General features: G+C 38.2%; 1 protein-coding gene and 3 pseudogenes across 9 annotated transcripts; all 4 read right to left on the bottom strand.

The window, feature by feature from the left end:
- Positions 1-89979: 89979 nt before the first annotated feature.
- Positions 89980-285844, bottom strand: SLC16A7 (solute carrier family 16 member 7). 6 transcript variants are annotated; one of them, XM_027542402.1, is made up of 6 exons: positions 285642-285844; positions 220774-220871; positions 152037-152283; positions 103423-103566; positions 97168-97983; positions 89980-91892 (listed from the first exon to the last, which is right to left on the bottom strand). In XM_027542402.1, the coding sequence occupies exons 3-6, from the start codon at positions 152251-152253 to the stop codon at positions 91621-91623; spliced, it is 1449 nt and encodes a 482-aa protein (XP_027398203.1). In that variant the 5' UTR covers positions 152254-152283; positions 220774-220871; positions 285642-285844; the 3' UTR covers positions 89980-91620. The 6 variants fall into 6 exon arrangements, with proteins under 6 accessions (XP_027398203.1, XP_027398204.1, XP_027398205.1 ...); XM_027542403.1 differs by having other exon boundaries at positions 285637-285842; XM_027542404.1 differs by lacking the exon at positions 285642-285844 and adding an exon at positions 247184-247288.
- Positions 177942-179003, bottom strand: LOC113892907 (annotated as a pseudogene). The gene has a single exon (XR_003511166.1). The product of XR_003511166.1 is annotated as an ATP synthase subunit alpha, mitochondrial pseudogene (transcript).
- LOC113892909 lies at positions 177942-179679 on the bottom strand (annotated as a pseudogene). The gene has a single exon (XR_003511168.1). The product of XR_003511168.1 is annotated as an ATP synthase subunit alpha, mitochondrial pseudogene (transcript).
- On the bottom strand, positions 177942-179790 carry LOC113892908 (annotated as a pseudogene). The gene has a single exon (XR_003511167.1). The product of XR_003511167.1 is annotated as an ATP synthase subunit alpha, mitochondrial pseudogene (transcript).
- Positions 285845-288358: the final 2514 nt, after the last annotated feature.

Raw genomic sequence — 288358 nt, 5'->3', positions numbered from 1 at the left:
CGGAGAAGGCAATGGCACCCCACTCCAGTACTCTTGCCTGGAAAATCCCATGGATGGAGGAGCCTGGTGAGCTGCAGTCCATGGGGTCACTAGGAGTCGGACACGACTGAGCGACTTCACTTTCACTTTTCACTTTCACACATTGGAGAAGGAAATGGCAACCCACTCCAGTGTTCTTGCCTGGAGAATCCCAGGGATGGCAGAGCCTGGTGGGCTGCTGTCTATGGGGTCGCACAGAGTCGGACACGACTGAAGTGACTTAGCATAGCCTAGCATAGAATGCATCTATCCCAAAAGAACAGCCCCAGGCAGTCATCATGAAGTCTCTACTTGGCCCATTTATTGCAAGTCCTTGTCTCAAATTGGATGGTAAGGGAGAGAAAAGTAAAGGATTAACCATCTGTGGACCTTTGATGCCTCTTCATTGTATTCCTTCTTTTTTCGTCCCCCATACTCCTCCACTGAATATCAGAGATACTCAATCAGCATTGGAGAACTTTCCATCATGGTTACAGTATTCAAATGCCCTCAGTGTGTTCAATACATTGGGGGATTATAATTTATCAATGAACAGAAACAGAGGAAGGATGGCCGTCATCATTTGGGGAATGGTTCATCTTTCTGAGTTGAAGGGAAAGAAAATGAATTAATCATATATCCAAAGGCTGCATATAACCAAAGAGATATGCATTTTGAGTGAGAGAACCAGCTTGGTCCAAATTGTTGAGGGACATCAAGAGATTGAGTTATTATTGAATGTTTACAATAAACAATGAACCATTGTTCAGAGATCATTTAGTGCACTCTGTGTTGGAGAAGGCAAAATAAAGAAAATAGAGGCATTTTTTTTTTAACTGAAGGACAGTGTATTAAAAAGCAGAAACATCACTTTGTTGACAAAGGTCTATAGAGTCAAAGCTATGGGTTTTCCAGTAGTCATGTACTGATATGAGAGTTGGACCATAAAGAAGGCTGAGCGCTGGATGCTTTTAAATTGTGGTACTGGAGAAGACTCTTGAGAGTCCCTGGGACAGCAAGAGGATCAAATCAATCAATCCTAAAAGAAATCAACCTTGAATACTCATTGGAAGACTGATGCTGAAGGTGAAACTTCAATACCTTGGCCACCTGATGCAAAGAGCTGACTCATTGGAAAAGACCCTGATGCTGGGAAAAATTGAGAACAGGGGGAGAAGGGGACAACAGAGGATGAGATGGCTGGATGGCATCACTGACTCAATGGACATGAGTTTGAGAAAACTCTGGGAGATAGTGAAGGACAGGGAAGCCTGGTATGCTGTAGTCCATGGGGTTGTAAAGAGTTGGGCACAACTTGGTGACTGAACAACAACATAATTGACATACGTTACATTAATTTCAGGTGTACATTCAGTTCAGTTCAGTTCAATTGCTCAGTCGTGTCCGACACTTTGTGACCCCATGAATCGCAGCACGCCAGGCCTCCCTGTCCATCACCAACTCCCAGAGTTTACCCAAACTCATGCCTATAGAGTTGGTGATGCCATCCAGTCATCTCATCCTCTGTCATCCCCTTCTCTTCCTGCCCCCCAATACCTCCCAGCATCAGGGTCTTTTCCAATAAGTCACCTCTTCACATGAGGTGGCCAAAGTATTGGAGTTTCAGCTTTAGCATCAGTCCTCCCAAAGAACACCCAGGACTGATCTCCTTTAGGATGGACTGGTTGGATCTCCTTGCAGTCCAAGGAACTCTCAAGAGTCTTCTCCAACACCACAGTTCAAAAGCATCAACTCTTTGGCGCTCAGCTTTCTTCACAGATGTACATTTCTTTGCAGGTATACATTAGTTTCAGGTAATTGAACATTGTGAAATGATCACAGAAAGTTTAATATCTGTCACTATACATAGTTACAAGACTTTTTCTTATGATGAAAAATTTTCAGAATTTCCTCTCTTAGCAACTTCAAATATACAATATAATATTATTAACTACAGTCACGTGCTGTTCATTACATCCCCATGACTTATTCATTTTATGACGGGAAGTGTGTACTTTTTAACCCACCTCATCCATTTCATCCTATGCCTGTGGCAACCACAAATCTGTTCTGTGTATCTATAAACATGGTGATTTTTTTGTTTGTTTTGTTTTTAAGATTCCACATATGAGTAAGATCATATTTGTCTTTCTCTGTCTCTGACTTACTGCACTTAGCATAATGCTCTCCAGGTTCATCCATGTTGTCACAAATTCAAAGTTGTTTTGTGGCTAAATAATGTCATTGTGTATATGTGTTATTTTTCTTTGTCCATTTCTCCATTGGTGAACACTTAGGTTGTTTCCATGTCTTGGTTGTTGTACATAATACTACAATGAATGTAGTGGTACATATATCTTTTCAAATTAGTGTTTTCTTTTTCTTCAAATAAATGTCCAGAAGTCGAGGTTCTGGATCATATGATAGTTCTGTTTGGGGTTCTGGCTCATATGGTAGTTCTATTTTTAATTTTTTGAGGAATGTCTATACTGTTTTCCATAGTGGTTGGATCACTATGGAAGTTTTTAATATTTGTATCAATTTGATTTTATCCTAAAAGTCAATACAAGGTTTCTGGGACAGGGATCAAAGTTACTATAACTTACAGCAATAACTATGCCAGTTTCCTCTTTCATCCCCTTCTCCTCCTGCCTTCAATCTTTCCCAGCATCGCCATCTTTTCCAATGAATCAGTTCTTTGAATCAGGTGGCAAAGAATTGGAGTTTCAGCTTCAGCTGAAAATTCCAATGAATTTTTAGGACTGAAAGGGATAACAGAGGATGAGATAATTGGATAGCATCACCAACTCAATGGACATGAGTTTGAGCAAGCTCTGGGAGTTGGTGATGGACAGGGAAGCCTGGCGTGCTGCAGTCCATGGGTCGCAAAGAGTCAGACACGACAAAGCAACTGAACTGACCCAATGCCAGTTTCCCACATCCAGTGCTCCACAGGTGAAACCCAGAACAAGAGTCACACTTGTACAGGTAGGGTGTGTTTTGCAGTGCAAAACTCCTGAAATGAAATCAGGCAGTTTATACAGGTTACAAGTTGCCCTCTCTGTGAGTGTGGTAGCAAACCTTTGTTCTCTAGTTATTTGCATTTCATTGGAATGTAAATAACTGGCTGCCAAGTTCTAGGTTTACTTCCCTTTGAAATGTAAACACTCATGGACAGAACTCTAACTTCCTCCAGAGATTTCTAGTTTTTCAACCCTTTTTGGCACCCACAAGTCTGTTCTCTATGTCTGTGAAAGTTTCTGATAGCTTTCTGGTAATAAGCTATTTTTAGATCATTTTTATACAACAAAGACCAAATATGAAACATAAGCTATAAAGGACTGTGTACTTTGTTAACTACATAACTTATAATCCTGGTTTCATACCACTTTCCTCCTGGTTCTTACTACCCTGACCAAACTCACCAACTTAAACACAGCACATTCTTCTTACCTGCTTCAGGCCCTTTTGGGGTTTCCCTGGTGGTTCAGATGATAAACGATCTGCCTGCAATGCAGGAGACCTGGATTCGATCCTTGGGTTGGGAAGATATCTGGAGAAGGGAATGGCAACCCACTCCAGTATTCTTGCCTGGAGAATTCCATGGACAGAGAAGCCTGGTGTGCTATACAGTTAATGGAGTCACAAAGAGTTGGACTTGACTGAGTGACTATCAAGGCCTTTGACTGGTTTGTTATTTCTATTGGAATTGTTCTTCCCCTACTTACATTCACTACTATTTACAGGAATATCTTCTGAGATTAGATCAAAGCTTGTTCTTATTTCCTTCTTCTTGGCCCACTTATCAACTAATTCAATTTAATCCCACAGTTAACTGCTGTCTTATTCTTTCTCTACTATGGTGAATCCATGTCTGTTTGTGCATCAGGTTATTTCCAATTTCTAGAGTTTGCCTTCTGCATAAGAAGCCTTTAATAAATATGTGTTGACAGATTTGATAGCAACTCAATGTTTTGCAAGTTTATATAATAATGAATATATCCCTATACCTTCTAATGTGTGAAAGACTCATGTACAGAACGCTTTATCATGAATTATACATTTCAACTTTGAAATTTCTTCCTAAGTAAATTCATTCAGGCATTAAGAATAATTATTTGAGGATTTTAAACTCATGGAGCCCTGCAGTGAGTTTGTTTCACAATATTGTTTTCACTTAAAAACAATTTTGGCTTTCTCTTCCCAAAGTATTTCAACAGTATGTGTTAGTGAATTAAAAAAATGATAATAATAACTTCGGTTATTCCGAGACACACTGTGGGGCTATAGACCAAATTTGCCTTTTCTATGTTATTCTTCAACTGACTTTGGCTTGATTTATTGTAGCTCAACTTAATCTTTATCTTATCAACTTTGTGATCCCGTTTCATGGTTTTTATAAAACAAAGTCATATTTCCAAGGAGTCTAAAGGGTAACTACAATGTCATTGGTTAAACTCATTGTCATCAATAGCTGAGGAATGCTTTTCCCACTTTGAGGTATAAATTCTGAGGATGGATGAATTTTTCAGGGACTGACTTTCTTTGAAAAGCACTAACATCATGGTTTTTCCATTTCTGTCATTAAATAAAGGAAAGGACATAGCTATGTGTTGATGTGTATGTATTAACTATGTATACATGTGTATGTTATCATGCTTTATTACCTCCAGCCCAGGGAGTTAAAAAGTATTCTGAGAAGCTCTACAAGGTGGAAAGAGAATGTGGACTGTGCATTTGGTCCATGTGTAAATATGGTCTTCATTTGGGCTGAGATCAATGTGCCGGCATGGTCAGGTTTTGGTGAGGGTCCTCCTCCGAGTTCACAGACATCTGCCTTATTACTGTATCTTCACAAGGCAAGGGAAGGGAGGTCATCTCTCTGTATCTCTTATAAGAACACTAAGCCTATTCATGAGGGGTTCACCTTCATGACCTAATTGCCTACCAAAACCCTACCTCCAAATACAATAACATTGAGGACTAGGGCTTTAACATATGAATTTTAGGGGGACACAAGCTTTCAGTCATAGCATGTGTGTGTATGTGTATGTAAAAGTCAATTTATGTAATCTCACCAATTAGGAGCTATTATTATATGAGGAAACTAAGGAAGAGGTTAAGTTCTTTCAGTTCAAAAATTATTTTCAGCCAAGGAAAATGTTGTCCCAAATAAGATCATCAGTATCAATATTCTCCCTACTGATGGGTTCTCAAGCTCTGTGTCATTTGCCTAACAGTAATTTGAAGTCAGGTAGTTGAACATCAGAGTCCTTTAGCTTAAGCACCAATCTTACTTTGCCCCTGGCTGGTAAAGAACCCACCTGCCACTACAGGAGACATAAGAGATGTGGGTTCGATCCTTAGATCAGGAAGATCCCCTGGAAGAGAGCATGGTAACCCACTCCAGTATTCTTACCTGGAGAATCCCAAGGACAGAAGAGCCTGGCAGGCTACAGTCCATAGGGTCACTTAGCACACATGCATGAGAAGGTAAGAGTGTGGTGATCAGGTAGCAGCGTAGGAGGGAAAGTGTTTGTACTCACACCAAATATGGTTGCACGTGATGTGCTAGTCTTTTAAAACTAAATTATGCCTTTATATTTGAACCTTCTTTAGGCAACAAGAGTGATAATTCCCATTAAGGAATGAAGAATAGGAAGAAAGTAGCTTAGTGGTGTGAGGATGAAAGAGTTATTTTTCAAAATTTTATTTAGTATTTACTACATAGTCAGCATTGGATTAGCTATTTTGTAAATATTGTTGCATGTGTACTGAATAAGCGTTGTTATTCACATTTTTAAAATGAGAAACAAACTGATGTTTAGAGAGTATAGTGACATCCAAGATCATGCATCTAGTAAGTGGTACAAAAGGCATAAGGATATAGAGCCTTGTGTTCACAAATCATTGCTCTTCTCATTACTTAGTGGCTATTTATGATGGTTGAATGTAAGTTTGAATACATAGGAAAATTTGAAATTTTTAAGCCAGGGAATACATTTACCAAAAATATAAGTTCAATACAACTAACTCCAAAGTTATTTTCTGATGGGTGTAACAGTGGTCATGTATGGATGTGAGAGTTGGACTGTGAAGACAGCTGAGTCCCAAAGAATTGATGCTTTTGAACTGTGATGTTGGAGAAGACTCCTGAGAGTCCCTTGGACTGCAAGGAGATCCAACTAGTCCATTCTGAAGGAGATCAGCCCTGGGATTTCTTTGGAAGGAATGATGCTAAAACTGAAACTCCAGTACTTTGGCCACCTCATGCAAAGAGTTGACTCATTGGAAAAGACTCTGATGCTGGGAGGGATTGGGGGCAGGAGGAGAAGGGGATGACAGAGGATGAGATGGCTGGATGGCATCACTGACTGGATGGACGTGAGTCTGAGTGAACTCTGGGAGTTGGTGATGGACAGGGAGGCCTGGCGTGCTGTGATTCATGGGGTTGCAAAGAGTCGGCACGACTGAGCGACTGAACTGAACATCTTAATCCCTTAATATCACTAAGCTTGAGTCTAAAATAGTGAAGCTTTAATTCATTTTTAATTATTAAACACACTAATTGTGAGCCTTGTATGTGACAGACACCCTGCAGGATTCTAAAGTTTAATTCATTTTAAAGACCTTAGATACTTCCTGCTGTCACAGAATTCATAGTCAAGTAATTGTCACCCATTTAAGATTTTTGTACTTCCACTATGTGTGAGACACAATGGAGATAAAATGGCCAAAAAGATACATGTATTGAAAAAAGTGAATTGACTGAATTAATGCTATAAATGCCTGGAGTAATGTACTCCCAGAATTGACCATCAGTATGTTTAATCTAGTCTCCTCTGACATCTATGCTGGTGCGTACTCCTAGATTCAGTCTCCACCCGTGGTTGCCTTTAATTTGGGTAATCTTATCAAGTGAGATTTTGAGTCTGCACAGTTTGAATCACATCTTAATGCTCCTATAAATAGGCAACTTCTGTGAATGGTCCTCTATCACCATCCCATGCTGTATTAAAAATGGTTATATTTGAAGTATCTCCCCAAAGCTTTGTATCCTCTCTTAAACAAGCTGAGTGTGCCACTAATGTCAGTGCTCAAGGATACACTCAAACCCATCTAAATATTTCTAAGAGGTATTTTCCATATTATTTCCATCTGATGGTCAACCTCTAAGAAGGGAGGAGGGAAGGAGAAATAAGGGTTATGTTGTCTCACCTGTCTGTTCATATGTGTGTGCTAAGTAACCTCAGTCATGTCTGACTCTTTGCGACCCCATGGACTGTAGATGGTTGGATGGCATCACTGACTCAATGGGCATGAATTTGAGCAAGCTCTGGGAGTTGGTGATGGACAGGGAAGCCTGGCGTGCTGCAGTCCTTTAGGTTGCAAAGAAGCAGACACAATTGAGCGACTGAACTGAACTGGACCTGCCAGGCTGTGAGGTTCTCCAGACAAGAATACTGGAGTGGGTTATCATGCCTTCCTCCAGGGGAATCTTCCTGGGCCAGGGATTGAACCCATGTCTCTGTGTCTCCTGCACTGGCAGGAGGGTTACCACTAGCACCACGTGGAATGCCCATTTTACCTGTTTAATCTCCTTAAACATGCCCTTGTTCCTTTCTTCCAAAAAGTCTTAAGGTAGTACATCATGTGTGCCATAGACTATTCTAGGTATGGCTGGTTTTATCCTTGTGGTATAATTTCACATGTTCCTCCATCCCCATATATTTCGATTAGCTGAAAGTTACATCTAGAGGCTTAATTTAATTCTGTTTTTGTTTTGTGTTTTCTGAGGGTTATTTTTTTCTGTTTTTTCCCTCCTATCATATCAGGAGGCCCGTAATGTGGAAGTTTTCTTCTATTAGTGATGTTAACATAGTTGTGAGCACTTAGGCTAATAAAGGCTAAATTATTAGCCTAAATCTTCCATTAAATTTTTCTATATCATTCTTTCTTCTAATATTTTAGCATCTACTGATATTCATAAACCAGCTCCATTGTTTCATTAGGTAAAAGTCTTATTTATTAAGTGCCAAAGATGAGTCTATATTGACTTACTTGAAGGAAATTTTTAGGTGGGTTTCTAAGGACTATGTATGCAGGCGAGCACTGCAGTGTTTAATTAATAGCCAACCTCCCAGTCCTGGCCTAATGGAATTTTATTCTTTTGTTAATGTAATGGAGTTTGAGTTACTTTTTAATGACCTTACATGATTGACTCTTCCCATTAGAGAGCAACAGTTTTTGCTGTGCATTATTTTTATGCATCTATAATGCAATTTGTGTTTTGGAAGCACTTCAGATTTTGCCTTTCATTATCTAGCTATTATTTTGCAATTCTGCTTTCATACAAGGCAAAGCATACAATCAGATAAATGAACAAATCAGAAAGTAGCCCACACTTCAGTTGAGAAAGACACAAAAATTCAAGTGAAAGCAAGCTTAAAGAATAATTTCAACTAGTGATAATCTCACAAATTATCTCATTTTTTCTTAAATCTTTGTGAGATTTAACCTACAGATTAACTTTTAGTTAAGTTAATTTAACTAATGTGATAATCTACAAAGAATATGAACTATGTTAATATGATGACAGTTAAGTTGGGAATAGACAGGGTAGTCATAGAAGCTCCCTGTGAAGGGGGCATAGTTGAGCTGAAGCCTAAATTCAGAAGGAGTTGGTCATACAAAGAGCACAGGACAAGCATCTCAGGCAGAGAGAAAAACCATTGCAAAGACCCTAAAGAATGAGTTTAGCCAAGACATAGAAACAACCTAAATGCCCATGTGATACACACCACACACACACACACACACACACACACACACACACACACACACACACACACACACACAGTGGAATATTACTCAGCCAGAAAAAGAATGAAAAGAGAATGAAATATCACCAATTGCAGCAACAAGGATGGACTTAAAGAATATCGTACTAAGTAAAGTAAGTCAGAAAGATAAAGTTATAAGTATTATATGATATCACTTATATGTGCAATCTAAAAACAATACAAGTGAATCTGTATACAAAACAAAAACAGGCTCACAGACATAGAAAACAGACTTAAGATTACCAGAGAGGAAAGGGAGGGGGGGTGGGAATAAATTGAAAATATGTTTTTAAGAGGATATAAACTATATAAAATAGATAAGAAACAAGGATTTACTCTATAGCACAGAGAACTATATTAAATTATCTTGTAATAACCTAGAATGCAAAATAATATGCATTTCTATATACTCGAAACTAATACAATTTTGTAAATCAAGTACACTTCAATTTTAAAAAATAAAGAAAGAACTTTGGTTTCTTTCAAATACCTAAGAAAAGATCGATGTGGCTCTAGGATGCTTAGTGAGAGGTAGAATTGTATGAAATATCATTAGCGGGTGATTTATTTGAACTGTCATGAAAACTAATTGTGAGGTTCAACTATGGTGGGTGGTCACACAATCTTATTTACATTGCTAAAAGACTAAAAATGGTGATATTTAGAGAAAGAATCTGGGAGAGTGGAAGGGCTAGAGTGGAAGGAGAAGATCATTGCATTAATCCAGGGAAAAGGTTGGATGGAGCCAGAAGGGAGAAAAATACTGCTTTAGAAAACAGGGATATGATCTTTGTTTGAAAAATAGACTGGAGAGTAATCAGAAGTGTAAGTATTTGTGATAACATTGGTTTCAAGGAATATTTTTTATGTCATGCTAGAAGCAAGGCTTGTGTTTAAGTAAAGACTCAGGATAAACAATCCTAAATATATGATTTTAATTTTAATACTTTTATTTATTCCTACAGCACCACCTGGGGACTTTATTTTGCTTATTTGTATTATGACTTTGAGTGCAGAGGAAATGGGTTATATTTTTTCCTAAATTTTCTATGATGAGGAACACAATTTCTAAGCCCTTAAGAAAGGAATGGCAACCCACTCCAGTGTTCTGGCCTGGAGAATTCCATGGACAGACAATTCCTGGCGGGCACAGTCCATGGGTTGCAGAGTCAGACACAACTGAGCAACTAATACATAGACACACATAATTTCCAAGAACTAATTTCCAAAGGTCATACTTGGGGAAATACTTAATATATTTTTTCTCAGGATTTCCTTCCCTCAAGATGATGTTAATATCACTTGTCTAATAAGTGAATTAATTGTGAATGTTGAAGGCAAAATATAGTCAAGATGTGTTAATACTGTCATTAAGAAGGAAGCAGTATGACACTTGCCCTAAAGGAATTTTGAAATCTAGTTACGTGGGGCACTTCAAAGTTATCCCCTACATCCTTCCAGGGGTACTTTTCATCCATCCTGTATCCTGGCAGTATCACTGTCTGAATAACATGTAACCAGTAATTAATTACCTTAATAAAATGTCTAGGGCCTAGGATACAACACAAACTTGTCATATGTCAACATTCTCAGATAGATCACATCTGCTACAAACATCCTCATCAACAGCTTCAAAGCTAAGGAAGTGACTTTATTAGACCTTTTGAAAACTAGAGCTCAGTTTAGCTCAGTTCAGTCACTCAGTCATGTCGGACTCTTTGCAACCCCATGAACCACAGCAGGCCTCCCTATCCATCACCAACTCCCAGAGTCCACCCAAACCTATGTCCATTGAGTTGGTGATGCCATCCAACCATCTCATCCTCTGCCGTCCCCTTCTTCTCCTGCCCTCAATCTTTCCCAGCATCAGGGTCTTTTCAAATGAGTCAGCTCTTTACATCAGGTGGCCAAAGTATTGGAACTTTAGCTTCAACATCAGTCCTTCCAATGAACACCCAGGACTGATCTCCTTTAGGATGGACTGGTTGGATCTCCTTGCAGCCCAAGGGACTCTCAAGAGGCTTCTCCAACACCACAGTGCAAAGAGCATCAATTCTTCGGTGCTCAGCTTTCTTTATAGTCCAACTCTCATGTCCATACACAACTACTGGAAAAACCATAGCCTTGACTAGACAGACCCTTGTTGGCAAAGTAATGTCTCTGCTTTTGAATATGCTGTCTAGGTTGGTATTAACTTTCCTTCCAAGGAGTAAACGTCTTTTAATTTCATGGCTGCAATCACTATCTGCAGTGATTTTGGAGACCAAAATAATAAAGTCAGACACTGTTCCCACTGTTTCCCCATCTATCTGCCATGAAGTGATGGGACCTGATGCCATGATCTTAGTTTTCTGAATGTTGAGCTTTAAGCCAACTTTTTCATTCTCCTCTTTCACTTTCATCAAGAGGCTTTTTAGTTCCTCATCACTTTCTGCCATAGAGTGGTGTCATCTGCGTATCTGAGGTGATTGATATTTCTCCCGGCAATCTTGATCCCAGCCTGTGCTTCCTCCAGCCCAGCGTTTCTCATGATGTACTCTGCATAGAAGTTAAATAAGCAGGGTAACAATATACAGCCTTCACGTACTCCTTTTCCTGTTTGGAACCAGTCTGTTGTTCCATGTCCAGTTCTAACTGTTGCTTCCTGACCTGCATACAGATTTCTCAAGAGGCAGACCAGGTAGTCTGGTATTCCCATCTCTTTCAGAATTTTCCACAGTTTATTGTGATCCACACAGTCAAAGTCTTTGGCATAGCCAATAAAGCAGAAATAGATGTTTTTCTGGAACTCTCTTGCTTCTTCAATGATCCAGCACATGTTGGCAATTTGATCTCTGGTTCCTCTGCCTTTTCTAAAACCAGCTTGAACATCTGGAAGTTCACAGTTCATGTATTGCTGAAGCCAGGCTTGGAGAATTTTGAGCATTACTTTACTAGCATGTGTGATGAGTGCAATTGTGCAGTTGTTTGAGCATTCTTTGGCATTGCCGTTGTTTGGGATTGGAACGAAAACTGACCTTTTCCAGTCCTGTGGCCATTGCTGAGTTTTCCAAATTTGCTGATATATTGAGTGCAGCAATTTCACAGCATCATCTTTAAGGATTTTAAATAGGTCAACAGGAATTCCATCACCTCCACTAGCTTTGTTTGTAGTGATGCTTTCTAAGGCCCACTGGACTTCACATTCCAGGATGTCTGGCTCTAGGTGAGTGTGAGTGATCACACCATTGTAATTATCTGGGTTGTGAAGATCTCTTTTGTACAGTTCACTGTGTATTCTTACCACCTCTTCTTAATATCTTCTGCTTCTGTTAGGTCCATACCATTTCTGTCCTTTATCAAGCCCATCTTTGCATGAAATGTTCCCTTGCTATCTCTAATTTTCTTGAAGAGATCTCTAGTCTTTCCCAGTGTGTTGTTTTCCTCTATTTCTTTGCATTGATCGTTGAGGAAGGCTTTCTTATCTCTCCTTGCTATTCTTTGGAACTCTACATTCAGATGCTTATATCTTTCCTTTTCCTTTGCTGTTCACTTCTCTTCCTTTCTCAGCTATTTGTAAGGCCTTCTCAGACAACCATTTTGCTTTTTTGCATTTTTTTTTCCCTTGGGAATGGTCTTGATTCCTGTCTCCTGTACAATGTCACGAACCTCTGTCCATAGTTCATCAGGGACTCTGTTCCTCAGATGTATTCCTTAAATCTATTTCTCACTTCCACTGTATAGTGATAAGGGATATGGTTTAGATCCCACATGAATGGTCTAGTGGTTTTCCCCACTTTCTTCAATTTCAGTCTGAATTTGGCAATAAGGAGTTCATGATCTGAGCCACAGTCAGCTCCTGGTCTTGTTTTTGCTGACTGTATAGAGCTTCTCCATCTTTGGCTGCACCTGTCCCTGACCTTTAATGTGGTGAAAACTAGACAGTGAGCTTTAAAAAAAAAGATTAAGAAAATCAATACTTTGCTTTTATACACTGGCCTACAGTCAGATAGGAGCCTGAAGGGCTACAGTCCATGGGGTTGCAAAAGAGTCCTACATGATTTAGTGACTAAGCAACAGCAGTCATACAACAGAGGCTTCAATTTCTAAGTCAAACTTAAAATCATAATCTCTAATGTCACCTTTTGAATGAGTAGAACTGAGGTAATAGGCAGGCAGCTCCCACTTACTCGAACACTTTTATCATCTCGTCTATGCACCCAGCTCAGCATTCAAAAGACACACCACCACTAACAAGTTCTTATAGCGTTGTCCATCTTCACAGGACATAATTGTTTTCTTCTGAAAGAAAATTCACACACAGCTCATTGTCTGAAGAAAATGAATGATGGTGAAACATCCAGAAATGCCAGAAAAATGGGAAGACGAGGACAGTTTATAAACTTATAAAATTAGCTTGAAGCATGGCCTCCAGTTATGAAATGATGCTCAGGTGGGCTGATGAGCAATGGAAAGATCGTGAGTGTTAATGATTGCTGCAACTAAACCAACGTGGAACAGAGGAGGAGGTATGGCTGTGGGGGCTGAGGTGTCTGTAGGATAATCCATCCATCTATTCCAGACATTTTCCAAGTGCTGTCCTGGGCCAGCAGCATTGGTATCACCTAGGACCATATTAGGAGGCCATATTCATTCTCCCAGCCACCTCCCCACCACCACAGCCCCACTGAAAGAGAAACTGTATGGATGGAGCCCAGGGATTTGCATTTTAGCCCTCCAGGTGATTTTCATGCACTCAAATTGGGAAACGATTCATCTGAATCACTGCAACAATTTTCATGATAATATTGTCTCTTTTCAGGAAATCCTCCCATAAAAAAATTCCTGTATCATTTTATATGCCTTGTCTGCATATGAATGAATGCATGCGTGCTCAGCTGTGTCTGACTCTTTGCAACCCAATGGACTATAGCCTGGCAGGCTCCTCTGTCCACAGAATTTCCCAGGCCAGAATACTGGAGGAGGTTGCCATTTACTCCTCTAGGGTATCTTTTCGACCTAGGGATCAAACCCACATCTTCTGTGTCACCTGCATTGGCAGCCAAATTCTTTACCACTAAGCCACCTGTGGCAGCAACCTAATCCTATGGAGAAAATGAGAGAACATTAATGAAAAGCAGCCAGAAAAGAGGCACCAGCCTCAACTGTCAAGCTAACTTCTGTATGCAAGCAGTACTGTGATGAACAAGGGTCACTGATTAGCAGATTTGGCCACCCCTGCACACAGCTGCAAGGTCAGAAGCATCATCTTCACTGGAAAAGAGCTACACAAATAATTTCATTAAAACGCCTGTTGTGTACCAAAACAAAATGAACCAAGGGTATTTAACTTATTATGAAAAGTCCTATCAACTATGAAATGTGGAAAATAAATCAAATTCTGAGCCATTTTTCAACAAAGAACAGTCATAAGACACCATGGGAAGCTTGTTGCTAATAGAGGGGGTATTTCATAAGTGCCTGCTGAAAATTTATGTTTTCAAAATGCAGGTACACATGATAGTGCCTATTTTGCTGCCATAGGAAATCCATTAGGAATACGCTGAATAGCAGTCAAAGAGAGAAACCTATGACAAAATGATCAACTCAAGCAAAACATATTTAGGTTTAGAATCTATGAAAGGTTTATCCCACCCCCCAAGCATTCCCTATTCAGCTTTGGCTGTGCCTCCCAGCTCTGCTTCTGTTGCTCAGTTCAAGCCAGAAGAGACCCCAGCCAAGTTTGTCCTATCCAATCAGCGGCCACCTGCTTATCTGACCAGAACAGCTCCATGGGGCAAAGTTCCCCTCCCTCAGATAAGCAGTGGTTTCCAGTCTGGGAAACAAATTGGCTCTGGAAAAGTAGTGTGTGCAGAGCAAGATTAAAAGGAAAATAGAAAGAGAAGCCAGAGTGGGACATGATAGAGAAAAAGGGATTAAAGAAGGGAGGAGAAATCATCAGGTGGAGTAATTAGAGAGATAAAGGAGAGGGACAAAAGAGAAAACAAAACTATTACACTCAAACTTACAAAGATCAGACCATATTTAAATATTCACAAACCAAGTATTTCTCCTGCAGACAACAACAAAATGGATTGTTGATACTCTGTATCCATACAACAGCTCCCATGTATTAAAGCAGCTTCCCTATCCAATTCAATACTAATTATCTCTTGGTATTGATTTCTATCAACCTTTTAAAATTTCTTATAATAGAAGTGTAACAAATCAGGCTTGTGATGAAGGATATTTTAGCAGTATAATTCAATTTAGCAGCTAATTTTTAAGCCATATATTATAGGAAAAAATCAGGTAAATAAGTCAGACCTGATTTTAAAGTAGCTAGAGTTGAATAAGTTTATCCTCCAAACATCTATTTTTCAGTGAAGAATAAAGTGACCAATATAGTTAAGTCTTATAGCTCTAGAAGGCCTTTCTCAGTCAACTTTGTGATCCGTAAAATGGATCTCAGTTCATCATTTTCACTGACTGTAGAGACAGAACTGCACTCAGATGAGTTCATCAGGATTGAATTGTGGAAACAACACACACAACACACACATTTTTATTCAAAAATACATTTCCAAGTTTCCACTTATTTTTGAAAAGTGGCCACTAAACAACATTTAAATTATTTTAAAAGGGTACAATAACATTAAATATTTTAAGTGCCAATTCATGTTAATTATAATGGATCTTCAGTATTAGAAAAATCCACGAACTAGTTAATCTCAAATAATGAAGAATATACCTCATTATGACCTTCAGGTCAGTTCAGTTCAGTTCAGTCGCTCAGTCATGTCCCACTCTTTGCGACCCCATGAATCACAGAATGCCAGGCCTCCCTGTCCATCACCAACTCCCAGAGTTCACTCAAACTCATGTCCATTGAGTTGGTGATGCCATCCAGCCATCTCATCCTCTGTTGTCTGCTTTTCTCCTGCCCCCAATCCCTCCCAGCATCAGAGTCTTTTCCAATGAGTCAAGTCTTCATATGAAGTGGCCAAAGTACTGGAGTTTCAGCTTTAGCATCATTCCTTCCAAAGAAATCTCAGGTCTGATCTCCTTTAGAATAGACTGGTTGGATCTCCTTGCAGTCCAAAGGACTCTCAAGAGTCTTCTCCAACACCACAGTTCAAAAGCATCAATTCTTCGGTGCTCAGCTTTCTTCACAGTCCAACTCTCACATCCATACATGCCTACTGGAAAACATTATGACCTTAATGTATTATTTTACCATATCCTAAATTTTACAAAATTTTTACCAAATTTTACCAATATTTTACCAAATCCTACATTTTAGGATTTTTGGGGGTATCTTATTATAACTTTATTTTTTTATGATAAATACTTAAATTTCATGAGACCTATTAGGTAGTTAGAATAGGAAACAGGAGTCCAAAATGGCAGTGGCTAAAAGACAAGCAAGGGAAAAGCCCACGGAAATAGAACAAAGGAAGGTCAAAGGAAGGTCTGAGGACCTGAGTGAGAACCTCAGGTAGAACAAACAGCACTCCTGGCTAGCCCAATTTACATAGGGCAGGCCCAAAGGGAGGGAAAAACATATAAAAAGAGGAGCCAAAGCACTCTCTCTCTCTCTCTCCCATGTATTGGCATGCTCCCCCACTCTCTTCTCTTCACGTCTTTGGATCGGCATGCCCTCACACCTGGAGGATGGATTTTCTTGCTATTTCCTAAACAAAATAGAGCTGTAACACTGATTTGTCTAAGAGCTATAACACAGTCTGTCCAAGACCCTAGAGCTGTGACATGCCGAGGGCTTTAATGTCCTTAACTCCAAATCTTTGTTGTGATGAGACAGAACCAAGGAGCATATACTCACCTGACAGACCAAAATCATAATTGTGATTAATTCTAGTTAAGGGGCAAAATTTTCTGAAGCTTTCTACATATATATTAATTGCAATCTCTTTGTTATTCACAAATGTTCTCTATATGAAAATATATTATTTGCATGCCATATTCTAATAGCAACATTATGACAAAAGCCAAATATTCTTAAATAAAAATAAATATATAGTATTTTTAAACATAATATTAAATCAGAATCACCAGACAGGGAGACAGATATACAGAGAGCAACTTTACCATTTTTTCTCATCCATTTTAGTGGGCAAACATACATACAGAAATTCAACTATTTGAATAGTCATGTCATACACAAAATCATAATAATCTATAAAAGTAAAATAAAACTGCATTTTTCTGCCTACTACAATTGACTTGAGTTTTTAATCTCAACTATGCTCTATAAAAAAAATAATTTATCACATTTGTGAAAGACTCTCTAGAGAAAGAAATTCATTATCATCAAAGACTGAGTAACCAGTTTTTGGTAAATAGATTTTTCAATACCACCATGCACCAAAAATTAATAATAATAATAAAGCTCTTATATTTCATAGGGTTCTTGTCAACTTAAAAATGTTTCAATTCAGTAAACTTGGAATGCCTACTATGTGTTCATAGTATAAAAATGAAATAGGCATCTTGATTGATGCCTTTGAGTGAAGCCTAAGAGATTTTAAATATTGTTATAAATTTTCTGTTTCATTGTCTTTGGGGCCATAACCAATTCATCCATTCATTCTTTTATTCATTCATATATTTATTCTATGAAAATAAATAAATAGTTGAAATTAGACAGCAGCAGACATCAGGTCACATGTAGTTGGGTGATAAGTTAAGGAGAATGAATGTTACCCTGAATGTGTTAAAGAGGTATTGAAAGAAATGACACAATTTTCTTTTAAAAGAAATACCTCTCTTAATCCTAAAATTCATATGAACTATAGTACGATATGGGAGAAGGCGATGGCACCCCACTCTAGTACTCTTGCCTGGAAAATCCCATGGATAGGGGAGCCTGGAAACCTCATTTAAAATGGGGGTGAGAAGCCCTATAGGGGCAACTCTCACACTAGTACCACTCCTTGAAATATCCATAACCGGCAACCAAAGATAAGAATTATTTTGACAGGGAAAGACATTAGTCAATGAGAATTTTATCCCCTGCTTTTAAGAAAAGGAAGATCCCTCCCTACCCCAGCAACAATGCTCTAACCACAGCTTACAGTCAATGAGAAACCACCACAACCTCGAACTTCTGCTCTTCAATGAACTTCTGTTCAAAACAACCTTCCGCAGGTTCCTTCTCAGTTCAGTTCAATTCAGTCGCTCAGTCGTGTCCGACTCTTCATGACCCCATGAATCACAGCACGCCAGGCCTCCCTGTCCATCACCAACTCCCGGAGTTCACTCAGACTCACGTCCATCGAGTCAGTGATGCCATCCAGCCATCTCATCCTCTGTCGTCCCCTTCTCCTCCTGCCCCCAATCCCTCCCAGCATCAGAGTCTTTTCCAATGAGTCAACTCTTCGCATCAGGTGGCCAAAGTACTGGAGTTTCAGCTTTAGCATCATTCCCTCCAAAGAAATCCCAGGGCTGATCTCCTTCAGAATGGACTGGTTGGATCTCCTTGCAGTCCAAGGGACTCTCAAGAGTCTTCTCCAACACCACAGTTCAAAAGCATCAATTCTTTGGCTCTCAGCCTTCTTCACAGTCCAACTCTCACATCCATACATGACCACAGGAAAAACCATAGCCTTGATTAGACGGACTTTTGTTGGCAAAGTAATGTCTCTGCTTTTCAATATGCTATCTAGGTTGGTCATAACTTTTCTTTCAAGGAGTAAGCGTCTTTTAATTTCATGGCTGCAGTCACCATCTGCAGTGATTTTGGAGCCCCCAAAAATAAAGTCTGACACTGTTTCCACTGTTTCCCCATCTATTTCCCATGAAGTGATGAGACCAGATGCCATGATCTTTGTTTTCTGAATGTTGAGCTTTAAAACCTAGTAAATGCAGTTCCCTCTCTTTCGTTCTTCTCTATAATTTACCATAGCTTTCCTATATCCTGAATTAAAATTCTTTGCAATTCTCTTCCAATCCTGGTGATACATAACAGTGTGTTCCAAAGCATGGAGGTTTGCAACCAAGCTAGTAATTGAAGGAAGAATTGAGTTTTTCCTAAAAAGGAGCACTGATACCTGGGTGTAGTGGAAGTTGAAAATATATTATTTGCATGTCATATGCTAATAGCAACATTATGAAAAAATCCAAAGATTCTTAAATAAAAATAAATATATAGTATTTTTAAACATAATATTAAATCAGAATCACCAGACAGGGAGACAGATATACAGAGAGCCTGGTGGGCTGCAGTCCCTGGGGTCTCCAGGAGTCAGACACGACTGAGTGACTTCACTTTCACTTTTCACTTTCACACATTGGAGAAGGAAATGGCAACCCACTCCAGTGTTCTTGCCTGGAGAATCCCAGGGACGGGGGAGTCTGGTGGGCTGCCGTCTATGGGGTCACACATAGACTGAAGTGACTTAGCAGCAGCAGCAGCAGCAGCAGCATAGTACAATATGGCTTCCCTGAGAAGCTCAGCTGGTAAAGAATCCACCTGCAATGCAGGAGACCCTGGTTCCACTCCTGAGTTGGGAAGATCCGCTGGAGAAGGGTTAGGCTACCCAGTCCAGTATTCTGGCCTGGAGAATTCCATGGTGTATATAGTGCATAGGGCCGCAAAGAGTCGGACACGACTGAGTGACTTTCACTTTCACTTTCCCAGGTGGTGCTGCCTGCCAATGCAGGAGACCCAAGAGACACAGGTTTGATCCCTGGTTCAGGAAGATCCCCTGGAGAAGGGCATGGCAACCCACTCCAGTCTTGCCTGGAAAATCCTGGACAGATGAACCTGGAAGGGTACAGTCCATAGTGTCACACAGAGTTGGACACAGCTGAAGTGACTTAGCACACACACACAGTACAAAAGACCTCAAATGGACAAAGAAATCTTGAGATAAGTTGATAGCATCACATTTCTTGATTTCAAACTATATTCTAAAGCTATAGTTATCAAAACTATATGGTATGAGCACAAAAACAGACACAAAGTCCAATGGAACAGAATAGAGAGCCCAAAAATAAACCTATGTATATGTGGTCAAGTAATCTTCAAGAGAGAAATTTCATAAATGAAATTTGCCCATGAATTTTTGTTGAATCAGTATGTTTGGGGTTGGGGGTAGGGAAGGAGTACTCAGAGTTTCCTACTCTGCCATCTTACTGATGCCTCTCAGGCAAATACCATATTGAATAAGAATAGATTTATTTTATTCCCCTTTGTCCTTTAATCATCTTGCTCTGAAGACTTATCTTACCTGCTGTGTGTGTGTGTTTGTCATTCAGTCATATCCAACTCTTTGCAACCTTATAAACTGGAGACTGCCAGGCTCCTCTATCCATGGAATTCACCTGGCAAGAGAATTCTGGAGTGTGTTGCCATTCCCTTCTTGAGGGGATCTTTCCAACCCAGGGATCAAATCCAGATCTCCTGCATTGCAGGCAGATTCTTTACTGTCTGAGCCACCAAGGAACCATGTTATCCTGTTCTTACAAGAGGCCAAAATAGGTGCAGTGCTATATGCTCACTTAAAAACTCCAAAACAAGCAGGAAAATTAACCATGTACAATATTGGAAAGGGTCTAGTCATAATCTTCAAGGCACATAGGCAAAAGTGAAGAAAAATTTATGAGTGGCTACCTGCTCCAGTATTCTTGCCTGGAGAACACTTGCAAGTTGCTGTGAAAGTGGATCTTAAGTGTTTTCACTATGACAATAACAACAAATGGTAATTATGTGAGGCAAATGATGTCTTAACAACTTTATTAGGACAATAATTTCATAATATGTGTGTATATCAAATAATTCAATCATATACTTTAAACTTATACAATGTTATACATCACTTATGGCTCTATAAATTTGAAAAAGACAATTCTAAAAAACAATGATGAGTTACTGATATTGGAAGTTTCTGGGGTGATAAAAGTAATAAAACAATCTAAATTTAATTTTGGTAATGGTTGAAAAGAACTCTGTGAATATACAAAATAGCAATAACAACATTAAACTGTACGTTATTAATAGTTGAAATGCACAGTAGGTAAATTATGTCTCAATAAGTCTATTTTTTTAAAAAAATCAAGCATTGGGACATAACAAATAAAACAGTTATATTTCCTCAAGTGCTCACAGATAAGTTACATTTTCTGCTCTCTGGGAAAGTACATGGGAAGTTAAATTGTAATCAAAAGTCTGCTTGATAGAGATTTAGAACAAAGAATTTTTGTAATCTAAGCAAGCCCCTGGCACTTATCTTTGATTAAAGAAATAGACCTGACTGCCTAAGGGTTTAGTATCTGGACCCCTTTGCCTAGTCAGATTTTCCCAGATGCCCAGAATGAAATATAATTCTTTCTTACTTTTCTGACTTTTGTACTGTGTACTGATAGTTCCACAGAAACAGTTTTATTTAATTCAGCTTGCTAATACCAAAGAGTAGACTAGAGTTTCAGATGAAGTTGACAATGTGGATTTGAACTGCATCAGTCCATGATTGAATTCATGGGTGTGGAACCTCGAATGGGGAGGAGCCGTGTATACAGAAGATCAATTAATTACAAATTATCCTCGGATTTTCACTTTGCAGAGGGTCAGTGCTCCTAACCCCTACATCATTCAAGGGTCAATGTACCCCTGCAAAAAAGAGTTAACTGGAAGCTATGAATAATTCATTGATTAGAAGCAGCTTCTCAGTCATCCAGTTGTCCAGATGACACTGGACTTTGAACGGGGAATCAACTTTTATCTTGTAGACTTAAACCTGGGGCTTATTTGATACAGAGCATTGCCTCTCAAAATATCATTCTGAGGATCATTTAGATATACTGCTAAGAAACTGTACATCTTTAGTTTCTCTGAGACTGCCTTGATACTTCTCTACTTTCCCAAGCACTTTCTAGCCAACTTTGTGTTGACCATGGAGAGAATGTGCCCGCTAACTGACCCAGAGCTAGAACTATGCTATTAGGGGCTCCTCACTCCCTCTCCTGTCTTTGGAATATATGTTCTGTCCACCATTCCAAAATTAGGAGCTTTTACAGGGACACACCCTTGAGAGATTAAGGTGTGCGGAAACCATATGGACACTGTACGTGACTGACCAGTTAAGACTTTAGTATAGACTTTTAAGATCCTGGTGATGGATACAAAGATTTACTTGTCTGGTGGCTGCCTGAGACAAGCTTGGTATGTAAGCTCCTGCACTTGTTAAACCTTCTCCCTATCAATCTGAAATGGTCTCTCTCTTTTTTAAAATTTTATTTTCCTTTTATTTATTTTTTTCGACCATGCATGCAACATGTGGAATCTTAGTTTCCTGACTAGGAATCAAACCCATGCCCCCTGCATGGAAGCATGGATTCTTAACCACCAGACTGCCAGGGAAGTCCCTGGTCTGTCTCTTTATTACCATTCTCTCTTTGCCCTCCAGGATACAAGCTGCAGTTTCCAATTTCACCTGGAAGCTCCAGAGGTTTCCAGCCAACATCTTAGCTCTACCTTCACCTCCTTTTCATTCCTGCTTCATCCAGCTCATTCAAATGTGTATTCTACCATTCACATATGTAGAGATAATGAATCAATTCCTTTACATTGAATGGGTATGACAGGTGTATTTCATGCATGTGACAGACTAAAGCAGAAACAAAATATTTGCTTCTCTTGAGCCATTTGTGAAATTACAAACTCAAATGAGGAATATTCTTAAACTGTCCCATTGTTCCCCCAAATTGACCCAAATGCAATCAAACTAGTAAATTCTGGCTTCCAAACAGAGTGTGTTTGTCACATGAAAATGGAGAGATTTGGAATGACTTGGCTGGAAAAGCCTGCAGTGAGTTATAAAACAAATCTGTATTTGCTTTTTAATAGTTGGTAAATGCATTGCAGTGTCTTAAATAAATTTTCTTCAGCTACAGTCAATAATCCCAGGAAAACCTAATTGACACAAGAAGATGCATTCTCCTCTGTGAAAACCACAGATTTTTTTTTATTATTATTCTTCAGGTATTTGCCTACAGGGGATGATGGTAACCATTCTCCATCATTCTCTGTAATAGCTTTATGATCTTGCAGACTATACTTATAGAAGTAAAACATAGTTTCTGAAAATGTGCTAGGTAGTTGCTTGTCTCTGTTATCTCATTCTTATCCTTTAACAAAAAAATTATTGTAAAGACCAGTTGCTTCTCATTTTTTCAACAGAAGTGTTTCTTTCAAAGACTTCAGGATAAGATGATAACCATATCGGCTAAAAATCAAGGGAGGCCAGTTTAAGGAGTCTTTACAAATATACCATGTAAAGCAGAACCTAGGTGGCACACTGGTAAAGAATCTGCCTGCCAACAAAGGGACTCGGGAAACATGGGTTTGATACCTGGGTCAGGAAGATCCACTTGGGGAAAGAAATGGCAACCCATTCCAGTATTCTTGCCTGGACAATCCAATGGACAGAGGAGCCTGGTGGGCTGCAGTCCATGTGGTCTCAAAGAGTTGGACACAACTGAGCACACTACAAGGGTTGCAACACTAGAATAAGACCAGAGCTTTGAGTCTCTGAAATCAGTTTAATTTTTAAAAATGTGCCTGTTGGGAAATGCAACACTAATTGGAGGGTCAACCTGCCTAGGAGAAGGGCAAATTGGACCATGTGTTCCCTCAGCACTAAGTCCAAACCAAGTCGAAGATAACAGGAGTGTAAACCAGCTCGACAATTTCAAATGACAAGGTTGTAATATGTGGGGAAACTAAGGATTTTGAGCAACAGACATGACAATAGTAAGAGTTTAAAGTCTTAGAGACCAGAGTATGGAACCCTAAAATTCAGGGACAGAAATAAAACCCTAGGGTCATAATTGGAGCTCATCTTTGATATCGTGTCTTCCTTTTTTTTTTCTTTTTTAATTAACCATAGCTGAATCACTGCTTGGAGAAGGAAATGGCAACCCACTCCAGTGTTCTTGCCTGGAGAATCCCAGGGACGGGGGAGCCTGGTGGGCTGCCGTCTATGGGGTCGCACAGAGTCAGACACAACTGAAGCAACGCAGCAGCAGCAGCAGAATCACTTTACATGATTACATGATTCCTGTCAGTCACTACAAAAGCTTCCATACAGGTTCCCTATCTCCTGCTTCACCTTTTCCTAACCTGCTTTTCACATTATATAAAAATGATCTTTCTCCCTTAGGAATTCCTTGTCATACCTTTACCAATGACTTCTCATTGCGTTTAAAATGAAATGCCAAACTCTTGCGTGATTTTCGGAATTGGCGATGCCTTGACTCATGACTTCCCCACAACTTCTTGTCTTCAACCACATTTAAGCGTGCTGCTGTTTCCAGAAGAGATGGAGTCTTTCAAATCTAATTAGCTTTACACATATTACTGCCCTTCACCCACCACCATTTAACCCACTCAATTCTAACCTGTTCCTTGAAACTAAATCAAGGTTTTACTTCATATGGAAACAGACTTGGTTACTCTCGCATCTTCCTTCCCAAGTCTGAGTTTTCTTATGTGTTGCTATTAACATATTAAGCACTGTATTGTATCTAATGGTTTGTAGTTCTCTCTTCCCCACTAGTCTGTTTTTATCACCTGCCATATCTAGTGTAGTGATGGTAAGTAGGTTTCAACTTGTAATCAAACTCTAAGGCAGTAACTAGCTATTTAAGCTGTCTAGATAACACAGTGTGTTTAGATGATTGTAGTAGAAAAGAGCAAAAGGCATTGTTGATTAATGGTGTTTGTCCTGGGCACTGGTTGTAGGAAGAGCAACATGCATATCATATATTTGATCCTTCTAGTCTAGCACATAATGCAGTCTCAAAGTTTTTGGTGAATGAGTTAATAAAAAATGCAAGCATTAAGAAAGAGTATAAAAGTGTATGGGACTAAAAGCAAAACTGAATTAACGTTGGCCCAGAAGCATTAAGCTTCTTCAAACCTGTGGATGAGCTTGATATTGGAATCTAGAGAAGGCTGAATCAATACATTTTGATTATGTAGCTACAGACCTTGAGGACAGAGCACAAAAGATATGTTTCTAATGTGCTGACTCCAGATAAAAAGCAAAAATTATCATAGCTAGCCAGTGGCATTCACTAAGACTGAAGACTTTGGATGGAATGGTAAAGCTTCTTGAGAATCTATTGAAGAGATAGATTTTTAGAATAATCACAATAATCTTGAGTGCCTTCATAAAGCTAAACTGCTGGAATTGTGGGTGTGGCTAAGTGAGGACTAAGGATAATTACTATAACCTTAATAGATGCAAAGAAATATTGTTTCAATTATCTTAATATATAGACTAAATTTGTAGAATCAGCAACATCAAAGTTCATGGTTTAAAATTAGAATTCAGAAGAACTTTGTTATATTTTTATCCCCAGAGAAGATACCACTTTATAAGTTGGAGTGCTTCATATGGAGGCAATTTGGTGGCCTCAGTAACTGAAAATTGCTTGGATAATGTGAGAGATTGTCTCAAGTTTTTCTTCACAGATATAGTATTCTTTTAAAGATGTTTGGTAGCTTTCAAGTATTAGATGGCGCCTTTCAACACCCTGTGATCTATCTGGAAACTTTATAGCTTAGAGTACCGGTTGTGATTAGTAAAATGTTCAAAGGAAAGATATATACACACACATTTATTTGATAAGATGCTGTAGATCAGAAGCTCCTTCTTAATTTATGTTTCTCTTTTGGTGATGGTATTCAGTTAGATAGTCCAAAATTGTAATATGTTGTGGAAATAATAATTAAGTTTCTTTATACATATGTCAGTTCAAGAGCTTGATAATTAGGATTGTTTTTGCTGATCTGGTGCTCTCAATCGAGACTTTAGTTTAATTATACCCTTTCAGTTTATGTTACTCTGTGCTCCATGCTAAGTCGCTTCAGTTGTGTCCAGCTCTTTGCAACACTATTGACCATAGCCTGACAGCCTTCTCTGTCCATGGAATTCTCCAAGTAAGATACTAGAATGCATTGCCATTTCCTTCTCCAGGGGATTTTCCTGACACAGGGATCAAACCCAAGTCTCTTGTCTCCTGCATTGACAGGTGGGTTCTTTACCACTAGTGCCACCTGGGAAGTCCCTTACGTTACTAAATGATGATAATAAAAAGTTAAGAAAAGAACCTAAAGGACTATACCATTCATAATGGAAAGGTTGGAGAGACATGAAAACTTGGATCAAATCAGTTTAGTTCAAGAAGCAACTACTGTGGTTGGCATAAGGTTACAAAGATAAATAAGCTTTTTATTTTGTCTCAATCTAGCTACTGGACTTAAAAAACTTGGCTTTACACTTCTGGGCTTTTTTTTCCTGCTTATTTGAAAAGTTATGGTGTTGGGATAGGGTAACTAACTTTTAATGACTTTTTTGTTCTTAAATGTTTAGAATCTCATGAGTCACTTGACTGACTAATATACAGCCTTATGAATATTACTCATCAATATTTTGCATTAGTTGTTATATTGAGTCACAAAGTTTTCCAAAATTCTCAGATTATGTTATAAAAAAAGAAACAGAATAAAGCACACAAGGTCAATTAAAAAAGATGCTCCAGAATGATTTTGTACATTCACTATTAACTCAGCCTTAAAAATAAAAACTCAAGGCACAGGCAGATGTACTACAGAAAGACCTGATGAGTACAAGTTTAAAGTAAAGAAGTTGAATTGCCTGGTCATTTTGGTTTATGCAGTGGAGTAGACCTTGGTCTTTTTTTGTAGGGGTGGGTTGCTTCTAAGAATCTTACCTTTAGCCTCTGGTTAGGATGGAAAGAGGCAGAGACCACTTCAAACAATAGAATTTTAAATTGCCTAACACTTGCTCTGGCAGTCTACCCTAAAGCTGGCCAAAGCTCATGGAAAATCAATTTGGAGGCCAGCAGTGCAACTTCAGAGGAGGAACGCATGTTCCTGGGGATTCAAAGGATGGGTCCTGCAGTGGCAGCCTGTAGGCAGCTCAGAAGGTGGCCAAGTCCCTATCTTCGAAGGGTAGGGCTCACTATTAACAGCAGGATGGCCTCACAGAACCGGCTTCCTGAAGTTTGACTGTGGATGCTGCTCTATCTGCATATGATTGATGATTTTCTGTGTTTTTGCCTTCCCAATGGGGCTTCCCTGGGTGGTTCAATGGTAAAGAATCCTCCTGCCAATGCAGGAGATGCACATTCAATCCCTGGGTCAGCAAGATCCCCTGGAGAAGGAAATGGCAATCCATTCCAGTATACCTGTCTGGAAAATCCCATGGACAAAGGACCCTAGCAGGCTACACAGTCCATGAGATCCCAGAGTCTGACACAACTTAGTGACTAAACAACATACAATAGTGTGTTCAGAATGCTGAATTGCCTGCTCTTTTGTTTATTAACTTCTCTAAAATTCAGTTCTCCCACCTATGAAAAAAGGACAAAAATCCTATTACCTCAAAATATTGTTTTTAGAAGTAAATTTAAAATATATGTATCAAATATTAAGCAAAAAGCTTAGTTCAAATAAACAAATATGATCTATTTTTAATAAATATATTCTAATTCATATTATAGTCATAAAAGTAAACTTTGGGAAATTCACTTGAAATTTAAATTTTGCCTCTGCTTCACTCTAATAATATAACACTGACAGTTTTGTTTAATGTCTCAGTTATCTTAGCATTAAAAAAAAAAAACCAAGTACTTTATTTAATTGCTTCATAGACTTGGGTGTATGAACTAACCCAGACAAATGGTTAAAGAAGAAATTTTAGAAGATACCTACTTCATGCAATATTTTTGGAGTTTTGCATTTAGTCTTTATAACACTCAATTTTCTGAAAATAAGACTGCAACTCATAGAGTTTAAGTGAATGCCTGTAGCTGATATACGAGGGAAGGAATGAAAGAAAGAAAGAAGACCATAGCCCAAGGACACAACATAAACTGATCAGAATCAAATGAGCCCAAGATGGCAGACAAGTCACCTTTAACTAGACCTTGATCCTCAATATATATGTTAATTGTAACATGTCAGCAAGTTAAGTGATACACGCAGAGGAGCCAAGACAGCTCCAAGACCAAACTTCAAAGCCCCAAAAGTGGGCAATGACCCAATTTTTAGAAATTTCCACCCCTTAACCCCTCCCCTGAAACAGTGGGAATAATCCTCTCACTAATTCAGCTCAGTTCAGTTCAGTTCAGTTCATTTCAGTCACTCAGTCTTGTCCGACTCTTCGCGACCCCATGAATCTCAGCACACTAGGCCTCCCTGTCCATCACCAACTCCCAGAGTTCACTCATACTCATGTCCATCGAGTTGGTATGCCATTCAGCCATCTCATCCTCTGTCATCCCCTTCTCCTCCTGCCCCCAACTCCTTCCAGCTTAGGGTCTTTTCCAATGAGTCAACTCTTCACGTGAGGTGGCCAAAGTATTGGAGTTTCAGCCTCAGCATGAGTCTTTCCAATGAACACCCAGGACTGATCTCCTTTAGGATGGACTGGTTGGATCTCCTTGCAGTCCAAGAGACTCACAACAGTCTTCTCCAACACCACAGTTCAAAAGCATCAATTCTACATGCTCAGCCTTCTTCACAGTCCAACTCTCATATCCATACATGACCACTGGAAAAACCATAGCCTTGGCTAGACAGACCTTTGTTGGCAAAGTAATGTCTCTGCTTTTGAATATGCTATCTAGGTTGGTCATAACTTTCCTTCCAAGGAGCAAGCGTCTTTTAATTTCATGGCTGCAGTCACCATCTGCAGTGATTTTGGAGCCCCCAAAAGTAAAGTCTGACACTGTTTCCCCATCTATTTCCCATGAAGTGATGGGACCAGATGCCATGATCTTAGTTTTCTGAATGTTGAACTTTAAGCCAAATTTTTCACTCTTCTCTTTTACTTTCATCAAGAGGCTTTTTAGTTCTTCTTGACTTTCTGCCATAAGGGTGGTGTCATCTGCATATCTGAGGTTATTGATATTTCTCTTGATTCCAGCTTGTGCTTCCTCCAGCCCAGCCTGTCTCATGATGTACTCTGCATATAAGTTAAATAAGCAGGGTGACAATATATAGCCGTGATGTACTCCTTTTCCTATTTGGAACCAGCCTGTTGTTCCATGTCCAGTTCTAATTGTTGCTTCCTGACCTGCTTACAGGTTTCTCAAGAGGCAGGTCAGGTGGTCTGGTATCCCCATCTCCTTCAGAATTTTCCACAGTTTATTGTGATCCACACAGTCAAAGGCTTTGGCATAGTCAATAAAGCAGAAATAGATGTTTTCTGGAACTCTATTGCTTTTTCGATGATCCAGAGGATGCTGGCAATTTGATCTGTGGTTCCTCTGCCTTTTCTAAAACCAGCTTGAACATCTGGAAGTTCACTGTTCACGTATTGCTGAAGCCTGGCTTGGAGAATTTTGAGCATTACTTTAGTAGCGTGTGAGATGAGTGCAATTCTGCAGTAGTTTGCGCCTTCTTTGGCATTGCCTTTGTTTGGGATTGGAACGAAAACTGACCTTTTCCAGTCCTGTGGCCACTGCTGAGTTTTCCAAATTTGCTGACATATCGAGTGCAGCACTTTCACAACATCATCTTTCAGGATTTGAAATAGCTCAACTGGAATTCCATCACCTCCACTAGCTTTGTTCATAGTGATCCTTTCTAAGTCCCACTTGACTTCACATTCCAGGATGTCTGGCTCTAGGTGAGTGATCACACCATTGTGATTATCTGGATTGTGAAGATCATTTTTGTACAGTTCTTCTGTGTATTCTTGCCACTTCTTCTTAATATCTTCTCCTTCTGTTAGGTCCATACCATTTCTGTCCTTTATCGAGCCCATCTTTGCATGGAATGTTCCTTTGGTATCTCTAATTTTCTTGAAAAGATCTCTGCTGCTGCTACTGCTGCTAAGTCACTTCAGTCATGTCCGACTCTGTGCAACCCCAGAGACGGCAGCCTACCAGGCTCTGCCATCCCTGGGATTCTCCAGGCAAGAACACTGGAGTGGGTTGCCATTTCCTTCTCCAATGCATGAAAGTGAAAAGTGAAAGGGAAGTTGCTCAGTCGTGTCCGACTCTTAGCGACCCCATGGACTGCAGCCCACCAGACTTCTCCATCCATGGGATTTTCCAGGCAAGAGTACTGGAGTGGGGTGCCATTGCCTTCTCCTTTTTCCCATTCTGTTGTTTTCCTCTATTTCTTTGCATTGATCGCTGAGGAAGGCTTTCTTATCTCTCCTTGCTATTCTTTGGAACTCTGCATTCAGATGCTTATATCTTTCCTTTTGTCCTTTGCTTTTCACTTCTCTTCTTTTCACAGTTATTTGTAAGGCCTCCCCAGACAGCTATTTTGCTTTTTTGCATTTCTTTTCCATGGAGATGGTCTTGATCCCTGTCTCCAGTACAATGTCACGAATCTCCGTGCATAGTTCATCAGGCACTCTATCCGATCTAGTCCCTTAAATCTATTTCTCACTTCCACTGTATAATCATAAGGGATTTGACTTAGGTCATACCTGAATGGTCTAGTGGTTTCTGCTACTTTCTTCGATTTCAGTCTGAATTTGGCAATAAGGAGTTCATGATCTGAGCCACAGTCAGCTCCCGGTCTTGCTTTTGCTAACTGTATAAAGCTTCTCCATCTTTGGCTGCAAAGAATATAATCAATCTGATTTTGCTGTTGACCATCTGGTGATGTCCATGTATAGATTCTTCTCTTGTGTTGTTGGAAGAGGGTGTTTGCTATGACCAGTGCGTTCTTTTCAAAACTCTATTAGCCTTTTCCCTGCTTCATTCTGTATTCCAAGGCCAAATTTGCCTGTTACTCCAGGTGTTTCTTGAGCCTGTGAAATTACCCAGCCCATAAAAACATAACCACATTGCATTTTGAGGCTACACTCACCCTCTGCAATGACCCACACCCTCTCTGTGCAATGTGTTTCTAAGTAAATTAATATCTTACCTATTTCTTTGTCTCTCACTAAATTCTTTCTGTGATAAGACATCAAGAACCTGAGCTTCATTACGTCGTGAAACTAGCTGTTGTGATTTAGTTGGAAGACTGAAGATTTTGACTGAGTTTGAGTCCCAGCCATATGGGTTCAAGTCCAAAGAAAGATTTTGGCTGGGTTCAAGTCCCAATCTGATATGAAAAATTCCAGAGTCACACAGGAGTACCCGGAGCCAAACCTACATCCAGAGACCTTGGCTACTTCCACTTCCTAATTCATGTGTGAGCTGCATGGTTTAGCACTGAATATATTTTAGTTCCTATCCCATCTTCCCCTTAAATAAATGTAGTATTTAAGGCTTCCCTGGTGGCCCAGTGGTTAAGAATTTGCCTACCAATGCAGGGGACACAAACTTAATCCCTGGTACGGGGAGATTCCACATACCATGTAGCAAGTAAGCCTGTTTGCAGCAACTACTGAAGCCAGTGTGCCCTAGAGCCCATGCTTAGCAACAAGAGAAGCCTCTGCAATGAGAAGCCTGCATGCCACAACCAGAAAGTCGCCCTTGCTTGCTACAACTAGAGAAAACCTATGCACAGCAATGAGAACCCAGCACAGACCAAAATTAAATTAATTAATTAAAAAAATTTTAAGCAAATGTAGTGTTTATTTCTCAAAAATATTGAAAAAAGAGCTGAGTGATAAAATGAAGATGAAATGGAGACAATTGGTCTTTTTTGTCCTCTGTACCCAGTGACCCAGTAATGAGAACACTGGTTGTTCCGAAGGGCATTTACACTCATTCCAGAAGGACATTAGTTCAAATCCCCTTTCCTTCACCTCTTGGCCTGTGGTGTCTCTGGCTTCCATTTACTTATCTCCATAATAGGCTACTACTAGAGGTTTTGTAAGGAATGAAGGAAATAAATATTGACTTACCTAGATTAAAAATAAAGGCTATTGATTTCCTTTCATCAGAGGAAAAGAATGCACAGTTGGAACCTCAACCCAACTAAAATTCTAATTCAGCCAGACCCACGGCTTTAGCAGAAACTTCAAATACCAAGAATAGTAAACAAACCCTCAGGCTAAGTTGCTGCAGCTATCATGAAATTGGATCCAAATTCTGTATGTTGCTTAGTTTTCTATGGTTTGTCAATACAGCAAAAATGTAAAACCAAGACCAGATTGTCTTCATTTGCAGTATGGCATTAAGACATATCCAGTATGGCGGGATAAATCCACCTTATTCATGTCTTAGATTCAATTACCCAAGGACACTTTTACATGGATTTGTACAAAATGACTAATTTTTCTGTAATTTCAGTTTTTTCTTAAGTAGATAAGAAAAAATAGACATTCAATATGTCAATTTTTACTTATTTTAGAGCCAAAGAAAAGACCATTCTGCAACTGTGCTCTGCTTATTATGACTTTTGTATTTTATTGTTTTCTTTAGACAAGATTTAGAAATGTGCTCTGCATAAATAAAATAAATTAATTCAAAACATTTCATTCCTTATTTATTATCTATTTAACCTCTTAAATGATAAATTTTTGAGTCATCCTTGACTTACCATCCCCCAAATCTAAACAAACATTAACTTCTGCTGTTTTCATTTAATAAATATCTTTCAAATTTGTTCCCTCTAGTTTAACTGCACAGCCTGATTTCAAGTTCTACTGTCTCATAAAACTACAGCTTTCTATGGGCATCTCTACATCAAATCTTGGGTTTCTCAAATCCAATCTATACACAATTTCTGAAATGATCTATCAAAATGTAAATTTGTTTCTTTCATTCCCAGGTTTAAAACCTATAACTCACTCCACCTAGATCTGAGCCCAAAGTTAAATCTCCTTAACAGATAAAAAACAGAAAACTGGCCACCATGATTTAACTTCTTCCAGCCTCACCTCATGCCACGCCTTATATTTTATACTCAAGCAACAAAGGATCGACTGCAATTCTGTAAGCTAGTTCTTACTTTCTGTTTCTTTGTTCGTGTTAGAGCCTATCTAGGTAGAGCTTTGGTCTAGTAAATGCTTGTCTTTCTATAAGATTTAGCTTTGACATTATCTCCTCCAAGTTTTCCTGACCTCTCTTTCACCACCAGGATGATTAGGTGTTTCTAGTATCTTATGTGGATCTTTGTCACTATCATTTTCTCAATAAAAGCAATCAATTTACAAGTCTGCTTCTCTACACTATTCTGAGAGCTCCTGGTGGTTCAGACAGTAAACAATCTGCCTGCAATGCAGGAGACCCAGGTTCAATCCCTGGGTCAGGAAGATCCCCTGGAGAAGGAAATGGCAACCCACTCCAGTATTCTTGCTTGGAGAATCCCATGGACATAGGAGCCTGGTGGGCTACAGTCCATGGCGTCACAAAGAGTCAGACACGACTGAGTGACTAATACATCTTTAGAGCAGAGGATGTAAGTTCATCACTGTTGATCTCAGCACTAAGCACAATGTTTGGCATGATGCCTAGGAGATGTTCAAAATATGTTTGATTAAATGAATATACTCATGCCACAATCCACCAGAAAATTCGTTTTCTGGTATATTATAAATGCCTTCCTGAAATTTCTCACATTTATTAGTTGATTCATTTTTTGCTTCAAGTCCAATGTGAAACCATCACAGTCACAGAAGACTTAACAGAGTTACACGTAAATACAGAGGGACCCCTTAGAGCTTGCCTCGCAATGAACATTCCTAGAGGCTATTTGGATCAAATTTTTATAGTGAGTTCTTTCAACTTTGGGGAATTTTTACGATTAACTAATCTGAGTCAAGTTTAAATATGTCTCCACCGAATTCTCTAGTAAGGGCAATGTGATCTTGCTAACAACACACACACACACACACAAGAGACTGAAATTATATTGTCTCAGACATTGGGAAGAAAGCATCTTTCCTCAAACAGAATGAGAGATGCGTAGGAGACTGATAATGGTTTGTTTAAAGGAAAGAAAGGGAGTAAAATTCAAGAGACTATTCAAAAAGCACAGAGTTTATACCAAAGACATAATGATCTGTTCTCATATAAATAGGTTCATTACAATGAAAAGAAGAATAACCTTTTCCCTTTCTGAGTTCAAGTTTCTCCAGCAATGGCTTAACCCTTATTCATTAGTTGACTAATGTTGAAAGCTCACTTTTTACTAATAGTGTGTAGAAGCCAAAGGCTCTGCATATATAAGGACTGTGTTCAACATTATGCGCTGAAGAAAATAAAAAATCAAAGCAAATTAGTAAAGCAGCAAGAGCTTCCAAAGACTGGCATTATCTATAGCAGGTCTAGGAGTAGTTTTTCTTTTGTGTATCTCCATCTATTCCACAAATAATTACTGAAGGAAGTCTATGTGTAAAACACTTGGAGTGGGTGGGGGAAATAAGGAGGATGAACATTAATAGAGCAATGGAGCACTGCAGAGATGCCAGGCGGTCAGTCAGTTCAATCATGTCTGACTCTTTGAGACCCCATGGACTGCAGTGCACTAGGCTTCCCTGTCCATCACCAATTCCCTAAGACAGTTCAGTTCAGTTGCTCAGTCGTGTCCAAAGCTTTTCAAGCCCATGAACCACAGCACGCCAGGCCTCCCTGTCCAACACCAACTCCCAGAGTCCACCCAAACCCATGTCCATTGAGTCGATGATGCCATCCAACCATTTCATCCTCTGTCATCCCCTTCTCCTCCTGCCCTTAATCTTTCCCAGCATCAGGGTCTTTTCCCATAAGTCAGCTGTTTGCATCAGGTGGCCAAAGTACTGGAGTTTCAGCTTCAACATCACTCCTTCCAATGAACACCCAGGACTGATGTCCTTTAGGATGGACTGGTTGGATCTCCTTGCAGACCAAGGGACTCTCAAGAGTCTTCTCCAACACCACAGTTCAAAAGCATCAATTCTTCGGTGCTCAGCTTTCTTTATAGTCCAACTCTCACATCCATACATGACCACTGGATAAACCATAGCCTTGACTAGACGGAACTTTGTTGGCAAAGTAACGTCTCTGCTTTTTAATATGCTATCTAGGTTAGTATTAACTTTCCTTCCAAGGAGCAAGCGTCTTTTAATTTCATGGCTGCAATCGCCATCTGCAGTGATTTTGGAGCCCAGGAAAACAAAGTCAGCCACTGTTTCCACTGTTTCCCCATCTATCTGCCATGAAGTGATGGGACCGGATGCCATGATCTTCGTTTTCTGAATGTTGAACTTTAAGCCAACTTCTTCACTCTCCTCTTTCACTTTCATCAAGAGGCTCTTTAGGTCTTCATTTTCTGCCATAAGGGTGGTGTCATCTGCATATCTGAGGTTATTGATATTTCTCCCGGCAATCTTGATTCCAGCTTGTGCTTCCTCCAGCCCAGTGTTTCTCATGATGTACCCTGCATATAAGTTAAATAAGCAGGGTGACAATATATAGCCGTGATGTACTCCTTTTCCTATTTGGAACCAGCCTGTTGTTCCATGTCCAGTTCTAACTGTTGCTTCCTGGCCTGCATACAGGTTTCTCAAGAGGCAGGTCAGGTGGTCTGATATCCCCATCTCTTTCAGAATTTTCCAGTTTATTGTAATTCACACAGTCAAAGGCTTTGTCATAGTCAATAAAGAAGAAATAGATGTTTTTCTGGAACTCTCTTACTTTTTTGATGATCCAGAGGATGTTGGCAATTTGATCTCTAGTTCCTCTGCCTTTTCTAAAACCAGCTTGAACATCTGGAAGTTCATGGTTCATGTATTACTGACACCTGGCTTGGAGAATTTTGAGCATTACTTTACTAGCATGTGAGATGAGTGCAATTGTGCGGTAGTTTGAGCATCCCATAGACAGGATGGCTGTAAAGGCTTTACATGAATTAACTCATTAACGCTCTCCACAGCCCTAAGAGGAAGGCACTACTACCCTCCGCTTAGTTACGTAGAAATTAATATGCAGGCAACTTAAATAATTTGCCCTTTTTTTTCACACAGCTTGTTTTCTGCTTTCAGTATCTGGGCTGTTGATAAAATGCATGGAGAGAGATACATATCATCCCACAAGTGTCAATTATGAGAATAAAAATATTACAAATGTGATCTGATGAGTGATATTCATGTCTGCCTTAGTCATCATATTATCCCCAGCATGAAGAAAAGTGCTTGATATATAGGAGGCACCCAGTATTTATTGTTTGAATTAGTTGAACAAAGACATTGCTTTTAAAATTTCAGAAAGAGAAAGAAAATGGGATGAGAACTAATATTTATTAACTAACCTTCTGTAGGAAAGGCACCATTCACTACTCAACTGCTAGCTTGATGTGGTTGTAAGCAAGAATTCTGACTGAGATTAGCTGGCTTCAAATCCTAGCTTTGCCACCTTATAGTCTGCATGGACCTGGTATGGTATGTGCTCAGTTAGTCATGTCTAACTCTTTGTGACCCAATAGACTGTAGCCCACCAGGCTCCTCTGTCCATGGAACTTTCAAGGCAAGAATACTGGAGTGGGTTGCCATTTCCTCCTCCTGGGGATCTTCCTGACTCAGGAATTGAACCCTGTCTCTTGTGTCTCCTACATTGGCAGGTGGATTCTTTACCACTGTGCCATCTGGGAAGCAACATGGACCTGGGGACACTTACATTTTCTGTGACTCACTGTTCTCCTCTGTAAAATGGGAATAGGAATAGTAACTATTTAGTGGATTAGTATGGGGATTAAATGGGTGAAAAAGACAAAATGCTTATTAGAATAGCACTTTTGCAGCATTAGCTATTATTGCTATTAATTCAATCATTACTGCATTCAATACCTTATTCTAAGGTCTGGAAAAGGATCCAAATAAGTTCTACCTTGGATGCTTATGTCCTGTTATAAATGTTAAAGGAAAGCAGAAACAAAAGAGGAAGTTTCAAGGACAGTAGCTGAGAGAAAGAAGAAAAGTTATGAATGTAGGCTCAGCTGGTAAAGAATCCGCCTGCAATGTGGGAGACCTGGGTTTAATCCCTGGGTTTGGAAGATCCCCTGGAGAAGGGAAAGGCTACCCACTGGAGTATTCTGGCCTGGAGAATTCCATGGACTGTATATCCATTGGGTCGCAAAGAATTGGAAACGACTGAGTGACTTTCACATTGAAGTTCACAGGAATAACTCAGGCTGATGAAAGTGTGGGAGAAAAAAAGTCACGCATGCCAAGGGCAGAGCTTATTGTGAGAAACAATAGATGGTAAGGTTTACTTGAGAGGAATTCAGCCCAGTTGCAAATCATTTTAATCTCATTCCAATCTATTGATCTTCTGAGTGAGAAGCAAACCAAAGAAAACACACAGTTTGAAACGTGATACCTTTATCTATATAACTCTAATTTCTCATATTTTAAAGAGCCTTTGAATTTCCATTGATCATAAGAATATCTGTTTTTATCAAAACTGAATAATATGTATTTTCCTGGTCTAGTAACAAAAGGTCCTACGATCCCAGATTTCTTGCATTCAGCTTAACTCTGAGAGCAATAGTGACCTAAAGGCATATTTGCGCTTATCTGTTGAATGGTTTGTTGAGGGAACCACGCTGGCTTTAAGGTAGGGCCCAGTGACTTGGAGCGTGCCTTCTTCTACCTGGCAGTGGAATTGGAAGTCCCTAACAGAGCAGCAAAGTAATCCACAGTCTCTGAAAATGGACAACCTTTTAATTCTCAGCAATGATCCCTCTGGATCAGAGCTCCAGCAAAACGGGACAATAGTGAAGTGAAGCCTGACCTCAATGCTATGTGCCTTATTCTACAGACAAACAGGCCAAATGAAGATCCATTTGGCATCTCTCAGTTCAGTTCAGTTCAGTTCAGTCACTCAGCCATGTCCAACTCTTTGTGACCCCATGAATCGCAGCATGCCAGGCTTCCCTGTCCATCAACAACTCCCAGAGTTTACTCAAATTCAGACTCATGTCCATTGAGTCAGTGATGCCATCCAGCCATCTCATCCTCTGTTGTCCCCTTCTCCTCCTCCCCCCAGTCCTTCCCAGCATCAGGGTCTTTTCCAATGAGTCAACTCTTCACATGAGATGGCCAAAGTATTGGAGTTTCAGCTTTAGCATCAGTCTACCAACACTTATTTTTTTATTTTAAAATGCCAATTATCAACAGAAAGTCTCTTTCTGTGCTCTAATGTTTTTGTCTGGAGAGAACTTGTGGAATGGAGATGCTCTGCTACTGCTAAGTTGCTTCTGTCGTGTCCGACTCTGTGCAACCCCATAGACGGCAGCCCACCAGGCTTCCCCATCCCTGGGATTCTCCAGGCAAGAACGCTGGAGTGGGTTGCTATTTCCTTCTCCAATGGAGATGCTCTGGTCATCTATAATTGATTCTGGGAGTAAAAGCATTCAGGCTCCAAGTTCTTAGCAAACATATTTGTTTCATATGGTAAAACAAAATATTCTTGTATCCTGTCTCCATGCTAGGTTCATATCATACCTGAATCAGAGAAAAAAGGCACATTAAATAATGATCATGTACTCAATTTCAGGATATTAGATTCTCACTGTTGACCTTTAGGTGGTAACCTGTTTATGAAAACAAATCATGGGGAATTAAGTCAGCAAATCAGGCTACTGTGAAAGAAGGAAAAAGGCTTCAGACTTAAGCAAGAGGTTATTTTGAAAGCAGTTTGCAGCTTAAAAATATTTAGTCAGTCAGACAGCGAACTGGAAAACCATATCAGGATCTTTAGTATAAAACTTGAGGTGTGTGTGTGCTCATTCATGTCTGACTCTGCTACTCCATGAACTGTAGCAGTACTGCCGCCCCAACAACGCCCCCCCCAACCCCCACCTCAGGCTCCTCTGTTTATGAAATTTCCCAAGCAAGAATACTGGAGTGGGTTGCCATTTCCTCCTCCAGGGATCTTCCTGACCCAGGGATTGAACTCACCTCTCCTGCATCTCCTGCATTGGCAGGTGGATTCTTTACCACTGCACCATCTAAATTGAGACCTTTGTGGGAAATACTTAAAAAGAAAACTCACTGAGCTACTAGAGCAATTTGTTATAGTAGGCAATCCAATTTGGAGATTTTTTTTCCCCCCTAGTTTGAAAATGTATAGAACAGAGTTACAAGACAGAATAAAGCTTCCACAACTCTTGACTAAGGATACTTGGGAGATAAACCATCTACAAGGGTAAATTTAAATTGGAAGAATGTCAACGCTTTTCTTTTTATCTAAAGTAGGAGAGAGAGAGAGGCATGCCAAGACAATGTACACATTTAAATATAAAATATTAAAATGCCTTTCTTATTATTTGCAAACCCAAGCACGAGATAAAGCAAATAGTGTATGTATTTCCAGATACTTGCCTGACAAGTTCTTAAAATGGATTTTTTGCCAAAGTGACAACAGAGAGATTATTAAATTAGAAGTTGAAAAGGGGTAAAGGACCATTGAATATTGATGGAAAAAAATGTTGTGTATCGTGTTAATCACGAATAAAGCATAATTGATTCTCATTAGAAAGATAATTTCAGTACTAAAGTCAGAAGGCAGGAGGAGGAGGAACAACAGAAGATGAAACAGTTGGATGGCATCACCAACTCAGTGGACATGAGTTTGAACGGGCTCTGGGAGATAGTGAAGGACAGGGAAGCCTGGCATGCTGCAGTCCATGGGATTACAAAGAGTAGGACATGACGGAGCGACTGAACAACAAAGAGTGCTATGTAAGTGGAAAGTGCCTTGTTTGGTTTTATGTTTTCTAGGTGAGGTATGGCACTTGTCAATCTCCGAGAGCATGCATTATTCGGTGGGTTTAGCGACAGGATCCAAGAGAGGACAATAAACTGTGTGAACATTATCTCTAGGGAAAGAAAGAAAAGAGCTATCAGAGCAATATGTCAGAGCCAAAGAGAAATTCATGGATATCAAGATTTCAGGGCCAGATGATGAAAAGAAAAGAGAATATAAGACTCTAATACATGCAAAGACAATAAGTTCATGTAACCAAAAGTGGAAGAGCAAGAACTGGGGGGAAAGAAGAAAGCAAGAAGTGGGAGTCTGAGTATGCAGGATTTCAAAGGAGTTCATTACTGAAGTGATTCTGATGCCCTCTCTCCATGGATGGACTTCCTGACTTTATGCTTTTCCTCAAATTAGCTTGGTTGTTGATATCGAAAAGTCAACAAATGCAACTAAACATTACCATGAATGAGGGACAGGAAAGTGGCAAGATTTGTTACTGTTAGATCAAATACACAAGTCATCCATTCAGGAATGATAATGCAAGAAAAAGAGTAAGCATAGTGCCTGGCAAATGTTCTCAGTAAAAGATAGTAAACATTTTTTTCTTCATTATTAGTATTACATTCTTATTAGAATTAGTAGTACTACTTTTATAAATTGCCAGATTCTTGTCTTTCACAATCAGTTCTTGAGAGCAGAGACTCTGGTTTCTTTGTTCACATTTATCCCTTTAGTACCTGACATTGTATCCTGATGCCCCAAAATATGCCACTCTGGAGTAAAGATTGTTTTGAACTAAAGGCAACTGAGAAGAAATAGATACAAAGATAGCTCAGTCTCCTTTCTCAATTTGCCTAAAAGTAGGGTCCCTTTTCCCCTCTTTACCTGAAAGGACAAGATTAATACTCAGAGACAACTTTAGACCTTGTCAACCTGGAGAAGGCACCAGTTAAATGATAAATTATTATTTAATAATAATTTATTATACATTAAACCATAATTTAAGTATTAAATTAATAAATAATTTCAATTAATAAATTTCTATCAATTTTTTCTCTTGTTAATTTTTCTCTTACTGTAGGGGTCTCAGCCAAGAACTCAGAAGGGTAGATAAAAAATTATTTTCCTCTTCTACAAGAAACATGGGCTTCCCAGATGGCTCAGTGATAAAGAATCCACCTGCCAATGCAGAGAACACAGGTTTGATCCCTGGTCTGGGGAGATCCCCTGGAGAAGGAAATGGCACCCCACTCCAATATTCTTGCCTGGGAAATCCCATGGACAGAGGAGCCTGGTGGGCTACAGTCCTTGGGGTCACAAAGAGTCAGACAAAAATTAGTAACTGAACAACAACAACAACAAGCAACATAGCTGACTAGGATTCAACAGCAGCTTGGTGAATGGCTTTGCAAAACTAGAGTCCTGGGAAACTGAAAAACAATGCTTTAGTAGAAATCTGCATAGGGGACTCTCAGATCATAGAAGCTGAGTATTTAACCTAGGGACATTTCTCAAAGGAAGAGAACCCTGATCCAAATTTGGGACCCAGTGAATATGAAGGTGATTGCAGCCATGAAATTAAAAGATGCTTACTCCTTGGAAGGAAAGTTATGACCAACCTAGACAGCATATTAAAAAGCAAAGACATTACTTTGCCAACGAAGGTCTCTCTAGTCAAGGCTATGGTTTTTCCAGTGGTCATGTATGGATGTGAGAGTTGGACTGTGAAGAAGGCTGAATGCCAAAGAATTGATGCTTTTGAACTGTGGTGTTGGAGGAGACTTGAGAATCCCTTGGACTGCAAGGAGATCCAAGCAGTCCATCCTAAAGGAGATCAGTCCTGGGTGTTCATTGAAAGGAATGATGCTAAAGCTGAAACTCCAATAATTTGGCCACCTCATGTGAAGAGTTGACTCATTGGAAAACACCCTAATGTTGGGAGGGATTGAGGGCAGGAGGAGAAGGGGACGACAGAGGATGAGATGGCTGGATGGTATCACCAACTCGATGGACATGAGTTTGGGTAAATTCCGGGAGTTGGTGATGGATAGGGAGGCCTGGCGTGCTGTGATTCATGGGGTCACAGAGTCGGGCATGACTGAGTGACTGAACTGAACTGAATATGAAGGTAGAGGGGATGAGAGGAGTAGAAAAGGGCTTCATTGGTCAGTGACCATGGACAGAGGAGCTTGGCGGGCTATATATAGTCCATAGGGTCACAAAGAGTCAGACTCCACTGAAGTGACTTAGTATGCATGCACCATACAGACAAAGGCATAGATTGAAAGAAGGGCATGACTTTCTGGTTCAAGGTAATGCAAGTGATTTTCTAGGGTTCTATCTTTGTTTATTCTAAGCTAGGTTCTAAGTTCACAATAGCTTATTTTGAACAATCGTTTTATCATGGAAAATATTTTATCAAGAAGTCCAAACTTACAGTGGTTTGAGTGGTTCTAGATTGGGGAAAGTCAGAGAATATACATGTAGTCATGGATAGATGAATGGATAGATAGATAGACCATCCCTCGGCTAATTTTTGAAATGAGATAAAACGTATAGAAGTGGAACTTTATAAACATTTGTGGAATCAGGAAATATGAATTTGCCTAAGAATTTTATGTCAAAAATCATTTCCTTTTTCATTTTTTTAATGTAACTTTCTATAGAGAAGAGAAAAAGGTAAACTAGGGAGGAAACTGAGAAGAAATATTTAATACCTTTAATGTCAATGCCAATAAAAACTATGAACTTGTGTTTTGTGAAGCAGGTTTGCACTGGAAATTTGTGTCAGAAAGTACATAATCAGATAACTTCCCCCCAGTCCGAAAAAGTCTGCCTCCCTAAGGTTAGGTTACTGATACAAATTAGGAGATGAGGAAGGAAAGTTTTCAATTTTAGTAACAATTAGACAAATACAGTTGTTTTTTTTTTTTTTTTTGACTTAAAATATCAATCCATTAAAATTAAACTGAAAGTTGTCCTTACTCTAGGATTGATTTCAGGAAGAAAGAAACCGGGTTGCATCATTAGCCCAGGAGGCTCTGAAATTGTGATAAGATGTCCTTTCCAGGTGAGTGCAGCTTTGAGAAGGACACAGAGCTTCAGTGGGCTTCCCAGGTGGCTCAGTGGTAAAGAATCCACCTGCCAGTGCAGGAGACATAGGAGACTCAGGTTTGATCCCTGGGTGGGGAAGATCTCCTGGATTAGGAAATGGCAACCCATTCCAGTATTCTTGCCTGGAAAATTCTATGGACAAAGGAGTCTGGTGGGCTACAGTCCATGGGGTTGCAAAGAGTTGGATGACTCAGAGACTGAGCACACAGAACTTCATCAGTGGAGTGTGGTGTGAGTGTCAGCATGCATGTCCTCTTTGCTGGCTCCCATGAGTACAAGACGTGCACATTATAGAATCCAAAAGTAGATGGGGAGAGAAATGCATCTCCTTCTTTGCTAACGGTAGTGATTAAGTGGAAGTCCTAATAGTCACCACATAACACCAGTCCTGAGCACTGGCCATGAAAGTTTAAAAAAGTAACTCTCCAGGAACTCAAGAAAAAACTCTTATCTATGAGAAGTGGAAGCTAGCTAGGAAAAAGCTTGGAAAGAAACTCCTCTACACAGGAAAGAGTGGAAAGGGGAACTTGGCTACCATTTAACTTTTGAAATTAGTTACCATTTAGACTGGCATTCAAGCTCCTGGGTGTCAGAAGTATTACTAAGTGCTGCTGATGAGTGTGGCCTTGAAGGGCTATAGTCAAGTGTTACACTTGGTATTCATGGTTCATAATCATGGAAACAGTACAAAGAAGCAATTATTAAAGCTGCATAAGTGAGAGAAATGTGATTTCTTCTTGTGTGTACTCAGCACAAAGTCAGAAGAATGTTGGTTCTTATATTTTGCTCGCCGGGACAGTGACAGGGGCTGCTATAAGCCAACTGTTCTTATACTTAGTTCTCCGGGATAGTGACCCCAGGAGTTGCTAGAAGCCAACTCTCTAGAATGTTCTTGATTAGAAAAATAAGAATTAGCCTGTTTCTAAATATGTCTTTCCTTGTTTCTCTATATTCTTATGACCTGGTCTCAACTGGAGGAAAGAATTAAAGAAAATGTAGTAGCAGCTAGGGCTTTTATTTTTAGAATATAGTATGTAAGTGGAGCCAGAGAATAGAATAAGAAAGGTAAGTTAAAAAGCTTAACGGGAGCAAATCCACTAATGGATATAAGCAAATCCTTATATTCACAGACATAAGGTTATGCAATGAGAATACAACAGTTCATGGGATACTGACCCTTCTCTACAGAACCTCACAATCTGGAGCAGCAGATAAACTCAACTTCCATAGACTGCACACTCTCTCAGTACCAAGCAGTGTGAACACTGCCTTAGATACATATGGACTTTAATCCATAAAACGCCAATGAGAGAAATATTTAATCTTTGCTTTTGCTAAGCTACCGCACAATTGCACTCATCTCACATGCTAGTAAAGTAATGCTCAAAATTCTCCAAGCCAGGCTTCAGCAATATGTGAACCGTGAACTTCCTGATGTTCAAGCTGGTTTTATAAAAGGCAGAGGAACCAGAGATCAAATTGCCAACATCCGCTGGATCATTGAAAAAGCAAGAGAGATCCAGAAAAACATCTATTTCTGTTTTATTGACTATGCCAAAGCCTTTGACTGTGTGGATCACAATCAATTGTGGAAAATTCTGAAAGAGATGGGAATACCAGACCACCTGATCTGCCTCTTGAGAAATTTGTATGCAGGTCACGAAGCAACAGTTAGAACTGGACATGGAACAACAGACTGGTTCCAAATAGGAAAAGGAGTTCGTCAAGGCTGTATACTGTCACCCTGTTTATTTAACTTATATGCAGAGTACATCATGAGAAACACTGGACTGGAAGAAACACAAGCTGGAATCAAGATTGCCGGGAGAAATATCAATAACCTCAGATATGCAGATGACAGCACCCTTATGGCAGAAAGTGAAGAGGAACTCAAAAGCCTCTTGATGAAAGTGAAAGTGGAGAGTGAAAAAGTTGGCTTAAAGTTCAACATTCAGAAAATGAAGATCATGGCATCCAGTCCCATCACTTCAAGGGAAATAGATGGGGAAACAGTGGAAACAGTGTCAGACTTTATTTTTCTGGGCTCCAAAATCACTACAGATGGTGACTGCAGCCATGAAATTAAAAGACGCTTACTCCTTGGAAGGAAAGTTAATACCAACCTAGATAGCATATTCAAAAGCAGAGACATTACTTTGCCAACAAAGGTCCGTCTAGTCAAGGCTATGGTTTTTCCTGTCGTCATGTATGGATGTGAAAGTTGGACTGTGAAAAAGGCTGAGCGCCAAAGAATTGATGCTTTTGAACTGTGGTGTTGGAGAAGACTGTTGTGAGTCCCTTGGACTGCAAGGAGATCCATCCAGTCCGTTCTGAAGGAGATCAGCCCTGGGATTTCTTTGGAAGGAATGATGCTAAAATTGAAACTCCAGTACTTTGGCCACCTCATGCAAAGAGTTGACTCATTAGAAAAGACTCTGATGCTGGGAGGGATTGGGGCAGGAGGAGAAGGGGACGACAGAGGATGAGGTGGCTGGATGGCATCACTGACTCGATGGACGTGAGTCTGAGTGAACTCCGGGAGTTGGTGATGGACAGGGAGGCCTGGCGTGCTGCGATTCATGGGGTCGCAGAGTCACACACGACTGAGCGACTGATCTGATCTGATCTGATCTGAAGAGGAAATTGAGGATGAGAGAATTATAAATAACTTTTCCAGCTTAAGAGAGATGGAGCTAGGAGTCTAACTCAACATTTTTTCTTTTTTTTTACTATCCTGTATAAGTTTGAGCCTTCATATTTATATTATGACAGTTTATTAGTGCTAATTTTATTATAAGATTACAGCTTTGAAAGGAGTTTTCATCCACCAGCTAGCAAATTAATGTAAAAGCAATAGGATATTGCACTTATAATTGCTTGACCTCTGTATAACCACTGTTAGTGAACTTGTCACAGTATCATCTAAGTTCAACTCTTAAATCTTAATTTTAAAAGTTATATACAATCTTAGAGCTAGAGAGAAATATACAAGGTGACATTCCAACTTTTATTCATGTTGACGAATATAAATAATCCAGTGTTTTTAAAGGGCAAATCTGAATGAGTGGTTGCTCAAAAAATAAGTTTACTAACGTGAAATTTAACTTTCAAGCTCCTGCTATTTTGGTTAATACTCTTAGGAAAAATTTGAAAGTAATCAACAGTTATTTGTTTTTAACTATATCATAGCCTTTTAAAAAAACCCTTCAAGTGGCATATGAGATATTTTTTAATTATGTTTCAAACATAACAGTCTTTATAATGACATTATTTAACATCTGAGTGCCAACAGTTTACCTTCTGTTGTGTGAAGAGAGGAAGACATGATTTTTTTTTTTTTTTTTTGGCTTCCAATCAACAACAAAGTGTGAGGGAGAATAACATATGTTGAATATTTAGTCGTGCAGTTTGAGGATTGAGCCATGACATGACTGTCCTAGATTTAAAAAGTTGAGTACCTCTGTGCCAGCACATTTCAAATGATATATATTCCACATCTTTTTCAGGATGTGAAAATGTAGAATCTAAAGTCTATAGCAGAACAATAGTGGGGAGTGATATTAAGTATTGTATCACCACAGCTAGTCTGTTTAATTTCTGCAACACTGTATCTATAACCTGGGCTTTCAAGGTGGCGCTAGTGGTAAAGAGCCCACCTGCCAATGTAGGAGATGCAAGAGACATGGGTTTGATCCCTGGGTTAGGAAGATCCCCTGGAGGACAGTACGCCAATCCACTCCAGTGTTCTTGCCTTGAGAATTCCATGGACAGAGGAGCCTGACAGGCTATAGTCCATAGGGCTGCAAAGAGTCAGACACGACTAAAGCTATTTAGCATGCACACCTACAACTCTTGTAATTCCTGTCACTGCCATCTGCAGTTTAGAAAGCTATGCCTCCTTATTTTGTAAGGAGAAAGGAGATGGAGTAGAATTCTCCAATGTAGCATGAGGCGGGATGTTTTACAAAATTTGAATTTATGATAGAAGGAGAAATGAGTGACTTGCTTTAATATATTTAAGCCTCCTGTTGAGAAAAAGAAGCAAAATTATAGGATCTCAGAATATGAAGTACGCTCATCCATTAACCTACTAGCTTTATGGATGAGAGAACTGAAGTCTAAATGGTAGAAGAGTCAATAGTGGAGTCAATAGCTTTTGAGGTTTCCTGGGTAGCTTTCCTGGATATTTCTAATAGGGCTTTCTGTACATTCCCATTCCAGCTCACTGAAAGCAGTGGAAACTATAAAACATTTGCTAGCATATTTCCCTCCAGTCCCAGAGTAGGCTCTCCTTAAACAATATATGGAACACTCACTCAGTTTTCTTTACCAGATTCCTATCTTCCTTAATTCTTCATATTTGTAAATGAGCGAGACCTATTTGGCATCAATATTTTTTATTTTAGCCCGGGTGCATGCAACCAAGAGATGGTTTGTGAAATTAGAGAGCTGACAGAGATTTATAAACTCTGAAAGAAATTCTTAAGTGCCATGGGTCATCTGCTTACACTCTGCAACTTTTCTCTCCCTCTTTCCTCTTATTTTTTTTGACAAACGGAATTCACTTTCTTTCATTTTTTTAAAAAAAATTTATTTTTAGTTGCACTGAATCTTTGCTGCTGCCCACAGGCTTTCTCTCAGAGATGGGAATACCAGACCACCTGACCTGCCTCTTGAGAAATCTGTATGCAGGTCAGGAAGCAACAGTTAGAACTGGACATGGAACAACAGACTGGTTCCAAATAGGAAAAGGAGTATGTGAAGGCTGTATATTGTCACCCTGCTTATTTAACTTCTATGCAGAGTACATCATGAGAAACACTGCGCTGGAGGAAGCACAAGCTGGAATCAAGATTGCTGGAAGAAATATGAATAACCTCAGAAATGCAGATGACACCACCCTTATAGCAGAAAATGAAGAAACACTAAAGAGCCTCTTGATGAAAGTGAAAGAGGAGAGTGAAAAAGTTGGCTTAAAGCTCAACATTCAGAAAACTAAGATCATGGTATCCGGTTCCATCACTTCATGGCAAATAGATGGGGAAACAGTGGCTGACTTTATTTTTCTGGGCTCCAAAATCACTGCAGATGGTGATTGCAGCCATGAAATTAAAAGACGCTTACTCCTTGGAAGGAAAGTTATGACCCACCTAGATAGCATGATAAAAAGCAAAGACATTACTTTGCCAACAAAGGTCCGTCTAGTCAAGGCTATGATTTTTCCAGTGGTCATGTATGGATGTGAGAGTTGGACTATAAAGAAAGCTGAGCACCGAAGAATTGATGCTTTTGAACTGTGGTATTGGAGAAGATTCTTGAGAGTCTCTTGGACTGCGAGGGGTCCAAGCAGTCCATCCTAAAGGAGATCATTCCTGGCTGTTCATTGGAAGGACTGATGTTGAAGCTGAAGCTCCAATACTTTGGCCACCTGATGCAAAGAGCTGACTCATTGGAAAAGACCCTGATGCTGGGAAAGATTAAGGGCAGGAGGAGAAGGGGACGACAGAGGATGAGATGGTTGGATGGCATCACTGACTCAATGGACATGGGTTTGGGTGGACTCTGGGAGTTGGTGATGGACAGGGAGGCCTGGTGTGCTGTGGTTCATGGTGTTGCAAAGAGTCAGACATGACTGAGCGAATGAACTGAACTGAACTGAACTGAACAGGCTTTCTCTAGTTTTGGCAAGTGGGGGCTACTCTCTAGTTGTGGTGTATGGGCTTCTCATTTTAGTGGCTTCTCTTGATGAGGAGTACAGGCTCTAGGAGCAAGGGTTTCAGTGGTTGTGGATCGTGGGTTTAGTAGTTGCAGCTGGCAGGCTCTAGAGTAAGGGATCAGTACTTCTGGTGCAGGGGCTTAGTTGCCCTGTGGTAAGTGGAGTCTTCCCAGACCAAGAATCAAACCCATGTCTTCTGCATTGGCAGGCAGATTCTTAACCACTGGACCACCAGGGAAGTCCTACCTCTTTACTCTTGAATTAAATGTTATAAAATGTGAATGGTGTCAGTTAGAAGTAATGTATATTTTGAATACTTCATATATTTTGCCAATTTTTTTCTTACTCATTTATTATGCCCTTTTGTTTCATGTTTAACTAGCTACATATGATATACACATATAACAAAGATATAAGGTCTAAGGTGGCGATTTTAGAGGATGAGATGTCAGAAAGAAGAGGAGGATTCTAGGTATAGGACTGGAAGATTTTGATGAGATTAATGATAAGGATTTAAAATCCTATATGTCATTTCACTGCAGTAATGGAACAAGAGACACAAAATCACCCATTTCTACCATGACAGTTACTTAAAAATGCATTTTACGTGGATTTGTAATTCAAGTCTTCCCTATTCCATTGTACATTATCTATGAAAAACAGCTTTCAATGGTTCTACCGAATTCATCGCCATTTGATAAATTAAGGTTCTGATCACTTCAAACAACTATTGGAATCCCAAAACAAACAAAATAAAAGCCTAGATTTGAAAGGCCTGGGAAATAATTTACTTAGTAACAGCAAAACCTATTGCCCAGAAAAGGAAAACTAATAATGCCAGCATGTAAAATGAGAAAGCAAAATGCTGTGACAAGATACAGTATGATAACATGAAAAGGTTCCACTTTGAAGTAGTAAATCAGTTGATATATTGATGGTACGTCCCATTGTGCTGGAAAGGTTGGATATAATAAACTGAAAAACAACAGCTTCTCTCTCCAGGTTGATGAGTCAACAGATTTCACCAATAACTGTCACACTATAGTATTTGTAAGATTTGTAAATGATGTTGAAATTCAAGAAAACTTTTCCTGCTGCAAAGAACTGCATGAAAAAAGGCAAAGGCAAGCTATCTTTAAAGTTTTGTAAACAAAGGATTTGTCCAGGAGGAACTGGCTTGGCATCTGTATTGCTAGTGTCCTTCCAATGACTGACCTTACAATATATTTCACCTCTTATAAAATAATGCCACAATGCACTGCTTTCTTCACAGATAGGTGCTGATATTATTGGAAATGCAAATATTTAAAAATGTATGAATGATGGTACAAGAATGGTTAACTTTATTAAATAAACAATGGATGTTCACTTGGGAATGCTCTGAAAACTGCAAAAATCTAAAAAAGAGCTCAGAACTCTCCTGCTATAGATAACTATCTGGTGGTTTAGCAGAGGTATTCTTCCCAGGGTGTTTGAGTTGAAAGGTAAATTGCAGATGTTGCTGAGTGTTTTGAAGATGAAGAATGGCTGCAAAAACCTGTCTGCTCAGCACACATTTTTTACCACATGAACCAGTTGAACAAGCCTCTATAAGGCTCTTCAGAAAATGTTTTGACTTCCAGTGATGAGAGTCTCAGATTTAAAAGAAAACGAAATCTTTTGAAAAATTGTGTTGCAAAAGGAAATCTTGAAATGTTTCCACTGCCTCTTGGTCCCGAGAGTGAGGAAAGATATTGGTGGATCTCTTCTCTTTGAAAACCCTCTTGAGGAGCCACGGTGTAAAAGAACAGCATTGCCCCTAGAATTCACTTTGCCTCTAAGTGGTTAACATGGGGACGACCCTGCTTAACATGGTGATGACCCTTTCTCAGCCTGGGAACCTGACTTGAAGAAAAGAGGAAGAATATTGTTGAACTGCAGTTCATACATTTAAGTTGAAATTTCCCAATCTGTCCCAAGACAAGATCTCACTTTCTGTGAAAGGAGAATAAATTGTCATTTATAGGAAAGTGTTGAAAAATCTACATTAGTTTTCAACCCTTACATGGGTGAGCAAGTTTATTCTTAACAATAACCACACATTAGGATAGACATCATCTCCTGTCAGTTGAAAATGAGATTTTTGTGTACTTATCTCAAGTTTGAGTCTGTATCAAAAAAAAAACAAGGGTTCTTAGCAAAGAGGTAAATTAATTATTTTTGGTTTGAAATAATGCTTCATATATTTGTATTTGACTATGTTTCTACAGAAGATATTTAAATACACATTAAATGCATAACTGCTGGGACTATATTTGAGCCTGGTATGTCACTCAAAGGAAAAAAAAATTTGTCCAATGTCTTATAAAAAATTTGGCCTAACATTATACTTGTGTTGATATTGCTTTGAAAAAAGGGTTTTAGTAGATAAACTATTAATTGTTGCCCATAATTTTCCTGTTGTATATCCCACAAATTAAAATACATCTTTACCTTTAATTAAACATACCTTTAGGAATATGAAATTTCATGTTGATTTAAGACAGTTATTTCACTGACATGTATTATGTTTTACTTCTGGAAAAAGAGAATTATTTCACAAATAACAAGGTCAAAATATCTGATTTTTTCTTAGGAAAATTAGACTATAAATGTCATTTTTCATTTTAAATAGGGGGAAAATAAACTTCTCCTGCACATCCTAGATAACATTTCTCACTAGCATCTCATACAAGAAATCTATGAGAAGTCTTTTAGGCCTACTTGGATTAGGTTAAATAAGAATCAAATAGGAAATCTAAAAACAAAGAGCAAAACCTGAAATTTCTTCTCCTTATACGACTGACTTGCTTTTGTTGGTATCTTCTGGGGAGAAAGGGAAAATAAAAAAGATATGCTAAGAAGTAAAAAAAAAAACAATTTTTTTCACAGCAAAATGACTATTCTCTACTCAAGACAACACTGGTTCATATTCATATTGAATTTTGCATTGTTTTGAAGCATGGCCTTTCAAAGGCCATCACAATGGGTTAAAAGTAGTGGGATGTACGATTTGTAATGTTGAAACAGAAAGACACAGAAGAGGAAAAAAGAGATGGAAGTGAATCAGATCAGATCAGTCACTCAGTCATGTCCGACTCTTTGCGACCCCATGAATCGCAGCACGCCAGGCCTCCCTGTCCATCACCAACTCCCGGAGTTCACTCAGACTCACGTCCATCGAGTCAGTAATGCCATCCGGCCATCTTATCCTCTGTCATCCCCTTCTCCTCCTGCCCCCAATCCCTCCCAGCATCAGAGTCTTTTCCAATAAGTCAACTCTTCGCATGAGGTGGCCAAAGTACCAGAGTTTCAGCTTTAGCATCATTCCTTCCAAAGAAATCCCAGGGCTGATCTCCTTCAGAATGGACTGGTTGGATCTCCTTGTAGTCCAAGGGACTCTCAAGAGTCTTCTCCAACACCACAGTTCAAAAGCATCAATTCTTCAGTGCTCAGCCTTCTTCACAGTCCAACTCTCACATCCATACATGACCACAGGAAAAACCATAGCCTTGACTAGACGAACCTTTGTTGGCAAAGTAATGTCTCTGCTTTTGAACATGCTATCTAGGTTGGTTGTAACTTTCCTTCCAAGGAGTAAGCATCTTTTAATTTCATGGCTGCAGTCACCATCTGCAGTGATTTTGGAGCCCAGAAAAATAAAGTCTGACACTGTTTCCACTGTTTCTCCATCTATTTCCCATGAAGTGGTGGGACCGGATGCCATGATCTTCATTTTCTGAATGTTGAGCTTTAAGCCAACTTTTTCACTCTCCACTTTCACTTTCATCAAGAGGCTTTTGAGTTCCTCTTCACTTTCTGCCATGAGGGTGGTGTCATCTGCATATCTGAGGTGATTGATATTTCTCCCGGCAATCTTGATTCCAGCTTGTGCTTCTTCCAGTCCAGCGTTTCTCATGATGTACTCTGCATATAAGTTAAATAAACAGGGTGACAGTATACAGCCTTGACGAACTCCTTTTCCTATTTGGAACCAGTCTGTTGTTCCATGTCCAGTTCTAACGGTTGCTTCCTGACCTGCATACAAATTTCTCAAGAGGCAGATCAGGTGGTCTGGTATTCCCATCTCTTTCAGAATTTTCCACAGTTTATTGTGATCCACACAGTCAAAGGCTTTGGCATAGTCAGTAAAGCAGAAATAGATGTTTTTCTAATAGTCCAACTATAAACCAATAGACAACTCTAGAGCAAGTGTTTGCTGCAGGGATTAAAAGGAATATAAGTTGCTCCATAATCTCTGTCCTAGAGGTGAGTGTTGCAAGTGTTAGTGTTTTACCATCAATCAGATTTTTTTCTTATTAATTAATGAGACGACAGTAAGATGAAAGGAATCATATATATTAAACACAGTGTTTCTTCCTAAACTATTTTATATCGCAAGTTTACAGAATGTTTGAGCCTTAAAAGCAGAGCTTTGTAAGTGATAACACATTGAAAATATGCACTTTTCAATTTTTCGTGCTAAAGATTTCAATTAACAAAATTAGTATGACTCTGTTCTAAATATATTCCAAGGCTCATTTTTTGTGTGTGACATTGATAGAGTATACAGCTATTAATTATTTGGAAATTGGCAGCAGTGAGATTTTTATTAGAGTCAAACAGAAGTAAAATGAAAGAAATATTATAATGAGGACTTGATCCACGACCCATTTGGTCTGTGGTTAGAGGGTGTGTTTAAAATTAAAAAAAAAAAATAGTGAGAGATCTGAGGAATGTGAAATTTAATATAATTAATTAGGAAAAATAATCCTGGCAGTATTAATAATCCTTATATCCTGAATAAAGAATGAATACCATGAGCACAATTTCCACTTGATGAGCTTAGAGTATTTTTTTCCAAAGAGAAAGAAAAGAAAGTAGATTTAACCATTGAAAGTTCTGGTCAATGAGGCCTTAGCTCATCATTAAAAACAAGATATTAATATTTCAGTTCTTCTCCTTTGGTCTTGATAATACTGATTACATTTCCTCAGTTAAGATCCTATTTTTTCTTCCAGAAACAAACAAACAAACACTTAAAGGTTGCTAAAATTTTTCACCTGTTAAAGTACTATAAAAATGTGTTTGAATTTGTATAGACATCTCATTTGTATTTTGAAGCAATAAGTGTGGTAAGGACAATTACAGATTGTAAGACGCCATTCTTCAGTCCCACCATGTGATTTCAATTTAAAAGATAGCCTTTGGTTATCATGTCCCTGGAAGTGCCTCCTGTCCAAGATTTTCCACAAACTGAGCATATAATCAGAGTGATATAGATATAATTTGCAAAAGAAATCTCTTAAATTTGAAGTCAAGATATTTATTTAGTTTAGAAAACTGATTTTGGTATGGAGTTCAAGCCCCGACTTTCCCCCAGAATCCCAGATTCATGGGTCACTCACTACTTGACTTGTTGATATGAGTATCTAATGACCTGATTAAAGGGACTCAGCTAAAACAGAATTTTTTTAACTGAAAAACATTTGTCATAAAACATTTTGTATATTAAAGTTGTACAATGTGTTACTTTGGTATGTTTATATATTGGAAGGCTGTTTGCCAGTGTAGTGATATTTATAACATTGCGTCTGTGTGTGCATGCTAAGTTGCTTCAGTCATGCCAACTCTTTGCCAACCCTCCAGGAGCCTCTGTCTGTGGAATTCCCTAGCCAAGAGTACTGGAGTGGATTGCCATATTCTCCTCCAGGGGATATACCCAAATCAGTAATGGAACCCATGTCTCCAATTGCAGGCGAATTCTTTACTACAAGAGTTGCCTGGGAAGCCCATTTACCATACCACATAAATAAAATACAATATCACTGTCTGTAGTCATTACACTAGGCATTAGATCTATATGACTTATTTACTATTCATTCCAAGTTTGTCTCCTTAAACAAAATCTTATTCTCTCAGCCCTTCATCCCCTGGTAACCACCATTTTACTCTCTATAAAATGAAATTCTTATTTTGTTCTATACCAACCTCCTTCAATCTATACTTCATTTAATCGTTCCCACTGGGTAGCAAATGGCATCATTCCTCTGCTTAAGTCAGTCACCAAGGAGTCTTAATTAATTTCTTATCTTTTAATTTTTATCACTTATGTTTTATCACTATGACCAGGTCCTGTTCGATTCTGTCTCTAAAACATATCTGGTTACTTCTTTTCCTTCCAACTTCTACCTCAGTCAAGCCACCATCATCTCTTGCCTCATAATTGTGACAGTCATCTGTATTCTCAACAGGCTGCTCTTTGCATGGTGATCAAAGCAGTATTTTAAAATAAAAATCTAATTATGGCATACCTTTGCTTCCCAGGTGGCACTATTGGTAAAGAATCCCCCTGTCAATGTAGGAGACTAAGAATTGCAGGTTCAATCCCTAGGTTGGGAAAATCTCCTGAAGGAGGGCATGGCAACCCACTCCAATATTCTTGCCTGGAGAATCCCATAGAGAGAGGAGCTTGGCAGGCTACAATCCATTGGGTCACAAAGAGTCAGACATGACTGAGTGACATACTTTTTCACTTCATGAATAATCCATTAAATGAATAAGATATATTCATAATTTGTTTTACCTTGTTAATTCACTGCTGTTTTCAGAGCTATATATAATAATATTATGTAACATAATTATACTTTTAAAAAGTTTACATTGTACTGGGTTAATACATGAAAACATGAACTAATAATTAAAATTATTTCTATTTCTTTTATCTTAAGCTCTTGTGTTGTAATATAAATTAATTTATGTATTATGTTTTGGGTTTTTTTGTGTATCTTGTTGTTTTTATTTAGTCGCTAAATCATGTCCTACTCTTTTACCATCCCATGGACTCTAGCCTGCCAGGCTCCTCTGTCCATGGGATTTCCCAGGCAAGAATACTGGAGTCGGTTGCCATTTCCTTCTCCAGGGTACCTTCCCGATCCAGGGACTGAACCTACATCTCCTGCTTTGGCAGTCGGTCAGATTCTTTACCACTGAGTTACCAGTCTATCTTACCCAGTTATAATATATATTCCATATGGTTAGATATTTTGTCTGTTTGTTTACAACTGAAATATTTTGCCTTTTGAAATACCACCTAGTACCTAGTATGGATGCCCAAGAAGCATTTGTTGATAAGTGAATATTTGATCATTCTAATTTTCTAAGTTCTTGATAAGCAAAGAGTATATTTCAAAGTTCAAGAGAAGATGGTTTTCTATATTTACATGCTGATATTTTAGCAATAGTACATGCTTAGAATGGAACACAATTTTTGATAAGGGTGTAAATGCTATAGAAAAAAGAGGCAGAACCCTTTCTATTTAAACTTATTATTAGTATATAAATTAGGCCAGATTTCTCCTAAAATGTGTTGAAAGAGATACAGACCCTATAAAAACTTCCTGAAAAAATTCTGAACCTCTCTGTAATAATTAACTAAGAAGGCAAACACTCTTTCATTAAACAGAAATTATGTGATTTTCTTGTGTGAGTGTGTTTTAAGTTGCTTTGGTCTTGTCCAACTCTTTGCAATGTTATGGACTGTGGCCCACCAGGCTCCTCTGTCCATGGGGACTCTCCAGGCAAGAATACTGGAGTGGGCTGCCATGCCCTCCTCCAGGGGATCTACCCTACCCAGGGCTTGAACCCAGGTGTCCTGTGTTTCCTGCATTGCAGGTGGATTCTTTACCACCAATGCCACCTGGAAGTCCACAATTTTCTTAAGGATGATCTTCTCTATACCAGTAACTGAATTACAAAATGATGCTTTAATTTTGTAGTATTTTATTCATTTAAATGTCATATGTTGTTCTGAACTATTTTAAGTTTATACTTAAATTCTTACTTTAAAATTATCCACATGCCTGAATTAGATCTGTTATTAGAAAACTCTAGTTTGTGCACCTTAGCTAGCAGTACCATCAAGAAAGTATATTATTTAGTTCTTCTTGGAATGTTTCATGATAAGCAATTCAGTGTCCTGTTTTATTATGAGTCATTAAATATTTTTCATCACTGCCTGGAAAGTGCATTTGGACTTCCAATAAATAAATATTGATCTATCACCTACTTTTCACAAGTTCTCTGTAAGTACAATAAGGAATATAAACAATCCATAAACTATGTTTCCTGCACTATTGTAAATTATAATCTGAAGTGACCACATATAAATTCAACTAACTGCAACAAAAGACAAAATGTCAATTGTTAACCAAGAGTAATGCAGAAAACAAGTTCTATAAGAGATCAAAAGAAGTGACATAACTCCTAGAAGAGGAAATGAAGGAGGCTTAATAAGAGAAGTGGCCTTTGAGCTGGGCTTTAGATGGTAAGTAAAATAGAAATAGAAAAACCAAGATTAGAAATATAAACAAAAGAGTTAAACTGACCAAAATTAACGTGACTTTACTATGAGTGGACTCATCTTGGCAAAAGTGACAGGTTTGTGCAGAGTACAAGAAAGGTAATTTGGGAATGGATGATTTGACAAGCCAAGGACTTGGACCTTAAATAACTGTCAGTTGCATGATATTAGAGGCATTTGGGGGGATATTATTGTGATGGCCATATGAAGAGTGGTTTAGAAAAGCAAGAAATTAAAATCCCCAGAAGACTAAATAAGAAACTTTGACAATAGACTTGCTGTGAGTTAATAAAGGCCTCCACTTAAAAAATATTGGCAATCTTAAAGGAAAACAACATTATACATATTTTTTTCTCTTGATTCCATAACATTATCTGGATGGACTTTATCAAAGCATTCCTGGAACTTGAGATCCATGTTATTCCTCCCTGAATCCAATTCTACAAGTCTGAATAAGTGAAATGAATTTCATAAACTTGATATGAACTCATTAACTTCATCAGTGAAAGTGTGAAAGGCTGCAGTCTTACTTTCCCCAGCCAAGCGGGTTGTCTATAATAAAACACCTATCACTTGAGGGATTTTAAATTAGCAAACCATCTGGCAGAAAAGAAAATTAATGAAGACAGCATTACTCATGAGGGAGAACTTGAGCTTGACTCAGAGGGCTAAACAGCATTGAGGATGATCTGTTTGTTTTTTTAAAGTTTTTTTTTTTAAGTTTCAGTTCTTATGAAAATGTCATACCTCTAAGGGTCATATTTTTTAATAGATTTATCTGTCATAGAACCAAATATATATCTAAATTAGTAAATTATTATGAATTAGATGTAGACCCCATTAATTATTTCAGGTCGTGATGGTACCATATGAAGGTCTTATCAAGTGTTCAGACTCATTCTTACCAGGAAGTAACTGGTCAGATCAGATCAGATCAGATCAGTCGCTCAGTCGTGTCTGAGTCTTTGCTACCCCATGAATCGCAGCATGCCAGGCCTCCCTGTCCATCACCAACTCCCGGAGTTCACTCAGACTCACGTCCATCGAGTCAGCGATGCCATCCAGCCATCTCATCCTCTGTCGTCCCCTTCTCCTCCTGCCCCCAATCCCTCCCAACATCAGAGTCTTTTCCAATGAGTCAGCTTTTCGCATGAGGTGGCCAAAGTACTGGAGCTTCAGCTTTAGCATCATTCCTTTCAAAGAAATCCCAGGGCTGATCTCCTTCAGAATGGACTGGTTGGATCTCCTTGCAGTCCAAGGAACCCTCAAGAGTCTTCTCCAACACCACAGTTCAAAAGCATCAATTCTTTGGCGCTCAGCCTTCTTCACAGTCCAACTCTCACATCCATACATGACCACAGGAAAAACCATAGCCTTGACTAGACGAACCTTTGTTGGCAAAGTAATATCTCTGCTTTTGAATATGCTGTCTAGGTTGGTCATAAAAAGTGAAAGTGTTAGTTGTTCAGTTGTGTCCAACTCTTTGTGACCCTATGGACTATAGCTCACCAGGTTCCTCTATCTATGGAATTCTCCAGGCAAGAATACTGGAATGGGTAGCCATTCCCTTCTCCAGGGGATAAGGCCCAGTAGTGCACTTATTAAAATCATTTGTGTGCAATATCCTCTTAATATGGCTCCCCTGATGATCCAGGTCTATCATTGTTTAATAAAAAGAAAACCAAACATGGAGTTGGTGAGAGTAAGAAGGTTTACTCATTGCTATCAGATAGAAAGTTGATTGAGTTAATCTTTCAGAAAAGCAATTTGGCAATGTTTTTAAAAACAATGTGTTCCTAACATTTCACCCTATTAGTCTCATTGTAGATTTGGCCACATAATAATGATTAATTAATTAAACTAAAAAACCCTCAATTATCTATGAGTGGGTCAACAAACCATGGCATATTTGTAGGCTAAAATATTATTTTCAGGTTTATGACAGGAGTTTTGATGTTGGAGAAGAATAAAGGTGAAGGGAGCCAGGATTTGAGCTTCATATTCACAGTCTGAAACATAGACCTTTCATTTTATATTTACATGGCATGATCCTGTCCTAGATTTATATACAGAATTGAAATATAGATAGCATACAACTTTAAACTTGTTTCACACTACCTATGGAAAATCTTGTATGGTAAGCTTACAAGTAATATTTCTATATATTTTGTAATATCCAAATTTTCTATGATAAATAGATCTCACTTTATAAATAGTAAAACAAGCAATACATGCTGTATTTTAAAAAATTGAGGAGATAAACAACTTATGCAGTTGTTCTGCTCAATCTGTATTAGTTTGATACACAAAGCAGAGCAATGTAAGACACCTAATAATAAACATCTTAACACAAATGACAGATGGACTTTTTCCCCAACACTAAAACTCTTCCTGACTGTCCAACTCATTTCATGTAAAACTATTTATTGCTGCAAAATAATGATACTTTGCTATTCTTTGTCCTATTTGACTCCCCAGACATCTCAGTTCATTGTTATATGTAATCTACTATGTATACATATCCTTTTTTTCCAAAGTTACATCAAAATTGTCTTAGTTTGAGTTCTCCCATAAACAGGACTTGAGACAGAAATTCTGGTACAGGTATATTTTAGGGAGGCTTCCCTAGTAAAGAAACAACCTGCTAATTCAGGAGACATGAGTTTGATCCCTGGATGGGGAAGATCCCCTTGAGAAGGAAATGGCAACCTATTCCAGTATTTTTACCTGGGAAATCCCATGGACAGAGGAGTCTGTCAGGCTACAGTCCATGGGGTTGCAAAGAGTTGGACATGACTTAATGACTGAGCACACACACATTTTATTTGGGAGTACATTCCAGAAAGCTACTACAGGGAAATGTGACATGAAGTACAAAAAGCCAATGAAAGACACATTCTCGAGGTCACAGTTGTAGGTGACAGAGACTCAACTCAGCCTGGTACTCTGATAAATGAATAGAATTCCTCCAAAAACTGTCCATGGAGAGGATGGCTAGGGTACTTACTCATCAAATCCCAACATATCCAGAATGAACACTCCTGCACTGCCAGGGATTTCCTGCATGTGAACTGAGTTGGCTTCTGCATCTTCAGTGAAAATTACAGGACAGAAATGCAACAAGATGAGTGGTTTATGTTGGAGGATGGATGCTGTTAGCACACACAGAAGTGTCTGCACCCCTGGAAGTAGGAGTGGGAAAAGGATATGTTGTAGACTAGCAAAAGCATCTGTTCCAACCCACCCTTATGCCATGAAGATTTGCTTGTAACCTACATTCATTACACTGTCAACTACTCTTTCAAGGTGGCATCCAATTACATTCTTCTAATAAGATTAAGCAAGTAGGATTAATGGCATGAACTACAGTACCCACTGCTGCAGCTTTCCCCAAGACCATAAATATTGATTATTATCTCCACCCTCTATATGGATTTTTCTAGATTGTTCTTACCTTTGTCCAGGGCTGTAGCTGGTCTAGGTAATTGTCCAGTCAGATGATGGAGAGCCTTTTCTCTGAGGAGTCTGAGACTTTGGTTTCTATTTTCATATCAATGTTTGGTTGCTGAAAAATGATATTTTAAATCTTTGTATTCTAGGTGACTTGATTCAGATCTTTATTCCTGAGGTTCCTTTATGAGCATGGTTGTTTTGCTTTTGTCAGTCTGTGGAAGATGCAATTTTCCTTTCACTCTTATCAGGCATAGAAGCTCCAAGGGATGCTTCAGTAGTTCTCCAAGATCTCCTCTCCATTCTGATTATGCAGCTCAAAGTCTAACTCCTCCTGATTATCAGAGTTAGTTTTCACCAGCATGGCAGCTATTTTCTTTGTCTGCTAGTCTACTGACAAATGATGCCCCTAATGACCACACAGCTATAATAACTTCAGTCTCAGTGAAAACATTAATGTGTCCAGTGGTGGAAGTGTTCCTCTCCCTGGACATAAGGACTTCTAATTCAGTAGAGACTCATGTTATAGGGATAGGAAAGAGGCATTTCCAAGTGAGTCTCTAGGAGCAATGGCAAGAGGACTAATTCTGTGCAGACTCCTTGATCCCAGATCCATGTATTGTAACTGTTTGGGACACAACAGTCTCATGTCAGTGTTTCAACACACACCCCAAAGAGCAGACTCACCATTCTACACTCCCAAGGTGGCACCTTTGATAAACTTGGCAAGAATCTCTTCAACATTATATGGGATCGTCTACTATCAGGTGATTCACTGTATAGTAGAACTAGTGGATCCCACTGGCGTGCATTCATGGTTGCACAACCTTTGCCACAAAATGGGTCATCTGTTGATAGCATTCCCAAAAGCAGGGCATCAAGTTCTTCCTTAAAGGGGAATGGAGTCACACATGTGCAAATCCAGCAATAAGTTACTCAGACTCTCTGGATCCTGCATTAACAAATTCCATGATCTCTTCCAATGTACCTTTCCAAACTGAACTCCCAGTACTCTGATTTATCCACTGCTCATTTTTCCAGCTGAATCATAATACGTTCTGTTGCAGGTGTACATTCCAATCTTTGTAGATTGTTCACACTGTTTCCTCTATTTGGGGTGCTTTTGCTTTTATTTCCATGTGGTGGGATGAAATATGTCTTACAAGGACTGGGGAAATACTAGGTCACCTATGAAACCTTTACTATTCCCTCTGTTCCAATCAGTCTTCTGTATTCTCCCACAGATCTCCCCACATCTCAAAGTTGCAATATTCTTCTCTGAAAATCTGTTACTCCTTATCTATAACTCTGCAATACCACCACCTGTTACTATTATTTATGTAGTCCAATTAAAACTTTGGCCCCACATTTCAGTCTTTGAGTTTTGTTGCATTTAAAGAAGCATTCCTCTTATGCCTCCTCTTTTCTTCCTGATTTTGGGTTTTAAACACCCAGAGAAGAGCAGATGCCTCCCTCAGGTGAAAGTACTTTGTGGAAGGACAAAGGCCAAACGTTTAAGTGCTATCCTACCATGACAGCATGTTCTGTGTCTCTCTACTAGAGCATGAACTCCTTGAGGACAGGAACAACATCACACTGACATCAGAGTTACCCTCTGCACAGTGTCTGACACATACTAGGGACTCACTAGATAACTGAGTAAACAAATTATGCAAACACTGTTTATCTCACAGTGGTGTTCAGAGGATAAAAAATTTAAAACATGTGTTGGGGTGGTCCTAAGATGGCAGAGGAATAGGACGGGGAGACCCTTTCTCCCCCACAAATTCAGCAAAAGATCATTTGAATGATGAGCAACTTCCACAAAACAGCTTCTGAATGCTGGCATAGGACACCAGACAACCCAAAAGGCAGCCCATCCTCTTCTAAAGGATGTAGGACAAAATATAAAAGACAAAAAGAGAGACAAAAGAGTTAGGGATGGAGATCTATCCCAGGGAGGGAGTCATGAAGGAGGAGACGTTTCCAAACACCTGTAAACACTCTCACCGGCAGGTCTGTTGGGAGTTTTGGAATCTCAGAGGGCAACATAACCTGAAGGAAAAAAAGAAAAACCAAACCCACACAATACATGCCTAACTACAACTCCCAGTGGAGAACTAGCCCAGATGATTATGTCCACCACCAGCAAGTGGGGGCTGAAGAAGGAGGCACAGGTTGCACGCTTAGGGTAAGGACCAGGCCTGAATGCCCTGAGGACAATCTGAGGGAGCTAATGTGAGGCAGCAACCTAAAGTGTAGGATAGAGAGAGAGAGAGAGAGAGAGAGAGAGAGAGAGAGAGAACTTTCCCAAGCAAAGCTCTAACCTAAGTCATAGCCTGGCCTGCTCACAGAACAAAGAACTGAGCAAGTACCAGAGGAGAGCTAGCTGGCTGCGGACTGGCCCATCCCCCCGCCAGAGGCAGAGAGGCAGGCGGGCAACAGCCAGAGCCAGAAAGCAAGGGGCAATCTCAGCCCCAGAGATGGCATCCTCTACCAAATTGTGAGCAGGCTCCCAGTTGCTAACCAAGTCTTCCTGAGATTCTGGATGGTTGACATCTGCCAGGAGGGTTGCATCTAGGGATCAGCTCCCCAGAGGAGATACATGGCACACCTGAGACAGTGCTCTTGCAGTGCACCCAGGGAACCAAGCGGCTGTGACTGGCGAGGTGATTAAGACATATAGACCATCTGGGACAGTGTGCTTGCCAAGCACCTGGTCGCCTGAGCTGCTTGGACCTGGGAAGGGCACAAAACCCAGGCCCAACTGAGTCTGTGTCTTGTGAAGTATGCAAGAACCTGGGAAGTTCACGAAACCCAGACCCACTTTGCACAGTTCCCCTGCAGAGCAACCTAGAACCTGAGCACTGTAGACCAGTAAAGCACATGTGCCATGAGCTGGGGCAAACCCAGTGTGGTCCATACACTGTGAACACTCCCCACACATACCAGTGATATTTGTTTGCAGTATTCCTCCCTCTCCACAGCACAACTGAACAAGTGAGCCTAAATAAGTGACCACCTTCCCCCACTTGTGTCAGGGTGGAAATTAGACACTGAAGAGACTTGCAAACAGAGGAAGCCAAAATAAACAAAGAGGGAACCACTTTGGAAGTGGCAGGTGCAACAGATTAAAACCCTGTAGTTAGCATTGACTACACTGAAAGGGACCTATAGACCTTGAGAAGAAGTGTAGACTGGAACAAGGAACTATCTGAAACTGAACTGACCCCACACTGCCCTCAAGAGCTCCAGAGAAATTCCTAGACACATTTTATTATTATCATTTTTTAATTTAATTTTTTAATTTTTGAGTTCTTTATTACTCCTTTAACTTTCATTTTCATAACCTACTATTAACTTGCAAAAAAAGATCCCATTTTTAAAGCGAATTTCATATATATATGCTTTTTATAATTTTTGTGATTTTGTTTTGTATTTTTAATATTGTACTTTTGAGAGTCAAACCTCTACTTTAGACTTTTAATCTTTGATTTTTGGTATTTGTTATCAAATTTGTACCTTTAAGAATATAATCTTCAATATCCATTTTTACTTAGGAGTGTGATTACTGGCTTGATTGCTCTCTCCCCCTTTTGACTCTCTTTTTCTCCCCCAGGTCACCTTTATCTTTTCCCTCTCCCGTCTATTCTCTACTTAAGTCTGTGAATCTCTTTGGATGTTCTGGACTGTGAAGAACACTTAGGGAACTGATTACTGGCTAGATTTGTCTCTCTCCTTTTGACTCCCCCTCTTCTCCTCCTGGTCACCTTTATCTCCTTCCTCCCTCTTCTCTTCTCTATGTAACCCTGTGAACCTCTCTGAATGTTCCAGACTGTGGAGAGCACATAGGGAATTGATTAATGGCTAGATTGCTCTCTCCCCTTTTGATTCACCCTCTTCTCCTCCTGGTCACCTCTATCTCCCTCCTCTCTCTTATCTTCTCTATGTGACTCTTCGAACCTCTCTGGGTGTCCCTCACTGTGGAGAATCTTTTCACCATTAACCCAGATATTTTATCAATTGTTGCTGTATGGATGTAGAAGTCTCAAGGCTACTGTAAAAATAAGACTAAAAGCCAGAGGCAGGAGGCTTAAATCCAAAACTTGTGAACACCAGAAAACTCCTGACTCCAGGGAACATTTATCGACAAGAACTCATCCAAAAGCCTCCATACACAAAAACCAAGCTTCACCAAATAGTGTGAACCAAATAGTCAACAAGTTTCAGAGCAAGATATACCAAGCTAATTTTCCAGCATTGCCGGAACATAACCCTGAGCACAAAAGTGCGGGCAGCCAAAAGTCACACCAAACCCATAGACACCTCAAAACTCACTACTGGACACTTTGTTGCACTCCAGAGAGAAGAGATCCTGCTCCACCTACCAGAACACTGACCAAAACTTCCCTAACCAGGAAACCTTGACAAGCCACTCATCCATCCCCACCCACAAGGAGGAACCTCCACAATAAAGAGAAACCACAAACTCCCAGCATACAGAAAGGCCGCCCCAAACACAGCAATCTAAACAAAATGAAAAGGCACAGAAATATTCAGCAGGTAAAGGAACATAATAAATGCCCACAAAACCAAACAAGAGAGGAGGAGATAGGGAGTCTACCTGAAAAAGAATTCAGAATAATGATAGTAAAGATGATCCAAAATCTTGAAAGCAAAATGGAGTTACAGATAAGTAGACTGGAGACAAAGACTGAGAAGATGCAAGGAATGTTTAACAAGGACCTAGAGGAAATAAAAAAGAGTCAATCAATAATGAATAGTGCAATAACTGAGATCAAAAGCACAATGGAGGGAAACAGCAGTAGAATAACTGAGGCAGAAGATAGGATAAGTGAGGTGGAATATAGAATGGTGTAAATAAATGAAGCAGAGAGGAAAAAAGAAAAGATAATGAAAAGAAATGAGGGAAACCTCAGAGACCTCTGAGGATGTTAAACACCCCAACATTTGAGTCATAGGAGTCCTAGAATCAGAAGACAAAAAGAAAGGCCATGAGAAAATACTTATGGAGATAATAGTTGAAAACTTCCCTAAGATGGGGAAGGAAATAGTCACCCAAGTGCAAGAAGCCCAGAGAGGCCCAAACAGGATAAACCCAAGGCAAAACACCCCAAGACACACAGTAATCAAATTAATGAAAATCAAACACACACACAAAAAAAACAAATATTAACAGCAGCAAGGGAAAAACAATAGATAACACGCAGGGAATTCCCATAAGGATAACAGCTAATCTTTCAATATAAAATCTTCAAGCCAGAAGGGAATGGCAGGACATACTTAAAGTGATGAAAGAGAAAAACCTACAACCCAGATTATTGTACCCAGCAAGGATCTCATTCAAATATGGAGAAATCAAAAGCTTTACAGACAAGCAAAAGCTGAGAGAATTCAGCACCACCAAACCAGCTCTTCAACAAATGCTAAAGGATCTTCTCTAGACAGGAAACACAGGAAAGGTTTATAAACTCGAACCCAAAACAACAAAGTAAGTGGCAATGGGATCATACTTATCAATAATTACCTTAAATGTAAATAGCTTGAATGCCCCAACCAAAAGACAAAGACTGGCTGAATGGATACAAAAACAAGACCCCTATATATGCTGTCTACAAAAGACCCACCTGAAAACAAGGGAAGCATACAGACTGAAAATGAAGGGCTGGAAAAAGATATTTCACACAAATGGAAACCAAAAGAATGCAGGAGTAGCAATACTCATATCAAATAAAATAGACTTTGAAATAAAGGCTGTGAAAAGAGACAAAGAAGGACACTACATAATGATCAAAGGATGAATCCAAGAAGAAGATATGACAGTTATAAATATATATACACCTGTATGCAGATCAGGAAGCAACAGTTAGAACTTGACATGGAACAACAGACTGGTTCCAAATAGGAAAAGGAGTACATCAAGGCTGTATATTGTCACCCTGCTTATTTAACTTCTATGCAGAGTACATCATGAGAAACGCTGGGCTGGAGGAAGCACAAGCTGTAATCAAGATTGCCGGGAGAAATATCAATAACCTCAGATATGCAGATGACACCATCCTTATGGCAGAAAGTGAAGAGGAACTCAAAAGCCTCTTGATGAAAGTGAAAGTGGAGAGTGAAAAAGTTCGCTTAAAGTTCAACATTCAGAAAATGAAGATCATGGCATCTGGTCCCCGTCACTTCATGGGAAATAGATGGAGAAACAGTGGAAACTGTGTCAGATTTTATGTTTTGGGGCTCCAAAATCACTGCAGATGGTGACTGCAGCCATGAGATTAAAAGACGCTTACTCCTTGGAAGGAAAGTTAATACCAACCTAGATAGCATATTCAAAAGCAGAGACATTACTCTGCCAACAAAGTTCCGTCTAGTCAAGGCTATGGTTTTTCCCGTGGTCATGTATGGATGTGAGAGTTGGACTGTGAAGAAGGCTGAGCACCAAAGAATTGATGCCTTTGAACTGTGGTGTTGGAGAAGACTCTTGAGAGTCCCTTGGACTGCAAGGAGATCCAACCAGTCCATTCTGAAGGAGATCAGCCCTGGGATTTCTTTGGAAGGAATGATGCTAAAGCTGAAACTCTAGTACTTTGGCCACCTGATGCGAAGAGTTGACTCATTGGAAAAGACTCTGATGCTGGGATGGATTGGGGGGAAGGAGGAGTTTGTTCTTCTAGAATTGAGCTGAAGGTGGTGCTTGTATATTTTGGAGATTAATTCTTTGTCAGATGCTTCTTTTGCTATTATTTTCTCCCATTCTGAAGGCTGTCTTTTCACCTTGCTTATAGTTTTCTTAATTGTGCAAAAGCTTTCAAGTTTTTAACACTTTCTAACACCATACATAAAAATAAACTCAAAATGGATTAAAGATCTAAATGTAAGACCAGAAAATATAAAACTTCTAGAGGAGAACATAGGCAAAACTCTCTGACATAAATCACAGCAGGATCCTCTATGACCCACCTCCCAGAGTAATGGAAATAAAAGCAAAAATAAACAAATGGGACTTAATTAAACTTAAAAGCTTTTGCACAATTAAGAAAACTATAAGCAAGGTGAAAAGACAGCTTTCAGAATGGGAGGAAATAATAGCAAAAGAAGCATCTGACAAAGAATTAATCTCCAAAATATACAAGCACCTCCTGCAGCTCAGTTCTAGAAAAATAAATGACCCAATCAAAAAATGGGCCAAAGAACTAAATAGACATTTCTCCAAAGAAGACATACAGATGGCTAACAAACACATGAAAAGATGCTCAACAGCACTCATTATCAGAGAAATGCAAATCAAAACCACAATGAGACACCATTTCACTCTAGTCAGAATGGCTGCTATCAAAAAGTCTACAAACAATAAATGCTGGAGAGGGTACAGAGAAAATGGAACCCTCTTACACTGTTGGTGGGAATGCAAACTAGTACAGCCACTATGGAGAACAGTGTGGAGATTCCTTGAAAAACTGGGACTAGAACTGCCATATGACCCAGCAATCCCACTGTTGGGCATACACACCGAGGAAACTAGAATTGAAAAAGACACATGTACCCCAATATTCATCACAGCACTGTTTACAATAGCTAGGACATGGAAGCAACCTAGATGTCCATCAACAGACAAATGGATGAGAAAGCTCTGGTACATATACACAATGGAATATTACTCAGCTATTAAAAAGAATGTATTTGAATCCATTCTAATGAGGTGGATGAAACTGGAGCATTTATACAAAATGAAGTAAGTCAGAAAGAAAAACACCAATACAGTATATTAACATATGCTTCTAAGTCTCTTCAGTCGTGTCCAACTCTGTGCGACCCCATAGATGGCAGCCCACCAGGCTCTCCCGTCCCTAAGATTCTCCAGGCAAGAACACTGGAGTGGGTTGCCATTTCCTTCTCCAGCGCATGAAAGTGAATAGTGAAAGTGAAGTCTCTCAGTCCTGCCTGACTCTTAGCGTCCCCATGGACTGCAGCCCACCAGGCTCCTCCCTCCATGGGATTTTCCAGGCAAGAGTACTGGAGTGGGTTGCCATTGCCTTCTCCACATTAACGCATATATATGGAATTTGGAAAGATGGTAACGATGACCCTGTATTCGAGGCAGCAAAAGTGACACAGATGTAAAGAATAGACTTTTGGACTCTGTGGGAGAAGTTGAGGGTGGGATGATTTGAGACAATAGAATTTAAACATGTATATTACCATAGGTTAAATGGTTTATGTACTTGGAAAAAGTACACAATTAAATCAAATTCTTTTTCATGATTTGCAAATTTGGGTCTGCCATATAACTTCTCTCTGCTTTATTTCATCTATGAGTGAATTATTTTTATTTATCTCAGCTGAAAATAAGATGAAGGGCATATGAGATCATATCTTTTTAGTATCCACCAAAGGCATAAGGCTAAAGGCAGTGATTCTATAAATAGACTGATGACCATTTCTAAATGATCAAATAGCTCATCAGTGTGGACTTGCTACATATTTTTCCTATGTGCAATCCCATAATGTATTGAATTGTCCCTTTCTAAATTCAGTTAAAGTGAAAGGTAAATGAGTATTTAAAATATCAATCCAAAATCCAACATTATCACTCAGTTGTGTCTGACTCTTTGCAACCTCATGGACTGTATCCTGCCAGGCTCTTCTGTCCATGAGATTCTCCAGGTAAGAATACTGGAGTATGTTGCCATTTCTTTCTCCAGGGGATCTTTCAAACCCGCATCTTCTGTGTCTTCTGCATTGCAGGTAGATTCTTTACCAGCTGAACCACTGGGGAAGCCTCTAAAATATCAATATTAACTGGAAAAATCATATTAGAGGTACATCTCTATGGTTCATGTTCTTTCCGATTTAATTTTAAACCAGGATATCTATTTTTATCTTTAAGTTAAAATGAGGCTCAAGCATCTGCATCTTCATTTCCCAGTTCCAAAGCACAGTGTTTCTGATAAGGATTGACAGGATATTAAGGAGATTAAGGGGATGTTTAGTAAAATGTGTCCTTAACTTTGTGGATTTTAAATCCCTCATTTTAATACAAACAGTACTTCACTTTATGTCCCAAAGTTAAGTCTCTCCAAATTCTATCTTATCTTTGCAGAGTGCATTTTATATATATATATATATATATATATATGTATGTATATGTATATATTCCCTAGTATATTTCCCAAGCTCAAAAGCAGGCACCCAAAAGGTTGAGACAGCACCTGGCTTTTCCCTTTCACCCTTGAGAACTGGCTCTTGTTCCTTGAGAACTGACAACTATCAGGTAAAATGTAATTCTCACTTTAGTTTCATGGGTTTTTTAATTTTTCCACTTTTGTATTTCTTGCATCTGGGACTGGAGCAGTCCCTGGGAAGATGACTGGATAGATCTCATCTCTATTCTCAGGACAGCCTGCAGGAGATTTTGGTGATTCAACTTGGGGCAGGATATTTGTAATCAGATTTTTATAAGCTCGCACTTATAACAAGCCAGAGCAATAATTTTTGTAAGACATGCTTTGGTGCCCAACTGTGTTATTGCAAAGCACAGAAAGAATTTCAGAAAAATCTTCTTTAGGTTTCTAGTGATGTGACTACTTCTAGGACTTTCAGAAAATGATCTCTCATTTTGTTCCAGTTGTTTTCCAGCGATGACTAAGAGTTTAATTAATCTCTCACATAGCTTTAATATAAACCAAAATCTAATCAGCCTCAACTGTCTGTGCCACCTCAAGGGTATAGCAGGGATTGATAGAAAAGAGTCATAGGTGATGTCATCACCTACAACCATATCTCTCACCTCAGCTACCTCAGGCGTATACCCTGCTGGTTTAAATGACTAAAGACTTTCCAACAGTGTGTTCCCTCTCCCCTCTTCTCCTTCCCCTTCTCCTCCTCCTTTTCTTCTTCCTCTTCCTCTTCCCCTGACTTTATGTTCTCCTTCTCTTACTCTTTCTCTCCTTTCATGTACATTATTTCTTTTTTTTTGGCCTTCAGCAAGAAGAAATGAAACTTGTTGTTCTATGCTAGCAGGGTGGGTGGATTCTATCATTCTCTCTCCTTTAAGGACCAATGAGAACAAGGAAAAGGTATTATCTAAATTACTGCTTACTAATTTCATCATTAGTAGTGAGTAGTACTAAATTTTAAAAGGGCCAGTAAGTAAAAGTTGAAGGGCTCTTAGAAATGTGAAAAACAAAAAATTGTTTGTTAGTAGTAATTAGATGTAATTAGTAACATTAATTAATATTAAAAAGATGGAAATGATAACAATCATTTCTTCTTTTCATAGTTGCAACTCTAATTTGATTTGGATTAATCTATAAATCCAGTTATTTTGCTCTACAAATGGAATGCTAATATGGATGTAGCAATCAGCATCTCAAATTTTTAATTAAGTTAGAATTGAGTTAAACTGAATCTAATTGTTGAATATTTCATAGAAATCAATGTAAAATACTATAGTTGTATCCAAAAACCTACTGGAATTATATAGATGAAGAAGATGTAGTTTTATAGAATCCTATATAAAAATGTAGTCTTCCTTGACTTTAATTAACAATATGACATATATGACTGAGACTTAATGTCACTTTTTTCTATGTTAATAGAATCTGAGAGCACAGAGAAAAGGATGTAATAGCTTAACTATTAGTGTAATAATGTAATTGATCTCTGCACTTGTAGAGAATTCTGCTTCACTCGAGACTCATTTTTTTCTAAATGATCAAAAGGATGAGCTGACTTAAAATAAAAATGTTATCATATATTTTAAAACAAAATATTAACTATGGGTGGGGATAGAATAGAGGGAATAGTATAGTTTATTTACTTGAAGGGCAGTTTAATGAGCAGTGAATATAATCATTCTTACCCTATTACACATTCCTCATGTCAAACTTTTTGTTTAACTCAATTCATGTTTACTGAATGTTTGTTGTTGGTTGCTAAGTCATGTCTGACTCTATGTGACCCCATGGGCTGTAGCCCACCAGGGTTTTTTGTCCATGGGCTTTCCCAGGCAAGAATACTGGAGTGGGTTGCCATTTCCAGCTCCAGTGGATCTTCCTTACCTAGGGATTGAACCACCTCTCTGCTTGGCAGACGGATTCTTTACCACTGAGCCAGCAGTGAAGCCCATTGAGTTTTTACTGTACTTATTCCTGGCAAGATAAAGGGGTTGAGAATAGAGACAGATACCAATTCTGTCTCTTTCACTCATGATTATGTGACCTTGACAAGTGTATCGCTTTTCTGAGTTGTTGTGTCCTCAACTGCAAAGTGAGGTTGATCAGACCTGTTTATCAGTTGGTGCCAAGTATTAAGTTAGACAATGTACAGAATGTAACAGAGGCCAGTTCACAGGAAGCACATGACATATTCTTGTGAGTATTACTAGAACTAATATTCAAAGTTTTTAAAAAGGTCCCCAGGGGAGAGAACTAGGACCAAAACCCTAAAATTGTTGATATAAACAGTAACTCTGTTTCCCACATTCTTACTGGTACTTAAGGGTTTTTTTAGTCATAAATGTCTCAGTAATTTTGATAAAATATGAATCCTCTCTCCACATATACATACTCACAAACAAACACAAACTTGTGCACAAAGTAGTGTTAAATATTTCAGGAGTTAGATTGACTCATGAAAATCCTTCTCTCAGGATATATTTTCAATAAATAAAACCTAAGTTAAATTGGCATAATTTAAAATTTCACAAAGAAGGGCAAGGAGTGAAAAAAATATTTGAGAATCCTATTGGGAATGGTGCTAACATTGTGCTTCCTATCTTTCTTAGTCATGATGCAGTAAGGACAAAGGACAGAGACTGGAGATGTTATCTCAAGTTCAATTAGAAATTAGAGTCACTGAGCAATATCCAAAGGATTTGCTAAATATTCCTTATATATAGGATGGAAATGAGGACAAAGTCAATCCTCATTCATTTACTGATTTTTAGCAAATTTGTTTCCAAGCATTACACTGGCATCAATCTGAGACTTTATGTTTTGTGAACAGAATAAGTTCTATCAATTTTCTAAATCTTTATCAACCTATGGACTCTTTTGATAAACATAAAAATATGAATCTCTCACTTAATGTAATTTGAAATTACACAATGAAAAATATTTGAATAAACATTAAGGTACTGATGATTTTGAAAATAGGTTTTGAAATTAAATTGGCTCTCAAGACTCCAACATGCCTCCCTCATGTCTTGCCCTCATTAACTCCAAAGCTTGTTGTATACTTAAATAATTTTAAATACTTCTGGCCCAGAGGGAAGCAAAAATAAAAAGGGAATTAGAGCAGTTTTTTGAATTATTCTAATCAATCTTTTTTTTTTTTTTTGCAATTGTCTGTCTGTCAAAGAGTCCTTTTCCCTCCTACTCTTAATAGAACCTGGTCCCCAATCTCAGGGACAGACATGTGACCCAAGTTGGAATATTTGTAATTTGTAAACTGGATTCAAGAGATTGGTCTAGTAATGGGCATAATAATCCAGGAAAGGACAATTTGGAATCACTTCCCTGGATTTTTAACTGCAACTATCATACCTGTGTGTTGGATTTGGGGGCATTGTGCACACATGCGTGTGTAGGGGATGGAGGATATTTCTTTTGCCTGTGGTCAGAATTGTACATATATAGCACCTGAGCACACTTCTATATCACAGAGACAGAATGAAAATGCCCAGAGAGAAAAGCAGAGGTGAGAGACAGCAGGGACTATCCTAACAGTATCAAGTTTGAATATGTCAGTGATACTGTCAAATTATGTCTACAGGACTTCCTTCAATTCTGTCTGCTGTCATGTCAATAGATTTTATTTTTAATTAAACAGGATCAAATTGGGTCTCTATTACTTGCAATTGAAATGGTTAATACAATTACTAAATATTTCAGGTTACTATTATTATTTGGAGTCTTCAAACTTATATTTAAAGCAGCGGAATCTTTCTCAAATACAGTGGTATTTATATTTGATCCTTCTCCAACAAGAAGTAGCTACATGCATTGAAGCAGGTAGAGAGCATCCTGATCTTATAGTATCTTCTAGAACTTCCCTCTGCCCCAGAGGTGACTCCTCCACTGTCTGCAAAAATGCCTTGGTCTCTATAAAACACTGTCTAAAAGGGAATGTCATGATCTAAATCAAATCCCTTATGATTATACAGTGGAAGTGAGAAATAGATTTAAGGGACTAGATCTGATAGACAGAGTGCCTGATGAACTGCGGATAGAGGTTCATGACATTGTACAGGAGACAGGAATCAAGACCATCCCCATGGAAAAGAAATGCAAAAGCAAAATGCCTGTCTGGGGAGGCCTTACAAATAGCAGTGAAAAGAAGAGAAACGAAAAGCAAAGGAGAAAAGGAAAGATATAAGCACCTGAATACAGAATTCCAAAGAATAGCAAGGAGAGATAAGAAAGCCTTCTTCAGCGATCAATGCAAAGAAACAGAGGAAAACAACAGAATGGGAAAGACTTGAGATCTCTTCAAGAAAATTAGAGATAACAAGGGAACATTTCATGCAAAGATGGGCTTGATATAGGACACAAATAGCATGGACCTAACAGAAGCAGAAGATATTACGAAGAGGTGGCAAGAATACACAGAAGAACTGTACAAAAAAGATCTTCCTGACCAAGATAATCACGATGGTGTGATCATTCACCTAGAGCCAGACATCCTGGAATGTGAAGTCAAGTGGGCCTTAGAAAGCATCACTACGAACAAAGGTAGTTGAGGTGATGGAATTCCAGTTGAGCTATTTCAAATCCTGAAAGATGATGCTGTGAAAGTGCTGCACTCAATATGCCAGCAAATCTGGAAAACTCAGCAGTGGCCACAAGACTGGAAAAGGTCACTTTTCATTCCGATCTCAAAGAAAGGCAATGCCAAAGAATGCTCAAACTACCACACAATTGTACTCATCTCACACGTTAGTAAAATAATCCTCAAAATTCTCCAAGCCAGGCTTTAGCAATACATGAACCGTGAACTTCCAGATGTTCAAGCTGGTTTTAGAAAAGGCAGAGGAACCAGAGATCAAATTGCCAACATCCACTGGATCATTGAAAAAGCAAGAGAGTTCCAGAAAAACATCTATTTCTGCTTTATTGACTATGCCAAAGCCTTTGACTGTATGGATCACAATCAACTGTGGAAAATTCTGAAAGTGATGGGAATACCAGACCACCTGACCTGCCTGTTGAGAAACCTATATGCAGGTCAGAAAGCAACAGTTAGAACTGGACATGGAACAACAGACTGGTTCCAAATAGGAAAAGGAGTATGTCAAGGCTGTATATTGTCACCCTGCTGATTTAACTTCTATGTAGAGTACATCATGAGAAACACTGGGCTGGAGGAAGCACAAGCTGGAATCAAGATTGCCGGGAGAAATATCAATAACCTCAGATATGCAGATGACACCACTTTTATGGCAGAAAGTGAAGAGGAACTAAAAAACCTCTTGTTGAAAGAGGTTGGTCATAACTTTCCTTTCAAAGAGTAAGCGTCTTTTAATTTCATGGCTGCAGTCACCATCTGTAGTGATTCTGGAGCCCAGAAAAATAAAGTCTGACACTGTTTCCACTGTTTCCCCATCTATTTCCCATGAAGTGATGGAACCGATGCCATGATCTTCGTTTTCTGAATCTTGAGCTTTAAGCCAACTTTTTCACTCTCCTCTTTCACCTTCATCAAGAGGCTTTTGAGTTCCTCTTCACTTTCTGCCATAAGGGCGGTGTCATCTGCATATCTGAGTTTATTGATATTTCTCCCAGCAATCTTGATTCCAGCTTGTGTTTCTTCCAGCCTAGCATTTCTCATGATGTACTCTGCATATAAGTTAGATAAACAGGGTGACAATATACAGCCTTGACGTACTCCCTTTCCTATTTGGAACCAGTCTGTTGTTCCATGTCCAGTTCTAGCTGTTGCTTCCTGACCTGCATACAAATTTCTCAAGAGGCAGGTCAGGTGGTCTGGTATTCCCATCTCTTTCAGAATTTTCCACAGTTTACTGTGATCTACACAGTAAATAAGTTTAATTAATTAATTAAACATTGATTTGTATTATGTCATCAGGTTTTCAATTTAATTTTCACCTACTAGGACATCAGGTTTTAATATTATACAAAAGTTAACAAATCCAAGCTTTAAATTGACTCTTTAATTTTGAAATGAAAGTTGTATAAACTATATTTTTAAAGAAAATTCTATGAAGAAGAAAATAAGGGAACTTTATCTAAGTAGATAGTCTTGACTCAAGATAATCAGTCTTGTAGAGCATAAATACAGTATGAAACTTTAACTTTGTAATAGGGAATATAGTTATGCTTTATAGCCAGTCATTCCTTAAAATAGGAAATGGTTATGAGTTTCAACTTCAGGTAATGAGCATATTTTATCTTAGAGTGCCTTTCACATATAAGTCAAGAAAGTTGATACAATAATGATGATTATGTTTTTAATTTCAACTTCATGAGGCATCATTTATTGCCATAAAACAAATTAGAAATGAAAAAATATAATCAATACAAACATAGTTACTAGAAGTCATCAACTTTTTTGAATACATAGTAGCCATTATTGGTTTTGTCTACCCAGCATCTTCTTTTCAGTAAGGTATCTCAAATATCCTCTGGAAAATATACTCCACTCACACTCAGGAAAAAAAGTTGAGAAGAGTGCATTTGAGATTTAACCTGGTCAAACAAAGCCTTAAATAGCCTTATACACAGATAATGGGTGAAAGATGAGCATATGACCCAGATTTATGCAATCCAAGGGAATCTCAGAGCTTAGAAAGGAGCCACTAAAAAGAGATGCTCCATATTTTAAAAACTGGCTGTAATTAATCTATATATTTATGGTCAACTGATCTTTGACAAGATTGCAAAGAACATACAATATGGAAAAAATAGTCTCTACAATAAATGGTGTTGGGAAAACTGGACATCCACATGCAGAAGAATGATACTGAACACACATCTTACACCACACATAAAAATTAACTCAAAATAGATTAGACTTATATGTGAGACCTGAGTCCATAAAACTCCTAGAAGAAAACATGGAAAAATCCTCTTGACCTTGATGTGAATAATGATTTTTTTGGATATGACACCAAAAGCAAAGGCAACAAAAGCAAAAATCGACAAGTGGGATTGCACTTAACTAAAAAGCTTCTGCATGGCAAAGGACACTGAGTGGGAGGAAATGTTTTCAAACCATATATCTGATACATTGCTAATATCAGATTAACCGAATAGCAACCCAAGAGCAATAACAATTAACCCAATTAAAAAATGGGCTAAGAATCTGAATAGATATTTCTTAACAAAAGACAAACCGATGATCAACAGGTATATAAAAAAGGGCTTGTTAATCACTGTGGAAATGCAAATTAAAATCACAAATATGTCACCTCATATCTGTTAGGAGGGCTATTATCCAAAAGACAAAAGATAATAAGTGCTAATAAAGTATGTGGGGGAAAAAGATACGTTGAATTCTGTTGGTGGGCATGTAAATTGATATAACCATTATGAAAAATAGCATGCAGATTCTTCAAAAAATTACAAAGAAAACTATCATCTGATCTACCAATCCCACTTTTATGTATATATCCAAAGGAATATCTCAAAGAGATACCTGTATAATCATGCTTATTTCAGCATATTCACAAAACCAAAACATGGAAGCAACCCAAATACCTCTGGACAGATAATTGGATAGAGAAAAGTGGTACACATATTATGAAACATTATTCAGCAATGAAAAAGAAGGAAATCCTGCCATTTGTGGCAGGATAAATGCTGGAAGACATTATCCTGAGTGAAATAAGGAAGAAAAGAAACACAAATACTGCTTTAACTAACTTAGGTGTGAAATATAAAAAACTCAGAAATGGAGAATAGAAGCTATTTGACAGGGCCTGGGGAATGGGAAAAAATGGGGGATCCTAGTAGAAGGGTGCACAGTTTCAGGTTTGAGGGTTGAACAAGTTCTGGATGTCTAACGTGCAGCATGGTGAATCTTGGTTAAAATACCATAATGTATACTTTAACTTGCAAGGAGAGATAAGAAAGCCTTCCTCAGTGATCAATGCAAAGAAATAGAGGAAAACAACAAAATGGGAAAGACTTGAGATCTCTTCAAGAAAATTAGAGATACCAAGGGAACATTTCATGCAAAGATGGGCTTGATAAAGGACAGAAATGGTATGGACCTAACAGAAGCAGATTACGAAGAAGTGGTAAGCATACAAAGGAGAACTGTACAAAAAAGAGCTTCACAACCCAGATAATCATCATGGTGTGATCACTCACCTAGAGCCAGACATCCTGGAATGTGAATTCAAGTGGGACTTCGAAAGCATCACTATGAACAAAGCTAGTGGAGGTGATGGAATTCCTGTTGGGCTATTTCATATCCTGAAAGACGATGCTGTGAAAGTGCTGCACTCGATATGTCAGCAAATTTGGAAAACTCAGCAGGGGCCACAGGAATGGAAAAGGTCAGTTTTCATTCCAAACCCAAAGAAAGGCAATGCCAAAGAATGCTCAAACTACCACACAATTGCACTCATCTCACATGCTAGTAAAGGAATGCTCAAAATTCTCCAAGCCAGGCTTCAGCAATACGTGAACTGTGAACTTCCAGATGTTCAAGCTGGTTTTAGAAAAGGCAGAGGAACCACAGATCAAATTGCTAACATCTGCTGGATAATCAAAAAAGCAAGAGAGTTCCAGAAACACATCTATTTCTGCTTTATTGACTATGCCAAAGCCTTTGACTGTGTGGATCACAATAAACTGTGGAAAATTCTAAAACAGATGGGAATACAAGACCACCTGACCTGCCTTTGAGAAACCTATATGCCAGTCATGAAGCAACAGTTAGAACTGGACATGGAACAACAGACTGGTTCCAAATAGGAAAAGGAGTACGTCAAGGCTGTATATTGTCACCCTGCTTATTTAACTTATATGCAGAGTACATCATGAGAAACGCTGGGCTGGAAGAAGCACAAGCTGGAATCAAGATTGCTGGGAGAAATATCAATAAGCTCAGATATGCAAATGACACCATCCTTATGGCAGAAAGTGAAGAGGAACTAAAAAGCCTCTTGATGAAAGTGAAAGAGGAGAGTGAAAATGTTGGCTTAAAGCTCAACATTCAGAAAACAAAGATTATGGCATCTGGTCCCATCACTTCGTGGGAAATAGATGGGGAAACAGTGGAAACAGTGTCAGAATTTGTTTTTGGGCTCCAAAATCACTGCAGATGGTGATTGTAGCCATGAAATTAAAATACGCTTACTCCTTGGAAGGAAAGTTATGACCAGCCTAGATAGCATATTCAAAAGCAGAGACATTACTTTGCCAGCAAAGGTCCATCTAGTCAAGGCTGTGGTTTTTCCAGTAATCATGTATGGATGTGAGAGTTGGACTGTGAAGAAAACTGAGTGCTGAAGAATTGATGCGTTTGAACTGTGGTGTTGGAGAAGACTCTTGAGAGTCCCTTGGACTCTGAGGAGGTCCAACCAGTGCAGTCTAAAGGAGATCAGTCCTAGGTGTTCACTGGAAGGACTGATGCTAAAGCTGAAACTCCAATACTTTGCCTACTTCATGTGAAGAGTTGACTCATTGGAAAAGACCCTGATGCTAGAAGGGATTGGGTGCAGGAGGAGAAGGGGATGACAGAGGATGAGATGGATGGATGGCATCACTGACTTGATAGACACAAGTTTGAGTGAACTCCGGGAGTTGGTGATGGACAGGGAGGCCTGGCATGCTGCGATTCGTGGGTTTGTAAAGAGTCTGACATGACTGAGTGACTGAACTGAACTGAATTGATACTTTAACTTTCCTGAGTTGATCTGAAGTGTTCTTGCCACTAAATATAACTTTGTAAGCCAGTTTATATATTTATTAGCTTGATTTAGCTCCTCTGTCCATGGAGATTCTCCAGGCAAGAATACTGGAGTGGGTTGCCATACCCTTCTCCAGGGATCTTCCCAACCAGGGATTGAACCCAGGTCACCAACGTTTCAGGTGGATTCTTTACCATTTCAGCCACCAGGGAAGCCCAAGAATACTGGAATGGGTAGCCTATCCCACCTCCAGGGGATTGTCCCAACCCATAAATCAAACAAGGCTCTTGTCCATTGCAGGTAGATAGTTTACCAGCTGAGCTACCAGGGAAGCCCAATCATTTCATAATGTATATCAAAACATTGCATTGTACACAAGTATATACTTTTTTTTTTATTGAGTATATATCAAGGCTGAGGGAAAAAAAGTCAGAGTCTAGAAGTAGTGATTTAACAAAGGACTAAAACCAGAGAAGTTTTTATCCAAGAGACAAAGGTATCTGTGCTAAGGAATGAGCAAGGTAGGAATTTGTTAAGAAGAGTAAGGGACATTTGATGAGAGCAAACATCACAAACATTATTATGGCTTCTTATAGCCATTCTATACATTATCTAGGAGAAATTTAAGATTTTGCCATATTTATATACTTTTTTCCTATTTCAAATGCAAGTGTAGATTATTTTTCTTAGTGTATTGATAATTTTATTGAGAATAGAATGAATGGAATTCGATGAGTATATTCAAGCCCACATCTGAGTTGAAGTCTAATAAATAATTAAGTTTTATAGTAAATGTCAGTAACTGAAAAACATTTACTGGACCTTTTAAGTAGTAATTCACCAGGTCAAGGAATGAGGAAAAAAATATAGACTTATGAAATAGCATGAGGCAGAAAAATTGGCAGATTTATGAAAATATAAGAGACCCATGTGACTGTATTTGGTAATTATAAAAGAATTTACCAAGAAATAAGTCTGGAAAGGTAAGTGGTGGTAGAATAATGAGGATTTTAATACCATGCTCAGGACTTTAATCTTTTTCCTTCACAAAATGGAGAGTTCATTGAATATTCGTGAGGATGACCATGATTTGATAGAAATCTAGCTAGAATGTGAATAAATATGAGGGGAAATGAATTGGAGGACTAGAGATATTGGCAAAAATGGATTAGGAAATTACATACTAAAAATAAGACTAGTAAAAACCTATGTGGGCTTCCCCAGGTGGCTCAGTGGATAAAGAATTCACCTGCAATGCAGGAGACTCAGGAGATACGGGTTCGATCCTTGGGTTGGGAAGATCCCCTGGAGGAGGGCATGGCAACCCACTCCAGTATTCTTGCCTAGAGAATCCCATGGACAGAGAGGCCTGGTGGGCTACAGTCTATAGTGTTGCAAAGAATGGGACAGGACTGAAGGGACTGAGCACACAGCCATGCAAAGACTATGTAAATAGAACAGAGACCACAGGTAGAGTTCCATAGTGTTCAGGGAGATGGAATTGATAGAATGCTACTGATTTGGTTGTAGGTTTCTTCTATAGTTGCTTTATTTTTTTAATTCTGTCTTCTATTTTGATGGAAAATGATTATTTTTAAAAATGTTATTTTCCCGCATTGTGCAAGTCAAAATCCTCTGACCAGTAAGTCTCTAAAATCAATCCCTAGTCCCTTCTCTGATCTCATCTGCTGCATCTCCCCTTCATTCTCTTGATTCCAGCGAGGCTGAACATTTTGCCCTTTCTTGAATTTGTCACATACGGGCCTGGCTCAGACCTTTCCACTCACTGTTGCCTTCCCTTTGGACATTCCTTATTCAGAAATCTGCATGTCTCCTTCCTTCACCTCCTCTGGTTTTTATGCAAATGCCACCTTATCTACATTTTCCTGGAAGGGAAGCAGAGTAGAGAGTATTTTTATGGCAGTGAAACTACTCTATATGATTTTATGAAAGTGGATATATGTCATTATAAATGTGCCCAAACCTATAGAATGTACAGCACCTAGTCTGAATCCTGATGTAAACTATGGGTTTTGGGTGTTGATGACGCATCAGTGTAGGCTCATTAGTTGTAACAAATGTACCACTCTGAGAGGTGGGTATTGATTATGAGAAATCTGCACACTGGTGGGACAGGGCATATATTGAGAAATCTCTGTGCCTTCTATTCCATTTTGCTGTGAACTTAAAACTGCTGTAAAAAGTCGCCTATTAAAGAAAAAGTTAAAGGAGGAAGAGTAGGCTGGGATGAAACTTCTACCATATAGGTAATGTTCTCTTCTTGAACAAATGTGTCTCCTCTGCGTAAATCTAGTAAACTGTCTACACGTGAAAACAACAGACATTCATTTCTGCCCTTACGAATGGCTTGCATTTTGGCTGTGCCTGTTTCCACTGACATTAATCAGTCATGTACATTCAGAGAAAAGAAGTGCCCTAACAATTTAGAAGATGATGTGGGAAGTTATGTTTTGATTAGCATAGTTTAGCATAGCATTTAATAGTCCTTTAAAAAAAGCAGTGCAGATTTCAAAATTTAACATAAACATTTATTCATCATTTTGATTTAATAAGCAATGCAATGCAGTTTTTTTCTTACATATTATATAAATATATATGCACATACCTTCTCAGAAATAGCATAGGCTGAAATAAAAATTAGTGAGCAGTAAGAAATAAATAATTAAAATACAATAATAATAGAGTACACAGGAACGTATTCAGTGCAAAATTTCATAATTCAGACAAAAAAGATGAAATTTTTTTTTTTTGCACTCCTCCCCCAGCAACTCCCCCCAAAATGGAAGAAATAAAGCTCAGGCAGACAGGGGCATTTATAATCAAGGTAAATACTAGAAAATAAGTAGCACCTTTTATTAATGATTGTCAATGTCTATTTCCAGGAAGTCTACCTTGAGCATTTCTGATTTTGTAAAGAAAATAAAACTAGCTACTATGTACCATGAAGTTGAGCTGTTGCATATTTCAACATTTGCATAGACTGTTTACTCATAAAATAAAGATAAATCTTCACAATACAGTCTCAATTTTAAGATATGGAAAATGCTGCTTGTTTGTTTTCCCAATCTTTAAAAACTAGCCAGAAAATTCCTTTGGTATACACTGAGTTTTTAAAAATTAGCCAGAAAATTTTCTAATATACATTCAGCCAGCATCATAGAATACTGTACTATTTATTCAATAATCTGGGTCCATCAATTCATTTCAATTAAAGAATTATTTTGTGCCTGGTACTTTGCTAGACATTAAGGTTGTTATTATAACTAAGATAATATCCTTGTCCACAAGGAGCTCACAGTCTAGTAGGAAAGAGATAAATTTGAAAATATATCCAAAACTGCAGGCAAAATATGTGCTCCACTGAGTAATTCAACACCTAGTTCCAAGTTAGTTATACAGTGAAACTTAGAAACCACCATAGAGATTTCTCTAAACTACTTGTCCCTATGATATCATAGTATAAATGAAAGGCAGTAAATGACTCAGTAGTCAAACAAGCTTGCTTAAAAATGAAGTTGGAACATATTGAACTAAGTATACTTTAAAAATGATCAACAATATAATATATTCCTGATTTAAATAAATCATTGCAAGGAATTAGACATGACTCAGAAACTAAACAACAGCAACTACAACACTGTTTAGATTAAAAACAAAATACATAGTTGTATGAAAATTCCAAGCTCTTTCATTTTTGGTTAATTTCCTCCCATATGTTTTATTTGCATAGTTCAGTACTACATATACAAAAATTACAGACATAAATATATATTCCACGGTCAAATCACAGTCACTTTAAGTACATTCATCTGTAAGAAGGCAGAAAGAAGAGGGTTCTATCTTTAAACATTGACAGGCATTTACATGAATTATATTTTATTCATTTTTTTAAAGAAAATCAAATATACAATCATGATTTCAGTCATGTAGGAACAACTGACTGGATTACCTTTGGTGTCAAGCAAAGCAATTTTTCTCCTTAATTCACTAAAATAGTAATTACAGTTGATAGACCATGAGACAGTATGATAGGATGCCTACAGAACTAACTACATTTAAATTTTATTACTTAAAAATCATAAAAATACAGCCTAAAGTATAATTTATATTTAAAAAATATTTCTATAGATTAACCCTTAAATCCAATCCTTGAAGAATTCTTGCAAAATTTAGCTAGATGAAGCTATTGCCAAGAAATGCCTTTGTCTGTCTTATTAGAAACGTCATTAGGTATAACTTTCATCCCAGTAATCTTACTTTTAATATTTGCCCAAAGGTAATAATGGGATAAGAAAAAACATGGGTTTAAGAAATATATGTAGTAAATAGAATGTTTTCAAAAATTTTTTTTAAATAGGAAATTACTCATTCTCAGAAATATAAATCAACATGCTAGTTTAAAATATTTGGAGGAATGTGCTTTTAAATTAAAAGCTTGAAATCAAATGTAAAGTTTAGTAAATATCTGAAAAGATCCTGCTCTTCCATCTTCAACAAAGGAATTTCTATGCATAATACATTAGTAATGTGTGACATCATTTTTATCATTACAAAGAAAGGACCTTATATTACACTGACATACCCACTGTAGCTGCAGACACCACCACCCCACCCCGACACAATGACAATGAACATTTAGTATCTGGATATCAGGTTAGCTGTATCTAACCAAACAGATCCAAACATGTCACTGACTATGATGTCAGTTTAGTTGAATCTAACCAAGAACATCCAAACATGTCACAGATACAGCAAATGTATTTAAGGCCTTGTTTATGAAAAATTTTATTCTGACACATCAGTTTATCAAAACTTTTATTGAAGGATGTTCTTAGAGTAAATATTCTTAATGAAATAAGCAAACAAATACTGAGAGTACTGTTTTTACACTTTGAGTGAAATCCTAATAGCAACCACTCTTTCCCTTCACCAGGGATTTTGTATTCAGAAGTACTTTTTTGTTTTTTTCTGGAATGAAATCAAAAGGGAAAAGTCTAGAAATATCTAGATAAGAAGAGGCTGCAAGTAGATAGTATCTCTAAAAATAAACTCTAGTCTTATTGTTGCCAGACATCTGTTGTAGATTTTAGCATTGTTTAAATAGGTGAAATGACCATTTCAAAAGCAAGAATTTTTTAGATAAATCGTATTCTATGAATACGAATCTCATCTTCAGATTCTTAGATCAACAAATACTGCTGGGGTGTTCCTTCTCCTCAAGGTTATATACAATAGCAAAAATTTCTCTTAAATTAATAATTTAACAAATTTGTGTTGGACACTCTATGCTCTGGTGTTATACTTTGAGAAAACAAGTAAGTGAATGATGCTTCTAAAACAAACCATGAATATAAGCAAAATAAAAAGAATTAATGGAATATTGACACATGGATTCTACAAACAAGTTATGGTGAGTATTATTTTAATGACTCACATATTTCTGTAACAATAGATATTGTGCAAAATCATTCATCCTAGTAGTTATTATGTCCAATTCACTTAGACTTATCTGCTGTGGGAATCAGCAAATATTTTTCAAATTAAATTTATAAACATCATTTTGCAAAATACGATTCAATTAGGAGAAATGTATTCATTTTGGAAATAAAGAACTTATCAAGTAAGGTTAGAATATGTGTTTCCAGGAAAATATGTGTTCAGCCTACAAAATTCACCATTACAAATAGGTTGACTAATGGAGAAAAAAAAGTGAATTAGAAGTTAAAAGACCTGGCTTTATTTCCAAGTCTGCATTTACTCAGAGGACAAATATACCTCTAGGCAAAGACCTTATTTGTTCTAGTCTTATTCTGTCAAAATGCAGATACCAAACAAACCTAACTTTAATATGTCAAAATCAAAATACAACAAAAATCAAAACATAATTGCATCTAATGCTTAGAAATTCAATACTTTAGTTTACATGCCCTTTCTCACCAAATCCAGAAATTTCATGCTCTAGTTAGAAATCGCATGTGGCAGAAAAATAAAAGTCCATTAAATAATACATCAGAAACTTGTACTTAAATGAACAAATTATATAAACTGAGTCTAATTAAAAAACATTTTTTAGATCATATAAAAAAAATAACTAAAAACTCAAAATAAAACTCTTAGTCATAAGAACATGTTTCAAAATTTCACCCTGAATTTCATGTGGGATAAGAATCCCATTCTTTTGTTCATCTGAACAGAACCTTTTTCTGATATATATATATGTGTGTGTATATATATATATATATGTCTTAACATAATGTTGAATACCAATATTTTCATACAGAGCTGGCTAGCTTATTTTGCCATATTTGAATTTAAAACAACAAAACAAAAAAAATTTTTTTTTTACCATGTGAAGAAAAGTATTTGCTGATATGGTAATGAATTTGGGATCACAGACTCACTGCCTACTGAAATACTCTTAAATTTTACTCATCTTATTAACAAGTACACATAAAGACTGAAAAACGGGAAGATCATACAAGTCGGTAAGTATAACTAAACCCACCAAAGAAACAAAAATGCTATATTAAAAATGCCCATAATCAGATAAAAATGCTAGAGAATTTGGCCTAGAAATTACAAAAATTGATGAAAGAACAATAATTTTTAAAAATTATTAAAAAAATAATCATAGGAAAAAAAGGGAGGAAGATACACAGAACGGGGTTGGAAGAAATATTTGGTCTAAAATTTTTTTCATATGCTCCACTAAAGAATTATTTTTGCAATACTCCTTTTCCTCTTAAGGTAGAGACCTAAAATTGTGATTCCCATGGCTATAAGAATTCTTTCATGAACTGCACATATGTGAGATAGAATGAAGGCAAAGTGTAAGACTAAGACAGACAAGATCATAGGACCTCATGAAGCATTCAGACCTAAACTGTACAATTCGATAACAATGAAGAGAAAATCAGAACTATGAAGAAGGATGTGAACTCAGAAAATTATTCATTTTAAAAAATCAATATAGTTATGATTTTGATTATATATGCACTATAATTAATTACTAATAATTGAGCTTTTCAGGTTTTAAGTGCATTTCTCAAACATGAGATCATGTACTTGAGAAATATGTAGAAATCAAAACCTAAAATCAAGCAAAATGAATATATTATCATTTCAATTTTTATCTCAATGATTTTGATGCTCTTTGGCATTGTGAATTGTCATGGCGAGAATCTAGTTGTGATGAGGTACCCATGAGCCTACAGGATGACATATATTGATGCTATGTTGTGATGGTAAGCTTTGTTTCTCAAAATTTCAGGCACTTTAAGAAAGTTAGAAGTATCCAGAATAGTAAATGTCAAGGACAGGATGATCTATTTTTCTAGATTCTTAAAAGTGATGTTTAATGACCTATTTATCATGTATAAGGAAGTTTCGTAACAACAAAATATATTCCTCATCCAGGAAACCTGAAGACTACACTCACATGAGTTCCCTTATTGGTGAAGATGACTGGTTTTAGCCACAAGTATCACTGTTGACTTCAGGAATACAGTCATTCCTGCAAACCAAGTAAGACCAGATATAGCATGAGTGACTGTGAAAGATCTAAGACATTAGAAGTGCAACATGTGCACTAAGAGTCAGATACAAGTTAGCGACTAAATGACAACAATCTGTAACAGAGCTAAAGAGAATATTCTAAGAATGCCAAAGGTTTAGAAGGAGAAGACAAAAGTAATGGCATTTGTTCTGTCTTTAGAAGAAAGGGACAGAAAGGAGAATAACAATACAGATGTTCAGGAAAACTTGACAAATTAGTTCCGGTGTAGGGGCAGTTGCATTAAGTGGTGTAAATAAATATAACTCTGTGTAGATGAACCAAATCTATGTATCTCAGAAGCTTTTTACAAATTTTTGTTGGCTTGGGATAATCTTGGACTTTCCTGGTGTTTCAGATGGTAAAGAATCCACCTGCAATGTGGGAGACCTGGGTTCCTGGGTTGGGAAAATCCCCTAGAGGAAGGAATAGTTACCCACTCCAGTATTATGGCCTGGAGAATTCCATGGACAGAGGAGCCTGGTGGGCTGCAGTCCATGGGGTTGCAGAGTCTGACACAACTGAGAGACTTTCACCACTAAGATAATCTTATAAGTGAGAATCACTTTTAAGAATCACTTATAATTCTGAACATAATGTTTCATAGTAAGTACTTTTATTTTTGAGTCATAATAAGTATCAACTAATATGGGAATTACTTATCCATAAAGAAAATAGCATTTTTCTTTTAAACCCAACCTCAGGGAAAATATATTATACCTGAGTACTATAAAAGTTTCATTATTTTTTCCAAAAAAAGTCACATTGAAGCAATTATGGCTATTATATAATCATTACCATTATTTGGGATACTTTGCATTGGCTAGAAAAGTAGGCAACTTGAAATCATATATTCAGGTTATGGCAAATGCAGTCTTTAATAAACACTAATTAAATCATAACACAAATTGCAGCAGAGTCTCACTGGTTTACCGTGTAGTATTTAATCTTTTTGTATCTATATTTATCTACTTTTTTGTATCTATAGCTACTATGGGCAGGCAGTATGGCAGTGAACACCCTAGGGACTCTTTCTGCTTTTATGTAAACTTGAGTTTTAGTTCTGGTTCTGTCACATACTACTTTTTAACTTTAGGTAATTTGTTGAGCTTCTTGGTATGTCTCTTTTTGTGTTGTTTCACTCATTTATTATATCAGGACAATATCTATGATTTGATTTGAATACTAAAAGGTTTTAATAGGAATAATGCAGAAAATATAAATATCTGTTCTCTTTCCACTTTACATTCTTTTCCCCTATTAATTTGAACCTAAATTATCATGATTATTTATAGCAAGAGCTTGCAACACTGTCCATGTGAGGGTGTTTTTAAAAGGTATTTTTGGATAGAAAATAAGTTTCAATTAACTGTTTAAGTAACTCTCTACATTTTATAACATCAATGTAAAAACTTAAATTTACATCATACATCTTATGGTCTTTTTTCCCCCTATATCCTAAACTATCATGTACAGCCAGAGACGGATGAGTAAAAATACCTAAATTTTTAAAGTGCACATTCAAATATATAAAATCAAATTACTTTATGTATTTTCTAGTGTCTAGGGGAGATTCCATGAAATAAGGCGGTTACAATTTGGTATTAACACTTCCCAGGTGGCTCAGTGGTAAGGAATATGCCTGCAATGCAGACACCTGGGTTTAATCCCTGGGTCAGGAAGATCCCCTGGAGAAGAGAATGGCTACCCACTCCAGTATTCTTCCCTGGAGAATTCCATGGACAGAGTAGCCTAACGGGTTATAGTACATGGGGTCACAGAGTCCAACTTGACTGAGCAACTAACATATTGATACTAACGAAGTGAAATTTATGAGCCAAGTCAATTCACACTGAGAAAATATCATGTCTTCCAATGTAAAGCACACTAGAGCCTGACCCACTGTCTCTTAAATATGTGTTTATTTGGTCCAAAAAGAGTCAGAAAAGAGGTTGGGCATGTGTCAAGAGATATCTATACCCTGTATTCCATTCACAAATTAATGAAGACATATTTAAGATTAGAGTGAGTAATACTGGGTGTCTTAATCTAACCAGTGATCATGAATTATTTTGGTACCCAGGTTTATGATAACCTTCTTTCTGCACAATTCCATCATAGGAAAATGGACTAAAAGGGATTTTAATGGTTTCTGACTTTGTTTTGTGATAGCTTGAATATCTAAAACCTGTCATTCCCTCGGGGAAGAACTGTGTTCTGCACTAATCACTCATTGCTGCAGACACAGAAGCCAACTATATTTCCCGCTCCATTTAGGCAGCTTTATAATAATAAATGTTCCAGGTTGGTATTCTCTTCTCTGTTTCTGAAAGGTTCTGTTCAAGCAGCAAATATTCTAACAAGTTTAACTGATTTGAGAGAGTAAACAACTTGAAACATTTATTTTATCTTGGAACAATTCTGATCCTGAGTGTGTTTATATCACTGTTCAAGTATGTTCTAATTTTCAACATTTATGGATGAGAATTAAGCTGCATGCATGCTTGTAACTTTGTGCAGTATGACTGGCAGGCATGACTGTATACCTCACATTATGTGCTTTGAATGTGAATTTCAATTTCCTTTCTTTTTTTTTTTTTTTTAACAATTTAATGTAATCAATCAATGTTAGAAATAAAATTAAAGAAGATCATCAAAGAGCAATAGAACAAATAAAAATTGGTTTTGTCTTGACAAGAACCTCATCAGCAAGTAAATAAACCTCCTTCCATGGAGAAAACCACTGGAATTCACCCTCTGGTAGGTGATAAATTAGCCCTTTAAAACCCCATGATCATTACTTGCCCCAAGGATCTATTATCTGTATTAATTTAAATATGCATCTTCAGAGAATTCAAGACATTGTTTGGAAACGTTTAAGATTGGAAAGCTACTGCAAAATTTATGATGTCACATTTCTTATGACTAGTCAGAGTTGAATACAAACATACTAATAATATGGAACAGCTCATTTAAGATTCAAGATTGAATGAAGCTAAATTAAAAACAACTATATACTGTCACAATTTCCCTGATTTATTTACCTATGGTATTGGCACATATTGTTTTGGTTAATATTTTAAAAATACAAATACCTCTTCCCATGCAGAAAAGTGCATGTGAAATGAAATATGGAATTGTATACAGCTTGATAAACAAAAGCTACATGCTCAAACAGTACCTAAAGTTTACAAATCAAATCCCTAGTGTTAATTATCACAGAAGCTTGGTATCTAAGCACAATCTTAAAGGAAATAAGAATACTTATTTCCTTATTCATCTGCCTCTACTGCAATGCTAAGAAGAAAGAATGACAAAATCCTTTTGACATCTTAAGAATGACATTCAATATTCAAAGGCTAAATGTTTTTTATTAACCACGATCTTAATTTAAACTTCAGATTTATAAAGGTGAACGTTTATACCTTTATACCTAATGCATACATTGTTTCTTGTTTAAAAGTACTTTATCACTCAAAATGGTATTTATTAGTTCTGAACTCACAAATCTATCATATGCCTCTATATTCAAGAGCAGTTCAGTCCCAGATTTTTCACATGGTTATGAAAATGAGAAACTGCTAAATTAACCTGGGTTCCCATATTGCAATCTTCTTTCTATCAAGTTATAAACTAAATCTCCACTTCAAAAGTGTATATAAAGTCATACACAACCTCCAGGTCTAGAAGCCTTTTTTAAGTGTCCTAGTTTAGTTATGTTTACAGGCAGCAGGAAGTCTGGTTAGTAGAGGGTGGGATTTCTAGTGCTTCCTTTCCTATAACAGGAGACATTTTCGGTGGCTGAGTGAAAGGCCTGTTTGGATTTCTGTTTTTTGCTTTTGCATGTTGGTGAATGGAGGGAAATGAGAGAGCTTGGAGGACTCACTGTAAGTACCTTCCACTCTTAGCTTTATTCAGAGGGAATAATCTAAATAGTAACCCTCTTAAGACCACTATGTGTTGGGAAAAGTGAAATTTCTGCCTGTTTGTCAGTCTGTCAACCAAGATTTCAGTTGATTCCACTTTGGTGTCTTAGTAAGACAGCTATTCTGAACTAAGTTTGGTTAAAAGAAGTTTCTATTTATTACTTTATGGATTTTCAAATCAAAAGATTTGATAGCTCATTGCTAGGAGTCATTTACGTTTTTAATTTGATATACTTACTAGTAAATTCTGATTGTTTGAGGGTTCTATTCACTAGCACCAGGTACTGATGGCCCCCCTCAAAGAAATCATGTGCATGCATGGATCAAATTGGACAGGGCTCAGAAATAATTATTTAAAAAATAGAGTTTTTACTTTTTTTCAAATTTATTTCATATATGCAATTGCTTTTGTTTTACAGCAGTGAATTACATTTTCAAATTAAGAGCACCCTCATTTTCACCCATGTTCTTATCTCTAACATCCACATTATAAGGTACTAAGCAGATATAACGCATTTTTTTCTCCATGGATTTAAAAATATATATACAGTGATAATATTCTTTTTAAACTTGTCTTTTTTCTCCAGATACCTTGTCTATTCATTCTTAAGTGTATGAAAGTTGGTGTGTGTGAGGATGTTTAGGAAAAAAAATTAATTTCCTTCAATTCCATTTCACACTTTAATATTGAATAAAAAATGAAATGTGGAGAGTGCATTCTTATAGGATTAAACATACTTTTTCTAACTACTTAAACCAGCATTTTGGAACTCAGATCTCTGTAACCAAGACTAGAAGTCACTGAAAGACTTTAAAATCATTTAACCACCACAACCAGATTCATGTATGGACATAAACCCAATGCATGAATTCTTTATATGTTTAATCTCACAATTTAACTACCCAAATAAGTTTTTAAAGACAAACATTTAAAATTTGCCATTAAGGAAAATCTAATCTCCATCCTTAACTATGACTCTTCATTTCAACTAAAAATCTTCCAATATGTTGAAAAAAAATACTCCTAAGAAAGTTATGAACACTGAAATCTGAGATATGATTCTTGTTAAATATTCGTTTCTCTTTCTGAGGAATTAACCTCTGCTCCTTTCCACTCTTCATTTTTGCCGCTTTTGATATTAACACTGGGACTTTGAGATGTCTTCAAGGGTTCAGTTTCTTGAGATTCCTTGGTATGTATACTCTTCTTCTTTTCCCTTGCAAGCAATCTGTAGTTGGCAGCATTACCAATGAGCAGCCACACGCTGGCTAGGACCACAATAGCTCCACAGGCCAAATACATGTATTTATATTGTCCAGTTTCGTCCACCAATTTACCTAAGAGACAAAGAGTGGTTTTTAAGACAGCATTGTAAATCAGCCATAAAATGGTAACAGTTTCAAATAAAATCATTCCACACTGCGTACCTATTTCTTATTTAATACTAAATGAGAGTTGAATAAAGAAAAAAACATTCTAGATTAAGACTTCCACATATACATAGTAAAGGCATGTTAGAGGCACATACTACATTATACTACCAGTATATGAAATACATTGAAAGTTGCTGCCTTCAATAAAAGTGTGCTACCAAGACAAACAAGGTATATATGTATATGTCTATATTTTCATAGATACATATATATGAGATACATTTTAAACCTACATATGTAGAAATATATATACATATTTACATATGTAAACATATATATGGATATATTTATAGCATATATAACAACAGACTGGTTCCAAATGGGAAAAGGAGTACGTCAAGGCTGTATATTGTCACCCTGTTTATTTAATTTCTATGCAGAGTACATCATGAGAAACGCTGGGCTGGAAGAAGCACAAGCTGGAATCAAGATTGCTGGGAGAAATATCAATAAGCTCAGATATGCAGATGATACCACCCTTATGGCAGAAAGTGAAGAGGAACTCAAAAGCCTCTTGATGAAGGTGAAAGAGGACAGTGAAAAAGTTGGCTTAAAACTCAACATTCAGAAAACGAAGATCATGGCATCTGGTCCCATCACCTCATGGCAAATAGATGGGGAAACAGGGGAAACAGTGTCAGACTTTATTTTTTTGGGCTCCAAAATCACTGCAGATGGTGACTGCAGCCATGAAATTAAAAGAAGCTTCCTCCTTGGAAGGTAAGTTATGACCAACTTAGATAGCATATTCAAAAGCAGAGACATTACTTTGCCAACAAAGGTCCATCTAGTCAAGGCTATGGTTTTTCCAGTGATCATGTATGGATGTGAGAGTTGGACTGTGAAGAAAGCTGAGCGTCAAAGAATCGATGATTTTGAACTGTGGTGTTGGAGAAGACTCTTGAGAGTCCCTTGGACTGCAAGGAGATCCAACCAGTCCATTCTGAAGGAGATCAGCCCTGGGATTGCTTTGGAAGGAATGATGCTAAAGCTGAAAGTCCAGTACTTTGGCCACCTCATGCGAAGAGTTGACTCATTGGAAAAGACTGTGATGCTGGGAGGGATTGGGGGCAGGAGGAGAAGGGGATGACAGAGGATGAGATGGCTGGATGGCATCACCGACTCGATGGACGTGAGTCTCAGTGAACTCCAGGAGCTGGTGGTGGACAGGGAGGCCTGACGTGCTGCGATTCATGGGGTCGCAAAGAGTCTGACATGACTGAGTGACTGAACTGAACTGAACTGATATTGAGATTGCTTCATCCTTTCCATATTTCCTATCTTTTCTATAAAGAGTATACATTATATTCTTTAGGGAAAGTCAAAAGGCTTTCCTTTTCCATTTCCTAATGGGTCATAATATTTACTAAATGACTTCTCTATGCCTAGCACTAGGCTAAACATTTTATTTGTAATTTTGCATTTAATCCTTAAAAAATTCATTCTGACATATTTTGACCATGATTACATAGCAAATGTGGAGGAAACTAGGATCTTACCAAAGTCTGTCTGCATCTTATATTAACTAGTCCATAAAATGGCTTCACCAAAACTCTTGGTTAAGTGTCATGTCACTTTTTGGACTAACCACAGTTTTTCACTTTATCTAAATCTAAATTATTAAGGCCAAATGAGTCAGGGACAAAGTTTTTGCTCCATTTGATTATTGAGAATATTGAAAAACTAGCCTGGTACCAAATAATTGGAAGGTTTATTGACTTTTAAACAAGCTACAGCTTATATTGTTTATATTAATTTTGCCTCATGCTTATGCAAGCATCTAATTCTTAATAATAGTTATTATTGGCAAAATTTTGTAGGCACAAACCCAAATTATTTTTCATATGCATATTCAGGTGATTCTGAAACAGACCTATTCGTTTAGTCAGAGTTTCCAACATTCTGACTAGAATTTAGTTCAGTTCAGTTCAGTCACTCAGTAGTGTCCAACTCTTTGCGACTCCATGAACCACAGCACGCCACCCTTCCCTGTCCATCACCAACTCCCAGAGCTTGCTCAAACTCATGTCCATCCAGTCAGTGATGCCATCCAACCATCCCATCCTCTGTCATCCCCTTCTCCTCCTGCCTTTCAATCTTTCCCAGCATCAGTGTCTTTTCCAATGAGTCAGTTCTTCTCATCAGGTGACCAGAGTATTGGGACTTTAGCTTCAGCATCAGTCCTTTCAATGAATATTCAGGACTGATTTCCTTTATGATGGATTGGTTGGATCTCCTTGCAGTCCAAGGGACTCTCAAGAGTTTTCTCCAATACCACAGTTCAAAAGCATCAATTCTTCAGTGCTCAGCTTTCTTTATGGTCCAACTCTCACACACATCTATGACTACTGGAAAAATCTTAGCTTTGACCATACAGACCTTTGTTGACAAAGTAATGTCTCTGCTATTTAATATACTGTCTAGGATGGTCATAGCTTTTCTTCCAAAGACCAAGCATCTTTTAATTTCAAGCCTGTACTCACCAACTGCAGTGCTTTTGGAGCCCCCCGCCCCCGCCGCCTGGCTCCAAAAGTCTGTCACTGTTTCCATTGTTTCACCATCTATTTGCCATGAAGTGATGGAACTGGATGCCATGATTTTCATTTTTTGAAAGTTGAGTTTTAAGCCTGCTTTTTCACTCTCCTCTTTCATCAAGAGGGTATTCAGTTCCTCTTCACTTTCTGCCATAAGGGCGGGGTCATCTGCATATGTGAGGTTATTGATATTTCTCCCGGCAATCTTGATTCCAGCTTGTGCTTCTTCCAGCCCAGCCTTTCTCATGATGTACTCTGCATATAAGTTAAATAAGCAGGGTGACAATATATAGCATTGATGTACTCCTTTTCCTATTTGGAACCAGTCTGTTGTTCCATGTCCAGTTCTAACTGTTGTTTCTTGACCTGCATATAGGTTCTCAAGAGGCAGGTCAGGTGGTCTGGTATTCCCATCTCTTTCAGAATTTTCCACAGTTTATTGTGATCCACACAGTCAAAGGCTTTGGCATAGTCAATAAAACAGAAATAGATATTTTTCTGGAACTCTCTTGCTTTTTCGATGAGCCAGCGGATGTTGGCAATTTGATCTCTGGTTCCTCTGTCTTTTCTAAAACCAGCTTGAACATCGGGAAGTTCATGGTTCACATATTGCTGAAGCCTGGCTTGGAGAATTTTGAGCATTTCTTTACTAGCGTGTGAGATGAGTGCAACTGTGCGGTAGTTTAAGCATTCTTTGGCATTGCCTTTCTTTGGGATTGGAATGAAAACTGACCTTTTCCAGTCCTGTGGCCACTGCTGAGTTTTCCAAATTTGCTGGCATATTGAGTGCAGCACTTTCACAGCATCATCTTTCAGGATTTGAAATAGGTCAACTGGGATTCCATTACCTTCACTAGCTTTGTTCATAGTGATGCTTCCTAAGGCCCACTTGACTTCACATTCCAGGATGTCTGGCTCTAGGTGAGTGATCACACCATTGTGATTATCTGGGTCATGAAGATCTTTTTTGTACAGTTCTTCTGTGTATTCTTTCCACCTCTTCTTAATATCTTCTCCTTCTATTAGGTCCATACCATTTCTGTCCTTTATCAAGCCCATCTTTGCATGAAATATTCCCTTGGCATCTCTAATTTTCTTGAAGGGATTGCTTGTCTTTCCCATTCTGTTGTTTTCCTCTATTTCTTTGCATTTATTGCTGAAGAAGGCTTTCTTTTCTCTCCTTGCTATTCTTTGGAACTCTGCATTCAATGCTTATATCTTTCCTTTTCTCCTTTGCTTTTCGCTTCTCTTCTTTCCACAGCTATTTGTAAGGCCTCCTCAGACAGCCATTTTGCTTTTTTGCATTTCTTTTCCATGGGGATGGTCTTGATCCCTGTCTTCTGTATAATATCACGAACCTCCGTCCATAGTTCATCAGGCACTCTGTCTATCAGATCTAGGCCCTTAAATCTATTTCTCACTTCCACTGTAATCATAAGGGATTTGACTTAGGTCATACCTGAATGGTCTAGTGGTTTTCCCCACTTTCTTCATTTTAAATCTGAATTTGTAAATCAGGAGTTCATGATCTGAGACACAGTCAGCTCCCGGTCTTGTTTTTTGCTGACTGTATAGAGCTTCTCCATCTTTGGCTGCAAGAGTATAATCAATCTGATTTCAGTGTTGACCATCTGGTGACGTCCATGTGTAGAGTCTTCTCTTGTGTTGTTGGAAGAGGGTGTTTGCTATGACCAGTGCATTCTCTTGGCAAAACTCTATTAGCCTTTGCCCTGCTTCATTCTGTACTACATGTAGGAAGAGTTTAAACACTGACTTTATATACATCAAAAAAATTCACGCTTGGCCTGGCAGTTATTGTGACAATTAGGGGCAGGCCAAGAGGTCTAAGTAAATACCTACATTTAGCATTAATTAAAACAATGCTATACAGTTATTACTAGAAAAGATAGGCCAACAAAAAGTATTTAAAATTTATTACATGTAAGTCTAAGACTAAACGAAGTCTTCACTTCAAACATTAATGTACACATGTGTTGTTACTCAGTCTCTTTACTTGATAATTTAGCACAGACACTTTTATAGTCATCTCTGACAGTATTTTAGATCTTTAAATCTAAAGATAAAGGTTACAAATATGGGATATAAGTATCTGATCAAGAAAATGACTTTGACTGAACTTCTCTTCATTCTTGCATTCCTATTGATATATTCCGATCATTGATATTATAAATGTATTCCTTCCTTAAGCATGTAACAAGTTCTATATTAATATAACCATTACACTCCAATAGGAAAACAGATATTAACCTTTTGAGAGCATTACTTTAAAGTTTTGACTTATTTTTAAAAAACAAGAGAAATTTGTTTACCAATGATAAAGTGATATTTTATTTTTATATTTTTAACAATACAAGTTGATATAGGTAAAAATCTGCAAGTCATGCTAATTATCAGTCTAATTTAAATTCTCAAGTTCATAATACCAGGCTATAAATGAAATTTTTGTCTAAAATAGACTAATTAGGAGATTAAAAATATATAATAAGGCTAAAATTAACACATCTACAGTCTTTTAGGGTATTAGTTGTCTATTATTACAAACCACATTTACACTACAAAGAAAGTCTCAGCTAATGGATATTAATTTTATGCTATTTGCTTTCTTTGATGATAAATATTCTTACCAGCAAGAGGAGGACCAAGGAGGACAGGACAGCACTCCACAACTGTGACGAGTCCCACAGCACTGGAAAATCTTTGAGCACCAACAAGGTCCATGAGCGTTTCAAAGAGGACACTGCTAACACTCCCAAATCCAAGACCAAAAAATACAGCATACACCACCAGGCTTGTGTAGTCCTCAGCCAACGCACATAAGAGATGACAGATTCCAGTGAACATCACTGCGAAACTGAAGAAGTACTGGATTCGGGGTCGGATTAATTTGGAATTGGCAATAAGTCCTACAGTAGGTCTGGCAAACATATCAACAAAAGCCATAACAGAGAGCAAGAAAGCTGCAGAATACTCATCAATTCCTTTGTCTTTAGCATATGGAGCCAAGAATATAACAGGGGCGAAGAACCCCAGAAACATAATGACATTTCCAGATAAGTATATCAGAAATCCTCTATGCTTAAAAAGGGAGAAATCTAAATATTTATTAATTTCTTCCCATACTGATAACTTTTTTTGTCTTTTCTTCATACTGCAATCAGTTTCTCTTACACCAACCTTATTTTTAGACTCAGTACTTGCTTTGGGTTCAACAGGTCTCATAAGGGACCCAGCCACACAGCAGTTCAATAGTAAACCTCCCAAAATCATGAAGCTTCCCTTCCAACCATAAGTATTAAAGAGGTACTGATTGAAAGGAGCCAAAGTACTTAAGAAAACAGGACTTCCTGCCATTGCAAGGCCATTCGCTACAGGTCGTTTCTTATAGAAGTATTTGCCAATGATTGTTAAGGCAGGCTGCAGGTTGAAGGCCAGACCTAAACCTACAAAGAACAAAACAAAAGGAAGAAAAAAACACATTATGCCACTCACATAAGAAATCACTTGTCAAAATGTACATTCAAGTGGAGATGGCAGAATGAAAAGGCAACAGCACACAGTAAATAAAAAATTTAAAAATTTTTAAAATTACATATTGTCAATAAGATACCACATAAACAAAAAGGTTCTCATAACTAGACATCTGAGATGCAAGACTGTTTCATAGCCCTTTCCTTTTAAAACACAAAAATAAAACCAAGAACTTCTTCTAATGTTGCAACAATCAGAGAATAGGTAGAAATCGGAACACAGTTCATTAGTTCTTAGTCATAACCGCTTAATTCCATAAATAAATTAATTTCTCTAACCTCTCTCTTTATATACACATGCAGAGAATAGATATTTTCCTTAAGGGCAAGAGTGTATTTAAAACATGAATACTTTCTTTTCAGTACAGAATAGACTAAACAGATTAAAAAGGTTGTCATTTATAAATAATCTTAGATCTCCTGTAGGTATATCTTTCAAAGCTATGCAAATAATAAAAAGAGTAATAAATTCATGCCATTAATTTCATGTTCTTCATCCCTCACGTTACACATTTCATAACTACAGAGGTGAATGTATATTAACTAAAAAATAATTTTAGCTGACTGTTTATATGGGTCAAAAGTTTCTGCTGTCTAGGGACACCCTGACAGTGCTGAGTTAGCTCATCAAGATACTATTTGGCAACAAAAATGAATGTTTGTTAAAAAAGTAAATACAAGTGATTTATACAAACTACCTCTCTTTACCCTTTAACCTAGACATGATTCTGTGTTATTTAGGATCTATAGAAGTAGGAATTCTTTGGCATTTACCAATTTATGCAAATTTGAGACAGTATTACAAATTGGTTAAGTATTTAGATTCCAGGACACTGGGTTCTGATTAAGTATATCTGGCAAATACTTAATGCAAATCTCTAATACAAATATTTGTATTTAATATTTGTAATAGTATTCAGATTGATTATATTCTTTGAAGCCAAAGATGAAGAAGCTCTATACAGTCAGTAAAAACAAGACGAGTGGCTCAGATCATGAACTCCTTATTGGCAAATTCAGATTTAAATTGAAGAAAGTAGGAAAAACCACTAGACGATTCAGGTATGACTTAAATCAAATCCCTTATGATTATACAGTGGAAGTGAGAAATAGATTCAAGGGACTAGATCTGATAGACAGAGTGCCTGATGAACTATGGATGGAGGTTCTTGACACTGTACAGGAGACAGGGATCAAGACCATCCCCATGGAAAAGAAATGCAAAAAAGCAAAATGGCTGTCTGAGGAGGCCTTACAAATACCTGTGAAAAGAAGAGAAGCCAAAAGCAGAGGAGAAAAGGAAAGATATAAGCATCTGAATACAGAGTTCCAAAGAATAGCAAGGAAAAATAAGAAAGCCTTCTTCAAGTGATCAATGCAAAGAAATAGAGGAAAACAACAGAATGGGAAAGACTAGAGAACTCTTCAAGAAAGTTAGAGATACCAAGGGAACATTTCATGCAAAGATGGGCTCAATAATGGACAGAAATGGTACGGAACTAACAGAAGCAAAAGATATTAAGAAGAGGTGGCAAGAATACACACAAGAACTGTACAAAAAAGATCTTCATGACCCAGATAATCACGATGGTGTGATCACTCACCTAGAGCCAGACATCCTGGAGTGTGAATTCAAGTGGGCCTTAGGAAGCATCTCTACGAACAAAGCTAATGGAGGTGATAGAATTCCAGTTGAGCTATTTGAAAACCTGAAAGCTGATGCTGTGAAAGTGCTACACTCAATATGTCAGCAAATTTGGAAAACTCAGCAGTGGCCACAGGACTGGAAAAGGTCAGTTTTCATTCCATCCCAAAGAAAGGCAATGCCAAAGAATGCTCAAACTACTGCACAATTGCACTCATCTCACACGCTAGTAAAGAATTGCTCAAAATTCTCCAAGCTAGGCTTCAGCAATACGTGAACCATGAAATTCCAGATGTTCAAGCTGGTTTTAGAAAAGGTAGAGGAACCAGAGATCAAATTGCCAACATCCGCTGGATCATCGAAAAAGCAAGAGAGTTCCAGAAAAACATCACTTTCTGCTTTATTGACTATGACAAAGCCTTTGACTGTGTGGACCACAACAAACTGTGGAAAATTCTGAAAGAGATGGGAATACCAGACCACCTGACCTGCTCTTGAGAAACCTATATACAGGTCAGGAAGCAAGAGTTAGAACTGGACATGGAACAACAGACTGGTTCCAAATAGGAAAAGGAGTATGTCAAGGCTGTATATTTAATTTACATGCAGAGTACATGATGAGAAATGCTGGGCTGGAAGAAGCGCAATCTGGAATCAAGATTTCCGGGAGATATATCAATAACCTCAAATATGCAGATGACACCACCTTTATAGCAGAAAGTGAAGAGGAACTAAAAAGCCTCTTGATGAAAGTGAAAGAGGACAGTGAAAAAGTTGGCTTAAAACTACACATTCAGAAAACGAAGATCACAGCATGTGGTCCCATCATTTCATGGGAAATAGATGGGGAAACAGTGTCAGACTTTATTTTTTTAGGCTCCAAAATCACTGCAGATGGTGATTGCAGCCATGAAATTAAAAGACACTTACTCCTTGGAAGGAAAGTTAACACCAACCTAGATAGCATATTGAAAAGCAGAGACATTACTTTGCCAACAAAGGTCCATCTAGTCCAGGCTATGGTTTTTTCAGTAGTCGTGTATGGATGTGAGAGTTGGACTGTGAAGAAAGCTGAGTGCCAAAGAATTGATGCTTTTGAACTGTGGTGTTGGAGAAGACTCTTGAGAGTCCCTTGGACTGCAAGGAGATCCAACCAGTCCATCCTAAAGGAGACCAGTCCTAGGTGTTCATTGGAAGGACTGATGTTGAAGCTGAAGTTCCAATACTTTGGCCACCTGATGGGAACAGCTGACTCATTTGAAAAGACCCTGATGCTGGAAAAGATTGAGGGCACGAAGAGAAGGGGACGACAGAGGATGAGATGATTGGATGGCATTACTGCCTCAATGGACATGAGTTTCAGTAGACTCTGGGAGTTGATGATGGATAGGGAGGCCTGGCATGCTGCGGTTCATGGGGTCGCAAAGAGTCAGACACAGCTGAGCAACTGATTTGAACTGAACTGAATAGTGTTCCAAAAAACTGATATGAAGGAACCAGTAATCAGCTTTGATGAATGACAGGGCAGTATGCTCTCTGATTCTACCTTAGCCATACTTGTGAGATATGCAGAATGATTGTAGATCCAACGTCTAAGTAATGAAACTATTGTCAGCAGCTGGTAAGAGGAAGGACTCAAATTCCCAGGAATTGTGCTTTGAGGTTCACATTTCTTTACCTATGCCATCTTCCTCCCTGTGCCCCTATTCTGTCACCTGGAATTTTGCTTTCACATGTTAATGCAAGTTTTCCTTAGGAGTCTGTGGTCATCTATTTCCTACCTGGCATGGTAAAAGGAGCATGGCACTTGAAATGAAAATATCTAAGTCTCCCTCAACTACTTACTTATGTGTACTACTGGGCAAAACACTTAGAGTTCTTAAATTCCAGTTTTTTCAACAAGAACATAAAAGGGTTTTGCTAAAATCAAGTGAGGTCTACAGCTCCAAGATGATGTATAATGTTGTTGTGATGATGATTATTATATGCTAGTATTTATTTAAAAAGTGACAAAATGCTGGATATTCTGTAAAGTATCATATATTCATTTTCAAACAAATGAATGAATATATAGTTCATTGAATATATGGTTCATGAATATATAGTTTATTTTTACAAATGAATATATGGTTCCTCCTACATATTTCCTTTTCCTCCCAAAGGAAAGAGCTATCATTTTTCCATTTTAAAGACAAAGAGATGGAGGCATAAGGAGGGGTATTTATCCATGATCACACAGCTAATATGTGCTGAGTTAGGTTTAAAAGCTAGACCTGAATGATTTCAAATACCAAGAAGTACTGGCTGATAATGACTTAAGATAAATCTCTTATGGTTACATTTAATGGTTGACTAGAAGCACCAGAGCCTTTGAGACTCAAATAAATTGAACTGAAGTTAGAATAACATAAAATACAATTGATATTTATGATACAGTAACATCCAAACCATCTTTTTCCTAATACATGACTTTGTGGGCCCAGCCTGAATTCTATGGCCAAATGAAATATGGCTGACCCTTGAACAATGTGGGGTTTAAGGCTCACCCTCTACACAGCTGAAAATCTATGTATCATTTATAGCCAGCTCGCCTTAGGACTCAGCCAATCACGGCCTGAGTAGTAGAGTAGACCCCTGCAGTTCAAATCCATGTTGTTCAAGGTCAGCTGTACCTAGTATTTCTTCACAAAGAAACGGTATTCTCTCCACCATGACAATTCTTAGATATAAGAAGATTCTCATTTAGAATGTCAAAGATGTTTTACAAAGTCAAAAAAGAAGAGTTGTCCATAGGTTGTAAAGAGTAGATTTTAACATCACTATTACTGTAGGCTTTAATATATCTAATTTTTCAATCAGATGATGCATTAATCCAAGGTCAGACTGACTTAAAGTCATAAAAAATACATTTACCTTTTTATCTGTAATCAAAAGGAAATAATTAAATTTCTTTATATATTGAAGTCTAATTTTTCTAAAACTTTTAATGTAAATTTGTAATGCAATTTGCTATTGAAGCTAATAAAGATCATATTTTCCAAATGTGTGTAATCAGGTAGCTAGAGTCTACAGACATGCTTAAGAAACAACTCTAACCAAATGACAGGAACTCACTTTAAAATATTTGTGTTTAGTGACAAATGTGTCTTTCAAATTTTAAAATAGAATCCTTTAGTAAGAAAAGGTAGGGAGGCTCATGCAGAGCTCTATCACTAATTAGAATACAGGCAACAATTCTATGTTAAAGCTAAATCAAAGAATCCAGGAAACATCTTTTTTGACATAATTTTTAACCTATTATGAGTGATCAGTCAGACACTAATAGTAATAAATAATTAAAGCATTTTTTTTTAATGAAGCTATTTATATGCCAGAGAGTCTGTGTCCACAATATCACCTTCATAGCCTGAAGATTAAATGTTGAAACAGTAAAAACAAACCAAAGAAGTTTTCTTTTTGACATTTATATTATAGCCATAACATGTCTGATAACTTGCTTTTTCCATTTCTTGAAATTAGTTTGATTGGTCAGCCTATAGCCGGGAGTTTAACATACCAGATGACAATACTTTAAAGTATATAGCATCTGATATTAAAAAAAAAAAATCAAAGAAAATAAGAATGTTCTATTGCTCATGCTTCTGACAGAACTTTGCAAACAGTAGAAGTGTTAAGAAAAAATAAGCTGAAAGCAAATCTTCACTTACCGCAAATTAATCCCATTGTGAAGTAAAGCTCTACTACGTTGGTACTGTAAGAGGCCGAGACCATACCCAAACAGCATAACAAACCTCCTACCATCACCACTGGCCGGCTACCATATTTATTCACCAAAACACTACTTATAGGACCTGAGGTAGAGAAGAAGTTAAGAAATATTCAGTTGCTGGGTTATTTATTTATTTATAACATTTGTTAATTTTGAAAGTTGAGAAAACACATTTTAACAATCAAAGAAAAGTATTAGTTCATACGAAACAACATGAAAACTTTTCAATACTTTCCAATCCATTTGACTGGTTGTCTTTACCCATATATCTACAAGCACATAAAATAATAAATTAGAATTGTTTAATATCAAGTTTGGTAGGACCATAATAATTCAACTTCTGACAGAAAGGCTTTTTAATGAGACATAGCTAGACTTGTTGTTGTTGTTAATCTCTAAGTCATATCTGACTCTTTTGCATTCCCCATAGACTGTAGCACACCAGGCTCCACTGTCCATGGGATTTCCCAAGCAAGAACGTTGGAGGGAAGTGCCATTTCCTTCTCCAGGAGATTTTCCTGACCCAGGGGTCAAACCCGTGTCTCCTATATTGGCAGGCAGATTCTTTAATGCTGAGCCACTGAGGAAGCCCTAAATATCTTAATAAATGGAGATAAATTTATTTATTAAAAATTTAAGGGTTATATAAATAATCTATCTCTTAGAATTTTACTTTCTGGAATAATGTGTGTTTAGGCACACAGATATATGCCTTTAATTGAAGCTGACTTGTTTTTATTATACCCCACTGTGACTTTTTAATACCATATTTTTTATTTTAAGACCCCAACTCTTTACAAATCTCATTATATTAGAAATGAGGATTCTTATACTGACAGTCTCTTAACAATCCCTGTTCATCAGGGGCCACCAAGGGTAGTAATGTTGCTTCCATGCCTTAGGTATGTTTGAATTCATTTCAATTTGGCCACTCAGTCATGTCAGACTCTTTGTGACCCCATGGACTGCAGCATCCCAGGCTTCCCTGTCCATCACCAACTCCTGGAGCTTACTCAAACTCATGGCCATCGAGTCGGTGATGCCATCCAACCATCTCATCCTCTGTCATCCCCTTCTCTCACCTTCAATCTTTCCCAGCATCAGGGTCTTTTCAAATGAGTCAATTCTTCTCATCAGGTGGCCAAAGTATTGGAGTTTCAGCTTCAACATCAGTCCTTCCAATGAATATTCAGGACTGATTTCCTTTATGATTGACTGGTTTGATCTCCTTGCATTCCCAGGACTCTCAAGAGTCTTCTCCAACAGCACAGTTCAAAAGCATCAATTCTTCAGCACTCAGCTTTCTTTATGGTCCAAATCTCACATCCATACATGACTACTGGAAAAATCATAACTTTGACTAGACAGACCTTTGTTGACAAAGTAATGTCTCTGCTTTTTTAATATACTATCTAGGTTGGTCATAGCTTTTCTTCCAAGGAGTAAGTATCTTTTCATTTCATGGCTGCACTCACCATCTGTGGTGATTTTGGAGCCCAAAAACATAAAGTCTGACACTGTTTCCATTGTTTCCCCATCTATTTGCCATGAAGTGATGGGACCAGATGCCATGATCTTAGTTTTCTGAATGTTGAGCTTTAAGCCAACTTTTTCACTCACTTCTTTCACTTTCACTGAGAGGCTCTTTAGTTCCTCTTTGCTGTCTGCCGTAAGGGTGGTGTCATCTGCATATTTGAGGTTATTGATATATCTCCCAGCAATCTTGTTTCCAGCTTGTGCTTCATCCAGTCTGGCATTTTGCATGATATACTCTGCAGGATGACAACATATAGCCTTGACATACTCCTTTCCCAATTTGGAACCAGTCTGTTGTTCCATGTCCAGTTCTAACTGTTGCTTCTTAACCTGCATAGATTTCTTAGGAGGCAGGTAATGTGGTCTGGTATCCTCATCTCTTGAATTTTCCACAGTTTGTTGTGACCTGTACAGTCAAAGGCTTTGGCATAGTCAATAAAGCAGAAGTAGATGTTTTTCTGGAATTCTCTTTCTGTTTTGATGATCCAACAAATGTTGGCAATCTGATCTCTGGTTCCTCTGTCTTTTCTAAATCCAGCTTGAATATCTGGAAGTTCACGGTTCATGTACTATTGAAGTCTGGCTTGGAGAATTTTGAACATTACTTTGCTAGCGTGTGAGATGAGTGCAACTGTGCTGTAGTTTGAGCATTCTTTGGCATTGCCTTTCTTTGGGATTGGAATGAAAACTGACTTTTTCCAGTCCTATGGCCACTGCTGAGTTTTCCAAATTTGTTGGCATATAGATTTTAGCACTTTATTTTTTTTTAATTTAATTTTATTTTTTAACTTAACAATAATGTATTGGTTTTGCCATATATCAAAATGAATCTGGGATTTGAAATAGCTCAACTGGAATTATTAGGTTATATTTCTGTGGCTTGGTTAGACAATGACGATTCCCCACATTTCAACCAAACCATTTGAAAAAGTAATATGAATCCTGATTGTTGTCTGAAAAAGCTTCTGTTGATACTTTCTGGTAACGTCCAGTCCAGGTTCCATGCACGATACTGGATGCTTGGGGCTGGTGCACTGGGACGACCCAGAGGGATGGCATGGGGAGGGAGGAGGGAGAAGGGTTCAGGATGGGGAACACGTGAATACCTGTGGCGGATTCATGTTGATATATGGCAAAACCAATACAATATTGTAAAGTTAAAAAATAAAATAAAATATTAAAAAAAAAAAACTTTTAGAATAGGTGCAGCAGTTTAGATGGAACAGCCAGAGAAAGTGGAGGCTCTCTCTATTAAGACAGGCACCTCACGAAAAAGGAACAATCTTAGTGTGGGAAACAGGCACATTGAACACTCTGACTCAAAAATCAGTTTTGAACAGCTAGATACTGAATAGGATGATGTTTTAGGAGTGCCTTATGCAATGTGTTTTATGTACATTTTCTGATGTATGTGTATGTGTGTGCATATAAAATATTTAGGAGTGATCAAAATGATTAAAATAATTTATGTTTCTGTCTAAAAAACTATTTTGGAAATAAAAATTCTAAATATTAGAAGAGTTGGGTCTTATTTTAATATGCAGAATTTCTTTCTTTAGTGGTGCTTTATAAAATAGTGATGCAACTTAACAATCTTAGATTCAGTGAAAGTCCATACCTCTTTATAAGGCCTGTCCAAATGTAAACTATTTGCTTTGACATTTCTTTTTAGCTTAAAATTATATTTCATCTGAAACTAATGGTTCTGTTTTGAGCAAAAACATTACATTAGGTCAGAATTCTCAGCCCAATATATAGGCTAGAAAAAACTAAATGATTTTTAGTTAATATTAAACTTTAAAAATTTGCATTACATTTGAGAACTTCTACATGGATAGTATTTAAAACACACTGAGATTCAATTATCAGTAGAGCCTTAGTCGAAAATTCCATGGATGGAGGAGCACGGTAGGTTACAGTCCATGGGGTTTCAAAGAGTCAGACATGACTTAGCAACTTCACTTTCTTTCTTTCTATATTTCCTTTTTGAGAGGAAAATGGCAACCCACTCTGGTGTTCATGCCTGGAGAATCCCACGGACAGAGGGGCCTGGTGGGCTACAGTCTATGAGGTTGCAACTAACACACACACAAACCTTATCTTAGTCACTCTATCACACAGCTATACTTAGTATTTTTATTCTTATGCATAAATATAAATACTCATGGCCAAATAGTATTAAATATTACTCCACAATCTTTCTAAGGGATATTGGTAATAACACATAATTTTATAAAAAGAACTCAAAAACAGAATACCACATTTTGCGTTTAATACCAAACAAAATAAAACTAAAAAAGGCCATATATAAGATAGCTCTATAAGATCAATGGGTTTCCTTGCTGGCTTAGCAGTAAAGAATCTGCCTACAGTGCAGATTCCTGCATTGGATTCGATCCCTGTGTTGGAAAGATTTCCTGCAGAATAAAATGGCTACCCACTCCAGAATTCTTGCCTAGGAAATCTCATGGACAGAGAAACCTGGTGGGCTACAGTCCATGGGTTTGCAAAAGAGTTGGACAACTTAGCAACTAAACAACAATGGTAAGATCAAAGGGTTGGAGGGGGAAAAAAATCAATGAAAATTGTACAAGATAATGTGAAAAGAATAGAATTCTGTCCCTATTATGGAAAAACTCATCTGAAGAAATTTTATATATATTATATATAAAATATAATTATTTATTATAACATATATAGTGGTTAGGAAATGAATGCTTTAAGTAAAAGCATAAAGTTAAATTCAAATAGCCTTTATGAGAAGGGGAGAGTCAGAATCAATTGATTAACTTGATTAATAACTGAATTTAGCTGTGGATTCCTTTTTTAAAATGATCAATTCAAATCAGTTCAACTCAGATCAGTTCAGTGCAGCATTTCCTGAGCTCCTAGTATAAAGTCACTTGACAGACACCAAAGATAAAGTAGCAAAACACAACTATAATCGTCAATGCATTACGTTCCAGAGGAAGAAATAATCAACAAGTTATTTTAAGAACTGTGATGGATGTTTTGATAGATATTATATTATCAGAGATACTTATCAATACCTGGACTAATAACAATGATTTCTTCTCAGTTTCACTGATATTACATATTCTGTTTTATATGTGATGCCTGGATAACTAACAAATGGGCTAATTGATTACTATGTTTTATAAATATGTTAGCCTAATAGTATAAATTTAAATTTGAAAACAATCTAGGAATCAAAATCTCATTTGCAACATATGGGAAATAATAGAGGGGGATAACCATATGAAGACTATTTCCCATTACTGTGACTGATTAAAGGTAGCCACTAAAGAAATTATTTAGAAGTGTCAGCACATTTTGGGGGGGGCAGGCTTTGATAAATTCTATAGTGGCATCCATCAAGATGCAATGAGAGTTCTAATTTTAATAAATAACTTTATATTATACAACTTAGTTAAATGATATCCTTTAATGAATATGCTCACACAATTATAATTTTTTCTAGCACAAAAAGATATACTTTATAAGTGATTTACTTAGAAATAATCAACATTCCATATCCCTCAATAGTAAATGCTTATGTCATAAATTATTTTACTTTGTAATGATTATAGACAGAAAATTAAAATTATGATATGGAAATAAAATATTCTTATTTTATAAGGTATCTCTAAATGCTTAATATTAGCCTCAGGAGACCTCTAACATTAGATATAAAAACACAATACCATCCAACATCTCTCTCCAACCTTAAAAGCAACTTGGTTTATTACAATAACAAGAAAAAAGTTTCAAGAAAATAAATTCTGATTGTATATGATTTTTGTTAAACATGAACTAGCTTCACGGGTGTCCCTTGTTGAGGAATCTTAGGACTAATTATATTCTGAGTACATTCATTCATTCATTTATTAATTCAATCATGCCAAAAGTTTTTACTCAGCATGTGTTTTTTAAGTAATCATAGTCCTTAATCACTAGTTATGTCAAAAAAGGAAAATCTACCTGCTGAGAGAGTAATATCTGAGCCTATATGTTGGTAGAGCAAAGGTACTGCTTATCAGAATGCTTTATTCTATTTGTCAAGCAGTTAAAAGAAATAGTATGCAAGAATAATAATATCTTTGTTCCAAAAACATACACAAAAATATCAGACTATATTAAATCAGACTCATCTAGCCACTTATCTTCTGATCCAGCTTTCCAATCTATCTCAGAATTTTAGTGTCACATACAATGGCCACTTTCATGCTAGCTGTGAAGTTGTAAAGGAGGACTTCATCAGAGAGCAAAGTAAGGATCAAAATATTATCCCCCATTGTTCAGCTACTTCTTTGTCTTCTAAAAGCTACTTCTGTCTTTTATGGATTCAGCTCCATAAAGTGAAAGTGAAAGTGAAGTCGCTCAGTCGTGTCTGACTCTTTGCGACCCCATGGACTGTAGCCTACTAGGCTCCTCTCTCCATGGGATTCTCCAGGCAAGAGTACTGGAGTGGGTTGCCATTTCCTTCTTCAGGGGATCTTCCCGACCCAGGGATCGAACCCGCGTCTCCCGCATTCCAGGCAGACGCTTTATCCTCTGAGCCACCAGGGAAGCCCTATGGATGTGGCGCCATAACGCTCAGCAAAAGAATATTAATTCTAGCAAGGAAGTTTTTGTGGGTTCTTATAAATTACACCATTTGCCTATTCTTAGAATTCCTGCTGGACTTAGAGTTGGTAACACACACATGAACAAAACACTTTATTGGTTTGAACATGAACAAAACCATTTTATTGGTTTGAGTCTTCTTCATACAATCTGTCCTAAGGTAACTGCCATATGGTAATAGTAGTGTTACTCGCTCAGTCGTGTCTGACTCTTTGAGATCCCATGGACTGTAGTCCACCAGGCTCCTCTGTCCATGGAATTCTCCAGGCAAGAATACCGGAGTGGGTAGCCATGCCCTTCTCCAGGGGATCTTCCTGACCCAGGGTACTATTATTATTCATCAACATTTATCAAATTATTACTCTTTGTAGGAAACATGCTGAGAATTCTACATGCATTATTGCATTTGATTTTCATGGCCTAAATAACTAATTGCCTAATTAAAGCTATTAACAGTTGATAAAACTGAGATGTGCAGTGTTCAGATTACTTTTTCAAGGTCAACATCAATATTCATGGTAGGATGTAGATATGAGCCCAGGATCATCTGATTATAAAACTTGTGCTCTTAACTACTGTGCAGAAAAGAGTTAACATAAGCAGAGCTAAGGCTGCTATCCTTACGAAAGCCTGCTTTCAATATTGGCTCCTGGCTGGCATCTGGGAACCTGGATTTCAGCAATGTTCCCATCACTCCCTACAGATAAGAGTGGCTCACTATACCTGCATTGTTTTTATAAACAATGCAATTTATGTGGTACGCCTGCTTTCCTTCTGGGAGTCTGGAATTTTGGTACATGCCAGATGGGGAATGTCAGTTGAACAACAACCCAGTAGAAATCTTAAGCATCGAGTCTCTAATGAAGTTTCTGTAGAACTCATTTCACACGTGTTGTCACAACTTTTTGCTGAAGGAATTAAGCCCATCCTTTGTGATTTTATAGGGAGAGGACTCTTGGAAGTGTGGACCTCATTTCCTCCATTCTTGGTACCCCATACTTTTCTCTGGTTATTTTCTCATTTTACTTCCTTTCATTTTAGTAAATAACAGTCATGAAAAAGACAATGTTGAATCACTAATTACTGTTGTTGTTTAGTCCCTAAGCTGTGTCCAACTCTTTTGTGATACCATGGACTATAGCCCGCCAAGCTCCTCTGTTCATGGGACTTTCCAGGCAAGAATACTGAAGTGGGTGGCCGTTTCCTTCTCCAGGTGATCTTCCCAACCCAGGGATCGAACCTGCAACTCCTGCATTACAGGTGGACCTTTAACCATTGAGCCACCAAGGAAGCTCAATTACAGAAATGCAAACCAAAACTACAATGAGATATCACCTCACACCAGTCAAAATGGTTATCATCAAAAAAATCCGCAAACAATAAATGGTGGAGAGGGTACAGAGAAGGGATCACTCCTACACTGTTGATGGGAATGTTTATTGCTATAGCCACTATAAAGAACAGTATGGGAAAACTTAGAAACTAAAAAAAGAGCTACCACCTGACCCTGCAATCCCACTCCTGGGCATATATCCAGAGAAAAACATGGTTCAAAAGGAAACATGCACCCTTATACTCATGGCACCACTATTTACAATAGTCGAAACATGGAAGCAACCAAAATGCCCATCAATAGAGAAATGGATAAAGAAGATGTGATACATATATGCAATGGAATATTACTCAATCATTAAATAGAATGAAATGTTGCCATTTGCAGCAACATGGATGTACCTAGGGAAGGTCATACTGAGTGAAGTAAGTCAGACAGAGAAGGAGAAATATCATGACATCCTTTATATACGGAATCTAAAAAATGATACACATGAACTTACAAAACAGCAATAGACTCATAGAGAACAAATTTATCGTTGCAGGGGATGGGGGAGGGATGGGGGAATGATGGGGGAAAGAGACAGAGAGTTTGGGATGGACATGTACACACTGCTATATTTAAAGTGGACAACCAACAAGGACCTACTGTATAACACATGGAACTCTCCTCAGTGTTATGTGGCAGCCTGGACGAGAAGGGAGTTTAGGGGAGAATGGATACGTGTATATATATGGCTGAGTCCCTTTGCTATCCATCTGAAATTATCACAACATTGTTAACCAGCTATACCTCAATACAAAATAAAAAGTTTTTTTTTTTTTCATTAAAATGGCATTTTAAGTCCTTCAAATCTTTCTAGCTAATCATCAAAAGTGCTCTTACAGACTCAATAAAACTACTGTATCTCTCCTACTGTTAACTTCAAATTTTGTATATTGTTCTAAACACAGATTTTTGTTACATATTTTTAAAGTATGTGACATACAAACATGAATATGTGAACTGGTATATTCTTTTGGTATATTGTTATTCTGTTCTGTAAACATGAACTCATAGTGCTTATTTTTATTTCTTTTGAATATTGCATGAGTACATGATAAATGTGAGACAATTTGTAGAGTATGTTATGTGTTGAACATTTCATAAAATATATTTTATCAATCTAAAACCATGAATTGGGATTGACTATCAATTTGAGTTCTATAAAATTTTTATGCATAGCATAAACACTAACAGAAGAAATGATAAACTGCTATAATTTATTTTTCATTTGCTTTATTTCAAATTTGTATATGTGGTAACCTGTCAAGTCAAATGACAAAAAGCACTAGTGCAGGACTAGAAGAAAGTTGTTTGCAATTACAGAAATTTATCTGTGTTTACTATGACAGTATTTTTCTTACTGATGGAGGTTTTCTAAATTTGAAAGATTTTTCAAAGGAATTTTTTGAAATATAAAATTGTTGCTATTTTCATTCGAGCAGAGGGTAAGATCTTCTTCATTCACTACTTATTAATATGCCTGAGGTTTATTCCTGCACTGAAATTGGGACTGAAAGTCCACCTGGTTTCTCTCCCTCCATGTGATCTCCTTTCATTTGGGGTCAGTGAAAAAACATGAGCAAAGAGTTCCTGATAATTAGGAAGCAGCTATTGCATTTGCTTTTATGAAGGATGAAGATAAAAATGTCACACAAGTAAATCATCTTCAAGGAGCACATTGCTCAATGATAACTATCTCAGTTTGACTAAATAGAGTTCAGTTGGTTGGTTCTACACAAGATGAATCTTATATCAGCTGAAGAGATTCATTGTATTCACACAACACTCATCTAGGATTTTTAGCCCACCAGGCTCTTCTGTCTATGGAATTCTCCAGACAAGAATACAGTAGAGGGTAGCCACTCCTTTCTCTAGGGGATCTCCCCAACCTAGCAATCAAACCCCATTCTCCTGCATTGCAGGCAGATTCTTTACTGCCAAATCCATCAAGAAAACCCATAAGATGGTACACAAAAGTTTTAAAAGAATGGTTTGAGTAGTCATAGAAACCAAAAAAGGGGTTGGTGGCTTAGAGGTGAGATTCTCCATCATGAAGAGTATACATGGAGCAGCTATAGGGTTGGTTTGGTTTTTAATCAGAAGGCTCGGTTTCAGGGATCTCTCTGGTAGTCCAGTAGCTAAGACCCCATGCTCCTAATGGAGGGGGCTGGGGTTCGATACCTGTTCAGGGAACTAGATCCCACATGCTGTAACTAAAGAACCTGTATGTTCCTAAGAAAATGGAAGATTCTGCATGCTACAACTAAGACCTAGTGCAGTTAAATAAATCAGTAAATCAATAAATAAAAGAAGGCCCAGTTTCAACTCAAACCTACTGCCTCAGCACTTAGAAGAATGAACAAGGCCCATGGATTATGATTTCTCCCAATATCTAGTTTCCTCTTATCCCTAAGTAAGAACCCTGATTTGTTGGCTGGATACTCTGCCCCTCCATCTTTTTTTTTTTTAATTTTATAAGTGAGCATAGTCGATTGACAGTGCCCTCCATCTTAAAAGACTGTTGCTCTGTCTTTCTGGTAGCTATGGCCACATGACTAAGTTCTGGCCAAAAGCCGAAGTGATACAAAGAATTTATCTAGTCCCCTTAAAGGGAAGAGCACACTCCTATTTTTTGCCCCTCTGTCCTGACTTTGCAGCCAAAGACGGAGAAGCTCTAAATAGGCAGTAAGAACAAAACCTGGAGCTGACTGTGGCTCAAATTATGAGCTTGTTATTGCAAAATTCAGGCTTAAATTGAAGAAAGTAGAGAAAATGACTAGGCCATTCATATATGACCTAAATCAAATCCCTTATGATTATAAAGTGGAGGTAACAAATTCAAGGGATTAAAACTGGTAGACAGAGTGCTTGAAGAACTATGGATGAAGTTCATAACATTGTACATATTTTCTAATGTTGGGGAAGACTCTTGAGAGTCCCTTGGACTGCAAAGAGATCAAACCAGTCAATCCTAAAGGAAATCAACCTTGAATATTTATTGGAAGGACTGATGCTGAAGCTGAAGTTCCAATACTTTGGTCACCTGATGTGAAGAGCTGACTCATTAAAGAATTTCAACTCTAAGCCACTTTCTACATAAACTGACATTGACCTTTTACATATTTGCAATCTAAGATATCCCACCACCTGATGCAAAGAGCTGACTCATTTGAAAAGACCCTGATGCTGGGAAAGATTGAAGGCAGGAGGAGAAGGGGATGACAGAGGATGAGATGGTTGGATGGCATCACCGACTCAATGGGCATGAGTTTAAGTAAATTCCGGGAGTTGGTGATGGACAGGGATGCCTAGTGTGCTGTGGTTCATGGGGTTGCAAAGAGTCAGACACGACTGAGCGACTGAAATGAAGTGAACTGAAGATATATCAACTAATTCAATGATAGAAAAACTCAATTCCTATTAAATTTTTTATAAAATCCATGAATATCCTCTCATAAAAAAGTATTTAACATCTACTAAATACCTTCTTTTCCTCTAAATTGAAAGTTTACTTCATTTGAAGAATTATCTCAGTGTGATCTAACTATAGAAGATTTAAAGTGATTCTGACATATTTCCAATTTTTTAAACTTAACTAAGTTGGAATAGTCTAACTCAATAAGATTTTTAAATGTGAATATGCAATTCAGAATGTATCTTAAAAAGTGTACATGTATATATTTCCACTAGCCTGTCAGGAATATTCAATTTGTATATTGAAGATTTCTGTCTGTTTCAGGCAACTGATAAACAGTATGGCCATTTCCGAAGGACACTAAAATACATTTCTGCTCATGGATATTTTTCCCTCATAATTCTAATTGTGCGTAGGATAGTATGTGAAGTCCTTCTTTCCCTCCCTCTATTCTTAAAAATTAGTTTTAAATAACACTGCCAGAATGCATTTCATGAACATATCTGTATAATGTAAGCCCTAAAGTTTTAATTACTACACTACTTTGTTCCTATCCCTCTGAAAAGATAGTATTAATATTCTACTTTGTGACATATTTATTTGCATATTTGTTTTAATCAGTAGAATTTCAGCTCTTGGAGGCCAGTGGTGTAATATTATAATTTATTTAGGCATAGGATAAATATATTTCATATAGTAGATAGTAATTTTTAGTTTAATTAGAAATTGTTTTCTAAGTTCATCTGGGATTTTCTTTCTTTCTTTCTTCCTTTTTGGCCTCACTGTGCAGCATGCGGGATCTTCTCTGACCAGGGATTGAACCTGTGCCACTGCATTAGAAGCACAGAGTCTTAACCACTGGACCAACAGGGAAGTACCTAGGATCTTCATATGATGCCACCATCACTACATGGGTATGATATCAGGATTTAACATAGCAGACAAGATTTTAAAAAGGATATTTAACTATTGGGTTTCTTTCTTGTCTTACCTAAATCATACAGGAAACAAAAATGCAACACATATGCCAGATTAAAGGTCATTTTAGAGATGTGTATATCATCACCATTCATCTAACTCTTCTCTTTAAAAGTGCTTTTGTTTATGAGTAACAATTAGTTTTAAGCAGTCAAAAAAGTCCTAACTAAAGGTATGAGAACCACCTGCTCCAATGGCCCTATCATTGTCTACTACAGCTATAGATGTATTTGTGCCATCAATCCAAGGTACACAGTACCAAGAGAATGTGCCCCTAGTATTCCTTGTGCATATTGTATGTAAGTTCTAGCATACTATAAAAGTAACACCAAGTAATAAGAATTAGTATCACCTACTTATTCCAGAGTATACAGTCATCATCAGAGAAATCATAACTAATATTTAATTGAGTCCTCCCTTGGTTAACACTATTAGTTACTGATTGCACTTCTATTTTCTCCTACTTCCTCTCTTGAGAGAACATGGATTCCTTGCAAGAATCTGTTTTTTGCTGTGCAGGCATGTGCTCAGAGAAATAAACTCTATACTGTGGAGAGATTTACTAAAAGAGCCAGTCATAGTAATCTCATTCCCTTCTCCATTGAATGTGCTATGACACAATTCTGGCCAAAGAGTGGAAACCTATTAGGAATTTCTGGGAACGATTTTCCTCTGCTTATAAACAGTTACCACGAAATCCCTAAATGTTGTCTCATTTGCATATGTTTCCTTGAATCACAACAGCCTTCTTGTGAACAGAAAGAGAGCTGGCCTGAGGCCGAAACACAGAAGCTAGCAGTTTCAAGAGCATCACAATAAACTTGGAACCCTAATGATGCCATTCTCTATTCATTCTATATTTCAGAATTCTTATGAATGAAGTGATATGTTTAGGTAGTGTGTGCGTGCATGCCTCCTCAGTCACTTCAGACTCTGTGACCTTATGGACCATAGCCTGCCAAGCTCCTCTGTCCATGGAATTCTCCAGGCAAGAATACTGGAGTGGTTTTCCATGCCTTCCTCCAGGGGATCTTCCTGACCCAGGCTTTGAACCCACAGGAGTGCATTGCAAGCAGGTTCTTTACCACTGAGCCACTGGGGAAACCCATTTAGGTAGTGTGGAAGTCCATTGAGTGTTTATGCTGAAAGCATTCCAGCAGATAAACCTGTAGGAAAATGGATTATTTTTTTCTTAAATATTATGGTACAATATGGGACAGTTTTGAAAATACCAAAAGTAATTATAACAAAAATATTTGATTCAATCACTTGTCTGACTGAGAAACTGTTATTCAATTTTATTTTGAAGAATTGGATATTTTGTTTAATAGCTTGTTTTACAAGTTTCCTGAAATAAGTGGCATGCAAATTTATTGCATTACACGCATTCGTAAATTAAATGAGAACTTTAAGTTGACAAGGGTTTATTGCTGTTCCAAGCTTCATGGAAATTTAGATAATATATGACATTGTCTAGACATGTCTTTGTATTTGGTTTATATTTAACCTCTTTATACAAACTATCATTTACACACACACACACACACACACACACACACAGACTCTCACACACACATTAATTCACAATACAATTTTTAAGTGTAAGAATAGTTTTAAATCTCATTACTTATAATTAATTGTAGGGCATATACTTTCTAATCTGTGTAACATTGCTTGTAATTTAGGAGACAATACTATCAAAAAAACCTACGTTGAGACATTTTATGTTTTGGTGCTATCTAGAACCTCTATGGGACTTCCCTGGTGGCTCAGACAATAAAGAATCTGCCTGCAATGCAGGAGACTCGGGTTCAATCCCTGTACTGGGAAGATCCCCTGGAGAAGGGAATGGCAACCTACTCCAGTATTCTTGCCTGAAGAATCCCATGGACAGAGGAGCCTGCCAACCCACAGTCCATGGGATCGCAAAGAGTCAGACACAACTGAGCATCTAACACACACACATAGAATCTCTATGAATGGATCCAGCTATATTACTGTTCACAAAGCAAATGTAAACAAATGAATGAATAAAGTCCTTTAACAAATAAATGGTGTATGTTCTGAACGAGAAGTCAACAAGTTCCAGAAACTATTGTGCACAACTTGTAGCAACAACACCTGCAGTGAAGATCCACAAAAAAGAGAACTGAATGGATATATGAGATGTGAAGACTCATTTTCAGAAGCAAACATCACAATACTCCAAGAAAATAGAAAGGTATTTGCAGTATATTTTAACTTTTAAAGGTTTTTAAAAAAAATCCTAGACATAAAGTAGAAAATAATATAAAAAAACAAAGGAGTAACTGTAAACATACAGAAAAATGAGCTTAGATTTAGAATGGGAAGTATATTAATCATTTGACCAGAAGTCATTTTCCAAAAAGCTTATTATTGATCATGGGCTTTCTTCTTGAAATGGTTAACTGACTGCCTATCAGCTTCAGAATAAAGGCTAAATACCTAAAAATGAGATATGGCTCATTCATCATGTTACCTGTCTTCAACTTCACAATTTCCCACTTTGCATTTTACATTCTTTCATGATTCATTGTCTGCTTCTTATTCTTCTCTCACCACTAATTTCTACTCATGTTTTGCTCTTCCTTTAAAGACTCAACTTAAACCCCACCATGTCTATGATGGTCTGTCCTTGGAGCCTTGTTCTCATGTTTCCAACCACTGACACTATCTATTGTCAAATGTAGGAACAAATCTCACCACCTTTTTCCATGAGTTCTTAATTAAAATCATGCCTTAAAATATATTTTCCTACCCAAATCTTGTTATTTCCTATAGATGAGAATCTCTTTGAAGGTCAAATGTATGCATTTGCTTCTCTTTTCCTATAGTACCAAGCATAGGGTAGTATCTATACTTGGATAAGTGTTACTTGAGAGTTTAATTTTACTCTAATGTTGGTATGTATTTAAATATATGGTAACCTCTATTACAAGAAATTAACATTTTACTTACTCTGAAATATTCTGTGATAAATAAATATGAAGAAATGGCACTTAAAATGTTAAATTTATGTTTGAATATAATGGAAAGCCAGTAGGGGCACACAGTATCTCCTTTAAAAACACCATCATGGTTACCTATGATAATGCACAGTGATGTGCATGATATATGAGAACCATTACATGGAACTGGTATACTTCTCACTTAATCCCACTTTATTGGAAATGTGTTCCTTTTTTTTTTTTTTTTTTCATTTTAAAATGGACATATTTTCCTATGTGACATTAAGAAATAAAACCCATCACAAAGAGAACTCTTAATCCCCATGAACTGATGTAAAGCAACTTACTTCTAATGGCTGCAATGCATCATAAATTCAAAATAAATTAGTGGCCATTAAGACACAGGCTCCCCATCATTTGTATTACAAATGATGCTTAGACATCAGGCATTACTGGAACCACCTTTCAGCTGAAGAATGATATTGATATTCTTCAGCCAGAACACATGAATATGATCCAATGAAATACACCAACTTCAAGAAGGATATAGCATGTTAGGCTTGTGATGAAACTATTATTTAGGTTTCTTAGTAGCAAAAATATTTCTTCCATTATAAAAACTATATTTCTGAGGTATAAATCAAATACGTTTCAAATCAAAATGACTTTTCAGGAACCTTGTAGTGGTATACTATTTATACCTTAGCTGTTTGCACTTAAATCATAAAGCACACAGAGACCATTCAAAATATATTCATGAGCTATAAAAGACAATTTTGCTTTCACTTTTATATCATGTTTTAAATTCTTTTCAAGATGACTTAATTATACAGGAAATGTACTGGATTTTATTATTGGTATCCTAGAAAAGGAAAGTTCTAGCTGAATTTTAAGAAACTAGAAAGGAATGTATGAATTTATAGCAATATGTGAGGATTAAAAAAATATATGGCTATAAATCTCAGGAAACAACTTTTCTTAATCTGTTAATTTTTCTTTCAAATATAACTTTTGAACATCTAATCACATAAATAAAATAGCTACAATGATCTGAACTGTCAAAGTCTCCACCTTCACATCATCAACTTAAGGAAATTTTAGGAATATCTGTGATTCTTACCTGAATCGCTCAGGTTATTGCATGAATTCCCTCTCTAGCCAGAAAGTCAGGTTAGAATTGAGATGACCCACAGCATTTGCATATTAAGGGTGTAAGATTCTCACTTAAATATATTTGTTCATCTCCTAGTTCCCTTCTTGTGTTTCCCTTGTGTGGCCAATCTCAGAGATATCTTTCACATTCTAGTAAGAATAAACTGCATACTTTGGGACTTCCCTAGTGGTCTAGTGGTTAAGAATCTTCCTGCCATTGCAGGGGACACAGGTTTGATCTCTGGTCCAGAAAGATCCTGTGTGCCGTGGAACAACTAAGCCAGTGTCCCACAACTACTGAGACTGCGTACCTAGAGCCCATGCTGTGTGACAAGAGAAGCAATGGCAATGACAACTGGCACACTACAACAAAGAGTAGCCTCTGCTCAATGCAACTAAAGAAAGTCCACAGGCAGCAGTCTAGGACAGCCAATAAATAAACAAATAAACTGCATACTTTTTTAACAAAGCTGTTAAAAAAAAATCTCAACTCTTCCAGAAATCAACTCTTCATCTAACACCCTCTCTTTTGCAAAATATATATTGGCAGGAGGGGTTAAGGAGGCCTAGAGCTAACCAGGCTAGGAGTCTAACTGGCTCTTGTTCAAGCATGCAGTCACTTCAATGGAGTGAATGGGCTGATGAATTATAAAGGGAGGAATCAGTATGGAATGTCAGTTCAACTTTTAGTAAGTCCCTTATAAAGCAGTGGAAAAATAAGAACCCTGAGTATTTGAGAAAATTAATAAATAAAGGAAGAGGTTGAAACTCTCTGAGAAAGGCCAGAGTAAGAAGACAAGCCAGTTAAAAAACCAATCAACAGACTTTGGTAATAGATGGTCCTCCTCTTCTGTATAGCACCCTTTCATATACCTGCTGTTGCTGCTGCTGCTAAGTTGCTTCAGTTGTGTCTGACTCTGTGCAACCCCAGAGACAGCAGCCCACCGGGCTCCCCCATCCCTGGGATTCTCCAGGCAAGAACACTGGAGTGGGTTGCCATTTCCTTCTCCAATGCATGAAAGGGAAAAGTGAAAGTGAAGTTACTCAGTCGTGTCCAGACTCCTAGCAACCCCATGGACTGTAGCCTACCAGGCTCCTCCGTCCATGGGATTTGCCAGGCAAGAGTACTGGAGTGGGTTGCCACTGCCTTCTCCATTCATATACCTGCTTTGGCTTATTTCCTTAGGAATCCATAAAAATTCAAAAACCATTACATTGCTACATAGGAACACAAATAAGTAACATTTTAAAGTATACTACATGCTGCTAAGGCCTTTCTCTAATACATGTGTGTTTGCATAGCAGCACCTTTTCAGTGTATGAAGACCTTTACTCTTTGTTTGTTCCATTTGACTTCTCTCAACAATCTGTAATGTGTAAATATCACTGGATATTGGATGAAAACAGGAAAATTCTATAGACAGAAGACAGTTGCAGGCTACAGTCCATAGGGTTGCAAAAAGTTGGACATGACTGAGTATGCATGTGCACAATGGACAGAATAATAAGTCAGGCTCAGAGAGTTTAGGTGCCTGGCATGAGGGTCACATGGCTAACCAATAGTGGAGTAAAGACAAAAATGTAGTTTTTAAAAAAACCTAAAGTGCTTAGATAGCCAATGAACTCAACGATTGGAAAAAGTTGAGATAAAAGTCAATGAGACATATCTGGGATTCTTATCCTGATGCCAAAGACTTCAAAGCACGAAGCTTGGGGCTAAGAGGCTTGTGTTCCTATGACTAGTCTTCTGATCTTTGGCCAGTCATTTAACCTTTTAAACTTCAATTCAGTAACCTAGAAAATGATGATCATATCCTTCCCCAAACTCAAAAGTTATTCAAAATTCAAATGAGGTAATGCATATTAAAGAATGTTAGAAATTTTAAAATGTCACACAAATATAAAATATTACAGGTTTTGTCACTTAATTTGAAGTTTTCTGAAAGTCTTAAGGGTAGATTCTTATTTGCCTCATAAGTCTTGAACATACATAAGAATAAAATATCTAAACATGCTTGAGCTTGGATAATTTTGCATTTAACTCACAATATGCATTATTAGGGCTTCCCAGGTGACACTATTGGTCAAGAACTTGTCGGCCAATGCAGGAGACTCAAGAGATGCAGGTTCGATCTCTGGGTCAGGAAGATTCCCTGGAGGAGGGCATGGGAAACCATTCCAGTATTCTTGCCTGGAGAATTCCACTGGATGGAGGACTTTGGCTGTCTACAGCCCATAGGGTTCCAAAGAGTCGGACATGACTGAGCAACTTAGCATTCAGCAGGCATGAATGTGTTATTAACTATTATATTAAAGGAATTAGATTAGTTCCCCTTCCCCCTCAAAGACATAAGGCATAAATATATAAAGGGCCTGTCCAGCAGAAATTTAATCAGCTTATTTCCTTTCGATTACACTTTCATGTTTGTTTTTTTTTTTTTAATTTTGTGGTATTGTTGTTCTTCAGTTGCTTAGTCATGTCCAACTCTTTCAATCCCCATGGACTGCAGCATGCCAAGCTTTTCTGTCCTTTAGCATCTCCCAGAGCTTGCTCAACTCATGCTCATTGTGTCAATTATGCCATTCAACCATCTCATCCTGTCATCCCCTTCTCCTTCTGCCTTCAATCTTTCCCAGCATCAGGGTCTTTTCAAATGAGTTGGCTTTTCCCATCAGGTGGCTAAAGTATTGGAGCTTCAGTTTCAGCATCAGTCATTCCAATGAATATTCTGAGTTGATTTCCTTTAGGATTGACTGCTTTGACCTCCTTGAAGTTCAAGGGACTCTCAAGAGTCTTCTCCAACACCACAGTTCAAAACCATCAATTCGTCAGTACTCAGGCTTCCTAATGGTTCAATTCTCACATCCATACATGACTACTGGAAAGACCATAGCTTTGATTATATGGGCCTTTGTCAGCAAGAAAAAAAAAAAAAAAAAGTCTCTGCTTTTTATTTTGTGCAGTGATAGATTTTCCTCTCCTTTTGTTTATAATCTATTAAAAAGCTCTCTATGAGTCTTGGACTCTGTAGGAAGGTTGGATGGATAAACATTGCTATAGATAAGTATAAGTGGTAAAGAGATGTCAGAGTCTGAAAACGCCTTGGCTCTATTAACAGAATCATATTTCAGTGAAATAGAAGACTACTAAACCATTCCATTCTGAGACGCATGTAATTCAAGAGCGAGTTGCTGAGCTAAAAAATGCCACCTGGAATCTGAATACATCTCTTAATAAATTAATAAAAGAAAGTGTAAAATATATGGACTTGGTCCAGATATTCAGGAAAAACAAAGTGTTCCTTAGTAAAGTCATTCTTTGTGCTTTTTTGTGACTTACTTGGTTTATTAAATAATAGTGCTTTTTGCTTTACCAATATTTTGTTGTTGTTTAGTTGCTAAGTTTGTCTGACTCATTTGTGACCCCATGGATTGTAACCCGCCAGACTCCTCTGTCCATGGGATTCTCCAGGCAAGAATACTGGAGTGTGTTGTCATTTCCTCCTCCAGACTATCTTCCCAATGCAGGGACTGAACCTGCAACTCCTGCATTGGCAGGCAGATTCTTTGCTACTGAGCCACCTAGGAAGCCCTACCAATATTTTATTCAGTTGAAACTATGTAACAGTGAGTCTAATATATACATATATAAGCTAACACACTCAATTCTCACATTTAACTATATTTATATACTAGCACGGGAGAAGGTGATGGCAACCCACTCCAATCCTTTTGCCTGGAAAATGCCATGGACGGAGGAGCCTGGTAGGCTGCAGTCCATGGGGTCGATAAGAGTCGGACACGACTGAGCAACTTCACTTTCACTTTTTCCTTTCATGCATTGGAGAAGGAAATGGCAACCCACTCCAGTGTTCTTGCCTGGAGAATCCCAAGGACAGTGGAGCCTGGTGGGCTGCCATCTATGGGGTCACACAGAGTCGGACACGACTGAAGTGACTGAGCAGCAGCAGCATATACTAACACAGGAGAAGGCAATGGCACCCCACTCCAGTACTCTTGCCTGAAAATCCCATGGACGGAGGAGCCTGGTAGGCTGAGGTCCATGGGGTCGCTAAGAGTCGGACATGACTGAGAGACTTCACTTGCACTCATTGGAGAAGGAAATGGCAACCCACTCCAGTGTTCTTGCCTGGATAATCCCAGGGACGGGGGAGCCCGGTGGGCTGCCTCCTATGGGGTCGCACAGAGTCAGACACAACTGAAGTGACTTAGCAGCAGCAGCATATACTAGCACAGAAAATAGAGAAAAAAAATTATCATTTTTGGACCTGTCTTTCTCAGGTATTTCTAATTTTAGAGAGCCCAATGTTTTAGCCCGGTTGAACTTAAAGCTCATCATTCAGAAAACTAAGATCATGGCATCTGGTCCCATCACTTCATGGCAAATAGATGGGGAAACAATGGAAACAGTGGCTGACTTTATTTTTTTAGGCTCCAAAATCACTGCAGATGGGGACTGTGGCCATGAAATTAAAAGACGCTTACTCCTTGGAAGGAAAGTTATGACCAACCTAGATAGCATATTAAAAAGCAGAGGCATTACTTTGTCAACAAAGGTCTGTCTAGTCAAGGCTAAGGTTTTTCCAGTGGTCATGTATGGATGTGAGTTGGACTATAAAGAAAGCTGAGCACCGAAGAATTGATGCTTTTGAACTGTGGTTTTGGAGAAGACTCCTGAGAGTCCCTTGGACTACAAGGAGATCCAACCAGTCCATCCTAAAGGAGATCAGTCCTGCGTGTTCATTGGAAGGAATGATGTTGAAGCTGAAACTCCAATACTTTGGCCACCTAATGTGAAGAGCTGACTCATTGAAAAGACTCTGATGCTGGAAAAGATTGAAGGCAGGAGAAGAAGGGGATGACAGAGGATAAGATGGTTGGATGGCATCACTGACTCAATGGACATGAGTTTGGTAAACTCTGGGAGTTGGTGATGGACAGGGAAGCCTGGCATGCTGCAGTCCATGGGGTCGCAAAGAATCATACGTGACTGAGTGACTGAACTGAACTGTGGTAGCAATAAGTTATGTGGATCCTGCAGGGTAAGGCTTCGATCATTCCTGGTAAATGTGGAACTAATGGTTGAGAATCTCTGTTCTAAAAAATCAGTCTAGATTCCCACAAGTAGTTGGGTCACAACTGACCTCTGTGTAGACACTGCAGAGTTTTCTTGCAAATGTGAAAGCTTGCAGTTCACCTACTACAAGAAAAGTAGACCCTCAATGATTATCAATAACTTTAAAGAATGAATCAATTCCTAGACCTACTTTTAATTGTACCCACAGAAGTAGGGCTTCCCTGTGGCTCAGCTGGTGAAGAATCTGCCCACAATGGAGGAGACCTAGGTTCAATCCCTGGATTGGGAAGATCCCCTGGAAAAGAGAAAGGCTACGCACTCCAGTATTCTGGCCTAGAGAATTCCACGGACTTAGTCCATGGGGTTGCAAAGCGTCAGACACGACTAAGTAACTTTCACTTCACTTCACTTCACAGAAGTAGACAACTGGATAGCACTACCCAGGTATTAAAGTCAGCTATCTTATTTGCTATGTGAAAGCTGTGTTTAGCTTCTTCTGAACTGTCATTCTGTCTTCAGAGGCCTACTTTGATCCGGCCAAATTTAAATGAGAAATAACAACTTGGTTTATGTGAAAAATGAATGAAACAAATTAGTTAACAAAGTGAGGACTCATCACTTTTTTGACTGATCATTTTAAAAACCATAAAGACATGTGATTAGTAAAACCTTCTAACTATAAAACTCTTTCACATAAAGATGAAGACAAAATAAAAATCTGGGCTTTTTGTAGAGAAAGATGAGTCATAAAAGTTTTAGTTTTCACAGATAATTAAAGAATTAAGGCTAAAATTATAGTCAAAAGAAAAGAAGGAAAATGGTGAGTGAATAATGATATGGGAATCAGAAAATTACATTTAATAAAAAGACATATGAGAGAGATAGAAAGAGAATGAAGAAACCATTTTTCCAGACATTTATTTATTGTCACAGAAGACTCACATGAAATAAGAAGTCAGAAAGAGATGACAGAAAAAGGGAAGGAAGAACCCACTTGACCTGTCTAGTAATCAACATATGAGTTATAATGCCAACAGGTAACCTCATCTCCTCTGGGTATACTGAAATTGTGTAGATTTTAACAGGAAGCTCAACACTAGAGGAAAAAATGACTTCAAGGGGAAAACTGGATAATTATGAACGTAATTATCCAAGCCACACACAGGCATGATTAATGAGAATATGTTAAGTAGTGAGTGATGATATATATGGGGCATGACTTTCACCCAACTTAATGGCATCACTAACAATCTGAAGTGGAAAAGTACTCCACAGTTTTTAAGTTACAAAAACGAACTATAAGGCAACAGTTTAGCCAAACTGGAAAAACAATCTCAGACAAATATCTAAGCAGAACATATACTTATTTAATATTTCCTTATTTCAGAAGTTGGTACATTTTCAGAATTTCTAGGTTTTTACTTTCCTGTATAAAGTACAACACAATATATAGAAGTGTGGGTCCCTTCAGGGGGAACATGGCTGAATATCATCCCATAGGTTTCACAGTGTGGCATTCATAATCTAGAACATTGTTTGAGGATATGTTCTGTGTCTTATAAATTCAAATACTATTTTCATCAGTAATTTAAGAGTATACTCATCGCCTGTGGACAAACTCATACTGACTGTTTGCCATGCCATTTCAAGCTATTATCACTTATTTTGATAGACTGTTGAATGCTGCATAAATACCAGGTCATAGCCACCAGGGACACTTTGTGTGCATTGCTAAGAGGAGAATATATAGTGGATGCTTTCATGTAATAGAAGGAAATATTTAGGAACAGAGAACTAGACTTGAGTAATGCCATCACTGTTCCGCTGGCCCTAGTCCCATTTGCATCAAATCCTGTTCATTCTAATCACCCTAGAAGTGATCTTGCGTAGCCCTGCCGCTCCATCAAATCTATCACATGATACTCTATTTTCCCTACCTTTCTACTGTGAACTATGGAACTCACATTCTATGGTTTGTTTGATTTTTCTTGTTTTGTCTTTTTTCAGTGTCATGGCTGTTCCATTAAGAAACTACTTCCCTAGATGCCCTTTCAATCGGAAAATATTTTACCTCCCACCCAAGTACTTAGGGCCAGGAAGTGGATACGTGTTCTCCCAGTTTTCCATCAACTTTTAAACTCCCTATCCACCTTTGCTCTTTCTTTTATAAATCTCTGGGCTTCTTTGAAGCTATTTCCATCAAGTTATAGCACGCTTTCCAAACTCTTTCTTGCTATTATCTATTGGCACCTGGGTCTCTCCCTCTCACATTCATGGCTGGCTCCTGGCTAAGAGTCAAGCTTTACTTCACTGCCATCACCTTTCTTAGGGACATCAATATACATGTAGCTATGTAGTTTCTTGACCTTTTTATTTATTTCCCCTGACCTTTTGGCTTTGTTTCTCTTTTGGGGTTGAATTCTACCTCAGTGATGCAATGAATGGTCATAAACTGGAATTTATCATCAACCAACAAGACACTATTTTCCTTCGAGTTCCAGTATAAACATCGCTTTCACCAACTTGGACCTTTCATTTTACTTGCTCTTACTCTTACTATCAACAATTTCCAGTCTTGTCAAGGTTCCAGCCCATAGATGCTATTGCTTCCGTCTCCAATCTCCAACATTTATCAAGTTCTCCTACACTTCTTTCCCTTGTGGAATTTAAATTGGGTGGTTAATTCTTAGAAAAACTCCTTCAAAACATCTTTGGCTCATTTACTCCTTCCTTCATAATGTTTATCTGGAAAACACCTAACTCAGGATGAACTCAGGAAGATTCCCTTTCCCATACTTATTTTACTAAAGACCTGAAAACTGGTGTAGAAAAATCATAAAATTATATGGACTGGTGCCTTTAAATTTCGTGATCTCAAACTGCAAATGTAATCTCAATAGTGTCCCAGTGCTACTCTATACTTTTCTCATAATCCGGCTTTGGGCTTACCAGGTGACTCAATGGTAAAGAATCCCCCTGCCAATGTTGGTCAATATGGTAGAACCATAGGAGACATGGGTTCAGTCCCTGAGTTGGGAAGATACTTTGGAGGAGGAAATGGCAACCCACTCCAGTATTCTTGCCAGGAAAATCCCATGGACGGAGGAGCCTGGTGTACTACAGTCCATGGGGGTCACAAAGAGTCAGACATGACTGAACAACTGAGCATGCAGGATTTCACATACCATTTTCTCTGTCAGTACCCACCTCTCCACAGTCAGCCAATGGAGACCAGAGAAGTCATCACAGGGATTAAGTCATCTTTCCACGTCTAAACACCCAACTCTACTCAAATATGCACTCATATTCCTTCTCAACACAACATGTATATCCACCTCACATTTTCAATGATCTTGCTAACAAAAGTGTAATACTCAGAATCACCTGGCTAAAGTTCCCTCACCATTGGACAGTGTTTGGATGGGTATTAGCAAGTTCTGCCTTGTGACTACTCCTTTGGAGTATCATTCTCATCTAGATGAACAAAAGAATTTAGTGTAATTACTATTGCAGCCTAGAGGTTCTTTCTTATTATTTAAGGTGACTCTACACATCTCTATTTTGATCCATTTATGCATTAGCCATAAAATATAAATCTCTGGATAATCTTATTTTGAAATACTATATCGCATGAAGTTCCCCAATTTTTTTTTTTTTTTTTCAGAGATGTAAGTAATGCTTATTGAGTGGTGAGTTTGGAGAGGACTTGAACTGAGGGTACTAGGTCTTAGGATAAATGAGACAGAGTACAACCTGTGCCATCACAGCAAGCCACCCTGAGAGCCTGAAGATGGAAGATACTAGACTAGAAGTCAGGTTTCCCGGTGCCCAATTCAGTATGCTTTTAATTTTAAATGTTGTTTACTAACTGCTCACTATTAAGAGGGTTGTTAGAATCTGGTAGATCAGAAATTGGCTAATAAGATTTAGACCATATAATTCAATATCAAACTGAAAAGCAGAGATTAGTGAGAACAAACGTAATTTCTGAAATCAGTACATTTCCCTCCCTTCCTTTTTTCTCTACCTTTTCTCTCCTTTCTATCTTTTGCACTGGAACATCCACTTATTAATAAAAGCCATATATTTAGTATGTCTCTCAATCTATACCTAAAAACTTTAAATATTCTCCTTTCAAGACAGTTTAAAATACTGATTAAAACTCACACTTTGGCCAAAGGAAAATAGATATTTTTTATATTCTGCAGGCCTTCCCAGAAGTTTCAAGTTGCTTGTATTTGCTACATAAATGCTATCGGAATCAGATTATGGTTTCACTTTTCACTTTCATGCACTGGAGAAGGAAATGGCAACCTACTCCAGTATTCTTGCCTGGAGAATCCCAGGGACGGGGGAGCCTGGTGGGCTGCCACCTATGGGGTCGCACAGAGTTGGACACGATTGAAGCAACTTAGCAGCAGCAACAGCAATCTGTAGGTCCAAGGCAACCCAAATTAGCCACATGTACTCATTTCTCACTATAACCGAGATAACTTTAAACATAGTCGGGGGAAAGATTAGATTGAGGTGAAAAATGCTTCTGAACTCTACTCATTAACTAATGGCTTTGATCCTTTTCTCTTAACTGGAACTTTATTGGGATGGTTCAGTCCACATTCTTTCTGTGGTCTGCTGAGACCACACTAGACACAATGTGGCAATTTGAGCCATCTCTCTAAAAAGAAAGATGTTTTGTTCTGAACAGTGCCAAATAAACTGTCAACACTCAAGAAATAAATTACAATAATAAGAACAGGTAGAAGGCAGTTCAGGGAGAAACAAGTGAAATGTCTAAAAGGCTAAGGCACTGATTTATGAGAGATGATTAAGAGAACAAAAAATGAGTAGCTTGATCAAATAATACTAAGGAAGGTGATGGAATAACAGCTGATATTCTTTTTGAAAGACTTAAACATATTGACAAGTAAAAGCATTTATTATTCACCAAGTAGGATAATAATAATAATCACTATATAGCTGACACTTCTTTAGCATAATTTTCAAAATACATCTGATATATCATTGAATATAATAAAGCAGTACAGAAATTATTTTAAATCCATAAGACGTTTTTTGGTGATAAAAATAATTTGACCAAGAGAAGTTATTTCTAATGGAAGAATGTTATTACCATTTTTCATAGGAAAGATAGAGTCTGACCTAACAAAGAGAAGTAATCCTTAAAGAATGAAAGATGGCGCCACAGAAGCCTGGAAGTCTGTAGCAGGTGTCCTCAGCCCAACACTGTTACTCTCTGGGTAGCTTTTAGAAAACGCATATATTTCTTCATCTGCTTTTTATTTGTAAGGTAAATCAGCATTAGAGTGAAGAAAATCTTCTTTCACTTTGTAAAGGTCTATGAACTCATGTAATGCTTCTTGAAATAACATTAAATTACATGGAGTTGGAAGTGGATTTTAGGTGTTTAATGTTTACCAGTTTAATGATAAACTATACTGATAATATGACATTAAGAACTAAACAGCAACATTCTACTTGTTTAGTTACAGTAGTAGTAGTAGTAGTGTTAGTCGCTCAGTGGTGTGTCTGACTCTTTGCAACCCCACGGACTATAGCTCACCAGGCTCCTCTGTGCACGGAATTTTCCAGTAAAGAATACTGAAGTGGATTGCGATTCCCTTTTTCAGGGGATCTTCCCAACCCAGGGATCGAACCCAGATCTCCTGCACTGCAGGCAGATTCTTTACCACCAGAGCCACCAGGGAAGAGGTTTATTTAGTTATAAATATGAGCAAAGAATTATTCCCTATATCTCTGTGATTAAATATGGAGGCATTCTTGAGGAAAAGCATTTATTCAACAATATTTTGAGGGATATATTATTGTTCTTTGGCTATGGAATTTCAATAGATACCATTTTAAAGCAATTTGTTACATAGTAGGAAGTATACTACACTTTCCATAATTTATCCAATTTACTGATATTATCATAAACTAAAACTGTCCTATTATCATCTTTATTTTACAACTAAAAACCTTATGTAGAACTTTCTGTCATTGTTTTACTCACATGCAGAAAATTCACCTACGACTCAATTTTAAAGAAATTATCCCTAAAAGACCAAAAAAAAAAAAAACTCCACCATCTCTTTAAATAGACTTTTAATAAAAATATTCTAATGATATAATTAATTGCTTATAATGATCCACATAACTAAATTAGAGTCCATTTATGTCTTAAATTCCAGTCCCATTTATTTATTTTTATTCATTTATTTTCCACTTAAAAATCTCACAGATATAAGCACCCAACTAGTTCCAGCAAGTCTACTATAAATTCTATCATATAAAACAACATATATTTCCCTGGGAATTATGAAATAATACATCAGATTAGCAAGTTAGATTATAATTCTCTTTAAATTATTTTTCATTGCTATTAAAGCCTAGAGACTAACCTCAAGAAAGATTTGAAATGTGGTTTTTAAACATATTGTCAATATTAACATTATTATGCTTGTTTGATAATCATATTTTCTTTTCTCCTTGTATATATACATGCCTGAAAGCTGATATTGAACTATGACAATAAACAGCCTTCAGGGAGACACCTGATATGTTCTCTGGCTGGTGTGAGAGGGGAAACAGCATCCTGCTTTGCCATGTTAACTGTACTTTTTCTTTCAATGTCACCTAATCCTCAGCACTAGCACGAGGTGGACACAAAAGCAGTACTAAAAATATAACAGAAGTTGCTTTGCACTTCTATAGTCTTCCGGGTTTTTCTGCTTTAAAATTTTCTTGGAAAGTGTATACAACTGCTCACAAAGCTGAGGAGGCATCTGTGCATTAAAATCATAAGATGGATATCCCATGACATAGACATTATTTATACATATATTCTTTATCACCACAATTACAACTTTCATTGTTAGTTTTTAAAACCTGTATGCCTGCTTAGGAATGAAAAAAAGAAGGATTTGTAAAATATTCACTAACTATAAGTAGGAAAACACTTCTTATACACATATAAAGAAAGGCAATGGACATTTTTTTAAAATCAATGCAGAGAACAACAGTTGAAAAAAACTATTATTTTAGAATTTTGTAATAGAAAGTACCAGAGGATTTGCAGAATTTATGAGCATTTTCTGAGTATTTATACCATGACCTCATAATAGCACAGAAAGCCATAGTATGCAAATGCCTTGCACTCAGATATCTCACATTTCCACATTTTATGTTATGGGAAGGGATCAATTTTCCATACAGTCTCTGTTGCCATTATACTAAAATGCCAATTCTTTCTAAACATTTCAAATCCATTTTATCCTCCAGGAAATCTTGCTCTTCCCTTTATACCAACTATTCTTTGACCATTAAGACTGCCTTTTTTATGTCTTTCTCTGAACTCACAGTAGTTCATATTTCTGTCATTAGAGATATCACATGGATTTAATAAGTTTTACTTCTTCTTTGTCTTAAATGGATGAACATTTTTACTTTATGACATAACAGTAAATTAGATTAATTATGGAAAGTGTATTACACTTTCTACTATATAAATTGCTTAAAAGACTGTCTTTTTTATTTGGGGACAGCAACAATTTCTGGCACATAGAATAGTTCAATACATATTAATTAAATGAAGGAACATGAATGAAGAAATTTGGATTTTGAGAATGTAAAATCACACCATTATTGAGTACCATAGCCAGGAAGAGAATTCACTTTCTCATGACTAAGTTTATGATTTTCAATAATTTTAACAATGATCCATTTGTTAATTCTTTCAAAATATTAAGCACCTACTATGTTCCAGGACATATCTACCCAGTGGGGCTATAACAGTGAACAAAACACAGAAAAAAATCCCTGCTTTTATGAGGTTCATATTCTAGTTGGGGGAAGGGGGGTCCAACACTGTAGCCATTAGTCAACTAAGGCTTTTTAAAGTTTTAGTTAAAATAAAAAACAATAAAAATGCAGTTCATTTCTCAAACTAACTTAATATCAAATGTTCAATGGTCACATGTGGTTGATAGATAACATATATTGGATAATCAGATTTAAAGGACATTTGTATCACCACAGAAAGCTTTCTGATAAAAAAACTAAATGAATGTGACAAGTGTTACAGAAGCAAAAAAATTACGCAAAACGGAGGACAAAATTGTGTGGATGTGATGTTGAAATTTTAGCTAGGATAGCTCTAGATGATGGCCGCTCTGGGAAGGAGAATTTTGAGTAAAGACTTGAATGAAGCAGAGGCAGGGGTGTAGCAATACTTAAATGTATTCACCAAGAAAATGCAATTCCAGGTAAAGGGCAGAATAGATGTAAATCCCTGAGGTGAATAGGTGTTTATTACAGAAGAGGTGTCGGAGAAGGCAATGGCACCCCATTCCAGTACTCTTGCCTGGAAAATCCCATGGATGGAGGAGCCTGGTAGGCTCCAGTCCATGGGGTTGCTAAGTCGGGAACGACTAAGCAACTTCACTTTGACTTTTCACTTTCATGCATTGGAGAAGGAAATGGCAACCCACTCCAGTGTTCTTGCCTGATGGGGGACGGGGGAGCCTGATGGGCTGCCATCTATGGGGTCACACAGAGTCGGACACGACTGTATCGACTTAGCAGCAGCAGCAGCAGCAGCAGCACAGAAGAGATGTAAGTCACTTCTCAGTCTTTTGGCTAAGATCAAGTGTAGTATTGGGGCTTCCCAGGTGGCACAATGGTAAAGAAACCAAAATCTGTTAATGTAGGAAATGCTGGTTTGATCCTTGGGGTGGGAAGACCCCCCCTGGAGGAGGAAATGACAATCCACTCCAGTATTCTTGACTGACAAGTTCCATGGACAGAGGAGCCTGGTGGGCTATAGTCCATGGGGTTGCAAAGAGTCAGACACGACTGAGTGACTGAATACCTGCAGTGAAAGCAGGTTCCTATGAGGCTGACATATCCTAGGAATAGCAGGTGGACCACTGTACCAGAGCAGAGTGAGCAAAAGGGAGAATGATGAGGTCAGGGAAGTAACATAGGACAGAGGATATTCAGAGGGAGATGGGAAACTATGGAAGCTTAGGGTAAGTCTGCAGAGAGGAGGGACAAGATTGGACTTAGGTTACAACAGGATTTCACCAGCAACTATATTCAGAAACAGGGACACCAACTCATAGGCTACAATAGTAATCTAAACCACAAATAATCATACCTTGGACCAGGTAATGGCAGCAGAGGGAGTGAAAGGTGATCAAATGTAGGATTTGTTTAGAAGGTAGAACAAAAGATGTGCTAACTGGGATTAAGAAAAAAATAAACAGAGAAGTCAAGGATGGTTCTAAACATTTCGGCATGAACAATATGTTTGGGGGAGAATTTCAGATCAAATTTAGATAGGTTAAGTGAGAATGCCTATGAGGCTTTTGCATGGAAATGTTGACTCTTTCTACACAGGTCTAAAGTTCAGGAGAGATTGGGACTAGAAATATAAATTTGGGAGGCATTAACTTATAAATAATAGCTCTAGTCATGAGAAAGTGTGAGTCACCTACATAGCAAATATATGTAGAAAATAAGATTCAAGAGGCAACCTTTCCAATGTTGAGAGTTTAAGGAAATAAACACTGAGCTGCCATTTGTGTCAGCAACAGAAAAAAACACAAGCATGGTCTTTTACAAGTAAAATTAAGAAATTTTAATAAAAGACCAATCACTATGATATCAAATACTGTTGAAAAGTCCAGTGTGATGAGAACTGAAATACAATCACTAAACTGAAAACATCGGCATCATGATTGATCTCCAAAGTAGCACCTTCAGATGAGTGGTGGGAATAAGAACTGATGAGAGTGAGGGTGAAGAGTTTAAGAAGAGAGAAACTAGAGATACTAAATACAGCAACATTTTTAAGAAGTTTTACTTAAAGGGAAGGAAATAAATAGAGTGTGGTTGACAGAAAATATGTGTCTAGAGAATGTCTTACATTTGTTTCATTTTTTCCCCCATGTTGGAAGATGAAATATCATGTTTCTGTGGTATGGGAATGGTCCTGTTGTAAGAGACACTACTGCCAATGAAGGAGGCAGAAGAAGTTCATCTGTAGTGATCTTCAACAAGTGAGAGATAAAAGAGGAAGTGCGTGAGTAAAGGGGTTGGCATTAGCTGGGATGCAGACAGTATAGGTACAAAGGTAAACTACATAGGTTTAGATGTACACAGTGGGAAAATGTGGTAGTAAAGCATGTGACAATTCTTATGATTACTTAAGCTTTCTTAATTAAGAAAGAATCAAAGTTATCACCTGGGATAAAGAATGAAGAAGGAGGGAGATGGGACTTCACTGGTTGTCCAGTGGCTAAGACTCCACACTCCCAATGCAGGGGGCCCAGGTTCAGTCCCTAGTCAGGGAATTAGATCCCACAAGCCTCAACTAAATGTTTGCGGGCCATAACTAAAGATCCTGCACGCCGCAAAAAAGATCAAAGATCCCGCATGCTACAACTAAGACCTGACACAGCCAAATAAATAAATATTAAAAAAAAAAAAATGAAAGAGGAGGGGAGGGGTAAATTAGGAATTTGTGATTAACATATACAGTCTACTATATATAAAATAGATAACCAACAAGGACTTATTGTATAGCACAAGGAACTATGACTTTAAGAATGAAAATTCAGTGAAAAATAATCATCTCATGGAATGGGAGAGAGACTGGATTAGAGTAACAGAATACAGACTATGGCTACCAAATATGATAATAATTAAGAGACCAGTACATCCTGCAGTAGTCATGTATGGATGTGAGAGTTGGACTATAAAGAAAGCTGAGTGCCGAAGAATTGATGCTTTTGAACGGTGGTGTTGGAGAAGACTCTTGAGAGTCCCTTGGACTGCAAGGAGATCCAACCAGTCCATCCTAAAGGAGATCAGTCCTGGGTGTTCATTGGAAGGACTGATGTTGAAGCTGAAACTCCAGTACTTTGGCCACCTGATGCGAAGACCTGAGTCATTTGAAAAGACCCTGATGCTGGGAAAGATTGAGGGCAGGAGGAGAAGGGGATGACAGAGGATGAGATAGTTGGATGGCATCACTGACTCAATGGACATGAGTTTGGGTAAACTCCAGGAGTTGGTGATGAACAGGGAGGCCTGGCGTGCTGTGGTTCATGGGTTCACAGAGTCGGCCACAACTAAGCAACTAAACAAACTGAACTGACATCCTGCAGCCTATTTTTCTACAGTTTCATTGAGCTGTGCAAATGCAGGCACAGACCTGGTGAAGAGCCAACTTGAGGCAAGTCTGGTTTCATCAAGGGATGCAGGGAAATGAGTGGGTAGTGAGGCAGGCAAGTTGAAAATGTATGCAAAGAAGTGATCATCATCGAATCTGATCTTTAGCTAGGTAAGGCAGGTAAAGCTAGTACATTGACAAGTGGGTCAGTGTCAATACATATAGGGATAGCATCAGTCAACTGAAGGATTACTAGAGTTGGGTACTGGAGGAAATGGACTAAGATAGAATCCAGTAGTGGAGAGTAAAATACTAGAAAACTGAGAATGTGAAAGGTTTAAAAGTCATTGGTAATGGCAAGTTTAAGGATGTCAATATGGAGTTAGGTTCTCACTCGAAAGAGACTGAATGATGATGGTGATAGATTGATGGTAACTACTACTTCCTGAACTACTTTTTCTCTTACAACAAACTGTCTGTGTTGGAATCCATAATCCTCTTTCACTTTGTAGAGAAAGCACTAAAGCTTTCTTTAGATAATACACATTTAGGAGATATATTTTCTTTAGATAGCATATTTTAGGAGATATTAGAAACATGGCATTCCTAGGCCTATCTAACTTCAAAGTTGTACTTTTTCTCTGTGTTATTTTAGTGACATAGGAAGTTCATGACTGGTCCTTTTCAGTAACAGAAAGATACATTTCTATTGGCACGATAACTAGTTATGCCTTCAGAAAATTATATTTTATTCAAGAAAACAGATCAAATTCACAAGAAAAAAAAGTGATATCAAGAAATTTTAGTCAACTATAAGTATACAAATTTAACAGTAATATAAGAAAATTCCAAACTAGGATAAATATACTATCCTTCCAATTTTATATTATTTTGATAGTGATGGCATAATGGATGGAATATATGACTGATGCATATTATCCCAACCTGGAAATTAAGAAAGAAAAGGATAAGGGTCTTTTTAAGATTTTTTTAAATTTATTTTTTAATTGAGGGATAAGGTTCTTCTATCACTAAAACAAAAAGTAAACAGAAATATAAACTTTAAAGTCAGACAGACCAAAGTATGAGCCTCTTTTCCAATATTTCCTTGAAAGATTAGCATGCTATCTTATTCTTAGTAAATTCACAGTTCAACAACCTCAATAAGGGTGAACTGATAAGGAATATAATTAAATACCTTTGTTGCCATTTACATCTAGATCTACCATTCATGAGTTTATCTAAACTTTGATTCTTTTAAAATTTGGTCTAATTCATTTTTTATTGGGATCACACATTCTATTGGATTATGATTCTCTTATAAAATTTGTCTTTTTCAGGCTGTCTTGGGTCCTACATTTCCTTCTCTCTCACTGAAATTCCAATATTGTGGAATTTAGTTACATCTATTCACATAATCCATACCCTTCAGAACTTTATATTCTTTTATCATCTCTCTTCTTAGACTTGATATTTCTACACTATAAAGACAAAATCTGATTTGTCTGTCTTGATAGAAGAGCTATCTTCTATTTCAAAAATAAACACAAACCACGTATGTGTTTCTGATCCTTTTAGCTTCTCTGTTTTGAATTTTCTCTGGCTGCATTATGTTACCCTGTATGGTGCTCACTTTGTATACATATTGTGTTAAAATCTGTTCAGACAATATGCATATGCAGACAATACGCATTCACAGCAAAAGATGAAGACTCAATGGCTTCTCTGCAATTATGATGGATTTGGCACCACATGTATCCCACATCAGATAGCTTTTCTCAGATTATTGCATGAAAAAAGACTAGAAAGGAAAGAAACCTAGAATACAGAACATTAGTTCAGTTCAGTCGCTCAGTCATGTCCGACTGTTTGCGACCCCATGAATCACAGCACACTAGGCCTCCCTGTCCATCACCAACTCCCAGAATTCACTCAGACTCATGTCCATCGAGTCAGTGATGCCATCCAGCCATCTCATCCTCTGTCGTCCCCTTCTCCTCCTGCCCCCAATCCCTCCCAGCATCAGAGTCTTTTCCAATGAGTCACCTCACTGGGACTAAAATTTTAAACAGTTAATTTATAGAAGAAAGATAGGCAAAACAATATGATAGTAATAGAAATATGAGCTTTTTATCTTATTTATATACTTCTTTTAATTTGAAATCAAAGGCAAATTTAGCATTATCATTTGATACTTTCTCTCTTTAATCCATTTTCCGCAGTTTCTACACTGTAGATGTTGTGCAGGCCTTTGGATAATTTTGGTTTTTGAAACAACTTAAATAAGCTCAATGTTAGTTGTTGTTATTGTTGTTCAGTTGCTCAGTCATGTCTGACTCTTTGCAACCCCATAGACTGCAGCATGCCAGGCTCCCTTGTCCTTCACTATCTCCTGGAGTTTATTCAAATTCATGTCCATTGAGTCGATGATGCCATCCAAACATCTCATCCTCTGCTGCCCCCTTCTCCTTCTGCAGTCAATCTTTCTCATCATCAGGGTCTTTTCCAATGAGTTGGCTCTTCACATCAGGTGACCAAAGTATTGGAGCTTCAGTTTCAGCATCAGTCCTTCAATGAACATTCAGAGTTGATTTCCTTTAGGATTGACTGGTTTGATCTTCTTGTAGTTCAAGGAACTCTCAAGAGTCTTCTCCAACACTTCAGTCTGAAAGCACCAGTTCTTCAGCCCTCAGCCTTTTTTATGGTTGAACATTCACCTCTGTATATGACTACTGGAAAAACCATAGCTTTGACTATATGAACCTTCATCGGCAAAGTGGTCTCTGCTCTTTAATACGTTGTTTAGGTTTGTCATGGGAGAAGGCAATGGCACCCCACTTCAGTACTCTTGCCTGGAAAATCCCATGGATGGGGGAGCCTGATAGGCTTCAGTCCATGGGGTCGCTAGGAGTTGGACAGGACTGAGCGACTTCACTTTCACTTTTCACTTTCATACATTGGAGCCTGGAGAATCCCAGGGACGGGGGAGCCTGGTGGGCTGCTGTCTACGGGATTGCACAGAGTTAGACATGACTGAAGCGACTTAGCAGTAGCAAGTTTGTCATGGCTTTTCTCTGAAAGAGCAAGCATCTTTTAATTTCATGGTTGTGGTCACCATCTGCAGTGTTTTCGAGCCCAAGAAAGGAGATGTGTCACTGCTTCTACTTTTTCCCCATGTATTTGTGTTTCTGATCCTTTTAGCTTCTCTGTTTTGATTTTGATTTTGTTTTAAGTGATTAGAACATTACATTAACATCACATACACAGGTTTACATGGCAAGTATGTTTGCCCCAATAACCACCTTGTTCTTTTGTATCATGTTTAATTAGGGGGATCAAACTAATTGAATTGGAGTTCAGAAATGTATATTCATGAAAAGAAGCAAAGGCATTTTACTTATAAGAAACTGAAGTAGAGAGATATCTAGTAACTTGTTAGAACTACTCCACTAGTTAGTGGCAGGCCTGGAATCTGGGCAGTCAAATCCAAGTCTATACCCTAAACCACTATCTGCACTATGTTATAGGTGGCACTAGTGGTAAAGAACCCACCTGCCAATGCAGGAAACACAAAGACATGGGTTTGATCCCTGGTTCAGGAAGATCCCCTGGAGGAGGGCGTGGCAACCCACTCCAGTATTCTTGCCTCGAAAATCCCCATGGACAGAGGAGTCTGGTGGGCTACTGTCATATGATTGACCGCAGAGTCAGACACAACTAAAGCCTCTTGGCATGCATGCATACTGTCTCTTTAAAAAAAACAAGGCGGGGGAAGTGGCAAAAAAAAGACCTCTTTTGTTTGGGAATTTAGTTTAAAATCAGTTATTAATCTTTGAAAGTTTTTATATATTTGCATGTATGCATTAAAAATCAACAACTAAACACTACCAAGAAATTGAAACAGTCTGTCAGTGGAAAAAGGATCACTTCTTAGGAAAAAAAAAAAAACAGTGACAGTTGAAAGGTCATGAATATTATATAAGTATCATTGAAGGTAAAACTAATATTCAAATGTTTAGCTAATTTAATTTAGGACTTATTAAATTCATTCTATGGTAAATATTTGCAACTTAGCTAAAGCAACAAATATGTCTGAAACCAAACAGAAATTCAGGTTTCCAGGTGAGATATGTTTTTCTGCCACTACTACTGGCTCTCCAAGGGAGAAGGAATGGCTACAGAAAATACAGAAATAAACCATTTCTATCTTCAATTTTCTTTCTTTACCAGTAGAAAGAAAAAAAAATCTATATCTGCTGATTATTCAATATTAACTGCTATACCATTCATGGAGAAGGCAATGGCACCCCACTCCAGTACTCTTGCCTGGAAAACCCCATGGATGGAGGAGCCTGGTAGGCTGCAGTCCTTGGGGTCGCTAAGAGTCAGACACGACTGAGCGACTTCACTTTCTCTTTTCACTTTCATGCATTGGAGAAGGAAATGGCAACCCACTCCAGTGTTCTTGCCTGGAGAATCCCAGGGACGGGGAGGCCTGGTGGGCTGCCATCTATGGGGTCACACAGAGTCGAACACAACTGAAGTGACTTAGCATAGCATAGCATAGCGTACCATTCATTAAACCTATGAGATTAATACCAGTTAAAAAGAATAAGAGGTCACAAATATGAACTTAAATACAAGATGGATAAAAATGTTTTCCTTGTTTTCTCTCACGTGCGTATTTTGGGATGTTTGTAGTACATAGGGGCCACACTATTTTGTCAGGAAAACTCATAAATTGCCTTAAACTTGTACTTCAGTTGCTGCTGCTACTGCTAAGTCGCTTCAGTAGTGTCCGACTCTGTACGACCCCATAGACAGCAGCTCACCAGGCTCCCCCGTCCCTGGGATTCTCCAGGCAAGAACACTGGAGTGGGTTGCCATTTCCTTCTCCAATGCAAGAAGGTGAAAAGTGAAAGTGAAGTTGCTCAGTTGTGTCCGACTCCTATCGACCCCATGGACTGCAGCCCACCAGGCTCCTCCGTCCATGGGATTTTCCAGGCAAGAGTACTGGAGTTGGGTACTTTAGTTGCATATGAACTAACATGAGAGCCAACTTTAAGGGGCAGAGGTTATCCTGCCCTTGTAAAGTTTTATCCAGCTTCTAAAACATATCATGTTTGATTTAAGAACACCTCTAAGTAATATCTTTGCCACAACATAAAGGTACTTAATATTTCTTGATAGCTTCAGTGCTCATGAGAAAGGCTTATAGTTCATTTCATCTTAGTCATCTCATTAAACTTGCTTTTCTTTATCTGAAAAGGCAAAATTAACTAACTCTACTTAGATATTTTAAATGTACTTTAAACTAATTGTGAAATACTCCTCATAAGCAAGAAGTATTTGGAAGGTTAATGACAACCTCTAAAGTGTTCAAAGACATTTTAAATGAGGTTATTAAAATTCAATCATTTGCATATTTCTGATATTGGGGTGGGGGGAGGTTATCCCAGACAATAAGATAAAAGAAAACAGGGTGGCTTTGAAAAGTTTCTCCATTTCTAGATCCATATCTGTTCTTTGGAAGATGACAGAAATCTGCAACATTGAGAAGGATCTCTGTTTCAAAAATAGTTTCTGTAGCCCAAAAGTCAAATAAGCAACTGCCTGTTATTTCTGCCACGTGGATTTCACAACCATCATTTCCACAGCACATAACATTTCATCTTTCCACTAACATCCCAATGGCTTACAACAATTGAGATAAAATCTCAAATACTTTGATCTTACTCTGATTTTTTTTTCTCCTAATTAATATGACTAAGAGGATACTGTAAATGCTTTTGGTCTCTAGATGATTTTTCTTCATCATTGTAAGTTGTGGACCTGAACACTAAGAGTTTGGAAAATTTAAAAGAAACTCCAAATCACAAATACACACACAGTGTTTATCCTTTTGTTCTTCTTTATTCATTATCTGGATTTTACGCATGTTCTTATTCACAAATTATTTTCACTCATCATCTGTAAAGAACACATGAATCCAAAGTAGACCAAAGTTCTATTGGATTTATTCCTTTTCAGTCTTCCAGGAATACACACTTATTACTAGGGTGCTGAGAAAATATATAGGTTGCTTCCATTTGGTTCCTTGGATTTACATTTAATCCAATCATTGATTGCATGGGAGGTGAGGCCAGAGAAGAATGGCATGAACCAACAACACACTATAACCACAAAGCATTCCTAGGGAGTGCAGAGCACATTCTAATGAGAACAATGTAAGGCTACTGAGTATCGCTTCAAAAATTTATCATAGCTCCCATAGAAGCTTCCCAAAGCTTTCCACTTAATGTCCTCCTAGTGACTAGAAAGATTCTAAGTATCATTATTATTTCTTTAATAGCTTGAGAAATTTGTATTCCACTAATAAGAACTTCAGTAAAATCGAGGGTGATAATCAATTGCATCAGTACAATCATAAATGTTAATGTAAGTTGACTTTTTGACTGTGCGGGCTTATCTCATTCTTAAAAACAATAGATAAAACAACTATAATAAAAACTGGGTTACTCTAAACCTTTTTTGTACAGCACAGGAACAGTCATTCTCTCACATAAATTCTATAGGTAAGTTGATCTTCATTATCCTTGGATTCTGCATTTTCGAACCTGTCTGCTCCCTAAAATGCATTTGTAAGCATCAAATCAATATTTGTAGTAATTTCTCTGTCATCCTGGAGATGTGCAAAGTGGAAACAAACTGGAACCAGTTGCCATGCATGTTCCCAACTGAGGTGTCAAACAAGGTGACACTCTGCCTTCTTGTTTCAGCTCTCAATCGATAAACAAGGGTCTCCTTATCTAGTTCCTACATTTCCCAAATCATCTTCTACTGGTGATTTTGCTGTCTGAAATGGCTTTCAAACCTAGTGCTCTAGTTGCTGCCTAGGGTTACTAAGCACAAGAAGACTGTGATGAGCCTCAAAAGAGAAATATACACGTTATACATTTTTCTTTCAGCCACAAGTAACAGTGCTGTTTGCCATGAGGTTCATGTTAATGAATTGATGATATATATTAAATAAGGTGTCTTTAAATAGAAACACACATAAAACAAAGTTATCTATTGATCAGTTGATGAAAACGTGACCAGCAGCTTATAGGAACTTAATCTTGTATTTTCCTTAGGAGCAGGAGAGCTTACTAGAGCAACCTGTGCCAATAAAGTGTGGAAACAGAGGATAGAGCAAGAAATTAATAGGTCAATAATCAGTTTGAAAGGAGTATTGCATTTACTCATGTTTGCTGTGGCATTTCCCCTATGCCTCCTACTTTTCAGGTGGTAAAGTGGACATAGCTCATTCTTTTGGGCCATCATATGTGTATTCATGTGACCTTAGTCATGTCCGACTCTTTGTGACCCCATGAACTGTAGCTCACCAAGCTCCTGTGTCCATGGTATCTCCAGGCAAGAATACTGGAGTGGGTTGCCATTTCCTTCTCCAGGGGATCTTCCCGACTCAGGGAATTGGGCCATTCATATATCTGAAAATCCTTCCTAAGTTTAGAGTAATCCAAACTTCATAATTCCATGCCTCCCCATGAGGGTAAAAAGTCAGAACTTACTTTCATAAAATTCCTTGCCCCTAGGGCCTCCAGGTCCCATTAATCCAGTACTGTAGCAAGGCTGTGGTGTTGGAGAAGACTCTTGAGAGTCCCTTGGACTGCAAGGAGATCAACCAGTCCATTCTAAAGATCAGTCCTGGGTGTTCTTTGGAAGGAATGATGCTGAAGCTGAAACTCCAGTACTTTGGCTACCTCATGCAAAGAGTTAACTCATTGGAAAAGACTCTGATGTTGGGAGGGATTGGGGTCAGGAGGAGAAGGGGATGACAGAGGATGAGATGGCATCACCAATTTGATGGACGTGAGTTTGAGTGAACTCTGGGAGTTGGTGATGGACAGGGAGGCCTGGCGTGCTGCAATTCATGGGGCAGCAAAGAGTCGGACACGACTGAGTGATTAGTAAAAAAGTGGCATATGGTTTTATTTCTGGGAAATCATATATTAGCCTATTTTTTAAAGTGCCATGTTCAGTCACTCGGTCGGGCCCAACTCTTTGGGACCCCATGGACCACAGCCTGCCAGGATCCTCTCTAAATGGGATTTTCAAGGCAAGAATACTAAAGTAGGTTGTTATTTCCTTCTCCAGGGGATCTTCCCAACTCAGGGATTGAACCCGGGGCTCCTGCATCTCCTGCATTACAGGCAGATTCTTTACCGCTGAGCCACTGAGGAAGCTCCTTTAAAAAGAGTCACGGACACATTGCTTTCTCTTCAAGAGCCTTCCTTCCTCAGGGAAGAGTGTTATCCTTCTTTTAGGGAACTGCCCATGTCCTACACCAAATATACAGTTCCACTTAGGCTGCCAATGTTAGCTTCTCATCCATCCACTGCCTTCAGGGGCAGATGAAAAGTAGGCCAGATTCTAGCAGTCTTCCCCAGAATTTGTCTATATACAACTTAGGGAAGAGAAGCAGTCTCCCCTATGTCAAATTTGAGACTGAAATATAAGATGTAGAAGCTGTTAATCATCTTCCTTGTGTCAGCAGGAGGCTACTAAAGTAAACAGACAAAGATATTCCACCGGAGAGTAGAGGGGAGACAGCAATATGATGGACAGATAGCAGTCATCTGCATTAGCTGACCTGGAAGACTCTGTTACCTGAGACCCTTTTCTGATCTTCATGCAGGATGTTTTCTCTTTTAAGCCTTAGGGGATTTGAATAAGGTTTCTGTCATTTGCAGCCAAAACACATCTGCGTAAACTATGAGAGAATAGCATATTTTAGAGTAATTTTAAACCCCAAATCAGGAAAGATATTCTTATTCTTGCCAAGGAATAAATTAATAGGTACGTTCTTTCCATAGGTCAGTAAGTAAAATGTTCATTGTCTAAAGCATACATATCAAAAGGGATTTGAGTAAAGTTTCTTAAATTCTCTCTTTTGAAAATAAACCTTAGTAATAATCCAATACTATGTGGACTGGATTAGCAGCCTTCTGTAAGAAAGTATCTCCCTGAATAGTTTCAAAGGCCTAAGCATACTTGGGATCTGCCCTTGACTCCTGCCTCCTCCATCCTTTTCTTGAGATGGACAAAGAAAGTTCCATGGGCTTTATTTGATCCCTATTTCTGTGTCTTGAAGTGCCCGCCTCTCACTTTTATTCCCTTGAAAATTGACAATGCTGATTTTCACATATGACTCCTTTTTCATTTGTGATACTGAAGGCTTACTCTTCTCTAACAGAGAACTGAAAAAGTAGCACACATACAAACCTTATGACATACTATAAACTCAGTGACTAAGGACATCCTATAGTCTGTTCTAGTCTTAAAATTTATATAATTCATAGTTACATGACAATATAAGCCTTCGTGTCTGTACTGATTAGTATAATCTAAGTTTTATTCCACATGACAAAACTGCAGAAGCTTAATAGAAAGTCCTTTCTTCCTCATCCAAAGTATTAATGTAAAGTGGGCCAAGAATATTCCCATTGTAGCAAATCATATGCAAGAAGGTTGTGGGCAAAAGGAAGACACTGCATCAGCTAGAACTGCCTTGCTCAGGTGTCCAGGGATGAGAAACATCCTTCCACTCACAATTCATTGGACTGAACTAGTCACTTGGCCTCAACCTGAGTGTAAAGAAGCTGGGAAATATTCAAGGGCACATGGAAGTTTGGTGAGCAAAATGACTTCTGCCACATTGTACCAAATTTCCTAGGACAATCAGCAATACATACACTCATAGATGAAAAAAATTACGCACCATGGCATAGGTATGGGGCTTCCCAGGTGGCATTAGTGGTAAAGAACCTGCCTGCCAATGCAGGAGATGTAAGAGAGGCAGGTTCAATCCCTGGGTTGGGAAGATTCCCTGGAGAAGGAAATGGCGACCTGCTCCAGTATTCTTGCTTGGAAAATTCCATGGACAGAGGAGCCTGGCAGGCTACAGACCATGGGGCCACAAAGAGTCAGACATGACTGAGCACAGGTACTTATGGCATAGGTGTAAGAAGGACATAAACTTCTTGTGCAGGGCTGCCCAAATGTACCTGGTACTTCCCGGGTTTTGTGAAGTTAAGCGGAAGCTGAAAGTCCTAGGTATCACAATCACAGAGTTAGAATGAACTTTCCTTTTTTAACTGCTGCTAAGATACAGCCAGTCCATTCTGAAGGAGATCAGCCCTGGGGTTTCTTTGGAAGGAATGATGCTAAAGCTGAAACTCCAGTACTTTGGCCACCTCATGCGAAGAGTTGACTCTTTGGAAAAGACTCTGATGCTGGGAGGGACTGGGGGCAGGAGGAGAAGGGGACGACAGAGGATGAGATGGCTGGATGGTATCACGGACTCGATGGACGTGAGTCTGAGTGAACTCCGGGAGTTGGTGATGGACAGGGAGGCCTGGCGTGCTGCGATTCATGGGGTCGCAAAGAGTCGGACATGGCTGAGCGACTGAACTGAACTGAACTGAAGATACAGCACTATAGGACTTATTTTAATAGTCTCCAGTCTTCAAACATAGTCAGAACACAAAGTAAAATAATATAGTGAACTTATTTTGACTTTAAAGATTAGATAAATACACATTATATACCATGGTCACCAACCTCCTATTCCTAAAACTGTTTGCTTGTTTGCCTCCAGTAAAATAAGCTCAGTGGTTTGATGCTTGGTCCCTTGTGTAAAGTAATCCATCATAAAACCATCACCCTTACTTTAGCACAATTGGCAGTCAATGCTCACATAAAACCGAAGAGTAAGTTGCCATGGAGACAAAGCCAACTCTCCTCTTTAGAATGGCTGATTATTCCAAGTCATAACAGATATACCAGAAAACTAACATGAGGTTCTCACAGAGACTGGCAGCCCCAAATCTGTGTTCTACAATTGTGTAGCTAACTGTGTTCACATTATCTTTTGATATAGTAACACAGACACACATTGCACTAAAAGATAATCCTACATAATTACTGTTTGTAAAATAAATCCTTATATCTGTCTAAACAATGTGGAAAGTTTAAATTGTAATATGTTTTCTACTTCTAATTAGCGCTTTATTAATGGGGTGACCACTCTGCTTGACCTATTTGCTAAAATTCGTTAGAACTCCAGGAGACCATATGGCTGGCCAGATGGGTTGCTGTAATTTAATGCTATTATTCTAAGGATGAAGTAAGGGATAAACATAATTTGTATTCTTTGCCATCCTTCCTGCATTCCTTTTATTAGTTTCATTTTTAATTCAGACATCAGAAGGGAAGATAATACCTTGCTACCAAGGCCCAGATGCCAACTAATTGCTACAAGAGACTCCAGCCCAGACATCATAGGCTAAGCTTCTGAACACACTCCATCTTACCCTGTGACCCCACCATGGTGATTAATAGGTTGAGTGCTAAGCCCTAATGAGTGTCAGATCTTAGATGTTCTTTAGGCTAAAGCAATTAGCATTATGTTGAACACAATATTTCAGTTACTTGGTATAGAGACTCATTGTTCTTAATAGTAAACTATATGCCTTTTGCCTTATGGTCTTCAAATTTACCACCAGCACCACCTGAGAAGCCCCATTTATATTATTTACTTATTTATAATTTGATGCTGAGATTTATTGGTTTGAGAAAAGTAATTGGACTGTTCTTCATTCTGAGCATTATTTCAGAGCCAGCCAGGGAATGGAAGGCTGTCATGTGATCATGGTTAAGTCTATAAATACATCCTGTTTTCACTGGATAGAGAATGATTATTGGGATATCAAGCTCTGTCTGAGACTTGCTCTATGTTATCCTATTTTGTTTCTTCCTCTAGAAACCCTAAATTTCCAGAAACCCTTCCTTGCCTCTAGGTCTGCATGCATGCTAAGTCCCTTCAGTAGTGTCCAACTCTTTATGACCTTATGCACTGTAGCCTGCCAGACTCCTGTCCATGGGATTCTCCAGCCAAGAATACTGAACTGGATTGTCATGCCCATCTCCAGGGGATCTTCCCAATGCAGGGATCAAACCCACATCTCTTATGTCTCTTGCAATGACAAACAGGTTCTTTACCACTAGCACCACCTGGGAAGCCTTTAGGTAGGGCAGTATAAAAGTTCTGACCAAGGGAAGGTGTGCAGAAATGTCTTTTAACCCTTCTAGGCCTGGCCCTTAAAATATCCATATGACCTTCCATGCTCTCTGTTAATTCTCTATCTGGATGGAGTTCATTAAGGGAAGACTACAAAGGCTTTGGGCTTCCCTGATAGCTCAGCTAGTAAAGAATTCACCTGCATGCATGAGACCCTGGTTTGATTCCTGAGTTGGGAAGATCCCCTGGAGAAGGGATAAGCTACCCACTCCAGTATTCTTGGACTTGCCTTGTGGCTTAGCAGGTAAAGAATCCACCTGCAATCTGGGAAACCTGGGTTCAATCCCTGGATTGGAAAGACACCCTGGAAAAGGGAACAGCTACCCACTCCAGTGTTCTGGCCTGGAGAATTCCATGGATTGTACAGTCCATGAGGTTACAAAGAGTCAGACACAACTGAGCACCTTTCACTTTCAAAAAGGTTACTTACATTTTTGTGTTGCTTGTAAGTTAGTCAATGATCAACTCAACTGAAAATTATGAATGTATGGAACCCAAAGTCCAAATTTAAGTAAATTTACACAAATTCACTAGAGGAATCCATTTCAGTTGTATTTAAGAAGCAGGAAACTACATATCTTAACATTAGCATGTTTTAGAACTCAGGACAAAACAGTTATCAATGTTGCTTTAGCAAAACATTATTAAGGAACACCTGACCCATGGGATGGATGAACTAGACTGAGGGCACAGTATCTACTGTTTCTACAGTCTCAGAGACAACACAGGACAACCCTTAAAGCAACTGTCCAACAGAGAATCTTAAAGTGTTTTAAAAGCAGAATTGTCCATTGACATACCCAAATAGCATTTTAAAGATATCTTTTGGTACTGGAACAGAAATGCATCAATTTAACGCAACCAAAAGGGTAATAGTAACATATATTGGATTAATGTAAAATCACTGACTTATGGAAAATAGAAAATACCCACCAATGCGCGTGCACGCGCACACACACACACACACAAAGGATTATTGGGGGATCAAATTTTTACCTTGGTAGTACAAAAAAAAAAAAGACTATATCCTGAAGAATAATTCAATACTCCAGTACTTGGGTCATCTGATGTGAAGAGCCAACTCACTGGAAAAGTCCCTGATGCTGGGAAAGATTGAAAGCAGGAGGAGAAGGGGATGACAGAGGATTTGATGGTTGGATGGCATCACTGACTCAATGGACATGAGTTTGAGCAAGCTCCAGGAGATGGTGAAGGACAGGGAAGCCAGGCATGCTGCAGTCCATGGGGTTGCAAGGAATTGGACACAACTGAGCGACTGAACAAAAACAGCAAAAAGAATCATTATTATGTCACTAAAGCAACAACCTTTGTGGGGCAGCACCTGAATCAGGTTTGTGGAAGGCCTTGGACAGATATAGCCCTGCCATTTTACGGAGGGAAGAGAATGGCAGAAGAGCATAGTGATTACATGTGTTGGGGGGTCTCAATTTATGTCCCTATTGAGCTGCTTGAACTAGGAAAAGTATTTTATCTATTTCCGTGGCTATAGAATGGAGAGCAGTAATTCTTATTTTACAGAATGTTAAGAGGATTAAGTCATATGAGACACTAAGCATTTAGAGAGGCCTGAGCTGAAAATAAATGTGAACACGTTTTTGATATTATTCCTAATCTTATATCACAATCACTATGAACCATATTATCCTCACCTATAAAGTAAGACATTGAAAGATGATTTGTATAATTTCTTCAAGTGTTTGGGCTTCCCTGGTGGCTCAGATGGTAAAGAATCTGCCTGCAATTCCAGAGACCCGTGTTCAACCCCTGGGTCGGGAAGATTCCCTGGAGAAGGGAATGGTTACCCATTCAAGAATTCTAGACTGGAAAATTCCATGGGCAGAGGACTCTGGCAGGCTACAGTCCATGGGGTCACAAAAAGTCATACATGGCTAAGCAACTAACACACACTTCTAAGTGCTTATATTCTGAGTCTCTATCTGTACCTTAAAGTCAAATATCCAGTTGAAAAATGAAAATCCTAAAATCTAAATATTTTAAGTAATGATTAAAAAATCTGTAGACAATCTTGTCTGATGTTGGGATTGATTTAAAGCTGATAGGTGACACAAAAATGCACTAATAATCCAGTAGTTTTTAATAGTCAGCAGTATTGGGTTGGCTAAAAAGTTCCTTCAGTTTTAAAATAAAAATAGAAGACACATTTTTCATTTTCACCAAGAATTTTATTGAACAATGCAGTCACATTTTGTTTCACTGCCTTCTGCCATTTTCCAGGCAACTTCATAATTTGATCTTCCCAATCTTTTTTGTCTTTTTTTGAGTAGAGAACTGTTCTAGGTGCCTTTTACAGGCTTCCAAGGAATTGAAATTTTTTCCATTAAGAGAGTTTTAAAAAGATCAAAATAAATGGAAATCTGAAGCCGCAATGCCTGGTGAATATGATGGATGAATCAGAACTTTCAAGCCACACTGTAACAGTCTTTGCCTGGTCATCAAAGAAATGTGTGGTCTTGGATTATTCTGATGGGAAGTTACGTACTTTCTGTTTACTCCTTCTGAGGCTTTTCCTCAGGTGCTGCTTTCAGTTGTTCTAACTGGGAGCAGTACTTGTTGGAATGAATTGTTTGGTTTTCAGGAAGGAGCTCATAATAGAGGACTCCCATCTAATCCCACCATACACACATCACTTCCTTTGGATGAAGACTGGACTTTGGTGTGATTTGTGATAGTTCATTTCACTTGCCCCACGATCTCTTCTATTCCACATTATAGTATAGTATCCAGTTTTCATCATCACAATTTGTTGTAAAAACATTTCATTATATTTAATGAAATATAATGTGGAAATATAGCCAAGAAGGTTTTATTACTGCTTAATTTACGGAGGAACTCAAACATCAAAGTGACTGACATACCCAAGCTGGTGCAAATGCTTTTCAAAGCTTGATTTGGATACTTTGAGTATGTCAGCTTCCTCCCACATGGTATTACATGATTATTCTCAATAAATGTCCTGATTTGATCACTATAAACTTCAACCGATCTACCCAATGGTACAACATTGTCCAGAGAGAAAACTCCAGAATGAAACTTTGTAAATCACTTTTGACACTTTTGATCAGTCACACCACCTTCTCCATACATTATGCAAATCTTTTTGTGTTTCAGTTGCATTTTTACCTTTCTTGAAATAATAAAGCATAATATGCCAAAAATGTTTTCTTCCATCTTCAATATTAAAATAGCTACACAAAAATGCACCAACTTTAATATGCTTTTTTTTTAATGCACACTATGACATCTGTCATAATACAATTCAACAAAATTGTTTCAAGTGAATTTAAAGACAACTAAGCACTACTAGAGCCACATTACAGAAAAAAAATCAAATGAACTTTTTGGCCAATACACTACTATGGTACCAATTTATTCACTATCCCTCATGAATCACACCCTCACTTGAACATGGAATGTAACAAGAAAACTGTCAAGCAACCATTTAAATGTTAAAATACTTAAGTAAGCTACACAGATATTTAATATTTAATTTATATTAAATAAATACAAATTTAACAAGCTACAGAGGTAAGGAATGATTTTATTCACACAAACTTGAATGGATCCAGAATGTACATGATAACACTCCATTTTTGCAGCTTAAAGTGAATTACTTCCTAGGCTTAGAAAATAGGTTGTCAGCAACTTGAGTTTCTTTCCCATTCATAAAAAAGCATGTCTACCAATTGCAGGAATGTTATGAAATGATACTAACATTATAGTATAGCCTCTATTCCAAATTAAATGGAAATTTGCCACCGTTAAAAATTCCATAATTTAGTAAACCTTAGTTTGTGCAAATCCATGCTCATTCAAATAAATACTCTAGTAAGACTCAGAATGAAGTGAATAGTTCAATATGCTGAATCACTAAAAATTCAGCCCTAATTATCCTTCTTGGTTTTAAGTGAGGGTAATATGAAAACAGGATTTTAATGTACCAAGATACTACATGTAAAATACTGTGGCATGGAGCAATTGTTTTCTTAAACCAGAAATCAATTTAGTCCAAAGAAGCTTACCTCCTGCATACATAACAGCCAGCATTGTGGATGATATCCATGCTATTTCACTGTAGGTAGTGTTGAATAGGAGCTGGATTTCTTTGAAGAATACTGTGACAGCTTTGGGAAACGCATATGAAAATCCAATGGAGATAAAAGCTGCTCCAACCACTACCCAGCCCCATCCTCCATCAGGAGGTGGATGTGGTGGTGGGGTGCCTCCTGGTGGTGGCATTTCTGCTTCTCTATTTGAAATTCAAGTAACCTGTGTTTAAAAAAATGAAATAATAGTTTAGGCCATACTTGCATTTTCATGTCACTTTTGAGTTACCAAAATAATATTATATTTTTATTACATTAACTACAACTGTATAATTTTCATAAATATTTTTTAATACTCTGCTATTCAGAAAGTTATCAGCAAATTTACCAAAAAATTAGAGTGAGGTATGTAACTCTGTTATGAGCTAAAAACTGAAAGCATTTTGTTCACGGAAACAAAAAGCACTCAAAGAGAAAGTTAAGTTCAGATCTATACTAAAGTACCAACAAAGAAACAACCGCTATCTCACTCTGATTTCTAAGATAAATGGAGCTGTCATCCCTTAGAATGATTTCTTAATCCAAACTTTTAGGATTATATATACCAAGGTTAAAAGGATCTTATATTACATTTGATGAATTTTAGAGAATTAAATAGTAGGCATATTATAAGATTAGAAATTGTATGTTCTAGAAAATTAATTTTAATGCACTTCCAAAGCTGGTACTACCTATCATTTTATGAATTCTTCATAGCAGTGAAATGCTCCCAATCAAACAGATTGTATGTTATTTTTATTCAAAGGAAGGGACTTCCTTTTTGGATATGCCTAGGAACCCTTAAAGAGAAGGGAATGGCAACCCACTCCAGTATTCTTGCCTGGAGAATCCCATGGACAGAGGAGCCTGGGGGGCTACAGTCCATAGGATCGCAAACTGAGCGACTAAACAACAGGAACACTTAACTGCTAGCTTTATGGTATAGAGTACCCACTCTCTTGTGGAAGGAATGATCACATATAGCTTAATACAACTGAAATTAAATTTAAAAAACCTTGGTTCCCTAGCATCAATATTCTTTGTAGAATGATGTTGCTTACTTGGCTTTTAGCTGTAATTGCCAATACTTCTCAGCATCTTCTTTTTACTACTCTCATTCCATTTGCAAATATTTTTCAGTTGAAATATAGAGGAAAAAGTAAACACTTGTCCGTTGGTAAGATAATTTCAAAAATATGCAAATAAAAGCTAAATCTGCCACTAATCCAGGAAAACTACCAAAAAAAAAAAAAAAAACCTAAAACAGTATCTACGAAGAGAAACAGAGGTTTAATTTTTGTCTGATGTCAAATTATATCTAAGATATTTTCAATGATCTTCTATATCACCTTCCACATTTTGTGAAAATATTCTTTAAAGTCTTCTAATTTGTCCATAATTCTATCCAAGGCCTTTACCTTCAGAAACACATACAGGCAAAGTGATAAAAATGAAACTTAAAATAGGTAGAGCACTGCTTCCCTAGAATAAATACTACAATGATGAGTAGTAGAATGGAAGTAAAAGGGTGGAAAACTATCACTTTTACTCTTTTTTTTTTAATGTTAATTTTTGCAAATATACTTAAGATTTTTTTAACATAATATTTTACGGCATTTCAAATATGGAGAGAAATTGGTATAATCTGCAATTAACAGATAACAGGCTACAGATTAAAAGACTTATTTTACATTTTGTGAGTCAGGCATATCTGCAAGGAAGTTCTCAGACATTAAACTATAATAACCTCTTTTTTTGATTTTTTTCAGCTCTATTGAGTTATAAGTGACAAAGGTAAAATATATCTAAAATGTGCAAGATGATTTAATATACATTATGAAAGGATTCCCACAATTGAATTAATCAATACAACTGTCACCTCACATATTTACGTTTTTTGGTGTGAACACTTTATGTTCTACTAAGGTAGCAAATTTCAATTATACAACACAATTTTATCAACTGTAGTCACCTTATTATACATTAGATCCTAAGAACTTATTCATATAATTACTAAAAGTTTATATCTTTTCACCATCCTTTCCACATTTCTACATCCCCCAGCCTCTGGCAACTAGCATCTACTCTGTTTCTACAAGTATGATTTTTTTTTTTTAATTCCACATCTAAATGTCATGATGCAGAATTCATCTTTCTCCATCTGGCTTATTTCACTTAGCATAATGCTCTGCAGGGTTATCCATGTTGTTCCAAATGGCAAGATTTCATTATTTTTTAAAGCTGAATAATATTTCATTGTGTGTATTAGTGATTGTAAGTGTGTGTGTGTGTGTATATATACATTTTGATGGGAACCATTTTCAAAGTCTTAATTGAATTTGCTAGAATACTGTTTCTGTTTCTGTTTCTGTTTTAGTTTTTGGCCACGAGGCCTGTGGATCTAGCTCCCTGACCAAGAATTGAACCTTCATGCCCTGCACTGGAAGGTGAAGTCCCAACCACTGGACCACCAGGGAAGTCCCGTTTGTGTACACATTTTGTTTATCCATTCATCTGTCAGTGGACACACAGCTTGTTTCCACATCTTGGCTGTTGTAAGTAATGCTGCAGTGAACACGGAAATACAGATATCTCTTTAAGATAATGATTGCCTTTCCTTTGTATTTCTTTTTTTTCCCCCTTGGGGATGGTCTTGATCACTGCCTCCTGTATATTGTCATGAATCTCTGTCCATAGTTCTTCAGGCACTCTGTCTGTCAGATCTAATCCCTTGAATCTATTTGTCATTTCCATTGTATAATCGTAAGGGATTTGATTTAGGTCATACCTGAAAGGTCTAGTGATTTTCCCTACTTTCTTCAATTTCAGTCTTAATTTGGCAATAAGGAGTTCATGATCTGAGCCACAGTCAGCTCCCAGTTTTGTTTTTGCTAACTGTATAGGGCTTTTCCATCTTTGGCTGCAAAGAATATAATCAATCTGATTTCACTATAGACCATCTGGTGATGTCCACATGTAAAGTCTTCTCTTGTGTTGTTAGAAGAGGGTGTTTGCTATGACCAGCATGGTCTCTTCACAAAATTCTGTTAGCTTTTGATCTGCTTCGTTTTGTATTCCAAGGCCAAATTTGCCTGTTACTCCAGGTATTTCTTGACTTCCTACTTTTGCATTCAAGTCCCCTAGAATGAAAAGGACATCTTTTGGGTGTTAGTTCTGAAGGTCTTATAGGTCTTCATAGAACTGTTCAACTTCAGCTTCTTCAGCATTACTGGTCAGGGCACAGACTTGAATTACTGTGATATTGAATGGTTTGCCTTGGAAATGAACAGAGATCATTCTGTCATTTTTGAGATTGTATCCAAGAACTGCATTTCAGACTCTTTTGTTGACTATGAGGGCTATTCCATTTCTTCTAAGGGGTTTTTGCCCACAGTAGTAGATATAATGGTCATCTGAGAAATTCACTCATTCCATTTCATTTTAGTTCATTGATTCCTAAAATGTTGATGTTCACTCTTACCATCTCCTGTTTGACCACTTCCAATTTCCCTTGATTCATGGACCTAACATTCCAAGTTCCTATGCAATACTGCTCTTTATAGCATTGGACTTTACCTCCATCACTCATCACATCCCCAACTGGGTGTTGGTTTTGCTTTGGCTCCATCTTTTCATTCTTTCTGGAGTTATTTCTCCACTCTTCTCCAGTAGTATATTGGGCACCTATAGACCTGTGGAGTTCATCTTTCATTGTCATACCTTTTTGCCTTTTCATACTCTTCATGGGGTTCTCAAGGCAAGAATAATGAAGTGGTTTGCCATTTCCTTCTCCAGTTTTGTCAGAACTCTCTGCATGACCCATCCATCTTGGGTGGTCCTACATGGCATGGCTCATAGTTTCATTGAGCTAGGCAAGGATGTGGTCCATGTGAAGAGTTCGGTTAGTTTTCTGTGACTGTGGTTTTCATTCTGTCTGCCCTCTGATGGATAAGGATAAGAGGCTTATAGAAGCTTCCTGATGGGAGAGACTGACTGAGAGGGAAACAGGGTCTTGTTCTGATGGGTGGGGCCATGTTCAGTAAGTCTTTGATCCAATTTTCTTTTTTAAAAAAAAATTAAATTTATTTATTTTAATTAGAGGCTAATACTTTACAATATTGTATTGGTTTTGCCATATATCAACATGAATCTGCCATGGGTGTACACGTGTTCCCAATTCTGAACCAATTTTCTGTTGACAACAAACTGTGGAAAATTCTTAAAGAGATGGGAATATCAGACCTTCTTAGCTTCCTCCTGAGAAATCTGTAATCAGGTGAAGAAGCAACAGTTAGAACCAGACATGGAACAATAGGCTGGTTCCAAATCAGGAAAGGAGTACGTTAAGGCTGTATATTGTCACCCTGCTTATTTAATTTATATGCAAAGTACATCATGTGAAATGCCAGGCTAGATGAAGCACAAGCTGGAATCAAGATTGCCGGGAGAAATATCAAGAACCTCAGATACACAAATGACACCACCCTTATGGCAGAAAGCAAAGAGAAACGAAAGAGCCTCTTAATGAAAGTGAAAGAGGAGAGTGAAAAATATTGGCTTGAAACTCAACATTCAGAAAACTAAGATCGTGGCATCCAGTTCCATCAATCATGGCAAATAGATGGGGAACCAATGAAAACAGTGAGAGACTATTTTTTTTGGCTCCAAAATCACTGCAGATGGTGACTACAACCATGAAATTAAAAGACGCTTGCTCCTTGGAAGAAAAGCTATGACCAACCTAGACAGCATATTAAAAACAGAAACATTACTTTACCAACAAATATCCATATAGTCCAAGCTATGGTTTTCCCAGTAGTATTGTACGGATGTGAGAGTTGGACTATAAAGAGAACTGAATGCTGATGAATTGATGCTTTTGAACTGTGGGGTTGGAGAAGACTCTTGAGAGTCTCTTGGACTGCAAGGAGACCCAACCAGCCAATCATAAAGGAAATCAGTCCTGAATATTCATTGGAAGGACTGATGCTGAAGCTGAAACTCCAATACTTTGGCCACCTGATGCAAAGAACCAACTCATTTGAAAAGACCCTGATGCTGGGAAAGACTGAAGGCAGGAGGAGAAGGGGATGACAGAGGATGAGATGGCTGGATGGCATCACCGATGCAATGGGCATGAGTTTGAGTAGGTTCTGGGAGTTGATGATGGACAGGGAATCCTGGCGTGCTGTAGTCCATTGGCTTGCAAAAAGTCGGACATGACCGAGTGACTGTACTGAACTTCCTTTGCATATATATCCAGAAGTAGAACTGCCCAATCATATGGTAGTAGTTCTACATTTAATTTTTTGAAGAACCTCTATACTTTTTTCCATAGAGGCTGAAAACAGTTTACACTCCAAACAAGAGCATTAAAGTTTTCCATTTTCTCCACATTCTTGCCAGTATTTGTTCCAAATAATTTCCAGTATCGCTTGTTTTTTTGATAATAGCCATTCTAATAAGTATGAGGTAAAATCTCACTGTGGTTTGATTTTCATTTCCTTAATGATTAGTGATGTTAAGCACCTTTTCATGTACCTGTTGGCCTTTTATGTCTCCCTTAGAAAAATACCTATTGAGGTCCTCCGCCCATTTTAAAATTGGATTATTTGTGTTCTTTGCTATTGAGTTGCATGAGTTCCTTGTATGTTGTAGATATTAACCTCTTATTGGATATGTGACTTACAAGTATTTTCACCGATTTCATAGGCTGCCTTTTCATTTTGTTGACAGTTTTCTTTTTTGTGAAGAAACTTTTTAGTTTAGTTTTAGTTTAGTAGTCTCAATTGTTTACTTTTGCTTTTGTTGCCTTTTTGATGTTGAATCCCCCAAAAAATCATCACAAAGACAATGTCAAGGAGCTTACCCCTACTATATTTCTTCTAGGAATTTTATGGTTTCAGGTCATGTTCAAGCCTTTCATCCATATTGAGTTGATTTTTATTAATAGTGTAAAATGGGGGTGCAGTTTTACTCTTTTGCATGTGAATATCCAGTTTTCCCAGCACCCATTTAAGACACTATCTTTTCCCCATTGTATATTCTTGGCATCTTTGTCAAAAACTAATTGGCGAATACATGCATTTATTTCTGGGCTCTCTATTCTGTTTTCCTGATGTATATGTCTGTTTTTAGACAATACCACAATGTGGTATTGTCTAATTCTATGACTAAGAATTAGAAATAATAGACTTAGAAATCAGGTAATAGAATTAGAAATATAAATCTATTTCTATAGAATTAGAAATCAGGTAATATAAATCAGGAAGTGTGATACCTCCTGATCTTTTTTAAGATTGCTCAGGTTCTTTTGTGGTTCCATACAAAATTTAGGATTGATTGTTCTATTTCAACAAAAATGGCATTGAAATTTTGATAAGGACTGCATTGAACCTGTAGATTGCTTTGGGTTATATGAACATTTTAACAATATTAATATTTCTAATCAATGAACAAGGAGTAGCTTCCCATTTGTCTTCTTTAATTTCTTTCATCAATGTTATACTTTTCAATGTATACATCTTTTACTTCCTTGGTTACATGTATTTTTAAGAATTTTATTCTTTCTGGTGCTATTCTATTGTAAATGAACTTTTTTTTCTTACAATAATGTATTATTCCTCTCTCCAATAATTCATTATTAGTGCATAGAAACAATTGATTTTTGTGTACTGATTTTTGTATCCTACAACTTTACAAATTTGTTGATAGTTCTAACAGTTTTTTTTTTTTTTTTTTTGATGGAGTATAGGGTTTCTATAAGGTCAAGTCATCTGGAAACAGATAATTTTTTACTGCTTCCATTCAAATTTGATGTCTTTGATTTTTTTTTTTCTTACCTAATTGCTTTGACTAGGATTTTAAGTACTTAATCACCATATGTTCATCCTGATCTCATTAACTGATACTTAATAGCTCTGGATTTCCCTTCCAGTTTGATGCTGAACCAAAGAATGGAATGATTCTTGCATGAGCTTTAGACATATCTACTGGCATTTCCTATCACCTTCTGATATTTCTCCTTTTGGATAATTGTAGTGAAGATTCTACTCTATTTTTCAATTAGATCAACAATTACATTTTATTTTCTTTATAACATTGATAGTTATAAAGCAGAAGTCAGCTAACATTTCCTATAATGGACTAGATAATAAATATTTAAGGTTCTACAGGCTGTATGGTCTCTCTCGTAACTATTCATATCTTAATAGTTTTAGTGCAAAGTCAGCCACAGACAATACTAAAAAAAAATGAGTGTGGATATTCCAATAAACTTTTGTTTATAAATTAGACTAAGCCTATAGTTTGCTGATCCCTGTAATAGAATACTATTTAAAAACCAAGAAAATAAAGAAACTACATAATCACACTATCCTAACACAATATTATTAATAATTTTGCATCTATTTTTATTGTTTTCCTATATTCATATATTTCTGATGAATTTACTGATTTAAATGTAGTACAATCTAATTAATCTATAACTTAAGTCATAAGTATACAAAAATGAATAAAGGGATCTCTGACTCAAATATTGAGTACTTATGCTAAGTGCTTATCAAGTATTTATTTACTCAGCTAAATTTCCACAAAAGCCTATAAGATATTGTCCCTATCTTTTAAATAAGACTAAAGCTCAGGAAATATCAGAAATTAAACCCAAGTGAAACAATAATGTCAGGGACTGGATTTCACTAATCACTGCTGACTCTTAAAATTACATAAATAAAATTAGAAATAAGACTCTTGTTTAATGTATTTAGAAGAGGAAACAAGCATAAAATAAACCTAAGTATTTTTTATTATGTCATCTGTGCTTATCTAAAATATTCTTATGGATCAAAATAGTCAAAGACATCTAATGTTCCAAGACTTTAAGAAAACAACTGGAAAAGTTCTCTCCATGGATACATTTGTATGTTAGAAACCTACCTGAAATGTCAGGAAAACTACAGCATTAAGGTCAAATGAAAGCACTGTTTATAATAGCCAGGACATGGAAGCAACCTAGATGTTCATCAGCAGATGAATGGATAAGAAAGCTACGGTACATATACACAATGGAGTATTACTCAGCCATTAAAAAGAATACATTTGAATCAGTTCTAATGAGGTGGATGAAACTGGAGCCTATTATACAGAGTGAAGTAAGCCAGAAGGAGAAACATAAATACAGTATACTAACGCATATATATGGAATTTAGAAAGATGGTAATGATAACCCTGTATGCGAGACAGCAAAAGAGACACAGATGTATAGAACAGTCTTTTGGACCCTGTGGGAGAGGGAGAGGGTGGGATGATTTGGGGGAATGGCATGGAAACATGTATAATATAATATAAGAAACGAATCACCAGTCCAGGTTTGATATAGGATCCTTGGGGCTGGTGCACTAGGATGACCCAGAGGGATGGTACGGGAAGTGAGGTGGGAGGGAGGTTCAGGATGGGGAACACGTGTACACCTGTGGCAGATTCATGTTGATATGTGGCAGAATCAATACCATATTGTAAAGTAATTAGTCTCCAATTAAAATAAGTAAATTTAGATTAAAAAAAAAAAGAAAAACTTTCACCACAAATAATGCACAGAATGTAGATTCTATTGAAAAATGGACACATCCTAGCAGGGACACTTCTGTAAGTTTATTAATATTCCACATATGCTAATTGTTTAAATTGATAGAAAATATATCTTGTCAAAGAATGGTTTTGGTTTTTTTTTTTCCTTTTTTTTTCTTGTTTTTTTTTAATTCAATTTTAATTAAAAAAAAATTATACATGTGTTCCCCATCCTGAACCCTCCTCCCTCCTCCCTCCCCATACCATCCCTCTGGGTCGTCCCAGTGCGCCAGCCCCAAGCATCCAGCATCGTGCATTGAACCTGGACTGGCATCTCGTTTCATACATGACATTTCACATGTTTCAAATTAAAAGTATGAAATGAAGATCCGGTGTTTTTCTAAGTAATGGTAAATTACACATCTACCATTTGAGAAGGAAATTTATTGGTATTCATTAGCTGTCCAATAACTCCCTATACTCATTTAAATAATTTGCTCTAAAATTCAATTAAATAAAATATCCACTGACAATGAAAATAAATAGAAAATTTAAAAGATAATTATTAGAAATACTATCAATATTGGAGAAGGATATGGCAATCCACTCCAGTATTCTTGCCTGGGAAATCCCATGGACAGAGGAACCTGGTGGGCTACAGTCATGAGGTCACAAAGAGTCGGAAACGATTTAGTGACTAAACAATAACAAATCAATAATACACGTCTTACAATGAGACACACTGAGTTATGAAAAATGAAACCAAAAGTATTTAGAAATCTTGTGATTTAAAAATCAAATGCCCTAATCAGATCTGGGTGATTGATGAATAAGCTAATAAATTGCCCTAATACATCAAATGTCTTTATTTCAACTTAAATCTGATACTGAAGGTTTATTTTATTTGGGTCACACATTCCTTTGTCTAGATGAAAGTTAAGAAAAAGTCAACTCTGTCAATTAAATAATCAGTTGCCTGCCTTGCATCCAGGGCCACCTACCGAAAAGTGTTGAATTAAAGTGAATCAATATCAGGCTAAATGAGGTTTGAGAGCATGAGGAAAGTCTGTTATCTAGTTGCTGAGTCAGTGAGAAAAGGAGGATTGGGATTAGAATTAAGGTGAGCCACAAATAAAATCTGAGAAATGGATAAGGTTGGAATTAGTTTTAACTTAGGCTAGGAATGGAAGAGTTCCAGACTCAGTGGATCTTCTATGTCTGGAATACCAGCAGGGAGAAGCCGCTACCTCTGCTCTGGACCTACCAGGAGGCTCAGGAGTCTCTGTGACTTGTTTGAAGCTGAGTAATTCAAGGGTGGCAACTCCACCCTACCACAAGTAACCAGCCCATTAAATGAAGAAAACCCTTCTTATATTTGGAGGAAAAACATTTTCCGTCAGTTTCCTCTGGCAGAGAGAGTTGGAGTTCAGGGCAAAGCCTCAGAGGAAAGCCTCAGGCATTCCTGACAAATGGGCACTGACCCTCCATCTGTGCTTAATTATCATCATGGTTCATGAGGGTCAACACAGGGGCCAGCACAAGAGCACATGACAAGGCCACATTTTAAATGCTTACCAACGTTTCTACAAAATTGTCACAGAGCTTTAACCTGACGGTTCTATTTTACTCCAGAAAGATAAACCCATACCCAGGGTTTTTTCAACACGTTAGTCAATAACCCGGGAAACTTCTGCGATAGCTATAACTATATTCACCTATTTTATATCTCTTTCTCAACACCTATTAAACTATCATATTTTTACATACATTTATGCAAATAAAATCATGCAGTGCACATACTGATCTTTAGTTTTAAAAATGGAAGTCAGTGTTTCAAAATTTGTGTGTCTGATTAAAAAAAACAATAGAAAAAAACCAATCCTTAATATAGGAAGGAAAGAAACTATTTTGGAGGCTGCGTTCAGGTAGGCATGAAGCTTATAGCTTATTCATCTCTATAAAAGCAGTGTTATTACTCAGCCATGAAAAGGAATGAAATTGTGCCATTTGTAGAGATGTAGATGGACCTAGAGACTGTCAAAAGTAAAGTCAGAAAAAGAAAAACATATATTGTATATTAATGCATATACGTTGAATCTAGAAAAATGGTATAGATGAACCTATTTGCCAAGCAGAAATAGACACAGTTATAGAAAAAAAAATGTATGGACACTAAGGGGGTCAAAGGGATGATGAATTAGGAGATTGGGGTTGACATATAAACACTGTGTGCAGGCTAAATTGCTTAAGTCGTGTACAGCTCTTTAAGCATTTAAAATGTAGCCCACCAGGCTGCTCTGTCCATGGGATTTTCCAGGCAAGAATACTTGGTTGCTATGCCATGAATAGATAATTAACCAAACCTACTGTATAGCACAGGAGACTCTACTCAGTGCTCTATGGTGCCCTAAATGGGAAAGAAATTAAAAAACGGGGGGATATATGTATACATAGAGCAAATTCAATTAGCTGTACAGTAGAAACTAACACAACATTGGCAGGCAACTATACTCCAATAAATTTTCTTAAAGTAGTGTTGATTACTGTAACTAGGCTATATATACTATAGTATATATACTGAAGCCATGCTGTAGTATTGGCTAATTTGATTTCTTAGCAATTCACATATATGTCACATGTTTATCATGGGTTTTACTTAAAACAAGGAGCTTAAGAAATGCTTTAGCACTTTCAATTTTTTTCTAAAACTTCAGTTAGTTATCATAATCCCATGAACTAAGAGGAAGTGGTATTTTTAATCATTTTTGCAGATAAGAGCATAAGGAATCAGAGGTACGAAGTGATTTTTCCAAAGTGTAGTGTCCAGTCAGTGATCACAGTGATACCATGACTAGCATCCTTTTGTTAGGCTCCTTGTTATCGATTCCATTTTAACACACCAACTTGGAGGCTGCTCTTTCTGCTTCCAAATATAATCTTTCAGTTTTATTTCTATTTCTATTTATTTTATTTATTTCTAGTGAACGTACATCTTTAAATCCTTGCACATATTTTTGTCTGTCTTCTCCATCAGAATTCAAATATTTGTTCTCTGGAATACTAACTGCCAACTATCCTTCCAAGTCTTTAGAAAATTCACTGTTACTCCAGCTTATTTACATGTCCTTTCTATAATGTTTTTTTAGTATATAGGCTACAATATGACATTCTTGTTAACAAAAGGGGGCTTGATGAAAACATTTGGCTACTTTAAGTGTTTTTCAAAAAATTTATGTGGTAGGATGTCTGAAGCCCAAGAATTGCACCTTCCCTTCTAGAAATCAGTATGGGTTGATTAATCTATGGAGAAGAAAGTGTAGAACAAAGTGATGTATTAAAGTGATGGTCAATGCTTAGATGCTAGTGTTATATTCAAGGCCTTTTTCATTCAGTTACATCAGAATGTTCCTTTATATACTTTATAAATAATAATTCTTTAACTTCCTCAATCTAAACCATGATGTGTCAATTTCATGAACCTTTATGAACAGTCTACACAATCTAGTAGTTAATGTTTCAAAATAGTCCAGAAAGAATATATTTAGCAAACTGAGTCACAAATTAAAGCAGTAGATGTTCAGAGACTATTGCCTTCACTATAAATTCTTTTTGATAGCCTATAAATAAAGTATGAGTTGTTCTTCACATCTTACCTATACAGTGAACTATGTTTTCACCTACAGGAATTAATATGTTCCTTAGAGAATAATGGACTGGTCTTTTTGCTCTTAGTCCCCTCTGTCTTATACAGAGGATACAGCAATGTCAAATTAATGTACAGTGTTTATGTTTTGGTGACAACTCACCCAGTTTTATAATAGGAATTTAACTGAATCAAATCTTTTCCTTTCCAACATGTAATTGAATTTAAATTGCAGTCTAATCCTGGGAGGTTATTTTATTCTTCAAAGTGGGCCACCTTTTACATCCTACTGACAGATTTACTTTAACAACTAGACAGCAGAGATATCAATAGAGCATGGGCCACAAAATGTCAGTAACACAACTTATTGTAAATGCAAACTAGTACTATAGTTAAAAGAACTCTGAGAATGCTAACAATTGATAACAAGGGTCAAACGAACCACAGATGTTTCTATAATGGGAAATTAGAAAAAATAATATGAACAAGCAGTTATTTATGATGAATTAGAAATGAATATCCCATACCAAACAATTCCTCTGATTTATAATACTATACTTTGAGAACTGTGTAAAAGCAGTTATCGTGAGATGCATCAGTCAGTTCAGTTCAGTCGCTCAGTTGTGTCTGACTCTTTGCGACCCCATGAATCACAGAACGCCAGGCCTCCCTGTCCATCACCAACTCCCAGAGTTCACTCAAACTCATGTCCATCAAGTCAGTGATGCCACCCAGCCATCTCATCCTCTGTCATCCCCTTCTCCTCCTGCCCCCAATCCCTCCCAGCATCAGGGTCTTTTCCAATGAGTCAACTCTTCACATCACGTGGCCAAAGTATTAGAGTTTCAGCTTCAGCATCAGTCCTTCCAATGAACACCCAGGACTGATCTCCCTTAGGATGGACTGGCTGGATCTCCTTGCAGTCCAAGGGACTCTCAAGAGTCTTCTCCAATACCACAGTTCAAAAGCATCAATTCTTTGGCACTCAACTTTCTTCACAGTCCAACTTCACATACATACATGACCACTGGAAAAACCATAGCCTTGACTAGACCAACTTTTGTTGGCAAAGTAATGTCTCTGCTTTTTAATATGCTATCTGCTGCTGCTGCTGCTAAGTCGCTTCAGTCGTGTCCGACTCTGTGCGACCCCATAGACAGCAGCCCACCAGGCTCCCCCGTCCCTGGGATTCTCCAGGCAAGAACACTGGAGTGGGTTGCCATTTTCGTCTCCAATGCATGAAAGTGAAAACTGAGAAGGAAGTCGCTCAGTCGTGTCCGACTCTTAGTGACCCCATGGACTACAGCCTACCAGGCTCCTCCATCCATGGGATTTTCCAGGCAAGAGGACTGGAGTGAGGTGCCATTGCCTTCTCGAAATATGCTATCTAGGTTAGTCATAACTTTCCTTCCAAGGAGTAAGTGTCTTTTAATTTCATGGCTGCAGTCACCATCTGCAGTGATTTTGGAGCCCCCCAAAATAAAGTCTGACACTGTTCCACTGTTTCCCCATCTATTTGCCATGAAGTGATGGACCGGATGCCATGATCTTAGTTTTCTGAATGTTGAGCTTTAAGCCAACTTTTTCACTCTCCTCTTTCACTTTCATCAAGAGGCTCTTTAGTTCCTCTTTACTTTCTGCCATAAGGGTGGTGTCATCTGCATATCTGAGGTTATTGATATTTCTTCCAGCAATCTTGATTCCAGCTTGTGCTTCCTCCAGCTCAGCGTTTCTCATGATGTACTCTGCATATAAGTGAAATAAGCAGGGTGACAATATACAGCCTTGATGTACTCCTTTTCCTATCTGGAACCAGTCTGTTGTTCCATGTCCAGTTCTGACTGTTGCTTCCTGACCTGCAGACAGGTTTCTCAAGAGGCAGGTCAGGTGGTCTGGCATTCCCATCTCTTTCAGAATTTTCCACAGTTTATTGTGATCCACACAGTCAAAGGTTTTGGCATAGTCAATAAAGCAGAAATAGGTGTTTTTCTAGAACTCTCTTGCTTTTTCAATGATCCAGTGGATGTTGGCAATTTGATCTCTGGTTCCTCTGACTTTTCTAAAATCAGCTTGAATATCTAGTACTTATTAAACAGAGTAATAACAACCAACTAATCTACCCACGTTTTTTCTCCATATCTCTTGTCCCAGAACTTCAACTGCATTGTGTGTATTTTCTTTAAAGGTAGCACAGGCAAAATACCAGATATTTCGCCACTGCCTAACTGAAGTTGTCATTTTTCTAGTCTCTTCTAAAAGGGTCCTCACCACCTGCTGCTGCTGCTGCTAAGTCGCTTCAGTCGTGTCTAACTCTGAGCAACCCCATAGACAGAAGCCCACCAGGCTCCCCCGTCCCTGGGTTCTACAGACAAGAACACTGGAGTGGGTTGCCATTTCCTTCTCCAATGCATGAAAGTGGAAAGTGAAAGTGAAATCGCTCAGTCGTGTCCGACTCTTAGTGACCCCTTGGACTGCAGCCTACCAGGCTCCTCCATCCATGGGATTTTCCAGGCAAGAGGACTGGAGTGGGGTGCCATTGCCGTCTCCGTCACCACCTGCTGCCTTTCCCTAAAGTCAATGTCACACATCTTAAGATTTTGTTTTATTAAACACTTGACATTAGATTTTGTGGTTTTATCAGATAAATACAGTATCTTAGGGATGAAAAATACAGACATTTATTTATTTACTTCTTGTTTATGCTACTTGAAGGTATGGATTAACTATTACTCTGGTGGTCTCTGGTGGCTTTGGGTGACCTTCAATCCATGTGCTCACTCACTAAGTCATGACTGACTCCTTGTGACCCCATGGACTATAGCTTGCTGGGCTCCTTTGTCCGTGAAATTTTCCAGACAAGAATACTGGAGTGGGTTGTCATTTCCTACTTGAAGGGATCTTCCTGACCCATGGATTGAACCGGAATATCTTGCATCTCCTTCACTGGCAGGCAGATCTTTTATCACTGAGCCACCCGAGAGGCCCTAGCTGACTTTCAAACATACTCCTTATTTGTAGGGATCCAAACTACAGGGACATGTTCTCAGATTGGAAAGTAAAGACTATGAAGTCAAAACATGCAAAGACATTTTGGACATGTGTTTGTTCACTCTTGGACATCACTGGTTTATATTTCATTGAGAAAACAAATCCAGAGTCAGGGAAGACAAAGCATACTTTGCTTGCAGAGAAACATGACAAGGATGTGTAGGGAAATAATAATTATAATCAAAAAGTAAAATTACCAATTTGATTCACTCATAAGTGTATAGTTGAAGAAGCAATTCATGATGAGTTTCCTAAGAGTTTCATAGCCCTTCCTTTTGAAGTTTAAATCCTGGCTACCACTGTCTTCAATCCACTGGATGGTAACTTTTCTGTGGGCTCCAGCTTTTGTTTCCTCTTCCTATTTTGGCAAAACTACCAAATTAACAACTTTCTCCGTAAGTCTTTGGGGAAGCACACAGCTGGAATGAATGGAATGCAGAAAACTCAGGCAAGTGATAACAAACAAATCAAGTATTAGAACAGATAAAGCACAGGTGGGTGGAGAGAGGGTGTTGATATGAACACTTCAATGATTGAAGATTAACATGACCATAGTGAGTGTCTAGCTCTTAACTCTGTAAGAGCCTAGTTCAAAACAAATGCTGCTGGTGGACTTAAAAGATAGTTGACATAGTTGAATTAGTTTCATTTTCTGCAAAATGGATGTAATAGCTACTAAACTAAATTCTGAGAAATTTTAGCTTAAAGTTTCAATTGTCTTAGTGATGCTTACTTGTGACAAAAACAGGTACAGTAAATGTTATAGGTAGTTGGTAATCAGCTAATGTAATTTATATCTAAATAAAATGTGTGGGTACCGTCTCTTTGTATCTCTTTGTAACTTATACGAGAACCTCATAATCTCATTTATGCATAACTAAAGAAACATCATAAAACAAGCAAAAAAGAAACTTTAAAAATGGAGTTAAGATCTTTCAATAAAATATATCTTCCAATTTCACTATATAATCTTACATATTTGAATCGGTTGTAGACTAGTCAAAATTAAAATATTTTTCAGTTCAGTTCAGTTCAGTCGCTTAGCCATGTCCAACTCATTGCGACCCCATGAATCACAGCACGCTAGGTCTCCCTGTCCATCACCAACTCAAGGAGTTCACTCAAACGCATGTCCATCGAGTCAGTGATGCCACCCAGCCATCTCATGCTCTGTTGTCCCCTTCTCCTCCTGCCCCCAATCCCTCCCAGCATCAGGGTCTTTTCCAGTGAGTCAACTCTTCCCATCAAGTGGCCAAAGTACTGCAGTTTCGGCTTTAGCATCATTCCTTCCAAAGAACACCCAGGACTGATCTCCTTTAGAATGGACTGGTTGGATCTCCTTGCAGTCCAAGGGACTCTCAACAGTCTTCTACAACACCGCAGTTCAAAAGCATCAATTATTCTGAGCTCAGCTTTCTTCACAGTCCAACTCTCACATCCATATATGACCACTGGAAAAACCATAGCGTTGACTAGACGGACCTTTGTTGGCAAAGTAATGTCTCTGCTTTTGAATATGCTATCTAGGTTGGTCATAACTTTCCTTCCAAGGAGTAAGCATCTTTTAATTTCACGGCTGCAATCACCATCTGCAGTGATTTTAGAGCCCCCCAAAATAAAGTCTGACACTGTTTCCACTGTTTCCCCATCTATTTGCCATGAAGTGATGGGACCAGATGCCATGATCTTAGTTTTCTGAATGTTGAGCTTTAAGCCACCTTTTTCACTCTCCTCTTTCACTTTCATCACGAGGCTTTTTAGTTCCTCTTCACTTTCTGCCATAAGGGTGGTGTCATCAAAACCCCAACCAGGACAAATAATTAAATGTACAATATTAACTTAAAGTATTTCATGTATCAATATATTATAATAGTATTATCCCAAATTTGAATAATTAAATATAATTTTTTTCTGCAATCCTCACTCTTCTACTATGGCCTGTGTATTTTTTGTTTATGTATCATTTTTGTCATATATTTTGAATTTTGCAGAAATATGAGTTTTTCATTAAAGATTGTATAGTAAGTATTTCCCATTTCGTTGTTATAATTTTCATAATTATTACTTAATGTATGCATAATAGTTTATCGAGTACATGCTGCTGCTTTTGTCACTAAGTCATGTGGGACTCTTTGTGACCCCATGGTCTGTAGCCTGCCAGGCTTCTCTGTCTATCAAGTGCATGGCCGTAATATATTCATCCACTTGCCTTAGGTTGTCTTCAGTGCTCCCATAAACGTGATAATTCAAGGGACATAAGGGGCAGGGGTCATAAAATCATGAGACTGCAATTGACAAAGTGATATGTCATAGATGGAACTGAATATGTTTACGATTCCCAAAAAGAGCAATGATTCCCCGGTAGCTTCAGCCATTCAGTAGGCAGAGGAGTCAATAGACCACAGAAGCTTACTGTAGTGTGATGGAAGCCCATGTTACTGGATGCCTCTGCCAGGTTGAGTCACCTTGCTGTAGTACTATTTCTTAATCCTGATCCAACAGTATTGTAGTTCATAGAAACTTCTAGGGGATTCTAGTGTACTTCTGCATCTTATCATTGATATAATGTGATCTTATGGACTCTTTTTTTTTTCTTGATTTTTTTTCTTATTCAATTTTTTAAAATGAGCTTTTTAATAGAAAAGTGGGAAAGGCATTCTCTGGCCCTGTAGTCTTCCTAGAATACTCAGGATCTTTTTTTTTTTTTTCGATTTCCATTCCCTAATGCCAGTTAATAACCTTCTTTTCAAATTGAGGGAAGAAAGAAAATACTAGAAAATCTTTGAAGACTAAATGCAATATGTGATACTCAAAATCTCTTAGATGTAACTCTGTTTATCTCAACTACAGAGTGTCACTAAATAGAAGAGGTGAGAAAGATAATATAAATGGCTTTCTAACTATGCTCCAAGAAATTCTAAGCATTTTAAGAGGAATCTCAGGGATCATTTCAGGGAAGAAGTCAGAGCATGGTACTAGGTAGAGGTCAGGATCTCTATGACTCTTGGATACTAGAATTCTGAGTAAGATCTTGTTTCTAGACAGTTTTCTGTGGTTTTAAAAACTGTGAGGAGATGGAGGGAACAGAACAAAACCACACATTATTTTCTTGATTATTTCTCCTTGATTGTGGTACCATACATTATTTTTCCTAAGGTATGGCTCAGGGAGAGAAGAAAAGACTACAGCATACTAAAAGGTTAAAACAAGATTAGATAAAGTTTTCTCTAAACATAAAAACATTGAAAAGTTTAGGCAGACTATTATTCAGACAGAATGAATTACATACTATTTATGCTATTGGATAATGATTCTGCTAATAATTACTGTAGATCCTTATTGAATCCTTAATCAGTCACCAAGTTTCAAAGATAGCCACTGTAAAATTCTCATTTTACAGTGGAAGAATATAAGAAATTAAACGGTACATCTAGAATGTAGTGGAATAAGGGCTTGAATTCAGGGAGTTTTGATTTGCAGAAACAGAGTATTTAATTTTTTTTCTCTGTACTACACAGCTGTATGCTAATTCAAAAGTGGTAAAAATACTTATTTCCAAGACATTCATTTCTCTTTCACTTTTGTACATTCAAGAATATTTACTGAATACCTTACTGTATTCTGAGAATTAAGTCAAATAAGATATAGCTTCTGTCCTCAAGAACAGGAAGTGTGCCAAGTAAATTTAATATGTATGGTGTTATGTGATATGCTTGTTATGGTGAAGGTATGCACAGGGATTTAGAATTGGAACAATGTCAGACTTCAAGGATAGGGGAGTTGATGTTTCTGTGTATCTTACATTCTGGGCTTCTCTGGTGGTTCAGACTGTAAAGAGTCTGCCTGCAATGCAGGAGACCTGGGTTCGATCCCTGGATCAGGAAGATCCCCTGGAGAAGGGAATAGCTCCCCACTCCAGAATTCTTGCCTGGAGAATCCCATGGATAGACGAGCCTGGTGGGCTACAGCCCATGAGGTTGCAAAGAGTCAGACATAACTAAGTGACTAAGCATACACACACGCATACATCTTATATTATAGACAAGAATTAGTCAGATGGAGGAAGGTAGTGGTGAAGGACACTTCAGCTTAAGGAAAGAGCAGGTGCGATATGGAATAGTAAAACATCATGATGCTCAAGAACTACAGATAATCACATTTATTGCAGCAACACTTGCAGGTGTGTTAGAGGAAGAGCCTAGACCAGTAATTTTCAAACATTAGTGGACATCAGAATTACTTAGAGGATTTATTAATCTATAGTGTGCTGGGTCTCACTTCCAGAGCTTCATTCAGTAAATCTGAGGTGGTATCCAGAATCTGCATTTTCAACAAGATACCAGGTTATGATTATGTTGCTCAACTGGGGGCCACATTATGAGAACTACTAGGCAAGATCTATAAGCAGGAGCCAACTTTTTCTATCTTAGTTGATTAAAATTTAACTAGCAGGAAAAAAATAGCATTTGGAAAAAAAGATATGAAAAACCTATATAAAATAGAAATAGAAGTACCTGTTACAACTCACAACCAAGTTAACAGATAGGGGGATATATTTACATTTGTTTAATAAAGCTGTTTTAGCATTTTTTTTAAGTTTTTAAAAGAAAAATACGATATATTCACTATATAATATTTAAGCATTTCAAAAATATACAGCCACTTTCCAAAATCACCTATTAATAGTTTTTCAGGTATTCTTCTTTATTTGTATTTGTATGAAAATACAAATATATATAAACCTAAGTTGTTATGTGTATACACTTTAAAATAAATGTAATCATGTTTTGCCTTACAGCTTATTGTTACTGCATTTTTTATACTTTTAACAGTATTTTATATTAGTGCACATGGATCTACATCATTGTTTTTACAGTTGTGTAGTACTTTATTACACATGTGCAGCGATTTACCCATTTTCCTAGTGACTTTCAGTTTGCCACAGTTATAAATGATTCTGCCTTGGACATGCTGTACATGTGTCCTTGCAAAGCTATGCAAGTGCTTATAAGAGAGACATCTTTGGAACTGCTGGGTTCATGACTTTTCATAAATGATGTCATCTCTACTGCTTAGTTTTCTAGGGCAAGTGTAACAAATCACTACAAATTTTGTGACTTAAGACAATGGCTATTTATTCTCACACTTCACAAGGTGTCAGCTGGACTGCACTCCTTAAAGAGGCTCTAGGGGAGAATTTGCTCCATGCTTTTTCTAGTTGCTGGTGACAATCAGAAGTCTCTGGCTTCTGGTTACATCACTTTCTGCTCTGCCTCATTTTCATATCACTGCCTTCTTTCTGTGCTTTCCCTTCTGTGAGTCTGTCTCTAAACTCCCTTTGCCTCTCATAAGAATTTTGTATTTAAGGACCACCTGGATAATTCAGGATAAACTTCTCTCTCAAGAGTCTTACTTTATTCACCTCTTTTGCCATAGACTTGGTGGCATTCTGGAGGCTTGAAAATCCAAGGTTAAGGTGCTAGCAAATTCAGTGTCTGGTGAGAACCAGCTTCCTGGTTCATGGGTGGCCATCTTCACATGTCCTCACTTGGTAGAAGAGGAAAGGGAGCTCTCTTGGACCTCATTCATAAAGGCAATAATCCCGTTCATTCATAAGGGTCATGAGGGTGTCACTCTCATGACCTAATAGCTTTCCAAAGGCCCCACCTCAAAATTGATGATATTGGGGATTATGTATCTATGAATCAGGGCATGGGGCAATAGCGTTTTTGGTCTGTAGCATTCCATTTCTGACCTTCTAAAATCCATGTCCTTTGCTCACACAAAATACATCCATTCCATCCAAATAGTCTCAAATGTCTTAACTCATTCTAGATTCAACTCAAATTCTGAAATCCAAAGTCTCATATCATCCAAAACAGACATTGGTGAGACTTAAGGTATGATTCATTCTGAGACAAATTCCTCTCCATCTGGGAACCTGTAAAATCTTCCAAAATATAATGGTGAGACAGACATGGGGTAGACATTCCTATTCTGAAAGGGAAAGATGGAAAAATAGAAAGGGGTTAAAGGGGTAACAGGTCCCAAGTAAGTTCAGATCTCAACATTAGACCTTAAGGTTCAAGAATGATCTTTGACTGGATACTTGGCCTTCTGGACCCACTGCCTGTGGTCTCACCCATGAGCTCTCATGGGTTGGAGTTCCATGGCTAAGATACTCCTGGGTTTGAAATTGTATTCTGGTGGTTCTGAAGAATAGCTCAGTCCCCTGGGAACCACCGAGCATAAGCCTGGTAGGGGCTTTCTCTTGTAGCCCCACCCTTGCAGGAGTTCGGTGCCTGGGCTCTGCTCCTGCAGGATGGGGTCTTGTGCCCACAGTTCTCACTGAGTGAGAGCATCTTTTGGAATGTAGGTGGACACAGCCATGCCCCCACAGCTCTCACACTCTGTACACTGACAGAGATGGTGGGTGAAGAGGGGGGGAGTGTGGACACTGCCAAATTTTGCTGCCTGTGTCCTCCACAGGGGTGGCCACCATGGTATCAAAACAGAGCCCATGGGAGTTGCACCTGGGGCAGCCAAGGAGCGCAGTGCTGGAGTGCACAGAGCAGAGCCCACAGTGTGAGGCAGCACCTGGCAGCACAGCCCAAGTATCAGAGACTCAGGCAGCTCCTCCTTTGAATTTACTCTGCCTGTGGGGCCCTGTACTCTGGGCCTATAATAGGAGGGGCAGTCCTGTTGACTTCCAAATAACTTCAGGGTTATTCTTCCATTGTTTTCCACAATGGCTTCTGCTTCCCCTGAGATGGCTGACTAATCTTATCAAATGGTTTTTCATCCACACACTCAGGGCTCTCCTCCGACCCTATATGCTAATTCTTTTCGATATGAATGGGTCAAGGGCTCTTCACATCTTTAAGTTCTGATTAGCAATTTTGTCTTTTTGTCATTTCCCTCATCTCTCACTCTACTCTTTACAAGGAACCAAGGACACACATTTGATTAGAAATAGCTTCAGCTAAACATCCAATTTCATTACTCACAGTTCCACTCCAGAACTCCAAGATGAACATGATTCAACTGAGTTCTGTGCATCTTTATAACGAAGATTTCCTTCCCCCCATTGTCCTAACTTAATCACGATGTTAATGTCCTAAGTTAATCAGTTAATCACGATGGTGTGATCACTCACCTAGAGCCAGACATCCTGGAATGTGAAGTCAAGCAGGCCTTAGGAAGCATCACTACAAACAAACCTAGTGGAGGTGATGGAATTCCTGTTGAGCTATTTCAAATCCTGAAAGATGATGCTGTGAAAGTGCTGCACTCAATATGTCAGCAAATTTGGAATACTCAGCAGTGGCCACAGGACTGGAAAAGGTCAGTTTTCATTCCAATCCCAAACAAAGGCAATGCCAAAGAATGCTCAAACTACCGCACAAATGCACTCATCTCACATGCTAGTAAAGTGATGCTTAAAATTCTCCAAGCCAGGCTTCAGCAATATGTGAACCATGAACTTCCAGATGTTCAAGCTGGTTTTAGAAAAGGCAGAGGAACCAGAGATCAAATTGCCAACATCCGCTGGATCATCGAAAAAGCAAGAGAGTTCCAGAAAAACATCAATTTCTGCTTTACTGACTATGCCAAAGCCTTTGACTGTGTGGATCACAATAAACTGTGGAAAATTCTGAATGAGATGGGAATACCAGACCACCTGACCTGCCTCTTGAAAAACCTGTATGCAGGGCAGGAAGCAACAGTTAGAACTGGACATGGAACAACAGACTGGTTTCAAATAGGAAAAGAAGTACATCAAGGCTGTATATTTCACCCTGCTTATTTCACTTATATGCAGAGTACATCATGAGAAATGCTGGGCTGGAGGAAGCACAAGCTGGAATCAAGATTGCCGGGAGAAATATTAATAACCTCATATATGCAAATGACACCACCCATATGGCAGAAAGTGAAGAGGAACTAAAGAGCCTCTGGAGGAAAGTGAAAGAGGAGAGTGAAAAAGTTGGCCTAAAGCTCAACATTCAGAAAACTAAGATCATGGCATCTGGTCCCATCACTTCATGGCAAATAGATGGGGAAACAGTGGAAACAGTGTCAGACTTTATTTTTCTGGGCTCCAAAATCACTGTAGATGGTGACTGCAGCCATGAAATTAAAAGACACTTACTCCTTGGAAGGAAAGTTATGACCAACCTAGATAGCATATTAAAAAGCAGAGACATTACTTTGCCGACAAAAGTCTGTCTAGTCAAGGCTCTGGTTTGTCCAGGGGTCATGTATGGATGTGATAGTTGGACTATAAAGAAAGCTGAGCACAGAAGCACAGTCCCCAACTTTAGCTTGGTAAAATATTTTCAAGTGAAGACACTCACTCAGGACAAAGACTATATCTAAAGGTTACTAAAGCAAGGAAAAGACTAAACCGACAGTATGGTCTTAGTACCTTTTCTTAGACTCTCTTACGTGCTTAAGTTAAACAGCAATAAATTCTTTCAGTTTGTACCAAATTTGGGAGTGGGAGTAGAAAAGAGATCAATGGCGTGATCCCTCAAGTTCTAATAATCTCAATTTCTTTTCTATAATTCAGTAAATTTAGAGCCTCATAAAGAACTAAAAGTATTATTACTTGCACTAACTGAAATCAACTAATTTAAAAAATATTCCTCAAAGGATTATACTATAAAATGTGCTACCAGCTTGGACAGAAAATAATAGTGACTGTTGGAAATGTCAAATGACCAAGTGATTAAAATAACTCCAGTATATATAACTTGCCTTTGTCATGCACAGGATATAATACTATGGAAAATATAAATACATATAATAAACGTCAAGAAAGTGTTGTAACCCTATGAGCAAGTGACATTCATGCTGGTTCTTAGTTTGCTTATTTGTAAAAAGCCAGAGGATTAAGTGTTCTCTGAGGTCCCTTTCAGCTCATTTTTTGATTCTATGAGACTAGAACACAAAGATCTATTTTATAGACTTTTAACACATAAACTACAAATTTCTTTCTTTCTCTGGGAAAAAAAATCTACTGCTGTTAAAACGTAAGTAATGAATAGATAGACATTAATTGAGCAAGTTTTCCAAGATTCTAAAAACTATGGGCTGAACGAGAAAAATTCTTTTGAAAGAGTCATCTGAAGAAATTCCATTCCATACACAGACACAATTACATGTCTAATTAAACACAGAGACTACTAGAGGCCATGTATTAGTTCCTTAAGTGTGCTTAGAATTTTATTCAATTCCTAAATCACAGTTGAGTTCCTATAAAAGTTATTGTACAAGATCCTCAGAGGAACTGGTAGATGTTCAAATACTTTTTCATTTATCAAGATAAAATACTGAAGCATATTTTCACATTCTGTAATACATTCCCATAAAAGTGGGACAATTTGGTTCAATGATGCCAGCAAATCACTTGATTTGCTGAAAACAGCAAATCGTGAAAACAACACCTTGCCTGTTATATATTTTAAATGTTTTAAAGAATGATGTGATATTTCAATTCACACACTATGTATTTTGGTTCCCATATTTGCCAAATTTTAGGCCCTTAAATTAAAAAATATATATATACTGTACAACTACCAATTGGGAATGTGAGTCATATATTGGTAGATAAAATATCATGTTGAATAGAATTTAAATTGTCACTAAAGATATCATTAATAATGTATGAGTGGAAATAGTGTCAGACTTTATTTTGGGGGGCTCCAAAATCACTGCAGATGGTGACGGCAGCCATGAAATTAAAAGACGCTTGCTCCTTGGAAGAAAAGTTATGACCAACCTAGATAGCATATTGAAAAGCAGAGACATTACTTTGCCAACAAAGGTCCGTCTAGTCAAGGCTATGATTTTTCCAGTGGTCATGTATGGATGTGAGAGTTGGACTGTGAAGAAAGCTGAGCACTTAAGAATTGATGCTTTTGAACTGTGGTGCTGGAGAACACTCTTGTGAGTCCTTTGGACTACAAGGAGATCCAACCAGTCCATCCTAAAGGAGACCAGTCCTGGGTATTCATTGGAAGGGCTGATGCTGAGGCTGAAACTCCAATACTTTGGCCACCTGATGCGAAGAGCTGACTCATTGGAAAAGACCCTGATGCTGGGAGGGATTGGGGGCAGGAGGAGAAGTGGACAACAGAGGGTGAGATGGCTGGATGGTATCACCGACTTGATGCACATGAGTTTGGGTGAACTCCGGGAGTTGGTGATGGACAAGGAGGCCTGGTGTGCTGCGATTCATGGAGTCGCAAAAAGTCGGACACAACTGAGTGACTGAACTGAACTGAACTGACTATTTACAAACATGCCAAAAGGTATTCCTCTTGTCAAACTTACATATAAATTTTATGACACTGACATTGTGGGGATGTTAAGTGCAGTCATTTCTTATAAAAGATCAATAAAATCTAGCTGAAATGGGAGGCAGAGCTGAAAACGATCCTTCTCATAACGTTTTACAACACTGTCAAGATTCTCCATGAAAATCCTCTCAAAGGAATCCTTTCTGTGAAGCTCCGCAGAATTTTCGATTTCAAGCCTTTGTATTTAAAGTCAGATGTTATTGTTTTTTTTTTGTTTTTTTTGCAACACGGAACCTTTATTTTAATGTGATTACTGTACATCTGCAGTATTGGAGTAATCCTTTTATGAATGGAACTAGAAGAAACAATGACAAAACCAAACTGGCATTTGATGTGAATCCACAGGAGTTTAAGCTTCAAATCCAGCCAAGAAGTTTGTTACAATCTCTTTCAGCTTTGCATCTGACTCTTCTGAGATCTTTCCATCAGTCCTGATTTTGCCCAACAGGGCTTGATGTTGGCTGATAACGTGAGACAAGAAAGCATTCTCAAATTTTGTGATCTTGCTGGGCTCCAGCTTGTCAAGATACCCCCTGACACCCGCATAGATAACAGCCACTTGCTCTTCAATAGCCATGGGAGAATACTGTCCCTGCTTGAGCAGCTCACTCAAACGCACATCACGACTCAAGAGTTGTTGAGTGGCAGCATCAAGGTCAGAACCGAACTGGGCAAAAGCAGCAACCTCACGATACTGAGCCAACTCCAGTTTCATAGTACCTGCCACCTGTTTCATGGCCCTGGTTTGGGCAGCAGATCCGACATGGGACACAGACAAACCAACATTAATGGCAGGGCGGATACCTTTGTAGAACAATTCTGTTTTCAAGAAGATCTGTCCATCAGTGATGGAAATGACATTTGTTGGAATGTAAGCAGACACATTACCAGCTTGTGTTTCGATGACTGGTAGAGCAGTCAAGGAGCCACCACCAAAAACATCGCTCATTTTAGCTGCTCTCTCCAGGAGTCAGGAGTGCAGGTAGAATACATCACCAGGATAGGCCTCACGACCAGGGGGTCGGCAGAGCAGCAGAGACATCTGACGATAAGCAACCGCCCGTTTGGATAAGTCATCATAAATGATCAAAGCGTGTTTGCCATTATCCCTAAAATATTCTCCCATTGAACATCCAGAATAAGGAGCCAGGTACTGAAGTGGGGCAGCATCTGAAGCAGTAGCTGAAACCACAATGGTATACTTCATGGCATCTGCATCTGTAAGTCTCTTCACCAACTGGGCAACAGTGGATCTCTTTTGACCAATAGCAACATAGATACAGTACAGCTTCTTCTTTTCATCAGTTCCATCATTGAATCGTTTCTGGTTAATGATAGTGTCAATTGCAATTGACATTTTGCCAGTCTGTCGGTCACCAATAATCAGCTCACGCTGACCACGACCAATCGGCACCAAGCTATCCACAGCCTTAATGCCAGTTTGCATTGGTTCCGTCACAGAGATTCGAGGAATGATCCCAGGGGCTTTCAAGCCAACTCATCTTCGGGCCTTGGAACCAATTGGACTCTTTCCATCAATGGCATTACCGAGGGCATCGACTACACGACCCAGCAGCTCCTCGCCAACTGGAACATCTACAATAGCCCCAGTTCTCTTCACAATATCTCCTTCCTTAATAAGTTTATCATTTCCAAACACGACAACACCAACATTGTCAGGCTCCAAGTTCAGAGACATACCCTTTAAACCTGAAGAAAACTCTACCATTTCTTCTGCTTGAACATCTCTTAACCCATGTACCCGAGCAATACCATCACCAATACTTAAAACACGCCCAGTCTCTTCAAGGTCAACAGAGGTATCAGCTCCAAGAATACGCTCTTCAAGAATAGAGGACACCTCAGCAGTGCCTGTCTTCTGCAGACAAGAGTTAGAGGCATGCAGGTTCCTTGCAGCAATGAAGGATGATCCCAAAGCATTTTTGGAGACCAGCCCCACTTGCCGAGGGAGGGCGCAGGCCATGGCCACGGCGACGCGCACGGACAGCATCTTCGCAGCTTCCCTTGAGGTGTTTCCCCCGCAGCCGCAGCCTCGAGACTGACTGGGCTAAAGTCAGATGTTATTGTTATCTGATATTCCCTGAACACTGATAATGAAGGTGGTGCTGACTGGAACACAAATGAACCCAAAGTTAAATATAACTTAGATGAGAGCCTCTGAAGCTACTGAAAAGAAATAAATTGGTTCAATCTTCCTTGTCACTTCTAGAAGGTCACCAGAAAGAAGCATCATCCCAAATGCAGAGAAAAGAAAAACTCCTTTCTCTTCCTCCTTTCCTTACTGTACTAGTCAAGACTGTGAATACCATAAAAATACACAAACCAAAGCAGACGTCTGAGAAGTGATGAAACACCCGTACTATACCAAATTGGAAAGAATGAAATTCTGGGAAACATTTCGCCTTTGCACACTGCATTCTTCTTTCTCCCCCTTAGTTTTCTCCTAAGCACCTGTAGGCTCCCTTCTTTCAGGTTTGGCTGCCAACTGGTCAAGGAAGATACCAATAAGCACAAGCATCATTTTTTTTTTTTTTTTTTTGGCTGTACTGAGTCTTGATTGCTGCCTGGAGTATTTTCTAGTTGAGGCGAGTGAGGACTACTCTCTAGTTGCGGTGTTCAGGCTTTTCATTGCAGTGGCTTCTCCTGTTGCAGAACACAGACTCTAGGGTGCTCAGGCTTCAGCAGTTGTGGCTCCTGGGCACCAGAACACAGGCTCAATAGCTGTGGGTCACCAGCCCAGTTGTGCAGCATGGGGGGACCTTCCCAGATCAGGGATCGAACCTGTGTCTCTTGCACTGGCAAGCAACTTCTTCACTGAGTCACCAGGGAAGCCCTCAAGCATCATCTTGATCCTAATTTAACTTCTCTACCTTTAAATTATTTTATTAGTTTAATTTTGTTTCCACCTGGCCCTTTCACCTTACATCCTAGCATCAACCCATTCTCCCAGACCAGAGATTCTCCTGCCTGATCAGGGACCATTCTGCTCCAGGTTCATTCTTTGCTGCCGATTGGATGAAGAGCTCTCACTTCCTTGCCTTAAGGCCTCCTTTATAGCCCTTCTTGCTCCACAAGAGTGCCAACTTTCCAAACCTGGGAACTACAGGAAGAGGATTCCTATCTTTGACTGCCATGGGAAACCATTGAAAACAAACTTGCCTTCCAGTTGGGTGAAAAAGACATCCTTCTTTTCTCCTGTGATTCATTTACTTATCATTGTTAATGAAGTCTCTCATTTTTTCAAAAAAATTTTTGATGTGGACCATTTTTAAAAAGGTCTTAATTGAATTTCTTACAATCTTGCTTCTGTTTCTTATGTTTTGGCTTTTTGGCCACAAAGCATGTGGGATATTAGCTCTCTGACCAGGGATTAAAATTGTACTGTAGGTACCCCCTGCACTGAAAGGCAAAATCTTAACCACTTGACTGCCAGGAAAGTCCCATTGAAGTCTCTCTTGTCTGTCTATGGGATTTGGCTCCGATCATTTTCACACTTTATTTTTAATTTAGGTCTTATTTTTAATTTTCTTTAGCCTACAAAACATTTATCTTCTCAAGCCTAAAAATAGCAAGAAAATATAACCTTCTCTAGAGCCTCTTTTTCTCTTGTGCTGTCAACTATATTTCTTTCTTCTTCACTTCAAAACTTCACACAAGGGCTGCCTTTCTTTGTAACTTCTCTTTCTTACCACCTAATCCTGCTGCTGCTGCTACTGCTAAGTCACTTCAGTCGTGTCCGACTCTGTGTGACCCCATAGACAGCAGCCTACCAGGCTCCCCCGTTCCCTGGGATTCTCCAGGCAAGAACACCGGAGTGGGTTGCCATTTCCTTCTCCAATGTATGAAAGTGAAAAGTGAAAGTAAAGTCGCTCAGTCATGTCTGACTCTTAGTGACCCCATGGATTGCAGCCTACCAGGCTCCTCTATCCATGGGATTTTCCAGGCAAGAGTACTGGAGTGGGGTGCCATTGCCTTCTCCGACCACCTAATCCTATTTCCTTGTTAAAATCTGTCTTTCTCTTGCAAGTGTCACTGAATACATTTTCTCCTCAAGATGAGCAATGACTTCCTAATCTCCAAAGCCACTGAGCATTATCTCACTAAAACTGTGTAAAATATTTAGCAATTATTTCACTGGATCTTGTCTTTGAGACTCGGGCTTCTATCACACTATATTCCTAGACCCTCTGCTCCATGACTACTTTTCCTCTTCAGGTCCAACATAAGTTCTCATAAACATTATCTTGTTGATTCTCTTCTCTCTTTATAGATCCTTCATAGTATTTTCTACCTTTACAAATTCAGCTAACAATTTTATCCTTGATGTGTTCCAATTCTCCATGTTGTTGTTATTGTTGTTGTTGTTGTTCAGTCACTAAGTCCTGTCAAACTCTATGTGACATCACAGACTGCAGAACGCCACAGACCACAGCACACCTCGCTTCCCTGTCCTCCACTTCTACCGGAGTTTGTTCAAGTTCATGCCCATTGAGTCTGTGATGCTGTCCAACAGTCTCATCCTCTGTTGCCTTTCTCTCCTTTTGCTTTCACTCTTTCCCAGAATCCCCTGTGTCAATCTGTTTCCTAAGTTATAGTTTTTCATTTCTCACTGCTTACTGCGTGTGTGCTCAGTTGCTTCAGTCGTGTCTGAATCTTTGCAACCCCATGGACTGTAGCCCACCAGGCTCCTCTGTCCATGGGATTCTCCAGGCAAGATTTCTGGAGTGGGTTGCCGTGCCTTCCTATAGGATATCTTCCAGACCCAGGGATCGAACCCTCAGCTCTTAAGTCTCCTGAATTGGCAGGTGAGTTCTTTACCACTGGGCTTCCCTGATGGCTCAGTTGGTAAAGAATCCTCCTGCAATTCAGGAAACCCCGGTTCAATTACAGGGTCAGGAAGATCTGCTGGTGAAGGGAAAGGCTATCCACTCCAGTATTCTGGCCTGGAGAATTCCATGGACTCTATGGTCGGTCCATGGGGTCACAAAGAGTCGGACACGACTGTGCGACTTTCACTTTCTTTACCACTAGCACCACGTGGGAAGCCCTACTGCTTCCTAGGGATTTTCAAAAGATGCCCTACTGAAATGTTAACTGCCCCAAGTTTTTTAACCTTAATAAAGGCTGGTCCCTAGGCTGAAAGAGGCTGAAAGATCCTGAGTCCTTTCTTCCCCTTTCTTTCATGCCTCTTTTTTCTTTAATAGCCCTTGAATGTGTCTTTTTTTCCATTTCTCTTTTTGACCACCTTGGTTCACACCTCTTTTCCCTTCACACAGTCCCCTAAGGAACTCTCTCAACTTAATTTCCCATCCTTGCCTCCCACACCTCTCCATACATCCAGCTTCTCTTCAGAATTAATCTCTCCAAAGGACTCTTCATACACAATATCAAGTATACGTCAATAAAAATAATTTAAAGAAAATTAATAAAATAGTAGTTAATTAAAAAAAAAAAATAAAAACTTCTCAGACTGGGTTACTCTGTCACTCAAAAATTTCAATGGAATCCCACAGCATGAATCCAAGGCATTACAAAAGTGGACTACATTAAATTTGTCTTGCTCATTTTTACCATTCTGTTTGTTTTAAATTGCAAAATACTATATCAGAAAAGTAGGAATTACATGTAAATGATCAGGTAGACTTGAGAAATTCTTTAATAAATGATGCATTTATTTCACAATTTCTGGAAGTCTGTTTATTAACATATTCACTATGCTAATAGGCATTTCAATTTGTTTAATTGTGGAGTGAAGAACTCCCAGACTTTTGTACAGGAAGCTTTTTTCCAAGAAATTCACTTTCTCTACCTTTACCCAACCCTCCTGCATTGTCACATGACGAAATCCCACACATCCTTCCACACACTGCCTTGTAAAATAAAATCACAAAATTGTATCTAAGAAAGAAAAATCAGCCTAAATTCTCAAATAAAGCTATTTGATTATAGCATACTATATTTTGATTTTTAAATTACTCATGTCTTTCTCCTACTGGGGACTATAAGTATCTTGAGGCCATGAACCATGAATAAGTTATATTCTCTATTAATGCCTATACCAGGAACTTCAGCCGAGTATTGCAGGATATGCAAAATTTCACACAATTTTAAAAATAATATTTCACTTCTTCTAGCTCTCAAGATAGGGAAATTCACGTACATTCAATTATATAAACTAGCCCTTAAAAATAACATAATAACTCTAACATGTAGTTTGTTACTCATGCATACAAATTCTAAAATAGACATTGGTGCTAGAGTCATTATCCAGAGATAATGATAAAGCTTAGATCTATTCAATGGATTTAGATTAAAAGGTTGAATTTATTTCAATAAATAGGGTGCAGGATTCACAAAGGACTAAATAAAAATCAGATAAAAGAAATTTGGTCTCACAAAAAGCTGAAGGCCAGCTGAGTTCTTGTCAAACATTTTGGAATTTCTAGGATTAATTTTACCCAGTTCAGTTGAGTTTAAACAGTCAAAATTCATCACCACAGACCTTGAGGAACGAAGCTGTGTTTATGGACTCCTGGGGTCTCATGGCTCTATCTGGTTCTACACAGGCCCTTCTAACTGATGGAAGTTATTAGATCTTTCATTCTAACCCTATTCTGAGAGGAGTTGGGAGTGACTAAGCCATATTCTTCAAGGAATTAAGAAGAAAATAACCTGACTGTCATTGATTCCAGTTATTCTCACAGCTGAGTAACAGAGTGATCCACATTCAAATCTAAGAGATTATGAAATGCTGTAGATTGAATCACTATTTGAAATATTATGTTCGGTCACACTTGACCTTAAAAAAGGGCTTGCAAAATGAGAACTACTCTTCACCCCTTTTCAATCTTCACCATGATTACACCTTGTTCTAATTTGTATGCTCCTCCTGGTGAACAGGGAGATTATTATAGTAGATAATCTGGTTAGGAAACAATAATGTCAACAATTTTTCTACAATTTTTGAAGCAGTTCTATTTCTTAAAATTGCTTGTGATGAACCATGAAGGCTTCTAGATTCAGAGGAGGACAGTATATTTATTTATGCAGAGAGTTTGTTCTGATACAGGTAAAACTGAGGTTCCAAACTATTCTTATAGAACTGAAGATGATTCTAGGAATCTATTTGCATGAATTGACAACTCTGTTTTCTTTTGTTTCTTGTGCTATGTGGCTATAGGCAGAGAGCAGAATATATAGATACCCAGGAGAGAGTAAAAAATAAACAAGATGGATGGCATGGTGTCCATACTGTCCAGCCTGCAGGTTCCAGTGGACAGTTTCAAGACAGAAGCTAAAGTAACTGTTTTCCTGAGAGACTGAAGCTTTGTACACAGCAAAAGTTTGAGATTCTGATGAGAAAATTTGGTGAAGATATGGACAAAGAACATTTTTGCCATTATAGCCTGCACCTAAGCTTTGTGTCCTGCAGAATAGTTACTTTGGAAGCATCAAGAGACAATATCCTTTATGTAGGCAATGCTTCCACTGAGGGCATTAGCAATGGTGACAAACAGTTATGAAAACACTCATTTGATCTTTCTTTGAGCTCATGTGATTCCCAGAAATACTTGGCTGTAGACTTGTTGGAGAATTTGAGGCCCTTGTGAAGTCAAGTAAAGGGTAAAGATTCAGAAAAACTGAGTTTATTAATAGCAATCTGACTCCATATTCAGTAAACATTCAACAAATATTAATTGAAAGCCTACTATGTACCTAGAACAGTGGCTACTGCTGCTGCTGTTGCTAAGTCACTTCAGTTGTGTCCAACTCTGTGTGACCCCAAAGATGGCAGCCCACCAGGCTCCACCATCCCTGGGATTCTCCAGGCAAGAACACTGGAATGGGTTGCCATTTCCTTCTCCAATGCGTGAAAGTGAAAAATGAAAGTGAAGTCATTCAGTCGTGTCCGACTTGTAGCAACCCCATGGACTGCAGCCTATCAGGCTCCTCTGTCCATGGGATTTTCTAGGCAAGAGTACTAGAGTGGCTTGCCATTGCCTTCTCTGAGAACAGTGGCTACAGTGTTGAACAAAACAAATTTCAACCTACAGATGTGTATTTTAGTGGAGGAGAGAGGCAAAAAGTAAGTTAAAAATATAAACAAGAATAATTACAGATCAATGCCCTATATAACAAAATTAAATAGGGCATTATGATAAAGAATCTTTATTCAGGGGTGGGGTAAACAAAAATGTAGTCAATAAAAGTAAAATGAGAAGGAATTTTTGTTTTATTTGCTTCTAAAGAGTAGGGCTTCCTTGGTGGCTCAGCAGTTAAGAATCCACCTTCCAATACAGGAGACAGGGGTTTGATCCCTGGGTCAGGAAGATCCCTTGGAGAAGGAAATGGTAACCCACTCTAATATAAGGCCTATAAAACTCAAGGGTGTTTTTCAAATTTGGTTAACTGGAAAATACTGTATTGGAAAATGTCCCCCATGCTCTACCATGCTGAGCCCCATGGCTCTTTTTTTTTTTTTTTTTTACTATTTCCTTATTTTAACTGGAGGCTAATTACTTTACAATATTGTGTTGGCTTTTACCATACATTGACATGAATCAGCCACGGATGTACATGTGTCCCACCATCCTGAACCCCCATCCCACCTCCATCCCAACCCCATCCCTCTGGGTTGTCCCTGAGCGCCAGCTTTGGGTGCCCTGCTTCATGTATCGAATTTGCACTGGTCATCTATTTTACATATGGTAATATACAAGGCTCTTGAAAGCTCTCAGGACAAACTCACTTCTCCCCCGCTTCATGTTTTCTTGGCTATGGGTCCCAGGGACTCAGTCTGTTTTCTTATCATCTTGTCTGTTGCCTCTCTGTCCTTTGAAAAGTTCTACTCTTGCAATTATGACATCAAAGTGGGAGAGTCTCCCTAAACCTGCCTTTCCTCAGTGCTTCTAAATACACAGAAAACTCCTTTCTTTTTCAGGTTATTACTAATCATCCCTGTGGGGAGAGGAAAAATGATAAAAATGGATAAGATTCTCTGCTTATAAAGTATTAACTGTGCTGGCCCTCAATTACAGATCCTGCCTCTCTCTCAGATGAAAATTAAAGTGGAAATGAGTTTCTATTCTGAGCTTTTATTCCTAGAGATAAGGCTTATCAAGCTTCTTCCTTTATTCTAATTCTGCCCTGATGATGAAATCAAAGTAGAACATTGTTTTTCATATCTTGTTTCCAGCATTCATTCATTCATTCACTCACTTTACATTTACTGGGTATCTCATTTCATGCCAAAGAATGGGCCAGACATTAGAAACATAAAGATGACTAAGATATAAGATACTGTTCCAGGCCTAAAAAATTACTCAATCCAGGAAGCAAGTTATGAAATGGATGATAACATTATGGTATGGCAAACATCATTAGATGGGTAAATTCAGATTTATATGAAGCTAAGAGGAGGATCACCTAGAATATATGGTGATAGTCAAGAAACAGTCTCCAGAAGAGCTGATGTAACACTGATTTGGCAGAAGTGAGTCTTGAAAGATGCATGGGAGCTTCTAGGATGGATTGAGGTAGACTGAGATTGGAAGTGGTAATAGATGACCAAAAAAAAAAAAAATACCAGTTGGTATGTCCTAGAAATGAGAGACATGGCACCATGATATGATTGGGGAAGTAGAGGAGCAAATAGCCTATTTGTCTTAAAGTTTTGGAACTTATGTTCTGTGTTTAGAGCAAGGGAATGATTTAGTTAGTTTGCATTTTGGAAAATAATCCCAGAGGTAAGTCAGAGAAGATGGCTGAAGGAAGACAGAGGATATATCAACAAAGTAGTTAAATTCTATTGCAGTAATGTAGACAAGCCATCACAAAGCAGTAGCTACAGGGACAGAGAGAAGAGCACACTTACTAAAAATAATAATAGTTATAAAAATTTGTTAATGGACACACAACATAAAAAGAGGTAAATTTTGACATCACAAACATAAAATGTGGGGGGTGGAAAAGAGAGGGTATTTTGTTATGCAACAGAGGTTAAATTATCATAATAAAATAGACTGTTACACATATAAGATGCTTAATGTTAGTCTCATGGTCAAAACGAAGCAAAAACCTACAGAAAATACACAAAAGATCAAGAGGTGGCACTAGTGGTAAAAATCCAACTGCCAATGCAGGCGACACAAGAGATGCAGTTCCATCCCTGGGTAGGGAAGATTGCTTGGCATGGAAATCCACTCCAGTATTCCTGCCTGGAGAATCCCATGGACAGAGGAGCCTGGCGGGCTACAGTCCATGGGATCTCAAAGAGTCAAACAGGACTGAAACAACTTAACACTCACAGGGTATGTGTGCTCAGTTAGCCCCGTCGGACTCTTTGTGACCCCATGGACTGTAGACCACCAAGCACCTCTGTCCATGGAATTATCCAGGTAAAAATATTTGAATAGGCTGGCATTTCCTCCTCCAGGGGATTTTCCCGGTCCACGGATTGAACCCGAGTCTCTTAACATCTCTTTCATTGCCAGGCTGATTCTTTACCACTGCACCACCTGGAAGTCAAATTAAGGCACAGTACTAAGGAAAATTGCCAACATCCATTGGATCATCGAAAAAGCAAGAGAGTTCCAGAAAAACATCTATTTCATTGACTATGCCAAAGCCTTTGACTGTGTGGATCACAATAAACTGGAAAATTCTGAAAGAGATGGGAATACCGGACCACCTGACCTGCCTCTTGAGAAATCTGTATGCAGGTCAGGAAGCAACAGTTAGAACTGGACATGGAACAACAGACTGGTTCCAAATAGGAAAAGGAGTTCGTCAAGGCTGTATATTGACACCCTGCTTATTTAACTTCTATGCAGAGTACATCATGAAAAACGCTGGGCTGGAAGAAGCACAAGCTGGAATCAAGATTGCTGGGAGAAATATCAATAACCTCAGATATGTAGATGATACCACCCTTATGGCAGAAAGTGAAGAGGAACTTAAAAAGCCTCTTGATGAAGGTGAAAGAGGAGAGTGAAAAAGTTGGCTTAAAGTTCAACATTCAGAAAACGAAGATCATGGCATCTGGTCCCATCACTTCATGCCAAATAGATGGGGAAACAGGGGAAACAGTGTCAGACTTTATTTTTTTGGGCTCCAAAATCACTGCAGATGGTGACTGCAGCCATGAAATTAAAAGAAGCTTCCTCCTTGGAAGAAAAGTTATGACCAACCTAGATAGCATATTGAAAAGCAGAGACATTACTTTGCCAAAAAAGGTCCATCTAGTCAAGGCTATGGTTTTTCCAATGGTCATGTATGGATGTGAGAGTTGGACTGTGAAGAAGGCTGAGTGCCGAAGACTTGATGCTTTTGAACTGTGGTGTTGGAGAAGACTCTTGAGAGTCCCTTAGACTGCAAGCAGATCCAACCAGTCCATTCTGAAGGAGATCAGCCCTGGGATTTCTTTGGAAGGAATGATGCTAAAGCTGAAACTCCAGTACTTTGGCCACCTCATGTGAAGAGTTGACTCATTGGAAAAGACTCTGATGCTGGGAGGGATTAGGGGTAGGAGGAGAAGGGGATGACAGAGGATGAGATGGCTGGATGGCATCACTGACTCGATGGACGTGAGTCTGAGTGAACTCCGGGTGTTGGTGATGGACAGGGAGGCCTGGAGTGCTGTGATTCATGGGGTCACAAAAAGTCGGACACGACTGAGCAACTGAACTGAACTAAGGGAAATCATAAATTCATAAAAGAAGACAGCAAGAATAAAAAGCAAGAATAATGGAGCAAGCAATGGGCCAAGAAAGACAGCAAGAATAATGGAGCTAGAAAGTAGCCAAAAAATAATTAGCAAGATGGTGTTAGTAAATCCTCACCCATCAATAATTACTTTAAATGAAAGCAGATCAAATTGGTGTAGAATGGCTAAATGGACAAAAAAAAGACTCAGCTATATACAGCCTATAAGAGACTTACTTCAGTTTTAAGAAATGTTCTAATTTATGTAAATGTCACTTGAAATATGTATTTATTAAAAATACCTGTGGTATATAAGCTATATAATAAATACCAATGTTCTATTATCTGCTTAGTAGATGAAAATACTGTAGGAAGGAACTATATATTGTCTCCTCTCCCTCTATTTTTATTTATTGCATTGTTTCCTTTTTTAATGTAACATATTTTAATTCTCTAAAACACTATAACTATTCAAAGTAATCCTGAGTAAGAAAAAAGTGATTTCTTAGTTTTCTGTTTTCTAGAATTTCAAGCTCAGTTATTAGTAAAGGCTGACCTAATTGTCAATGATTGTTTTTCAAGTACATTTGCTGTGCTTGAATAAATAAATGATAATAAAAATCCAATAATTACTAAATAGATTTTACAAAAGTATTAGGCTTACTGTTAGGAAAAAAATCAGCAGCTACATGACATTAAAAAAAAAGGGTAGGGCTATATCAGCCTATTAAAAAAACATTAAAATTATACTTTTAAAGAATAAAAATTTAATTTAAAATGATTAAACTATTAAAAATGCATATGTCTCTCAATATAAAAGAAATTGAATTTTTCATCCAATTAGTGAAGAGCATAGTAAAAATACTAAAAAATGAGGTAGATTGTTTTTACCTAGCAGCATAATAAATCAGAAGCAAACTCTGTCAAATATTAGTCATTGAGAACATCAATCTGTACAATGACTCTGCTGTCAACTTCAGGTTTGAGGCTTAATCATTTCAGGACCAAGAAAACCATGAGTCATATTTTACCCAAGAGACATTTGGCAACACATATTCATGCTGCTACCCTCATAAATTTCTTGACAATTTGCCTGAAGGTCAATTGGCAATGAAATAATAGAAATTATAAGTTCTGAACAGATTATGTGAAGGCGGATTTAATGAGTATTTCACTTGCATTGTCATTGGGACTCATGTATATAACCACTAGGAAATATGAACTAGTCTGCAAAACTAGTAAAACACATAATAGTCCTGGAGTGCCCTTAAAGAGTACATGCATAATGTGTAAGCACTGAATAACATCAGAATACTTGGCTCCAGGTCATTTATTCTAAAGTAGTAGCATTTTTAAAAAATTATACCCAAAGAAGCATAATTCACTAGTTTATGATACCTACATGCATCATATTTATTTAAAGACTATGATGCAATTATGGTAGATTGAAAAATTAGCCAAATTGGCCAGAAATTATTCCCCCTTTCTATGGTATCTACCTCTTTAAATAGTTCTTCACATTTACTGGGGGCTTGGCCATGTGACTTGCTGTGTGTATTAGTCTATGAGGGCTGCCATAACACAGTATCATATATTGGGTGGCAGATTGGATGGCTTAAACAATTTATTTTCTCACACTTCTAGAGGCTAGAAGCTGTAATCAGGATGCCAGTGTAGTCAGGTTCCACTGAAAGCCTTTTCCTTGATTTGCAGAAAACTGCTTCTTCACTGTGTGCTTACATTGCCTTTCTTGGTGCATTTGTTCTTATTCAGTCACTAAGTCATGTCTGACTATTTTGACCCTATAGACTGCAGCATGTGAGCTTCTCTGTCCTCCATTTCATTGAATTGGTGAGGCTATCTAACCATGAGTTAGTGACGCTATCTAACAGTAGTGCATGGATACAGCCAAAGACAGATCAAGCTCTCTGGTGCCTCCGCATATAAGGGCAATAATTCCATCAGACTAGATCTCCCACCTCATAACCTAATTACTTGCCAAAGGTCCCGTCTCTTAAAACCATTACTTGGGGGGTTAAGACTTCCACATATGAATTGGGGAGGACACAAACATTCGGTCCATAATGCCGTGGCTAAAGGAATACTTGCAAATATAAAACTAGTAGTTACTTGAATACCATTTGAGCCCCTCTCTTGCTGTTCTTGGAACCCTTGTCATCACTACTCTGAAAGGAACCTTCACTAGCCTGCTGGATAATGAGACATGTGGCCTTACTCATTTTCATTCTTGCTGACCCAGACTAGCTAACTCATGAATAAAATAACCTGAGAGCTCAGGACTATAACCATAGATTATAACCACTCTCCCCACCTGACTAGATCCTTCAAATATCAACACTAATTCATACATGACCTGGGTTCATATTATCTCTCCTTGGATATTGTGATATAAATTACTTTATTTCATCAAAGTCCTTCCAGAAGAAACTTCTTTCTATCATTTGTTTCACAAATATTTATCAAGCAACTCCTACATGGAGTTCTAAGTGTTAGCATTAGGGCTACCATGATGGAACAAGATGTGGTCCATAACTTCACAGAATATACAATTATTTGGAGATAGCAAACAATAAGAAGGAAAATTATAATAATCTGTGGCAACTGTTCTCAGCTGGAGTTATTTGAAACACAGACAGTGATTTGAGTGACCATTTTCTGAGTTCTAATAATATTACATAAATATTATGCATCTCAGTGCATGGGAGGTAATTCAATCCATTGCAGGACTTAAGGCATTAGCTTTAATTTTCTTATCAAAGGTTTAATTTCTTTCATCAAACTTTAGTTGAGAAAAACTTGTCTATGATAATAACTATTGTACTTGGAAGTACAATTAAACCAGCTGAGGAGATCATAAATATATTTTGGTTGAGTCTGGAATAATGAGATGATTTAGTGAAGTGAAAAGAAATGAGAAAAATGATCCCGACAAGAATATTTTGCAAAGGTTCCTAGTAAAAGAGATGCTGGTATATTTAGACAGCTAATGGAAAAAGTTGACTCTGTCAGACAACCAATGATGCTGCAGAAAATGTCATAGCAGAGTCCAACAGAGACTGAAGCCATTTGAAGAACTGATACACTAAATGAAATATTCATCTTTACAAAGCATTTTCAACATTAAGTTCAGTGTTATGGGGGAGAAATGGATATTGTGATATTTTCTTCATTGCTACCAATATCCTCCTAAATGAGACAGTTATTCACTATTTCTATTAGTGAATAGTTATTCACTATTTATATGAGACAGTTATTCACTATTTCTATGATTTTAGCCTACATTGAAGAGAAAAATGTATTTATTAAGCATTAATATGAAATGTTTTATTGCTAAAAAAATTTAATAAGGATCACTAGCAGACCAAAAATACCCATATTCACTGGCAACTGTTCTAGTTTAAAAGTAACACAAGCTATCTCCTTACTGAGTTAGGTTTAATTTTGTTCTACATCACAAGTCTCATTTTCAGCATTTATTCTAAGTTAATGACATGGTCCTACTGGTATATTCTGGAATTAGTATCAAGAAATAAGTGAATCTATTTACCAATTGCTCTCAGAAAGAACAGCTCAATATTACTTATGCCAAAACTAACTCATTGTTTTTGGTTGTTGCTCTTCTACACTCAGATATAAAATGCTAGAAATTCTATCCAACAGGTTAAGTTTATTACATGTGGGAGGATTATGTCTGATATCATCCTGACATGATTATTACACTGCTCAAAATTCCTAAATTAAAAAAGAGCCTTTTAAGTTATTTTATGAAAGCAGTAATAGAAATGGAAACTTATTGCTTACAAAATATCCCAAGTCAGAGTCAACTCCTTTATGCTTTATAGTGCAGAATTCCACAGCTTTATTAAAGCTTTGGTTCAAATAGCTGACTAGATCCAAAAGAAAGAAAGTGAAGTCACTCAGTCGTGTCTGCCTCTCTGTGAACTGTAGCCTGCCAGGCTCCTCCATCCATGGGATTTTCCAGGCAAGAGTACTGGAGTGGGTTGCCATTTCCTTCTCCAGACTAGATCCAAAACTGCTTTTGAATTAAAGCCCTAGCACCGTTGTAAACTAATCCCACAAAACCGTATTAGTACAGAGATGCTACAGCCTTCCATCTAGGTAAGAATATAAATAAGGCTCTTTGATTTTTATACAATAATGTCATTTTTGCAACCCACACAATTAGAACACAAAGCAGACCTATTTTGTTACAATACAGAAATGCCAACCACTTTAGTCTCAGTTATGGACTATAAAGAAAGCTGAGCACCGAAGAATTGATGCTTTTGGACTATGGTGTTGCAGAAGCCTCTTGAGAGTCCCTTGGACTGCAAGGAGATCCAACCAGTCAATCCTAAAGGAAATCAGTCCTGAATAATCATTGGAAAGACTGATGCTGAAGCTGAAACTCCAATACTTCGGCCACCTGATGTGAAGAACTGACTCATTTGAAAAGACCCTGATGCTGGGAAAGATTGAAGGCAAGAGGAGAAGGGGACGACAGAGGATGAGATAGTTGGATGGCATCATCGACTCAACGGACATGAGTTTGAATAAGCTCCAGGAGTCGGTGATGGACAGGGAATACTGGTGTGCTGCAATCCATGGGGTTGCAAAGAGTCAGACACAACTAAGGGACTGAACTGAACTGAACAACTCTAGTAAAAAGTGAGCCCCTAGATCAAGTTATTTCTGTAACTTTGCATTGGATATAATGGTGATAAAAAATTAAATCTCAAAGAGAAAACCAAATTAAATAACTAACCAATAGTAACAAGAGCAACAATAAACATCTTCATTGTCAGAAGCACAGTGTGGTCAAACAGTGAGGCTGCTGGAATCTGGAGCTAGAATCAGTCAATGAAGCAGAAGTTCATCTTCTGCATGATAGAAGGGCCTCAAAGGGCTCCATGCAAAGTGGAAGACATGAGAGCCTGGCTTGGGGACTTTCCTATGGTTAAGAATCCACCTTCCAATGCAGGGGGTGTAGGTTCGAGGCCTCTTCGGGGAACTAAGATCCCACGTGCTGCGGGGCAGGTCAGTTCATGAGTGTAGCAACTACTGAGCCTGCACGCTCTAGAGCCCACACACAACTAGAGAAGCCCGCACACTGCCAGGAAGACCCAGGGAATTCAAATAAAACTGACTCACTGATGCAGGCCAGGTGCTGGTCTGGGCTATCTTCTGTACCCTCTTTAATCCCTTCTGACGGAGGAAGAAAAAATAAACCTGTTGCCTATCACCACTTGAGACATTTTTTTTTTTAACATTGGAGCCAAAGGGACACAGGCAGAACTTTGCAACAAAAATCAAATCAAGCTACTCCATGGCTTACATCCTAGGTATCTATAGCTTCCAAACAAGCACACAATGTGGAGCAGTGGTTACTCTTCCACACTTAAAAAACTGCTTGTTGAAGTTATACATATCTTACAATCATCAATTTCTCTTTTAGATGTGCATGTTTGTGCATAAGAGGACATGTAAACCAATGTTTATAGCAGCATGGAAATAAAAGTTTAAAAATTAGAATTTAAATGTCTATCAATAGGAGAATGATAAAGTATGTATATTCACAGAATGGAATATACAGATTTAAACTGGATGAGCTCAACTTATATGTGTGAACCACCTCAAATAAACAAAGCATGTAATAAAAAGACTAATTCAATATATCAATAATATGAGGTCTGATAACTAATAAAAACTTCATAAAATATTATATATGAAACATTTATATACAATAATAATACAAAACCATGAATGAAAATGATAAATCTCAAGTTTAAGATTTTTTTTAATGTGGACTGTTTTTAAAGTCTTAATTGAATTTGTTACAATACTGCTTCTGTTTTATGTTTTGGTCTTTTGGCCACAAGGCATGCAGGATCTTAGCTCCCTGACCAGGGATGGTACCTACACCCACTGCATTGGAAGGTGAAGTCGTCACCACTGGACCACCAGGGAAGTCCCAGAAAGGCTTTTATTACAGGGCACGGGGAAGGAGAGAAGGGGAGCAATAAAAGAGAAAAGCATAGGTCTCCATCTATGAAGTGCATCTATGAAGCACTGGCATTTGAGCTAAGACAAAATTTAATTATTCAATGAGGAACTATTTTATGTACATGTGCTTGGCACTATTACAGGCACAGTGAATAAGTGATAAACAAAACAGATGGGAACTGCTGCTCTCACGGTTTTTTACTTTCCAGTAGAAAAACAGGTGGAAAAGAAGAAACAGTAAGTAAAATGAAAGGCATTTTTCATGATGATAACCTTTATGGAGTAAAATGAAACCCAAAAGGAAGTAATGAAAAACTAGGGGTAGGAAGTTGCAATTTTAAATCTGTTCATTAGGGAACACCTCACAGGGCTAACCTCATTGAGAAAGTGACTTTTAAACAAATAATCAAAATTAAGTGTCAGTATACAATATAAAATTGAATGAAGGAAGAGATCCTGGAAGAGAGAAGAACACATGCAAAGGCCCTGAGGCTGCAGTGTGTATTGCAATTTCAAATGAGAGAGAGGTAGAGGCAGGTAGACAATGAAAAGTTATATTACAAAGAACAGTTATGATCTTCAAGTTATTTTAACAGAACCACCTGGATGGGTAGGAGATAGACAAATGCATTATACATGGATTTTGGTCTCTACTCTACAGATTCAAGGGGCTTCCCAGGTGGCACTAGGGTAAAGAACCCACCTGCCAATGTAGGAGACATAAGAGATGAGGATTCAATCCCTGGTTTGAGAAGATCCCCTGCAGGAGGGCATGGCGACCCACTCCAATATTCTTGCCTGGAGAATCCCATGGACAGAGGAACCTGGAGGGCTATGGTGTATAGGGTTGCAAAGAGTCAGATATGACTAAAGTGACTTACCACACATGGATACAGTCAAGCCTCCAGGACCTTCTAAGCAGCCTATATCACACTGAGAATAAGTCATAAAAGAAGGAAGAAAGACTCAGGAGGCAAAAGACAAAAAGTAGAAATTACAGTTTTCCTAGAAAATTTCCAGTCAACTCTCTTAACTGAAAAAAAAGTGACAAGAAGAAAGAGGCACTTTGCATTAAAAAAAATCAAACGCTTCTCCATATCTTTTATCCTATACGTTCCACCACTCACAGTTAATTTGATATATCAACTCAGCTAAGCTATAGGGCGCCCAGATGTTTGGTCAAAAACTAGTTGAGATATTGTTGTGAGGGTATTTTGTAGATGTAATTAACATTTACAATCAATTGACTTCCAGTGAAGAAAATTACCCCCCACAATACGGGTAGGCCTCATTTGATCCACTGAGGGCCATACAAGCAAAAACTGAGATTTCCTGAAGAAAGAAGTCTGCCTCAAGATTGTAACATGGAAATCCTGCCTGTTTCCAGCTTGCTGGTTGGCCCTATGAACTTTGGACTCAAGACTACAACATCAACTCTTACATGGATTGCCAGTCTGCCCTACAGATTTCAGAACTGCCAGCCCTCATGATCATATGAGCCAAGTCTTTGAAATGAATCTCTTGATGATTGTCTCTCTGGAGAATGGTGAAAATTTGGGGTACCATGAAATGGAATGTTACTATAAAAAATACCTAAACATTTGGAAGTGGCTTTGGAATGGGTGGGCTTCCCTGGTGGCTCAGATGGTAAAGATTCAGCCTGTAATGCAGGAGACCTGGGTTTGATACCTGGATTGGGAAGATCCCTTAGAGAAGGGAATGGCAACCCACTCCAGTATTCTTGCCTGGAGAATCCCATAGGCAGTGGAGTCTGGGAGGATATAGCCCATGGGGTCACAAAGAGTTGGACACGACTGGGTAACTTTCACTTTTTCTACTTTTGAAATTGGGTAATGGATAGAGGCTAGAATAATTCTGAGGATCTTGACTGTAAACATTTAGATTGTCTTGACCAGAATATTACTGGAAATATGAATGTTGAAGATGTCTTTGCTGAGGTTTCAGATAGAAATAAAAAATATGTTATTGGTCACCAAAGGAAAGATACCTTGTGGCAGAGAACTTGACTGAATTGTGTTCTTCTTTTGGGTAGAAAGTAAAAATTTTAAGTGATGAAACTGGACATAGAGCTGAAGTTGTCACTTCTAACCAACTGGGAGGCAAGGCCTGGCCACTCCCTGTCTTGGATAGTAAAATGGGATTAGACAAAAGTTGAAGCATAAATTTTTAAGAAGGAACTAGAACTTATGACTGGAAAAATCCTCAGCCTATCCAGATAGTGTGCTCTGGAAACTGTGCAGAACAACCATTTACTAAAGGGACTAGGTGCTTGACTCATGGATCCAATCAAGCAACTCGTCAGAAGCCAGAGGCTGAGATGCAGGAATCCAGAAAAGATCTGTGGAGAACCTTCTAGTCTGATGGCTTGGACCCCATGAATTGCACAAGGCAGAAACACTGTTGAAAGACATAGGATGAAATCAAGCAAGAATGACTCTGAAGGAAGAACCACAGAGGGTGATGCCTCAGCTAAGGACCAGTTCAGTTCCAAAGGGTGGACCCCCACCCCCTGTTCTAAAAGGCAGGGCTTAAGGGGAGGGGCCACCCCATCAGGTCTAGAGGACAGAGCACCAGACCACAGAGAACTGTTCTCCAGTCTTAAAACCTAATGGAATTTGTCCAGCTAAGTTGAAAACCCCCTTTAGAGTTTGGACCAGCAGTCCTTTTTTCCTTCCAATTTTTCCCTTTATAAAGTGGAATGCCTATTCTATATCTGTCTAACTGTTGTATTTTGGAAACAAGAATACTTGTTTTCCAGGCTTCAGATGTCCACAGATGGAGAGGAATTTTTCCCTGGCTGGACTATATGCCAAGCCTCACCCAAAACTGATTTAGATAAAATTGGTACTTAGAGTTGATACTGCAGTGATTGACTTTGAGGATATTGGGATTGGGTGAACATATTTTTTACATGGGAAGGATGTGGGTTTGGGGAGTATCAAAATGCAAACTGTTATGGATTAAACAGTGTCCCTCAGAAAAGATATATTTAAGTCCTAATCTTCAAAACTTCAGAACATGACCTTATTTGGAAATAGGGCCAGCGTAGATGTCATTTTTAAGATAAGATCATCCTGAAGTATGTGTGCATGCGTGTGTGTGTGCTTTGCTAAGTCACTTCAGTTTTGTTCGACTCTTTGTGACCCTATGGACCATAGACCACCAGGCTTCTCTGTCCACTGCATTCTCTAAGCAAGAATACTGGAGTGGGTTGCCATTTCCTACTCTAATGCATGTTCCTGACCCAGGGATTGAACCCGTGTCTCTTGCGTCTCCTGCATACTGAAGCATAATGGACTTCTAATTCAATAAGACACACGTCCTTATAAGATGATGGCCACATGAAGACAAACACAAGGAGAATGCCATAGGAACACAGATGCATAAATTGGACATGCTGTCACACCTGCGTCTATCAGAAGGTGGGAGAGGAAATGAAGGATCCTTTTCCACAAGATTCTAAGAAAGCCTTGCCAATGCTTTATTTCAGACTTATTTATTTCTAGAACTGAGGGAGAATACATTTCTGTATTTCAAGCCACCTAGTTTGAACCGAAGGCTTAGGAAGTGCTCAATAAAGATTTAGAATCTACTTTTATTTAAGTTCACATTATTCTCAAACTAAACAAGTGATGGAAGCCCTATGCTTCCTTATGGAAGCCCTAAGCTATAACCTCCATTTATATCTTACTTCACAGAGGCTCTTACAAGTTATGTGATTTGCCCATAATGGGCAAAGCAAGTTAACTGTGTTTCAGGGATTTTAAGCAAAGTTTTCCAACACCTACATCCTTTATGGAATTTAAAGCATTGATGCTCTATTTTCCTCCCTAGATAGATCTTATGTGTCTGTATGCATGTGTGCGTGTGTGTGTGCATGTGTGTTTGTATATATTTGTGTGTTGATATTTATGGGTAACTGTCAAGGGACCTTGGTGACATTTTCAGCAGTTTCTGGAGTAGATCTGATAACGAACTAAAGGAACAGAGACAAACTATTTGATGGTAATTTGGTTTGCATACTCTCAGTAGAAAAGTGAGAAGTAAGTAAATATCCTATGGACACAGTAAATTAGACTCTTGTCTACATATTAATCATTGCAAGCCAAGTTCTGAATATAAACATATTTTATTATTATAAAAGATTAATTGAAAAATGTGCTAAGAGCTCAAACTTTGGTTTTTTGATCATAATCAAAAAATGTTTTATCTTTAGACTGTGTGCAAATTGTTTCAAACTTTAAATGAAGGTGCCTCATATATATCTGCATATCTGATTTTACTCATATTTAGTATTTCCTTAATTAGTGAAACTTCAGCCATCTGAATATTTAACTTACAAATTATGAACCTGTCAGAATGGCTTTAGTGTGTATCAAAAGGAGAAGTTACAAAACTATTTTCTCTAACTTTGAGAACATAAACATACCTAAGCAAATTCATATACAGACACAGATTATATAAGTTATAATAAATTGATAACAAAAGTTTCAGCCACACTTATGGTGAATCTGGAAAATATCACTGCACAACTACACCTTAAATGCCAGTATTTATTTAGCTCTTCCTCCAAATTGAAACATATTGAGGACTAAAAATGATTTCCTTTTCAAAAACAACATGAACACTGCCTAAGAAATCATTAACTCTATTTGTCACCCAGTAAATAGAGTTTTTGTTACCAGTCCCAAAACTTTCAATAGCTGTTTTTACTTTCCTTTTCTGGATTCAGTTTCTCATATATAAAATGTGATGATTCTTCAAGGTTTCTATGAGTTCCCAATTTCAATAGCAAAATCATTTATCACTGTCTGACATTTAATTTCAGTTCAAGAAAAATGTAAATAGAAAACTGCATAAGTAGTACCACAATTACACTTAGCTTTTGATGTTTACTTGTCTTTATCATGTGAGCCTAAATACAACCAAAAGGTTTTTTTGACCTTGGATATTTGCTGAATAAAGATAAAAATGGCCAGACACTTTAGAAAGAACAGAAAATACATTCATCTAAGTTACAGCTCCAGTGGCTTAAGAAATGTATCTCTTTATGTTGAGAACTCAGTACAGAATATGATTACACTGTAAATGTATAGAGTAGATATTTTTATTTTGAGAAACCAGCCTTCAAACTGTAAAATTAATAGCCAATGTCTTTAATTACATATAAATATACAGAAGCATCACACACAATAACTTTATATCTTTCCATAATATAGTTCCAAACATTTGGGGAATAAATTACCTAAGCCCTATAATAAAACCCAATTCATTTTTACAGTTTTATAGCAAAGTACACATAGATGTTTATAAACATTATGATTTAGAATGAGAAAAATAAGATTACTTCCAATATTGTTATCTAATATCAAGTAAAAATGAAATTTTACTATTTAAAGATTCAGTGTTCCTTCAAAATTCCAATGTTAAATAAAGTTTAAAATTTTCTTAACTAATGACAACTTGGCTGACTATATAATGTACTGTATTAATTAAGTGTGATTAATACATCTTTCAGCCAAGAGATTTAAGAATGATAACAGTTAGTTTCATAAAAACATTTTAAAAATCTATTTATATAATATAAGCATAGAATAATACCTCATTACCCTTAACCCAGTACCACTCAAAAGTAAAATCATTTTCTATTAGCCAACAATTGCAGACTCTTTCACTCTCATTAAACTTAGAACATGAAATCAATTGATATTAAAGAATAAAAAATGTCTATTATTTAAAGTATAGCTTAACATGGGTACAAGCTGTATACTTTAAAAGTTACCTGAATAGACAGAGAACACGAGTGTGCTACTTCTCAGGGCTCAGAGATGAGAATCGAGGCAACTGATCATTAACTTTTAGCTGGAAGCAAACTTGCATACATATCTCAAGAGACTCTCTACTCTGCCCTCCCACTCTTGCTTCTCTCAAATCAGGGAAAAGGTAGCACTATCTCTTCTTGAAGGACTTGCTTTGATATGCACCATTAGTTCATACTTTTTACAGTGTAAAGTTAACTTGGCTTAAATTATACCCTGGGTCAAAGAAGGTAACCAAGTTTGGCAATTTAAGCTGCTAAATTTAACCTGATTCTCTTTCTCAGATGTTGCTACAACCACATTTTCAAGTATATGGACCATCGTGTGATTTAACATCATGAATAGAACATACTGCAAAACTAATATAAGATATAAATTAAAACATCAGTGAATCTTCACCTGGTATACTACTACTCAATCAGTTATGAACAATAATAAAGAGGCCAGGGCCATGTGTTGAACCCCTTGAGAGGCAGATAGTTTCATTTTGTTGCCTAATCACACACTACACGGCTTACTTGGCCAGCCATTCAGTAAATGCCTGCCCTCTGTCACAAAGGGTCCTCCCCTAAGAGTGTAATGGGGTATCTGATGGTGAGTCTTTGTATTTACGAACTTACAATAGCTTTATAGAAATGAAGAGCCATCATTTAGTGGGCGTTTCCCATATTCTAGGTAGGTTATCTTACCGAACACTTGACATTCATGACCTCACTCTCTGGACCCTATAAGATAGACTATTATAATACATGTTTAAAGCATGAGGACACAGAGGTTCAGATTTGGTTACTTAGGTCAGATAGTTAGTAAATATTGGGTCCTAGATTCTAATTCTGGTTATTATTGTTATTTGGATCCAAGATCCACATTTTTCTCCACTGAATGGCAGGTCAGCCTTTCTATGGTTAGTAGATGAGAATTTGATTTCCCATATGAAAGATGCCATTATTTAGACTTAGGCAATAAGCAACAACTTGTAAAATATGATCCCCAAAGATGTTAATAGGCTGCATTTCTAAATGTACATATATAATGGTTTCAATAACCAGAAAGTTTTAACATAAATTATCTCTTGACATTTCTTCTAATTTTTTTAACTAAATGATGCAGATGCCTTTACAAAATAAGACATTCGGTGTTTTTCCGTCTTCTATTAAAATCTTAAGTTAAAAAAAATGAAACAAAATAAAAGCACTGGGAAATTTTGTCTTGTACAATATTAGACATACACTGAAGTTTTAAAACACTAAATGAATTGTAATATGGATTTCACAATTATGTAGCACAGAAATCAAAAGCAGATGACATCTTTACTGAGAACTCTTCAAATACCTTTGTCCCAACACAGAAAAGTGCTTAGTAGGTAGTAAGTGTTCAGTACATTTATTTAGGGTAAAATTACCTGATGTAATAATAACTTCATTATGTACCCCACAGACATACTTCAAGTAATATTTTTTTGAAATGTAGAAGAAGAAAATTTCAACAGTCATTTGCTTTATCAATTACTTTTATATAATACCAAACGACAAGACCCAATTCTATGCAAATAAATAATTATTAACTTTATTAAGCAAACATATCGTTAATTATACCAAGAAGGCTAAATTTCAAAAGGTCTCATGTGTGATTAATATTTTTATTTAGTATTATTATAAAATGTTCTAAAGTTAAATAAAAAGAGAAATACAAAAATATATCTGTTTAATATATAAATATTATGTTATCAAGAGAATAATTATATAACATAAGAGCTATAAAAATTAGAATTGGCAGAAGTATGAACAATATATTTTGTACTTATTTTGTATGACTCTGCTTATTGTTACAACAACATTAAATCCTTAAAAAATTATTATCTGAGTAATACAGACAGTTATGTTTATTACATAAACCTTTGAGGAAAGAAAAGCCAAATGCAAAACAGACTCGTTCACCAAGAGCCCAAGGGAGAAAGTGGCTGAAGGTGACTAACCTTTGCCAAGGTTATAAATTCTCAAGAGTAATTCCAAAAATGTGGTAGAGTGAGTTTTTTCTTTTTTTTTTCCAGTTTCCAAAATTCTTCAATAATTCAGGGACAAGAAAGTGAAAGACAGAAAGTAGCCTCAGGGGAAAACCTTGATAAATAGCATGTGTGCTATTGGAACAGGTTATTAATTCTGCGTTTGAAATATGACAATGGGTTCTTGGCTATGAATTTGTTTATAACATTATTCCCAAGTTCCATGCAGGATTCACATATTTCCCTTGTGAGATTTTGATGTTTTCTACATTATGACTAAGGAGTAAAAACTGAGCTAATAGGGAAGATTCAAGTTTTTAATCTGCATAAAAAATGTAAGACATTCCGAAAAGCCGAAAGCTCAGTTGTAGATACTTGGGTGAGGAAAAGCAGTGAACTAGTCAAAAGCCTAATCAAATACCTCACAAACACAATGGAAATCTTTTAATAGGTTGCTTTTCCCATTTGGTTGTTGGTTTTTTCCCTATTCTTTTCCTGGAAAGAGTACTATACTCTTAACATTCATTAAGCATAATTGTGATATCATTATTTTCAGAATTCTAGAATTACAATAGAGTTTGAAATCAGCATATAATAGAAGATAACAACCCAAATTTATTCCCTGAGTTAATTATCCCTCAGAGTTATAATGAAAAAGGAAATCTCTTTTTAACTTTGATAAGCATAGAAGGAAAAAAAGTCCTCAGTTAAATTTTCTTGCATAAGCTAATTCTTCCAAACTTTCAAAATACCACAGGAAAATATAATGGGAGCAAAGGGGTCCTAAACTCAAAATACAGAGGTATTCTGCCATTTCAACAGATTTCCTTTTTTGCTGATGACAGCAGCTCAATAATACTAGAGCAGAACTATTGGAAACATGATTTGAGTATAGGGAACATTTAAGATACTTCCTTCTTTGACTGTTATCCAGTTAATAGATCTTACTGTATTCAGCCGATACAGGAAACACATTCAGAGAGAGAACTTCTGACTCAGAACTTCTAGCTCAGAACTTCTGACTCCTCTTAGCTCCCCACCATCATCCTCAGCATGCCCGTGGTTTCATAGCTTTCTAGTAAATACAGCAGCCTCTGTCAGAGACTCAGCTCAAAGCCAGAGTCAGCAATCCTGTCTCCCCTTCTCTACAATCACACTGAATTATCAGTTCTAGTAGATTCTACTCCCACAAGGACTCAAATTCATCTCCTTCCCTTCTTTCCCATAGGCAAGATTTTATTTCAATAAAGTTGATAGCTTTCCAGTTGTTATACCAGCATCCACTTTCTCTATTTGAGTAAAGCCTCAGTACCTCAGTATCTTTGCCTAAACTGGTTAATAGAAGCTCAGACCATGGCATACTGATCAATAACTCCTCACTGCTGCTTTCCTACCCTCATACCCCACAGCCATCTGTGGACACACAGACACACACAAACAAGTATACCTTGGGATATGTCACAAGATGGGCTTTCCCAGGTGGCACTAGTGGTAAAGAACCCACCTGCCAATGCAGGAACCTAAAGAGATGTGGGTTTGATCCCTGCATCTGGAAGATCCCTTGGAGGAGGGCATGGCAACCCACTCCAGTATTTCTGTCTGGAGAATTCCATGGATATAGGAGCCTAGCAGGCTACAGTCCACAGGGTCACAAAGAGATGGACACGACTGAAGTGACTTAGCACATGTTATAATACAATCATTTGTATTTTCCATCTACTACTATAATCAATAACATTAACATTGGAGCTTTAATATTAATGTTAGTTTTAATGGACTTTTCACTGCTGTTAGTAACATAGAAGCCATCATTTCTCTTGTTTTTTTAAAAAATTCTACAAAGGCATTAGACATTACTATGAGATGTGAGTAAATAGAGCTCAAGGCAACAATACATCTAGGCTCAGTCACATCTTACCAAGTATGAGATTCTTCTACACCTCAAAATGAATTTCTATCTTTATTAAAAATTAACAAAAACCTTGAAACATTTTAAATTACTTTAAATTAAAGTATAAAATCTTCAAATGCTGATGTCATGAAATATAAATTTTAGAAGTATAGTGGCTATTATCAAAAAGACCAGAGATAACAAATGCTGGTGAGGATGTGGAAAAAAGGGAGCCCTGGTGGCACTCTGTTGATGGCACTGTAAATTGCTGCAGCCCTATGGAAAATTGTATGGAGGTTCCTCAAAAAAATTAAAAGTAGAACTGCTGCTGTAATGATCCAGCAATTCTACTTCTGGGTATATAACCAAAGAAGAGTTAACTAATATCTGGAAGAGATATTTGCATTCCTGAGATCACTGCAGTGTCAGTCACACTAACTGAGATATAGAAACAACCTAAGTGCCCACCACAAACAAATGGATAAAGAAAATGTGCCACACACAGGTGCAAATGTGCATGTGTGCACACACACACACACACACACACAAATGTATATATATAAACTGGAATATTATTTGGCCATAAAAAAGACAAAAATTCTGCCTTTTGTGACAACATGGATAGATCTTGAGGCCATTATGCTAAAAGTTAAATAATTTAGATAGAGAAAGACAAATATGGTGTGATCTCACCTATATGTGGAACTGAACTAATAGAGAAGAGAGTGGCAGTGCCGGGGGCTGAGGAGTGGGGGAAATGGGGAGATGTTGGTCAGAGAGTACAAAGATTCAGTTATAAGCTGAGTAAGTTCTGAGGATCTACAGTACAGCACAGTGACTATAGTTAAGAATATCATATTGTATACTTGAAAGTTGCTAGGAAGAGTACAGCGTTAATGTTCCCACCATAACTACAACAAAATGATAATTATGTGAGGTGATGTTAACTAACTTTATTGTAACAATAGCTTCATAATATACATGTGTGTATCAAATACCCGGGTGCTGCTAGTGGTAAAGAACCCACCTGCCAATGCAAGAGACATAAGAGATGCAGGTGTGATCCTTGAGTTGGGAAGAACCCCTGGAGAAGGAAATGGCAACCCACTCCAGTATTCTTGCCTGGGAAATCCCGTGGACAGAGGAGCCTGGTAGGCTATGGTCCATAGGGTCACAAAGAGTCAGACACGACTGAAGTGACTTAGTATGCATTCATGCACACCTTAAACTTAGATAACATATGTCATCTAAGTACATCTCAGTAGAGGTAGGAAAAAAAGTAATGAGGCAGAGGTATGAAGCAGACACCTAGATTTGGAAAGGCACAGGTTTAGCTCAGTCCCCTAATACCCCTACCCCAGGCTGTGGAGGGGTGTGGTAGGCAGGAACCAAGCAGCCTGAGGTGGGACACAGTCCATGCCCCTGCCAGAGTGCTGCTCCCTCCCCCCATTTCAGGAGGAGCCCTCATGCTTGGGATTTGTTCTCTACAGGGTGCTGGGTGCAAAGTAGTTGTAGTCAAGTGGTTCCACTCTACTGGCCTGGTTACAGAGTCCTCAAGGAGGGAAGGAGAGCCACGCCCCACCTCCCTTCCCATCCCTCTGGATTTTTAACTCTTAACACCTGCCAGTAAAGATTGGCTGCACTGAAAAAAGAATGTAAAGACATAACGGCAAAAGCAAGGTTTATAGGAGTCATAACCATGTCCTAGGACTTGATAAAAATCCTATGGCTTCAATTATTTTGTCTCTGGTTTCCCTGTGTGGACTCGACTCTCTTAACATCCTACTTAGTAGCAGACAGAGCATACAGACTGTCTTCACCTTTGTCTGGCCCTGTGAGGAGCCCCAGTCTACTTACTCAGCTTCCCCCTGCTGGGGAACCAGCTATTTCCTACTATGGTGTAGAACAACTCCTTGCTGTTCTTCTTCACCCTATTCTAAAGGATTCTTAAAAAAAAAAAAAAATTTGATTTAGTATTAGAAAGCTCAGGTTCAGACCTACTTTCTACTTCTGACCTTGAACAAAGTACCTGACCTTTCTGAGTCTCAGGCTTCTCACCTACCTACTGGCTTCACGTTTCCTTACAGAGACAATGCTAGTAAAATAATATTTCAGTATATTTCACATATGATTGCTGAATTTGAAAAAAGAAAACTAAGCAAGCTTAGGACAGACATTTCTGGAGCTCTCTTTTAGATATGTGCCTTCCTACAGAGGAGCTGGGTTCTGGCCTGGTTCATTTGTTCTTGTTTTATCATTAAGTCGTGTCTGACTCTTTGCAACCCCATGGACTGCAGCCTGCCAGGATCCTCTATCTATGAGATTTCCCAGGCAAGAATACTGGAGTGGGGTTTCCATTTCCTTCTCCAGGGGAATCTTCCCAACACAGGGATCAAACCCAAGTCTCCAGCATTGGCAGGTGAATTCTTTAATGCTGAGTTACCAGGGAAGCCGAGTCTGATCCATACTATGTATATACTAGGGCAGGTTGTGCTCCTACAAAGGGAGTCTAAATTTTGGAGAAAAATTCAATTAGAAACTCCATTTGACCACATATCCAAGCCACATACTTTAGTTAGCATCAACTTTAAGAATTAAAAAGATGAGTCAAATGGACTAGCCTAATCTATTTTCCCTTGTTTTAATTAATCAATTTAACCAACATTTAGGGAGTAGCTAGCATATAAAATTCATTATGTTATGAACAGTAAGAAGGTCAAGATAAGTAAGACAGATTCTCTTTTCTCAAACAGTCACTCTTATGATGGAAAATAGATTCATATACAGTTAACAAAGCTTAGCTATTAAACCTAAAATATAAAGTATTATGAGTTGTCATATACTACAGAATCTTGTGTGATTTAATTCATTTCTACATATATTCACATATTTAATAGATAAAAACCACAATCATAAAATTATCTGCTCAGGGCATCTGCCATAGCATCATAAAGCTGTTAACCAATGTTAGGATCTGATGATCAGAATTTGATAACTAAGAAATAGTACCCTATATCTGAAACCAATGTACTCATTATTATTCAGATTTTTTTTTCAAAAATTGCTATTTTATTTGTTATTGCTAAATCAATATAGATTTTACAGTCTAATATATATGATTATACATTCTTTTCATTTTAATAATAATATTTTGAAAATAATTTTGAACTGAAGTATTTCATAGGTATATTTAAATAATATGTGCATTTTCCCATCAGTATATATTTTATTTTATTTTTTTTTCTAATTTTATTTTATTTTTAAACTTTACATAATTGTATTAGTTTTGCCAAATATCAATTTTGCCAATATCAGATTTTTCATAGATGCATTAACGAAGGTAACTGATTTACTCTTAACAGGAATCCACAATTCATTATTTCTGGAATATAACTTGAATGGGGAAGACAAAATAATTAATTTTCAAAATTTCCTAGGTTAAAGAGACTGTGTAAAATAGATAGCTAGTGGGAACATACTGTATAGCACAGAGAGCTCAGCTCAGTGCTCTGTGCTGACCTAGATGGGTGAAGTGGGAAGAGAGGAAGGTCCAAGAGGGAGGGGATATATATATATATATATATATATATATATAGCTGATTGGGCTTCCCTGAAGACTTAGCAGATAAAGTATCCACCTGCCAGTACAGGAGATCCAGGTTCGATCCTTGGGTCAAGAAGATCCCTATGGGTCACAAAGAGTTGGACAAGACTGAGCAACTAAGCACAAGTCTACATAGCTGACTCACTTTATTGTACAACAGAAACTAACACAATATTGTAAAGCAACTATGCTGCTGCTGTTGTGTCCGACTCTGTGCGACCCCAGATGGCAGTCCACCAGGCCCCACCGTCCCTGGCATTCTCCAGGCAAGAACATTGGAGTGGGTTGCCATTTCCTCCTCCAATGCATGAAAGTGAAAAGTGAAATTAAAGTCACCCAGTCATATCTGACTCTTAGCGACCCCATGGACTGAAGCCTACCAGGCTCCTCCATCTATGGGATTTTCCAGGCAAGAGTACTGGAGTGGGTTGCCATTGCCTTCTCCAATAGGCCAATTTAAAAAAAGAAAGACCACCAAAAGCATATGTATCTAGTCAATTTAGCCTGAAAGAAAAAGCCTTATTATTTGCTCTCAGTATTGACATCAACCCCCCAGGATTCACAGTCTATGTAAGAGAAAGGAGAACACAGTAAGTGTGGGATTAATTATAATAGGGAAAACATTGTTGAGTGTGCTCAGTTTACCTCCCTACTGACCTCTTGATGTGATTTCAACGTAAAAAGGTATACAGAGATATAGAAGATATATATTTGGTATGTAATTTTTTGAAACCTTCCACTAACTCATTCCAGTTAACTTTTTTAATTGAAAAAGTTTCTCTTCTTTTTTCGAGTACTCTTCTGTCAAGTCCCAAATTAAAGTTAAAGCAAAGTTAGAAAAGAATGGTATCCTTTGTACATTCAGTGTTCAAATGTTTCTGAGGCTACACAGTGATCTGTATGTACTTCCACATGGTTAAGTGCCATGAGGAAAGCCCCTCCCAACTTTCTGTGACTTTTTAACTGCATCCAGGCAAATAAGATGTCAATTAGTAAAGTGTTAGAGAAGTGAGGGTGTAAAATATAAGTAGGAAAAAATGACCAAAGGACACCACAAAGATGCCAAGTATATGTGAAGGAAAATAGAAATAACATCGAATTAAAAGCATATATTGGTGTGTTTCTAAACCACATGTTCAATAGGGCCATGATATAGTTTGTAAGTATCCAATTGCTAGAGAAAACCTAGGGAGTCAGAAAACAGGCACAGACAAACTATTCCAATAGTTCTAACAATGTGTGATTAAAAACTATAAAAGAGGGACTTTCCTGGTGGTCCTGTGGCTAAGACTCCTTGCTCCCAAAGCGGGGCCCTGGGTTCAATCCCTGGTCAGGGAACTAGATCCTGCATGCCGCAATTAAAGATCTAGCATGTCACAGCTAAGACCTGGCACAGTCAAATAAATAGAACAAAATAAAATATTAAAAGAAACTACATAAGGAATCATGGCATGTTGCTCCTGGCCTCTGTATGCAGGGCACTAGACAGAGTAAACAGATCCTGCCTCCCTGCCTGACTCCTGGAAGCTTTAATATTTTGGGATCATTGTTTCTTCCCCACTGTCCCAGAAAAGACTTGAAAAGACATAAGTTATTCATTGATATTGGGAAGTGAGCAAAATATGTCAGCAAAATTAATTAATATATTGTCCCTTACAATATAGTTATTGTGGCCAAAATCTAAAAAGTGAATCAAATATATGATCCTGCCAGGCCTTTGGAATACGTACCACATCACTGCCAGACACAGTGAATGTGGAAGTGAGAGAGTAGCAGTTTCTAACCATCCAGTTCAGAGGCTTCCCTCTTCATAGAATGTCTTTGAAAATTCAAACCAGGTTTTCTCACTTGCAAAGTAGTTTTTTTTTTAATCTAAGACACTTTTTTATAGGATGTTGCATACTTTTCCTGGTACCAAGAAATAGGCATGCTTAAACAGTGACATCAAAAAAAGAGACTGATAATATTAGCTAAAACAGAAAGACAAACAAGTTGAAGGAACTGAATTGCTATAGGATATGCAATGGGTAAATTTAACTCAGATGACCATGATATCTACTACTGTGGGCAAGAATCCCTTAGAAGAAATGGAGTAGCTATCATAATCAACAAAAGAGTCTGAAATGCAGTACTTGGATGCAATCTCAAAAATGACAGAATGATCTCTGTTCGTTTCCAAGGCAAACCATTCAATATCACAGTAATCCAAGTCTATGCCCCGATCAGTAATACTGAAGAAGCTGAAGTTGAACTGTTCTATGATGATTTACAAAACCTTCTAGAACGCTCAAAAAAGATGTTCGTTTCATTATAGGGGACAGGAATGCAAAAGTAGGAAGTCAAGAAATACCTGGAGTAACAGGCAAATTTGGCCTTGGAGCACAGAATGAAGCAGGACAAAGGCTAATAGAGTTTTGACAAGAGAACGCACTGCTCATAGCAAACACCCTCTTCCAACAACACAAGAGAACACTCTACACATGGACATCACCAGATGGTCAACACCAAAATCAGATTGATTATATTCTTTGCAGCCAAAGATGGAGAAGCTCTATATAGTCAGCAAAAAAAATACTGGGAGCAGACAGTGGCTCAGATCATGAACTCCTTATTGCCAAATTCAGACATAAATTGAAGAATCTAGGGAAAACCACTAGATTAGTCAGGTATGACTTACATGAAATTCCTTATGATTATACAGTGGAAGTGACAAATAGATTCAAAGGATTAGATCTGATAGACAGAGTGCCAGAAGAACTATGGACAGAGGTTCGTGACATTGTACAGGAGACGGATCAAGACGATCCCCAAGAAAAAGAAATGCAAAAAGGCAAAATGGTTGTCTGAGGAGGCCTTACAAATAATTGTGAAAAGAAGAGAAGCAAAAGGCCAAGGAGAAAAGGAAATATATATACCCATTTGAATGCAGAGTTCCAAAGAATAGCAAGGAGAGATTAGAAAGCTCTTCTCAGTGATCAATGCAAAGAAATGGAAGAAAACAACAGGATGAGAAAGACTAGAAATCTCTTCCAGAAAATTAGAGATATCAAAAGAACATTTCATGCAAAGATGGGCTCAGTACAGGACAGAAATTTTATGGACCTAACAGAAGCAAAAGATATTAAGAAGTGGGAAAAATACACAGAAGAACCAAACAAAAAAGATCTTTACGATGCACAGAATCATGATGATATGATCACTCACCTAGAGCCAGACATCCTGGAGTGTGAAGTCGACTGGGCCTTAGGAAGCATCACTACAAACAAACCTCGTGGAGGTGATGGAATTCCTGTTGAGCTATTTCAAATCCTAAAAGATGGTGCTGTGAAAGTGCTGCACTCAATATACCAGCAAATTTGGAAAACTCAGCAGTGGCCACAAGACAGGAAAATGTCAGTTTTCATTCCAATCCCAAAGAAAGGCAACGCCAAAGAATGCTTAAAGTACTGCACAATTGCAGTCATCTCACACGCTAGCAAAGTAATGCTCAAAATTCTCCAAGCCCTTCTTCAACAATTCCTGAACCATGAACTTCCAGATGTTAAAGCTGGATTTAGAAAAGACGGAAGAACCAGAGATCAGATTGCCAACACCCACTGGATCATAGAACAAGCAAGAGAGTTCCGGTAAAACATGTACTTCTACTTTATTGACTATGCCAAAGCCTTTGACTGTGTGAGTCACCAAAAACTGTGGGAAATTCTTAAAGAGGGGAATACCAGACCACCTGATCTGCCTGTTGAGAAATCTGTATACAGATCAGGAAGCAACAGTTAGAACTGGACACAGAACAACAGATTGGTTCCAAATCAGGAAAGGAGTATGTCAAGGCAGTATACTGTTACCCTGCTTATTTAACTTATATGCAGACTACATCATGAGAAACACCAAGCTGGAATCAAGATTGCCAGGAGAAATATCAATAACCTCAGATATGCAGATGATACCACCCTTACAGCAGACAGCAAAGAGGAACTAAAGAGCCTCTTGATGAAAGTGAAAGAAGAGAGTGTAAAAGTTGGCCTACAATTCAACGAACAGAAAACTAAGATCATGACATCTGATCCTATCACTTCATGGCAAATAGATGGGGAAACAATGGAAACAGTGACAGAGTTTATTTTCTTGGGCTGCGAAATTACTGCAGATGGTGACTGCAGCCATGAAATTAAAAGACACTTGTTACTTGGGAAAAAAGCTATGATCAACTTAGACAGCATATTACAAAGCAGAGACATTACTTTGTTGAAAAACATCCATCTAGTCAAAGCTATGGTTTTTCCAGTAGTCATGTATGGATGTGAGAGTTGGACTTAAAGAAAGCTTGCTTGGGGCTGGTGCACTGGGATGACTCAGAGGGATGGTATGGGGAGGGAGGTGGGAGGACTGTTCAGGATGGGGAACACATGTACATCCGTGGTGGATTCATGTCACTGTATGGCAAAACCAATACAATATTGTAAAGTAATTAGCTTCCCATTAAAATAAATAAATTTATATTAAAAATAATAAAAATAAAGAGAAAAAAAAAAACAAAGCTGAGCACCGAAGAATTGATGCTTTTGAACTGTGGTGTTGGAGAAGACTCTTGAAAGTCCCTTGGACTGCAAGGAGATTCAACCAATCCATCCTAAAGGAACTCAGTCCTGAATGTTCTTTAGAAGGACTACTGTTGAAGCTGAAACTCCAATACTGTGGCCACCTGATGCGAAAAACTGACTCATTTGAAAAGACCCTGATGCTGAGAAAGATTGAAGGTGGGAGGAGAAGGGGATGACAGAGGATGAGATGGTTGGATGGCATCACTGATTCAACGGCCACGAGTTAGAGTAAACTCCGGGAATTGGTGATGGACAGGGAAGCCTGGTGTGCTGCAGTCCCTGGGGTAGCAAAGAGTTGGACACAACTGAGCAACTGAACTGAACTGAACTGATACAAAATTTGCCCCCATTAATATATTCATGATAATGAGAGCAGACAAGGAGGAGAGTTATATAAAGGTACAAAATTTTAATCTATTTTATAACAACTATAAGTGGAGTATATTTAAAAATTTTTGAATCATTATTTTGTACACTTAAACTTATGTTTAAATCAACTATACCACAATAAAAAAAAGGAAAATATAGTTTTCAAATTATGTTAAATAAAAAATTATGAAATCAAGGGTATTTAGTTGCATCAAAATATCCCTAGCAGTGTACGAGGGTCTGTCTGTCTCCACAATCTCACCATCATTTGTTATTGACTTTGATTACAGCTGTCCTAATAAGTATGAAGTGGTATCTCAGTGTGATTTTTTTTAATTAATTTTTATCAGTGTACAGTTGTTTTATGACATTGCATTAGTTTCTACTATACTGCAAAATGAATCAGCCATACATATACATATACATATATCTCCTCCCTCTGGACTTCCTTTCCATTCAGGTCATGGTGCAGCTGCTCTGAAGAAGAGGTGACAGTTCCTCAAATGTTAAACATCGAATTATCATATGATCCAGCAATTCCACTCCAAGGCATACACTCAAGAGACATGAAAACATGTCCACACAGAAATTGTACTCAAATATTTATAGCAGCATGATTCATAAAAGGCAAAGAGTGGAAATGATCCAAATATCCATCAATTGATGAATGGATAAGCAAATTGCAGTCTACCATACAGCGGAATATATTATTCATCCCTAGAAAGGAATGTAGTACTATAACATGCTACAACATGAATGAACCTTGAAAACATAATACTAAACAAAATAATCTAGTCACAGAAGACCACGTGTTATATTATTATATTTATATGAAATATCCAGATAGGAAAATATAAGAGATAAAGTAGATGAGCAGTTGATTACAGCTCAGGGGTAGGGGAATCAGGACATGAGAGCTGTCGGGTTGGGAACCATTTTGGAGAATGAAAATGTCCTAAAATTGATTATGGTGATGGCTGCGTAACTGTGAATGTACTAAAAGCCATCAGATTGTGTACTTTTAAATGGGTGTATTGGATGCAATGTGAATTATGTCTCAGTAAAGTTGTTTAAAAACAGTCCCAGCACTCTAACAAACAAACAAAAAAAATACTTCTACCCCAAAGGCATTCCTCCAGAGGTTTTGGACACTCTTCTATCTATAAATGATAAAAAAAAAAAGTATGAGTCTAGAGAATATAGTATTTAAGGAATAAAAGTAATAATAATAGCAATAGTTAATATATATATATATAGCCCCCGCATTTGCATGTGTGCTCAGTCATGTCCAACCCTTTGTGACCACATGGACTGTAGCCCACCAGGTTCTTCCATCCATGGGATTTCCCAGGCAAGAATAGTGGATTGGGTTGCCATTTCCTTCTCCAATATAGCCCCGGCTGCTGCTGCTGCTGCTGCTGCTGCTGCTGCTGCTGCTGCTAAGTCGCTTCAGTCGTGTCTGACTCTGTGTGACCCCATAGATGGCAGCCCACCAGGCTCCCCTGTCCGTGGGATTCTCCAGGCAAGAATACTGGAGTGGGTTGCCATTTCCTTCTCCAATGCATGAAAGTGAAAAGTGAAAGTGAAAAGTGAAAGTGAAGTCACTCAGTCGTGTCTGACTCCTAGCGACCCCATGGACTGCAGCCCACCAGGCTCCTCCATCCATGGTATTTTCCAGGCAAGAGTACTGGAGTGGGGTGCCATTGCCTTCTCTGAATATAGCCCCTGCTATATGCCAAATACCATTTTAAGTACTTAAAATGTAAATTAACAGTTAGTTCTCACAACAGCCCTATGAAGAAGATGCTTTTACTGTCTTTGTTTCACAGATGAAAAATTGCATGCTCTGGAAGTTTATAATTACAGGCATTCCCTGTTGATACTGCAGTTCAGTTCCAACCACCACGATAAAGCAAGTATCAAAATAAAGCAAGTTACATAACCAGTGCACACAAAAGTTAAGCTTACACCATACTATAGTCTATTAAGTGTGCAATAGCAGCACTATGTCTAAAAAATGTACACACCTTAATTTAAAAATACTTTATTGCTAAAAAATGCTAAATCATCATCTGAGCCTTTAGTGAGTTGTAATGTTTTCTCTGGTGGAGGGTTTGAAATATTGCGAGAATTACGAATACGTGACACAGAATCACAGTGAGCAAATGCTGTTGGAAAAAGGGTGCTCCATGCAGGGTTTCCCCCAAAGCTTCAATTTGTAAAATACACGATATTTGGGAATATTGGGAATAAAGTAAAGCTCAAATAAAATGAAGTATGCCTGAAGGAAGAATCAGAGGCAGGATCTGAACTCATATACTCAGGATCCATAGCCTGTGCTCCTAACTAAAGAGGAACAGGCACGGACAAGTCAGTTCCCCTAGGAAATCATGTAGCCAAAAGGAATCATATGACATATTAAACCTACCTCAACACCATGACTGACCTCATGTCACCATGGCATAAACCACTCTGCTCACAAGCTTCATTGCCTAATCTCACAGTGTCAGGCTGTGTTAGTTTTCTACAGCTGCTGTGATAAGCCATCAGAAACTTAGTGGCTTATAATAACCCAAATTTATTATCATAGTTCTGGTGGTTAGAAATCTCCCTGGGCTAAAATCAAGGTGTCAGTGGGAGGCCAAAGGAAGAATCTGTTTCCTTGCCTTTTCTAGTTCCTAAAAGTCGCCCGAATTCTTGACTTGTGGCCACATTCCTACATCCTCAAACCACCAACATTGGGCTGAATCTTTTTTGTGCTGCTATTTCATTTATCAGATGCCTGGTGAGTACAATGGACACCTGTAGATTATTAGGGATAATCATAAGGTCATCTAAAGGGCAGCCTTACTTCTCCCCTGCCTTGTAACAAAACATTCCTAGGGTGAAGGGATTATGATGTGGGGAGCCATCATTTTGCCCTTATTCTGCCTACCACCAGGACATACAAAGATGTGTTCATAAAATTTAGATTGAAAGCAGAATATAATCATAGAGTTGTTCTAGGAACTGTTTCTAATAAACAGGTGAAACAATTTTGTAAATTCATCACAGTTCAGTTCAGTTCAGTCACTCAGTCATCTCTGACTATTTGTGACGCCATGGACTGCAGCATGCCAGGTTTTGCTGTCCATCACCAACTCTGAGAGCTTACTTAAACTTATGGCCATCGAGTCAGTGATGCCATGTCAAACATCTCATCCTCTGTTGTCACCTTCTCCTCCTGCCCTCAATCTTTCCCAGCATCAGGGTCTTTTCCAATGAGTCAGTTCTTCGCATCAGGTGGCCAAAGTATTGGAGGTTCAGTTTCAGCATCAGTCCTTCCAATGAACATTCAGGACTGATTTCCTTTAAGATGGACTGGTTGGATCTCTTTGCAGTTCAAGGGACTCTCAAGAGTCTTCTCCAACACTACAGTTCAAAAGCATCAATTCTTCGGCACTCAGCTTTCTTCACAGTCCAACTCTCACATCCATACATGACTACTGGAAAAACCATAGATGGATGTTTGTCAGTAAAGTAATGTCTCTGCTTTTTAATACACTGTCTAGGTTGATCATAGCTTTTCTCCCAAGGAGCAAGTGTCTTTTAATTTCCTGGCTGCAGTCACCATCTGCAGTAATTTGGGAGCCCAAGAAAATAAAGTCTGTCACTATTTCCATTGTTTCCCCATCTATTTGCCCTGAAGTGATGGGACCGGATGCCATGATCTTAGTTTTCTGAATGTTGAGTTTTAAGCCAACTTTTTTACTCTCTTCTTTCACTTTCATCAAGAGGCTCTTTAGCTCCTCTTCACTTTCTGCCATAAGGGTGGTGTCATCTGCATATCTGAGGTTACTGATATTTCTCCCAGCAATCTTGATTCCAGCTTGTGCTTCATGCAGTCTGGCATTCCCCATGATATACTCTGCATATAAGTTAAATAAGCAGGGTGACAACATACAGCCTTGATATACTCCTTTCCCCATGTGACTCCTTTCCCCATGTGGAACCAGTCTGTTGTTCCATGTCCAGTTCTAACTGTTGCTTCTTGACCTGCATACAGATTTCTCAAGCGGCAGGTCAGGTGGTCTGGTATTCCCCTCTCTTTAAGAATTTTCCACAGTTTTTGGTGATTCACACACTCAAAGGCTTTGGCATAGTCAACAAAGCAGAAGTACATGTTTTCCTGGAACTCTCTTGCTTTTTCAATGATCCAACGAATGTTGGCAATTTGATCTCTGGTTCCTCTGTCTTTTCTAAATCCAGCTTGAACATCTAAAAGTTCTCAGTTCACATACTGTTGAGGCCTTGTTTGGAGAATTTTGAGCATTACTTTGCTTGCATATGAGATGAGTGCAATTGTGCAGTAGTTTGAACATTCTTTGGCATTGCCTTTCTTTGGGACTGGAATGAAAACTGACATTTTCCAGTCTTGTGGCCACTGCTGAGTTTTCCAAATTTGCTGGTATATTGAGTGCAGCACTTTCACAGCATCATCTTTTAGGACTTGAAATAGCTCAACAGGAATTCCACCACCTCCACTAATTTTATTTGTAGTGATGCTTCTTAAGGCCCACTTGACTTCACATTCCAGGATGTCTGGGTTTAAATAGCGTCTAAGAGTCCCCAGTGGAGGCGGGGGTCAACAGTGCCCTGCTGCGGGGTCAGGGGCACTGAATGCAATGGTGCGGGCATAAGTCCTTTTGAAGGAGGTCACCGTTACTGCCACTACCTCTACCATAGTTTGGACTCAGGGCGAACAACAGGGAGGGAATACAGCCCCACCCATCAACAGAAAATTGAATTCAAGATTTACTGAGCATGGCCCTGCCCATCAGAGCAAGACCCAGATTCCTCCCCCAGTCAGTCTCTCCCATCAGGAAGCTTCCACAAGACTCTTACAGAATGAAAACCACAATCACAGATTATTAAATAAGCTGATCACCATGGAGCACAGCCTTGTCTAAATCACTGAAACTATGAGCCATACCATGTAGGGCCAGCCAAGACTAAGGGGTCATGGTGGAGTATTCTGACAAAATGTGGTCCACTGGAGAAGGGAATGGCAAACCACTTCAGTATTCTTGCCTTGAGAGCCTCATGCTGCTGCTGCTGCTAAGTCACTTCAGTCATGTCTGACTCTGTGTGACCCCATGGACAGCAGCCTACCAGGTTCCTCTGTCCACAGGATTCTCCAGGCAAAAATACTGGAGTGGGCTGCCATTACCTTCTCCATGAGAACCTCATACACAGTATGAAAAGGTAAAAAGATAGGACACTGAAAGATGAACTCACCAAGTCGATAGGTGCCCAATATGCTACTGGAGAAGAGTGGAGAAATAAGTCTGGAAAGAATGAAGAGATGAAGCCAAAGCAAAGAGAATGCCCAGTTGTGGATGTGACTGGTGATGGAAGTAAAGCCCGATGCTGTAAAGAACAATATTGCAGAGGAACCTGAAATGTTAGGTCCATGAATCAAGGCAAATTGGAAGTGGTCAAACAGGAGATGGCAAGAGTAAACACAGATATTTTAAGAATCAGTGAACTAAAATGGACTGGAATGGGAAAATTTAGTTCAGATGATCATTATATCTACTATTGTGGGAAAGAAACCCTTAGAAGAAATGGAGTAGCCATCATAGTCAAAAAAAGAGTTAGAAATGCTGAACCTGGATTAAATCTCAAAAATGACAGAATGACCTCTATTTGTTTTCAAGGCAAACCATTCAATATCACAATTATCCAAGTCTATGCCCCAACCACTAACGCTAAAGAAGCTGAAGTTGAATGTTTCTGTGAAGACCTACAATACGTTCTAGAACTAACACCAAAAAAAGATGTTCTTTTCATCACAGGGGACTGGAATGCAAAAGTAGGAAGTCAAGAGACAGCTGGAGTAACAGGCAAGTTTGGCCTTAGAGTATAAAATGAGGCAGGGCAAAGGCTAACAGAGATTTTCCAAGAGAACACACTGGTCATAGCAAACACCCTCTTCCAACACCACAAGAGATGATTCTACACATGGACATCACCAGATGGTCAATACTGAAATTCATCACAATACTCTTACAATTAGAGTAGGCAGCAAACCAAACGCAAACAGGAAATTTCACCAGTTAAATATAGTTTCTGAAAAGCATATGGACTGGTTAGAAGAATATCTGACTTCAAATTCTTTCTCTTTCTAGTTATGCAGTTTTGAGCAAGACACTGACAGTGTTGAGCATTAGTTTTCTCATCTGCACAGTGAGGAAATTAATCACTGACCTGCTTTACACCAGGATTGCACTAAGGGTCAAATTAAATTAAATCTTTGCAAGTAGTAAAGCCTTATACAAATAAAATATGAATGAGAAATCCTGACATAATCATTTTTGTTCAAGATACAGTTATTTTTTAAAGGGTGCAAATGACAAAGACAATAAGAAAAATAAAAAACTTAAAGCCTCTACATTTATATTAAAATGAACATTTATATTAGCAATAGTAACAAAACATAATTCTATTGTTATTATTATTGAAATTTATCATTTCCTACTTTTATAATATCCTTTTAGTGAAGGAAGGGTTTATATTTAGCTCTATTTTATGTACAGAGAAACTGAAGCTTAATCTCTTCACTAAAATCACACAGAATATAGAGTCACAGAAAGACTAAATATTTAAAGTGTCAACTTTAAAATCTGTTCTATTTTTGAAAAGGATGTAAATACCAGCCAAGCCAATATTCCCATTCACACTGAGTATGCATCCTAAGTAGCTTTAGTCATGTACAACTCTTTGTGACCCCATACACTGTAGCCTGCTAGGCTCCTCTGTCCTTGGGATTCTCCAGGCAAGAATACTGGAGTGGGTTGCCGTGCGCTCCACCAGGGGATCTTCCCAACCCATGGATTGAACCCACATCTCTTATATCTCCTGCATTGGCAGGCGGGTTCTTTAAGATCCACCACTTCCACAGGCAGCATGATTTAGAATGACTCATAAAAAATGTTACTATACATTGAGAGTACTCACAAGGGAGCTCTATCAACACAGAGTCCAAAAGTCTTTTAGTTCCCAAGATTCCCGTGTCTAAGGTTGCCCAGGTGACCATCACATCTTCAGATTAACTGCTAAAAAAAAAAATCAGAGAATGGCATCAGTTCAGTTCAGTTCAGTCGCTCAGTCATGTCCGACTCTCTGAGACCCCATGAATCGCAGCACACCAGGCCTCCCTATCCATCACAAACTCCCGGAGTTCACTCAGACTCATGTCCTTCGAGTCAGTGATGCCATCCAGCCATCTCATCCTCTGTCGTCCCCTTCTCCTCCTGCCCCCAATCCCTCCCAGCATCAGAGTCTTTTCCAATGAGTCAACTCTTCGCATGAGGTGGCCAAAGTATTGGAGTTTCAGCTTCAGCATCATTCCCTCCAAAGAAATCCCAGGGCTGATCTCCTTCAGAATGGACTGGTTGGATCTCCTTGCAGTCCAAGGGACTCTCGAGAGTCTTCTCCAACACCACAGTTCAAAAGCATCAATTCTTCAGTGCTCAGCCTTCTTCACAGTCCAACTCTCACATCCATACATGACCACAGGAAAAACCATAGCCTTGACTAGACAGACCTTTGTTGGCAAAGTAATGTGTCTGCTTTTGAATATAATCACTTAAATATTGAGATGCATGATAAAAAGAAAAATGAAAAAAATATCCAACTCTATCTCTGAAAGACTGGATAGCATGTAGCTTTCCGTTGTCCAGGGTGAAATTACTGTTTGCCTTTTCTAAATCTCCAAGGCTTTATTTCAAGCCCATTTTTAGACAGGGACACGTTTTCTCGTTAAATTACTTCACATCACCACTAACTTGTTATAACTACCATGCCTGCCTTTATATGTGCCTGCCTTTACATTTTCCTGCAAAAACATCAAAGAGATTCACCTCAGTCAAGTATATTTCGGACTTCAAAACTAAAAATAGCTTGTCTTTAACTTTTTGAGACTTTTCTTTCCACTTTTGGTAGGATAATGAAAAAGTGTGTGTGTATGTGTATGTTTATAAAGCAATAACTTGAAATTTTTACATAAATACATTAAGAATCTATTTACATTAAATTTATTCATTTAAAAACTGAAGAAGAATTTCAATAAGATTTCTGAGCTCTAACAATAAATCAGAAAATTTTGTAAAAGACCATCAAAATTTTACCATCAATTCATGTATGTTCTTTTATTATATAGTCCTTAAGACAAGTTTTTGACTTCTCCATCCAATCCCATTAATTATAAAAAATAAAAGAGGATGTAGTAATTTTTAACTACTCCATGATTACTAAATTAAGTCAGTTAATATTTGTAAAATGCTAGCACTCATCTCACACACTAGTAAAATGATGTTTAAAATTCTCCAAGCCAGGCTTCAGCAATACATGAACCGTGAACTTCCAGATGTTCAAGCTGGTTTTAGAAAAGGCAGAGGAACCAGAGATCAAATCGCCAACATCTGCTGGATCATCAAAAAACTAAGAGAGTTCCAGAAAAATATCGATTTCTGCTTTAATTACTATGCCAAAGCCTTTGACTGTGTGGATCACAATAAACTGTCGAAAAATCTGAAAGATATGGGAATACCAGACTACCTGACCTGTCTTTTGAGAAACCTGTATGCAGGTCAGGAAGTAACAGTTAGAACTGGACATGGAAGAGACTGGTTCCAAATAGGAAATGGAGTACGTTAAGGCTGTATATTGTCACCCTGCTTATTTAACTTCTATGCAGAGTACATCATGAGAAACGCTGGGCTGGAGGAAGCACAAGCTGGAATCAAGATTGCCAGGAGAAATATCAATAACCTCAGATATGCAGATGACACCACCCTTAAGGCAGAAAGTGAAGAGGAACTAAAGAGCCTCTGGATGAAAGTGAAAGAGGAGATTGAAAAAGTTGGCTTAAAGCTTCAGAAAACGAAGATCATGGCATCTGGTCCCATCACTTCATGGCAAATAGATGGGCAAACAGTGGAAACAGTGGCTGACTTTATTTTTCTGGGCTCCAAAATCACAGAGATGGTGATTGCAGCCAGGAAATTAAAACGCTTACTCCTTGGAAGGAAAGTTATGACCAACCTAGACAGCATATTAAAAAGCAGAGATATTACTTTGTCAACAAAGGTCCACCTAGTCAAGGCTATGGTTTTTCCAGTGGTCATGTATGGATGTGAGAGTTGGACTATAAAGAAAGCTGAGTGCCAAAGAATTGATGCTTTTGAACTGTGGTGTTGGAAAAGACTCTTGAGAGTCCCTTGGACTGCAAGGAGATCCAATCAGTCCATCCTAAAGGAGATTAGTCCTGGGTGTTCATTGGAAGGTCTGATGCTGAAGCTGAAACTCCAATACTTTGGTCACCTGATTTGAAGAGTTGCTGGGAAAGATTGAGGGCAAGAGGAGAAGGGAACGACAGAGGATAAGATGGTTGGATGGAATCACCGACTCATTGGACATGGGTTTGGGTGGACTCCGGGCAGTGAGGCCTGGCGTGCTGTGGTTCATGGGTCACAAAGAGTCGGACATGACTGAGCGACTGAACTGAACTGAACTGAGCATAGTATTTGCTACTAAATAAGAAAAGAAAAATGTACTATGAACAATTATTATTATTATTAATAGTTGTCAGTTAAGATAGTGAAAAATATTAGTTTATATAGATGAATAAATATTAGTTCCTTGTTTATTCCTGACTTGAAAAATATGAGATTTATTCACATACATGTCTTATTTGTCATATTATTAACAAACATAATTAAGGAACTTTCAGATATTATCCAGAAAAATCAGATTGTTTAATAGAGCATGGTGTAATGCAAAGATTATTGAATATTTCACAAAAGTAAAGACTAAGAGGAGAGAACATAGGTAATACCATGTCATTGAGATAGCACTTGCAATGTCACCTGGCTTGACCAGAGAACTTCAACATTGTAGTCTAAAATGGAAAGAATTTCAGGCTGGCAGTCAATCTGCTTACTGTGGAAGTTCCAGGACTATAATAAGCAGATTAGGCACATGTAACTGTCTCATTTAGTAACTATCCCATGAAAATTTGTCAATTCTACACATGAAGAACTTCCTTATAGTGACAATTAAGTTCATTTGAATTTAGAATCAATATTAAAATATATTTTACAAAATTGCTTACCGGTGGTGTTATACCACAACAAGCAAAATTTATATAATAAAGTTAACACGTTTAGGAACATAACATCTTATTACAATTAACTTAATTTTTTGCTTCCATGAATACCACTGAAAATCCATCATTTTGGATTTAATTTCATGTGAAGACATGATGGTAAATTGGTATAATTTGATATAATTCATTTTTGTCCACAAATTATATTATTTATCCCCTGCCCCATTAAGGTTACTAATATTTGAGAATAATGAAATAAGGAAGATTTTTTTCTTTCCTTTGTATCTTAACTATAAAATTATGTTAATGGTTTGAGTTTAGAAATTCCCTGATTTTACTCTAGAATATCAGAATAAGCTTAATTTATAGGATTTTGTTGTAAAAAATGGGGCAACAAAAGTTTTCTCATTTGCTTTAATGTATACTTTTACTATTTTTTTTTAAACAGAAACAAGCCACAGGCCTTAAAAGGTAAGTGCTTGTGAGCTGATACATCTTTAAAAAAAAAAGACTAATTTGACGGTCATATGATCATATCCATTAAATAAACAATTTTTTTAAGTAAGTAGTTAAAGTGAAATGAAACACTTTCTATTTGTTTTGGCATGCTTTTTGACCTTCTGAGTAACCTTCACCTTGTGTAAAAGTTAGTATATGTGACCTTCTGAAACATGCATGTCTAAACCACAGAGAAGTTTGACAAAGGTTTTTACTTACTAACAAAAAACTATATTATAGGCCCCTTACTGTAAAAGCCATGTGCCCCAACTAAGACCCAGTGCAGCCAGTTCAGTTCAGTTCAGTTGCTCAGTAACTGAGCAACTTAGTCGGGGCATGTGAGATCTAGTTCCCCAACCAGGGATTGAACCCGGGTACCCCTACATTGGGAGCACAGTTCTCTGACTTTTTATACTGAAAATCAACACAAATAAGAAATGGTGGTCCAGTGGCTAAGACTCCATTCCCAATTCAGGAGTGCCCAGGTTCAATCCCTGATCAGGGAACTAGATCTCATGTGCCCCAACAAAGACCCAGTGCAGCCAAATAAATATTAAAAAATAAATAAATAATAGGAATTTCTAAGTCCCTGGAAAGTTGTGTTAATGTCTAATCTCTTTTCCAATTATCAGGTAGAAAAATATAATTTTTAATTTTGTAATTTCAGAGGCCATTATTTAGGTGATTAAGTGGCCATACTTTTTAGAAAAAAACAGCAGCTATTTCAGGATTTTAATATTTCATGGTGTCATGAAGTTCTATGTCCAGAGTATGGTCATCTAATAATTAATTAAATTTGAATCTTTTTTTGCAACTAAAATGCATTACTCAGGGTTCATGATCTTTTCTAACTCATGAGCAAATCTTAATTAAGACAAATAAAATATATTTTTATAAAAGTTCTTTTTAAAGAGGCTAAGAAGTTGTGATGTAGAGGAAGAAAATATATTATTCATATTTACACATGGTTGGTTATTCCCCCTTGAGTGATAAAAGTTAAAAAATTACATTAACTAAAATAGGTAATTTTACTGATATATTTGACAGAATGGTCAAGAGAATCTATTTTAGAAAACAGCAGATAAACCTACTTTCCCAGGAGAGTGTTTTCTCCTTTAACTTAACAGCATCATGCAATTATATTTGTAAATATTCAGTGTTCATTAGGGCTTAAGAAAATGTTCCTTGAATGAATTATTCATAAATACCTCAATCATAATTCCATACTTTATGCTAGTAGTTAGCATTAGTAATAAAGCAAAAAATAACTGAGAACCCACCTATTATTTTCTTTTAAATCTCTTTCTCCTTTCCTTTCCTCACAAGCGCAGAAAGCATGTTTGTTTTGGAAGCAAATAGCAAATACTACAGAAGGAGAACTTAAAGTGAGAGATAATGATTGAGGCAAAAATGTAAAATCACATCAGCTGATAAGTGACTGACTGACCCAAGGTTGAAGAATGTGAGGGCATTAGGACAAAGCTAAAGAATAACAGTCCTTCTGCTGTTAAGTGACAGGCATGAGACTCCACGTCATACTCCTAGATACTCAAAAACAAATCTTCTATTTTAAGTTTACACAACCACCAAAGGTGATCTCTGAAAGTCACAGAAGGCAGATTCTCCAAAGCCTTGTAACATACAACCACAGAAACACTATTTACAGCTACTGTCTGTAGTCATTTTCATGGCCAACTTCAAGAAATTCTATTGTGCTCCTTAACAAGGAGTATAACCTAAAATTGATAAACAAGCACAACAAAATTACATAAGTAGAATTCAAGGAAATGACTTAAACCATCTTAGAATAAACAAAAAGTAAGAAAATAGAAAAACCAAAATTTATGATTATAGAACTTCAGTAGAAATATTGAAGGCACAATTCTTGTTCACATATCTTTGTTATGGAGATGTAAATCACCTGCCCTCCTAATTGAGAAGTCAAAGATGAGAGAAAAATCAGTATTAAAAACAAATACAATTTCTTCAAGTACTGTACTGAAAACTAACCATGACTAAGGTTGAAGCCAAAACACATTGAAAAACCATATCTTAATCAGCTTGTCTTATTGGTGTCACCGTACTTAGTTTACCACATTTTTAAAATGCAAGTTGAGGTAGCTATGAGGTGGACTGGCATGGGGAAATGTGAAGAAAGCAAAACATACAGCAGTTCCTATTAGCCTCTGTCTTCCCTAGAGCCAAATTTACATTTATATTTTTTTCTCTGAAACGAAGTGTACACTAGAGCCTTTAGCAACATTATTTTTACATATGATTAGGATGGACAAATATGTATGGTGCCTTAAACAATGTGCTTCAAAGACCTCCAACTAGATGGAGTATAACTGACCACAAGGGCACAAGCCGCTGAGATATGAACACCCATTATTGGATTTGCACAGAATCCGCACTTCCCACAGGCTTCTCCCAGCCTGCACCTGAGCACACCTGACATGAAAGCAGATGGTCCTTGGGATATACGCCTCTAATGGCTAGTTTTGGCTGGGGGCAGGGAGTGGTGGGCTTCCACATACCATTGCCTTGTATATGTTGGGTGTTCAATAGTTATTTGGGGGAAATTAAACCATCGTTGTTATTGAGATGTCAAAGCCCAGATTGCTGCATAAACATAAAAACAAATTAAACTCAGTGTGAAACTTAGTTTTAATATGATTTTTTGGCTTCCTAATGCAATTCCAGCAAATGTGTTAGAAAACTACAGAGAGATAGTTTTGTTCCAGGTAAATATAACCTCTGATAGAGGTGTCTAAAAGTTAAATGGGCTGCTACAATCCTCTTGATTACTCTAGCATTCCCATTTTATAGAACAGGGAACACTAGGCTTGAAGAAGCCAAGTTTTTAGGATTACACAATGTTAGGGGCAGGAGCCAAGATTCCAACCTCAATTTTGCTCACGCTTTCCAAACTACCATACAGTTAGAAGATATATCTTTCATTAAAAGACCTTGCATGCTTGCATCAAAGAGTGGATGGACAATGTAATGTGTAAAACCACTTCCAATGCTAAATTATAATGAATTTTTTGAGGAAATCCACTTGATGGTGTCGTATCTCTTTTATTTTCTATACGCCACCTTTCCTTTTCATACAGTGTAGAACAAGTGAATCTACAGATCCCATTTAAAGTTCTTGATTTCTATTACAGTTATTGCAGTGCTTAGGTAAGACGATGTTGTTTTTAAATACAGCAATGGAAATTAACATCATTAAGAAAGAATCTGCCCTAATAATCAAATGATGCTACACAAACCTAAATAGTAAATATTAGACAATAGTATATTTTTAAGTAAAATATTATTAAGCAGGTGACAGAATCAGAAGCATAAATTCAGTTATTTTTAATCCAAAACTTGTACTGAATTGACTGACTGACAAGGTATGTCTGTTATTCAATACCTACAGAATTTTGAACAGTGCCACACTCACTTACTCAATATTAATGTGGTTGAAGTCACATCACTGCACTCTTTGGAATCAAAATAGTGAAATACCTTTAAACTAAAGCTCTATTTACAAATTTGAAGCCATCAAATTCTACAATGCCTCTGTCTCTCATACTCTCAAGCCCTTAATAAACTGTTTCCTCTAATCTCTAATCCTCTTTCTCAGTCTCTTGCTCACACAACTACAGTGCTATGTATTTTTTCCTTTTGGTTCATACTCTCCACTCTACTACACTCCTCTTAATGTCTTTCCTAATATTTTTCATTGAATCCTCTAGAGCTCCCTTTTTTTTTTTTCAAATAAATTACCTAATTCCTAACCTAGACATTGGACTCTCTCTATGATCTTTTCCCCTTGAAGATCTAACTTAGATTGAGCCCTCTTGAATACCTGCTAATTCCTTATCTTTAGGTATAGAACAGAGGTTCAGCACAAACCTAGTTCTACTCTACATCTTACCATTACTTTTCAGTTCACACAAGGAAATGTTTCTTCACTTACGTTCATTTCACCAAGCTATACCATCCAGAAAACTAGGACCTAATATCCTTCAGACTGTTTCTTCAAAATTCATTTCTCTTCACTCCAAAGTCACACCATAATCAATATTCATAATCAATAACCATGCACTATAATCAGTAACCTAGCCAGAGAAACTGTGACCTCCACATCTACTCTCCTTTCAGTAACTCACTTACAACTTGAAGCTAATGGGCACTCTTAATGCTTCTACTACTTTAGTCTTAAACATTGACATTCCAATTCCCCATCATTTTCCTGTCCTTCAGACAACACTAAAAACATTATTTCTGTCAATTCTGTCCTGGGATTTCCTTGAAAGTTTCCCCTGTTTTGAGGCTTACATCTTCTCCCAAACCACTGACCCTTTCCTTCTTTTTTTAGTATTTATTTTTATTTATTTGGCTGTGCAGGGTCTTAGTCATGGCACGCAGAATCTTTGATCTTTACTTGCAGAACGTGCAGTCTTAGTCGTGGCACGTGAAATCTAGTTCCCCAACCAGGAATCAAACCCCACCTCCCTGCATTAGAAGCTCAGAGTCTTACCTACTGGACCACCAGAGAAGTCCCAAATTAGCCCTTTTCTAACCTTCTTTTCTTTTGTACTCTGTTGCAATGTTAATCTTCATTCAAATTCCATTTCTGCTACTCATTGGTAAAATATCTTGGGAACATTACTTAACAGGATTCTGTTTGTCTTTTAAAAATGAGCATAAAACTTAATACTTCATAGGAAAGGAGGGGACGAATGTGGCAATGTCTATAATGTACTAAGCAGAATTTCTAGCACATCAAGTACTCAACAAATATTAATATCACCTTTAATCATCAATGTTCTCAAGTCACTCACATCTTTGTCTTCTGGCAACAAGGAGCCTGGAACTTCCAAACTCAAAATGGGCACTGCAATTACAGTACTAAGTAAAGTTCAAAAACACATGAATTAACCTCACAAGTTGATGCCACTTGTTAACAGGACTTGTTAACAGGACTCTCAATGGCTTTCCCGTAAGCTTTTATCATATCTCTTGACACGTTCCTCTCCTTTCCAACGTGGTTCTAAACATCTTCCTTTCTCCTCAAGTTTCCCAATCACCCTGTCATCTGTCAATCTGTGGTTGATCGGGTTTCTTATTTGCAAAGAAAATGAAAACCATCAGACCAAGCATGAAATGCCATAAATGTGCACACTTCTGTAGCCCCTGTGAGTCTTTCATTCATTCCCTCCTGCCCTGGTAGTAGAGGTAAGCCACTTCCTGGTAACCAAATAGGCCCTCACCTAATATATGATATGTTCTGCCTGTCCGTGAATGGTTTTGCCATCTGATTTGACCCCTTCGTTTTCCTCTCCTATCATTTCTTCCTTGCACTATATATTCTAACCACACTGAATTCCGTTTTCAGCTCATCCCATGCTATTTAGTATCTTCCTGTCTTTACTGCCTTAGCAGTTGCCAGTGTCTATCAAGGAATCCTTTTCTCACTTTTCTATTAGCAAAGTTCCTATTTATTCTTCAAGACCCAACTGAATAATTCCTCTTTTGTGAGAGGAGGGAAGCAAGACGAGAGAGGACACTGACAAGTAGTGACAGGAGAAGGAACTCCCAGGAAAGGTGGTAACAGGGAAGCCTCACAGTATCTCACAATAGAGTTGATAGACAATAATCAGTTTTAATTATGATATCAGATTTCTTGTTTTCTTCTATCTTTAACACATATTTCCACTTATTTCATGAAAAACATTTCAACGGCTCTCTGACAGCTAACAAATAGAGTCCTCAGCCTTTCAACTTTACAGATAATTACAAAAATATCTTCAACTGTCAGGAAATCACCAGATTTCCAACAGTTTATGAATAGACTTTGAAAGGAAAGGGAAGAAGGAAAAATCAAACTAACACACATTTGTTGGTGAGAAACTTAAAAAAAAAAAAACAGAAATCATTGACTTTGATTTTTCTGCAATTTTCCCAAATTCCTTAAATACCAGGTTCTTATAACATTATAATAAGGTAACGTCTGAAACTGACCACGCAGAAGCGTGGCCCAGATGAGCTACCCCTTGCCCAATGTCAGGGGCGGTGACCGAGAGTGCCAGGCTGCATCGGCACAGGAGCGGCCGAGAGGAGCTACCCCATGTCTGAGGTCAGGGGCGATGGCCGAGACGAGCTACCCCACGTCCGAGGTCAGGGGAGGTGGGACAAACTACCCCACACCCAAGGTCAGGGGAGGCGGGATGAACTACCTCATGCTCGAGGTCAGGGGCTGCGGCCGAGACGAACTACCCGACGCCCGAGGTCATGGGCGGCGGCCTAGAGGAGCTACCACACAACCGAGGTCAGGGGAGGCAGGACGAACTACCCCACGTCCGAGGTCAGGGAAGGCGGGATGAACTACCTCATGCCCAAGATCAGGGGCGACGGCCTAGAGGAGCTACCCCACGTTCGAGGTCAGGGGAGGCCAGACGAACTACCTCATGCCCGAGGTCGGGGCGGCAGCCTAGAGGAGCTACCACACAACTGAGGTCAGGGCGGCGGCTTAGAGGAGCTACCCCACGTCCGAGGTCAGGGGAGGGAGGATGAACTACCCCACGTCCGAGGTCAGGGGAGGCGGGACGAACTACCTCATGCCCGAGGTCAGGGGCACTGGCCGAGAGGAGCTACCACACCCCCGAGGTCAGGGGCGGCAGCCTAGAGGAGCTACCCCATGTCCGAGGTCAGGGGAGGCGGGACGAACTACCTCATGCCGGAGGTCAGGGGTGGCGGCTGAGGCGAACTACCGCATGCCCGAGGTCAGGGGCACTGGCCAAGAGGAGCTACCTCACGCTCACTCTCTGAGCTCATGCCGGAGGTCAGGGGAGGCGGGATGACCTACCGCACGCCCGAGGTAAGGGGAGGTGGCCGAGACTGGGCAACCCCTCATCCAAGGAGCAGCGGCTGCCCAGGCCCAGGAGGGCCGAGAGGAGCTACTCCACCTTCAAGGTCAGGAGGGGAGCCGTGAAGAGATACCCCTTGTCCAGGGTCAGGGGAGGCAGGACGAACTACCCCATGCCCGAGGTCAGGGGCAGCGTCCTAGATGAAATACCTCACGCCAGAGGTCAGGGGCAGCGGCAGAGAGGAACAACCCCACATCAAAGGAGCTGCGGCTGCCCGGGCGCAGGAGGGCCGAGAGAAGCTACTCCACCTTCAAGGTCAGGAGGGGCAGCCGTGAGGAGATACCCCTCATTCAAGGTAAGGAGCAGTGGCTGCACTTTGCTGGAGCAACCGTGAAGAGATACCCCACGTCCAAGTTAAAAGAAACCCAAGTAAGACGGTAAGTATTGCGAGAAGACATCAGAGGGCAGACACAGTGAAACTATAATCACAGAAAACTAGCCAATCTGATCACATAGACAACCACTATACAAATGAGGAGCTGCTTACATGGACCACAGGCTTGTCTAACTCAATGAAACTAAGCCTGGCCATGTGGGGCCACCCAAGACGGGAGGGTCATGGTGGAGAGGTCTGACAGAATGTGGTCCACTGGAGAAGGGAATGGCATACCACTACAGTAGCCTTGCCTTGAGAACCCCATGAACAGTATGAAAAGGCAAAATGATAAGATACTGAAAGGGGAACTCCCAGGGTCGGTAGGTGCCTAATATGCTACTGGATCATTGGAGAAATAACTCCAGAAAGAATGAAGGAAGAAGCCAAAACAAAAACAATACCCAGTTGTGGATGTGACTGGTGATAGAAGCAGGTCCGATGCTATAAAGAGTAATATTGCATAGGAACCTGGAATTTCAGGTCCATGAATCAAGACCAATTGGAAGTGGTCAAACAGGAGATGGCAAGAGTGAACGTCGACATTCTAGGAATCAGCAAACTAAAATGGACTTGAATGGGTGAATTTAACTCAGGTGACCATTATATTTACTACTGTGGGCAGTAGTAATCCTTTAGAAGAAATGGCTTAGCCATCATGGTCAACAAAAGAGTCTGAAATACAGTACTTGGATGCAATCTCAAAAATGACAGAATGATCTCTATTCGTTTCCAAGGCAAACCATTCAATATCACAGTAATCCAAGTCTATGCCCCACCAGTAATGCTGAAGAAGCTGAAGCTGAATGGTTCTATGAAGACCTACAAGACCTTTTAGAACTAACACCCAAAAAAGATGTCCTTTTCATTATAGGGGACTGGAATGCAAAAGTAGGAAGTCAAGAAACACCTGGAGTAACAGGCAAATTTGGCCTTGGAGTACAGAATGAAGCAGGGCAAAGGCTAATAGAGTTTTGCCAAGAGAACGCACTGCTCATAGCAAACACCCTCTTCCAACAACACAAGAGAAGACTCTACACATGGACATCACCAGATGGTCAACACTGAAATCAGATTGATTACATTCTTTGCAGCCAAAGATGGAGAGGCTTTATACAGTCAGCAAAAACAAGACTGGGAGCTGGCTGTGGCTCAGATCATGAACTCCTTATTGCGAAATTCAAACTTAAATTGAAGAAAGTGGGGAAAACCACTAAACCATTCAGGTATGACCTAAATCAAATCCCTTATGATTATACAGTGGAAGTGAGAAATAGATTTTAGGGCCTAGATCTGATAGAGTGCCTGATGAACTATGGTCGGAGGTTCATGACATTGTACAGGAGACAGGGATCAACACCATCCCCATGGAAAAGAAATGCAAAAAAGCAAAATTGCTGTCTAGGGAGGCCTTACAAATAGCTGTGAAAAGAAGAGAAGTGAAAAGCAAGGGAGAAAAGGAAACATATAAGCATCTAAATACAGAGTTTCAAAGAATAGCAAGGAGAGAAAAGAAAGCCTTCCTCAGCAATCAATGCAAAGAAGTAGAGGAAAACAACAGGATGGGAAAGACAAGCGATCTCTTCAAGAAAATTAGAGACACCAAGGGAACATTTCATGCAAAGATGGACTCAATATAGCACAGAAATGGTATGACCTAATAGAAGCAGAAGATATTAAGAAGAGGTGGCAGGAATACACAGAAGAATTGTACAAAAAAGATCTTCATGACCAAGATAATCACGATGGTGTGATCACTCACCTTGAGCCAAACATCCTGGAATGTGAAGTCAAGTGGGCCTTAGAAAGCATCACTACGAACAAAGCTAGTGGAGGTGATGGAATCCCAGTGGAGCTATTTCAAATCCTGAAAGATGATGCTGTGAAAGTGCTGCACTCAATATGCCAGCAAATTTGGAAAACTCAGCAGTGGCCATAGGACTGGAAAAGGTCAATTTTGATTCCAATCCCAAAGAAAGTGAAAGTGAAGTCCCTCAGTCGTGTCCGACTCTTTGCGACCCTGTGGACTGTAGCCTACCAGGCTCCTCTGTCCATGGGATTTTCCAGACAAGAGTACTGGAGTGGATTGTCATTTCTTTCTCCAGGGGATCTTCTTGACCCAGGGATCAAACCCCAGTCTCCCGCATTGTAGACAGACACTTTACCGTCTGAGCCACCAGGGCTTCAAATGAAGAAGAAAGGCAGTGAAAGGCAGTGCCAAAGAATGCTCAAACCTCTGCACAATTGCACTCATCTCACATGCTAGTAAAATAATGCCCAGAATTCTCCAAGCCAGGCTTCAGCAGTACGTGAACCGTGAACTTCCAGATGTTCAAGCTGGTTTTAGAAAAGTCAGAGGAACCAGAGATCAAATTGCCAACATCCACTGGATCATGGAAAAAGCAAGGGAGTTCCAGAAAAACTTTATTTATCTGCTTTATTGACTATGCCAAAACCTTTGACTGGGTGGATAACAATAAATTGTGGAAAATTCTGAAAGAGATGGGTATACCAGACCACCTGACCTTCCTCCTGAGAAACTTATATGCAGGTCAGGAAGCAACAGTTAGAACTGGACATGGAACAGCAGACTGGTTCCAAATAGGAAAAGGAGTATGTCAAGGCTGTATATTGTCACCCTGCTTATTTCACTTCTATGCAGAGAACATCATGAGAAACCCTGGGCTGGAAGAAGCACAAGCTGGAATCAAGATAGCCTGGAGAAATATCAATAACCTCATATATGGAGATGACACCACCCTTACGGCAGAAAGTGAAGAGGAACTAAAAAGCCTCTTGATAAAAGTGAAAGAGGAGAGTGAAAAAGTTGGCTTAAAGCTCAACATTCAGAAAACGAAGATCATGGCATCTGGTACCATCACTTCATTGTACATAGATGGGGAAACAGTGGAAACAGTGTCAGACTTTATTTTTTGGGGCTCCAAAATCAGGCAGATGGTGACTGCAGCCATGATATTAAAAGTCACTTACTCGTTGGAAGGAAAGTTATGACCAACCTAGGTAGCATATTCAAAAGCAGAGACATTACTTTGCCAACAAAGTTCCGTCTAGTCAAGGCTATGGTTTTTCCTGTGGTCATGTATGGATGTGAGAGTTGGACTGTGTAGAAAGCTGAGCGCTGAAGAATTGATGCTTTTGAACTGTGGTGTTGGAGAAGACTCTTGAGAGTCCCTTGGACTGCAAGGAGATCCAACCAGTCCATCCTAAAGGAGATCCGTCCTGGGTGTTCATTGGAAGGACTGATGCTAAAGCTGAAACTCCAATACTTTGGCCACCTCACACGAAGAGTTGACTCATTGGAAAAGACCCTGATGCTGGGAGGCATTGGGGGCAGGAGAAGAAGGGGATGGCAGAGGATGAGATGGCTGGATGGCATCACCGACTCGATGTACATGAGTTTGAGTGAACTCCAGGAGTTGGTGATGGACAGGGAGGCCTGGCATGCTGTAATTCATGGGGTCACAAAGAGTCAGACACGACTGAGCGGCTGAACTGAACTGAGCCTTTGAATTGCAATAAAGCCAGGACCTAAGTTGTTACTAACATCTGGTTAAGTTTCACTTTTTTTTTTCTTTTTTTTTGCTTTGATTTGCTTGCCTTTTAAAAATATTTTTGGTTGTTTATTTTGGACATTCAGCTTTATTAGTTGCTAAAAGATATAAATTTCCCTAGTTTACTGCTATTTAGATTTTATGCCAAATGTTAGTAATATATGAAGCCAAATATTCAAACTTAACAAATAGCTTCTCAGTATTTCTATTTCAAAATCTCCCATATGCTTGGAGTTGCAGCAGGATAGATACTGCTTTCTAAAGGGCAGTGCAATAGTCAACTTCTTGGATATTTATTATTTTTTGTGAACAGATGTAGGTCATTGCAGACATAGCTCCAAAGTCATCTTCTAAAGTTGAAATACACATGTGAAATTTGGTACAGTTTCAAAACCTGTTAGGTATTCCATCGCAGTTTTCTTCAATTCACCAAAATTCCTTTTGTGCTGTGGAAAGGCTGCTGGAACATCAGTGTTTTCAGACTGTTCGGCTTGATTACACTGCTGTGGTACCACTTATCTAGAGCTATTTTAAGCATCTTCTTGGGTTACAGTAAGCTATATTGTAAATCTAATTACATTTGCCCACAGGAAAGTAGGTTCATGTGAATCCTGCTCTGTAATCTACTTAACAAAAGGCACTGTATTTTTCTTCATAGCATTTATCAAAATTGTTATTACATAGTTATTTATATTTCTAAATGCCTTTCTCTTCCACTATAAATTTCAAAAGGGCATTGAGCATGTTGTATACACAGTACTTTTTGCTCAGTGCCTAGAGGGTCAATGAATGTTTGATGAATCAATGAATGAATGAGTGATCACATAAGAGATAACTGAATTATATACATTTATGCTTGACATTTTAAACTCATGCTGAAAATGTATACATACTTCAGGCACTCATTGGGATATATTACAGTATAGTGCAACAAAGCACAAATTTTCAACTCAAATGGAATGGATTTGGGACTTCCCTGGTAGTCTAGTGGTTAAGATCCCCACACTCACACTGCATGAGGCCCAGGTTCAGTCCCTGGTAAGGGAACTAGACCTTGTGTGCTGTAATGAAGACCCCACAACTAAGACCTGGCACAGTCAAAAAAAAAAAGAATGGAAGAATAAAACAAATGAAAAAAATTTTAATGGAATGAATTTAATGTCAGATCTGGCATTTCATAAATTGTGTGATCAAAGACAAGTGAAATGAGCTCTCTAACCTTCTGTTTACTCATCTGTAAAATGTGAACAATTGCAGTGGATTAAATATTAAAGATAATGCCTTCAAAAATATGAAGCACACTCATGGCATGGAGCAAAGTCTTAATGTGGTGGGTATTATCACTTATTAATATTTAATATAGCTTTTTAAGTGAATTATATAAATCTAAATTATCTAAGGGCTTTTAAAAATTGACAACAGAAATCTAGTTTGAGCATATGCTAGCAGTAATAACTCATCGATAATTTACAATAATAAAATGAATTTTCCAACACTTTCGTGTCTATTTTTCCAATTTTAAACAAGTTATTGTCAATTAAATTTCATCATTCTTTACTCTGTACACTCCTTACAAATTCTTCACAATCACTCAAGAATCCTTCTCTATTGGTCTTCATAACAACAATTTGAATTCATCAGTTCAAGTCTCTCACCTAGATTGAATACTCTTCCCTAAGCAACTCTCATTTCATTATTGTCCCTGTATTGTCCCTGTATTTCATAACTTCAACCATTATCACAGTGGAAAAAGTATTCTGTATTCTCTCTTTTGGACTATACTCTCTTCAAGGCTCTAATCTCTGCACAAAGAATTGGACCCAATTTAATCTTTAATTTTTAGTCATCCCTTTATGAGCATATACTGAGCATGATCTATTCTCGTCTATGATAGATCTATGATTTATTCTATGTTGAAGAACTAACATATAAGATGATAGTATTAGGAGATAGGGTCTTTGGGAGGTGATTAGGGATGGGATTCGTATGTGCCTGCATGCTCCAGTTGTGTCCGACTCTTTGTGACCCATGGACTATGGCCCAACAGGCTCCTCTGTCCATCGAATTTTCCAGGCAAAAATACTGGAGTGGGTTGCCATTTTCTACTCCAGGGGATCTTCCCGACCCAGGGTTCAAACCTGCATCCCTTCCATCTCCTGCGTTGGCAGGCATATTCTTTACCAACTGTGCCACCTGGGAAGCCCCAGGAATGGGATTAAGGTCCTTATAAAAGGGACTCCAGAAAACTAACTCACCCCCTCAATATGTGAGGATACAAGGAATCAGCAGTCTGAAAGAGGGCCCTCATCTGACCATGTTGCACCCTGATCTCAGACTTCCAGCCTCCAGAACTGTAAAAGACAAAATTCTGTTGTTTACAAGCTTCACAGTCTATAATATCTTGTTATAGCCACCCAAAAGATCTTCAGCAATCTACATGGTAGACACTAATCTACATGGTAGATACTATGCTGGGTTAGACTGTTATAAAACAGAGCACAATAGAGTCTCTAGTATCAAAGAGCTCACAGACTAAATAGGGGATGCAAAACTAGAAACAAATAATTATGAAAATTGTGATAAGGGAAATACTATGCTCCTGGCTTTATGAAAACACAGAAATAACAAGATGTGTGGCTTTATGGTAACTAAACAGTTTCAGGTAAGTAAGCACATGGACAGAATCCTAGAGAAAGCAATGTTTCTTAAAGGATAAAAAGGAATCAGCGAACTAAAAAAAGGCAAAAGGAAGGGCATTCCATGTCCAAGAGGTGGTATGAAGCACAGAAACAAATGACAGTGTAGTCATACAGGAAACACTAAGACAGCAAATTTATTTTGTAACTCTTGTAAGATCAATTCATAAAGTATGATTGCAGCACTAAAGTCCATAGGAAAGGCTGTATATTAGACTGTGTTTAAGTTAACTTACGGTTACAATTTAAAAGATCTGTAAATTCAAACTTCTTTCCTTTACACCATTTAAAGTAATAATAGGGAACATCTGTTTGGTTAGATTCTATTCAGTACTTCAGGTCACCTGGAGAGACTACTGATACTCCAAAATGGTGAACTATTAGCATTGGTGCAGATCTTCCCACCAAACAAAACTCCAAACTGCCTTTATTAGTGCCATCTAGGAAAAGGCCAGAAAGGCTCTCTATAAAGAGAAGCTGACACACATTGGAAGGCACAATCGATAGTGGTTTATTAAGCCTTAAGTTGTAGAAAAGCACTGGAATTGGCTCCCTCTTCTCACAAATGGACAAAGTAAGGACCAGCAATAACCGATAATGTTCAATGACTCCCCACATCAAAAGCACCCATGCTAAAATGACTCACTGGGATAAAAGTAGAAAAGTCGTAAAAGGAACATTCAGGGTTGAGGGGAAGACTAACTTTATCTCTGTTCTCACATCTATATAATATGAGCCCTAGAAACTGTTGCCCAGCTATAGAATAAATCTGGAACTATCAAAAATATTCCTTTTTAATACAAGTTTTGCATCCCATTAGGGCAGGGACTTCATTTTTGTTTGTCACATTTTCCCCATCTCAAGCCAAGTAAGTTCTAAGAAATATTTTTGAATGAATGAATAATACATGAATGCATATTATGTAGAAGACTAGACTCAGGAGAGTTTGGCAGCAAATCAACACACAATGTTTCTGCCCTAGTAGGGGATACAAGCAGACAAATTAAAAGGATGGCTTTGTATGAAGCAATTTTTTTTTAACTATCATAGGAATGGGGTTGGAAGAAATGATTCCTTTAGCTAATGTGATTAGAGGGAAGGCCTCTGCAATGGAAAAGTTAGGTACAGTATACAGATTTACTTAGTATTTTGGATTTGCTATTTCAAGGTATTAACATATTCTGGCAACCACAGTTCCAATTTAAAGGCAGAGAAAAAGCTTAATGAGTTTATACAAGATTGTTTCAAGTAAAATGTATGTATACCAATCCACCTTTAAACAATGCAGAGGGGTTAGGTACACTGAGCCTTTGTGTGACTGAAAATCCCAGTATAACCTATCAGCCTCCATATCCCAAGTTCCTCTCTATTGGAGATTCCGTATCCACAGAGTCAACCAATCATAGATTGTGTAGTGCTGTAGTATGTATGTATTGAAAAAAATCCCTCTATAAGTGGACTAGGCCAGTTCAAACACCTATTATTCAAGAATCAACTGCACACACATATTTAGATATGTGTGTGTATAGATATTACTAAAAATATTTCTGTACAAATGTTGCCCTGAATGTTTTGTTGAAATAGAATCATTTTAGACTTCTCAATTTGCCCATGTAAATCATTTTTCATACACACAGCTCCTCACAAAAAAACCTGCACAACATTAATTTAAAGATTTCTGAGGAGACTATGTTTAAGCATCAAAATATTCTTTAAAAAAAATGTTTTTTGAGAAGACACTTAGAACATGAGGCTCTTTATTAGGTTGCCAAGATGAAAGGTGGGTATTTTCAGTTGTTAAATACATGGCAGCACTTGTGTCTGATAGAGGCTGCCAATGACTTTCATTATATCTGTCAGTCAAATTGTAAAAAAGAAAAAACAATCATTGAAATAAATCCTACACAATGGCAAACAGTTGGCATGATAAGTGGTTTTAGTAGCCAGTGGTGGCATGGATCCTCATGTTTTTTGGGTAGTTAGAACCCAAGAGTATTTCAGAGAAAGCACTATGTTATTTTCAAAATTTCAGTTATTTAATTTCTTGTAGCAAATGAAAGGAACAATCTCAGTGTTTGGAAAAATGAAATTCTCAAGACTTATTTTTTTTTAACTTGACTGCACCAGGTCTTAGTTTCAGCATAGGGATCTTTAGTTGCAGCATGCCAACTCAGCTGAGGCATGTGGGATCTCGTTCCCTGACCAGGGATTGAACCCAGATCCCCTGCATTGGGAGCATGGCGTCTTGGTGATTGTACTACCAGGGAAGTACCCCAAAAATGAAATTCTAAGATTTCTTTTTCTGCAGAGTGCAAAGTTCAAGTTAATATGCAGTATTATTTCAAATGACAGAGACATTCACCAAAATTTAAATAGAATGTATCAATTGCAATCATGAAATCCACTCTTCCAAAAGTCAAATATTAAAAAAATATTTAAAAATATTTAAAATATTAAAAAATATAATACCATATATTAAAAAATATTAAAAATCACAAATTCCCTTGTGGTCTGCTTACACATTTTGTAAATCTAATGCCTCTTTTGTTTCTAGTGGTATTTCTGAGTTTCTGTACACATGCTTGTATGCTCAGTCATGTCTGACTCTTTGCAACCCCATTGACTATAGCCCACCAGGCTCCTCTGTCCAGGCAAGAATACAGAAGTGGGTTGCCCCTTCCTCCTCTAGAGGATCTTTCCAACCCAGGGTTCGAACCTGTGTCTCTTGCGGGCTCCTGCACTGGCAGGCAGATTCTTACCACTTGAGCCACTTGAGTTTCCTTATCAGCATTTAAATTTGGCATAAGGCTGAAAAATGGGTTAGCATCTGTTGATGATGCTCTAAGTAGGGATATGAATTGTGAGCCCCTGATGAGAATGAGCCAATGACAATGACTGCCATTCTTTGTCGGCAACTGTCTTTTCCTACATCACTTTGGCTATACAGCATGGTTTCAACATCCTATCATAAAGAGTTTGTGTTGTAGTTTTAGGTTGTCTTTGTGTTTGTTTTATTGCATATAGACAATAATATCTGTAAGAACATTATAAGAAGAGGAATAAGACAGGGGCACAACAATATACTGCAGCAAACAAAAACTAATAGAACAAACTAAAAACTAATTTCCAGGATAAGAAATGATAAGATCAAAGAAAAATGGTAAGAACTGCAAGAGCATTATGAAAAAGTAGCTCTGGACTCCTGGACTGTCTTAGAATTGCTAAAGAATCTTTGGAAAACAAAATCAGCATGTTTTTAAAGGCTTCAAAGTCAAAGCCCGTGAGCCAAAAGGATTATAAAATTTGGTCAGGTGTGTCTTATTCAGTTGATACTTCCCAATGATAGATATTAATAAAAACTGCATTGAATTAAGAAATACAATATCAGTATTTCAAGCTGAAAAAAGAATTATGTTCATTCAGATAATGTCAACAACTAAGGTATAATAATGCAACTCACATGTTAATAGAAAAGCTATAGAAATCTGAACACATGAAAATATCTTTGCTGTTGTTATAATCTCATACTCATACAAGTACTTAATACTATGTTTCCTATGTTAATTATAAGCAAACACAGCTAAGAGAGATTCTAGTCTACATTTTAGAAACCTATAAACTCTTTTTATAAAAGACTATCACGGAAGAGGTTTTAATATTTATATTTGATGTACTGAAAAAATATTTAGTAGTGTTTAATTCTAAGACATCCAAGAATCATTTATAGAATGTTTTAAGAATTAAGAGTCAGGATCTGTCTTTTCTTGGGCTAATCACTAACAAGCTATGTGAATTTGGAAAATTTAGTTAACTTTCTTAAAGTCAAATTTTCTTCTTTTCCAAAATGGAAATATCTTATAGGTCATTGAAATAATAAAATAATATACTACTTGCAGACAGCTTGGCACTTGATAACACATAGTATTATGAATAATATATTTTAAAAAATTATTAACCCAATGGAATACAACAAAAAGAGAGTATTATTTAAAACTTTACATATATTTAAAAAAAATTTTCCTCCAGGGACTTCTCTGGTGGTCCAGTGGATAAGAATCTGCCTGCCAATGCAGGGTACACAGGCTCAGTCTTTGGTTGGGGGCTAGTACACATGCCTCTGGGCAACAACTCCTGAACCCACACTCCTGTTTTCTACCACACAAGAGAAGCCACCACAATGAAAAGCCTGCACACCACAACTAGAGTGTAGCCCCTGCTGACCGCAACCTGAGAAAGTTGGCACGCAGGAACAAAGACCCACTGCAGCCAATAAATAGATAGATAGATGATGATAGATAACAGATAAAGAAAAGTTTTTTGAACTATTACTTATAAAAAAATTCTTCCTCTGTCTAGAATCGTAGTTCCTATAAAATACGAATCACAAGATTGGAAAATAATGGCACCTTTAAAAAAAGGCAGTGACTATTTCTATTTATAGGGGAATGCTAAGACAGAAAGAGGAGGAAATGGAGAAAGAGAATGATAAAAGAGCAGGAAGGCAAAGAGGAAGAAATGACTAGTCAGTATAAAATACCAGATTATCATTGTATTCAAAGTATTTGTGGAAAAAAATCCTCTTGTTCCCAAATGCATTCTGTTAATGTCCTTTGAGCACGAGATATTTATGCAGGGTTCTACAGATTACAGATTAACATTTTATGGTATCCTAAATTTATGCATTTTAAACAATTTCTGTGACACATTTCTTCCTTTGTCTTCCAATGTGCTACAAAAACAGCAGAATGGGAACTGCTTCTTTTACTAAGGGCAAACTAAGGTTGAAATAAAGATAACCTTTCTATTAATACTAAACCAGAAAAGACTATTAATAGATTTACAGTTGAGTGGTATGGCTTGGTCATAGTTGTTTCTTTAATACTCAAAAGGTTGAAGCTGACTATTCCTAACCATGGTCTCCATTTTCTGTATAAAGTAATGAGCAAAGAGGTCAGGGGTACTTGTACAGACCCATTTTGGAAATAGGAACAAAATTTTCTAAGTTCTTTGAAATCAGGAATTATTTTCTCATAATCTACATATTCTCTGAAAAACAATATATCAAGTCTATGCACTCAAGGAGTAATATTTGGATTAACCTAGTGTGTCTGGTGCTACACGAAGCTGAAATCTCTCTTAAATCCATGTAATCAAATTCATAATATAATACATATCCAAAGTGGGTACTATCTGTTAAGTTAATTAAGCAGGGACACCATTAGACTGTAGAAGTCAATATGCTATGGAGGTCTATGTAAACACACCAAAATCTAAGCCTGTGCCTCACAGGTATAAAATTAAAACACCAAAGACAACCCATCAGAAACTGCCAACTAGGCTTGAGCTGTAAGCAGGTGATAATTTCCTTACTTTGCTTCTGCTTTTTCTCTATAAAAGTTTCTCCCCAAGTACCTTTTGGTGGAGCCGTCTTAACCACTTCCGGTTTGGTGCTAATTCCAATAGTTTTTTTGCTCAAATTCCTAAGAATTTTGACATGTCTCCGTTTATCTTTTAACTTTCCTATTGTATCTTCAGCTGAATCTCCTGAGCACCCCTATAATGCTGAAAGTAACAATGAAAAAAAAAATGAAAGTGTTAGTCACTTAATCAAAGTCGTTGCGACCCCAAGGACCTGGTCAGGATCCTCTGTCCATGGAATTCTCTAGGCAAGAATACAGGAGTGGGTAGCCAGTCACTTCTCCAGGGGATCTTCCTGACCCAGGGATCAAATCCGGGTCTCCTGCATTCCAAGCAGATTCTTTACCACCTGAGCCACCAAGGAAGCCCCAAAGTAACAATATCCTGCAATAAATTCCTTTATTGTATACATATTTTGTCACCAAATATAAGAGATGCACGTAGTCTAAATATTCTGTAGAGTAACTTAATCAGAAGAGGCCTGGAAAAATTTTGTTCCATATATTAGCAAAAAGAAAATGATAAACCTCATATTTCTTTTTTTCTTTTTTTTTCTTTTATTTTTAAACTTTACAATATTGTATTAGTTTTGCCAAATATCGAAATGAATCCACCACAGATATACATGTGTTCCCCATCCTGAACCCTCCTCCCTCCTCCCTCCCCATACCATCCCTCTGGGTCGTCCCAGTGCACCAGCCCCAAGCATCCAGTATCGTGCATAGAACCTGGACTGGCGACTTGTTTCATACATGATATTATGCCTGTTTCAATGCCATTCTCCCAAATCTCCCCACCCTCTCCCTCATATTTCAATAATGAAGATTTTCTAAATTAAAGTTTTTCCTCTTTGTTTCTCAATATTAATGCTAGGGAAAATAAGTTCATTTAAGGAAAAAGGAAGTATTCTTGTTTAATTTCTTGGAAATAATATAATTCTACATAGGTCTTAATTTATAAATTGTACAGTTTTGATCATTTTACCTCATGGCCTCATGAAGCTTGAGCTTCATTTATTAAAAAATTGCTTAATCAATTTTTAACAGAAAAAAATAAAACCTAAGAAAACAAAACTCACATTCAGCATACTCTACACAATTGTTTCAAAGTAAGTACTTTTTGGTTGAAATTTGTGAAGTAATTGTTTAGAAATTTAAATATATACTGATGTTGAAGCTGAAACTCCAATACTTTGGCCACCTGATGCAAAGAACTGACTCATTTGAAAAGACCCTGATGCTGGGAAAGATTGAGGGCAGACGGAGAAGGGGCCAACAGAGGATGGGATGGTTCAATGGCCTCACTGACTCAATGGACATGAGTTTGGGTAGACTCTGAGAGTTGGTGATGGACAGGGAGGCCTGGCATGCTGCAGTCTATGGGGTCGCAGAGAGTCGGACACAACTGAGAAACTAAACTGAACTGAAACTGAAGATATAAAGTATGAACTTAGGCCAAATCTTTCTGAGTAACACTGATTTCAGGTATGCCATTATTATCGTATATAAAGATCCTAGAACAGGAATGTTTGAAAGTTCAGAAGTTTCTAAGTTTGGTATATATACTTCCTATCTCAAAAAAAGGATATAATGATATATCACTGAGAAATTCACCAGCTTAAATATCTGGAAATTCTAAATTATTTGCTCAGGGAAATATTTATTTCTGATGGAAAGATGAATCAAGTCACAAACATTCCCTTTGCCATTTCTGGATTACACAGTCTTTAGTTTCCATATCCATAACATTAGACACCATCTGAAGTGTAGTATGTTTCAGGAAATTATAACACAACTCCTCACAAACTCTTCATGGAATTTTCTATTGTATATCTGACACTTGGATTTTCAACTGTAAAATGAGTTTCAAACTGATGAAAAATGCAGGAATTTATTTCTAGAGTATTAAGTGAAAAAGTGGTGTGCAAGTAATTAATTAGTAAAGTAAAGGACATTTTAATATTCTCTAATGGTAAAAGTATTAGACTGTGCTCTCGTTTATTGCACTGTATGATTTGTAATGTGTTCTACCACAAGCTCACTTTGTATATAAAACCGAGGAATTTGTTTCAGCTGGATTGCCAGTGGAAGGAGAATTGAGGAAATAAGTCACAAAGGCAATGTTAATAAGGGGCAGAAATTCAAGCTCTGATAGTACATTTTGTACCTGGATATAGCAGAGAACTTTCCAATTAGAGCCAACAAGTAGAAAGCTGATAACTCCAAGATGAGATTTATAGGGAGAGGTCAGCAGCCTATAATGAGAATTTGGAGCACATACATCCAGCTGTAACACCTTTAGTATAAGTATAGCTTCTAATGGCAAAAGCTAATGGCTCCATGACAATAATAAATAACAGTGAGAGAATATTCTAGCCTCAGGCCTCAGATAGGGAACTCGGGTGGTATTATACAATTTTCACTAACACTAGCTGAAGGAGAGTTCTAAAGAGGTAGTTTCATTCCTGAAGAGCATCAGCTACACTAGAATTTGGGAAATCACAATAGGTAAGGAACAATCTTTCAGCTGAATCCCATCCTTTCCTCAAATGAATTTACATTTAGGCTTGTCCTCACAAGGAAGAAGGAAGGAAGGAAAAGATGGAAGGAGGGAGGAAGGAAGGGAATCACTCCTCATATTCCCATCCCTCATTGTATACCATTCAATAAAAATTTAAAAGGAAATAATACTTCAAAGCACTAGAATTCACTCTGTGTGTGTACCTACCAAGACACTCTTGAAGCACTTGTAATGTGTACAGTGTATATTGGGATACCTGGAGTTGTGCCCTGTACAACCTACAAGGTCATTTACATGCAGACCTGAAGTAACAGTTAAGAACATGCACTCAAGAGCTGGCAGATCTGGAATCAAGTGATCCTAACCCTGTGACTGTGGGCAAATTAAAGAAACTGGCTAAGTTTATTTTCCACATCCATGAAATGGAGATAACAATATGAACCACCACCTAAGGTTACTGGAACAATAAATGCAAATAAAACACACAGGACACTGCCTGGCACATATGAGTGAGCTCTAACACTCGTTTAATTTATTATCACAGGGCAAATTTTGTGGTAAGTGTCACAAAAGTATATGGAGCTATATGCTTGAATATGATTGAATATGAGGACCCTGGAATTTTAGGCTTCAAACCCCATTGCTAAACATTAATTAGCCATATCACTTGTATCTAACCTTTACCATGAAAACACATATAATATGACATGCCTTTGTGATCTCATACTAACTGATAAGGTTAGTAGTCTGCTAGGGTCTAAGTATCTGTAACCTTAGTAACCACACTGCACAAACTGCACATCCCCAAGTGTCACAGCTTCCCCAGAGCCCAAGAAAATAGAATAGAGAAGGGCAGGGTAGAACTGATCATAGCAAATATAAGCACAGTGATGTATTAACCAAGAAGACAGCCTAGTTTTATAAAAAGAAAATAAAGTACAAGCACGCTGTAGATTTTTTTTTTTTTGAGCATTTGTACAAGGACCAGGAAAACATAGTTGGAAGTCTCATCATATCGACCCCAAGACTGACAGCAAAGTTATTATTCTTCAGTGCAGCCGAGGCCTAGAAGTCAGGTAGATTATTAACAGCAGGATGGATCCTTCACCTTTAGGTAACTTTCATACAAACCCTTGTCTCTTCCTAATGCCAATGCCTATCAGCCCATTAATCACAGCAGCCTCTTCCCACAGCTCTCTCTTCAAATCTTACTCCCCAAGTGTGTCTCAGCCCAAATTCCATCTGTATTTAGTTGCTACCTTTCAGTTGAATTCCATCACACTGCTGGCTGCTCCTCTTGCCATTTTACAAATGAAAAAGAAATATGCTGTTATTCCAGTAAAACTGCAGTGGTTCTTAACCTGGGTGGTTTTGTTTCCCCAAGGATGTCTGGCAATATGTGGAGACTTATTTGGCTGTCACAGCTGGGAGGGAGCTACTGGCTTCCAGTGGACAGAGGCAGTGCCAGGACTGTGACAGGCATGGGAGGTTCCCAGAGCTCCAAATTTAAGGAGGCACTTACTCACTCTTAGGTTATCCACACTCAAGATTAAAGTTCACATGACCGCAAGAGTGATTGCCTCCTTAAACACCATGGCCTACCTGCCTCCCTTGCCTCCCTCTAATCCTAGACCTGGGTTAAGGCCAGGGCTGCCTCTAAACATCCCCAAAAAAGGAATTACCCAGTCCAAAATATCAATAATATTGAGACCAAGAAACCTAGATCAGTTTAAAGAATCTAAAGAAAATCAGGGTTGGAAACAGGATTCCCTCCCTTTTCTACTTTAAGTTACAAATTTAAATGCACACTCTGTTAAATCTAACATCTCTAATAGTGAAATAATACCAAATTCTAACATTTAGCTTCAATCTGTTTTATTCCCAGGGCTTCCCAGGTGGTGCTGGTGGTAAAGAATCCCTGCTGATGCCTGAGACATGGGTTCCATCCCTGGGTTGGGAAGATTCCCCTGGAGGAGGGCATGGCATCCCACTCTAGTATTCCTGCCCAGAGAATCCTCTGGACAGAGGAGCCTGGTGGGCTACAGTCCATGGGGTCGCAAAGAGTCAGACATGACTAAGAAATAGCACGCACACTCGAATTTTACTCCAATCCATATAAACTACAATGGAGGTGAATTAATTCAACCTTCTCTTCCCTGGCCTATGTACTTAGGCCTCAGTCTTCTCTCTGCTAGTGTATCTTTCACTCAACTCATTTACCTCTAAGGCTCAGATGCAAAGCTACCTTCCCATCAACATGCGACTCCTCCCTTCTCAGATCTGTTTCTCTTTCTTGTGTATCTTTCTTTGTACTTATATTCCACTATAATCATTTTTTTTTAATTCTCCCTATCCCTGACCCAACCTCCCCCACCAACCCACACGCACACACACACATATAAACATGCAAACACACACACACACACACACACACACACACACTCATTTAACCTCCTTACTATCATGAATCAGATTTTCTTTACTTATATATATATCTCCAGAAAAACCTCTATGTAGTAGAGTGCTTTGAGTAAAGTACTTAATGTATGTTTGAAATGAATTAGCGAGGAATTTATATACAATAATATTAATAATACAGCATGAACCATAATATTTCCTGTTGATTATCTGAATCTTAATATAACTGCATTACTAGGCCTTGTTAAATCCGATACCAATTTTCTTCTCCTGGCAGATGTCACCATCTATTTATTTATTTATTTTTTGGTTGTGCTGGGTCTTCATTGCTGCACAAGCTTTTTTTCAGTTGTAGTGAGCGGGAGCTACTCTTTGATCTGGTGCCTAGGCTCAAAGCACTCTACTACACAGAGGTTTTTGTGGAGATATATATATATATATATATATATATATATATATATATATATATAAAGGAAATCTGATTCATGATCCTAAGGAGGTTAAATGAGTTTGTGTGTGTGTGTGTGTGTGCGCTTATCTGCATGAGACATTGTGGTGGTTTCTCCTGTAGCAGAGCACAGGCTCTAGGGCATGCCAGCATCAATAGTTGCAATCAAAAGTTGCAGCCCATGGGCTCAGTAGTTGCAGCTTGCGGGCTCTAGGGCACAGGCTCAATAGTCGTGGTGCACGGGCTTAGTTGTTTCGCAGCACGTGGGATCTTCCCGGATCAGGGATCAGTATCTCCTTGCACTAGCAGGCAGATTCTTTACCACTGAGCCACGAGCAAAGCCTCTGTCTCCATCTATTTCAGGTTTGATTTCCCAGAATTCTTGAGGTTTGTGTTCAGTAGGTAACTGAATTGACATTTTGCTACAAACAAAAGCTCAGAATGGGATGTATTTTCTTCCCAAAGGCCTATTCTAGCAGCAGAAGAGCTTATGTCTTTGCCTGAGCTATAAGCCTAAACTCAGGAAGAAAATAAATCCAATTCCTAATAACTGTTGAAGAAATAGCCTTGTAGTATGTCAAACTCTTCAGGAATCCAAACTGATGCAGCAGGAAAACACATTTCCATCAATCTCTACCTCACCCTCAACCTTAAAACTAGTCTAAATTTAAAATTTCTAAGTTTGGATTTTAATCAAAAGTAAGCTGACTACCTAAGTAATTAATACATAGCTATAAATATCTCCTGTTTAAAAAGCATACAGTAAACATACAGTCAAGTCTTCCAGCTACTTGTCCTCGAAACAAATGTATTATATTTTATGTTTTTATGTGACTTGACAAAAAGGAAACTCAAGGCCTTCCCCCATGGATACCAAGAAACCACTGACTTTAATTATTTAATCCTTTTATGACAGAATTAGCTTAATGTTCAGCACCTGGAAAGGTACAAGTCTAAATTTACAAGTTTATTATGAAACAGTTATTGTGAAAAAATTATTGAAGATTAAACGCATGTATATTCCATCAACATAATAACTTTCAAAACTTGAGGTCACAAAGTCACTGTTAGGTTTTCTCATGGTACTATCTGATTCTATGCTAGTAAGAATCATTTTCACTGTTTAGTCCACAGCCATCAATTGGGAGAAAGGAGCTGACTTATCTGGAGCACCCCAGTCTGAGCCGAGAAATTTCAATGTGTGTTTCACTCATTATGTAGCAATTCTGCTAAGAGAGGTTTCACCACCAGGTTTTTGCAGGTAAGGAAACAATTTCAAAAAGGTTTGTGAGGTGCCAATTTTAATAACACTAGTAAACAGTGTTTCTGAAGTATGTCTTCCAACTATGTCAAAATACTGTTCAATATTATATTTTAATCTATGAAAGGCAGAAAATCTGCTCAGTTTGAGTGTTTCACTAGTTAACCAATATATGCCACTTAATGTTGAGCGCCAAGCAAGGACTACGAGCTTCCCTAAGAGGAAAGGTATCCCATCAAGGAAAGAGCCCACCACAGGGAGCCATCATTCTGTTGGAGGATCAGTGGTGTATAAAAAATGAAAGGGGACTTTCCTGGTGGCTATAAGCAGTGAAGAATCAGCCTGCCAATGCAGGAGACACAGGTTCAGTCCCTGATGTGGGTTAAAACATACACACACACACACACACACAGAAATGATTTTTTTCCTTACTACTTAGTGGAGGAGATAGACATATAAGTAGACATTTACAGTCAAATGTGCTAAAAGTTATGACAGGGGTAGATTAAGTTCTTATGAAAGCAATGCATGCTTCATATGGGACTGGCATGATTTCATAGAGGAAATGAGAATTGAACTGAGTCATGAAACACACAGTTCAGAGAAGGTTTAAGAAGTCAATTCAGATCTAAAGAGTAGAATGTTCAGAGGCATGATTCCTGTTCTAGCTCATGATGGCCCTGATCACTGGATACATGATCAGAAGGGGCAGGAATAGAAACTGATAACATATGATGCTGGTGCTTGAGAGCAAAAGGAAAGCAAGGAAAGTTGAGGATAACAACAGTAAAGGGAGTTCAATATAGGTTTGGAAGCATGAGAAAAGGTATGATTAGATTTGTTTTTCAGTAAAATTCCTTTGATAGCAATATGGATAATTAACAAAACAGCATAGAGAACTGCAGTGTAATTTAAGTGGGAAATTATAAACATATGTAAAGTAGCAGAATCAGGAATGGGAAAAAATGTTGAAATCAAGGATATAGCTCCAGTCTTAAGGGTTTGATAAAAATTGGTTGTACTAGATGGTAAGAAATGTCCCGAATGATCTTGGTGTTCCCAGTGTGGAAGATTGGGTGGCTATTAATGGGTCTGCAATATCTGCCCAGTGTGAATGGAAGGACACCATACAGGCAATAGCTATGCAGGACTGCAATAAGAGGTCAGTTAGGGCAAGACTTGTAGACCAGAAACCACCAGCTTGTCATTGAAATTATGAGCAAGGCAAGACAGAAGCAGAGGTTTTAGACATAATCAGTGTTAAGTGACAGAAAAAGTAAAGCCTGGGAAAGAAACCAAGGCAGGGAGGAAGATTGTCTAAAGGTATAAAAATGTATTAATAAAAGTGGGAACTGGGTAAACATGACAAATTTATCCAAAGGAAGTACCTATATTTAATTATAACTTCCTCTGAAGGTTTGTGGGCAAAAACAGTTTTTTACTTTAAGGTAAGAAATTTCTTCAGGAAACTAAAGTTTCTCTCCAGTAAAATTAATGACAAACATCATAAAAAAATGACAAACATTAATGACATAAAATAAATAAATAAAAACCAAAAGATAGATACACACGATACACATACATAGCTAACTGCATGATAACATAGTTTATAGAAGAAATGGATTTTCACTTTATAGCTCAGGGCTTCCCTGATAGTTCAGTTGGTAAAGAATCCACCTGCAATGCAGGAGACCTGGGTTCGATCCCTGGGTTGGGAAGATCCCCTGGAGAAGGGATAGGCTACCCACTCCAGTATTCTTGGAATTCCTTTGTGGCTCAGCTGGTGAAGAATCCGCCTGCAATGCGGAAGACCTAGATTCGACCCCTGGGTTGGGAAGATCCCCTGGAGAAGGGGAAATGCTATCCACTCCAGTATTCTGGCTTGGAGAATTCCATGGATTGTATAATTCATGGTGTTGCAAAGAGTTGGACATGACTGAACGACTTTTACTTCACTTTCACCCTGAAATCTAAACAGTGGCCTACAAATTTTATGTACTTCTAAAGGAATGTATTTCTAATGAAACATAAAAAAAAAAATCAATGTTTTCATCATTGAAGTTGTGACATAAAGCCATGGGAAATTCTTTCTAGCTAAGATCATCAATTGTGCATAAATTCTCTTGGGCTCCAGGTTGATGTATGCAGCACAGCAAGATGTAAGTGATTGAGACCCATGCGGAAGTTCAAGATTGGCTTACTTTCTAATGAGGGGAAAGTTTTATTTACAAGGAAACCAGCTGTGAAACTGAAGTAATAACATGAATTAATTTATACATTCTGCATGTAAAGGTCAAGAACTTTCAAGCACTCCTTTCCATGTTCTCCAGACTAGAAAAAAAAACCCAATATTAAATAATATTTGTAAGTGTTGTCTCTTGTTGGTACACATTGAACTCCCACATAGCATATATTCAGATGGAAAGTTTAAATATATTTGACTCAGTAGCAAAGGAATTAAAGTTCTCCTGGTTAAAATTTATATCCCTTTTGCTTTTATCAGACTTGCTTTCTTGGCTTCTCAATCTAACCAAGTTGTCATCAGCTGTGAGCCTGAATCCAGAGGCAAAACTCTTGAATTCAGGAGAATTCTCTAACACACTGAGAGCAATATATCCATTTCTGTGACCACACTGGTTACTGGCAAGCTATTGGAAGAATCTGGAACTTGTATTCAGGAATCCTATATTTGATTAACAGCTCTCTTTCCTGTGTATCTGTTATGTGACTGTGAGTCACTGAAAATCCCTCAGTTGCATTCATCTGTAAAATGAAGAGGATTATCGACTGACCCACCTCACCGAATTGATGACATGAATCAGTGAAAAAATGGGGTGGATCAGTCGTAAAAGACTATACAAATGAAATCATGGTTAGTTTTTATTTACCCTTGTGGCTCAGCTGGTAAAGAATCCGCCTGCAATGCGGGAGACCTGGGTTCGATCCCTGGGTTGGGAAGATTCCCTGGAGAAGGGAAAGGCTACCCACTCCAGTATTCTGGCCCGGAGAATTCCATGGACTATATTGTCCATGGGGTCGCAAAGAGTCGGACATGACTGAGTGACTTTCACACATCACATACTCATTTTTAGGTTACCAAGGGCTTAGAAATAGCTCAGAACATAACTGCATGTACTAATTTGTGGGGAATTAGGCTAAGTCCAGACCTTTACTTTTATGTCATGTGTTTATGTCTTAAAAAACAAACAAAACCACCAGAAAGAAAAAAAGTCAAAAACCAAAAACAACCTCAGGCATTTAAAAAGACAGAGAAAATGATTCCTTGAAATGTTTTAGGATTTCCTAGAATTATTTAGTCAAAGAATAAAACTTTCTTCTATAAAATGTTTATGATTCTACTGCTATAATCTGCAATTACAGCTACTAACATATTCTGTTTTACCTCATTTTTGCTCTCCTATATAATAGTGTTTCATATATAACAGATTGTCAACAAGTATATGACTGGACTTCTCTGGTGGTACACGGATAAGAACCTGTCTGCCAATGCAGCGGACACGGGTTCAATCTGTAGTCTGGGAGGATCCCACATGCTGTGGGGCAACTAAGCCCATGTGCCCCAACTACTGGAGCCCACTCACTCTAGGACACTCGAGTCACAATAATGAGCTCCTGTGCTGCAACTACTGAGGCCCATGTGCCTAAGCCTGTGCTCCACAAGAGGCCACAGCAGTGAGAAGCCTGTGCGCTGAAACAGAGTAGGCCCAGCTCACCTCAACTAGAAAAGGCCCATGCACAGTAACAAAGACCTAGTGAAGCAAAAAATAAATAAATAAATGAAATAAGTATATGATTAATTGCTATAGGAAAATTTTCAGGTATAAGAGGCTATATAATATAGCTCAATGTATTTTTTTTTAATCTATCTTTTTAGGTAACAATTCTACTATTCAAGTATGCTTGCATTCATGCTAAGTTGCTTCAGTCATGTCTGACTCTTCACAATCCTATGGACTGTAGCCCGCCAGGCTCCTCTGTCCATGGGATTCTCCAGGCAAGAATACTGGAGTGGGTTGCCATGCCCTCCTCCAAGGGATATTCTTGACCCAGGGATTGAACCCTTGTCCTTTTTGTCTCCAGCACTGGTAGGCAGGTTCTTTACCACTAGTGCCATCTGAGAAGCCCCAGTATTCAATTATATTTTTATATAAAAGAAACAATATTAAAAACGTTTTTCCCAAACTGACAAATTGTTTTTTTTCTATTTCACCAATCTATATTAGGCAAATTTGCTATTGCCTTTCTTTCTTTCAACCTGCTTCTCAATGATGATGAAGGAACACACCTAGGTAGACCTACTAGTTAGAACATACCTAGGTACCACATGATCCTAACCCCAGGCCACAGCCAATTAGACCAGGGCTTACATCAAGTGAGGACAGGAAAGAAATAACTAATACTTATTGAGTAGCCACTATATCCAAGGCACTACTCTTGCTTTTTATTCTTTATATGCTCATTTGACCCTCATCATAACTATGAGGTAGGGACTATTATCATCATTCTCATTTCCTGATAAAGAAACTGTCACAGAGTCATGAAGAAAGTTTCCTAGGATTACAAGGCTAGAAAGATTTGGAGCTGAGCTTCAAATCCAGCCAGTCTAGCTGCTTCTGCATACAGAACCATTGATCTAACCATTGCAGCATATTTTCCTTAAATAGTATACTACCATATTACCATCTATAGGTGAGGTGAAGACAAGTTTATCTTCTGTCTCAAGAATTTGAAGTGATAGATGGAGACACTGAGTCAGTTGGTTAGTGCTGGACACTGAAAGTGTGAGGTAGTTTTGTATTGCAACAGAAAGGAAAATCAAAAGACTATGGGGAAAATCAGGCCTGTGTTACCATTCCAGCCAGACCTAACAGACTTCCTGAAATTAGCCTCCAAGAAAAATCCCCTGGTTTTCCAATTACTGAGTTTATTACTTAATTTGTACATGTCTCTGTCCTTTACAACATAAAAATCCCTCCATTGAAAGCAACTAAAAAATGTACATAAAAAGAATAGAAGTTTTATGTACATAAAAGTAGCTTTTTTGGGTACATAAAACTGGAAAGTAAGAAATATCCAGTAAATGAAACTAACTGAAAGGGGAAACCAAGTGGTTAAGACTGCTTTATTCAGGTTTCCTCTTGGGACATTTGATGAAATAGGTAGACTTGGACTTGAGATTTCACAGCCTTTGGGTGTTTGCAATAGATCACACAACCCAAGGTCAGCCAGAGATGGAAAGTCTAAAGGGTGATATGCCCTCCTGTGACCCAATAAAACTATCGTCATTGTACCAGAAATAAGTTTGCAAGCTTGCAGTGCTACACATACACACACAACACAGCTGGCAACTGCAAAGGAACCAGTCTGCCTCTAAATTTGGCACTGGTGATGGGGAACAAAAAAATATCACCTGACGATTCGTGACCAACAGTAATCCTCACATGACTTTGCCCTCCAATTTCATACTACCAAGGTGGTTCAAACATCTAAAAACAGCTTATAGTATTAGGTAATGCCCCTGACCCAGGAAAAAGGAAATACAAATTCTCTTAACTAGAAATCCAACTTAGTTAAAGTTTCAAATAATTCTCAAATGATGAAGATCCAAGTGACACTTATTTGCAAGGCATTATTAAGCAAAAACCAGAAGAAACTACAGATGTATAATCTGGTCCATAAATACATTAGATAGCTAAATTAAACATATAAATTGAGTACATTTTAAATAGGAAAGGATTAAAATATCATTAAAGAGTAAAGGACCATGAAGAACTGTATAAGAACTAAACATTAAAACAAAATTTTCCAAAATATAACTTACTAAAACCGAACAAAAGCAAAGCAAATGGATAAAAAAATATAAAACTTCCAATAGTGCTTAGCTCTAGAAAGGGGAGGAGTAACGAGTGGATAATAATCAAAGAATGAGACCAGGAAGATGCACATAGGTAAGTTTTGATTTTTGTTAATGTTCTGATTCTTGAATTGGTTGCTGGGTTTGTTAGTTTTAATTATATTAACGTAATTAAACACAGCTATGAATGATGAGAAGGAAATGGCAACCCACTCCAGTATTCTTGCCTGGAGAATCCCATGGACAGAGGAGCCTGGTGGGCTACAGTCCACGGGGTCGCAAAGAGTCAGACACGACTGAGCGACTTCACTTCATTTATGAATGATGAGAGCATGTCACAACCTAAAGATTATGATTAGTCTTTAATTCAATTCTGAATACTTGAGGCCAAAAGACAAACAATAAATCAGTAAATATTTTAAAACCAATTACAATAATTCATCACAATAAAGTAAAATTTTAAAATCATCTCAAAATTCTACCAAATTAAAACTGAAGAAAAATGCCTTAACTGGTATCTATAACAACAAAAAATTAAACAAAAACCTGTAACATCATACTTAATGCTAGCAGTTTGAGAGATTAGATAGAATATGTGATTTTTAAAAAGCAACATACATAGTATCCTCAAGGAATAGTTCTTCCTTTAAAATATAACAAACTATACCAAATCCTTCATAGATTAAAAGCACAAAGAAGCCATGAAAGAAGACATGAATGAATAGAGATAAATCACTCTCATAAAAGTTTCAATATCATAAGTAGATGTATGGATTCAATTGTAATGAAAAATCCCATTTTTTTTAACCTGAAAACCTGAGTCTAAAATGTATTGAAAGATCAAAGGCCAAGAATAGCAAAGTTATTTCTGAAACAGAACCAGAGGAGTGGTATGTGCATGACTAAATATCAAGGCTCATTATATAGCTGTGATGACTGACAGTGAGAGGCACTAGTACCAGGATAGATGAATTCAACAAGGAACACAAAGGAAAGTCAGGAAACACACTCACAAATTATTTTAATTTCAAAACTGGTATTATCAATCAGTAGAAAAAAAAAAAAAAAAACTGTTGCTCTAAGCCAAGTCATCATCCATATGGGAAAATATGAGACTAAGTTTTCCCCTTACATCCTGAAGAAAAATGAACATAAGGTAAAAATAATCACCCTTCATGATAAAACAATGCCATAGCCGAGCTAGCCAATACAATAGTCAATTGCCACAAGAGGCTGTTTAAATTCAAATGTAAATTAATTGAAATTAAACTTTAAAATTTAGCTCCTCAATCATTTTCACATGTCAATTGCTCAGCTGTAACATGTAGTTAGTGGCTACCATATTGGGCAGTGGCAGGTATAAAATATTTCCATCATTGCATACAAGTTTATTGGACAGAACCAAGAGACATTTACAATAGTATCTTTGACCTTGGGACCAGGAAAGGATGTAGTAAGCAAGGAGTAACAAACAAACAAAAAGGAGGGTGAAAATAACTGATGAATTTAGCTATTAAAATTAAGCACCATTTATCAAAAGATGCTATATAGAAAATAAAAAAGAAAGCCTTAACTTGAAGAAAGGTATATATAATATTTATATACATATGTAATTTATTTATATGTGTACATAAAGAATACATGAGGTATATAAAGACTCTTTCTAACCAACAAAAAGATAATCATATAGAAAAATGATTAAAAGATATATTGGGTACTCTATTCTGTTTGATGACCAAAATAAATACAGTCTCGTTTATCCCATCAATATATGAAATAGATTAGACTGAAACGTTAGACAAATTTCTGTGTTCTGTTTTAAATCAGCAAGAGTAGGAGGGGGGCAACATGTTTTTCAGCCTAGAAGGAAGATTACACTGGTTTGGACAGTATCACAGCAACATATAAGTAGGCTGATAATAATGTTTGAACATGTAATTAAATAGATATTTCTAATGTTAGCTTATCCTTTATTAAAAGACAGTTCTCCAGCTTACTTAACAATTTATCTTTACCTTACTTGAGCACACACACTTGGGAGGCACACAGGACACTTATGCAAGTGTAGAATGTGGTGGGAATGAGGGAATTAATTTCATATTTGTTTCAATCCAAAGAGTCAGAGAACACAAGATGTGTGTGACTGGGGGGTGGAATGGAAAATGTAGATAAAGTCACAAACATGAGGAAATACTGAAAATACAACTGAAATGCAATTCCCTCAATGCAAAGACAAATTTCTATCCTTGAATTAACATGAGTAGGTATTTCTCTGTGCACCATCCACTTCCTGACCCTTGCCCAAATGGAGAGAATAAAAAAAAAAAAGAAAATCATACTTTCCTACCTTCTGTATAGAAAAAAGAAGTTTTCACATTAAAAAAAAAAAAACAAATTTACAAAACTGTGTTTATGTACCTTAAACACTGAAACAAAACTATACTCATACCACACACCCAAGTTGTCTAATTTGAACTAAGTCTTAGTTTTAACCAAATTGTAAGAGAAGCAATTAAGGAATTTTGGCCTTTTATTGTGGTATATTAAAAAACAGCAAACATACTAAACAACTTCAAAAAAAGTTTAAACTAGCTATTAAATAGCATCGCAATATGTCAAACAGTAATGTGATAGTTTGATCATACGCAGCCAAGGCAGTTTGAGTCCATGCCAGTGATTCTAGAAGTTGACTTTGTTTGCCAGAAAGAAACAAACAATGCAGAACAGTCTGTGTATAAATTTCAAGAACTATGATATGATTTCACCTCTCAAGGTCCTTGTAATCTAAGAACAAGAGAAAAACAATTAGCAGCTTGGCAGTTCTGATACAACTAAATAGAATTAGACATCTGCAAAAAAAAATTGGGACATTCGAGTCAGATTAAATATTAGAGGACATATGAGTATTACTAGTCATAATTAGGAAGAGTTCATGCCATGAATCAGGATTATGGTCCCATCGATGGAAATGCACGATGGGTGATAATCTTAAATCTAGGTAAGGTTGCAGCCACCACCATCATGATCCACTCTAGAGTAGCAGGGCTTCAGCTTCTGGGCCAAGGAAACTTATTTATTAGAAAATAAATGTGTTTATCAGAAAGTTATTGATTAGAAAATAAATCCAAATGTAAGTTTTTTGCTAGTTGCTTTATATCCACAACAAACTAGTACGGAGAATGCCTTGTACAAAACAACACAATAAAGGTTCAAAGATCAAGGTGTTCCCTTAGGCAAGGCTATAGACTTCAGTCTCTAGTATTTGAAATTTAGGCTGCAGTCCTTGTTTTTTGACATATCTCTGACTGTGTGGCACAGTCCATGCTTTTAACCTGATTTGAACAGGAGAACGGCCACTTGGCCTGGGGAGAAACAGATGAACTGTTTGATTTCATGGATTGTTTCAAGGATTCCTCTACCCAGAGAAGACTGTAAAGAGCATGGTGGCGTTCCAGTACTCACAGAGAACCAGGGTTCCAAAGATTTCTACAATCAGTATGTGAAGCCAAGCACAAAGCAACCCTAAGAACAGAAGAACACAAGGTTGGGAGATGCAAGTTCATGAATGCAAGCATGTAAGTCACTACTTTGCCAACAAAGGTCCGTCTAGTCAAGGCTATAGTTTTTCCAGTAGTCATATATGGATGTGAGAGTTGGATTGTGAAGAAAGCTGAACGCCAAAGAATTGATGCTTTTGAACTGTGGTGTTGGAGAAGACTCTCGAGAGTCCCTTGGACTGCAAGGAGATCCAACCAGTCCATTCTGAAGGAGATCAGCCCTGGGATTTCTTTGGCAGGAATGACGCTAAAGCTGAAACTCCAGTACTTTGGCCACCTCATGCAAAGAGTTGACTCATTAGAAGAGACTCTGATGCTGGGAGGGATTGGGGGCAGGAGGAAAAGGGGATGATAGAGGATGAGATGGCTGGATGGCATCACTGACTCGATGGACCTAAGTCTCAGTGAACTTCGGGAGTTGGTGATGGACAGGGAGGCCTGGAGTGCTGTGATTCATGGGGTCGCAAAGAATCAGACACAACTGAGCAACTGAACTGAACTGAACTGAACTGAGCTTGCAAATATAATCAGTGGGCCAAATGCATAGCTAAGGAAAGCCAACAAAACACTGTAGACTCAGACACTGGTGTGAAGCACAATTTTTTTAAGTAATATTATGAATAATAATAAAATATTATAAATATTTCTCCCAGTTTGGAGGGGGTGAATTTTTGTACATAATTTTATGTTCTGATCAATAATCCAATATGATTCCCTTCTGAGATGTATTCTTACTGTATATTTTATTTTTCTTCCTCACAAAAGTTTGCCTCCTACTTCCTCCACCTCTACACATGCCCTTATTCATTTTCTTATGAATTTTTTTTCCTTCCCTTCAAACAAGACACACGTCTAATTCAATACTGTTTTTATAGTAGTAAAACTACAGATATTGTTCTTTTTGCAAAACCGAGAACAGGAAGTGATCAGAAAGAAGGACCTTCATCATCAATTTCCTTAGCTAATAAAAATGCCAAGAAAAATGTTATCACTTCTTGAAAACCACATAGCAAAAACTCTTCTAAATCCATAGGTAAGGCACTCGGTTGATGCCTGCATCCTTAATATTAATTCCACTGCAGATCACATTATACTGTCTTCATATGCAATTTTTTATAAACACATCTCATTATAAATTCAGTAATTACTTGGACCTTTTCAGAAGAAAGGGTTTTCATATGAAGCAGTAAATAATTTCCAAGTTGATGTTTTGTGCTTTGCATCTAGGGTCCCAACTATGAATCTATAATAACACTCAGAGTTCTTCATGTAGGCAAAACCTAGAATAAAGTGAATAATGAAATCGATCTCATGGGCAGGTTATCTATGGTTGTAAGAAATCAAAATTCACTCAATTTAGTTTAAAGAAAGGGCCTCCCAGGTGGCACTGGTGGTAAAGAATTGCCTGCCAATGCAGGAGACATAAGAGTCAGGAGGAGTTCCATTTCTGGATCAGGAAGATTCCCTGGAGGAGGGCATGACAACCCACTCCTATATTCTTGCCTGGAGAATCCCATGGACAGAGGAGCCTGGCGGGCTACAGTCCACAGGTTCGCAAAGAATTGGACAAGACTGAAGCGACTTAGCATGAACACACGGACATCTTTAGGAAAAGGGGAAGAAAAACAAAAACAGGATCAACACAGAACTCGGCTGCAGAGTTGTTAGGCAGCTGCCTTCTCTGTCTGTATAGAGCCCTGAATGGTTCAGATGCTGAGTATAAGCTAAGAAATAAAATGAGGACTTCCAGGTTAGAGTGTCTAGTCACAAATATTATCTCCATTATTTACGATCTTTGTGAACTTCGTGTGGGTGCCTGGTTGCTAAGTCATGTCTGACTCTTTGCAACCTAATGGAATGTAGCCTTCTGGACCCCTCTGTCCATGGGAGTTTCCAGGCAAGAATAATGGAGTGGGTTGCCATTCTCTTCTCCAGGGGATCTTCCTGACCCAGGAATGGAACCCCTGTCTCCTGCATCTCCTGCATTGGCAGGTAGATTCTTTACCACTGAGCCAGTTTAAGAATCTGCCTGCCAAGGCAGGGGACACAGGTTCATCCCTGGTCCAGCAAGATCCCACATGTCTTGGGGCAACTAATCCTGGGTGCCACAACTACTGAAGCCCTAGCACCCTAGAACCTGTGCTCTGCAATAAGAGAAGCCACTGTAATGAGAATCCTGCACACCACAAGGAGAAAAAGCCTGAGCATAGCTACAAAGACCCAGCACAGCCAAAAATAAATAAAATTTTAAAAAAGAAAAGCAGTAGCAGTACTATTCTTACAGTATTAGACAAGATACCACAGATAAAGTGCTTAGAATAGTGTCTGAGACAGTATGCATTCAATAAATGAAAGTCATTATGATAACATAGTTGTAATTGCTTGTCCTGAGCATATGCTCCATCTCTCTCTGCCTGGCAGCTTCCTCTGTTTGCCCAGGCCAAACAGCCACTAGATCAGAGTTACCAATTTCTTACAACTTCAGTGCCCATGATTTCTGATTTCCTCAGCCCACATCACATGATGTACACATGGTTATCCTCACTGGGTCTGCAGATTTCCTTAGGATCTCCTGCATCTCCTGCATTGGCAGGTAGATTCTTTACCAACAGAGGTTAAAGAACTGCCTTTCTGATATGAATGTTTCCAATTCACAGATTAATAAAATTCACAGGTGTTTTCCCTCTTAGGCAATATTGAAATAAACTAACAAATGAAACTGGCTAAGAAAAATATGAGCTACTTGTAAGATGCTAAGTTCACTGTATGCCTGCACAGCTATCAACGGAAGCTACATAATCACTTTTAACAGATTCAGTAGGATTAACACACGGGTGAAATATTGGGTTTAAATAACCTCTAAGTTCCTTTGAGTGCATGATTCAATTTACACAGACAGACTATAAAATTGCAAGTCTTCAATAAAAGTCTGCAATATAAATTTGTGTGTGCTTAGTCACTTAGTCTTGCCCAACTCTTTGCAATCCCATGGACTGTAGCCTGCCAGGCTACCCTGTCTGTGGGATTCTCCAGGCAAGAATACTGGAGGGGTTGCCATTTCCTCCTCCAGAGGATCTTCTCGACCCAGGGATCGAACCCATGTCTCTTGTGTCTCCCGCATTGACAGGGGGATTCTTTACCACTGAGTCACCTGGAAGCCCACAATTTAAATTTGACTTCATTAAAATCCTACTAATCTGAAAAGGAAGAGGGTTTACCTCACACATCAGATTAGGTAAAGACTAAATATCCACTTCAAGAGAAAGTATCTGGTAAAATCTTCAAGTTTAAGTAAGAAGTCACTCAAAGACTTTAAATGTTCATTTAGATACACCTAACATGCAAAATCACCCCCACTCCAGTACTCTTGCCTAGAAAATCCCAGGGACAGAGGAGCCTAGTGGGCTGCCATCTATGGGGTCTCACAGAGTCAGGCACAACTGAAGCGACTTAGCAGCAGCAGCAACACGTAAAATATTTTAGGGTAGCTGCTAAGTTTAAAAAAATTATAAAATTTCCCAGAAAATTTTCTTTATAATCAGGTGTTGTAAATGGGAATATATAGGTACAGGTAAAAAATATATATATAAATCACAAAATTATATTGGAAAAAATTCTACATAGAAAACACAGCCAATATCCAAGTAAAACAGTATTTTTAAGTCAAAGACATCACTTTTTGCACCATAATTTAATGGTAGATAGGCTATTCCCACAAAACCAAGGAAAAAGTGAATGGTAGATAGGAAGATGGGGAATGATGGTGTCAATGGTCAAAAGACATAACCTTTTCTCTTTAGAAGTTCTTGACCTTAATATGTGCATGTTATTAGAGATCACACACAATAAGATTGTCATTACTGAACAATTAGTACTGTTAACTTCCATGCATTTTGGACTTGGAGGGGAACATTCTACTTTAAAAGAATTAGTTTTTGCATGATCTTTATTTTCATTGCCTTGAAGGGTATGGGAAATGTGGAAGGAAAGTCCAGTGTGCTGATTAGTAGACTTCCAAACATTAGTCAATGTTTAGGAAATTTGTTCTGGGCCTTGAATGCAGGTGATTTTACTCATCTTTTAGCCTCATTATTTATTTTATTTTATTTTTAATTGGAGGATAATTATTTTACAATACTGTGATGGTTTCTGCCATACACCAAAATGAATCAGCCATAGGTATACAATGCCCCCTCCCTCTAAAACCTCCCTCCCATCTCCCTCCCGATTCCACCTCTCTAGGTGGTCACAGAGCACTGCCTTTGGGTTCCCTGTGTCATAAAGCAAATTTCCACTGGCTATCTACTTTACACATGGTAATGCATATGTTTCAATGCTATTCTCTGAAATCATCCCAGCTTCTCTCTCCCCAGCTGTGTTCAAAAGTCTGTTCTCTATGTCTGCATCTCCACTGCTGACCTATAGATAGGTTTATCAGTACCATCTTTCTAGATTCCATATATATATATGTGTTAATATATGATATCTGTCTTTCCCTTTCTGATTTACTTCATTTTGAATAATAGGCTTTGGGTTCATCCACCTCATTAGAACCAACTCAAATGCATTCCTTTTATAGCTGAGTAATATCCCATTGTGTATTAGTCCCATTACTGAGTACAACTATATTTTTAATTTCATTGGTCTCAATTTGACAACACAACTAGCAAAAAAATACTAAGCAGCTATATTTTTAATTCTATAATAACACAGAAATCTATATTGGTCAGCCATGTAGTTTAACAAATGTTTGAGTGTGAGGTATAAACAATAAAGCTTTAGAATATGGTGAGAAAAATGATCTAGGGATGCTGAGTTGCCTGTTTAAGGAAATCTATGAAGTATAGCAGATAAGCATATAAATTGTATTGATAATTATACAACTTAGTGATATGGCCACAAGCTATAAATGCTATACAGCTGTAAAAGGAAAGATAATTTTGGGTTACAGATGTCAGGGAATGGTTCCAATATTTTTTTCTTAATATTTTTGCAATATACAGTAAATGTCTTTGCCTCCCACACAAATAAAAGAAAAACACATAAAACCCACACAATTACATAAAGTGTGGTCAGTCAGTTAATAATAGTAAAATAAAGCTATATTTTAGTAATTAAGAACTTTTATCAAAGGAGTTCAAAATTTTAGAATGCCTCTATGTATAATGTAGCAATTCATAGAAATAAGAGGACAAAATGCCAGTAAAATAAATGTTTTCCTAATGATTAAAAACTTCAGTGTTTAGGAAATCAAAGTTATTCTATGAATAATAAACAAAATAACCATAGTGACCTCACATGAAATGTGTTCTTTTAGTTCTCTAATAATGAAGTTATATTTACATTCTTTTGAGTAGATTAGGCCAGACCACGGCTCTCAAAACTTAACTCCCCACATCATTTTGCTTTTATTATGATTATATCAACATAAAAATTTTAGTAATCCATATGACCCTGATGTTTTGCATTTTATTATGGAAAGAGACAGTGGCCACCTACTTCGTTATACATTGCAAAATACCTTAGAATATATTATTACATGTTTGAACTATGGAAATGAAATCCAAATTCAGTTACTCTTCAGGCACATGTCAGACTTTATAAATAATATTTTCAAAATTCTATTTTGTTTAAACACAGAGGTATTTCCTCCAGGCACTGTTTCCTCAGTGGTGCTCCATTAAGTGAAATTCAGTTCAAAAACGGCATCTGTAATCAAGTTTGGAAAATTCTGAACTTAGGCATTACCCAAACAGACTGTAATTTGGACTGTAATTTGTCCAAAGCCAAGTGGTGTTTTATGAGTACATTAATGATGAATGATGACTACCCTGGTGGAGTAGTGGGTAATAATCTACCTGCCAATGCAGGGGACATGAGTTCAATCCCTGGTCTGGGAAGATTCCACATGCTGAAGAGCAAATAAGGCCACGTGCCACAACTACTGAGCCTGCACTCTAGAGCCTTCAAGCTGCAACTCCTGAAGCCCACACACCCTAGAACATGTGCTCCACAACAAAAAGCCACCACAACTAAAGGTAGCCCCTGCTCACCACAACCAGAGAAAGCCCATGTGTAGCAACAAAGACCCAGCACAGCCAGAAAATAAATTAATTAAAAATAAATAAATAAATGATACCTATATATGTTAGGGCTTCCCTGGTAGCTCAGTAGGTAAAGATTCTGCCTGCAACGCAAGAGATCTGGGTTCAGTCCCTGGGTCAAGAAGATCCTCTCTCTGGAGAAGGAAATGACAACCCACTCCAGTATTCTTGCTTGGAACATTCCATGGGCAGAGGAGCCTGGCAGGGTACAGTCCATGGGGTCGCAAGAGTCGGACACAATTTAGTGACTAAACCACCACCCCCACCTATATATGTTAAAAAAGTAATGATGGATGAGGATATAATTGAATAAGAATAAACCATTTTGCCTTTATAAATCTTATGAGTACACATTACTTTAGGTAATATATTCACATGACTAAAGACTTGTCAAATAGAAAATGACATATGCAGATTAGATCTTTTATTTCACTCTTCATGGAGAAATGGGTCTAATACTAACTCTAAAATTAAAAAAAAAAAAACTGATCTCATTCACACTACATATAAACTCAAAATACTATGCATTAGAAAAACATCAAGATTAATTATTTCATAAAGTTAGCCATCCACCTCGCCAAACAATACATTTATGCCACGTGCACGTTCAGTTGCTTCAGTCATGTCTAACTCTTTGAGATCTCGTGAACTGTAGCCCGACAGGCTCCTCTGTCCATGGGATTCTCCAGGCAAGAATACTAGAGTGGGTGGCCGTTTCCTTCGAACGCATGTGTTTTACATATCTTGCATTGGCAGGTGGGTTCTTTACCCCTAGTGCCACCTGGTAAGTCCACTTATGCCACAACATATGACAAAATCTGCAAAGTCTTACTGATCTGAGATAAATTCTCAAGCAGAATATGACTTTTAACTGGGTTATGATGCTAGAAAATATGCTATTAAGTATAATAAAAGAAATGAGTTCCAGTTACCTTTTATATACTGAATGTTACAGGAAATGTGGAAATACATAACACATAGCTTAGTTCTCCTCATGTAATGGGCTTATTGTGTAAATGCTGAAATTCCCTTAATTTCTATTGACTATAGTTTTGTCCAGAATAAAAGTGACCCAATTCCCCTTCTTCATTCTATTGAACATTATTTTTTACCTTTATTAAGAGTTGACTTGAGACAACTTGAATAACTAAATATTAATAGTAGAAACAAGTAGTCTTAAGATCATAAGATAATTGTTACACAATAAAAGGCTAATAAGATAACTTAAAAATCAACTCACAATATTTCCTTTTTTGTATTCATGAAAAAATATGTTGGAATTTTTTTCATTAAAAACCAAAATATCTATCAAAAGTCAAAGGAAATTTAAGAAAAATGAAGAGCTTATCTATAGACGACAAACAGAAATTGAGCACTTTTAGAGGACCACCCAGAATATCTGTATTGCATGACAAATGATTCTTGTTGCTGTCTAATTTTTTCAGTTTTGTTTGAAGTAAATGATCAAACGGTTTGGTCAGAAGCAAACAGAGAATTTCCATAAAAAGATGTTATTTAGGTATTATCAGAGTGCTTCCTACCTTCAGTAGATACTTTAATAAAGTGCTTCCAACTCTGTTCTATGACAAGTAAAATGCTGTAGAAGGAAATTCCTACTCTATGTATTGATAGCTAAAGGTTACAGCCCAGGGTGGTAAATCTACAAGCCAGTTACTTTAGGCACCATGCTGTTGCATGTTCTTTGTGCTTTTCTTTGTCAGTCTGGCTTCTGGCAACTTTTAGGTTCCCATGACTATTATCTGTAGTTTCCCCTTCCAGTAAAGCCAAAGGGCATTTCAGAGGGCAGTCAGTAGGTGCTGGCCAGAGTCAATGCCAAGATCCAACAGAGTCAAGTCATGGAGCAGGAACCAGGCCAGGGTCCAAAATGAGGCAACATGCAGGTTCCAACGGGCACATCTTTTTAGACTCTCCAGCACTTTATAAAGCTCACAGATAAATCCACGTTATGTGTTCAGAAAACATAAATGCCAGGAGCAAAAATGTCTTCATGATGCTTAGGACACTACTTGTTCAGCAACATGCCAAAGATGGGTTTCTGGAGTAATGGCAGCAGCATCCATGACACTATGAGAACTGGAACAGTCACCAAAGATACAAATGCCTGGTCACTTTGCTGGTATTATTATTATTGGCACAACTGTGTGACTACGTGGTGTACTAGTTTCACAGAGCCAACAAATGCAGCATCTGAATGTCTGCCAATCTTGGCACACACTTCTCTCCACATACCCATTTTCAATCCTATCAGGAAACTACTCCTACAAGAAAATGTGAAAAAAAAGAAAAGGTAAAAGTCAGTGTCAAGTGAAGGAAAATAAAGTTTTTAGTAGTGATCACTGATATATTGGAAACAAAAATCAAGCTGTAAAATTAAAACAATAACAAGGTTGTATGTGTTTTTATTTTCAGATTTCTAGGAATTTGAGAGAATTCCCAGGAATGTAGAAAGGGGATGTCTGCATAGGCAAATAATATACTTTTTTTTTAAAAAACAAACTTTGATTCTCTTTTGAAATTAAGTTTAAAAGTGAGCCTAGAGATTATCATACTAAGTGAAGTAAGAGAAAGACAAATACATGATATCACTTACATGTGGAATCTTAAAAAGTTATACAAATGAACTTACAAACAAAAACAGACTTACATACATAGAAAATAAATTTATGATTACCAAAGGAGAAAGGGGGGATAAATTATGAGTTTGGCATTAATAAATATACACTACTATATATAAAAAAGATGAACAACAAGGACCTACTTAGCACAGGGAACTATATTTACTATGTTGTAATAACCTATAATAGAAAGAATCTGATAAAGAATCTATATATATACATATATGTATACATATATATATACATATAAAACTGAATCACTTTGCTATATAGCTGAAACTAACTTAATACTGTAAGTCAGTTCAGTTCAGTCGCTCAGTCGTGTCCGACTCTTTGCGACTCCATGAATCGCAGCACACCAGGCCTCCCTGTCCATCACCAACTATACTTCAATTTAAAAATATCATGGCACTTCAACTACCTTGTATTATCCTGATGCCTTTTAATAACATAAAGAGCATATCAGAACCACTTTCTTTGATATCATTAATTACTTGATTTCAAAAATGGGTGGTCCATTTCAGGAGCCAAAACAGCCCTTGTAGAAAGTTTTCTCACCCCAATACATTATTTGGGGATATCATTTGTTTTCAGAATTAATTGATACTCCTTAATAGGATTATTGATCATAATTTTTTCAACTTGAATCTGTGTGTGTGTGTTCTCAGTCTCTTAGTTGTGGCCAACTCTTTTGACTCCAAGGACGATAGCCCACCAGGCTCCCCTGCCCATGGAATTTTCCAGGCAGTAATACTGGAGTGGGTTACCATTTCTTACTCCAGAGGATCTTCCTGACCCAGGGATGGAATCTGCATCTCCTGTGTCTCCTGCATCTCCTACACTGGCAGGCAGATTCTTTACCACTGTGCCACCTGGGAGGCCCCTAGACTATTCATACGCGTGTTCCGTTAACAAGGGAGCATTTCCTTTTTTCCCCCATCAACTCTGTGCTATAAAATAATATTCAGTAGGTGGTATGTTTATGTGCTTAGTTGCTCAATTCTGTCCGACTCTTTGCAACTCCATGGAATGTAGATTGCCAGGCTCCTCTGTCCATAGGGATTCTCCAGTCTAGAATACTGGAGTGGGTTTCAGGGCCCTCATCCAGGGGAACGTCCTAACCCAGGGACCGAACCCAGGTCTCCTGCATTGCAGGTGGATTCTTTACTGTCTGAACCACCAGGAAAGTCCTCAGTAGGTGGTAATAATACCTTATAATTTTCCCAGCCCTTCCTTGATTGGATATCTTTTGCGGGTCAAGGAAGGGACATTTAAATTGCAATGCACAAATTATATTCTATTGTCAATGGCAAAGAAAAGTCCCATTCACATTGTGTGTTAGTGGATAAACAAGACATAGCATTCAATTCAACTGTCTCACATTTTAAAACATGTAGTACCTCAATTATATATTTTGAAGTTTTTCTTCTATGAAAGAAATACATTTTAAAACAATGATGTTGGAATTTCATTACAGCACCGTCTTCAACATGCTACAGTTGAATGCTCCTGTTCCTGTAACAAGGCTATGTAAAGAGCTAAATTGCTTATAGTGGGAAACTTCCTAAGTCCTTTTGAAATGAACTCTGTATAAGATGAATTCTTGCAATGAATTTCAAGTATAATGAAGTTATGGTACTTAAATGAACCAATTATTACTAAGATTTTTTTTAAATGTGACATGAATAGTTTTTCTTATTAAGGTATAATTGGAACTGAATGTACCTATTTTAAAAAGCATAATCAAGTACTCAAAAAAAAGGTTAGAACAATATTCAGATCCCAATTTATTTAAACATAGCCTTAATTAAATAGTGTTATCCATGTCTACTCAATTTCTTGGTACTAGCATTCATCCCAACATGCACAGTTCACAGAGCTGACATTTTTGAAAGAAGGATTATTCATGCGTGCTACGGTCGGAATGCTTGTGGCCCCCCAAACTCATGATCAAATTTTATGCCCAATGCGATCATTTCAGGAGGTAGGGCCTTTGTGAGGTGTTTAGGTCATGAGGATGGAACCCTCATAAATGGAATTAGTACTCTGATATATACCCTCACAGGGCTTCGCAGCTGGCACTAGTGGTAAAGAACCCATCTGCAGGAGACATAAGGGAAGCAGGTTCAATCCCTGGAAGATCTCCTGGAGGAGGGCACAGCAACCCACTCCAGTATTCTTACCTGGAGAATCACAAGGACAGAGGAGACTGGAGGGCTACCGTCGATGGAGTCGCAAAGAGCTGGACATGACTGAAACCGCACACAGATACAGACCTCACAGGGCTCCAGAATCCTTTCCACAGTGCCAGGACACAACTGAAAGTCTGAAACCCAGAAGCAGACCCTCACCCAATGACACTGGCACCCTGATCTCTGACTTTCAGCTTCTAGAACCCTGAGAAATAAATGTGATGTTTATAAGCTACCCAGTCTATGGTGTTTTGTTACAACAACCCAAATGGACTAAGACAATACGGAAGAGAGACAAAATACAATTTTGCCAACATTTATCTTGTCCTCTTAATTTTTTGTTTGTTTTGTGTGAAAGACTTACAGGTGTGATTTTCATATTTAAAAGCAGGACTCTTTTAAAAAGCAGCACATTCAAGAAGGACAGAATTCTAACTGTTTCTCTATTATCTTCCCCACAATTTCCCTTTTCTATAAAATGTGTGTGCAGAGAGGGAGGAGTCTACCTCTACCTGGGATGACTACATAGAACAGAGGGGAAAATATGGATTTTGGAAATAGAGCTTTGTGGATTTTGGAAATAGAGCTAACCCACCTGACACATCAGATGCTTCATTTCTTCCTAAATTAGTGAAAACGATACAGGATACCCATGTAACAGGGCTGTTGATGTTGTCAGATAGTGACTTTCTGGATTATGTGAGGTGATATATGTAAGCCCCTGCAGCTATATCTCTGAATATGTGTCTTCTCTTTTTTCTTTTCAAATTCCAAAAATCTAAGTATGTAAATAGTTTGAATGCCAAGAGAAGACCAAAAAAATTACATCTTTCAATTTAGATTTTATAGACCACATCTCAGTATCTCACTGTATAGCTGAGGAGACGTTAGTAGTACTGCTTTAAGACAAAAACTGGTAAAATAAGATGTTTAATAAAATGTGAAATAATTAAAATAGTGCTGTGACCCCATGGACTGTAGCCCGCCAGGCTCCTCTGTCCACGGGATTTCCCAGGCAAGAATACTGGACTGGGTTGCCGTTTTCTTTTCCAGGGGATCTTCCCAACCCTGGGATCGAACCTGTATCTCCTTTGCCTCCTTCATTGGCAGGCAGATTCTTTATTGTAGAGCCACTGGGGAAGCCCGATTTAAAACTAATTATATCCTAAAAAAGTTGGAGGGAACATTTACTCTTAAATGAAAGTTACAGATCAAATATGCATAATAATTTTGATCATTGATACTGAAGTATCCCAATGAACAGTAATAATTAGGTTTCTAAGCATTTAGAATGAGATTTTTTAATTGGTAATACAGCTATATAAGTGTATACAGCCTTTTTTGAAATGGTTGAAAACAAATGTACATAATGGGCCCACAAAGGGTAATAGAGTAATAAAACTGTTATTGGTAAAAATAAATTTAAAACAATAAATTTTGCATGCTTCCTATTGAAGTTTTTTTTTTTTTTTTTCTTTAAATAACTGCGTTACTAAGAAAATTAACAATAAAAAAGGAAAACATTTTTAGATGAGCTTGAGATCTGACATCACTAAATCCTCCAGTAGTAGGCCATTGCTGTGTGTAATTAATGTTCTTCCCCAGGGCACAGTGGCCAGATGACTCTCCAGAGAGATGCTAATGTGGTCCATGGGGGATGGGCTTACATTGTCTTATATCCCCTGAGGTTTCTTCTGAACTGTTCACCTTTTCCTATCTGCTTATTATGCTGTCATATCCATTAGTGATAATGCAAATATTCCTGCAGTATCTGCCACTTTTTAAGTTCAGAAAAAGAAACTGGTACATTGATTGTTTTTCTTCTGAAAGAGGCCATGCTGCTAAGTCGCTTCAGTTGTGTCCGACTCTGTGCGACCCCCATAGACGGCAGCCCACCAGCCTCCCCCGTCCCTGGGATTCTCCAGGCAAGAACACTGGAGTGGGTTGCCATTTCCTTCTCCAATGAATGAAAGTGAAAAGTGAAAGTGAAGTCACTCAGTCGTGTCCGACTCTTTGCGACCCCATGGACTGCAGTCCACCAGGCTCCTCCGTCCATGGGATTTTCCAGGCAAGAGTACTGGAGTGGGGTGCCACTGCCCTCTCCGTGAAAGAGGCCATAGCTTTAGGAAAACACATTCAAGCATTTTATTGCTACATTGAAGACACCAGACAATAAATACCTGGAATTCATATGGTACTAGGAAGGGGCACTACAGAAAAAGGAGGACATTACAAATAACTGAATCTTAAGAGGCAGGGTTAAGAGCTATGGATCTCATTTTACTTAGACTATTCATCTCTCAGCTCTAAAACGTTCCCACTTCTTTCATTGAAGCTTTCTTTGATCACTCCATTACATAGCAAAGTCTCCTTCTGGAATCTTAGAGCAGGGGTCAACAAATACTTTTAGCTAAACTGAAAGATTTTTCTCTAAACTGAAAGTTTTCTCTAAACTGAAAAATATTTTAGGATTAGCAGATTTAATCACAACTATTGAACTCAATCTGCAGCAGGCAATCTGCCACAGACAACACAGAAACCAATGGGCGTGGCTATATTCCAGAAAAAAATTTTATTTATATAAACAGGAAGGAGGCCAGATGCGGCTCAAGGATTATCTGTACTTGGTTAACCAATGTTGTAGACAATCACTGCTCTAACATTTTGACACTCAGTCCTACTTGATTGTTCTTTAACTCCCCACACAGAGAATGTCTCTGAAATTAGTCTCCTTAGGGAGATCAGGAAAGATGACCTAGACATAATCTTTTCGAGTCTTTGTGCAGATTATTTCATGGAGCAATGCTCAATTATTTACTGATTTAAATTGACTTAACATATGCGAGCAAGATCTACTTGCCATTAGCAGCCTGCACTGAAACATCTTCTGAGACACTGACCTTTGGGGTTCTCTAATGGACAGCTTCATCTTGCTGAGCCTTTATTCGACCTGCATATATATTACTTGGTAATAATGAAGAATAGAAATTCTATTTTTAAAAGATCAGACACATAGGAAGGACTTAAATGTTGCTTTAAAAAAAAGTGCAACAATAGTTATGTTGACATAGGTTTGTATCTTAGTATGAACAAACATCTCTAAATCCTGATAGCAAATTGCTATTGCTTTTCCCTTTCCCACAGTCTTTAAATGTGTTTATATGTGCTACTACTTCTAAGTAGAAAGTCAGGAATTTCCATCTTAAAACTCCTTTAGGATATATTCCCAGTTGATGTTACTAATTTTGTGTCTATGTGAAAAATTCAGCACTTAAATATTTTTGCAGCATCAATATCAATGTTGAATTCTCTTCCTGTATGTGTTTTGCCAAGAGAACACACTGGTCATAGCAAACACCCTCTTCCAACAACACAAGAGAAGACTCTACACATGGACATCAGCAGATGATCAACACTGAAATCAGATTGATTACATTCTTTGCAGCCAAAGATGGAGAAGCTCTATACAGTCAGCAAAAACAAGACTGGGAGCTGACTGTGGCTCAGATCATGAACTCCTTATTGCCAAATTCAGATTTAAGTTTAAGAAAGTAGGAAAAACCACTAGACCATCCAGGTATGAACTAAATCAAATCCCTTATGATTATATAGTGGAAGTGACAAAGAGATTCAAGGGATTAGATCTGATAAACACAGTGCCTAAGAACTATGGATGCAGGTTCGTGACATTGCACAGGAGGCAGTATTCAATACCATCCCCAAGAAAAAGAAATGCAAAAAAGACAAAATGGTTGTCTGAGGAGGCCTTCCAAACAGCTATGAAAAGAAGAGAAGCAAAAGGCAAAAGAGAAAAGGAAAGATATGCCCATTTGAATGCAGAGTTCCAAAGAATAGCAAGGAGAAATAAGAAAGCCTTCCTCAGTGACAATGCAAAGAAATGGAAGAAAACAACAGAATGGGAAAGACTAAAGATCTCTTCAAGGAAATTAGAGATAATAAGGGAACTTTTCATGAAAAGATGGGCACAATAAAGGACAGAAATAACCTAACAGAAACAGAAGATATTAAGAAGATGTGGAAAGAATACACAGACGAACTATACAAAAGAGATGTTCACGATGCAGATAATCACAATGGTGTGATCATTCACCTAGAGTCAGACATCCTGGAATGCAAAGTCAAGTGGGCCTTAGGAAGCATCACTGTGAACAAAGCTAGTGGAGGTGATGGAATTCCAATTGAGCTGTTTCAAATCCTAAAAGATGATGCTGTGAAAGTGCTGCCCTCAGTATGCCAGCAAATCTGGAAAACTCAGCAGGGGCCACAGGACTAGAAAAGGTCAGTTTTCATTCCAGTCTCAAAGAAAGGCAATGCCAATGAATGCTCAAACTACCGCACAATTGCACTCATCTCACATGCTAGTAAAGTAATGCTCAAAATTCTCCATGCCAGGCTTCAACAGTAAGTGAACCGTGAACTTTCAGAAATTCAAACTGGTTTTAGAAAAGGCAGAGGAACTAGAGATCAAATTGCCAATATCTACTGCATCATCAAAAAATCAAGAGAGTTCCAGAAAAACATCATCTACTTTTGCCTTATTGACTATGCCAAAGTCTTTGTGTGGATCACAAAAATCTGTGGAATATTCTGAAAGAGATGGCAATACCAGACCACCTGATCTGTCTCCTGAGAAATCTGCATGCAGGTCAAGAAGCAACAGCTAGAACTGGAGGTGGAACAACAGACAGGTTCCAAATTGGGATAGGAGTATGTCAAGGCTGTGTATTGTCACCCTGCTTATTTAACTTATATGCAAGTACATCATGAGAAATACTGGACTGGATGAAGCACAAGCTGAAATCAAGATTGCCAGGAGAAATATCAATAACCTCAGATATGCAGAAAGTGAAGAACTAAAGAGCCTCTTGATGAAAGTGAAAGAGGAGACTGAAAAAGTTGGCTTGAAACTCAACATTCAGAAAACTAAGATCATGGCACCTGGTCCCGTCACTTCATGGCAAATAGATGGGGAAACAGTGGAAACAGTGTCAGACTTTATTTTTGGGGGCTCCAAAATCACTGCAGATGGTGACTGCAGCCATGAGATTAAAAGACGCTTACTCCTTAGAAGGAAAGTTATTACAAACCTAGATAGCATATTAAAAAGCAGAGACGTCACTTTGCCAACAAAGGTCCATCTAGTCAAGGCTATGGTTTTTCTAGTAGTCATGTATGGATGTGAGAGTTGGGCTGTGAAGAAAGCTGAGCACTGAAGAATTGATGTTTTTGAACTGTGGTGTTGGAGAAGACTCTTGAGAGTCCCTTGGACTGCAAGGAGATCCAACCAGTCCATTCTGAAGGAGATCAGCCCTGGGATTTCTTTGGAAGGACTGATGCTAAAGCTGAAACTCCAGTACTTTGGCCACCTCATGCAAAGAGTTGACTCACTGGAAAAGACCCTGATGCTGGGAGGGACTGGGGGCAGGAGGAGAAGGGGACAACAGAGCATGAGATGGCTGGATGTCATCACCAACTCAATGGACATGAATTTAAGTAAACTCTAGGAGTTGGTGATGGACAGGGAGGCCTGGAGTGCTGCAATTCATGGGATTGCAAAGAGTCTGACATGACTGAGCAGCTGAAATGAAATGAACTGATGTGTCAAAACTCAGAGTTTTGTCTATATGTGAAACACCCATATTACTATAAAGTCAATGATTTGTTGTTGTTTGAATTTCCTACTTGGATCAGGCTGTGAAAGTAATATTAAAATTCATAAATACCTGTGCACAGAAGCAGATTTTTCAAGAATAAAGAGGCTCTGCCTCAAAATGCACCAAAAATATTAGTAAAGATAAAAGAATAATAATTGTGATTACTCCTTATGTTATCTGCATTATTTATTTACTCTCCAGCAGCAATCCTGTGATATAGGCTTTATTGTTTCCATTTTTTAAAAATGAGGCAACTGAGGCTCTGAAGGTTTACATAGCTTGATTTTGGTTAAACAGCTGAGATGTGGCTAAATCAAAATTCCACCAAGGTCCGTCTATCTATCCACAAAGACTCTGATCCAACATGTGACACAGTGATGGAGAAAAAAGGGAAAGAGAAAAGAGAGACCCACAGACTAAGACAGACTACAGTGAACACGACACTGGAGCTCTGCACAAAGCTGATGGAAAGATATAAATTGCTTAAACTTGCTTTGAAAATAGGTTCCATTATTTGTGTGACTCAAGACTAAAAGGATCTTACTGTTTTATTCACAGCCATCTCTAACATCTAAAACGGTGTCTGGAGCACAGTGGATGAATAAATAGTTGTTATTAAAGGATTACATTCTCTGGCTTGAAATATGTCAGAGGCTTTATTCAAAATCCCATTTCACAGCAGAAGTGACATGTACATATCCATGAGAATTCTCCAGACACCCCTCTGTTCATGCATCCACCGCTGCCCACAGCCTAGCATATCCGCAGGAGTCCCGCCACCCAATGCACACTCCCCCACCCCCCATCATCTTGCTACCTGTGCTAAAGGGATCGAATTCTGGAATTATTGTTTATTCAGTCCTTAATGGCTCCCCAGCCTCCCTGAGTCCACAAGTGATAAGAGGTCATTATTTTCTTGAAGCCTTTTAGTTTGGTTCCAGATATTTCCTTTAAAAAGTAAGGAAGTCTTATCATTCTTCCAACTCTGTGTTTTAACAGATCAAGTCCTGTTATCCTTGACTAGTCTTTTTTATTTTTTTTAACATTTCTCAAACTTCCTTCCTCTAGAATCTCTTAAAATCCAGTGCAGAATTGCATATTTTAAAATACTAATATTGAGAAGGTACATTGTGGTTAATAGATTCAGGACCAGATCCCTCCACTGACAAGATGTACAACCTTGGGCAAGATACTTATCCTCTGGCCCTAATTCCCTTACCTGTAAAATAAGGGTCATAATAATGTTTTCTCACAAGGCTTAGAGGATTAAATTAGTTAAAAAGGTGTAAGATGAATATGTAAAATGATGCCTGGCATGTAGAAGTCCTGGATAAAGGCAAGCTATTTTTACTCAAAGTAATCTCTATAGCTTTATGTAAGAGCCACATCTTTAGTCTCTAAATTCACTTATTATACATACACACAAACATACACACAGCATGTTAGGTTCTTTACCTCTTATGGCATTAACCAGCAAAGACAAATAATTTTACTGAGAGGCTAATTTCTAATTGTAAACAGAATTTAAAATGAGTTTCCTTCTTTCTTCCCTTTCAGTGTTTATTCATGTATTCATTCATTATACTCAGCCTAATGGGCCACAGAAAGAAAATGTTCAGCTCTGAGGTAACAGTGGGTCCTTCCAAAGGCAGATCTCTCTATATGCCTTTATTTCCCACCTTCTAATTTCGTCTGAAAAAAGATGACACTGATGGCCAGTGGGATCATGAGCAAGTAATCAAACATTTATATTCATAAACAACCATTTTCATCCTTCAACTATTTTGTACATAAACTGACTTTCCTAAACTTGAATGCTTCCAGAAACATATCGGCCCTAAAAACAAGCTTAACCAGGTCACATAAAGAAGAGATAAAAAAGTGAATATTTTACATTCATAGAGAAAACATAAGACATGTCAGCTGTCACCACAAATGTACAGGCTGTCAGTCAACCCAGAAAAAGATTTATTTTGTGTGGCGCCAGAAAGCTAAGGACCCTTGGTAGAAGTAAGAAGAATGTAGTCACAACTGGAACTGCCTTTAAAAGAACAGGCTGCCTGAGTACACATTTGTTGTTGTTCAGTAGCTAAGTCGTGTCTGATTCTGACCCCATGTACTGCAGCATGCCAGGCTCATCTGTCCTCTACTGTCCCCTGGAGTTTGCAATACACATACTGAAATCTTAAAAAAGCTTCTTGTACCTATCCAGAGGCTTCAGAGAAAATTTGGATGTGGTGTTTATACCCAGCTTTGAAGGTTGAAGCTTGACATGGAAACAGCAGGAGGTTAGAGCATTTTAAGATGAAAGAACAGCACGGCCAAAAATGGGGAGGCAGGAAACGGAATGAAAATAAATGAGGCACAAGGGACAGTTCAGTTTGACCTGAGGATGGTAGCAGTGGGAGATGAGCCTAGAAAAGATTTTCAGAAATACAGAGATTGAAATGTTGGTCCTTAAACCTAGGTAACGGGAATCACAAGTGTTATTAACATATAGGAAAGGGAGGTGTATTTCAGTGCAAGTATCTGGAGGCACGTACAGAATTAACTAGGACATTGGGAAACTATTAGCAAGGAGATCAGCTAAGAGACTAGGATGTGAGTCTAAGTAGTATGTCAAAAGTGCCTGGACTCCGGCAGCATCAGAAAAGAGGACATTGATGAAAGAAATATTTTGAATGTCTTAGCAACTGACTGTAAAATTTAAGGCTGGGGCAGGGGGTGGGGGACTTGAGGTTCTTGTTCTAGATTAGAATACTAACACCAATAAAAGAAGCAGAGCCAACAGAAGGAAAGAAGAGTGTTCAGAAGAGACCTCAGGGTGTTGGCAGTGTCAGCAGCACAGAAGAGGGGAGCTGTCCAGCAGGCATTTGGAAAGTTCTGGCCACAGCTATGTGAAGGTCAGGGTTGAAGATAATGGCTTGAGTGTTACTCCTACTGAGGTCAAAGCACAGTCCAAGAGAGGACAAACTTTGCCAATGGATCAAATTTAGACAAGAGAAGAATTCAAAACAGAAGTTGAGGAGCACATACTTGAGTGAGTAGGTGAAGTGCAAGTCGCTCAATCCTGTCTGACCTTTTGCGCTGGCCAGGCTCCTCTGTCCATTGAATTCTCCAGGCAAGAAAATTGAAGTGGGTATCCATTCCCTTCTTCAGGGGATTTTCCTGACCCAGAGATTGAATCCAGCTCTCCTGCATTGCAGGAGCATTCTTTATCATCCGAGTCACAAGGGAAGCCCAAGAGTAGTGGAGTGAGTAGCCTATCCCTTCTCCAGGGGGTCTTCCCAATCCAAGAATCAAACCGGGCATTGTCTCCTGCATTGCAGGCAGATTCTTTACTAGCTGAGCTATGAGATGAAAGGAAAGTCAAAGAGGAAGCCACTAATGAGCAATCAGAGAAGTAGGAGAAACACAAAGAGCACCTAGAAATCAAGAGAAGAGTTTAAGAAGCAGCAGGTGCCAACACTGCCAAAGGCTGTGGATAGTGTGAAGTCAGTGAAGATTTAGAGCCTCAGAGGCCAGTTACAACCTGATTAATACTTAATATATCTTACAAGGAAGAACTCTTTTTATCCTTTGAAGAAAACACAGAAGAATTTCTTATTGGAAGATAGACCAATTTCAAAGATAATTTCCTTAAACATTTTCAATTTGATTTTACTGGCCAATAATTTTCAATCACATATAGTACCTTTCTTCCAAAAAGTGTATTCAATGTCAGGGGACACTTTTGGTAATTATGACTAAGGGGAAACTATCAGCATATGGAGGGCAGGGGTCGCAGACACCAAGTGTCCTGCAATAAAAGCGGCATTCCTACACCGTGCAAAAGAGCCCCGCCCAAAATGCCAACACTGTCACCTGTTGAGAAACACTGTTTATCACGGAATGTTGTGGTAGTGGTGGTTTAGTCGCTCAGTTGTGTCTGACTGTTTGCAACACCATAGACTGTAGCCTACCAGGCTCCTCTGTCCAGAGGATTCTCCAGGCAAGAGTACTGGAGTAGGCTGCCATTTCCTTCTCCAGGGTATCCTCCCAACCCAGTAATAAAACTGCGTCTCCTGCCTTACAGGCAGATTCTTTACCAACTGAGCTACAAGGGAAGCCGATCACTGAATGTACCTTTTGTATATTTGAGAAAAACTGACAGAACTTCAGTTTCTGACATTTTAGAGAATCAATTTCAAACACAGACAAATATTATTAATCAGTTCATCCCTTAGAAACTTCTCAAGTGAATGCATGCCTTTTTGCTTTTACTGTTTATTCATGTCTAATCTAGTTCCAAAAGAAATAAATTACTTAGTAGAGTAGCTTCTTATAATTTATAACTTCTATACATTAGCTCTAATCAGAAACTGTTTAGGAGTGTGGATGATTAATAATACTACATGTCATTGTGCTATTAGGTATGAAACAGCCAACATTTAATGTAAACACTTTTTAAAAATACCAATATTTGGTACAGACCTTTACTTATCTAAACAAATATTTCTCTGTGTTACCATTCATACTAGATACTTTCATTGAAAATTTTAATTTTTTTTTATTAAGTGCCATGTTTTAATTCCAAACATGACCAAAAATTAATCAGCAGTTCAGATAACTAAACCAAATTATTGTTGTTGTTTAGTTGCTAAGTCGTGTCTGACTCTTTTGCAAATCCATGGTCTGTAGCCCACCAGGCTCCTCTGTCCATGGGATTTCTCAGGCAACAATACCGGAGTGTGTTGCCATTTCTTTCTCCAGGGTATCCCGCCAACCTAGGGAATGAACCCGCATCTCCTGCATTGGCAGACGGATTCTTTCCCACTTTACCACTGAGCCACCAGGGAAGCCCTACTAAACCCGATAGCATGTCATTTTCTTGTGGGGCTATCTTAACTGTGCAAAACTTTTAACAAAAATACCTTTACACCAGCATCTTGTAGTTGTTACCCAAATGCCTTGTAAAATTTTCATAAACTTATCTGGAATTTCAATAAAGGTTAATAAAAACAAGTGAATCTTCCACGTAGGTAGATTAGGACCCTGTATTCACCATTCAGGGACCTATTGAGAAAATGAAGCTTTCTCTGTAAGTTTGTAAAAGAAAGTCATATTACTCAAAGATATTTAGTGTATGCAGTTGTTTCTCAACACATTCCCTACATACTTTGATCCAAATAGTTTTGAGAAAGTCAACAATGATGACCTCTCAATGAGAGTTCATTCAATGGCTTATTATGCAATCCAGGACTATCATGCCATCTACTGAGAAACTTTGCTTTTCAAAGGGTTCCCAAAAATCTGTTAAGAAGAATAAGCCAGTGAACTTTACAAAAACCTATTAGTCTTAAGGCCAAATATTTAATACCTGACACTAGCTACCATGTATTTTTTTTTTAATAAAACATTTATTTACTTGGCTGGCATGTGGGATCTGGGTCCTTGATCAGGGATGGAACCCGGACCCCTGCATTGGGAATGCCAGGGAAGTCCCTGCACCTTTTAAAACAAGAGTTAATGCAAATATGAAAGATTTGGATTTTTTACATTTATTGGAGGCTAACTGCTTTACAATATTGTGGGGGCTTCTGCTATACATCAGTGTGAATCAGAGACCACATATTGAGTTATTTCTATGCTTGTGCTCACACAGTGTAAGTAACAAAGGAATCATAAAAAGATCCTCAACTGTCCTGCCCCCAGGGCAGAGTTCCACGAGGAATTCCCTGCCAGACTGAGAGTTGTAGGCAAGAAAGGATGCTCACTCTTCCTTTGTTTCTCCCTCCCTCCTTGCTTCATTTTTTCTATAATCAGTTGTTCAGGACTATCACCTGCCAGGCACTGCACGAGGAAGGAAGAACACGACAGACGAAGTCCCTGCCCTCAATCAGCTTCATGCAGAAAAAGCCATACTACTCAGTGGATAAAGTCAGACAGCCTACCTGGGGGCTCACCCCCACTCAGCCACTTGCTAGCTGTGCACTTTGCGTCAGTTTCTTAACTCTCTGCGCCTCTTCTGTAAATGTGAGTATCCATAGATCCTCCTCTTAGGATTGTTAAAGTGATAAAAGGAGTAACAGACGGTGCCCAGAACATGGTGAGCATTAGAGAGAAAATGTTATAGTGAATATACTCTTGGGGTACATATACACAATGGAGTATTACTCAGCCATTAAAAAGAATACATTTGAATCAGTTCTAATGAGGTGGATGAAACTGGAGCCTATTATACAGAGTGAAGTAAGCCAGAAGGAAAAACATAAATACAGTATACTAACACATATATATGGAATTTACAAAGAGGGTAACAATAACCCGGTGTACGAGACAGCAAAAGAGACACTGATGTATAGAACAGTCTTGTGGACTCTGTGGGAGAGGGAGAGGGTGGGAAGATTTGGGAGAATGGCAATGAAACATGTAAAATATCATGTAGGAAACGAGTTGCCGGTCCAGGTTCGATGCAGGATGCTGGATGCTTGGGGCTGGTGCACTAGGACGGCTCAGAGGGAGAGTATGGGGAGGGAGGAGGGAGGAGGGTTCGGGATGGGGAACACATGTATACCTGTGGCGGATTCATTTTGATATTTGGCAAAACTAATACAATTATGTAAAGTTTAAAAATAAAATAAAATAAATTAATTAATTTAAAAAAAGAAAGAAAAGAAATAAATCCATTAGCAAAGACATTCTTCAGGGAAGGCATGTCCTGCCTTCATAACAACAGAAAATCCTCTGTTACTTGTTTCTACTGGGTCAATGGGCAAATGGATGGGGCTGAACACACAGATTTCTGAAGCAAGGTGCCCTTCTCAAATGTGCCTCTTAGCACATCTTACATTTCTTAAAACTGCTACATCCTTTCAAATTCCTTGAGAAACATGCTTCTTCCATTGAGAAGGAAACAAACAGCAAAGAGGACAGAAAGAAGATCAGCCCAGATGACTAGATGTTTTTGTTGTTTTTTTTTTTTGAGAGCAGAATTCCAACCTTATTTATCTTTGTAACCACAGTGCAGTGTCTGGAGTGATTTTAGGGTTTCAAAAATAGCTAGTTTATTTTTGTCAAAATATATTTTTATAGATTTTACTTTTGGCAGTGCTGGGTTTTTGGTGCTCTCTCTAGTTGCCAGGAGCAGGCGCTACTCTTCAGTGTGGTGTTCAGGCTTCTCATTGCAGTGGCTTCTCTTGTTGAGGAGCAGGGGCTCTAGGTCAAGTGGGCTTCAGTGGTTGCAGCACATGGGCTCAACAGTTGTGGTGCACAGACTCAGTTGCCCTGAGGTATATGGGATCTTCCTGGACCAGGGATCAAATCCGTGTCCCCTGTATTGGAAGGCGGATTCTGGATCACTGGACCACCTTAGCTAGTTTATTTTTCAGGTGTTTTCAGTATACTTTATTCCTCACAATAGCACTTCAGGGTAGATACCACTAATTTCATTGTATGAGTAAGAAAAACTAAGGATAAGACTGTTAAATAATTACTTAGTCTTACAAAAGTGAAGAAGTGAGCTTGAAATCCAGGTCTAACTCTAAAGTTAATTACCTTTTTCCATGTGAATGTCTCAAAAAAAAAAAAGTTTGATAAATGAATATATAATGAAAAGCAATCACAGGAGACTTCTTTTACTTCTGATCCATGATCCAAGAATATAACTCTCCATAAAGGATATTTCTTAAAGTTTCTTTGCCCTTTTTCCCTTCAGGAGGGCGTAAGGCCAAAAATATCAGCTAGATATTATAAAAGACTAAATGCACGTCTACAAATAAACTGAGCATTTATAGGAAGGGGCACTAATTTGGACATTGAGAAACAAGTGTTAAAATTTCCGTTCACTTACCATTATTGAAACAGCCCAAAGGGGAGGGGAGTACATAACTGCAAACTGCTGATGTGAATTTTGCAAAAAAAAAAAAAACAAACTAATTTCTGACTTTATGAGTTGTTACACAACACACTGAGTTGCTTAAGTAATCTTTCCCTTTTACTGAGATCATTCAGTTGCCGGCTGACTTAGATTGCTTTAAACGCAATGTGCTCAGAAGCAGAGAGTGGGGCTAAGATTGCCTCACCAGGGCCATGAAAGGGTCACCTCATTCAACCCTCATCAGTCTCTGCTGCCAGAACCCAGCTCTAATTTTTCAGCCAAGTTCCTCCAAAATGCACACTTCGTACTTGAGATTCCAATGACACAGCACTGTTAAGCCAAGGGTCCGTTGAAAGTCTGCACCCTCCCGAGTTCCCAGTTTGGATTTACCATAAAGCACTGGGTGCCAGGAAAGGGCATTTAGAGCTCACTGTTTCCTTCCGCCCACGCTTTTCAGCTCCACCCTCATCACTGCTGGTGGTTTTACTCCCCTGCTGTGCCCCTTAACAGACCGGAGAAAGAAGATACGACAGGCTAGCTTTACTACTACTACCAGAGGTACTTGTACAGTAAACCGCACGTTTCCTCTCCTGCGTGTGTTGCGTGTGTAATTTTAACTTCCCTGACGTAGATCACAAATTTCCCTCCTCAGCCCTACCAGGAAAGTGGCCTTGCTCACAATCCCCCCAACCCCCACCCCGCCCTGCCAAGACCAGTCTGCAATTTCGCGGAAGTTAGGGAAAAAAATGGGGTGGAGACAGGAGCCACCCAAGCAGCATCCGCCCGAGAGAGGAGGCAGTTCACACGTGAGCCACCTCACTATCCTCCTCGCTACCTGGCTGGGCCTGGCACCCCCAGCGTGGCGCCACAGCTCTGCCAGGAAAAACAGCCGGGAGGCGCAGGCCCTCCTCCGCCCGCGTTTAAGTCACGTTCCTTTTCTGTCCCCGGGTGTGTCTCTCCCTTACACACCTTTCTTTCCTTCTGCCTCGCCTCCGCCAGGCTACCTGGGACACAAAGCATAAAAAACTCTTACGCCACCCCCGACCCCGGTATTTCGTCCCTTCTTCCCAGCCTGAGTGCGACCATCTGCTAAAAGAAGAGGCTCCCTATACATTCTCACCCCCATCCCCACTCCCGCCCAATACCCAGCTTCTCAGTCCCGGCCCACCAGGTATGCTGGCGGGCACGGGGCGAGATGCTGCGGAGAAGCGCCAGGTGGGAACCTGCCAGGGAGACTCGTAGGTCCAAGAAAGAAGTGGCGGGGGGTGGGGGGAGGGTGCGGGGGAACAGCGCCGGGGGAGCCTGGGTGCCAGAGCTCCGAGTGCCGGAACCTGGCGGCCGGAAGCGCGCGCGGGCGCGGAGCGCTCTCTGCGCTGGACCCCTCGCGACTCCCCTCCCTGACGCGCGCGTGCCCGCAGCCCGCGCCCGACTGCGCCCCCGCAGGTCCCGCGTTGCACTCCGCGCGCTTCGGTGACGCGAGCTCTCCGGCGGCCGCTCCGGGGATTTTTGTCTATATAAGGGCTCGCGGGCAAATTTGGCTTTGGAGCGCGTGTCACAGACTGGCCATTATTTTCACACGCTCGTGCCGTTCACCCGGGCAGCTCGGGTGACAGACGCGCGCTCGCCTTCCTCTCCGCCAGCGTCCCCTCCTCCTCCTAGTCCTCGTTTCCTCCCGGGGTGTCACTTACTTTACCTGGTCTCCGGCACTGGGTGGGCGCTGCAGCGGTCCGTCCGCCGCCTGTTCGCCTCGCTATCACAGGGTGAATGGAATTATTTATTTATTTATGTCCCTGGACGAGTCCTCGCCCGCCGCAGGAGGTGGAGGAGGAGGAGGCAGCGTGGAGGGGAGGCGCGGCGGCTGAGCTCTCTAGTGGATGCCGAGGAGCGCGCGCCTCGACACCAGGGGAGGGACGGGGAGGGAACGGGGATGGGGAGGGCGAGGGCTCCGCGAGGGGGAGGGGGCCGGGGAGGGCGGCGGCGATCCCCCGGGGCTTTGCGGGAACCCGGGGCCGCGGGTGGGCGCCAGCTGCAGCCCAGTGACTCCAGGCCGACTGAGCATGCTCCAGGCAACTGTCAAAGACACTTTGATGGCTCGGAGCGCTGCACTGCAGATTTTACTTTTGACCCTGAGAGAAAGTCATAAGTCTGGTCGAACTGTTGTTCCACATCGGTTGGGACGTGCTTTACTCGAAGTACTTGGCGCACAACCTAGGAGCCGGTGTGTGGTACCTTTGTGTAGGTACCCTGGGCAGTAGGGCAACCTATAGGCAGGGAAAGCCGTACAAAAAGAGAAGAACCTGGCCCAAGGCACGGAAACATAATTCTGAGTCTCCTTGTGAGCTCGCAGTTAAAGTGTTGGGCCATTCTTCAACTGAAGTCTTTTGGGGGGCACAAGAAGAAGGACCACTGCAGTGCTGGAGATTCGGTTCATTCACCGAATCACTCACTCTAAGGGAAAAATAAATTTTACCCCGAGGGTGGAAGAGTAGCACAAAAGGACTTGAAAATGTGAAACATGTGAGAGAAAGTCATTTGTAAATGAATTCGTTTTAGTTTCTCAAGTTATATATATTTATTTATTGGCCACATAGCCTGTGGGGATCTTAGTTCTCTCACGGACGGAACCACGCCCCCCGTGCAGTGGAAGCAGAAGTCTTAATCACTGGACGGATAGGGAAGTCCTTCAAATTATTTAATTCTTCAAAATAGGACTTAGTTATTTGCTACACACACACACACACACACACACACACACGCACACACACACACACACACACGCTCTCGCTCATACTCACACTGCTAGGGATAATGGTAAAATCAGTCTTGGTTTGATTTCTTATACCTTTATTTCCTCCCCCTGTCTAGACATGTTTCAGGAGAAGTTGGAAAAAGGAAGTGCTGGAAACGAACATTTACATTGGCTTCCTTTAATTTTTTTAAGGTTGAAGTATTACTTAAAAAGAAAGAATCTGGAAGAATAATCAGGGTCTTGGATTTGAGAAATCATTTTCCAGTTTTTCTGTCAATTACTGACCCTCCCCCTCTCCTGCTCCAAAAAAAAAAGTGAAAGAGATAAAAATGTTGCATTCATCTTAGCTAAAAAAATGTAACTTATTAGAAGCTTTTGTTTGTTCTAGAATTAAATCATTTCTAAACTGCCAAGATAATTTAATTGAAATAATTGCAATTTTGAAGCCCAAGGGACAAAGAATCAAAATGGTGTTATGGTAATAATTATAATTACTTATTTATTAAATGTTTATCACTGTCAGACACTGTTCTAGGTACTTACGTGAATTATCCCAATTAATACAATAACACTATTCGATTTGTTGGCTGAAAAAAATACACCACACAGGAGTTGTGAGTTGTTTAATTTGAGGCAAAATGAGGTCTATAGCCTGGAAGCCAACATTTCAGATAGCTCTGAGAAACAGCCCTCAAGAGCCAGGGTGAAGGTCGGTATTTATGTGACTTTGGTGGAGGTGGGGTTACATGCAAACAAGGACATGTTTTTGCAGAAGGTTGCTGCTAGTCACGAGGAGTAGAGGTCACCATGAAGGATTTTAATTCTTTTCTAGATATGAGAAGATGTAAAAACCAGGCTTGTAAAACCTCCTGAAAAATATCTAACTATCTAGAGGCCTTTTCTGGAGAAAGCAATGGCATCCCACTCCGGTACTCTTGCCTGGAAAATCCCATGGATGGAGAAGTCTGGTGGGCTGCAGTCCATGGGGTCACTAAGAGTCGGACACGACTGAGCGACTTCCCTTTCACTTTTCACTTTCAGGTATTGGAGAAGGAAATGGCAACCCACTCCAGTGTTCTTGCCTGGAGAATCCCAGGGACAGCGGAGCCTGGTGGGCTGCCGTCTATGGGGTTGCACAGACTCGGACACAACTGAAGCAACTTAGCAGCAGCAGCAGCAGAGGCCTTTTCTGTCAGTTTTTTCCAGAGCACAGAGCGCCTCATTTCTGATCTCCACTCTGAACTCCTCTTATGGGTTGTTGAAGGTCAGCAGCTGCAGCAGCTCATGATTTAATCCTGTAGCAATAGATGGCAAGTGCCAATTTGTAGCTGGCAGATTATTCACATTTTACAAGTGGAAACTAAGTAGTTGGCTAAATTCACATTGCCTTGCTTCTACCACAGCTAGTATGTAGGCTGGAATTTTAGTTTCTGCTAATGGTTTATTTCTATTACAAAATAGTAACAAAGTCAACTTTTTATTGCTATTGGAAGATTTAGGTGAGATGATATGTGAAGTTTATGGAAGATAATATAAGATGAATTAATAACGTTATTAGTAACATCAAAAAGTTTGGAAGACAGTATTGCACACAGAAGGGTAGTTTAGAAACTATGGCAGAAATTCCAGAAAGAACTTTAATTTCAAACAAACAAAAATCT

The sequence above is a fragment of the Bos indicus x Bos taurus genome, chromosome 5, assembly GCF_003369695.1.
Source record: "Bos indicus x Bos taurus breed Angus x Brahman F1 hybrid chromosome 5, Bos_hybrid_MaternalHap_v2.0, whole genome shotgun sequence".
Lineage (NCBI taxonomy): Eukaryota > Metazoa > Chordata > Mammalia > Artiodactyla > Bovidae > Bos > Bos indicus x Bos taurus.
The sequence above is the reverse complement of the archived record's forward strand: the minus strand, read 5'-3'. Positions and strand labels throughout refer to the sequence as shown.

Bases quoted from the DNA above. Each gene is read 5' to 3' on its own strand.
- SLC16A7 (XM_027542402.1), bottom strand. From the start codon at position 152,253: ATGCCACCACCAGGAGGCACCCCACCACCACATCCACCTCCTGATGGA. The intron at 97,984-103,422 runs GTAAGTGAAGAT...TGTTCTTTGTAG, and splicing joins CACAATGGGATTAATTTGCG to GTTTAGGTCTGGCCTTCAAC. The intron at 91,893-97,167 runs GTAAGAATATTT...TTTGTCTCTTAG, and splicing joins CCTTGGTCCTCCTCTTGCTG to GTAAATTGGTGGACGAAACT.